This window comes from Agelaius phoeniceus, chromosome 5, assembly GCF_051311805.1.
Source record: "Agelaius phoeniceus isolate bAgePho1 chromosome 5, bAgePho1.hap1, whole genome shotgun sequence".
NCBI lineage: Eukaryota > Metazoa > Chordata > Aves > Passeriformes > Icteridae > Agelaius > Agelaius phoeniceus.
In genome coordinates, this window is record NC_135269.1 from 37,557,996 (window position 1) to 37,846,353 (window position 288,358).

Consider the following 288,358-nt stretch of genomic DNA (forward strand, 5'->3'; position numbering starts at 1 on the left):
TCTAGTTAGCCACTTCTTTTTTTTCCCAAGTGTCACCTTTTCCCAGATGTTAGCCCAAATTAACCCACTTGGTCCACTGCAATGAATTTTTCAAAAGGCTTACCTGATTTCAAAATGTCAGCACAGAGAGGACTCTGCTCCTAAGGATGTTCAACAAAAACTACTGCTGGGATTTCCAGTCACTAAAAACAGCCAGAAGACACTTGACAAAGCTTTAAATGATTGACTGAAAAGAGATCAGAAACCATTGTGCAGCACTCAGCAGGGGCTGGTTAGAAGTATCTGATGAGCATTTGTAAGGGTTAGATCAGGTCCAGTTTGCCCTTATAGTGTAATCAAAATCCTACATCAAAGTTTTGTCACTGCTTTTATATGAATGACAGCAACAATCTATTTCCACACAGATTTCTGGCAACGTTGCAGCCAAAATACCAGAGCATTTGGGGCTTGCTTCCTTCTCTGATTGGGAGGCAGCAGTTTTCTTCACAGACTGCTGATTTCTCTGCAACAGTAGCTCCATTAATACCTGTCTCTGGTTAAAAGCTTGTGCCCACCCCAGCCAAGAATAAAATCAAACAGAAAAGGGAATAACACTGAAGATCCATCCACATGAATATTCCTCCATATAAATATATATTTTTTTTTTTTTTTTTTTTTTTTTTTTTACATTAACAATGAAAGAGAACAGCCGAAGCAATTTTTTTCTTGCTATCAGTTTGCCCTAATACAAACCAAGTGGTAATGGAAGAAATACAGTATTAGCTATCCAAGCATGCAATCAGCCTAGTATGGTCACTCATGTCCTGAAAAAACACAGTGCACAAATGCTAAAATAACTGCTTGAGAGCTGACAGTATCTCATGTGCACAGATGGGTAGTAACATGAAGAAAAGCATGCTCAGAAATTCATTCAATATTCTTCTTCTCCCCATTCTCTTGAACACTGGGTTCACAGATGTTTATGAACCTCTCAAAGCAATGCACACAAATACTCACAGCAGAAGCTTTGGTTGCAAGATTTTCAAACAAATGAGAGTCCTAATATATGGCAGTGTGCATCAGGCCTTACAGCTTTCTGAGGCTTACAGCTTTCTGAGGCTTAAATGTAAGGCAGAGTTACAGAAAATGAAAAAGAGAAAAAAAAAATTCAAGTAGGGAAACTAAGATACTGTGAGTCTTATTTTCTGAATATAAACACATTCTCTAAAATCACTTTCTTAATTTTTTTTTCATTGTATATTATCTCCAATGACATAAATGAAAAAAGACTAAATTTATGCCAGAAGGCACATGGCTTTAACATTGAATTAGAAGCCAATGGAGAAAATTTTTATATGTTTTCATGGGAGCATTTTCTCAGAAGACATTTATGAATTGATATTGAAATCTATTTGTGGATTTGGGAATCAGTGAGGTAACAGAAAGAGCTCCCTGCTATTTCCTATTCTTGGTGTACAGTAATAAGGTAAAACTATTATTGACAAAAGATGCTAAATGTCCATGTTCCCTTCAAAGCATCTTCTCTCTTTCACACAGAAATTGCCAGCTGTCTTTTTGGCTGTTCCTCTCCAGAGTTTTTCAAAATGCAGAGCCAAAGTAGTTAGAGAAAGGACAGGTCTGAATTCATACAAAGCTGCTACCACCTGGTTTCCATGGAACTTTTCCAGTGATGGAATTTATTGCACTGTCCATTCCAGATATGAGTAAAAGCAAAGACCTTGGAGACCTTGATTCTGCAAGTGGCCTGAAAGTTCTTGGAGACCAGGCTGGTCACACAGAGCAGCTCCAGACTGACCCCCTCTTCTTGTGGGATTATATAAACAGCAATAAAAAATGCTTGGCTGACACTATGTGAAAATTCCATAATTTCATTATAGAAATTTACACTGTCTTTACAGAAAATGGAAAAGTGTCTAAGACAATGAAGAATCAGGGTTATTACATTTGGTAATGTCCATTTAGACAACACTTATGATGATGTATAGGGCTTGGTTTGTGCTAGCTTTCTGCTTTTTTTTTTCAGTGTGATGACATTCATTATCACCATTGACGTATAATTTTACTAGAGTTTTATAAATTTTTCAAAATAACATTTCTTTTACTGCTTACTACTTATTTTTAAACTTTTCACAGAAAGAGATGGGTTTTTGCAAAAATCTTTTCCATTATACCTATATGTGAAAACATTTTCAGACATTATCCTTTTAATAATTTTCTATTAACCTATGTAGTCACATTAGAATGCTTTTGGTTAGTTATATTGCAGCAAACTGTCTTACCTATGTGATTAAAAAATAAGTATTAAGCTGCCTTAGTCCCAAGATATGTTACTACATTATTAATGGTTCTTGTTTTCCTGACCTTATAAAAAGATAGTTGATTTTGTTGTTCCAAATAAGTATAAATAATTAAAGAAGGTGTTTTTATAAGCAGGTTATTACCTATAAGGATGTAGCTTTTAAGACAGCCTTTAGTATAAAATATGTATAACTGCCACATATATTATTAACAGGTACCCCAAATTGTTAGCACACTACCTTATTACCAGAAAAACAAATAAGAATTCTGGTATGAAATACTGCATCAGAGGAGATGGGTGAAAGTAGACAGGTTTTTTTCTTAAATGCATCTTCTTTCCATTCATGGGAAATGAAACAAACATCACTGTAAGGGCTTCACGGTGTTTTGTCTCATTTTTATAAGTTTAGAGATAGTAGGAGAAAATAAGAACTTGGCTCACAGAAAAAAGAACACAAAATCATGTCTCACTGGCAGGGAAAATAAGCATATTTGCCATCGAGAGGACAATCTGCTATTTGACTCCTTTGATGCAGTTCATATTACGGTGGTCACAATGTCAGGATTAATTAGACCAGAGAGTGGTGTAAATGCCAAAAGAAGAAGTTGCCGTACATCTGTTCTAATTTATCTCATGGATGTTCCTTCAGTGAGCAAGGGAAGAGTGTGGCTTGGGCCATCTGTGACCCAGTTAGAGAGAGCAGGATGGCCTGTTCCCTTGCGGGTGCCAGGACAGGAGTTGTGACAGAAAGGTCAAAGATTGGTCTGAGGAGTACCGGGGAATTTCCACTCGTACACGAGCCTGTGACTGGAGAGAGGCAAGAGAGAATCTCAGATGACCCAAGTGACCTTGAACGGGAAAATAAAAGCTGGATCTTCCCAGGCAATCATCTCTAGGTTAATCTTCAGCCTGCTAGCAAAGGAATAGACATAAGAGTCCATTTATTGATGCAGAAATAGTGCCAGAAAGAAAGTCAGTCAGGAACCCTATGGGAAGAGACAGAAGTTCCCTCTTGCAACATCTTTAACCGAGACTTAAGACACCAAATAGTAAAGAAGCAAAGATGTTAAATGACTATTTAAAGATTCAATAAAAGTTTTATATTAACCTGTACTTTCAGTATAAATTTTATAAAAATGAGATGGAGATGCTTCACAACATGATAAAACAAACAATGAGCAAAAGCTCTGTGTGTTTGATTGGCTGCCTATGAATTTGAAAGAAAAGAGCAGAAAATTACTCAGCCAAGATTCCACATTTTGATTTCTACTGTTGGGTCATAGAGAATTTGGGGAATGATGTTAATTTTTTTTTAATCTAGTAAAGACTAATAAAAATCCTGAGAGTCAACACAGAAGAGGACTGGAAAACAATGAGTTAAAAAATCCCAGACTATGTGAGAGCTGAAAAATTGCTATGTAAACATACAACTGGAGATGAGTTTGTAATAAGCAATAAAGGCCATCAAATATTCAGTGCAATTTTCTGTTGAATAAGCTAAAGGATCACATCCTGGGGCTTTAGATTTTCTCCAGGGGCTAGGAGAGAATTTAGAGAGGTGTAATTAAAAATCATGCTTCTACAGGGATTAGCTGAAGAGAAAAAAAGGGTACAAGGATGGAAACGAATTAACTAGGAAAAGGAAAGAGAAGGGGACAGTTTTTAATAAGGTATCTACATGAAAGGGTATAACTACAAAGGAAGAAGTTTTTAAAAACTCAGGGATGTGAATAAAAATGGAGAAGAGCAGAAGTTACATGAAGCAGCAGGAAATTTAAGGATGAGCATTGTGGGAAAGTGTCCCCCAACTGGAGCCTGTGAAAGTGAAAAACAGCCTCTTCAGGAACTGCTGAACCATATGTCTGTAAAAGGCTCCAAAGAAAGCATTAAAAAGACAGTTTGATGGAGCTAACAAGCTTTCATTACAGGTAGCTAAGCTAAATAATACATAACTAGAGGTCATTTCCACCACTACACTCTACTAATTTTCTATAGCACTTCACTTAATTGAACTAATGAAAAGTTGGAACTTTCATTCAAAAGCACATTGAAACAGATAGACTTAAAATTGTTCCAGGAAGCTTCTGCTTAACTATTAATTTGCTTTACTGGTTTTACTGAGCAAAAGGATTACCAAAAGATCCTACTCAAGGAGAAAAATGGGAATAATCTCTTGGATCTTGTCGCAGACTCCAAGGTAGGAAATAATCCCAACCTTTTCTCATTAAGGTCTGCAATTCCCTTGAACCCCAGCAGATTTGAATAACTATGTCTGCTATGCATCAATAGCTATAATGAAGAGCAATTGATAGAAAGCAGAGATTTAGTAACAACTCAGCAATTAAATTGCACAGCTAGTCTTTCTTCTACTCTTCCCTGGTGCATACAACTCTGTCCATTAATCTGCATGTTGATTATAGCCCCTCTGTGATATTGATCTGTGTTTTGCAGTCCTGTGTTTGCAAGAACATGTAATTGTGACGGGCAGCTACAGTACTGCATACACATTGCATTATTGCTGAAATATTTAAAGCCAGAAAAAGAAATAAAAACTAGTTGCCCTTGAACTGATTCGAGATCCTGTACACTTGCTATGATAATTTTCTTCTTCCCTCCAGTTGCTGTTACGAGAGAAATTAAACAAATTTGCACAATAGAAGACAATGCAAACCGATCCCTTAAAAATCATTTGACTCGAGCAATCTCAAAAACAATAGTTTGAATTTTTTCAACCAATTTTATGCCTTTACAACAACTTATTCCTCTAGATATGTTTGTGTGGACAAGTGCAAGAAGGCTAGTATTTGCCATTTTATTCACTAGTGAAGGCATTTCTCTTCCTTTTGCATCCTAGTTCCCTGTTCTGAATCTTCTGTATTTTTATTTGGATTTGCTCTAATGTAACAATTTTTTCGTTTATTTTGTGTTTATTTAAAGAACACACACTCATAAAAAAATAGTACATCTGTGGATTCATCCATGCTTGAACTGGGCAATTCAAGCTATCAGATGCCTTCTCTGGACATCTATGTCACCAGATACAAGACTAGAGGGGATAGCTCCTGGCTGGAGGACGCCCTCACATCACACATGGAAGATGATCCACAGAGTGATGTAGAGGGACAAAGTGAAGGACAGGCATTTTAAAGTGATTAAAAAGGTGATATAGAAGATTAGCAGGAAAGGGAAAGCTGAATCTTAACACCAAGGCTGCCTGGAAAAAAAAAGCTGTAATTTAACAGCATATAATAGCAAAAGAAAAGCAGAGCTGACAGTGTGTATAGTCAGTGTGTGCATCTCAGGAGCCCATTTCGGTCCCTTTGAGAGATGGCTCACTATGTCAGTAAGTCTCCTCTGGTGAGGCAGAGGAAATACTCCTTGACCATTTTTCTTCCAGACTTCTCTTGTGATGAAAAGGAAATCACTGCAAAGAAGAAAGACATGTTGCTGAAAGGAGAACAGAAGGAAGAAAAATGAGTGAAAAGAAGAAAACAACTGATGGGGAAAAGAAGGAAAATGTGAAATAAATAGAAGCAAAGGACAAAAAACTAAGGAGGGAAAGTAACAACCAGAAGAAGGAAAGGTTTTCTGCAATATGTGTCTGTAAGAATGAAAAGCAAACCAGAGGCACTACAAAACCAGTTTGATTATCAGTAGGATGTCTATCTAGAGTAGGATACTAGCCCAGTCCTGAAACAGTCATGCATGCATTTATGCCCAGGGGATTCTTCTGACCCTTTAAACAATTTTTTTCCTGCCATGAGTCAGAAACTAAGAAATCTTATTTTAATTATTTTTTCAAATTGCTAATAATACTGGTACAGTCAATAACCACTGTTACAATGCAGGTGTGAAAATTTAGCATTTGGCTTCTTGGTTTTAGTGACTTTGTGCAGAGATTTGTACAAGGCTGTCATATATTTATGTGAGTGCCCTATGAATATAGTTGACTTACTATGAGATATTTATACGAATCTCTTTCAGCATAACTATTTGCAAAGATTTTTCAATATCTTCTGTTGGTGCTATTCCATTCTACAGGGATTTAAATTATTTAAAATATGCACTAGGTCAAGAACTATGTGAAAGCTCTGTCTCACTTGCAATGAAGCTAATAGCTGAGGCGGTTTAAGACCATCTTAATCACTGCTTAACTCGACATTTCACTGGAGATTACAAATCAGGCTTGATTAAACTGAACCCATACCTTGGCCACTGGAGTTCGTAGCTTGATGTCTTAATACCAGCAGCCTTTCACAGACAGACAGAACAGGCAGCTGTGGACAGCAGCTTCCTAAACTGCCTGAGCTGGATCCACCAGAAATTTTCTGACTAAGTTTTTACCCAATAGTGATGGTACCCACCTGAGAAGGTCAATCTCAAATTGTATCACCTCCAGAGTTAATCAGAACAGATATTTACCCCTTGCCTTGCTCAGAGAAGTGTCCTGTGTTTGACAATATCCAGTTCTTGTTTTCACTAGAACTTCTTGGAGATTATTGAAAATTTTCCCCCAAAAAAAGCAGTTTGTTGAAATAGATCAAAATCCATGGTGTGTTTACACTTTGGTGAAGCAATGTGTCTTGTTTTCTGCTTTCTACCCAGCTCCTGAAACACAGAGACACCTCGAGCGCAACAGACAGCTCTAAACGAGCTGGAGATTCTCTCTGACAATATTTTTGTTATCAAATGTCTGGCTGTACTTATTTTTCATTCACTGACTGCTTGATTCATTGCCAGTGGTTCTCTGCCAGTGGAAACATCCACTCCAGTGGATTGCTAACACCACTTTGGCTTTAAACTCCAGCCAGCTTCCACGGAGCTTAGCCAGCAGGAGCTGCCTGGATAATACAGGCAGACTACAGAGTCTGGAGTCTAGGGCCAGCACATCCCCTGGGTTCAACAAGGGTCGTGGCTAGTAACACCATAGAGCAGGACCATGCAGGGGTTAGCTGTTCCCAGGAGCTGCCAGGGCATCCCCTCATCAATAATGAGCTTTTTTAATTCAAACCTAGTTTTAGCTGCCACCTACTAATTGCATTTTTCTCTTTTTCAAGAAATAGTAAGGTATTTCCATGTCTGAGTTTTCTTCTTCTATTCTGCCTTTAGTTTAGCCAGTCCTTCCTTCCTGCTAATTTTCCCATGTCTTCACATCTTCAGGACATTTTCTTCAGAGGTCATTTGTCCCTGATGTTTTCTATTCAGGCATTCTCATTTGTTGGCCTAATATTTGTTTTATGAGTCTCCACTTGATTTATGGTTTCTTTTCTATTGCCTCCATTTTTTTACTGTTATTGCCTTTTCCATCAGCCTGACCTTACTCTTTGTGCTGCTGATCTCCGCCTCTAGAACAACACTTCCTCTTGACTTTCATCCTAAATTTCTTCTTTCATGTGAAGCTCATTCAAATGCCATTTGGAATTCAGATTTCCTGAGCTTGATATGGCAAGCCCCAGAGTAGTTCTTGAGAAAAGAAAGGCCACCTGAGTTTGATTAAAGCCAAAGGGCTTGGACAAGCATGCTACAAGTTGTCTGTTCCTGCATGGATGAGTTCCCCCAGCTTGGCAGAAGTGCCATGCCATTTTAGTGCTGCTGGCAAGCCTCTGACTCCCACTTCCAGAGGCAAACTGCAGGATAAGGCACCACCAGTGTTAGGATGGCTGGCAGAGCTGGGCATGCTGTACTTGAGAGCATGCCATCTTTCACCTTGGCTGTCTCCTTGCTCCTGACAGATGCAGCTTCCACTTCCTCACATTTAATCTTAGCTGTGCTCTGTGGTTTGTATTTGCTCATACAGCCTCTCTACGAGGATGCACATCCTTTTATTTATTATTTTAAATCTTTTTCAAAAAGCCCAGCCAGCCTTAGGCCCGGAAGGTTGATTCACCATCTGTTCAAAGTGAAAAACATCAGGGTAAATAAAATTTGGATAAGGAGGCTCACAGTAAACAGACCAAATCTTTTTAAAATGTTGGAGGTAAGAATGCATCTTAGTCATCCAGTTTTCTTGTATCGAGCACAGCCATTTCCTTTGAAGTTTTAGACAGTCGTTAATTTTTGAACCCTTTCTTCCCTTTCAGCTTAGACTACAGCAGACATTAGACTGAGAGACATGAGGAGGGAGAAAGCAGAGTTAACAATTTGAAAGAATGAGCTTTACATAAAAGCTAGTGTTACATATTTTTCCACATCAAAACACAAAGAATGGGCACTGAAATAACCTAAATATTTTTTTTACAAATAGGTGCCTTAGGGCTAGTGGATTTTAATCTCGGATGAGTGCTGCATATGGGTTGCCTTGTCTCAGAAAATCTGATGCTCTTAGTGCTTGCACATGTGAAGGGCTAATTTTTATACATTTTTCTGGGGTACAGAACTGCCTGGAGTTTGGAAACTAGGCCTTAATTTGAGACTAAAAAAACAAAACCTCAATTTACCCAGAATAGCCTTTCACTTGTTTCCATTTTAAAGGGTTTCAGCCCAGAATTTAGAGGATTAAGTTCATCCCTTAATTATTGCAAGTGACCGGACATTTATCTTCCAGTCTCTAACATATTGAAAATTACGCAATTTACTTGAGAATTTTAAAAAAGAAATCAATATGTTCCCAAGATAAACATAGTGTCTCCTTCCTCACACTGGGGAAGCCAGTCAAGGGAAGTTAATTGCCTAGACCCGTCAGTGCAGAGAACAGCATTAATAAATGGGGTGTACTGGCTTGTATAAAGGACAGATGTGAGTTTTCTGCTCCACTGTACGATGAATTAATTCTCTCTCTTTTCTACTTTTTCTCAATTTATATATTGCAGTGACCACTGAAGAGCTGTGTTTACAGTCATTTTGCCAAAGCGTTGCCAGACCCAAATCCTGGACACATCTTGCTTGTGCTGCCTGGCTCCATCCTTATTCTTCAGACCTCATTCCCAGGTCAGATCAGTCTGGAAAAATGCTCAAGCATAAGTGACATCCAATCTGAAGATGGGAATAGCTGAGCTGTCTGTAATCTATAGACATATTCTCTGTCTCCCCTCTGTATTATTACTTCTTATCCCTGGGGACTACAATTTCTGAATTATGTTGCCACCCCTATCAAAAAGCTTGCTGCAGAGGAAAAGGTAGGATGCAGAAAAAATCCAAATGAGGTTTGGCAAGTCAGCTGGTGCTTCAGGCAAGAGCAACTTGGCAAAGGGACTGCATCACCGTCAGCTGTGCTCTCATCAAACACAGAGCTGTTCAGGACTCCTGCCTTTCCACTTGGCTAAGGAAGGGCAAAACAGCACTCATGGCTCTCTGGCTCCCTGGCTTCTGCCCACCAGAGCTTGTGCTGCCACTTATGTGGTTGAAAGAGTAGGGCAATTGAGCTAGCCCAGGGGGAGGAGAGTGCAGGCGTGCCTAACAGACTTGCAAGGCTACTGTGGTTGGAAGAACAAGAGCTGGAACGGCAGGGCAAGGGATAGACCCAGCTTCCTAAACCCCTTCAGACAGCCCTCATCCTTGTAGATACACTGCAGACCAATAAAGCTGCACAGAAATGGGGACAGGAGAGGTGTTAACTCAGAAGAGGCATGACTATGAAATATTACTCTGTCCCTGCTTGGGTCACTAATCTGTGCTTCATAGCTTCCACATCAAAGCAGTCAGGCACTATTTCAAAATACGTTGTTTTAGTAAAATATACTTTTATCAGAAAAAAAGAATTTGTCTAAAGTTATAGGGACCTTTCAATCTGATATGCAGAGGTTTTGTGGAGGCATGGGAGTTATGTAAGTACAAATAACATATCATTAGAATCATACACATATATATGCACAGAGTCCATAGTATTTTTAAAAACCCACTCTCTAAACGTGTCCTTTTAAAGCTTCTGCTCACTCAGGACAACATGTACCATTCAGCTGATAATTTCACTTTGATTTATTTGTTATTCTGCTCCAATCCACTGCTCCTCAATTGCCATGGTATGCCTGTGTGATCCTGCTGTATATCTGCAGGTTAGATAAGTTGTACAGTATATATCTTAAGGCATTCATACTACAGCACTCTTCCAAGATCATACAGCATCTAATCTAAAGTCTGGCCAAATCAGTGGGACTTTTGGCAATTAATTCAGTGAGGTCTAGAACAGGGAATAAGTACAAAGACTCTTTAAAATATATATTTGAAAAGAAATTGCTGAAGATATCCGTCATACTGTTTGAAGACTAGGCAGTGAAAATATGCAAAATCTGTATGTTTGATGACACAACTAAGAAAAAAAATGCAAATAATAGAAACAAGGTATCTAGATTTCTTTTAAGATGAAAACTTTTATTCAAGAGTGCAACTCTATCTAAAGCTATACTAAGAATCCATAAAATAGAAAACTGTAGTATGCATAGTATTTTCATTAAAAATTAAAGTCTACGTCAAATGCATTTGGAAAGCATTTAAAAATTACATTGGACTTTCCCGTCATGTCTACCTTGTCTAATGCAACATGTATCATTTCATTAAAACTAAGCACATAGCCCTCCTCTCCCTGCTTTATCTCCTCCTCTTTGCTCCTACCAGTGTAGCACCACTCATGCTAAGATTTTCTGATCTAAGAGGACTCGAATTCAAACCTCCTGAGGGTATGAAATTAAAGAGCTGTGGTTGTAATTTCTCATTCTACAGGGGAAATAGGATCACGTCGCAAAGAGCATTCTTCCTAGCCTCTCATTAACACGCAAAGAAATACTTACTCACACTAATACAATTACAAACACTGGCTAATCTGTATTATTGTCTTTCCCTTTCACATCTCCTTTGGGAAAATCACTGTCTTATTCTATATATTTTTATATCCTGAGGGGTTTTTTTCTATTTAAGATGAGATTGAGTTCATCTTCTGCACAAACACTTTATTTACAGTGTTTGCTCTCTTAGGAAATTCTATTAAATTTAAGCTCTGTAGCTGATTAGCCCATATACACTGTAGAGTATTGCTTGACGTACGCACATGCACACACTTATACACAAGGAGATCTTGGCTTTGCTGCATATTGGTAGAAAAGAAGTAAATATTGACATTCTAGTAATTTCCCAAAGTGTCCAGTGAGGACTGGCAAACAGTTGTGGCTTTCACAGTACAGAAAATAAAATTTAATTGCATCATACAGAAGAAAAATAATAGAGTTATCCCCCATCCTTTGGCATTATGTGTGCTGTAACTAAGCAGATACATCACTGGGCTTTTTCATGTTTAATGGTGCAATTGCATCCCATACTCCTAGAAAGCATACAATTATAATATTTTATTTAAAAATCCAAAACAAACAAATGAACAAACAAACCCAACCCCCACAAATAAGCAAAACATTCAAACAAAAAAAACAACAAAAAAACCCAAACCAAAAGCACCCAAAAGCTTGAAAGAACCTCTTTCCCAAACCTGCAGCATTTTTTCTGTATTATGTCAGCTTTTTCCAGTATAAATGCATGGAATCTTAATAACATGATTTTGCATAATTATAATGCTGTATAAAAGACCATATCTTCTTGCTGTGCCCTCCTGCTTAAAATCAAAGCAGAAATTCATCCTATGTACCTTACTTTGATGATATAATTTGTCATTACAGCTGTAACTCTGTTGTCCTAAGCATTCACTTCAATTGTTATCATAATTATCAGCCTTTTTGTGCATTTTTCTGCTTGCCAAAAGTTATAGGGCTGTCAGATAATTTACATCCCCAGCTCCTGCCCAGGCCCCCTGATCTTGCACAAACTGTATCTCTGTGCCTTAGGTCACTCTTTCCTCAAAGTGAAGTGACTCTGAAGCAGGAGCCAGGTTCATCAGCCTGCAGTTCATCAGCACGAGCAGCCAGCTTTGGCTACCTCAGCCCTCAAATGAGGGCTACCTGAGCTTCAGCTACCTCAGCTACCTCAGCTCAAAATGCCTTGCACCCCCTCAAACTCCTCCTGCATCTCCCTGCCATGCCCCAGGGCCCAAATACACTAATGGGAGCCTGACAGAAAAGAAAATGAGAGTGGCCTGGCAGGTTGGAACAAAATCCTCTCATTATTCCAGATGTTTTCCTTGAACAGAACCAAATGAACAAAGCAAGCAAGCAGTTATTTCCTGCAGCCATAAGCATGCTACCCAGAGCCCAAAGGAGACATGAACCCAGTCTATAGAAAAATGAGAATGACAATAAAAGCAGGTGGGATTTGGCCTGGAAGCTAGGCACCATTCCCTGGTGCAAATGCTTTCACCAGTGTGGACACAGCATAGACATAGAAGATGGCTATACTCCATCATCCAAGATGTGAAGTTTTCTTGGAAATCAGGTTGAACTGCTGACTGAGTTATCTCCCACAGAGGCATTTTGAAACAACCTCAGAAGATGGCACATATGAAGAATTGTGTGGATTTTCTGCAAGGCCCTCAAACGCCAGCAGCTTCAGAAACTGAGTCATCACCCTCAGAGGTAAAATCTTTGGAAAAATTAAGAGCAGTCATGGAAAAGTCACTTTTGGCCTTGACATCATTTATTTCCTCCCGAATCCCTTATGAGAAAGCTCCAAAAGGGCTCAGGACCTCATCTCCTCTATGCCCTCCTCCAGGGAAGTATCAGTCACAGAGATTGTTCCTGGTGGTGAATAGAGAACACCTTCTGACCCAGAGAGAGTGAAAGAGCAAACCCAGAGTGAATTGTGGAGGTAATTCCTGAGTGTGTGTCTATATTACTAGATTCAGAACAATCTCATTCTTAATCATATAAAAATAAAGACAAACACTACTTTTGTTATTATTTGAGAGGACCAGCAGCTAAAAAAATAGTCGTTTACATTTTTGCACCTCTCATTTCAAGTGCTTAACTGAAGGAAAACAATATTGCAGTAGTTTGAACATAAATGAAAATTTTCTGCCCTCTATAATATTTCCATACTGGTTTAATAACACCCAATGTCAAAAGCTGTTGTATAAATAAATGGTGACATAGACATAGAAATCAAAGGGTCCATTACATTTACACCAAGCAGTGCCTATGTAAAACATATTTATGATTCATCAAGGTAAGATCCAATAATATTCTGAACACTTAGGATATTGTAATTGATATTCATCTCCCCTCATATACCTGTATTCATCTGTTCTGTACCTTCCTGATTATCTAGTCTTTTCACACAGGCAAAACATATAAACATATATGAGCACCTGACCTAATTTAGATATCCACATTACAATCAGATGAACAACACTGAATTTTTCTCATTTAACAATGGAAAGGCTGCATGATTAATTTAATTTTTTTTACTGCCCTGTTTGCATAGTATTAAATTCTAAGTGTGCTAAGCAACTTCACAACACACAGTCACAAAAAAAATCAAAGTTTAATATTAAACTTTCTCTATATATAAAATCAAAATAAGTTCTAACACCTTTTTTATTATCAGTTTTAAGGGAGTTTATGTGATTACTTATCCTATACAGATTTAGATCCTTAAATATAAAAATAACTTTTAATTTCTGTTATTCTTGTTTTGGTAACTATGAATAAGCTCAGTGACAGAATGGTTTTTGCTCTTATTATCATGCTAATATGTTGTGCCTTTTATGGTTTTAATTTTTCAAAGCAGTTGCATATGCAAGCAGCCTATGATGAGAGCCCTTTCAAGAGAATTCCCCATCATTTGCCTAAACTTTAATGCTTCTTAATTCATATGAGGGATTCATATGGGAAAGCTTTCCCTGAATTCCTTCTGGAGAAAACTGAGCCAGAAGATGCACTTCAGCAGCTAACATGAATTTTTCCCATGGGAGCAGACCTGAGCTACTCAGAAACAAATTTCCTGCAACATAGGTCCAGTCCCTCCGTATAGAGCTGCTGCTCCTAACACACACCCACACACAACTTGTCAGCCTTAGCCAGTGACTCACTGTGCCACATTTTAACACTCTGTACTTCATGTGATGCAATCCTGGACCAAATCATTGTTCTCCCTTGTATGTCCCCACGATGAACAACTCTTTGGCATTTTAACCTGACGAGACAGTACTTCAGTTTTGCTTTATCGTAAGTAATTTTCTACAATGTAGAATGGACAAAATAACAGGGTAGAAATCCTTTTATGAGCCAAGAAGCCAGAATTCAACCTTCATTTTCCTTTGGTTTAAGTATTTTTTCCCCACTTGTATGTCAAAATAACTCATTTTGTAACATGATTATAAATATTTGAAATGCATTCACACTTCTACCTGAACTTCTGAAACACTTTGCTTCTTCTTGCCCTGTTATCCTCCCAGTAGTGGAATATATTGCCACTGCTGCTGACTGCATTTTTATTCTCTCCTGTCAGGACTCAGATCACTCAAAATGTGGCACATTGCAGCACAAATTGTCTCTCCTTAAAGAAGTTGATCCCTGAAATCTAATTCTGCAAGCTGACACCCTTTTTTCCTATGTTATGCATTTTTAACGCGACGGAAAAAATGTGCAGTGCTGTATTTTGACAATATGGAGGTGCATTTATCCCACAGGTGCCTTCCTTTGGCACTTCAGGTTGTAATTTATCTCATTTGATTTCTTCTGCTCCATGTGATGGAGAATGTGGAATTTGATTCTTGAGGTTTAGCATTTTTGCTGCAGACAAGCTTGACAAAGACTGTGTTATTACTTTTAGCTTAGACTACTAAAAGGATTCATGTACAGTACTTCAATCACTCATTATTTTGCCTCACTCTTTTCTTTGATTGATTAAATGTCTAGTATTCAAAAATGTTACATTTTAGGCCTACCACTTATTTTGACTACAATTCATTGTTAGGACTAATCATTTCATAAATATTGATTGAGCAAGCTGCTCAGAATTCACAAGTCAGATGGTAATAGTTTTGTATAACTCTGCTTCCAGAGAATAAAGAGACATTAACAATTAATTTCGTTGGGAAAGAAGTAAAACAAGCTTAACAACTTATTTTGAATATCATGTTGGTTTTGCCCAACAAAAGGCAAGTAAAGCACTCCCTTGGAAAACTGCTCTCTTAGAGTCCCATTATATGGACAAAGATGGAAGAGGGAATACATTGAGAATCCTGTGGAAAAAGCTCTGCAGGATCTGCTCCTGGAGTCCCTGCAATGTGTAGTAAAAAATGTGTCCATAGGCTCTTGTTTAATTACACCAATAATAGGAAGTAAGAGTATAATGCTGCAAGGCTCAAGATTTCTTTTCATAGAAGTCCTTCTCTAGGGAAGAAGAATATAATTAAAACCTTAGTTTTTACAGAAAGTATGGAGATCTGAAGAAACATGGGAGTTGGAAGGAAAGTCATTATTCTTGATCAAAGTTATTTGATAGAAAATTACCGTCTTCCTTTGCTAAATGTGCCTGCTTACGATGTGAGAAAAATGACTATATTAACTTTTACTATGCCATCTTGGCTTAAAAGACAATTGCTTTCTGTGTTGCTGGTGATTAAATATTCTAAAATATTACTCCTGGAGGCAGATAATATTCTCTTGGTGAATTGGTTCTGTCTGGTAATGCCAATCACTGGGAACATTTTAATGACTGCAGACACAACATCATCCTCACCTGAAGAGGCAATAAGTCATCAGCTACAATGACATCTACCAACTTTGGGAAGTTTGGACTGCAACACATGGCCTTCACCAGGTGTTTGTTGATGTAGGCTATAAATATCCAGTGGGCTCTCTTGGTTCTTTCAAAAAGAAAATGTGGCCCTGGGCTTTTCTGTATTTCACAAAAGGTGAATGAACTTCCTTGAAGACTAGCCCCAAAAACATACCTTTGAATTTACCCTGAAGCAGAAGTGGCATTAATTGAAATTATAATATTTGCATCTGAGTCCTCAAGGACAGTAATTTCTAGCCATGAGTCTTCCCCAGAGGCTGGAACAAGAAGGATTCAATTAAGAACTTGAAAACTACTATAGTATGACGCTAGACTAGATTATTCTAGAAATATGAGCTAAAGATTGCAAACTTCATGTGAGAACTGCCTGTGAGCAGTCTGAAGATCCTTGGTTCTGAGGCAGCAGGCAGGAAAGTATCCACTTATTTGTTCTGCTATGAAAGTGACATAGTTAGCTTAAAGCTATCTATAATAACACTTGTGTAGCTACAGTGTAAGCATACACTTTGATAGGAAGCCAGAAAGAGTTTTTAAATGAGGGAATTATCATAATTTTGATAGTGCTTTGAAGTGTTTCTCTGATCAGGCGGCACTGCTCTTCCCATGAGATCACTAACCACAGAAATTACTGCTGCTTTGTCAAGACACTCTGGCTTGAAAAAGAGAACCACAACTCTGGAAGAGGTGTTCTGCCATTGGATTTCTTTGTGTCCATCTTTCCCAAGGAAAAATGTACACAGATTTTATAAGTATCTCCCAAAACAGTACTGGTTTCTCTTCTGCTGTAGGGACCAATTAACTCCTGGGAATCACCCGTGCCAAAAACTGTGTGAGTAACAGATGAAAGTGTCAAAAAATTACTATTAGCTAAGGTGAACCAGAAAAAAAGGTTAACTGCTATTTCCACTGCAGAAATATACCTCTGCCACCTTTTTTATTGAATTATTTGGCAAATTGTAGAAGTGTCCAGCCCTAAGGCAGACAGAGCGTGGAAGTGTGCAGACAGAGAGTCAGTAGCAAGCCCAACTCCCCACAGCACCCTGTGTCAATGAAAGACATCAGCTTGTCTGTGTGCACACACAGCCAAAGGCTCACCAGTCACCAGCAGGGACTGATGGTGGGTACTGCTGGCAGGAGAGAGGGAGAAGAGCCTTGAGAAGGACAGTACTAAAGCAGCTGCTTTTTAATTCCATCTTCTCTCACAACCTCAGTGCCTCTCGGAGGATACTGAGCATGATCTCCCCCCCATCTGCAGCTAAAACTTCTTTTTTCAGGCCTCTTCCAGCAGATGGAAACTGCAGTGGCAGCACTTTTTCCCTGCTTTGACTCTTCCAGAGGCTCAGTGTCCTTCCCATCTTCCTTGTAAGGCACAATGAAAATCCCTCACATTAGAAGGTATCTGGGAAGGTCAACCATCCAAGTCAATTAAACTGTGCCGCAGTCAGCACAGCCACACATAGATCTTGTATGTTCCTGCTTCTGCTAGAGTTACATTCTCCAAGGCTAATGCCTCTGCCAGTGATCAAGCATGTGAATTATTTTCATTTTCTCCAGTGATTTCTATTGCACATTCTCAAAAAATATATTACCTTTGGTTCAAGCTCTGGATAGAGTGTCAAAGATCACAGATCTTTTACAACAATATTTTGAAACATTAATGCTAAATACTAAATTATTACAAAAAATAAATATGGAGAATATAATTACAAACACAGTCAGGATGTTATTGAGTTCACTCACCACACACCTGTCAGCCCCAAGTCCATCATGAGTGAGAAATCTCCAGGGTAGCAGCTATTCATCTATCCATCCATTTTCACACCTTCTTTTAGCTTTTGAGTTAGAAACAGCAGCATTAGCATCAACTGATAAGGACATCGTGATGGTGACGGATGGAGTTCCAGAAACTTACACTGGGAATTTGACTGATCTCAGACATTTACATAAATTAAATAAAGAGGCTGTATTCAGCCTGGTGGAGCCAATATCTTGATTTCCCTTACCAAAAGAATCTCACTGAACTATGCAGCCATTTATCAGATGATATGGCAATTGAAGTAGTGTCAGCAAGGCATCTTGGCAGTCTTCAATGAGTAGAGTTTGTAAATTTTTGCAGAGGTCCTGTTACTGCAGCCAGGAATGCCCACAAAAAGGCTGTACAAAGCTGGTAGGCAGAAATATAATTTTTATTCGACCTACCGATGGATTTGGAGAAAGTACCTAAGATTTCTGGCACAAAATCCCTTCTTTAGTTTTGAAACAGAACAATTAGAGGTAAGTTTAAATTGCTGCTTAACTTAACTGTGTCAATCAGTGAGAGTGGGACAATAGAGCAGTTTGTACCTGTGGGGGAGAAAGCAGTACCAGACACTCAGTCCCTTTGAACAGTGCAGTCCTTAAGCTGACAAACCCATTCTAGAGGAGTGGTAAAAAAACAAAACAGGCAGTCAGGCTGTGAGCTGCACTGGAGGGACCACAGTAGTGCACTGTGTCAACAAATGTGCCTCAGAAATCTGGGGATCCCAAGAAATCCTTCAAGGACCAGTCACGTCCCTGTTGCACTGAGTGCATCCTTTTGGAGAACACTTTGCATGGACATAAAGAGGTTGGGGAGGTGTCAACCTTCTGTTTCAAGGTTTTAGTGACAGCTGGATAACAACTGCATCAGTGTCAGCCTTGCCAAGACACAAGGAAATCTCAGCAGAAATGAGCAGGAAATGGCTATTAAGAATGGTACATAGCAAATCGTGCTGCCCATCACAGCATGGTTAAACAAGAAAATTTTGAATTTGCAAACCAACTTTTACCAAAGACTCTCTGAACTCTTTCCCACCTTTCAACACTCAGATCTCCCAATATCCCTTGAGGGTAAAGTACTATTATGCAAAGACTAAATGACTTGCATTCTGCTAGGGATAAATGATTGGCCTAAAGACAAAGAGCAAATCAGGTGGCTTTGATTTATAGCTCTTTTCTGTCCTGACTGCAAGGGAAGACTTTTCTGGATTTGCATAGAGTCTCACTGAAGACTCCAGCCCCAATGGAGAAAGAACCAGTGCAGAATCAGAATCCAGCAGAGTCTCAATACTCAATTTAGGAGGCAGTGGCCACCTTTTTTTTCTTGCCCAAAGTTCTGTTTGTGGAGTAAAGCCTGCAATGTATTTGGATTATGCATTTGACAGGAAAATTAAAAGAATATAATAAGAATACTAAGATGTGATAATGTATGTTTATATGAATTGCCACTCTTCTTAAAATTGTGTTTGAGCAATCTAGCTCTAATATTTCTTTTTTTTTCTATAGAACTCTTTGCTAGCTAATTTTGCAAGTGTGTCTGATCAGGCTCATTTAATTAATCATTTTTGTTTGACTCATTAATCTCTGCCTCTCCTATGAAAGATAATCTGCATTTAATAGCTATGTTATGTAATAGGCAGCAAGCCAGGAATATCTTGCACACTTTCAGAAGGCAATATTGTAGTGTGTCACCAGATTTATCTATGCATCAGGATCTCATTTTTAAGATGCTCAAAGTCCTACCTACAATCCATTTCCAGTGGCAGATGTCAATCTACACTGCTTTTAGCTAGCAAGCGAATGTGGTTGATATTTTTCAAACATCTTTTAGAGACACAAACTGACAGCAGATGGGGAAATTTAAAGATGTGACTGGGCAGTAAATCTGACCCACTATTGATTTTGATTCACCTTTTGTAATGTTTTTTAGACAGGAGAGGCAATAGCAGGTAGACCAGTCATCTGGGTCTGGCATTCCTTTTTTTACCTTCATCCCATTATTCTTCCTGGAAGATTCACCCCATCCATTCTATTAAATTTGGGACAGCTAAGCTATGGGCACTTCTCCCTTGCCCTTCTTATTGCCTCTAAAGGCCCATGTTATCATAGCAGATGTAAGGATACAAATAGCAAACACACAAATGATCAATGTACTTCAAGATAACACTGCAAATATTCTTCCTATAGGTATTAGGATTCTTCTTGTCTTCAGATACAATCATAGAAACTTCCTCCACTTTACTGCACTCATAGGCTGTTTTAGTGATTGGTCTTTCATTTAAAATTTTCTAAATTTTCTTATACCTACAGATAAATACATACACATTTTATTTTCATGATCTCTTTGCCAAGGACTGAATTTCATTAACAAGTTGAGACATGTAATTGGAGGAATCGCTTACCATCTCTTTAAATCTTGTTTTATTTCTCATCCTGAATTCATTCATATTTCTTAAATTCTTTCTGAGAATGAAAAATTATATCCGATTGTAGTCAAACTGAAATTAGTAGACAAAGACTCCTTGCTCAGTGAAATTATGCTTTACAGTGTGATCCCATAATGGTACTTGCTCACTTTGCTACTACAACTCATTGTGAACTTGCACTTTCTTTGCTCTGACAGTTCCTCTAGACTATGTTGCTCTGATACTATTTAGGTTTCTCCATTCTACAGAATAACTAAGTAACTGAGCTTGTAAATTACTTTTTCCAGGAGAATTAGCCCAAAATTAGAGCTGAATCTTATTTCCTGTCCATTATAAAATTCATTACTTAGGGTCCCATAAATTTTCCCCATTCTCACAGCTGTTAACAAGTCCCTCACACTGCACATTTCATTAAAAGACTGTTTTTTCCTTCCTTTCTGAAAAACCATTAACAAGATATTAAAATTTGAGCAAATCCAGATATCCTCTAGATATCTCTCCCAAGTCTTACAGATTGCCACTCCTCCTTATCTTTTGTTAACAGTTTTTCAGACAATTTCACTCTGTGTGAACAAGTTTGTTTCCTGGTCAATTTGAATTAATTTGGAAAGCTGCTGTCAAATGCTTTATGAAAATCTAAATACCTGATGGCTCCTGGTCTGAATTCATCCAATAATCTTGCACTTTTATCAAAAAAAGAACAATCATTCGGTTTATCATGCCTTATCATTCAGTAAATTCACTTAGTAGAAGCTACTTAATGTTCTTGCTTTCATTATCCTCCCCAACTCCAGAAATGCCTTTTTTCCCTAACACTTTTGATTTAACAACCTAATAATCAATATTAGAGTTATTAAAGGGCAACACTCTGGCTACATAAGTATACATAATTGTTGTGTATTGCCACTCCCAATTTTCTGAAGCCCAGTAGTAGGTAATAATTGTTCCATTTCTATTCTTTCACTTGTCTACCTTGTTTCAATGGTTTGAAATATGTGTAGAGGCTGTGCAGCCTAAAGCTGCTTTTTTCTTGGACAAAGGCAATAATTTATACATAATTTTCAGATTATTGACACTGTATTGTTCCACTTTCATACTTCTCTCTCAGTATCTTTCTTCACTAAGTAGTCAGCTGTCTGGTGCCCTTTTCCTGTATCAGATTACAGTTGCATGCTAATCCATTTAAGTCCAATGCCTTTATTCATGATCATGAGTATTTCTTTTATTTGTTTTATATTCCTACAATATTTTCTTTCTTTTTCTTTCTTTTTTCTTTTTTTTTTATTTCTTTTTTTCTACAGCTGCCTTGTTCATAACTTATTGCCATGTGGCTGCACTACAACGAAATCATTATGTTTGCAACCACATAGTGCTTAAATACTACCCACCTCTCTTTTTATGACACAAGACATTACTAACTGAAAAGACAACACAATGTAAAGGATTTTCTGTACCAAACGTCTTCCCTAGCATGACATCAAAGACGAATGAAAAAATTATATTATTCATGAAAAAAGCAAACCAGAGCCTTGCTCAGTGAGTGCATCTGCTCTCTGCCCTTGGAGCACTCCTGGAGTTACACTAGTCTGTTCTTGATATATATCATCAGTAAACAGGCAAATCCTAAATACACTCTAATCAAGTGAACAAAAGCAAGTATCTCACATAATAAAAAAGGTTTTAAAAAAAGTCTGGGGTTAAATCAGATTAAAACAAAGAATCAATTTTTCTACTCTGCAGCAATTATCCACTCCAGAGGATTGTCATCTGTCAGAACAGACAGGTCTGTCTTCAAAGATATTTTGATTGGGATTTATTGCTTCCTATCTAACACAAGTGACAGAGCTCTATGAAAAAAATCCAAAACACCTGCTGAGGCTCCCTTAGCTTGATGGTTCACTTTTTTACATTGAGGTTCTGTCCAATCCCCTGAGTTGGACTTCAATTATTAATTTAATTAACAGTAAATGCTGTTAAGTTTTTCCCACAAGCTCATCTTTCACTTCAGGTTATGCCTTAACATTTCCTACGTGCATTATCCTACTACCAAAATTTATTATATTCAGCATTTCTATCCACCTTACTGCATTAGTTGCATATTTTATGATGAGATTGGTTGATTTTTTTACCATGTTGACTAAGGGATCCTCAACAACCAGCTCAGATGCAGGCTGATCTATCTAGTAGACAACTAAACTTAGCAAGTCTGACACACACTGTAGGAACCAGGCTCTTTGGAAGGAGTAGATTGCACTGCATTGTCTCAGCTGTTCAAATCTCTCTAGCTCTGCCAGCATAGGATTGGATAGTACATTAATTGAATCATTACTTTGAGGACACATGGTAGTCCCAGCTGTGCTGTGCTTTCAGACCACTGGATGCAAGTCTTCTGCCACCAACTCTGACACAAATCAGAAGTTGCTAGCACAATGCAGAGGAAGTGAATATACTGACTTATTAGGAAGACAAACTCGATCTTGCCCAACTGAAAGTGAGTGAGCTCTGTTTATTTGAGCTTATTGCCTTGTCTGTATACACCTGCACTTAGTTTGCTCAAGTTTGTAGAGCAAATTAATATGATCCTTTAATCCCTTTGTTTTAGCCAATCTCATTGTTTACACCAATTTCTGAAATGTAGCTTCTGTATCAGAAGATGCAAGTTCAACATATCTAGAGGGGGAGTAGTAGAATTCTGTCCTTTTATAAGCCTAGACAAATTATTTAGACCCTTAAAATATTTAGCACCATTTTATAACCAATTACAAAGTACAATTGCTGAATGTAAGTGAAATGCTTTTAAAGTTGCAATTGCATTTGCACACGTAATTTTAAAAATATGACTTTCATTTTCCCACTTACTATGTGTGTAATTTTGATTACTTAGCCTCCATAGAAATTCCATGCAGCTATATCAACTAAATATTTACCCATGTTAATTTATTGTACACACAAAAATAGTAAAATGCAACCCCCATCCATGCCTTTGAAGTTTTTATAGTAGACAAGGTCACAGAAGAATGAATTATGTACAGAGAGATGCAGAAAGAGCTTTTATGAACCATGATCCTGATATTTTGTCATTAGTTTTTTATTCATCTGACTATTTTTTCCCAGGTTGAACTAGGAGTTACTGAAAAATATGCTTTACAATAAGGAGATTGAAAAAGAACAAAAAAATTCCTGAGCCAACCATTTATCTCCTACTGAATTGTGTGAACTAAACTTAGACCAAGCAAGAGCTCTCCCTAAGCAGTTCATATATTTTAATATGGTACAAGCACTCTGGATACATGGTACAGTTTATGGCTTAATTTGGTTTAAAACTAAAGGGAAAAATCCGCAGCTGTGGAGTACGCTGGGTGAAATTCTAACCAAGGCTTCTGGCTCACCAGCCTAAACCAGGCACAATAAGGCACTATGGAAGTCTTCACCTTTTACTGCTTCTCAAACCCTTCACATTTAGCTGTGATGCTCAACAGGCAGAAATAACATCTTACAGCTGATGGTAACTGCAGGAGGAATATTTTTAAAGTGCATGTTTCATTAATCTTGTCCAGTGAAAATATTCAGCTCTCTCCTATCATGGTGGAGATTATCATTAACTGGACCTGTTGATGTGAAATAACCCTCTGTAGATAACTTTTAGTCTTTTCATTCAGAATTTAGTTTTAAGTGCCTTCTCTGTAAGCTTTTCCCAGAGCCACAGTCCCTGTTCTTGCTTTTTTGTCTTGGCTTTTTGTTTTTCCTGACTTGCTTTCTTTTGTCCTCATTTTTGGTTGGGATCTTCCTCTGCTTGTCCTTTATAACTGCACAGATCTTCAGAAATCAAGAAAGAACCCCTCCTCAAACTGCCTGTGCTCTCCACGCTGACATGGTCTCCTTTGGAGGAATGCATCTGTCTTTGGGGTTACTTACCAGCTAGGTTTAATCTACTTTTGATATCAACCATCTAAAACCCTATAGGCATTTTAAATGGATAGAACTGCTCTGATTTCCACTGACATACATATATGAAAATATATGCTGATTTTGTGGTAAGATTTCTATTATTACATAATTCTGTGATCTCCATGAAAATGTATTTGAAACATATCAATTAGCCAAGCAGATGAGTGGGATGAGAAAAAGATGTGTTACATACATGACTGTACAACAGAAACAATCTACACTTTTGGTATTAACTGTAAAGAGTTAATGGGTCTAAAAGTGCATCTCTGAAAACGATAACATTTCTAGAATCATTATTTCATCTTTTTAAGGGCCAGATTCACATTTGTGCTTGTGCCTATTGCAACCTTTTGACAGTTTTATTGTTGAAAAATTCAAGGTACATCTCATAATTGTACCAGGAACATGCATTTATCATTGGCAACAGCTCTGTGCCACATGAAATGAATTACTGTAATAGATATGTCATGTAATAGCATCTTATTATCCTCTCCCTCTTTCTCCTCACCTTCTGCAATGAGCAGGTCAAAAATGACTGTAAGTGGAACAGACAAAATGACTCCTGAAAAAGTTCAGTAAGCAAAATGATGCCTGCTAAAAATAATGCTCCAGCAGTACAACGAGTAATTAACTCTAGGTCCAATACACTACATAATGAAAATGCTGTACCAGGGCTTGAGCCCTAATGCTGCTGCTCAGCCCTAGCAGTGCAGCAGAGAGTGAGGCACTTTGGTGCATCAGGGAAGGAAGGCTAGCACCACAGAAGACCAAGGCCCCTTAAGATCCTTCTGCCCTGGTTTCCTCACTGCAGCCCTCTTATTACTGCTAAAAGGCAAGGTGATACAAAGGCAAAACTTTGCAAAACTCACCTGGGCTCTCTCTGCTGTTCCTACAAGCTGCTGTGGCCTGAGAAGCAGAGCAACAGGACCATACCAGACAGGGCAGGAGGTGACACATGGAACATGTGCCACGAGGATCCACTGTCACCATGACCCTGCTGATGCAGTTCTCACTGAGCCTGGCACCATTAGTCCAGGTTCTAATGGGTTAGCTTTGAACAAATCGACACAGAGAGGAGAGTATGGGCTAATTTGCTGCTTCAAACAATAGAGAGGAGTTTCTATAGTTTGGCATCAGCCCCATGAAGCAAACAGCCACTGGTAGGGTGCAGCATGTCTCCTTTTAATCTTTCAGGAAATTTTAGTTTAATTCAATTTTGGCCACAGTAAAGGTGGATACTAACTCAAAGACTACATTTCAGCATAGTGAAGCTTTAATTTCCCAAGCATACCCTCATTACTTCACGTAGCTTACCTTAAATACAGTTTTCTTACAAATATCTTTGTGCTCATTTTCCCATCCCATCTGTAAGACAGCCTCAGTCATGTCACTCTCAATACTGTTCCCCTAACATGAGGTTTATGTGCTCAATTCTCAGAAAAGATGGGACTGTCATCAGCTCACTGAATTGCTTCTTTCCACTTTCCTAGCAATATGCAGCAGTGCCTCTGATAGCACTGCAACTCTGAGTGGTGGCTTCCACGCTGAAGCTGCTGCTTAAAGGAACTAGATATATTTTTGCTACAAATAGGAGGAAGTAGCAAATTAGCCAGCAAAAGCTGATTTTCTGTTATTAAGATAGCAAATACTCCTAAGTCAATTTACAAGCCAAAGGCTCTAGGCTTCTTTTCCTCCTACACCCTGCAGCTCAGCTGAGGAGCTTTCAAAGAAAATGGGTCCCTTTAAAGTTCTGCTTTTACTGAAGACACTGAGCTGAGAGCAAATAAACAGCTCTTCATTTGGTCTTCTATGAAAATGTTCAACTTGAAAGCAGCTCAGCCAGACTGAAGTGCTGCTGATTGCAGTGGCCACACTGGGGAAGAAAGCATGTTCTCTCTGATGTTTGATTAGGAGATGTGCTGCCAGTGGGATTTCAGAGGGAAGTGCCATTTCTCTCTCCTCACATCCTTCCAGGGATGCTTCCAAGGTGGTCATGCCCTTTTTCTCAGCTTATTCAACAGTCACAGAGAGAGAGTAGCAGAAAAGGGAGCGGCAAGGACATTTCTTCAGGCAGCACATCCTAGCCTCTCATATGTCATCTTACATTCCACTATCTCCTCTCTGCTGGCCCCAAGCCAACTCCTTAGGCCCACTGAACTCCTGATCAAGACCTTAACACAGGGAAGAAAAGGGGCATGAAAGTTACATTTACATACTCTGCTGAAATACTGGATGTTTGAAATTCTAGCCCCAGTATAATACAGTGAAGTGTTTAAAGGTGGGATACTAGAAACACATTAATTTAGGCCTCAGCTCTGCTTACCTCAGTTCCAAGCAACAAAGCTGCCTATTGTGCTTTGTGAAATCAGAACCTTAAAAATTCCCTTCAGCTTTTCAGCAGACTAAGATGTGCAATACAGAAAAAAAACATCTTAATTGCTAAAGAAAAAAGGCATTCTGGCATTGAAAGCTGTATTTTGAAAAATACAGGGCTGGCTTTTACTCTCAGTGATGTCAATGTCAAAGCTCCAATTGACTCCAGTGGGAACATGATTGTATCCAATGGGTAAATAATTGCACATATTTCACATCTCATTGTTACTGAAAACTGTTCTTCAAAAAAGGAAAATAATAGCCTGGATTCAAGGACTCTATTAAAAAGTCATTTGAACTGCATTCTAGTTGAAATCACTTTTACCAATGAAAAGATCTTTTTGTTTATTCAAAGTTTACATAATTAGAAAAGCACAAGAGACTTTTCTTTTTTTTCTCCAGTCTTAGTCCTGTCAGTCTTGAAGTGCTTAAGAGTATCTCCAAGCCCAGATTTTGTATTTTTCTTTGGTTCTCTGCTTTCTACTAGTCCCAGAATCTTAATATGTTTTGAGAAATTCCTCATGTCAAAAAATACCATCTCTTGCATGGTTTTCATTGTAAAACATCAGCATATCTACTCAGTCATTAAACTGTTATCTCAGTGAAATGGGAACAAAATCAAAAGGTTGGGCATTATTTATCATAGCTATGTCTCCACATCAGAAAATTAAGACAGTGATGAATTACACATTACTATACAAAATTTTATTATCAGAGACAAAATTCAAATTTGTTTTGCTTAAAATACAGAAGATCAAGTTTCTCTTAAAAAGAAATTCCATTTAGTCAGTCCTTAGAGAGGAATAAAAATTCTATGTTGAACACACAACAGTCCCATATTTATGTAATCATTGTTAAAGGCGTGTAACAAAAAACACTGTTCTCATAAATTCATATATTTTATTTGGCTAATGGTTTCAATTTCTGATTACTTCTATATTCACTAATTAGCATTGTAAGAATAATTCTGCTTTTATTCAAAACGCCTAAAAGGCTCCAAAAAATGAAAAACTTTGTTCAGTGTGGCATTTTAGATATACTGAGAATCAGTAAACATCTCCCTTCTATATGCAAAATATATCCTTTTCCATGAAAAAAAGAAAAATGAGAGAGAGTAGTTGGCTCTATATAAAGCTGTGATTTTAAATTCAGCAAAAACATATCACCATATACTGCACCTGAAACCTGTGCAGGAACAGGTTTTAACCTAACTCACATTCCAGAAATACTACTTCAGTCATATGCAGGAGGGTATGTGAATATACATTAATTTGAAGTGCATGATTAATCCCATAGACATCAGTGGGACTGCCTACAGATTTTTATATATATATATATGGTGGAATCTTGGTCAACACAGACTCACATCCTGCCTTACATCCAACTGTTTTGCTGAGTTGAAACTGTTTGGGTAAGATCTATAAATACAAATAACCAATAATTTTTCAGAGCAAAATGTCCAGAACTAAAAGCTATATATGCATGTACACCTGGTACATAGAGAAATGTGATATTATGCAATCATCAGTATTTTCTCTATATGAAAATGGCATTCTGATCTGGCAAACAGACATTTATGTGAAAACACTGATGAACTGTATCTAAACAAAGTCAGTTTACATGATACCTCTTACATGACAAAAACCTGAACTCCAAAGAGTACAGATTTGAGAACTGATGGAAAAATACGTTCTTCTAATTACAGTATTCAGAATTAATCTAAAGTTGAGACAGAATTAACAGAGGGACTCATCCATTATAACCAGCATTAACAGCTGCAGGATGACTTCTTTCTTCTCAAGGTGTCAAAAGATCTTACATGTGGAGTCTTTTGGAAAAATAATGAAATTTATCATCAGTCCTTTCTTTCAATAATAAGATTAATTTATGTCATTGCATGTGTAGTTAGTTTTTCAGAGAACTAGTTTATATTTACCTTCTGCAAAAATACAGCAACACCTTTCAGTAAAACATCAGACAGGGAGATACAATCTCTGTTTTTATAAGGCTCCATGTTTCACCCACACCAAAGCCTACTGTCTCCCAAACATAACAACAACATAGCAAAATTACATTTGCACATATAATAAAGCTGTCTTTATACAGGATAGTTATACAGTAATTACAATGATTTTTCCATTAGAAATGGTCAGAGTTTGTTTTTTCTTCACTGAGTGTCTAAGTCCAGGAAAGTCCATCTCTGCTGAAATCTACTGTTTGCAGGAAAAAGAGAGGGTAGTAGCCACAGTCTTCACAGTACAGTATTCTACAGTTCTCAAAAAATATTATAAAGCTTTATCATGTTGGAACTAATCACAAAGTATTATTCTAATGAAAAGATAAAGGAAAATGTAAAACATTTGTCATCCAATATGTGCTACTGAAACCTAGATACAAATACGTGGAACATCCTGTACAGCAGCCGAGGCGCCACCTCCAGGGTTGCCTTGGGAGCAGTGGGGAAGATCCTCAGCTGGAATTCACATCAGTCACTTCAACGGATCTACCTCACTGGGCACCAACAGAAGCTCTGCAGCCACACACACTCCACCAGTCTGGCTGCAGATCATTTTGAAATTACAGAAACCAACATATTAAGTGGAGTGAAACGTATCACAAAGAACTGAGACTGCATCTTGGTTCCTGGCCTGGTCCATTGTACCATGGCTATCCTGCTCAAGCAAATCCAAGTGACACTGTCCAGAAAACACTGGGACACTCTGGCAAGAGCCTCCTGGCACATGACTGCCTGCTGCAGTACAGCCCCTCTGCCCTCACAAACCTGCTCACCTGTGTTCTCTACCAGCACTGCTTTGATGCTCTCAGGAAATGGTACACATGAAATAAGAAAAGCATTCTGAAATTCTGTTTGGCAAGGTCACACTTACTTCACTAGTTAAAAATCAGTCAAATATAAATGCCTTTTCTTCTGAGAAGTTACATTTGGTCTGATTCACAGCACTTCTCATGTGGGTGGTTCTCCTTAAACACATCCCAATGAAACTGGCTCCATATGTCTTTTAAATTCCAGCCTCAATTGTGTTACCATATTCAGAGATCAAGCTCAGTATCCCTCTCCACTGTCAGCATGGACACAAGACAGAGCTAAGTTTAACCAGATTCTTCAAAATATACTTGATTTTAAAATTCTGCCCAATGAGGGCACGTGGCCTTACTTAGGTGAAAAATCCTTTCTTCTTTTCCTGCCTACTGAAAACAAAATTACTCATGTCAGCATGGACTACTTGCTTAAGTCAGAGTGGTTTCACTGAGTTTCAGAACTGGTATTAAGACTGGCAGAACCTTGCAGAATTGTATGAGAAACAAAGTGACCAATTTTTTACATTACTGTATGCAAAATTTCTGTATCACTGGTGCCATACAGGTTTATGTAGGCATCTGATTGGTGGTTTTTTTGGTTTTTTGGGGTTTTTTTTTGTTTTGTTTTTTTAATGGTATGAGTACAGTTACTATTATTACTGGAATTATTACCACAAATAATTTGTAGTACATCCTTCCAGCCTACCTGTTAGAAAAAAAACCAAGAAATTCCTGTTACACTTTCAAATATTAACAAAAATATCATAAAGAAAGAGTGTCTGTGTTCCTATTCATACTTGAAAATTAAATATTTCACTGTTTGAAAATACTTCTGAAGAAGGGACACTATAATATTCTAGACCTTTACAAACATTTTGGTCAGTGCTTTTCAGCTGGGGTGGCCAGAGCTCAGGGCTTATGTTTTTCCTGAGCAGTGCAGGTTCATTAGCTGGATATTTGCTTTCTGCTAGCACAAGGCAATGGCATTCATCTCTGAAGATCACCCACCACCCATACTCAGGCCAAGGGACCTTCTGTCTGTTCCATACAGCTGAAAAAAAAAGGTTGGATGGAGCCCTTCTGCATTTCAGCAGTTCCCAGCTGCGTTCCTAACCCAGGTGGTCTGGCAGCAGTGGCAGGTGATACAGCCAGCAGTTGTCTGACTGCTCCATCCATAGATGTGCAAACAGACTCTCTTCAGGCTGCTCCACAGCTGGATGGTCCTTTTACTCCTTCATATGCATACTGACACTGTGGCTATATATCCTGCTTAGGGCAGGCAGCCTGATATGGTGAGTAGTCATAGCAAGAGGGAGTATAAGCTGATTATATACATTAGCAGTTTTCAAGCCTCAAAGAGGAAGTTGCACATTTTCCTCAAAGTCTATTTTCACTATCACTTATGATCATGTGAAAAACCAAAACCTTATTATGCAAGTATCTAAATAAAGGCACCCTCTCCTGCAAATATTAGCTTTGCTTTAGTCTATCCAAATTAGATTTTTATGGGAAAAGTATCTCTATGGAGGATTTTACATACACACACACAGACACACACACACACACACCTACACACCACACAAACACTTTTCATTTTTTATTACTTACTACTAAAGACTTAATTGTATGCCTCAGGATCTTTGCTGTGAAAGTGCCCTTTCACATCAGGGCATATTTCCTTTGGCACTCTAAAGATCAGTGGAATACCTACAACTGACCAAAAATGACACAAAATTCACCTTCAGTTTCCAGTGTAATATCAGAATTCTTGCTATATTCACTGAAAAGATAATCGAAGGTCACAAATTTAGATGCACTTGAGAACACATGCAGTTTTTTTTAACATAATTAATGTCCAAGTACTCCCAGTAATAGCAGAAATGACATGTCATTTCAGAAGAATGCTTTCACAGTGTTCTGCCCTTGTCACAATTAGTAGCTAGTACCATTTTAACAGCTATTAGCAGTGGATACATGAATAATTCTACCAGCTACAAAGTAATAGGCCAGATACTTGTAGTGGACAATTTTATAAAAAAACAATAGCTGTTTCGTTATGCTGGCATAGAATCATGTCTATTCATATGTCTTCCTATATGATTTAAGAAACCATATCAATTAATAACTATAAAGGATCCTGAGTCATACAAAGGCTGATTAAAGATTCTACCCTCATCAAATCTCTATAAAATGACACCCATGTCCATGCCCACACAGCATTCACATTTTGCACATTCTCCTCTCACTAGAAAGGACAAAGTTAAACACTAGTTTAGAAAATGCTGAAAAGTATGGAGTAGTTGGCTTCCTAATCACAATCCAAATCATAAAAATGAGGACCATCTTTAGACATGGACAAGGGAAGAAAAGGACTGATAAAAGAGAAAGAAAATCAAAATAAATAGATTTTTCTAAGCAGGTTGTATTAGAACGTTCCATGAGGAATCAGCTATTCTTTAACACACAGCTGTGTGAAACTTCTTAAAAAAAGGTTTCTAAAGACATGTAATAAAATGCAGGATGTTTGAATATTGCAGAAAACAGTTATGGGATTTTTTAGATTTAATCCATTTAAATTTAATCCCGATTCAGTGTGAAACAGCAAAATACAAAACATAAAAAATAAAATAATAGAGAATTATAATGGAAAGGCCAGTTCAACCTTAGAGCAATAATACTAACATTATAAGAATACAACCATTATATAAGCAACACATCAACAGGTATGTATAATGTATACACTTAGGACTTGATATCTGTGGTAGACCAGTTGCTCAAGGCCACTAAAATATCAATTTACATCCAACACCAGCTAAATGTGCAAGAACTTCAATCCAAATGAGCAAGAGCAGGAATTTCTGTGCACTGTGCAGAACACACAGGCTGTAATGAACTTTTGACTTTGAAATATACTGTTATCAGTGGGAAGACCAGAAACTTTTATGTGCAACTTGAAAGGTATGTGGTTCCATCTGTGGTTCTGGAAAAGAAAAGTCATCAAAGACAATACTGACTAAAATTGTAAAGGTACAGACCATTTCACACTCTTCTGTTCTCTGAAATCCTCCAAGCAATTCATATTTGAGGGCTTGGCTTTCCGCACACTCTTTGGATATCACAATTTTGGCCTTCATTACAGGGTAGAGGTTATACTAAATAGTATTTGGCTTGCGTTTTTATTATTAAAAAAAGTCTGCATGTGATTTTTCTCAGTAGAAATTAAAAATGTGACGCTACATACTGGCATTAAGGTCGTGTTTGGTCAACCGCATAAAATAATACTTTTCACTTTTAAATGCCTTTCATAAGAAGATATTCAAGTGCTTTGCTAACATTAGTCAAGCCTCACAACACCCCTGTGAGGTAGGTAAAATACAAAGGAGGAGGAGGATTTCACTCAGCTTTGACATGATAGTGTCTCTGGGCAGCAGGTTCACTAGCACTGCAACATAGCACAAAGGTTTAGGGCTTACTGCTATAAGGCAAAGAGTTAACAGTACAAGAGCACAGGATTTCCTCTTCTTTTGGTTATACATGAGTCAAGCTAATGTGCTACACAGCACCAAACAGCTGAACAAATGCCCACACAAGGATTTCATGCACCCAATCCACAAACAACAGCCTCCAAAAGTAAAGGGCACACAATGACAGGTGCAAGACGGGCACAACAGCTCTGTTTTGGGATGGGTCTGCTAGTTTTTGAGGAGCAGAATACCTTGGGAATGAGAGCCCAGAAAACAATACTGTCTCCACATAACTCTGAAAATATCTGAAGATGGTTTGGTTTGGTTCTTTTCACACTAATGTTTCAATTCACAACTTACTGGGGATAAGCAACTGCAAGTGTAAAGCATGTTAGTTAATTTCCATGCCTTGTGAGGGCAACAACCAGATAGAATGGCTGCTCTCTGCTTTGGTGGGCCATGTGTTCCCAATGTACACAGCCATGATGTGGTCAGATGGTTGGGATAGCTTGGGACGGGACAAAGAAGCACTGCCCCACATCTACATTCTACCTCTGAAGCTGCTGCAATCTGACTCCTGAAAACTGTATTCTTGTGGCTTTTTCCTCCACAGTGTAGACATGAGAGAGTATTTGGCCCCCCTCCAGTTTTATGCTCAGCATTTAGCTTCAGAGTGCAGATAGTCATTGTATAATTCCACTGTGTCACTGATCTTTCAGATTAAGGATTGAGAAGAAACAAACTTGATTAAGAAAAATGTCATTCATGAACAATAGTCTATGTGAAGTACAAGGGAACAGAAAGAAAACCATGTTCTTAGTATTAGTCAGTACAAATAAACACATGTACACCCCCCTCACTTTCTCCATATTTCACTTTTCAATGATGGCATAAATAGTACATTCTATATTTGCAAAATTATTGCCCATACAGAGAATCTGACCTGTCTATCATAATAAATCACTACAGAGACTGGTCTACCACATGAAAGACAGCCCTCTTAGGTAATTTTAAGTCTTTGCATGCAAGATATCTCCCTTTTTCCTAATTTTCATTTGAATCCTATGTTTATTTATAATACTTGTGCACTATGAGCTATAAAACTTAATACTGCACAGGCTGGGTGATCTGGGTGATCCATTGTGAATTTCAGTGCCTTGTAAAGTAGCTGAGAAGAGGTGGTTCATGGATTCTGTGATATCACTGCAAAGCTCCTGCCCCAGCAGATGTTCACAGTTGAAACTACACTGTTTCACTGATCAGCAATGAACAAATGTATATGATTATAATGTAATGATGATGTTCTTCTCATTTTCTCTCTCTAATCCTGCTCCTGGCCCTTTTCTATTTCTCTTCTCTCACTATTCTGCTTATTTAAGTAAAGGAATATGGAGACTGCAGATACAACTGGTAACTCGAAAAATGAACTGGCATCTTTGTAATCATTAAGAGACAATCTGAGTGGTAGACAAACTGGCAGCAAGTGGGAAAGTTGATTTTACATCTCATACCGCCCCAAGCTGGAAGCCTTCTGCATTTCCTGTTCCTGGCTTTCCTTTTGTCCATTGAAACAGTGATTGTCGTAGAGTCTTTGTGCTTTGTATAATGCCCAACTTTGATGTAACCAGAACTCACATACAAAATGTGGCTGTTATACATAAGCATGCTAAAATACAGGCAGAGACAGTACAAGCATGCACAAAATAGTCTTTGAAGGATTTTTGTTTGTTTTTTTCCCAACATTTACATGCACCACTTAATATCATGTTTGGTTGTGTACATTGAGGACTGGGTTTCACAAGCATTCATGATCTTCTCTTCTGAAAATCTTCTTGACAATTTCACAAGATTTCAGTGTAAAAAGAAAAATCCACAATGGAATAAACAATAAACCAAAAAACCTTATCCCTGCAATCTGATCTTGTCTTCATGATTTTCATCTTGAACACTTTTAAAATGTCTCCTCTTCCTCTTGCAGTGAGAATCCTCTTGCATCATGTTAAATGATTGGCTAAAAAGACAGATTACTGTGTCAAGGATTTTCTTAGCCACTGGAACAGTTCTTCCTTATAAAGCCTTTGCCACCGCACATTGGCTTCCACTGTTTCGACAGCACGAGAGAAAGAGACAGCAGCTCCCCCTTCGTAACTCTTTATAAAGTTCTTTAGCTGGAAATACAAGTTAACAGGTTAAATTTGCAGCAACTAAAGAAAGCAAGTTTTTCCAGTGCATACAAATAAGTCAGCCATTTAGGACAAACTTCCACAATCAATGTAGAAGCAAATGCAGTATCAGGTAGAAAGATTTAATAGGAAATATATTAAGACAGCAAACTGTCAATTAGATGTGATGCAATTGCTTCACATTGCACTGGAAGATATTGATATGTCAGTGCTGGATCATATTAATATAATTACCTCCTTCCCTCCTGCAGCTCAACTGCTGCACTGCGTAGATGGCTGTTCTTAACTTTTATTTGTACCTAAGAAACCAAACTGGGAGCACTGGAATTGCTTCTAATTAAGGTTTATATGCAAATATCAGTAGAAGGCAGTACTGATGCCCTCTGGTTTTATCAAGCTTCAAAACACATTAATTTTATTTTGATATGCAGATCCCTTTTGGTTATATAATACAGGTCAGTTGCTGAAAAAAGGAAGGGATGTTTACAGTGAGAAGAGAATGGCAAAACAGCAAGTAGGCATGCATTTGATAATCTTTGAATGCCTGAAACATACTCCTTCCCTTATATGAAAACTTTGACCTTTTTTTCTGCAGACTGAAAAGGCTCTTGTTCTCTTCTTGTGTATACTCAAAGTACAGCACCGGCACTTGGATTATTATACCCAATGGTGCTGGCAGGTTTTCAATTATTGTTGTTCTTTTTAAGTGAAAATTGAAAGGCTGATCTGCACAATAGTTTGCAGGTTATGTTGACTTGTACAAAATTAGATGGTTTTAGCAACACTTACGAATAACTAGTTTATTTTTTTTTCCTGGTGACACCAAATTCATCACGGTTGCTAAATTCTGACTTCCAGCAACATCTCTGAGCCTCGGCTCAAAACTGAAAAGGTTGATTCTGCAACTGTCTCATTCCCATCACAGTTAAAAGCATGAAAGGGACCTGGAAACTATCAAAATCAGACTTTACTTGATCTCTGTACTTTTTATACCAAAATGTTTACAATACCAGTTTCTTTTAGGGACGTATAACCAGGCAGCTTACCAATCCTGTCATGAAGGTGGAAACTAAGAGTACAGAATGCCTCCTTGTGCAGTAACTCAAATCTGACAAACAGTGTCATTCCCACCTGAAGGGAGGAAACCACCTGTGGCCACTCCCTAAGCTACTGAGGCCACTAGACTTGAGTGCAGACAAATGGTTGGATGCAAAACATCAGAGTACAATCAGAGTTCACATAATAGTGGTTGTGCTGCTTAAGAATCACTGTATCCATTTGGAGCAGCATTGAGTAGGTGATAATCAGGGTACAGCACAACTGTACAGCTACCTCAGTCAGAACTGGTGTGAAGTTAAAATGAGAAATCTTTCCCATCTAAATCTTTCCCATCTAAATAAGAAGTACAAATTATTGTGGTGTCATTTCGCCAGCATATTCAGTTAGCAGATTTTCTCACATGGAAAATACTCTGAGAAAAACAGAGAACACATTGGCAGCTTCTACTTTCAACACTTATGTTTTCGAGGTCTGCCCTCTGCAGCATAAGCTAATGAAGATAGAAACATCTCATCTTCAGTTTCTCAACCAATAGCGAAGAGAAAAAGATAAACCTTCATATCCAGCCGAGCACAAAGAACTGCCTGTACAGTACCCCTCCTGACACCAGCTCTACACACTTGTGTGCTTTTGTGATCTGCTCCTCATCCTTGTGCTGCCCAACAGGTTGGTGCTGCACAGGCAGTTGGTCCTTCAACTGCAGCAGAGAGAACAGAGTTTCAGTTGTCCAGAGTTTCTGGAGAACTGTTCCTGCCCTGCTCCCTGCTTGCAATGAACACAGCCTCACATGACAGAAGTAGTTTAAAAATTACCTCTCTTAGTTCTCCTTCAGTATTGAGGAATTCCGTGACCCCACTGACAAGCTTTGAATTCATAAATAATGCTTCTCCATACCTGCAAGGGCAAAAAGAAGATGCACAGAGAGTTACTGCAAGAGCCAGGTCAACTGAAAACTAGGAAGTAATCTTCTGTAATCAAGAGAGAAGGCATAGGACTGATTTTGGGGGATCAAGGGAATAGCACTGGAATGGGGTACTGGTATTTCAGGCTGAAAACCTAGACTGAGACCTTCTTCTAGGCTGAAATGTTTGTAATTATTAAGTCAGATGCTATTAAGCAGAATGGGTATAACTACAGGCACAGATGAGTGCTCCAGAGGAGGAGAGGACCAAACCACCACCCACTAAATGGAACAGAGGGAAGACTTCATGGCAGTCTGCAACTTCCTTATGAGGGGAAGAGGAGGGATGGGCACTGATCTCTTCTCTGTGGTGCCCAGTGACAGGACCTGAGGGAATGGCCTGAAGTTGTGTCAGGGGAGGTTTAGGTTGGATATCAGGAAAAGGTTCTTCACCCAGAGTGTGGTTGGGCACCAGAACAGGCTTCTCAGGGAAGTGCTCACAGTACCAAACCTGTCTGAGTTGAAGCAGTGCTTGGACAATGCTCTTGGGCACACACTGGGAATGGCCCTGTGCAGGGCCAGGGGTTGGACTCAATGATCCTTGTGGATTCCTTCCAACTCAGCTTATTCTGTGATTCTGTGAAATAAAGCTCAAAATACACTTGCCAATGAAGGAGCAGAGCAGCAACTATGGAGAATTATTCTGAGGAACCCTTCAAGCTGTACCATTAAATCAGACTTTTTGATGTGCTGCAGCCTTCTGTATATTTTGTATTCATCCATCTCATCTACATTACAAATAGCCTCTCAAAAACTGAACTGCATCAAATTTTCTTGTTCCACTACCTGATAATTAAAATAAATAATGCTGATAGGAATAATACTACTAAAATAATCCCCTGGGCCACAACGCAGCATTTCAAAGAACCAACCTGGAATGAAAATTTGAAAGCCTGGGCAAGGAATATTTAAAGGATATGCAGAAGCAATCAGGAATGACATTTGGCAGGCAGTTGCTTTGAAACTGGCTGTTCAAATCCTTCTATTCACTTGTTTTTCCACAAGTTTTTTTCAATCCTCCAAATAAAGCACTATAGCACCACTGACCTAGTGATCACTCCTTAAGTTTTACATTTTATGCTGGAAATAGTTTAGTCTGTGGAGTTTGCTGTTTTGGGGCTTGGGGTATTTTCAGTCTCCAGCATGAAGAGTATAATTCCACTGGAAATCAGAAGTAAGTCAAGTTAGATGTCATTCAGCATAGTAAAAGGCACTTGACAAATAGTTACCCTTATATTTATCTGCAAGTATGTCCAAAGCAGTATCTAGCTAATCTAAACATGACTGGTTTTAAGATAGGGAATCCAGATCTCCTGTCAGAGATGTGCAAGTATTACCAATAGGCTTTACTGAAATTATGTTCATCTGGGGGAACAATTCAATTCATCATCCACTTTTACAGACTGATTTATAGAAAGAGTTCAAAATTCAAAGTGAAACGAACCAGCACAGACACAGCTTTCTGTTCTGCTTCTGTTAATCCCAAATTGATTACCCTCAAATGCTTAGGTACTCTAAGCCACAGTTCTTTCAAAGGGGAGAAAGAAAGAGAAGGAAAACCAAAGCAATAGGTACAGAAAGATGAAGAGGGAAGAGAACTATAATCTCTTTGAGAAGAATCTGTTTTAGGGAATGTTTACACTATATTGCTTGTTACCTTGAGCTCTTGTGAGGAGAAACACTGTTAGAGGTATCAAAAATCCTACTCCCTGATCACTAATAAATGAATTAATAATGGCTATTTCAGCAAGTACATATCTTTTCCCAAAATTTCAGTCACACTGGCATATACAGACATCCAGAGGCAAACTATGGGAAGTAGGGATTTCATGGTACTTTAAGTTCATTTAGGCTTTCTAACAAAGCCCTTTATTATTACAGTCTAAAACATAACTGTTTGGAAAACAGGAAGCTCCTCTTGATGGGGTATTTTGACAAGGTTACCAATCCACTTTAGACAAGCAACTTCATAAAAACAGCTGCAGGAATTTTATTTTTCTTACAGTCTACTGTAGCCACCACAGGGCAAACAAGAAGTAACAGAATTCCTTCCACTAAAAATGATACCTTCATGCACACCTGTGCTGATTACTGCCCATTATGTATACTTGGTAAGAAGTCATCCATTTACAGCAATTTCTACAGAAGCTCTGCTGATGAAAAAGCTAGAAAAGTCACGTTCCAAAACAGTATTTTGCAGGTGTGAAACATAAGAATAAATAGGAAAACTCTTTGGTCTTACAAGTGTCAGTCTTCTCACCCTTCACAGGATAGACAACAGCACAAGAGAACCAGGGCCTTACATGCCTGAACTTTAGGGAAACATTCTGCAGACACAGACTCTCCATTGCACCTTTCCTTCTGCGGTTGTAAACCCTCCAGTGCCCCACGTTTGTACAGGCTTTGCACTTGTGCAATCTCTAGAGGCAGCATAGTCCATTTACTTTGGACAGATATAAATGCCTTCCCAAATACTGTCAAGTTCCCAAATGCTGACAAATGATTCAGCACTTGAGAATGAAGGAATTCTTATAGGCATCTGATGTATTAAATTTTCACACACTGACACGTGCTCACAGGATGAAAATGCTTTAGGAGACAAGGTAGTGCATGCTCAGGTAACATGAAGTCAAGCATAGTATTTTCAATTCTCTTTTTCAGAGTTGTAGCACAGATTTCTTACTAAAGACTTGTTGGGCACCTCAATTTTTAAGTCACCTGTGTAAATTATACGAGTGACTTTGAAGATGTTATACATCACCAATATGCCCTGGAAAATGTGAATACAAGCATACTTTAAAATATGAAGGATTAACAATATTTTGTGACAATTCTAACTCCCTGACATGCTATGTTTAAAGCAGGAAATAGAGTTGTAATTTAATCCCCCTCAGCTATTTCACTTTACTATCTGAAACATCAACACTTTTTACACTAAATTAAATGGAAAATACCACTGAGATATCACCTTATTAAATTAATGTTTCATACAAAGTATTTTAAATTTGAATCAAATTAAATAATAAATTATAATCGTAGAAAAAGGATGCCTTGGGACAAAGTCTTCTTGAATCATAGAATCCTAGAATGTTTGGGGTTGGAAATAAAATCCAGTTCCAATCCCCTTGCTATGGGCAGGGACACCTTTCACTAGACCAGGTGAAAGTCGTATCCAACAACATCTCACCACTCTCACAGTAAAATAATTCTTCCTACTATCTAATTTAAACCTGCCGTCCTTCAGTTTGTAGCTTTTTCCCCTTGCCTTATCACCACATGCCCTTGTAAAAATCCCTCTTCAGCTTTCCTGTAAGGACCCTTTAGGTACTGGAAGGTGCTGTAAGGTCTCCCCAAAGCCTTCTGTACATTCCCAGCTCTCTCTCTCTCTCTCTCTCTTCATAGGTCAGATACACCAGGCATCATATCATCTTTGTGACTGTCCTTGGCACTTGCTCCAAGAAGTGCATGTTGTTCTTGAACCATAATTCCACAATAAAGCTTGTATTTTTAAAATGCAGAACTGTGGTGAGCTCATGTCAGAAACTTAATCACAGAATCACAGAACATTAAGGGATTAGAATGAACCTTAAAGATCTTAATGAATGAACTTAGAAGTTCATTCTTAATGAATGAACTTAGAACTAGAATGAACTTAAAGATCATCCAGTTCCAACCCCCATGTGCAGGGACACCTCCTGCTAGACCAGGCTGCTCAAGGCCTTATCCAACCTGGCTTTGAACCTTGCCAAGGGATGGTTGTCCAACCTCCCTGGACAACCAGTTCCAGTGTCTTATCACCCTCACAGTAAAAATTTCTCCCTAATATCTAACTTATTTCTTCTATTTGTACCCATTCCTCCCTGTCCTATCACTACAGTTCCTGATGAAGTCTCCCCCTCTGGCTCCATGGTAGGCTCCCTTCAAATACTGGAAAGTTGCTATTAGGTCTCCATACAGCCTTCTCTTCTCTGGACTGAACAACTCCAAGTTCCTCAGCCTGTCTTTGTAGGACAGGTGCTCCAGTCCTCTTACCAACTTTATGGCCTTCCTCTGGACTTGCTGCAACAGCTCCATGTCCTTCATACTCTGGGGACACTTGAACAGTACACAGCTCTCCAGGTGGGGTCTCACCAGAGCAGAGTAGAGGGGCAGAATTCCCTGCCTTGCCCTGCTTTGGATGCAGCCCAGAGTTGGCTTTCTGGGCTGTGAATGGACATGGCCAGGTCATGTTGAGGTTTTTCCTCAACATCACCCCAAGTCCTTCTCTTCAGGGCTGCTCTCGAATCACTTCTCTGCCCACCCTGGGTGTGGGTGCTCCTGGGATTGCCATGACCAAGGGGAAGGACCTTGCATGCTATTGTGTCACTGTTTCACTGAATAGTTAAGGGGCAAGGTATGAACTAGACTACTCTCTCAAAGTCTCATCTAAAAGGTTCTAATCTGTGATTACAAACAACATTACTTTTAATATATAACATGTATGTACAGCTTGCATAAACTGTTTCATTTCACTGTACTGAATCTTTTGGTGATCAAAAGAAGTTCAAGTGGATGTCATGTTTAGAAAAAGCAACTGCTACAATCTTTTTGGTGGCTCTGACTTGTGTTTGGAAATCAAACTGAATGAAGATAACAAAGAGAGCGTTGAGCAATAAGACAAACTCTCCATTATTTTCATTTTAAAAAGGACAGTAACAGGTCTTTTATGAGGCCTTACTGATTGTTATGAATCCACATTACTCAATGATGCATCCCAAGCAAGCAAAATAAGTACAATTCAAATTCTAGGTGAAGTTAAGCTATTTTAAATTATAACCCAAAAGATTTGGCACGTGGCACAGTTTGTTAAATATTTTCTATTTGTGTACACTGCTTAACTTTGTCCACATCTAAAATCACAGGTGCTATGCAGGTTGTCAGATAAAATATACTTACTAAGGCAGGACACAACTAGAGCATATGTGTTTGTAGCAACATAAATTGTGATGGCTTTATGCCTAAACTCTGGACAAATCCCTGGAGGAACCTGAAAAATTATTTGCCATCTGAACTGGCTTGTGTAATAGTAATACATCTGCCATCCAGTTTCTGTCTAAAGTCCAGTTCCTGGAATAATCACACCAAAAGCAGAGAATTCTTAATTTTTAAACTCTTCAGCACTCTTAGAGCTTTTTTGGAAATGGCTTTCAAGAAGTATGCTTCTGCAATATAAATTTCCAAAACCAATTCCAGCTCAAACCTATTTTCCTAGATAAACTTCTTCTAAAATCTCACTATACTACTAAGTATTATCCAAAACAGCATGAACAATTTTCTGAATTTTTAGGAAAATTAAACTCAGTGTCTGAGTTTCTTTGACACTTACTTTGATGCTGTAAAACCTGTAGGAAGTTTGCACCTGTATTCATCAGGCACTGAGATTTAGTTGCTTAAATACACCACTTTAAATGTACCATTTCAAATATTCTATGGTACAATAGTTGGCTCCTCACAAGTCCAGAATGGAACAGATCTGCAATGCCTTTCCTGCCAACACCAAAGGTGTGACCTGGCATGGGATGCCTTAAAATCTTGGACACCTGCCTTTCAGAATCTGAATCTCATCCAAGCTGTGGTCCTTTTTAATCTGTCAGTATCAGATGAGTTGCTGTGCAATCTTTCAGGCCCTCAGGCTGTCCCTAAAGAACTACAGAATTATGTGATTCATTGAATTAATATCAAAATCTTCATCAAAAAGGATTTTAAAATGTTGACTGGGCTTCAGAGTAGGCACATGTAGCACTTGTTCAAAGAGAAAGAGAAGCAGGTGTAAGGAGCAACCTTGTCTCATTTCTGTTCATCAATTTTTAATTCAAAATGTTGCTCCCCTATTACTTGAAACTCACCTAAAACACAGAGTGGAAAGAAAGGGGATGACACTATATTAACATCCTTTTGAAAATGGAATTTTTTCTATCCGACTTTAAATCAGAAAAACTCCTTTGGGAACTGCCATTTTTTCTCTGTGTAGAAATAGGACTGCAGCACTTGACATATAGATAAAATTCATTATCATAAGCACAGACACAATACACTAATATATATACAGATGATTGCCGAGACACAAATGTCTCTATGCATGTGTGTGATAATCCATGAATAAATGCATTTATGACTCATGTGTGGCTATTTCATATTTAGAGACATCTCTATTCATGGATTAAAAGATAATGGACTAGATTCAGGAACTTACATAAATACACACTTATACAATACTTACACAAATTTTATAAAGATAAGAAAATAAAAATAAATTAAGAATTTTTATCCATACCTAGCATTCAGTATTTTCCATTTGTCTCTGAAAAACTTCCAAGCAAGATCCCTTCCATGTGGATTTCGAGCTACATGGATTATCACATCAATTGCATCCTGATCCAGGACAACTTCGGAGTTGAGAGACAAATTCAAAAGTCTAGTGGGAGAAACAAGAACATTTAGTTTCACAATCACATTGTCCAACATCAGTCCATCAGAAAACTTTTGGAAAAAAAAGATCACTGCTGAATTGTTTAAGTCTCCAAATGAATTCAGTGGATTATTTCTATGATTCCAAAGACTGGACACATTTAGGAATCAGAAAAATCTCGATGTAAAATTATTTGAGGAAAAGCTGAGTGGAACTTTACACGTGCATTTTTACTGATCTGTAAGATCAGATTGGTCAAGACATGGTAAATAAAGGACACGGTAACAAAAAAATACCAGTAATTATTACAGGATTTTAAACATTTCCAATGAAGAAAGGAAAATCTGGAACTGATATGTGTCAGTTTTCATATGCATTAATGCAAAAGTGTAAGATGGCTTCAACAGACAGTAAGCCTGTACTTGAAAAGCAAATTTCTGTCCTTTAGATGAAAGCTCAAGTGATGATCCATAACTGTTGAAGTGATTATTAGTAACAGATTCAAATATTGAATATTTTTTACCTGTTAAGCAAATTTCTGTCATCACTGCAAGTTAAGGCTTCTAATAGTATTTTCTTCTCAGACACTGCTGTGGTAGAATGAAATTTCATCCAAATGAACTCCCATACATCTTCATCCATCAGTGAAACTCCTGTACAGTAGACAATGTCTCTCACATTGAGAGGGATTCTACAAGAGAAATCAGTATTAGCATTTTGGTAAACAAGCAGCCTCCTGATATTGGATACAAAGGAGGACCATTTCTGAGACTTCAAATTTATTGTCCAATAGTAATGGGCTTTTTTGAAAATTACATTTGCTTCTCTTTACTGCTGCGAACATTTTCCAAGCCATCCTAATGGGCTTTCTAAAGGGTAGCAAATGCTTGCCATTTTCTTCATAACACCATCACATTGTCAGAAGACTATAAAATATGGTCATGGAGTTCATCAACTTATAATGTGCCACATAACCTACAGATAACATAAGCTCTCCAAATTAGTATGGGATCTTATCACTGCTGCTGGGCTCTGTGCCAAATCTGCTCTTCTTGTCTTTTCCACTGTTTTACAACAGGACCTGAGCAGCCAGAAACTCCTTCTTGCTTGGGCTGGAAAGTGCTTCATCTTCATATAGTAAGATACAAGTAAGAAAGGATGTGCTGTGACAATGATACTTAAATATGATATTGTCAGGAAGAAAGATTTGGGTGTTTGTTTTAGCATATAATACCAGTACAAAAGCAGCTGTGCCATAGAGAACTGTAATTACTGCTAAATTAATATCAACTTAAACTACAGTTAAATTACCAAATTCAGACCTAGTGTATATATGTGCATATGTATGTGTTATATAGTATGTGCATATGTACAGTGTTCTTCTAAAAAGGTCTCAGCTGGGCTTTCAATTTCCTACCTTGCTTATGTTTCCTATACAGGCATAGAAGCTGAAAAATTTGTACCATTGTCCCATTAGTTCAGGTAGGAACTGTGGGCTGGAAGGACTGTCACTCTGTGTTTGGCTAGTACAGACACAGCAGCAGATGTACCTAGGAGTGGATGTCTTACCCCAGAATAGATAGCACTCCTCACTTTCAAAATTTACAGTAAAATGTATCAATTCAATGGGCTGTCCCAGCTAGCCATTTTTTACATTCTAAGGGCCAACACCAGCAATTTTAGCAGCAGTGTAGTCAGCAAGCACAGGATCATTTGCATCTCTGGAAAGGAAGGAGACCTTAAGACAAGGGATGAAGCTGATCCCATGATCATAGCCTAGATGTCACCATTTTCCTTGCTAAGCAAACTCTACTGCCACCAAATCAGTAGTAGTATATTTGCAGTGCTGCAGCAGATCTAATCAAAATCATCCAATCAACTGCTCCAGGGAAAGTTTTAGGTCTGTACCTATAAGCTAAGTAATTAGGACAATGTGAAAAAAACTCAGCCCGTACAAAGCAAGACATCAAACACAAATACTGCTTTTAAAAGGCTTACTTTCAGAAATTACAAAATGTACAGCTATGAAACACTACCAGCTTCTCCTGTGAGAGGCTTGCAGTCGGCACTGTAGATAGGGGGGTTCCTTTTGTGGAAATGAAAATTGCTTATGAAAGTGCTAATGTCCCCAAAGTAATTTCTCTTTAACTATTGCTCCTACAGAGAGTCCTCTAATTGAATTTTGTCCATTTGTGGGGATTTTTGCTTTCTCACTCGTCCAGTCATTTTGGGCATGCATTTTATCATTATCTAAATATCCGAAATCTCTTCAGTCTACAGGTTTTTTAGTATTAGAGATTCCTGGAAAATTGCAGTTCCAAGGCACTAGATCAGCATGTGGATTGTTTGTCCCTTGTATTAACTGAATCAAGTGGATAAAATTACCATTATTTTGGTACTGCTTGGGTTGTAACACTGCAGAACACATCCTGTTGTTAGTGAAACCTCATCTGTGCATTCAAGGCTGCTCTTTTTTTTAAAGAGCTAATATGATTGATGGATACTTCAGAAGAATAAAAATAAACGTTTAAGAGCATCACTTTAAATGGCTTTAATTTGAATACTGATCCAATTTATTTAACTTTCTTTTTCTTGCATTAGAGATATGATGGTGAGAATGAAATGTGTAGCTAGTCGAGCTCATTTAAAAATTAAACACTTTAGGAGAGAAAGTTAAAAATTAAACAGTTAGGAAAAAATGAACTAAAATCGTGCTATGCCTTTACAGGGATTTCTTTCTTTCAAGAGTGAATTATAAAGCTCTACAATGAGCTAAGAATAATGTTCTAAGTCATAATTAATTGGTACATATTTGCTCCTATTTAAAGTATGCTCTAACAATTGAAGATACACTTATAGAATTGGACCATAATTATTTATCTTCTGGGGAAATTGTGTTCTAATTTTTTAAATGTAAATGCACACAGATTAGACAGTTCTTTGATTAAGTAACAAGTTTCAACACCATTTAGGGTTCTATTTGACAAAGTAAATTAATCAGGAACATTATTCTTATTTTTGCAACAATTTAACATTTAACTTAAGCCTATTTTTCTTGATGACTATATTTATAATCTTGTTTAATAGGTTACAAGGCTCAGATAAGAAACAAGAATGAAGTATTAATACTTTGTTGGCAGATCTGTAATACAGATTCTATTATAAAAAAGAGCACCATACAGCTTATTTTTAAAAACTTCAATCCCAAATCTTATACTCCCATTCTCTATTACAAACTTCAGGAGTCATGCTGCTGGCACCATTGTGCAGAGAGAGGAGGAGATGATCCTCTGCCATAGCACATGCCCAGTCTAAAGAGAGAGGGCAGAACTTTCCCTTGAAAACTGAGGTACAGAGCTGTGATGGGCTCGACATTCAGGAGCCTGTCCCACCTCGAATTCAGAGGACATTAACTGAGGATGTGGCTACTCAAGGTGTCTGGGGCAAAGCTATGCACAGTCCCTGTCCTGTGCTCCCAAGTTTCAGGTATCACAGGTGCCTGACAGAGGCAGGCAGAGAATACATCATCCCCCAAGTGATGGTTACTGCTATTGCTCCTTCCCATTCCTACTGCAGATCCCCCACAAGTGAACATGCAACCAGCAAAGTCAAGCTCTTCAACACTGATTTTAATAACTGAGCAATGAGTTAAGTACTTCTTTTTGGTACCAGTCCCTGAGTAGATATGTCTTTGTCCATTCTGGACAGTTTTTGCACCAAAAATATGGTTGTTTCTGATCATAAAAAAAATAGTGGTCATTTTCCAAAGTTGCGGAGAGATCATCCCTGAATGAGAAAATTGGAAGCTAATCTATTGAAATTTTAAAGATTTAAAATTAATTACTGCTAATCCGTAATCACTACATATAGGGTCATTTTACTCTGGTGACACATAGAAGTCAGAAGACAAAAACCACTGCCTGAACCAGCTGCTCCATAATGCCCCATTTCACCTTTTACAAGATGAAGTCCTCTCTCTATTTAGACCCAGATGGTCTTCCAGAGTGCTAAGTCCTTGATTAACTCATGCACTCAGCAGTGGGTTTTTCCTCCTTAAGTTTTATTGACTTGAGTGCAAGATTCTACTCAAATGTTGTAACAACCTATTAATTACTAAATCACTTCAGCAACATTGGCTCACATTAGCTGGCAAAGCTCCAGAAACATTTCAAAATGCATGAATAGCTATGCCTGATTTTTTTTTTCAGTAATTAAAGCTTCTAGGGGTTGCAAACACAGAAGAAGGGATTCACTTTATTTTTTTACATTTATCAGACACTCATGTGTGAAAAAAATTAAAATAACTCTCATTTTTTCACATTTGCTGCTAACAACTTCCAAAAATAGCTGCTAGGCATCAATCCCTTGAAAGAACCCAGTGCCTCTTCCAAGAAAATAACAAAAGTAATTAACCTGTTGGCCATGTTCTCACAAATACTTATGTAGGCGGTTAAACTCAAGTACATTTCTCAGTTGTTGCAAGACAGTAGCACTACTATGTCCACGTGAAACACAGAAATAAAATTATCTACCACAAGTAATTAGATAGAGAAATAAAGGAGAAAGTAAAGGAAAGAAAAAATGCTTGTTTGGAAAAATTTTGATTTTCTATCACCTAAGTCAGACTTCATTGAAATTACTTCAATTAATGACTGGTAATTCACTACTCCCTCAGATCTATGGGGAGTTTTGTTTATAGACATGCAACACACTCCTATACATGCCTGCAATTGTTTTTCTGGTGGCATTTCCACTGAGTTGTTAGAGGTACAGGCAATTAAGCACACTGCCAGCTCAGGCAGGTGGATTGATATGAATCTGTTATTCCTTGTAGAGGAAACACAAAATTTTCATGAACTAGTGTGGAGGCTCACAATGCACAAATTTGGCTTACTGGTTATCACTGTACTTCAAATTATGTGATGAAAGACGTTTACTTCACTATTTACACCTTTCTTAAGATGATAAAGAATTAACTAATGTTCCTAACCATCACAACAGCATGACAGAAGTGAAATGGAGAACAGTAGCCACTGAAAAAGTCCATATCTACATTATTACACTTTAAAAGAAGAGATGAGGTTGTTTAGTGCAGAGATGTAAGATCCTGTTTTCATTACTTAGTAACCAAAAGTGGTTCATTTGTAATTCAAACAACACACAGATGTGTTCTAACTTGAAACCCACGGACAGAACAGCAAAGTTCATCTCTTCTTCTCTTTTCAGGGATCTCTGGCCTGTAGCAGGGCACCCTGCCCCCCACAAGAGCTTATCTGTTGCTTGTTAACCAGTCAGGTAACTCAAACAGGAATAGCTGTCTTGTAGTGAGTCCTTTTGGCACCACAGGGTTAACACAGGTCCAGCAACTCACAATTGACAATAAACACCTTAATGTTGATGTGAGATCCAAAAGATAAGTTAGATTTTCACTGACAGACACTTCACTTTACAAACTATATAAACTACACCAAACTCTCACAAGGCAGAAATCCTCTACACATTTCATGGAAATGTATGAGTAGGGATGCATGCTTCTCTATTACTCCCACTGAGACTGAGTGAAGGAATCTGTGTACGTTGTTATTATTTCAGTGGTAAGTTACATTTGACTCCTAATCAATACTGTATCTTTTGCTAGCTTTATTATAGGTACCTTGATGTCGTGCACTGGCTTATGTCATGCTGTAATCTACTAGTAGTTCCTTTCAGTTTTATACTGTGTAGTAACTCTGATTAAGATCTTTTGTCTTTTATCTCCTGTCTGTTCAATAAATAATTAATTTTATTAAAATAGACCTGATCTGCCATCCTCAGTACTTGCGGGCCAGAATAATTTCTTAATTGAAACTGTTGCCAAAACCTGAGGTTAAAACAGGACTTGTCTGAAGCTCCCACTGGTCCTGTGACATGGCCCCACCTCAGCACTCCAAGATTTCTCAGAACAACCTGGATGATTAGACCAGAACAGTTTTAAAAGATCTGTGTTTGCATTCAGAATGGTCCATCAGTCTCTACTTCTCATTCACAAAGACAGACAAATGCAAACTTCATTAACCCATGGGTTACAGAATGGATGCTGGCTTAGCCTAATTCAGTGCAACAGCTTGCACTCCTCACTGCAAACATCATCAGAACTGATCAGAGTGATTGTGACAGAAGATTAATTGTACAAATAGTGAAAAATGCATTAAAGCTAAAATCACCCCAAAGTGATATGACATCAGCATCAGTGAAATGCATTTACCCTAAGTTTTCTAGGGGTATTAAGGCAATTAATTAAGGTACTTTGTTTCCATGTAAATGACAGCAATAAATAGCAATGGTTATGTTTCTAAAGAAGTTAAAAATCGGAGCAAAGGAAAGTGGCTATGACTAGCTGGGGCCTTCCAATAGGTCTGGTATCATCTCACAGAACATGTGCACATAACTGTTCAGTGCTGCATGTCAGCACAAGAACAGCATCACCACAGTCCTACTAACAGAATCAGAACTCCTTTTTCTGCTGAAGGCAAAATCAGCTGTCTCAAATTGAAGCAGCTCTCTCATATATTCATGTTTACATCATCCTGTTTAACTTTGCCCCAAGCAAGCATACATCCACAGGCAACTTTGCCAGCAGAAATGTATATGTGGCAACCTGTAGCTGATGTATGGTAAGAGTAGCTGGCAGGTAACTGTGCCTGCACCCGCAGAGATGTTTGTAAAAACAGGCTCATGTCTATGGGTAAGTTACGCTTCGAGCCGTCATGGTGTGTATTTGAATATTAACCCCTGTTATCACCTGTCAGGACTTTACATATTGCAGCTCTCCATGCATTCTTTCCTGAACTTCAGAAATGCATGTTTACTGAACCTATCCAAGGCAAGTAGTCTGAAAATGCTAATCCTCTTAGAAACATGTTTTTCTTTCAGAATAGATGCAGTGAAAGTTAAAGGGGTTAACAAGGCTGATTATTAAACTCAGGCAGGCATTGAATGGTAATTTTGTTAATTTTTTAGGCTGAACCACAATGCTGTTATATCTAAGGAGTGTGAATAATGTATTTCTTCACACATGAAAGCTCCACAGGGATGAGCTCAGTTAAATGAAGGTAGAAGCAAACATCTTTATTTTCAGCCAACAGTAGCTTCTCTTGTACAACATTCTGCTCTTGACTGAATCCCAGTAACTTTACATTCTCAAACTACAAGGGAAATTTCAACATGGTTATATGCTTTCTACTCTGTATTCTTCTGAACATCAGCATGGAAGTTTCAAGGGTTTCCATTGTTTCAGTACAGGAGCAGCATATATCCCAATTTAAGAGAGTGAAAATTATTGTTTTAAGATCACCATCAAGTCAGAAGTAAATACAGCCCTTCAAGCAATGTCATTTAAAAAAAAGAGTAAAATTACTTCAATTCATTGATTACAACACTGCAAGATCTACTTTGAGGTCTAACCCCAGATCTTCAGTAGAAAGAAATAATGACTATTTTTTAACAACTGCAGGGATTAAAATATATCAATTCCTAAACCACCAAAACAAGATGTCTCCTTACAATTTCTTCTGCTTCTGATGCTATGTGTTTGCCTTGCTCCTTGTACAAACAAATTTGCTCAGACTTCTTTTTTTTTCCATTGTATTTTGCCCTGAAAAAGTGATCATGAGCAATACCACCTAAAGCCCCTCACACACTAAGTATTTCTGGCATTTCAGGTACTGAAGCTCCTTTTCCTTCAGATGAATGCTCTCTCATCTTTAGACTGGAGAGCTGTATCATTTCTCCTGCTAATGAAATAAATTCCAGAGGCTGAGCTGAAGCCAGAAGAGGAAAGTGTATTGCAGTATCTTAATACTGTCCCAAACACCTCGCAGACAGGTCATCAGGCTTGCTTTCTGCATTGGCAGATACAGAGCTGAGGTATAAACCAAAGCACAGCAAACCACTGGAATCTCAGCACTACTGCTTGAAATGGTGTTGAAGAGCAGTTGTGCTGGAAAAGAAAAGGAGCAGTCATTTTCCTGCTTTAGTGACAACATTGAAAGGCATCTTTTGCAAGGACCCCATACTCTACGATTGCCATTTATGTATTCATTTGATATAGGTATCCTTCCTATTACCTGTAGTGCTGGACCCTAAGAGACAACACTCACACTTCAGAATCTCATGTTAAGAGGCTCTTCACAGCACAGTGGCTGCTGCCAGCTGCATTTCAGAGGCCCCTAAATCCCCCTGTAGGAAGCATAACTCTGAGCACCTGATTCTGCTCTATGAGCCAAGCATCCAAAAATGAAGCAATACCTAAATCACTTTAAAAATTCCAGTCTTCACAGCCTCTCAGCTGACTTCCACTTTCATGCATAGAGGCTAGTGTTGTAGATCACATATAAATTGGGATTTTTCACTAATTCCAGAAGAAAATCTGCAGCACTATAGTTGGAAATCTAAGGGTTTTTTCAAACAGTAATGAAAATACAAGAAGAGCTCTGGTCTTCCGCCAAGAATGACCATTATTTTACTTGGTGAACAGTGGCAAATTATTTGCACAGTAAAGAGTATATAATTACAAAATGCTAACAGTATCTGATATCACAATTACTTCACTTTCTTATTGTGAAGAGTAGATGGCAATTCATTTCTGGACCTACCAGATTGAATGTAATTACTAAAAAGCACAGCAATTGTAAGTATATGCCAGTAAAACACAGTTAGATGTTACTGTACTACCTGACACTTCATCCAAAACCAAATATTACAAATAAAACATTTCAAAAGGACATCTAAAAAGTCATAGATTATTAATGTGGCTAAAAAAGTGATGAATGTTAGGATTTCTTCAGTATTATTAAAAGCACATTCTCTGTTATAGTTATTTCAGCTTTAACTGCAGTAACTGCCAGGGAATCAAAAACCTCCCTGATATGATTTACTGACTGTGCATTTATGCGGTATTTAATATCATATTTTAATTTGATACTGACTTAATTTTCACTTGATTAAAATCTTGAGACACAAATCTAATTCCATTGTCTCTACTGCTTTGAAAAATTTTTGTCATCTTCCAGAATAAAGTTTCTGGGTGGGAGGATGGGTAGTAATGTTGCAAATTAACCTTTATTTTTACTGTCACAGTGACACTCAAATTATATCTATATATAAAATATCTCTGAGCTCTCTGGAACTCTGTTTTTGTGCTCTGGCTATTCAAACCCACCAAAACCAGGCTTTCTGCAACCATCAGTCAATTACATGGTCTTGTTTCAGAAAAGGGAATGACAAACCCAAGAACATTTACAGTAATTGCTGATAAGGAATGGAATAGGCAAGGATACACAGAGTTTCTGTATCTGTCACCAACTTTTTTCACCAGTTGTCAGAGAAGTCTGGAGAAAGAGGAGCATGAGTTTCCCCTTCTTTGTGAGGAAACAAGACCTGAGGGAATCTTACAGGTTCTGAGGAGGCTGTTTGCAACAAATTCACAAGCAGCTGTTCAGGGCATCAAACTGAGCAAAACACTTGATTGATGACAAAGACTACAAATCAGTACCTTTTAGATATGCTCTATGCATACATTTTGTACTTGTCTTCTTGCCCTTTGCACTTGAGCTAGTTATTGCCTCTAAAGTGCTAAAAGAGACAGAAGCATGACTCAAACGCCATGCTAATTAAATTCTGATTGTGGAATCATCATTTCTTAGTAAAAAAGCAGGAAAAAGAGCCCTTGCTTTACTTTCAGGTTTCAGTCTGAATTAGCTTAAACTGAGTAAAGGTGCTGTGGGATAGCTCTGATTCAACAGGATCTGAACATTCCCGAGAGAACACTGACATACCCTATGAATGTTGTTCATTGTGTGAAACACAAGCTGATTTTATGTTTACTGAGCTGCTATTACTAGTGGTCTTTGTAATGTTGTTTCAATGTAAGTAGATAGTAAAATAAGTTTTGCTCTATGTATTAGTTATAATATATTAGTTACATTCAGGATGTGAGACTGTTCTGAGAAAACTGGGAAATTCTGGAGCACAGGACAGAACAAATCCTACAATCTTAAAAAATAAATAAAAGTGTGTCTCTATCTTCTTTGCCAGTTGTGCCCCTATTTATCAGCTGACTGTCAATCTCTATTCTGTAATTACATTATTTGTTGCAGCCATTTTTCAAAACTGTGCAGTTCCTTTGAGAAACACATTGCTTTAACTTAGTAGCTATTCTCCTCTGCCCTGCTGTGGTGCTTTTATCATAATACTCATCATATGCTGGCAACTACAATCTTCTGCTACCAAAAATGGCCCCATTGAAAGGCTAAGATGAATCTTCAGACAGCTCCTTAAATTTATTCCTTTTCTCTCTTGCTACTGTTAGTAAAGCAATAAGCTAGTGTTTTGTTATGTTTTTCTTTTCTGATGCCTCCTTTCTTAATCCTATTGGAAAGACACAGGCAGGTAGCTTTGCAGGGTGACAGCTTTTTTAACAGTGAATAATCTACTGCTGTGCATGCTAATAGGTAATGCTAGGTTTGATTAACTAATTTTGCAAATGAATATCTAAGTAAATTACTTTTGCAGACTGTTTCCAATGATTCTTTCTCTATAATTGCCTCTTTAAATAGCTTCATACTGATTGTTGCTGCTTATGATAAGAATTCATATAAAACCCTGGGGTATATATTTCATAGTACATATATCTGGTGTCACCTTACACAAGAAAACCCTCCACCTCACACGCATCTTACTTAAAGGCATCCAGTAACAGTTTCAAGCTACTATTTTTCCAGAAGTTTCAAAGTCATATAGGAAAGTAATTTCCTTTCCTGGCTCGTTTTAAAAGATTCTTGGACACTTATGTTACTGAGTATGCCCATAAAGGATTTTTAAAGATTACAAAGACAGACAGAGATAAATTAATTGCAAACAAACACTGATAAGTCCAAGAAATCTCTGAAAAATCCTGCTTGCTCGTATGGCTAGAGAGATCTGATTCTTTTGCCAAGCTAATACAAGACTGTGACTAAAAATGGGAGACTTTTTCTCTTATCTTTTTCTTTTGTATTTGAAAGTAAAATATTCTCTTTAAAACCAAAATATTATGTCATGTATAAATGTATACAGTGTAAATATTTCACATAATCAGAAAATCCACTATTCTTTCTAAAGAAGTTGTGATCTTAACCTATACTCTGCACTGATCTCATTGTCCATAGATCACTACTTACTTAAATATTTGAAATTTCACTTATTTCATATTTCTTAGATGCTTGCCTTTAAAAGATAAACTTCATACACAATCCATGGTCCATGTTCCTTTGCCTCAGCTGAATAAACCTGTGTCTTGGCAGCCTAACTTACATATTTGTTGTCAAACCACTACAGTGCTGCTTATGCTCAAGGCATCAGCTCTAATATTATCTGTCCTCTGAAACCTTACATGAGCTTTTCCATGTATTCCTGAATCACATTAGTTTTCAAGTCATCACCCTTAAATATCTTGTAACATGTCCCTCTGAAACATCTCCTTCCTTACTTCTCAGTCCTTCTGTCTCTAACTCCCATCACTTCTTTAAATGTTTAGCACCTTCTGCTCTCTTACCTCAACACAGGTTTCATGTTTGTCTGACAACATGGTGTTCACTCATCTTTCTTCCTTGAAATCCATTCTTAAAACTTGCCTTCTCATCTTCTAGCATAGAATTATCCAACAGTAATTTACCAGGAGTGGGCAGAATCCCCTCCACCCACTCATATATGCAAAGTCAAATAATTCTGAAACCCCACAGACATTTTTAAATGACAGCCAGCAACCTCTGCTTCCTCCTGTAAAAAAACTTTGCAAAAGAGGGCACAGCAGAGAAGGCAGGCAGGAAAGGAAGAGCTGTACTGCCTTTCAGTAGGAGAGATGTGAGATTCACATTTCAGCTCCACTTACCGGTTCCTATTGCTAGAAATCCAGTCTGAGATTAACGTTGCAGCCTGCTGGTGACAGTGTTTGTTCCCAAAGCTGCAGGCCAACATGATGACTTCCCGACGCAGCTCTCTGGCCAAATTAAAGAAAGCAATAAGGCTGCTTTAACAAATGTGTCTGAATGTTTACAAAAAAATACTTCTTATAACAAGTGACAGCAACCAGTAGTTGGGCAACATATCAAAGACAATCTGGCTTTACAAATCTCAGTGTCAGTTTAATGCCTGCAACAACTAAAGAAAGGTCATGGATCAAAACCAGCCCCCATTTACACTTAGGCACTCTTCCCAACCTCTGTGGACACATGAGTACAAGTTCTTAGAAATCCACAGTAATCAGATATTAAGCTGGGGCTTAGGAAATCATGTTCTCCCAACTTAAGAAAGAAGAATTCATCTTACAGCATGTTTCTACTTTCCCTGCAAGCCAGAATGGAAAAAAACAGAGGGGTGACAGAGCTAAGGAATTACGATTGATTTATGCTAAACATTACTAATTTTTAGGAGGGTGCATTTCTATAATTATATTTCTCAAATAATCAATAAAAAAGTAAATATAACAGTACTCATGTTGGTATGATGATTGAACAAGTGATTTGTTTAAATTGTTTGTTGGCCATCCAAGCTTCAGATACATTGATGCCACTTGTCTTAAAATATACTCCTGAGGAGAAAAAGAAAAGTATATTTAACATTAAAAATAATTTATTTTACTTGAAACCGAAATACTGCTAACAATGAGGTTTGGTCTCTCTTTGTACCCTCAAATAATGTCCAACTCCAAAGACTTAGCAAAGCTACTTGTCCACTTACAATCTTCCTTCACTGCTATAGTAAGAAGCAGTCTCTAGATGAGCTACTTGATTAGATGCCTAGTATAAGACAATTTATTGTAATAAAATCCATGAATTTCAAAAGTTTATCACATGCTACTTTGAACTCACAATGCACAGCTGAAAAATTACAAGGGTGTCAATAGCTTAATTTCTACTTTGTGGCCAATCTTGACTACACCTTACATGTTCACTTTTAAAAGAACACTGTTTTAATATCCATAAGCGTGGTCAAAACATCATGTGGGTACAGTCAATTGACTTCAGAATATGTAACAATGTGGCTGCAAATAAGCTCTGTACACTTAATGACACTATGTTTTAAGTTTAAGCTCCTGGTGTGCTTAAGGAACAAAACAAGCACAAGATATATTTTAGCAACTTCTACTTTTTACACAGACGATATATTTACATATTCTGACCAGTTTTGAAAAAAACCATTGCCTGTGCATTCAGCATAATCTTTTTCCAGTAGAATTCACCAATTTGAAAAAGAGAACTAAGATACACAGAACTGCATAGGAGAGCATCTATTTTATTATTACAGATGCATAGGCATGTATATATGTCAACACAAAAGAAGATTCATACTGCAGCTTTCTCTAGCAGATATGTTATTCTATGACTAAAAAGACTTTTTATTTTCTCTGCTATCACCTCAGCTTTCAAAACTCCCATCAGTAGTGATAAAACATAACTCAGCTGTGAATTTTACTGGTTTTATTTATTAAAATTGTGTTTTCTTTATACAACCATGTTTAAAAGTGAAATAGCAATGGCAGACTCCCAAGAACTTTTCTTTACAGTTAACAGCAGACTAAATATGCAAATTATTTCAACTGCATTTTACATTAAGGCTCTGATTTATATGTAGGCCTTAGTATATGTTTTACAAAAATAATCTTCCATGTCATCAGGTAACTGTGTATATGTATGGGGTGTGTGTGTCTGTGTGTGTTTATCTATATATCTACATTTGTATTAACATCTACATATATACATACAGTCACTTCTAACTTTCTTCTCTCTAAGCATGGTGTCTATGGTCACATACACACAAACAAATATGCATTTAAGAAGCAAAAAGCATCCTTAGGCATTTCAGGCTTTAAAAAGCTCCTTCATTTGAAGGCTTTACAACATTACATAAAGCTACCGTATGCTGGCTGTTGAAAATATGTAGACTACATAAAATTCATAGTGAATAAAAACCCCAAGAGTTCATAATTGTCACTGGCTGCAGTCAAATCTGTGTACTTCATAAACCATGCTTCAGTGTAGCTACAGCTAAATGTTAAAATATTTGCCATGTCTATCTTAATTATCTACTGTGAGCTGTTACTGCTGTCCCTTTGGACACAATTATGAATGGGCTTTTGACTCAACGGTGATCTAATTCTTGTTAATTAAGGTAACTGCATTGAATTCACCATGGATTTTGGGATGAAATAATGACTACAAATCTTTGCTTCAGTTGTATGTATTCTGTTAAGTTGTGCCTATACTTGCTGTTCTTGCTGATCTTGGGCATCCACCTAAATATCACCATGGGGCTCCTCGAAAGAGAAAATCTGGCAATAGAATACTTTGACTCTTCTAAGTGAAATACTTAATTTGTCATAACATTTTACACGAGGGATAATTACCTTTCCTTCTTCTAGTCATATATGCCTCAAACAATAGTTATCACTGTTCAATTGCAAGTGAACCAAAGCTTGATAATCACTATGTTTAAATAAAGAGTAATTAGGAAGAAAGTTAATATCCCTAGGTCATTAACAGTATCTGCCTGGGGAACAGTTCAAATCTTGCCAATAATATGAGAGTAAGAGGCAAAAGGAAGAAAGGCAGGAAGGACAGACAGACAGGGAAAGTGGAAGAAAGACAGGAAGAACTAGAGGAAGAAAGAAAGGAAGACTCTATCTCTTACATTGAAGATATTGTAGTTTTCTGTACGGTCCAGCAATTTATCTAGAGGATAAAGAGCTCGGCTGGCAGCATGCCAAGGCAGAAAATCCTTTTCCTCTGAAAGGTACCTCATAATCTCCAAAGGAATATTCTGAGGCAAATAACCAGCTCTGCACAATAAAAGAACTTAGTATTAAATTGGTTTTCAGAAGACGGAGCATAAACAACTTCTTTTTTTTCTCAAATGAAATTAAAATGAAGAAAAACATAATAAACTCATCACATTTTAATGACATAAAAATCAACCTTATAAAATACCAGCAACTTGCAGTCTCTCCCAACACAGAGAAGCATACTGACTTGATGAAGTAAGGTATGAACACACATGAGAGAAAACCAGACAATTTGAACCAATTCCTGTGGCTATGAAAGACATGAATGAAGAAGTAATTGCCTTTAAGGAAAAGAAATCAAAAAATATCCCAAACAAAAGGAAGCTGCTAAATTGTTTTACAATTGCTAATGATTTACAAGACAGAAAGCTGTCTGCATAAAATCAACAAGCAAAGGCATTTTGCTTGAGAAAACATTTCTACTGACCATCAGCAATTGAAAATAACTAGTGCTGAAGAAAAAGCTTTAGTGTTACAGTTATTCTCCTCACTCTTTTCTCTCTCCTTTAGAACTTCCTTGTCTTCTATCCACCTTAAGTCACTTTGGAAGGACTTATACAGTGACATCACTTTGGTTCAGGATGTTCCAGCACTTTGCATACAAATTACAGATTTTTTTTTTTTTAGGTGTTTATAAATAAACCAGCTAAAATTTTGTCCCATTTTTCAATCATAAAAGACCTCTCCCTGCATGGGAAAGAGTGTATGGGGGGGGGGGAGGGGGAGTACAGGAAGGATTCTGAAATAATAGCATTACATGTAAAATGCAATACAGACACAAGCATTTGAAAGGTACTTTAAAAACCAAATACAGAAAATGCCTAGCTTTAGCTTTTGCTCTCACTTTTTTTTTTCAGAACAGCACTTTTTTCTTCATTATCCAGACTGCAGAAACAAAGTGCAACCCTGTGGGTGTGAACCTTCCAGAAACAAGTTGTCTATTCTTCTCCTAATGCAGGTGTTTAAATCCAAAAGGAGTTAACCATCTGCCTAGAGAGAAGATACTGATTCTCTTTTCGTTAAATAGTTAAAATCAGCAAGGTAGATTCCACAAAGTTCAATTCATTAGGATACAGTATGATGTAGCTTCATAGACTAGTTTTTCTGCTTCATTGCACATGTTCCTTTAATTTCCATCAAAGTGGAAGAAATGCAAGCATATAGCAAACAAATAAAATTACACACATTAGTACAGAAATTAACCATTGCATACATGTTAATATAAATTTTTATCTCTGCTGTAATAACATGTAAAAACTGCCTCACTGCTCAAAATAGTTTGTTTCCTTGCAATGTGCAGCACATCTTGCAGACCTTCATTTTTTACACTCTCTGTTGGAAGAATTACACTCTATTCCCTTCATGTTCTCAGGAAAAAAGTGAGTGAGTTCATGTAACAGATTTCAAAACTATCTATCCCACCCTCCAGTCTGCTTCATGTCATTTTTGTCCACATTTTATCAGCTCTGTTTTCAACTCTGGTTCCAGCACATATTCAAGCACGAAAAACAAGATCAGTTGAGGCACCCACTGTGCCAGCTGAGGAACTGAGCAGACATGAAATGAAAATGGGAAAGCATTTAGAGTAGGCAGTGGACAAAGTCCAATGCATCTGAAGACAGAAGGCTACTCCATTTTATAGGTCTTGTTTCTGAATCAGCAGAGTATCATTAAGAGGAGTTCTACGTCTTAATACTTTGTAAAGATTTCTAAATGTAATTAATGGAGCCAGAAGCGTATTGGACTGACTGCATTTAAAAATCTTGGAGGTAATGTTAGCAAAGAGGAACACTAGCTTAAAGTTGCATATACATCATTAGTTTCTAACAGAATTTTGATTATTTTTACTGATGATGTGGTTTACATTAAAAAGTGTGGAGTAAAGAACAAGAGAAATAGCTCTAGGAAACATGCTGCTTAAGGAATAAATAGATTAATGCTTATTATAGCTGCACTAATGGACATTTAAGTTCATGTTTTGAAATTAAATTTATCTAAACTAAGTGCAAAAAAGAAGTCAACACTGAGAAACAAACAGATTATTTCTTTTTAAGCTTAACTTCTCCATAAAGACATGAGTGAACTCAGAGATTGATCTCTTATTCCTGAGCTAAGAGTTTCCTGGTGAGTTTCAAAATCGTGATTCCTGGATGAAGATAGTCACTCATCCTCTTCACAACACCTGTTACTCTCATCTCTCACTCACTTCTTCTAGCTTCCAAATTTATCAGACTATTCAATTATGCCAGTCTCACCCCGTGACTCTCACTTTTCCTATTGTTTCCCTGAGAGTATTGTGCAACTTACACCAACAGATTGTGGCAAAGTTAGATTTTTTTCCTGTTTATTCCTGACCCTCCTTTCCTTTCTGGGTATGACCCTAGAAGAGCTTATGCCCAGTGTCATCAGGATCACCCCCTCAACCACACATCAACCAATTGGTCCTAAGAGAAGGGATGGGGATGAAGGAAGATTCTTGTCATTATTAAATAAATGACAACAAATTCATCACTTCAGATAACGGTTAAGAGGAAAAGTGGTTATGGTTAACAACTGATGTTAAACTTTTCAGTCAGCACATGCTGGGCAGTCCAGATGCTAAGATGAACCTTTGAGAGAACTTTAGCAGAGATATATCTCAAATCCTCTTACAGTGGCAGTTAAGACAGCAACTTTCGTGAAGAAAACGTAAGTGCTTCAGGAACACTACCTTGGCAGAATGTTCTTTGTATTTTCCACTATTTTATTTCATGGATGCCCACAGAAAACCATGATAGCCCTATTCTTTTACCCTAGTCACTAAGCCACGTTTATGTACTCCAAATACACTGCACTCCTAGACTATTTGGCATTAAATAGCTTCTGTCAAGAGGTAGTAAGTACGTTTATTGTTTCACCTTTTTCATAAAAAGTGGTATATAATGTGTATGCTATAAATTATTAACTATATACTACAGTTTTCATAACTTGGGGAGTATTTTCATTCCAAAAAAAAAATCTAAAAAACCAAAAAGGAAAGATTTTAGTAAAGGTAAGGCCAAAACACTAAGGCTGCTAATTTTTACATTCATAGTTGAGAAAACAGGAGAAACTCTCACCCTAAACCATAAAAGATATAAACCATGTATAAGAAGTCCAAAAATTCAGATCACAGATCTAGGACCTGTGTGAAGCATCCTGGGAGGTAACATGACCACCATGACAACCATGACAACCAGGTCAGCAGAAGACAGAACTTCGATAAAGCAGTGTGACTGCGTGGTCACGGAATATTAGAGCTATGCTCTAATATTCTGCATCTTCACAAAGCATAACAACTGGTTTCTTAAATTCTCTATTTTAGTACAGTCACACTCTCAGTTTACACTAAAAAGCTTGTCCAGTCCTAAGAGAGACTTCAAGACTTCTCTTTCCCAGGGAATACTGCATTCAGCAAGATACACTGGGCTCACTTGAACAGTGGCAAACCAGACAAACGATGCTGGCATGATTCTAGGATTTTCCTTCACTAGCCTCAAAAAACTAGGTTCAAAGATGGTTATATAAGATCTGGTCAGCAAAAGCATTTATGGAGTAGGACAACAACCAAAATGAGGGGAAAAGGCAGAACAGAGAATGAGCCTGTTCTGCGTCTCTCTGTGAAACCTGTTTGAAAAACACCGATCTGTGGAAATATTAAACAGAAATGTTTCACAATCATTTTAGCAATAATAAGAAAACTAAAAATAGCAACCTTCCCATCAAAAGCAAAACTGTAAAATAATTTCCCTGTCACATAATTGCCTAGAAATATTCACTCAAAGGTACTACAGAGTGTAAGTTTAGTACATACTGTACACATGCAGCTTGACTTATTACTCTCTCTTTCAAGAAAGTCGCTGGAAGGTCAGTAATAGAAATCCTTATTTTTCTTGTGTCTTTTTAGCCATCAATCATATTGCTATCTTTAAGTCCAGCAAAATTACTATCAGATATTGCCTGTCAAAGTCCAAATGTATAAGAGACAGGGCTAAGAGAGAAGGTTCTTTTCTACCCTAGCCATCTTGGAGGAAAATTGAAATATTGTCTGTCATTAGGGGAAGAACTGATTATGAGCTATACTGAAACCAGGTGACAAGCATAAATGCCACAGAAATGCTGTGATGTCCAATCTTATGTCTAGTCTGAAACAGGCACAGTTTTTTCTAGGTATGTCTACAGTAGCCAGCTGGAAATCTTAGCAAGCATGTATCTCTTCCTTAAAAAAATTACACAGAGGAAGAACCTGGGATAATTTTGGCAAGTATTTTAACAGATAAATTAGTTAATCAAACAGTGTTGATACATAAACAGTGTCTGAAAGCATACTGATGTTCAGGTAAAACACTTCTCAAGGGCAAGGTTAAAAAGTTTACAAAATTTCATCTATAGTGCCTGGAATTAAAAGAGCCTTAAGAACTCATCTCGTGTCTCCCTACTCAAAGCAGATTCATACCAGTGCCATTCCTGACAGATTTTTATTTTTTTTATATGGACCTCTAGCAATGGATATCCTAGGAACACTACTATTTCAGTACTGCTCTGCCATGAGGAGATAAGAATATCATAGCTCTGCTCTTTTGCCCTGTAAATATTCATAGAAGAGTACCAACAGATCTATTTAATGTTATATATAAAATGATCTGTGGTTTACATATCTTCAGTATAAACTATGAAAAGCAGACATCCCTCTTAACAGTATTTCAGATTAGAGAGTTTCGATCTGACATCATGGGTCATACAGAAAGCAGCCTAGACTTAAAACAGCCTCTACAAGCCCTCTCTAAGCCAACTTTGCGCATACTGAGTCATTTGAAACACATGACTACAAAAGCAAAATTTAACCAAAAAGATCACATTTTGATATGCTTCATTGCTTTATCAATTTTTACGTAATTGTCCAAACCCATCAGTTTACCACCATGTCAATCATTCTGTAGCCACCACAACACACGAGAACATGTGTTAGAAACACGGCACCACATGAGTTTTGTCTTGCTATCTATGTTCCTGATTTCACAGTTGCCTGCCAAACCGAAGAGGAGAACAGGAGAACAGGAACATGGACTGTCAAAAAGATCTGGTTTAGTTACTAGACAGATTACTTCTATATAAACATCCTGGTTCAGCAGGTTTTTCATGCCAAAGGACACTGCTGACGAACTGTATTGAAAATGTGATCTATCATTTTTATGGAAGGACAGAGGTGGAAAAAGATTTTCCAGAAGTTATATATAAGTATTATGTGGTTTATGATACCATATCATATAATATCATAAGCACCAATGCTTAGCAAGGTACTATCCTGCTTGCACTGAAGAAGTTGCTACAGTGGCCATTGCTAAAGAGAAAAGTGGCAATGAAGAGAAAAAGAAAGTACTGAACACGGTAATGGAATACCCCTCACAAATAATTCCCAATAAAAATTTCATGGCAATCAAAAATAATCTTTAAATTACATGAGGTTTTAATGAGTCAGATAAAAGCATAAGATCTAGATTATATTATGAAACATCAGTGTGTATTCAACTGCATTCTGACCTTGATTTGTTCTTTACACTGAGCCACTGAACTTATGGACGGATCCCAGCACATTCATTTTCCCCTTAGGGACAAAGTACCAAATGGTAGTGTAATTGCCAAGGGAAAATTATTACTCTGTTCTGAATTATTTCTATCATAAATCCAGCAGCAGTCAAACAGACTCCGTCACAAAAACGACCGGGTTGCCGTACAGTGATGAGAGTCCCACATACAAGGGCACCATAAATCCTTTAGTCCCACCACCCAACAAAGACATTATAAGTCATGTGTTTAAATCAAAATTAGAAAATCCAAGCTGGCAGCAAACTGGTCTGCATTACAGAAACAATGGAAATGAGGTGATTTACTTGCTGCTGGTTTAAAACTCACCCTGCCTTGTCTGTTTCTCAGAAATGTGTAAAACATGACTAGCTTTTTGTCTGGGTAATTTTGAAGGGGTAAAATGCAGCTCTTGAGAACACAGATGTGCAACTCAGATTAACATCAGTTCTGTTTCTGTGCATGTGCAATATATGAATAATTAGACTATACTCATTAACTCCTAGAGACAGTTTAATGTAAGTTAGGATTCTTAACAGTTGTTGATTCATTCTTTTATCTTAACAGTCAAGCATGTGGAATAGAATAACTCAGAGAAACTTGGCACCAATGAATATCCACATATAACTGTATCTGCCTTTTTCATTTTTTCGGGACCTATCAAGGACTGGTGTCTCTATCAATGTATTCAGGATATTCTTTTCCACAGTACTTTAACAGCAGTTCCTTGATAGCTGAGGAAGAACATGTAGGTTGAACCTTGACACATCAAAAAAGCTTTAGGCACGGCGACTCATAGAGCTGGGAAATTAACTCTTGTAGTCACAGACATCCCCTTCAATTCCAGCAGGGCTAGAAGTCAAGGATTTAAAAAACTTAAGATGACTGGCACCATGTTCAACCACAGAAGCTGCAGAAAGAATGTTTTATCATAGAAATGGACAATCTGTAAAAAAGGCCCTGTGATCTCCAGTATCAAAGAATAATCTGCCTCATACTTCCCTCCCAGGATTGAGCTGACTTTACATCAGGACCATGTAAGGACTTTATTTTTCTAAGATGCCAAAGTGGCTTGATGGAGACATTATGATCTCTACCAGCTATGGACCTCCACATAAACAGGAGAGGAATGCATATCTGCTCTTTGATGAATACAACAGCAAGTTTTGGCTTACAAGATCACTTTAAGAACTACATTTAATTAGCATTCAATGTCTCCAACATTAAAAGATTCAGAGAGTAAGACAGTTTGAAGTGAAGCCTGCTTCTTATTATGTTTTCTCACATGCAAAATATTTAAGGACTCTTCAAGTGACATTCAACTCCACACAAGTGCATTTGAAGCATCCTACAAAGAATAGTTCAAATTCAATGCAATTATCAGAGTATTATGTGGCTTAAATTATCTTGCACAGTTTTAGAGTTGCCACATAAGCAAAGACTAATATTAATTTGAATTACTCACCTCTGTTGACAACAGAAGAAAACCTCAAATTTAAACCCCTCTATGCTTGTAAAAAAAATTCCTTCAAATTGTAGTTCACAATCTCTCCTTTCCTCTTCTTCCCCATATGAAAGAAAAATGAATTTAAAAGGAGTAATACAAGAAGAAAAGGAATAATCTAGCTGCTAAAAATTAAGGCTATGCAGTAGGGTATGTCATGTTTTTCATCATCATGAAACCATGATTTTTGACAAGTATGTAATTCACAGGGTTACATTAAGTAAAGAAATTTGAATGTATTTCAGGGGCTAAAAGACATCAATTTCAGATGACTCAATTATTATAACTGTTATTTATTTTCTTTCTCGGTGATTTTTGTTGGGAAGGGTAGAATGAAACAGCTCTTCTATTCATTAAGTTGTCAACAGGTGATGATATCTATGAGAGCATGTTTGAGCAGAATCAAAATTGAATTAGTTTATTACTATGCAGAATACTTTTTCATCACTCCCTGTTTGCCTGGTCTAATGTTTATAATTTGCATATCAGTCACCCAAGTGAAATATGTGTTTAAAAGCTAGGAACTTCATATGGACAGCGCAGAATTCCAATCTTGAGAACACACACATACAATCCATATTTTGTTTGCCACAATATCTGCAGAATTGGATATTCCTTTTCTAAAAGCAATTCCCAATAAACATATTTATAATAAAAGATTCTCTGAAATTCTCTTAAATCCTCACATATTCTCTTATCTCCACTTTGCAGAGAGGAAGAAGACACAAAAAATTTAAGTTATTTTACTAAGATCACCTAGGAAGACTACAGCAGAAACAGCATCCCAAGTTACTTCAGTCCCTGTGCCTTAGTCATAACAGTCCTTCCTGTCATTTATTGCTTGATTTCTGGATAGAGGAAAACACACTTCTAGCCAGATAGGAAGGAGCTAATCTATTACAACATTGCAGCAGACAGGGCATACATGAACAAAGACCAGACCTCCTCTAGACAACAATCCTGGTCAACAGCTATCAGATAAACTCAAAAAGTAGGATAATTTCTGAGAGGCAATGGTGCAGTCATATCAAAACAGGAGGCAAAGCAGTGACTAGCCTGTGACAGGAGACTTCTTTCTTTATGCTAGTGAGGCATCAGTCTTGTCTTTTATAACTAGAAAAGTTGGCTTATGCCTTCATTTATAAACCCTTTGCTGATGCTGGGAAAGTCAAGGTGTTTAGATCAGCACCTCCAGCTTCTCAGAGTGCCTTGATTTTGCTACCTTAACCAATGTAGCAGAAGGATCTTTTGCTCTCCACATTAGGGAGAAATTTCCACTGTCGGTCTGTCAGACCCACAGAAAGGAAAGTAATTGGGTTCTGGGGTAAGGGGTCAAAAAAGCTGCTTGTTTTGAGAGGACAGCTGAAGGAGGTAGAGACTAGGGCTGATCAGACAGCTGTGGGGAGGAAAAAGGGCTATGTAAACGATATGAAGTCCCAGGGAATGGATGTATGCTTGCTATGAGAAGATTGGGTTCCCAAAGAATGGCACAGGTTTTGAGGCTGTACAAAAACTTCCCCCTACCCCACCCACAGATATTCCTCAAGCCAGGCCATAGTTGCAACTCTTAGCTCTGTTTCCAGTACTTGAAGTTGCAAAGAAGCCTTCAGCAAGCTCCACTCATTAATTCCTCTTCTTATTTAACCACAGACTCCAGTGTTTTTTGAAGCATAATTCAGGTTCAATTAATACTCACAAAACAAATTTCAGAGACTGTTCCCTTCCCCTCTCACTACACAGCAGCCCCTGGCAGCTGCACTGCAAAAGAATACATCCATACCAAGCTGACTCCAGAGACCAGCTTGAGCTCTGAGACTAAGACTATGTGGTAAAAAGAAAATGAGTTAACACCATTAGCTAAAAATAACTCTGTCACTCCCTTGAAACCAGAGTCAAGTCTTCCTGACAGTTTATTCTGGGTTTGGCTAAGAATAGAGTTAATGTAGTTTACAGGATAAAACAATTACTGCTATAATTAATCAGAAGTACCAGAAATAATTTAGGCAAATTTTGCTGGGATATGACTAGACCAATACCTTCCCTCTGCATTAAACACTTTGCAGTCAGATCTACAGGATTGGTTTTTAGTACATGCTGCAGAGTCTTCAACTTCTTCCCTGACTCAGCAGGTATTTGTACCTTTCAAGACACTCTCACACCAACAGCACCAACGCTTTCCTGGAATGTGCTGTACAATTTGCTTTACTGCCTTTAGCTATGTAACAGGATCAGATGCACAAATTACACACATACTACAAAAGCAGAATTGGCTTTTAGTGTGCTTAGTTGCAGGAATTGCTTTGGTTCCTCTTGTTACAAACATATGCAAATGTTAGCTGAAATATGTATGTCCACATAAAGCATGTCACAGAACATAGGGACTGACATGCAGCATATGGAATGAATGATGCCTACCTTAAAATAATTGAAACTTTCTATTTTCTCTAAAAAAGGCACATCTACTTTGGCCCACTGAGAGAGTATTTATGTCAAAAGAAACCAAACAACTTCTGTTGGAAACCATATGTAAATCAATTGCTAGTGAACCATCACCAAAATTTGCCTGACAGTAAATGAGAGTTACTATGGCATCTGCTGAAATAATTCAGATGAGGCCTCATTTATTAAAACAGTAAATCTATACCACTATTAATCAAGCGTGATACAAAGTATTGATCTATAACTCCCTTAGCTGATACTCAGAGGCACTAATTAAGGGAGCTGCATAACACATCTTGTTTTCCTCAGAGTTGAACTACTAGAAAATGCAATCAGGAGTAAAGACAAAGGCTAGAGTAGAACTGCAGTTGACTAATTTAAATGGATCCTATACGACTGTTTCTGAATAGCCCAACGAAACAAAGTCAACAATTCTGAATGTGGCTGTTGAAATTTTGAAGCATTTTGAAGTACATTAATTGCGCTGAAAATTTCTATCTTTGTCACCTACTTATTATCCAGACCCAGAATTTCACATGGACCCTCAAATGCCTTGACTTCTCCTGACATTACCCTGAACAGAACTTGAAGCAGCACAAACAAGTGTAACATGGAAACAATTAGCCCACTTATGCTGGAAGACTTCAAATGCTACAAGAAATGAAATCTTAATCTCTCTGAAGGGAAACAGCAATGAAGATCATTTCAATTCCATAATTTTGTTTTGCAATTCATGTATTTCCACCAGACATTTCAAGAATAATTCTGGATTTTTTATGGAAGTATATGAACTATAGTCCTAGTTATGAGTTAACTGTCAGTTTCCAGAAATAAGGACAGCTAATCATTATGTGGGTTGGTGCTGCCTCAGGTGGCTGAATGGATATATTTTATTCCTCAGTGACAAGGCTCCACAGCCAGAAATCAATTTTTTAAGAAACAATAAAATAAGGGGTTCTAAAGACATGATTTTCCAGATCCAAAAGGCTATACTTGATTAAGCAAGACTTCCTTTTTAAATTAATTTCTCTCTAGAAGTTGGTGAGAAAGTGATCTGGAGTCAGCATTAGCTTACTTCAGTATTTTACTTCTGGAATCAATCTTGGAGTCAAATGCACTAACTGTTAAAGATAAATTTATGTCAAGGGAGAAACAAGACACAAAGAATTGTTTAACAGCAGGAAAACAATCATCATAATTCATCATTTATCTATTTGCACCAGGATCCTGGTTTTGGTCTGATGCGGGAAATTCTGACAGAAAGGAACACTTATGAAGGCCATCTAGAGCATGGAAGTCAGTTCACAGAAAATTCTGAAGGTAAATTTTTTTCTTGTTGCTCATTTCTGATACAGCTCTCCATAATTGTGAAGCCTACAGGGGCAAGCTTCATTTGAAGAGACTATAGCTCAACCTGCCCTTAATCTGTGCATGGCAATGGACAGCACTCCAACACAATCGTCCATCCTTGGAGCCTAAGAACAATCACCAACGACACCACTTCATGCTTGCTCATTCAGTGCTTACACAACTGGAAACAACAATAGTGATTTTAGATGACAGTAAAACAGATATTCACAGTCACATCTGATTCAACACTGATTAAAATTAAACATTTACCAGACCTATTTCTTTCACATAATACCAAATTTCAAGCCAACCAGTTTAATGAGGGAAATCTTTTATGAAGATTTAGAGCCCATCAAGGAAGAACCAGGGGTGACACAACACTCCTAACATTAAGTGAGTACTTTATCTTATGTGGTTAAGTGGCTCTGAGAGGTCAGGTGTATGTTTCTCTCCATTAACTGTCAGTGCACTACAAGGTGAGAATGTCAGATTTACAGGTGAAACTTTGGCATGCCTAAAGTCAATTGGGAGGCGTCCCACCTCACATACTCACTAACTGACCCCTTATCCTAAGGAAAGAGAAAGATGTGAGAAGTTGACAAGGTTATTCACACTCTTATGAAACAGTGAAACCTTTGTTAATTATTGTGATGCTGCCTATTGGAGCTACCTGACCTGCCCTCTGCTCTGTTCATGCCTAGATGGGAACCACAGTTCTGTTTGTCTTCTCGTGGCTTCTGGGCTTCCTCAGTCAATGTTTACTAGTATCATTTACTAGAGTCAACTATTTTTAAATTCTACTGAAACCTCATGCAAACAAAAAGATAAAGAATCTTCAAGAAGAAGGGAAGAAGGAGTGTCAAGGTGCTATTATTGCTGAAGAACATGGGACATGAATTGCCATAAGCTATGTTCTGCCAAGGCTACAGCTTTTTATATCTTAAGGGTATGTGCATGCACTACAGCCAAGAATTACGCTTAAAAATCTGAAAAACAAAAAAGTTGTAACTTTCTTTTGTTGTTATTATTCCACTCAACTCTCCTTGGTGAATGTTATATAAACCAAAATATAGCAAGAAGGAAGATGAAGGAATGCATTTCCATATAAAATGGACCCAAAAAATTGCAATTAACTGCTATAGAGCTTAATATATTCCTTGGCAGTATCAATTCATTTATGTTGTTGATTTTCAAGAAATCACTATGCTGGTCAGTAGAAGGATTATAAACATTTCAGAGGAATGAAATCAAACATACCTTTAAAAAAATAAAATGTGCCATTCCAAAAAATTTATATGAGTACTTTCTTTCATTTTTCTCTAGTTCTAAATATTATAAATTTTACTAAAGAGAAGAGCTGCACTCATTCCCCAAACAAATCAATTAGCAGTATAATGACATAGAAATAATCATACTAGGACAGACAATATTATAATAGCGGAAAAATTGAGTCAAAACCTTTTGGTATTATCTGTATCAAGTTCAAGAGCACAGTAGGAAGTACTTCAGAAGTTTCTAAGAAGGACAGGGTATTTTGAAGAAATACAGTCTCCACAGTACAGTAAAAAAAAACCTGTTTACATTAGAAGCAATTTTTGAAAGGACCAGCATGAATTTAATAAATTGTTTTAATTTTTGCATTATTCTAGCATTAAAAATAATAGCTAGGGATTAGAATTAAAGTATGTATTCCACAGTTCTCTTCCCTCTCTCAAAACATACATGTTTATAGTTGTAGACTACAAGATAACACATCACTGCAACTAGGGACCAAAACTGAGGACTGAATTACTGTTAAAAACAGCCAGTCTTCTCAGAAATCAGATCTGAACTACCAAGTACTACTTCTATGTCTGGTCAATAAGGTTACTGACCTTCTCTCACATCACAGGCAGAGACAAGTGAACGTGTTTAATGTCCCCATCACGTAATGTCATACAGGCAGGGAGAAATGCTCGCTCTGCGTCGGACACGACACTGAACCAGCACAGCACATCCAACTATGGTACTGCTCCAAAATAAAGTGGGGCAACTTTCTGCACTGCACCTTGCAGCCAGGGGAGGGAAAGCTAAGCTGCTTTTAGGCTGATGGTGGCCTTTTGAACAGTGACTTTTTCAGAAAATTGAAAGAGTCTGTGTTATTCTGATAGCCCTCAGAGCTTGTTTTAGGAACACTGCTGTGTCACATCAAAGTCCCAGATGTGGCAGGAGAAGCTGCACCACACTGCAGCATCCGGGTTCAATTCCCATTGCCTGTCCTAGCAAGAGCTTTTCCAACTACTTTCTTTTTCTAAGAAGTTCTGATGCTTTAATATCAAGGTCAAGGCCAGCCCTCAACATCCTGTTAAGAGTCTCTTAATGCCTTCCTTAATTCCTTCCTATTCATCACAGAGGAACATAGCATGTATTAGGCCAAATCCTGGTCTTATTTTTGGCCTGGGGAAAGGGGAATGAAAATAAAAAATACCAAGCTTTTCCTAAAAACTTACCATACTCTCAGCCAGCCAATCATAATAACTTCAGGATCACTATAATTGTTTTTGGTTTTTTTTAAATAGGAAGACCATAGCTTGTCTTAGGTTGAAACATGTAGCTGGAGGTGTGTATTCTATTTGCCATTTGTTAGAGGTGGGGCAGTTATCTTCTGTTAATTGGGCAGTTTTCTTTGTCTCTTCCACAGACCAATCCTCCCTCCGGGAAGCATCTTCTGTTAATGGGCCACTGAGTGTCACTGCATGACTGACAAAATTACATCATCCCATTGGGAGATGCTCCACCCAGGGGGAGGAGCCAAGAATTCCTGCCTAATATATAACCTGAGATTTGGAATACCACAGGCAGCCTTTTCCCACCAGATTCCCAGAGGAGCAGCCTTCTTCCCCACTGGATTCCCAAAGGAAACCCAGGCCCATCTACACCACCACCGGACCTTCAGAGGAAAACTCCACCTTTCTACAGGATCCCTGCTTCAACAGAACCACATCTGTCACTGCAGGAGGACTGCAGCCACCATCCAATTGGACTGCTACCAACACCCTGACCAACAGGGTGTCAGGTCATATTCTGACTCTGTCAGTGTTTTTTTTTTTTATTTGTATTATTGCATTTGGGATTTTTTAGTTTTCCTAGTAAAGAACTGTTATTCCTATTCCCATATCATTGCCTTAGAGCCTCCTAATTTCAAAATTATAATAATTTGGAGGGAGGGGTTTTACATTTTCCATTTCAAGAGAGGCTCCTGCCTTCCTTAACAGACACCTGTCTTTTTAAACCAAGACAGATTAACAATGTAACAAAGATCAACAAGAAGTATACCCTACATGGCAAGTTTAGCCAAGTCCACATATCTTATTACTACTTTTGAATTACAGACCATAAATCTATTGTTTGCAAACAGATCCTTCCTCCAAACTGGCTTGTAAGGCACACACCCAAGGTAACACTAATGACAGGACTCTGGAAACAGGAGTCTAGCTGCATATCCCTATTGGAAGAATATTTCCTCTTAAGTGATATCCATGTATGCACATGTGTCTAGACATACATTTATAGCTCCACTACTTTTTTCCACAGTGCATGAAGACCAAATGCAGCAGCAGTCTGCTGCAGACCATCATTAACAAAACAAAGTCAAGGTTTTTTTTAATGTGAGATCTTGTGAAAGACTTCATAAGGTTCTAGTGTAGTTACCTCTGAAAAAGGTGCCGGCTCTAGTATTCCCAAGTATCCCCATGAAAGTACTTCAGAAAATTAGTGGGGAATGCATTACTCATCTAATCTTTTGAGTGATTTTTAGGTAGATGAAACTTGGTCAGACAATTCAGGTTGGGTCTTTAATCAAGACCTCACCTTAATACTCTATGAACAAGACATCCTAGAGCACTGGCTCAATACTGACTCAAAAGAAAAACACTCACCTACAAAATCTGGCTTAGGAAAAAGCTTTTTTTAAGGATCTAGACTTTCAGGGAAGTCTACACACATCTGACTGCATTAAGTGCATGGAAAAAGAAGGTGATGTACTGGCTCTGTGTAACTGCATACTATTTCTCTGAGGTTTCAAAATCAAATAAAATCTGAACAGATTATGAATTTACTCAACATCTAGTCATCACATAATTCATAATCTGTCATCACATTATAGTCTAAATATTTCAGAATAATCTGCAATAGTCTTCTAGTCAGACAGTAGACAAATCATGACCTACTGAACAGGTCAAATAATGACCTATTCCTAGTTTTTACTGTTACCAATGGGAAGATGTTACAAAGCAAGAATGAAGGGCCATGCCAAAAGCAAATGGATACACCTCTCCCCATGATACATTCTTCCCTACTACATCTCTGGACTGTTAAGTAAGGGCTAATCACTACTTTATGTCAGCAGCAGGAACAGAGAGGTAGGGCACACAACTGTTTTTTTGCTGCAGTGATGCTAGAACATCACTGAGCTGTGACACTGTGACTGAAGCCCAAACACCCCCAGTGACCATTTGTAGTTAAATGTAAAGACACTAATATCAGGAATTCTTTTCATGCTCCCTTTGACATGACAGTGCAAGTAAAATCACATTATTTGCAATTTTACAATTAAATCTGTTATTATGCAATCAAAACCCTATGCTAATGCTATGTTCCCAGTACCTCAAAATCAAAAAGCTACAAGTGTTCCACTATTTTCCTCCATTTTATGCTTTCACAATCAACATAATGGCTTTCAAAATGGGGACCAATCCATTGCCTCCATTTGTAAAGAAGGCACTACCTAACCAGTACTGTATGTGTTAATTATTAACTCTCATCATAATAAAACACAAAATGTTGCATAAATTCCAGAAATGCTCAATGGAACTGCTTTTCCATTATGTTTGAAAAGCACCACAGAGGAAAAAAGGGGTCTGTTCTAGCAGATTATAAGAAAAGAAAGATACTGGAAAAATGATATAACAGTACAAGTTAGGGCAAAAAAATTACTGAAGCTTGAAGGTGCCTTCCATCTCAAATTAAATACAGCACAAGCATCAGTGGTAAAAGAAAGGAGAGGTGGGACAACTGGGAGAAACGGAAGAAGAAACCCTCAGTCATTAGAGAAAGAGGAAAGAGATTATTTATCTGCAAAGTGTTAAATTGAACTTGCTGCAAAATTGATCAAATCTCTTCAGACTCGGAAATACCCTACAGCAATTATTGATCAAGAGTAGTGAATGTGCTACAGACCACTTTTATGAGCTATACGAAAAAAAAAAGCAGGGGAGGGAAACTAAAGTGTGTTTAAAACACACTTAACTTTGAAACACATTCAACTGCTGAGTTAATGGTTGCATGAGTTATTGCAGCAATGTGTATGAGGATAGATGATCTTCAGGAAAACATACCTGGCTAGATTGAATGCATCATCAATCAAGCCTGCTCGATTACTGACAGAGATAACCTGTGAGGGCAAGCACAAAAATTGAACCATTTAAGGTGATGAAACAGTGAAGGTTCATCAATGAAAGCAGATTTTAGGGATGAGAAGAGGATCTCACCTCATGGTTCCTTGTTAGCTGGTTAATTAGCAGCTTCCAATTCCTAATATCATAATTAACTCTGAAGTAGCCAGTCTGGTTGATGTTCCCCAGCAACCAACTCGCCTCTTCCAAAGCAGGAATTCTGTGGTGTTCTGGGAAAAAAGAAGAAGAAGGGAAGGGGTCTTGGTTTCAAATTTAAACATTCTAAAGGTGCATCTGTTACATTTTCTCCTTCTTTAAATATACGTGAAGGCAGTAAAATTAATTCAAAGACTAACAAAAATACTGTGTTTGATTAATAATTTCCTTCATCTGTTCTGATGTAGAGAGATGCCAACTGACATTCCCATGGGGACCATTTACACACACAGAACTTCAAGTGTGCTTTTTCTTTCCTAGCAAGTATTATTTTTATGAAAGGTACCCACTTTAAGTCTGGTACCCTTATTCTGGCCATGCTTAAATAGTTTTCTACAATTGTAACTCAAAAAATTCAATGAATGTGCTATAGAGAGAGGAGTAAACCTGTGATTAAAAAAATTGATTCTTAAGTGTTTCTGCATGTATTTGATTAAGTTTTTACATTGGATTTTAAATTAAAGTACTTCCAGTTGAACAGCTTCTACCTACTAAGCACTGAGAGCTTCCTCCTTAGAGCTAGACCAATTAACCTTATATCCCCTAAGCTGTTCTTCATCTTTCCCCTTGTTTTAAGTAATCACTTTAGGGCTGAAAGTCTAAATTTATTACTGTTTTTCTGCAGTCAGGCACTCCACAATAATTTGCAGAAATAGGGATTTCAAAATTTCAGCAACAGAAATGTCCTGAACTCACAACATGCCCTTCTTTTTTATCACGGCACAAAGCATCAGGCTTCAACACCTCTGGAAGAAGTCTTCAATATAGTAAATGATTTTGACAAAACTAACCATGAACAAGAACTCACTAAAAATTCAGAAACACTTTTTTCAACCAATAAAATTATTTTTTACACTGTTGAAGGAGTAGTCTTGTCATTCATTTAAAAAAATAAATAAATACATAAAATTTGTTATAAAATGCAATTCCATTAGAGAATTTTTTGGTGTCCTTGAACTCCCTGAAGGTAGCAAATGGGAAAAAAGTTAGCAAGTAAGGTCTTTACAATTCACTCATACTATCTAGTACATAGGCTTCCCAAAGAAATTGATTTGTTTTAGTCCTTCTTGTAAAAAAGTAACTTCTGAGGAAATTATAGTTAACTACGGCTACAGATAAAAGTTGTGCTTCTCCCTTGACTAACAGCAAGCCCACAAATAACTACTACTTTAAAGTGCAAAAGTAAAAAGATCAGCAAGACCTGAATCTTAAAAACACATAATTATATGTTTAAATTCATGGACCTTCATTATGCACATGGATTCAGATAAAAACCTGCAGGATTAAAAAAGATAGTCCTCTTTCCCCCTAGGTAGTTCTGAAACCATTAAAATCTCTAAAAAATACACTTATTAAAAATATTAAGCCCAGAATAATTCCATTGTTGCCTGTTCCATTCAACTGTTATTGCTCTTTTATCTGTAGTAAAGCACCAAGCAGACACATTCTTTAGGATCCAATATATCCTGCAGAAATAGAACTGAGAAAATCTGAATTGAGTTCTACAACTCTGTGGACTTCCCAGGTGTTCATACTGTCAAAGTACCTAAGATGCTTCTGACAGACAATCTGACTTGGAACAAGGCTGCAACACTTGTGTGTCCTTTCTTCCACAAGGAGCTGTACCAATCAGTCCTAAGCAAATCCTCTTAGACTTGCTCCTCTATTTAAATCCTTTTTTCCTTGGGTCCAAGTCAGATCCAGCCCATTGCTCCATCCTATTAACAGAAGACTTGAATCCTGTTCCTCAGTAACCTTGTACCACCTTAATGCAGTACAGCTTTCTGCCCATGCTCTTTGGTTGCAAACCAACCTTTAAATGCCACCAGTCCTGAAAGCAGCTACTTAAAACCAGCTAATCTTTCCACCTCTACAATGCTACCTAAAAGCATACCAAATTGGCTATCAGCACACATTAAAAAACATCTGGGTAAATAAATACATTAAATGGAAATTTTCAAAATCTTATGCAATTAAAAAATACATGCACCTTTTCTCCTTTGGGCATTTGTATTACATTTTCACCTCCAAAGTGTGGAAATTACTTATGCTTCAACAGAGTATTGAATGATACGTCCCAGTCAAATATGACAAGTTCAGAATAAGCTATTTCACGTGTAACAGCTGTGCAACACCCCCAGTATGTATTATTATAAAGAAAGAATCTTTCCAAACCACGATGGCATTATTGCTGTTTCACTCAGTTTAAATGCAACCATAACCTCCTCCTATTATTTTTCAATAAGATCACTCATGTATTGACATTCTGAAATAAAGGACAGAAATCTTTCACACCTTCCCAACTTACATAAAGAGGTGGCTTTTTTACAGGACTGCCTGATACATGTGCTTCATATAGTTCTATATAATTTACTAGAATTTGATATTTGTGTCTGTCAGTTCTCATGCTTTCCTACAAAATAAATTCTTTATTTTGGTAATTACAGGCACTAAACATTTTTATACCTGGGTAATGTTTCCACTCACAACAAACACTTTTATTAGTTTTCTGTTAAAAGTGTTATAGTTAGCAAAAAGGTAGTAACTCAGTGTTAAACTCTCCATTAAACCCTCCATTACTTTCTAAACAACAACAAAGATTTCATTTGGAATGAAATCCATCTTTGAAGTTTTAGTTCACCTCTCAAAAGTCAATCAAAAATATATATCCCATTATATGTGAGATTAAAGGGCATTTTTTTAATCTTCTTCCATCAGAAAGTGTTTTTCCATGGTCATGATTTGTCTAGATGCCTCAGAAAATAACACGGCTCTAAAACTTCTAGTTTTGCCGCATACATATAGGAAATATTTAGGAGGAAACGTTTAAACTTATTTGTTTTGAAGTAAAAAAATCAGCTAGGGTCTCATTTTTCTCCCCAGTTTCTCTGCTCTCAAAGTGTGAGATAGTTCCTCCAGCAGGTGCACGTGGCTTGAAGTTCTGAGATCTCCCAACAACTTCAATTCCATCAAAACCAGCATGTGGGGCAGGTGTGGGAGAAGGGCACCCTTCTGCAAGAGAGTACTGCCAAAAGTATGGGCTAAACACAGTTCCAGTACCATTTCAAGTCTTTTGACTCACAGTTGTTATTTTAACTCTTTACCTTATACAACCCCTAGCATACTAAGTATAGCACAATTTCTTGACAACAACAGCAAGCAAAATTTTTCTGACAAAAAATTGTTCCATGAGGACATTCATAATAATTTATACTGGCTTTACTAAATCCTGCATATCTTGCAAGAACTTTTCAGACAGGGAGAACGCATCCAGAAGAAAACATTCTATCTATCTCACTTGCCATGTTGACATAGCTCCATGCTGAAAGAAAATATTTTGGTATAAAGATTAGCACAATAAATGGAGCACATCAGGAAATATGATCATGTTCCATCTCACAAAACTCTTTCTTCAAATTACCCTTCTATCCATTAATATTCCTATATGATGAAACTGCTAATGACTAAGGTGATATACAATGTAAGCAGCGGTCTTCTGCTAGGATCTTCAGCTGTTAGAATAAGGGGAATGATTCTGACTTATTCTGTCAAAATTACACAAGATTCCAAGTCCTGTATCCCTGGTCCTAACTACAGCTGGCTGAGGCTCAAAGCAGGACCTGTATGTTGATCTTTTTTCACAGTGCTTCCCTTCTTCCTACTTTTGAAAGATGAAGGAGTGGAGTCTGGAAGCAACACAGGTAAAGCTCAGCAGCTGAGTTTCAGAAAAGAAAAGAAAGGGTATTTTTCTAAAGCTGCAACTAATGTTCTGCTCCCCAGCAGGCAGCCAGCAAACCTCAGCTCAGAAGCATCTGTCTTCTACGAAACACTTCCTGGAGGAGAATCTGACTGCTGAGTGGCTTAAAGTACAGATTATCTAGTAGGAGGTGGCAAAGTAAATTGGGACTTGCTGTTGGAAGGGAATTACCCTGTTGAACTTTCTTTCCCCTATCTCATGGCAATTCTGAGCAGATATTAGGAGCAATCTGAACAGCAGTCACTTTAACTGTGGTAGGGAGGTCTGTCTAAGGAGTATTTCCTTGGTACATAACAAACCAGTTAATAAACAGGAGGTGGGGATGGAAAGGGCAGGGACTAAAGCTGTGTCAGCTAGTTCAGCAGCACTTGCTGAGTTGCATGGAGATGTTTCCTATTTGGAGACTGAGCATCAGAAAGATGATTCCCAGGGAACAGCAAGTATGCCTTTTTCCAAAGCCCTGCTCACCTACAGGAAATGGATGCCAGCTAAACCTCCTCACTTGAGGTTAAGGTCAGTTCTAGATTTGGAGAAACATGCACAGGTCAGCCTGTGCTTCCACACCTAGTACAGCTTCATCAGAAATCACCAACACATTCCCACAAGCCCTGCTTAGCAGTCATAAGCATGGAATGGGTCCAAAGCTGGTTCCTGGCTTTCCACCCACTACTGATTTTGGACTGATCCCAAAATGCTATGGATACATGTTCACTGATCATTATAGCAACCACAAAGGAGGCAACTTATCTAGGAGAAATAGAAACAAGCCCTGGCATATGACAGAGCAGAAGTTTGTAACACCAATGATTTCCACAGTTTCAGTAAAATTTACCATTCAGAAGATCTGCAAGATTGAGGCACAAAGAGCACTGCAGCCGTCTTAGCATGATGTTTCTGACCTCAGCATGGATAGGAAGCTCTAGCACAAGATGTTCCCTTTGTGACTGGTTTACAGTTGCTTGAAGCAGAACAGCCTCATCTGTGGCCATGGGAAGTGAACAGGGAAAAGATGTGCAGCACTCTGAGAGCAAATGAGACAGCTCCACTTCACACACCAGACAAACTGAACCCAGTAAAAGGACCATCATCTGATGACTGGTATATGAACTGATGAGTAGAAATACGGTTACATAAATGCTATGGTTCACTGGGTAAGGAGAAGAGAGACTGGCAGAAGCACTTGCAAAATGAAAAGCTTTCAAGACTATGCCTACATACCTTCCACAAACAGGTGGGAAGAGCTATATTAGATTTGAAACATCTTGGATATTATGCACTGTGGATGTGACAGCCTGGTCAGAGACCAAGAAAACTAGATAAGTTTTCCCAGAATCGGCTTGTGAGACTTTAGGGAGTTGAAGATAAACAATGATAGCTTGTTATTATAAACAACCTGCAGGTGTTGTTTTCCTACTCTCTGTTTTCCTATTTTTCTCAAAGATTGTTTATAAGAAAAGTGTTTTGTTAATTAACCAATCAAGTGAAAGGTATTAATTAATTGACCAATCTAGTCTATCTGTATCAGAACAATGTGTAAAAAAGAGAATCCAAAGTAAAACAACTATGCTGTGCAAACCAGCCTTCTAGTAAGTCGGTGTTGTTCTTACTCTACAGCGACAGCACACCTTGTCAAACAAGTTGCCAAGGCCTGACACTGTCCTCTTTACAGGATTTCCTGCAAAGGACAATGAACTGCAACTCAAAAAGACACTGTGCAGCTATAATTTCCAGTGTGTCCCTTCACTTCAGTGCTGTGAAGAATGGACAGACCTAGCATTGTTGCCAGCAAATGTGGTGAGATGCAGTTATCTGAACTGATCCTGGCCAGCATATTGAACAATCAGTGATATGCATGCTCACTACCTCTGGCATGTAGCCAGAGACAGACAAGATGAGGAAAGAGCAGAAACTCAATCATCCTAAATTCATGTCAGTCTCACAGAGCTGGAGAGCAGCCTCATATCCTTTTGTTCATGAAAATACCAACAAGTATCCTACAACATCTTGATGAGGTTACAGACACAGTGGCAGAGAGGATGCAAAAATCAACAATTTTTGCTTTTGTCTTTCTGGATGTACATGAAGGAAAAGCCTCTTACATCAGCAAATAACCATTCTTGGTGAGCTAGGGCAAGGCACAGTGTTAACTCCTGATGGATACTGTTATTCAAAATACCACCAAAAAAAAAAGGAGGAACATGTTTTGATGTATTTCTATATGTAGCTATTTCAAAACTGCTGTGGTTTCATTTCTATCAGATAACCCACAGACAAGGTTAATTTTATAGGAAGATTTAAGTGATATGCCAAGATATCATAGTGGTAGTCATCAACTTGAACCCTTTTCCCTATTGGCAGCTGAAATTAGGTGTGTGATCAGTAATAATGACTATGTTGGGTTTGCATGGCCAGGTTTGGTAGCAGAGGGGAGGCTAGAGAAATGCCATAGAGGCGTGAGAGGCTGCCAGAAGCTTTTCCATGTCCAGCAGAGGCAATACCAGCTGGGTTCAAGATGGACATGCTGCTTGCCAAAGCTGGGCCAACCAGAATTGGTAGTAATGCCTCTGTGACAACAGATTTAAGAACAAGAAGAAGGAAAAAAGAAGTTATTGCTCAGATGTAACTGTGGCCAGAGAAGAGCAGGGTGAGAACATGTGAGAGGAACAACTCTGCAGACACCAAGATCAGTGGAGAAGGAGGGGCAGGAGGTGCTCCAGGCACCAGAGCTGGGATTCCTCTGCAGCCTGTGGTGCAGTCCATGGTGAGGCAGCTGTGCCCCTGCAGCCCATGGAGATCCACAGGGATGCAGATACCCACCTGCAGCCCATGGAGGAGACCCACACCAGAGAAGGTGGATGCCTGAGAGGAAGCTGTGACTTTGAGGGAGGGACAGTGGGAGAAACAACATGTGATGAACTGGCCATAAGCCCAATTCCCTTATCCCTGCACCGCTGGGGGAGAGGAGGCAGAGCTAGGAAACAGGGAGGGATGGAGCGGGGAAGGCATTTTAAGGTCTGTTTTTACTTCTCATTATCCTGCTCCCATTTCGAGTCTGTTTTGCTGAGACAGTACTTGGTGAGGGATCTCTAACTCAGACCTTATTTAAGATCCATGAACACTTTTTTATATTCTCTCTCCCGTGTCCAGCTTCAGAGGGGAGTGATAAAGTGAGTTTGGTGGGTGCCTGGTGTCCAGCCAGGGTCAACAGATCACAATAACAAACAACAGAGAGCTCTTCATTAGCTCCTGTCCACTCTTCCAGTCACACTGGAAGCTCCTTCAGCACAACAGTTTAGTCAACAAGAAGGAATTGCCTACTTTCCTAAAAAGGGCACAGAAAACACCCTCATGAATAGCATTTATTCCAAAGTTGGTTTGCATATCTGAATTTAATTACACTCACTTGAAGAACAATGTGACCTCTTCCAATCTTTCAAATATCCTCTGCAGCAGCTTGTTTCACCTCCAGCTTGCAGACTTTTTCCAAGACTACCCACTGGGACAATACTGAAACTGTCCTCTGTACAACAGAAAGTCTTCAAGATTCTTCCAGTCCACAAGAATCAAACCTGGAAATTGTCATTTTGAGCCTCAGAATTCCTCTCTCATCCCCATGAAACAAACATACCAGCTGCAGAAAAACTCCCAGGAATCATGTGTCCCAGCCTCAATACATATAGCAGCCTAGACCACAATAAGTAGAAGAGGACATTCTTTCTGTAGTCATAAGTTTACAGTCTCATTTTCAATGAGGCACAGCAAGTGAATAAGTGAGTGAAAGTAATGAGGAAGAACAAGGATAATGACAATAGATCACAGTGTCATTGATTTGCTACACAGGAGACTGATGACTCGGAAAGGTTCCTCTTTAATTTCTATATAGTAGCCAGCCCAAAATAATTGCTCACACTGGCCATCATTAATTTGTTGATTTCTTGAAAGCATTCCAACAGAAGCAGTAGATCTTAAAAGAGTGGCTAGCAGTTTTATGGACTTGTTCCTCCACAGCACCCTGCAAGTAAAAGGCAGTAAGGAAGCATCTATGTAGATAATAGTAACATGCTGAACTTTGAAGGAGGGAGTGAAGGGAGGGAGGCATGCATGTGCAACCTAATGAGATGGGATGATCAACTAGCTCTGAAGTCAGTGGGAACCTTTCTACTAATTTCAATGAGAGTTCAATCAAGCCCTAAAGGACAAAAGTACAACAGGTCATTAAGGCAGACTCTGAAAGTGCAAACAGGTCTTGAAATATTCTGGAAGTGTTAATGTTAAAAAGTATAGCCAAAATAGTAAGTTCTGAAAAGTAAGAGAGAACCTGTATGCTTTGATGAGAGCATGCTCCCCAGGTATGAAAATTGCTCTGGCTGCAGGCACACTGCTAGATCATTCTATCATGGGAGCAGCACAGAACATGCTACTTTCTCATAGGCTGCAAACAATCTGGGTAACAACACATACCTTGTACCACTAGAGGGTTGGGGTATTCAGATTTTGGCTGATCATACACCATTCATCTCCAGTCCTTCTGGCTGCTAAGCTCTATGTGACTAATATATATTAGTAACTTAGCAAAGAGAAGAAACATCTCACACAGGTTTGACTCTCCTCTCTCCCATTAATTTTCTATTAGAGGGAAATCTCTATATCTTTCTATACAAGTATACAAGTATACAAGAAAGGGTCAGTTCTCCCTCTACAGTCCACATGTCAAGGGGATGCATGCATCCTTCTTTTCCCTTCTATATAATAATTCCATTCAAGTTCCCACATGTCTTCCCTCACTGTCTTTAATTCTAGTCCAAAACTCTCAGACAATGTAGCATGAAGTGCTAAGGAAATAGATAAATATTTCATGAAATTTCTTTGGTGGGCTTCTTTTCTTAGGTGATAAAAAACCACTGGCATCTAGCACTCACTCTCCTCCAGACAGTAACTAATACTGTTACAATCATCCAGGAACTGAGGAGGAAGAAAATAACGTAGTAAGCACAACATTGCACTTTTGAATTCCAGCATATGATTTTATAATAGAGAGAACAAATATTTTTTATAGATCAATAAGGACAATTTTAATGACAGCAACCATTTCTTAGGCCTGGTTGAGACTATGGATCGAGTTAAAAATGCTAGAATTCCATATGTTCTAAACCATACTCATCATATCTGCTTCATTATACAATATTACATTTAACTTTCACTCATCAATAAAGTGAATTGCATTCATCAGTGATTTGATATGTTTTGCCAAATATAAAATACTTAGCACTTTACATTTCTTTGTAAAAGCTTTACATTATACTGTCTAAATTCTGCAATATTATAAATCTAGATTGTTGCTTATCCTTCATCCTCCTCCCTCCCTTCCCAGCTCTGCTTTTTTCACAATCCATTTTAAGCAGTTAAAACTGGGTGCAGAGCAACTAAACAATTATCTAGGATCAATTCCAAAGATACATTTGAGGAAAACACAAGTATGCTTTATGAGATTCCACTGGGAGGAAAGTTTATTTTTACCTGATTTGTTAGACACCCATATAATTGCCTCTGATGAGATGTGGCTCGTATTTCCTACTGCAATTGTTAATGGAATCTGCCACAAGTAGCTGCAAGACAAAGGAGGGGGAATCTAAGAACAAAAATACTGAACTGATTCTTCTTACAGCAATCAGGGATCATGTCAAAGAAATCAAAACACAATCTCAGTAGCAGTGTAAAGATCTGTGGATTCTAACAAGTTACTTTGATTTTGAAATGCATTTGCATTAGCAATAAAACAAAGAAATATAATTTATTTTAAAAAAAACCCAACCTAGATTATATTTCCCATTTTTTCACACTCTATCATCATATGAGGACTTTTTAACAAAGCTTTTCCTAGTTTAAAAATGCTTTACAAAAGAGGAAATAATGATTACTCATAAAAAGAAAAACACTTTTTTACATTTACTTAGAAAAAACCTCCACATAAGAAATGATTGGATTTATAGGGACTTCAAAGTTAAAAATACCATACTCTTCTAGCAACTTCTTAAAAAGCTACAATGGGATTTCACTGCTGCTGGTTTAAAAAAACAAAATGAATGGGACAGATCTCCACTTCTTGGCACCATTTATGACCACCTATGCATATGCAAACTGGGCAAAACATATTACATGTGGGTTTGGTGATACACTGGTATAATCAAACCCCATCTTCCCTATAGGGTGCTACAAATTGTTTCTCATTTGAAGTAAATGTTATAAATAACATCTTTATCCGAATAAACAGAAATTGACTGTATGAAGTGAATATTTTTTAGGGACAGATGGAAAGGATTATTTCCTTCATGTTTTCATCATCACCTCTACTTCTTAACTCTCAAAAGTAGCATTTCACCAATCAGTGTAAAAGTAGACATTTCCCTCACAGGCCTGCCATGTCATTTTGTAAATCAGTAAAGGGGAAGCACTCAGTAATGGCACAGGTGGTCCCTTTGCCTTAGGTGCCTTACAGATGGTCCCTTGGTAGGTGGTCAGTGGTAGTATGTGTGCAGTTAAGCAAGGCAGCATGGCAAGAGACTGGCCCCAACTCAGATACCACCATATAGCAACACATTGATACCAAGAATATAATTTTAGACCAATTGCATTAAAATGGTGCAAAGATGAGTGCGGGCCAGTTCTCTCCTGCTAGTACACAGCATTGCAAATCTAGCCCACTGTACTGAAGAAGAAAATTAGGTTTGTTCCTTTCCACTTACCCAGAAGCCTGCTCCATTTGACTACAAACACCACCCAAATGTTCCACAGCCACAGTCAACATGGGCTGGCTTCCAAGGGTTGCCTTGCTGGCATGACTTGGGAAGCTGGGGGAGGGACAGAGCCCTGCCCTGCCACCACTCTTGGCTCACAGCTCCCCACCCATTTGCAAAGAGCCCCCAGGACACAGAGGAATATGCACTGCTTAGAACACAATTGTGTGCAGGGAAACACTTGTCCATATGGCAGAGATTCAGCAAAGATGGGGAGATATTTGGACAACCATACAGCTGGAAGAGCTATGAGTGACACTAGAACTAAAACATGGCATTTACTGCCATATGAAAGAAGAAAAAAGTTTCCATGTCATTTTAGGTTCTCTGAATGTTAGTACCATGACACTAGGAAAATAATTAGCTCTACTGCACTGAAGATGAGCTCCATATAAGCACATACTCTGGCAGACACTTTTTGGTCTGTGTCATAATTAAGCTGTGTCATTTGAAGATTCTCTTGGCTTTATCAGTCTGTCCATTTCTTCTGCTGGATGTTATCACACTCCACAGCACAGCCAGCAGAAAAGGATGTCCATTGGTGCATTAGTGCAGCAGAAAAGGATGTCCATTGGTGCCAGTTCCCAGTCTGAGGATGTTACCTTCATTTTTGGCTTAACTAATACTCTGGACTGCGAACTGGATTCTTGAGATACAGTGTGTACTGTGTCCTGCTGCTTTAGCTGTGGCAGCAGTAACTCCTGGGTTCAACAGGTGAGGGCAGTCAGGAAATGCTGTGAAGTGATGCACTGAATTATATTCACTACTGCCCTAAATACCTTATCCCTTACTAGACACACAGCAGTGTTTTAGGGTCTGTACATAAAAACCTCCTAGTAAATACATCGCCTTTAGAAACATACCCAGTTCTAAATACTTGTCTCTCCAGAATGAGAAAGATTCTAGCAAACTATGATTGAGAAAAATAAGGCAAAATTTAGCATGGAGTTTCTACATTATGTGAAAAAAAAAATAAAACTGTATCTGCATGGAATTTTTATGACACCTCAACTCCTACTGAAAAAGCTAAACTGCAAAATAAAAGATGATGTGAGCTGCCTATGTAGCTGATGTAAGCACATATACACACACCCACAAATATTCATGTATGAACATATTCATGGACACCTGCTATTTTGAGAAGGAGCTTCACAGAATGGTATTCTGTACACTGTAATATTATACAGAGAATAATTTTATACTACCTTATAATATTTTATATTGCCTCCAATTGAGGTAAATCCTGCTCGAGTAGCACTGATCTTTCTCTGAAAAGGGATCTAGCTGCAGAACAAGTGTCACAAAATCTACCCACCAGAAAACATGTTGGATTTAGTTGGGAATATTAGTACTGGCAAATGTAACTTTTATCTACCCAAGAGACCTCCTGACATTCTTAGTGCTTTTCAGAACCTCCAAATCTCACTCTCTTGGTTAGTGGTTTCCCAGAGGAACCACAGGTGTTCTTTTAGTAGACATCCAGGAAAAAGAAACATTTTTCCTACTTAACTGCTGCTGTTTTTTGTGTTTATCTGTCTTCTCCTTCCATTCTTCTTCATTCTCAGAGAAACTTCTGCTGCTGTTGCAGAAGAAGCTGTAGCTAACTTCTGTGTATGTGAGGGCTGGGAGCATCTGGCTCAGCTTCCAAAAACATGCCTTCCATTCATTGTCTCTCAATGATCTGTATGGACTGTGTTCTCCAGGTATGACTAGGAAGAAGCAAACTTTTCTTGTGCTTTTCTGTCAGGAGTCTTCTACTTTACAGAGCAAAGAGGAAAAAGGGGGCCCACTCTCCTGTTTTGCTCCTGCTTCATCTGAGAGTTGTGCAGACCCTTTATTTATTCTTTCCATATTGAGAGCACCACCAACATGCTCTCAGTATGTATCTAACTGGGGAAAAAAGCACCCCATTCCACCTGGCCACCTGCTGCCTGCTGTGACAAACCAGTTGCAGTGACAATAATAATCTAGCCTTGAGGGCACAGTGACCAGGGCAGCAAGGCTTGAAACAACCTATTAAGTCCTCTTACTGTCACGATTATGTCTGCAGGACTCAGGATGCCTGTACAGATAGCCCACTCAGTCCCTGGGTGAAATGATGCTAATGAACTGTGTGTTCAGTCTGCCTGAGATGCTGCTCAGCTGCAGAGATGTCCCTCATAATGTCCCTTCACAATCAAACCTGATCACTTTGACGGGGAGCTAAAGGCAAACCTCTTACTGGGGAAAAACTAAGGGCTATTTCAGGAATTTTAAAAAAAAACATCTCTGAAGCTGAGGAGGAGAGACACCTAAAACTAGAACAGACATGTTAACATGAACTGTGCTGAACATAACATTGTTCAATCTTCAAGAAATGTAAGGAAAGGGGAATCTTGTTGAAAGGTGGTATAAATAAACCTTTTTTTGCTGATCTACAAGTGAGAAACTGCTCATGTGAAATAGTTAAACTTAGGTTGACAGGATAATGCACGAGGGAATGCATTGGTGGATTTTTTGTAGCACTATATCAATGCATAATACTGAAGCGTATTCATTCTGCTTAAAGATTAATCAGAAGGACTTGTTTCACCAAGTATCAGAATCTTGCATCAGTCAAGGTACATGCAATACTAGAAGCAAAGTAATTATACTCTGTGTGGATTATATAGTTTTTTTTTTTTTGTCTTAAGCATTAGATAATGACTAGGTAGGCAGTATTAGTATACTTTATCTCACTTGGAAAATTATCATATTTGTGATGATTACTTGCTTATGACATGATTTTCAGCAAAAAAGAACTGAGATCCCTTTGTGGGCAAATCCTGAGACCATAAAACACTAAACAATCACGATGCCTCACACTATTGCCTCTGATGAATAGTAATATTGTAGTAACATAGGGTTTTCAGTGGCTTCTTTGCAAAGAGCTATGCAAAGCCAGAAAAAGGGTAGTAGTTTATTTCCTCTACTTAGAAAATAAAGATCTCCAAAAGGTAAGGTTTCTAGCATTTCAGATTTTGCACACCTTTTCAACTATTTTTTCATATTAATGAAATGGGAAATGTTTTTGCTGGGATGTAAATCCATACAATTTCAAGATTCATCTTCCCAGTAGCCATAATGTACCATGCTTCCACACACTGCCAGCAGTGAATACCACCTTCTTCCAATGGCATTTCTCCCTTCTCCCCTGGATTCAAAACTAAACAAAGAAGTAGATTTATTCCTAGTCATTGCTCACAGAACAATGAAGGTACCTGCTCAATATTCAGAGGCTTATTATCCTGCATTATAAGGAGTATACAAGCAATGTGACTGCTTCACATAAAGTGACAGAACATCTGTAACTGAAGTACCACTGTAAAATTCAGCTTACCTACATCTGAATGGCAGAGAAAGTGAACAACCACAGTCCTCTTTTATTCTGCTTTTACAGACCTCTGGCTTAAAGATGTCTAATCTATCCTGCTGCTCTTTACAAAGAAACTGTGCTTAATCCTTCTTATTGTCCACCTCTGTATTTTTTTCTACCTATTATTTCAGGTTAGAAAACCAAGCCCTGCTTCAGTGCTTTGAAGGCATATCTACCAGGGATTAAAACTGGCATAATTCTTTTCTCTTCTACACTCTTTATCCTTTTAAAAACACTCCTTTTCTTCTAATCCTTACTGTCCTGTTTACTTGCTTGACCATGTCTGGACAGTGAGCTGATGTTTACACAATATTACCTACCACAGGTCCAAGATCTCTTCCTGAGAGAAAATAGTTTTTTCAGAACCCACCGAGTATCTGAGTTAGAACTGCTTTCCCCACATGTATCACCTCATTATCAACATTAAGCTCCATCTGCCTTTTTATTACCATGTCAACTAGCACTAAGGAACACTTCTGTCATCTTGGTAAATAATACTTGTTTTTATTACACTCACAAAACTCCTATTACCGGAAAACTCTTGACACCTAACTCTTCCACACCCTTTATCACATAGCTTAATAAGGAAAAAATTCGGAGCAAGTTTCTCAAGAATTTCATGGGCTATGACCTTCCACTAAGAAATTCAACCATCTAATTTTTCACTTTTTGCTTGTATTTCTAAAAAGTTCTTCTCTCTTTTCCTGGTACAGATTAATTTCTTTAGGAATATTTAAGAAGGAAGCTGGACCTCAAAAACCACATAAAAACCCAGTTAAATTACAAGAAGCTACATACATCTAGATTCAGAAGACATCTATTAATAGTCTTTGATTATATACTTAGCCAGGAAATCAAAGGAGGAGAACTATGGCAAGGCAGAAGAATAGAACAGTGCACAGATTTAAGGAAAAAATTACTTTTTTTTAGTACATCTAACAACAGAAAAATGAGGGACAAAATTATAAAGCTTTGCACAAAAGCAAATTAAGTGATTTGCCTCTTAGCAGGATATAATAAGGATAATTAATTTAAAGTGTAGTGGCAATCATAAACTTGAATCATAGAATGATTTAGGTGGGAAGAGACTAGAGATAAAGCCTTCTGCTCTAATGTGATCAGAGCACAGGAAAACAAGTCTCACTGTAGGTAGAACATGATATCAGAGGAGGATATACAGGCTGTACATTCAGTGGCATCACACAAAATCAATCAAGTCAATTGAGGCAAATGATTTGCCATCTGTTTTTTTTTCCTAATCTCTTCCACTGCAAAGCTGCTACACAATTACTTTCAGGAAAGCTTAACACCAAAAGCTGTATGTATTTTCAAATACCTCAGTAGGCTGAGAAATGAAATTCTGAGTTATCTTGGGCTGGAAGAACAGCAGTCATGTACCCACCAGCAGGCACTGGTGAAATCCCAACCACCACTCTTCCATGACTCAGTTTCTTTGGGATAAATTCAATTGTTCAAGGTGATGGCAAATGAGAGGGTAGGGTATTTGAGACCTCTGCTATGGTCTGTAAGACAATAAGGATGCTCTCACTGGTTGCCAACACAAGGTAAGGTAAGATACCTGATGGCACCTTGAATGGCACCAGTCACACATGCAAGCAGCTACATGGGCCTTTCCATCCACTCAGTGTTGACAAAGAGACATTCCATAATTAAACATGAGCTTCCCTATGAATTTTTCTCATTTCTAAGTGAAAAAGGCAAATTTTCAAAACCAAGCTGCTTGTAAGAAAAAGAAGGTTTCAGCACAGATTTTCAAACACAGCATTTTAAAAAGGCACTGCTGCAACATTTTATAACTACTGTTTTAAATAAGAACTTTTAGTTTGCTGCTTCAAAAAATTGCAGGGAGAAGTTGGAATTATTGAAACTGAAATATAAGGTAGTTAAATTACAGAATCAAAATGAATGTTCTAAACCAATTTTTCCCCAATTCTTGCTTTGATTTTTGTCCTGATTCAGTGCAGGCAAATGTTTTGATATGTTGAAAATTTCTGTGGGATGGGAATCCATTTCTTGTTCATTGGTAACACTTACTAATCTTTGTTAAGTATTTTGAGAGCATAACAATCTGAAACCTCCAATCACTGAGGGATATGATTAAAGCTATTTAACACAGAGAGGAAGTGAGGCATAAAAATAGTTTAAGAGTAAAAACCATAAAAAAGAAAATCCAAGATTAAAACTGACTGGTTATGACACCTATCTCCTTATTTTAACCAACTTAATACCCAAAATACTAACTCTGTCTCTTTAGTTAAAGATAACAACGTGGTACACCCAGAGTGGCTGAAGATCAGAAACAACTCCTTGGCATTAGTTTCCTGTTCTCAGCTCTCTCCAGATGGAAATCCTGAAGTCTCATACATAAACACATATGCTCAGCTGAGCAGCACTGAGTCTGAGAAGGGAACAGTTTCCCAGTGTGGCCCTTGCAAACACTGGTGATTCCCTGAACAGGTTAGGATGCTGACATTAGCATTTCTTATCAAGGGAATATATTGCTATGAGTCATCTGCATGAACTCATGTGCTTGGATTTCAGACCCAAAAAAGCCACAAAAGAAAAGTAATGAGAAAATCTGACCTTTTGAAAGTAAGTAAATCTCACAGAACAAAAACTAAGATTTAAAGATTTGTATTTTTACTTCAGTTAAATAGCTGGCTGATCCTGGCAGATATATCTGTATATCTGAGACATATACAAATAGTGGCAAGTAAAAGAAGCATTTAGATGGATGGCTGCAGATGTTTCTGGCTAATGACCTTAAAGCTTATTACAAATTAAAAGGCACAGAAAAGTTGATAACAAACTAAATAAAGGATTGTGTGATATTTGGATATTAAATCAGTACAGAAGGCAGACAGTAAAGATCTCTCACTTTTCTTGCCAAGACAAGTACAGTTTCTATTAGCAAGATTAGCAAGGTTTGGGCTACTACTTCATAGTAGCTGGTATGGGGCTATTTTTTTTTGACTGTTACTGAAAACAGTTTTGAAAAAAAAACGGATGTTTTAGCTATTGCTGAGCAGGACTTACACAGCACCAAGGCCTTTCCTGTCTCTCACCCCACTCCACCAGCAAGGAGGTTTGGGGTGCACAAGAAGCTGGGAGGACGCATGGCTGGGACAACAGACCCCAAGTGACCCAAGGAATGCTCCATACCATGTGACTTCATGCTCAGTATATAAAGCTGGGGGAAGAAGAAGGAAGAGGGGACGTCACAGCATTTGTCTTCCCAAGTAACTGTCAAGCATGATGCAGCCTGGCTTTCCTGGGAATTGCTGAAAACCTCCCTGCCCATGGAAAGCAGTGACTAAAATCCTCGTTTTGCTTTGCTTGTGCATGCAGCTTTTGGCTTCCCTTTTAAGCTGATTTTGTCTCAAGCAATTTTGTCTCAAAGTTTTCTCACTTCTCCAATTCTCTCCCCCATCCCAACACAGGGAGTGAGCAAGTGGCTGTGTAGGGCTCAGATGATGGCTGAGGACAAACCATGACACAAGCCAAAAGAAAGCCTTTGTTTTCACTGTTAAGATTGTGAAAGTTCAAAAATAAATTGTTAACAGAAAACCTTAAGGTGTATTCAACTAATCTATAAAATCACGAGCCTTGTTTCAGTGATACCTGGAAGCATTTCATCCTAGGCTGAGAGCACAAGCACATAAAGGTGGTCAGTGGAATATGAGTGAAAGCTGTTGAACAGTAGAACAGCTTCAGAGATTCCTACTACAGAAAAAGATTATACAAGAAGCAGAACTCAGTAGGATACAATTTTGTAAGCCACACTTTCTTGAAAGATTGTGTTGGGAAAGATAATTTAAAAGTATCATAGAGATTTTCCCAGGTTATTATATAGTATAGTATCTCATTCAGTAAGGAGTAATTCAGGTTCCAGGGAAAGCTCATGTGAGTATCACAGGAAATCACACATTTTTATTAAGTGCAATTCTACAAGAGTGTTAGTTCTGTTTAATGTATAAGGAGCTGACAATATATTCATGTTGTGAGTATAATTCTCAAAAGACTGAAGAACACAGAGATTTCATTAGATTTAATACATGCCAGTGAAGTGATTGCAGGCCGTGCCCAGAGGCATAACACAACAGAAGATGTTATTCCCTCTTTCACAATTATTACACTTCCTACACTGAGACAGGGTGTCAAGGGGTTCCTTGTACCCTGTGAGCATGGAAGATGGCAGATAGGAAGGGAAGATTTCACTAACTTTGTAGCAAAGACAAATAGAATTGAAAAATGGATAAAAAAGAACAATTTGAAATAACTGAGATCCCCTGAACATAGCTTGAGGTATTCACTGGTCATCTGCATATGCCCAGTGTGACCTTTATTCCTGAGTTCAAATTGAGAACAAGGAGCTTAATACAAAGAACAGTGAGAAACACATGAGAAACACTGACTAAGCTGAATTCCCCTACAAGGAGCATGAAAAAGCAGCCAACACCAGACTTTTTCATCAAGGAAGAAGTTGCAGTCAGTTAACTTGAAACCAGAAAGGACAGTACTTTAGTTGTATAAACAGGAGAAGGCCTCCTGATGCCTGAAATGGACAGGACTTTCACAAATCCTGTAGATATACAATTTCTGCCTGCAACACTGTGTGCAGCACAGAAATGAAACAGCAGGGCACAGTAATAGCGACACACACCACATTAATTGTAGGATCCACAGTTTGCTGGGTTTAAGCAAAATGAGGAAAGGAAATGGTGTTGGCATCAGGATTCTGGGGTTACAGGGGTTCTGCCCTCATGCAAGACTAACAGACTGGTCAACAACAAAAAGGTCAGCTAAGGAAAAAAAAAAAAAAAGAGAGAGAAATTAATAACACCGACTACATGAGCAACTGGAAAAAGACTGGAAGAAAAAGGTTGTGGAAATGCTTATTCTAAGATTATTCTACACTATGCTGGGCAGGAGTTTTGTGCTCCTTTACAAAATTTTGGTGGACTTTGATGGACTCTGAATTAAAGACAGCACTCCAGCATTGTCTTTAAGGAGCTCTATCTGCTGTAATACAGACTAATTTTTTCAGTCAAGAGTCCAGATACAGTGAACGTAAGGTGCAATATAATATGCTTAGATTATTGTGTAAGCAGGTAACAAAATTCCAAGTGAGGCACACATTATTGCTCAGAAATTATTGGTCTTCTTGTTACCATCTAAGACAAACACTGTCAAAACCTACCTGAGTTTTTTGTATCAGTTCTTCTCTTCTTTCTCCCTAATGCCCCAACTATGGAGCTGATTAAATTTTTCAGTCAGACCAACCTACCACCCAGAACAACCCAACAGGGTCAGGTCATGATAGGTGCTGCCAAGCAGATAATGGCTCCACCACCAGGTGGCTCTGAATGGGCTTCACAACTGAGGTGTCAGATTTTGAAGAGTATTTCAGGTTTTTAAAAAGTGAACTCAGAAGATGTCTCATGGATGAACAGTAATCGATTTGTAGAGCAGTCTTGCCTCTTAACTACTAAGACTTACCTACTTTTTCTAAGGCTTTGATTGGATGGGCACTTGAATATAGCTAATGTATATTTCAGAGGGAAGCAAAACTCTGGGATTTGTAAGGTATTTGGAATTGTAAACCTATTATAATTTTGAACACAAATTACAGCTGCACACATGAAGGAAACCATGAATAATCTTTATAGTTTGGAGAAATATTTAAAATTGCATGAGAGTGACTAGAAAGATTATATTCTAGTCTCAAAAGAGGCTAGCACATCTAGGATGACTTGCTTCTGATTTTAAGCTTCTTTATTTGCAGGTCTGCCTCAATACAGCTGCTAATTTTATATATTTGTCTATTATATATGCTTTCATTTAGAAACATATTAAAAAATGCAATCATATTAGTATACTCTAAAGGAAAGGTTGACAGCTGCTTCTAAGAGCAACTACTTATATGATGGATCATGGATTGTTTGGGGTTTTTTCTGTATTTGGACCTAAATACAAATATAGAGAGAAAATATGTCCAATGTCAGTACAGGATTGCTGAAATGTATTTTAGAGGAATGAATTTTAGAAGCATTTATTTTAAAACAATAATTGACACTATAATTCATCTGTAGTCATAACAGTGATTAACATGTTTAATAGCAATGTATTAAAGATGCAGATTTTGTGGTTTTCCTTTACTCTGCCATAGTCCTAATTCCTCCTGGATTTTGCAAGAGTATTTGGAATAATTTTTGGCAATAAGTAAATCCTAGAGCAGGAAAAGGGAAAAAATTTACATTTTCCAGGAGTACTATGCAAAATACAATGCCCTACCAATGTAACGACAACACAAAGTTTCAGACATAAAAAAGATTCACTGCTGTAGCAGCAGCCCCAGCATGAAAGAGCACCTGTGTGGCTCTGCACTGTGGGTCTGCCTTAAGATGACAACCTGCATATTCTGTTAGAAAATAGCTGTATGTCTTCAGCCATCCTGTCTAAACTTCATTATCCTTTTTTTTTAAAGGTAGGCAGAAGGTAATTTAAATGAGTAAATTTGATTTAAATTACCAAATTTGAAGGAAAAGAAAAAAGCATTGTCTGATAATAACATAACATAGCATAGCTAATATAATTATCTGATTACTAAACCTTCTATAAAATTTTGTTTAATATTAGTTAAATATTTCATCCAAAAATAAATTATAAAAGAGACTGTTATGAATATTGTGAAACCATCTAAAACTGACTCATTTCAGTGCCAGTGCTGGCAGTGTACCTTACCAAATTTAGAAAAATGATGCAGGCAAAGAACCAATACTACAAATTCTTTGTTAGCACATGCTGTCTCCTCCCTGCCTAACAGTATCTTTTACACTAAAACACAAAAGGCTTCATTTTCAGAAGTGACAAGCAACTCTGAGTGCTGAATTATAGATGGACATAAAGAAGCTTTAGCAGTGTTAAGTGTCTGTCCCAACAGCTGCCGCTTTACCCTGGAATAAAGGCTCTCAATCTCTTCAACATCCTTTGTTCTTACTTCAACCAGTGCAAAACACCCTTGCAGAATTGCACACAAAGTGCTGATCATGCAAACCCCATGTCTGTGCCATCCTTCACCCATAAGCATAACCCCCTGACTAGAGCACAGATCTGAGATTTCTCTGAGCAGAACACAAGGATGTGTTATGGACTGAGAAGGATCCACTGGAGTAAGAGACAGCACTTCAGCTATGTTTACAGTCTTCCAGTATGTTCTCAGAGACTTAGTACCAAATTTTTTCAACATATTCCAGTGCTCAGCTCTGATTTTTCCTTTGAATACTGTGAATTTAAGCAAGATTAAAATATAATTCCTATGATGTTTTCTCTTTCCTCAGTAAACTTCCTAAGAGTCCCCTACCAAAGTATCTCCTCCATAAAACCCAAGATTCTAATATTGAGTGTAAAGGCTCATGCAAAGGGATAAGAAAAGAAAGCCATTATCAGTAACTTCAAAAAGCAGGAGGAAGTAGATATAAAAAATGGAGCATGTTAGAAGTTTTATCCTCTGATCTACAATGGGGAACTCACATCTCAGATTTTTCCAAAGCCAAAAAATACACCATTTATCCAACCTCATCCCTCCTATAAAACTTGTCTCTGCCAATGCTGTCTGGGTCTTCCCCAATCTGGCCTTCCCCTCACTACAGCCCTCACTTTAAATCCCTTTTCTATTTCCCTATTCCATATTTGCCTATTCCAGCCACATAACTTTAATGCTCCAACTTTGGCTCACGCTTGCACCCTGCCATGCCACGTTACCTCTCCTACCCCCTACATGTTAAGCAGCTCCCTCCAAGCACCTCTATCCTTATTCTCCTCTTCATCTCCCGAAGACTTCACTCTATACTAAAACAGCACTGCCCTCAAGTACATGCTCCTTTCCTCAGCATGAAATTGATTTAATTAATGTGAGTCAATTAACTAGATTGGGTATCTAGCAATTCCTGAGAGTTAATGTTAGCAAATAAGAAGAGGAAAGTGGCACATTCTGCAGTGACAATAAAATACAACAGCAGCTTTTCTCTGCCAGCCTAACTTCTATCAGGATATAAGTGCTGCCACCACATAGGAAGCAATGACACAATACACTAATTTTGTCTTCTTTGGCATTCTGCAAATTCTAACACTTGAAAGTTGCCTGTATACTGCACACCAGAGTGTCCTGGAAGTTTCCCAGTGAGAAGAGCTTCTTGCAAATAGAAGCTGTGAAATGGTTTTGGAAATGAAGTGTTAAATTATAATTGGCATTTCTGCTGTCTTTGATAGCAGCATAATCTTGCTGGAGACACTACCGCAGATATGTACTGGAAGAGATTTTAAGAGTATTTTCTATTCCGATTTTTTTAAAAATGCAACAATCAGAAAAGCCTCTAAAAACGAAAAAGCAGGACAAAAAACCAGGATGTTCTAGTGGCTTTTACAGAAAAGAAAAAATCCTATTGCAACAGGGAGCACACAGCACAAGAGCTGGGCTAGTAAACACAGCAATGTTCCATTACATGCCCAAGGCAGGCAGGCTTGCTCCAGGTCACTCACAAAGGCAGCCCCTGTGCCTGTTCCTATGGAGAAGCAGTACTGAGCACAGCACTGTCCTCTCCCAGGCTGCTGGGGTTAAGGACTGTCCTTATCAAAGGACAAGATCTATTGGTGTCACAGAGCTGGCCTCTATTCCAGTGTGCATTTCAAGAGAGGGAACACCCCACGCTTTCCCACTCTTCTGCAAGAGCAAGTATTTTCAAGTCCCTGCTTGACTAGCTTAAAAAAAAAATTGTTAAATCAATATCTGGCAGTGTTCACACACAGTTTTGTGATCCACTGAGGACTCTTGATTTTTTCATCTCATTCCTGTTAATTTCATTTCCTCTGTTCCTAATATACTGGTACCTTTCTTTCCTGGAGCCTGTTCCCTTCATCATCATTACAGCAGACAGAGAGACATTTAGGTCACTCCAGATGAACTAGGGGTACCACACCCACTCCCTAGGTAACAACACAATAGTTGTTTCTCTCAGAAACACTGAGTTTATAAGAGAATATACAGGCACAATTTCAGGTATAGTAAAGATGAAAGGCATAACAAGAAAACACTCAAAGGACCCGAGAAAATGGAAGATGAGAGGATATTTTTCAGAGACAGGGAGGTAAATGAGCACTTTGCTTTCTATTTATATTTTGTTAGCCCTCTTTTCTCAGTTTATGGAACAATATTTGTCCATATTATGGTCCTTTTTATTGCATAATTAATACTACATATGCTACATTAATCTGCAATTGCTCTAAGAACATAGCAAAGATACTAATCAGCATTGTGCTCCCTTGTGCTCCTAACATTTTGGTTTGTGTTTAACCAGCTCCTTAGCTGGTAAGTGGACAGAGTAAGTTCCCCATCGCTGCTCAAGTAATTATGCTATACAACTATGTAAGAAGACACATGGCAATATCCAAGCACAGCAATGCTTTTACTATGAAAATCATTATTATTAGTAAAGGGACAAGCACAGCCCTTTTTCTGCAAAGCCTGAATAAATAAAGGAGCTTTGTCTAGGAAATTCAGAAGAGACTTGAAGGGAAATAAATTCTGCAGTTAATCATTAATCTTGGAGTGTCTGCTGAGCAGCTCTGCAGCCCACTCTAAAGCCTTTCAGCTGTGGCAATCACTACAGGGTGTTAGACCCATGGGTCTGTACAGCTCTGGTTTTGCTGGTCATGTCCATGGTTTGCACTGTTCAACTGAATTTTCCCCAGCACAGCTACACAGAGAAAGGCACTCAGGATTACCATGCTACAGCATGCATGCATATCCTGTCCATATCCCAATCTGTACAGCTTCCTGTTTTTCTCTTTCCACATCTGTCTTCAGTGCCTAGCAAGACATTCCCCTTCAGGACATTGTCCTGAACAAGCAAAGATTAGCTATGGAAACTGCATGCATGATAAGGACACCATACAAATGAATATTAATCCAGCAACATTAACTTAATTATTTTGGTAACATTGGAAAGGTTACTTCTCCACTTTTACAGAGACAAGCTCTGTGTATTTTTGGAGGGCAAAACAACCAGAAAGCTTTGGTCTGCTCTTCAATATAGTATATAAAAGGTTTATGGATTTCATCAAAACTGGTTAGTTTATTGTCTAGACCACAGATTATTTTTCATAAGATTTTTGTCATATCTGTGAGCTGTTTTGTAATGATGGATGAGACTATTGCCTTAAAATCATCATTTTCTGTAAGCAGGGAAACCCACTGAACCCTGTCAGATGGAATATCGCCTTCTCCCCTGGAGCCTTATAAACTAAGGGCATAATCTATTCTCACATGGGTATACAGGAGTCCAGGACCAAACTACACTTAACTAAAGGGTTGTTATACAGGGATAGAATATGAATTATACAGTTATAATAGGAGTTTTAAAGTTTTGCTTGCATAAGCTGAAATTGTTACTGAAACATTATACCAACCACAGGCTTTGGCACTCAAATCAAAGTTGGTGATTTCAGCCCTTCTAAGGAATGATGTTTCTAGAAACAGTGTCTGTCATTGTTAGTTTTGTTTTTTCATAAAATAAGAACTATGGATCATGTGAAGGCGTAAGTGTCAAGTAAAATCTATGCTCAGTTTACAAAGAAGTGAAATTGTGTCCCTTCTATAATTTCAGTCCAAATGTTAGAGCTTAGCAAGCTATACAGTCAATTATATGCACAGAAATAAATCACAGTTTCTACACGTACGGCTCTTGAAACACATTTTTCTTCAGGTATAATGACAAGGAGCACAAATATACAGGAGATTGGAAAACATGTAATCACTCTCTTCTGTAGAAGAATTAAAAACACTTATAGTAATGGACTAGGCATCAACCACTGCCAAAGGTATCAACAATTTTCACTTTTATCATTTATCACTTAGAAAAATCTGCTTGCTGCTTTTGTCTTACTCTACATGACTTCAGAGTTAAAAATTAAATATGCAGCTTCACATTTCATTTTTAACAGTTAATTGCTGCATAAATACACAGCATAAAGCAAAGCACAGACACTTTATAAAACCAGAATGGTTCCAAAATATTCAGTTGCCTCTTTATTTACATTTCTGATGCAGTAGATACATTTGAAAGACCTACTCTGAAATGACTCTTTCTACAGTAAGGCAAAGTTAAATTTGCCTAGACAGCATCTGAACAAAAAATTTAAACTCCTCATCATTTTGAAAGCAATAGAATTGACATTTATTGCTGTGCCATACCAAACTACAGCCCCACCTCTGGATAACAAAAGACTACAGGGTAGATGGATGCTTTAAGAGCCTTCCCTGGAGCCCTCCAGTGTGTACTGCGTTGTCTGTTTAGATTATAAACTCCTGAAAATGCCTGGACCTGAACATTTTTCTGTGTTTTGTGCAGATCTACTTCTTATGGTGTTTAGAATGATCATCACGATTAATCCATAGATAAACTACCCTAAGGAAGCCAATGTTGCCTGCCTCACAAGAGCACAGCCTCAGATGTGGCATAAATACCATTTGCTCTCTGTTATTTACAGTGCCTGTTATGGCTCCCCAGGGAGACATGAGTCCAACGCCCAAATTCATGGGTCATGCAGGGGAGGCAAGCACCAACTTCATTAAACTGTGAATTAGGCCACTGATCTGTAACACCCACAAAGCTTGCATGCTGATGAGATATATATATCTATCTCTCATCAGCAGACATCAGTAAACCCTTGCCAACTTTCCTGACCAAAGCCACCCACAGAACGAGCCAGAACACTGCACTGCACAGCAGTGCTACCTCTCCTCTTGGTGCATCTGTAGAAAAACTGTGTCATGTCATAAAAAGTTCAGCCCTTTCAATATTAAAAACCAAAGTAGAGTAATGCATCTCAAATTATCTAATGACCACACACTAATGTGATTTTCCCTGTCTACTGCTTTCACAATAACTGAAGCAATAGTCATTTCAGCAATGGAAAAAAAAAAAGAAATAAAAAAGCCAAACAACTGAAAAATATCTAGGTCACTACCAACTAAAAGATTAACTTTATTCTTAGTATCTCAACCTTGTTTTTTTAGTTAATTTGATGGTATGAAAGGACATTATTGATACATGGCCATGGTGCATACCCAGCCACATGTGCCTGTGGGCAGTGCATGAATGAACTGCATGGTCAGCATTATAACACTCAGACACCAACTTATAACTAAGCCATAGGAGTTTAGTGTAAGTTGATGGATGATTTTTGAAAGGTGAATGGCACAGGTAAGTTTCCCCTTTTGCTAAATATATATGGTTCCTGTTCTTTGGTATTTATACATATGGGACATGACTTTCAAATAACTTCACCTGGGAAGCGGCAAATTAGCTCTGTCTGCTAACTGGCTGGAGTAAACAACCCATCCCTAAAGCTTTCCTTGAGCAAGGGGTTTCTTTTCTGTTTGTGCTTAAAAGGAAATGGAAGCACAGAAAAAAAACAATCCAAAGGGGGAAGAGACCTGCCAAAGGAGATATATATATATATATATATATATATATATATGTATTGTACTGACTGTTAGGATACTAAATTCCTGGCAGGGCTCACATGGATGTCTTTCTCTGTGCTCTCTCTAGTACTAAATCTTATTTCTGATGTTTAGAAACAAGAATTGTAATAAAATCTGTGAATAAAATCTCCTAAGAAACCCAGCAGAATTTGCCCTGGCATACCCTGACTGTATGTTACTTGTCTCAACTCTCATTAGCAGTCAGTACAGACATAGGACTTGGTGGTATTGCCCTGGCCATTCCACATATGACAGCATACAGTTTGAATTACAAATTAATGTCATGTATGAAAATAAAACTAAGTCTAATTCTCACCTGTATTGGGTTTGCATGGCAAGGTTTTGGTGTGTTACAGGGGTGGCTTCTGTGAGAAGCTAACAGGAGCTTCCCCCATGTTCAGCAAAGCCAATGCCAGCCCCAGGAGAGACCCACTGCTGGCCAAGGCCAAGCCCTGTCAGTCATTGTGGTGGCATCCAGCCTGAGTCAACTCACCATATCACCCTGGTACCATTTACACACCCAGTAGTCTTTACTCATGCATTACAGTAACAATTACTTCAATCAATATCGAATACCTAGAAAATCTATTTTTAAAAGTCTCTACAATACTTAGAAGGCTTAACATATCTGTTTTAGTAAATAAAAAAAAAATAATAATTGCTGTTCTGAGTAGTAAAATCCACTCACATTACATTACACATATATAAACTTGCACAAAAGAAATTTTCAAGAGAGGGAGAATTTCTCTCCTGCTGCAGAGCTGTGAGTCATGAACACTTCCAATAGTCCACATTCAGTTGTTTAATCTCTTTTTCACAAAGGAACTAATTTCAGCCCAGAATTTAGACAGATGCTTAATGCCCTGTTAGGTTGTTCCAATACAGCTAGAAAAACAACTATTTACTCTGTGTCATGTTTGAGTTCCATAGTATTCATGTTCTAGAAAAAGATAATGAACTTCTAAACACTTTCCAGTAAATGTCAGTATCATTTTAGGCCTTCCTCAACAGGAATATTCTACAAGCTCTGGATATGTCAATCAAAATTTTGTATTAAATTTTATTTTTCAACAATTTAAATCTACTGGACTAACACAGAATATTCCAGGTTAATAGTGTGGCCTCTTTCACACTGAGCATGAACAGGTCAACACAGAAACTTCAAAGGCCACCTTGAAATTCTCTAGCATCAGCTAGCAAGAGCTATTCTTGGCCTTAAAATATGATGCCAAAACTGCTCGAAACAATGAGGATTCCCCAGGATCAGGCAGGAATGTTATCTTGTCATTGGGATGAAGGAAGCATATAGAGTCAGATGGGAGGAGGAACAAAACAATCTAATAAATGGAAAAGGGGTAGAGACAGAGATGCTGATTTCAGACAGTGAAACAGTTCAGCTGCCTCCAAAAATGAAAGAGCTGGAACCCTCTGCCTTCTACAGAGGTCCAGTTCAGCTCCTGACTCCTTCCCAAGTCAAGCAAGGTCTTTACCTGATACATATTTACATCTGCCTACTCAGTGTATGAGTGTCAAGAGGTCCACTCCACAAAATTTCTTAAGAACTATCAGACCTACCAATCACATTCCAAATTACTTCATGGAATGTGACAAAATCAAAAGAAAAGAGGAGGAAATAGATGAGTGATGCAAGACACTGCCACAGAGAATTGTCAGGATGCAATTGGGCATTTTTCTCCAATTCTTTTAATTAGCCTCAACTTTATTACAATTCAAATTAAAGTATCACCACACGCTATTGATCCCAAGCAAAGCTCAGATTTCTAAAAAAAAAACATTTGCATAAAACTACACATATAAAATACTTACTTAAACAACTACAGCATCTTGAAAGATAGCAATTGAGAAATACAAGTACCTGTTGTCCCCACGGGCAGGATCCTTGGGTTTAGTATCACTATCATAAACAAAACGCTCTTGGGAGATGACTATGATGTTGTCTGTAGTTTCATTTCCCAAGATAGTGATAACAGGATAACCCATCTGTAGTGTCCACTGATCCATTACCTCTTGGATATTTACAGATTTTCCAACCCTTTTTAAAGCCTTGGAAAAAAAAAAAAGAAAAGTTTCAATACACTGAAGCAGTAACAATATGTAAAACCTTTTTTTTTTTTTTTTTGTCCCAGGATCAAAACTGTTTTTGGAGGGTAAAATAACCATCACACATGTATGCAGATACACACACACACACTCTTACACTCAACACACAGACACTACATAATTGAACTTAAGGCTCTGTGTATCTTTAAAATAAATGTTGATTAATCTTAACAGAGAGTGACAGTCAGAAAGTCATGTTTTCCACATCATTCAAGTACTTCTGCTGAAAAAGAAGAAATAACCTGCTTTACAGGATTTTAACAAGAGCCACAGAAATATGGGGTAGCTATTCTTAACCAGCTAAGGTTAAGAAAGACACAATGTTAGTTGATCTAGGCACTTATAATAAGGCATATTTGAAGGGCCTTAATTTCTAAAAATATAGGGCTTCTCTGTTCTGAAAATCAAAATGACTAGTTATTTGAAAATACTGTCCCTAATATGCAAAGTGAGGCTATGTATACCAAGATATCCCCTGCTGCTTCATAAACTGCACCTGTTAGAACACATGGAGGATTAATGTGTTCATATTTGATTCCATATGTCAATAAAAATGCTGTTTTACAAGTGGATTTTCGTCTGAAACACAAAGAGATACTACAGCATCATGGGAGATGAGACTGCATATGAGGAGAAAGAGGCATCATTTGTTCTGCAGCGACAGACATGCTCCTAGCTGTCGAACAGCCCAAGATCACAGACTGAGCAATCTCTGATGAATACAAGCAGAAGATGTCTTCAGAACTGAAGCTGCAGTTGCACTGCCCTAGGAACAAAGGGGCTGGCAACAAATGCATTTACAACTGAGGCAAAGAGAATTATTAGCTGCAACAGTAGATATGAGCATACAGTATAGCTACAGTGGTTATGGACCAGAATACAGTCTTATTTTTGTTCCACTTCATTAGCTGCAGATTCTGCTGTTCTTTCAAGGCAACATTCATTCCTCTGACCTCCCATGGCCCAGAACTGTCCCAGAGGCTTTAACAGAGGCTGGAAAGAAAGATTTCTTGTGGTGACATTCAGCTACAGATTAAGACACAGATTTAAAAGCCTGACTGTATGTTACTTGTCTCAACTCTCATTAGCAGTCAGTACAGACATAGGACTTGGTTCAGTTGCCCACATGTACGTGAATAATGACATTTGACCTTTACCAGCCACTCAGAAGAGCAAAAATTTCCCCATATATCTGATGCTAAATTGGTTAGACACACATGAATGTCTTAAACATCCTACTGCACCTAATCTGGCACTAGTTGCCTATATTTGAACAATTATCTCAAGTCTCTAGTCAACAGTCAGTGGTTCAGGCTTATTATAAAATAATCATGTAGTGGCTAGCCAACTGAATTTCTCTCTAAGCTCTGCTGACTATATTGACTAGATTTCTGGAACTCCAGTTGTTCCTGTTCACTAGTGTCAAATGCCATGTCCTGAAATACTCAACGCATTCTTTCAGAACCACTGTATCTGCAACAGACGTGCTTCTCAGGTGGCAGCTGGAAGCCAGGTAGGATAAATTAAGGTAAAAGCTGTTAAAAGTCTGTGAATCAGCAACTGAAGACTCAGTGAGAAGAACAGGATCTTGGACATCTAGTTTACATGTATATACCTGCTTGTCTAGATGTCTTCACCTCCAGCTACATCTTAGTTTTGGCGTCAGTAGTTAAAACTAGATTGTCATGTTTTGTATGGCTTGAACTGGTACCTGTGCCAAAACTCTCAGACTGTACTCCACACTGTCCTCCACTCAGTCTATTTCTGGGGAAGACTCAGACTAGCTCAGACTAGTCCCATAGGGGAGAAATTCAGGGACACTTTGCTCATCTTACAAATGATGAGCCATTGTGGAGCACTAGACCAGGTTCTAGAACTCAAGCCAAGCCTGGATATATAAGTCTCTACAGCATGCCAAATATTACAGTAAATAGTTCTCTGTTTACATCATACTTTGAAGCTTTAATATTTTTGTCCTTCACAAAAATCTTAACTCCAGACAAAATCACAGACACATGTGATGGAAATGCCAAAGCTCAGCACTTTCATGTATTTCATATATTCTAACATAACAAAGAATAGAAATGCTGCAGATCTCATATTTTTAATATGGTTTCCTAGTTTAACTCAAATGAAATTTCTTTGCATCAGTTTTGATATTTGCTCTGTGGTTTGAAGATCTCAGTATGCACTATTCACTCCTGATCTCACCAAGAAAAACACCACAGCAAATTCCTGTTTCTCCCTCAGTGCAATAGATTAAAGCATTTTACCTTTGACAATGTGTTCCAGAGATCATTTCTGGCTGCATTGCCATACTTGTGAATGGTTAAATAGTCCTACAAAAATAAAATAAAAATAAAAATCAGTATTAAAATACATAGGCCAAACAACTAGAGCTGTGCAACACTGCTATTAGGAGTTAAATCACATCAATGTTTGCATTTGTTAGAAATCTAGAAATACACAATATGTTTATCCTAAGGGAATAAATAAACAGTTTCTTAAGCTACTTTGCAATGCAAAAATTGTTGCTAAAAATTAAATGCTCTTCCTTTTCTGTGTAAGTCATTTTATAAGCTAAATATCTTTAATATATATAATATAAAGCTAAATATCTTCAAAATATATATTTAGAATACATGTCTAATCTTGGGAAAGGTTCCTAGGTAATTTTCAGCAATGAAAGGAGAAGCTGCTAAAATACAGTTCCAGTTGCTATTTTAGCTGGTCATTCTGCTTTGTCTAGTGTCAAAAATTTGTGCACTTGAATGACAGTTGGATTCATTACAGAAGATTTAACTGAGCAATAGTCCATCTGAACTCCAAACTCTTATCTAGGGAGATCCTGGCCCCTCAGTGTCAAAACACATAATGCTGGCAACTAGGGCTGCATTGATAACTAGGTTATCACAAAGGCTCTCCACAAAGGGAGCCATGGAGGACATATGACAGGAATCCAACTCCATGCTTGTGCACAGGAACTTACACGTGTGTTTTTTTAAGCCACCTGTGGCTCAGAGTCTGAGGAGGTTCTAAACTGAATGCTTTCACTTATTCTGCCACAGTTTCACTAGCTGAAGGTCCATTCTTCTCCCATAACACCAAGAAAGATAATTCTCAATAAGCTTCCATCATCTTACAGTAACTTCCAAAATTAATCGTTTAAGCATACTACCAGCTTGGGTCTAGGTCTTTCACGCATAAAATACTTGCTTTTTAAAATGACTTCTGGAGAGACAACACTGTTGTTCCTCACTATCCCATGTCCCTTGACAACAGTTGATTCAGTTACAAAAGTGAAATTCAGGAGTGATTATTTTAATAATATACATTTCAAGCATTTGATTGGGAGAATTAAGTGAAAAACACAGATCAGAGGTTGTACGTCAACTGGTTCTCCTACAATTGAATTTCTACCATCTTCACTTTACACAATGGTAGAAGACAAACCCTAATTTACTGCACAATGATAAAACTAGGACAAATTTGCTGACTGTGTTATCTGTGCTTTGTGTGAAGTAAGATACTTTGGGAATAATTAGTATTTGGAAAGCAAATTTTCTGATACACAAATTGTAGCACCTGTGACAGATTTAGCTTTTGTCAGCCAACTTACAGTGAAAAAAACAACAACTCCCATTTAATCACAGACTAAGAAGGCTAAATGAGAACACTGACTCTTTAAATGCAGTGCTGAGTCTTAACAATGTCATGAGACTAACTCAGAAAAAAGACAATATTATACAGGCTGCCCCTATAGCACACTGTATTTCCATTTTGTCTAAAAATACAGAATCATTTAAGGCACAGGGAAACATTCAATAGCTTCCAAGGCTAAAGAAGCTGAATTGCAAATTAGAAAGCTAAAATGGGAATAAAGAAAAGTGGGACAAGGTAAATAAATAACAACAGATATACAATCCACATTTTAAGCAATACTAGAAAATGCTGCATATATTGGTCCTTCTGAGAGATGCTTTTAGAATCATTACAGAGCAAAAGAAAATGGGTGGAATACTTGAGGATTCGTCCAGGCAATAATCCTGTTTACCACTCTACCATTAGACATTATATTTGACTTCTACATTTTGTGTTCAGAAAGACTGCAGAGTTTAAATGCTTCTGTCTTTTCTTTAGGGTTTGGTTTTGTTCAGTTTTTTTCCTCCCAACACATGGATTGGGAGGTACAAATGTGGCTTGTCACTCAGTTAAAAATTTATTATCCTCTAATCTAACATGTTTAGCTCTCAATGAAAACAAAAGCAATCCTAACCTTTACCATGAAATAAGAATACACAATAAGAAACACAATGTCTTGGTATGATCCTTGTACCATACAGCCTAATCATCAATTTTGTCATTATTTCATGAAAGTTGCATCAAGAGCATAAACACCACATAAAACTAGGAGTGTTATCAAACACACACACAAAAAGCAGTCCTAAGTGACAGTGTGTATCAACATAGGCTTTCAGTAGTAAACTGACATTGCAATCTCAAATCTGAGTGTGCTTTCCAAAGGCACAAGAGCAAAAGGCTTCTGAACCAGGTCTCATCAAATATCCTCTTATTCCTAGCCTCATATATATTTTTTTCAATAGTAACCAGTAGCAAACACCTGGAAACAGTATAAAACAAGAAAAGCATACAGTGGTACCTCCCACAACTGCTCTTCCATCACCCAGCACTTCACAGCACCAGAAATCCTAAGCAGATTAGTATCCTTGCATTTAATAGTTATCTTCTGTGAATTCGGCTGGTTGCTTTCTGAACAAATCAGCATTTGCAACACCTTATGAAAAAGCATTTCTCACTTCAGTGATCTGTTGTGTGATACCTGTTCCAAATACCTGCCTGTTTGCTGGTTTCATCTGCTGCTTCCTACTTCTAGCATTAGAAGACACAGTGCATTACTGTTCCCCACTTCACTCTCCCCAAGCCACTCGTGTTCTTACAGATCTTTATGGAATGTGTACAGCCTTTATATTGAGAACTCTGCCAGACCCAACCACTCCCAGCTCTGCTGCAAAGTTATACTGCCACCCCAGCTGCTGACTCCAAAGGTAGTTTGGATAGCTTCTCACCCTGCCTGAACTTTCATTACCAGATGATGAGCCTCACTTCCTCTTCCATTGACAGGCATTCAGCTTAAAAAGGAAAAGACATATCAGCATCAAATACGTATCAGGAAGTAGTAAAATAGGAGCCAAAGATCTATACATACCCTACTTGTCTATTCTAAGGATGGAACAAGCAGGAATAGAATCCATTTTTCCTCCTGGGGATGCATATCTAAGTCTTAAGCAGCTTGCAGAGGGGCAGAATACATGCTCTCATTCACTGTAATTCTCCAGGGCTGGAGTATTAGCCACCCCTTTGGAGTGGGTTTGCCTGTACATTTAGTAGGAAAACCAAAGCAAACAGAACAGAGATGCAAGCCACGGAACAGAAAAGGAGGATGACACTGAAAACACAGCTGTCTGAATCTAAGCTGTGCTCAGCACAGCTCCAAAGGAGGCAAAGTGACTTAAAGCCACTTATTCATAAACACATATGCCCAAAACCATCTGGCTGCAAGGCTGCTTCCCATCATAAACTTGCAAGTCTATCACTGACAAAAGCTGTTCCATTGACTGGAGTATGCTGGAGCATGAAGATATGCATTAGCCACCTCCCTGTCAGCTATAGCCCTACAGTGTATGTGAGCACAAAAGATGGCAGGCAAATCTCTTTAACAACTCAAGACTCAAGAGTGCTCTTCTACAACTCTTCCATTCTCCTTCACTGTAATGCTGCCTCTAAAGTTTTTCATTGTCATGAAGAAAGTAGGAAGAGTTCACGGACCTTAGGGCACTGTCACACAACATGAAAATTAATCAAAAACACACAACCAAAAGTAAATAGTTGGGTTTACATTTTCAGCACGCATCCTCTTGTAATAGTCTTCCTAATATTTTCACTTAAAAACATAAAGCCACTCTTTGCCAAAAAGAATAATGGAATGTGATCCATTCATATCTGTCAATAAAAAATTAATCAGACAATGCAGTTTTCTAACATGTTTTAGCAAGTCTTAATATTAAGGAAATAAATAAATAAGCAACTAAGTATCCTGACTCCGTGATACCATGAAAACAAAGTCCATTTATTGTACAACCAAAAGATAAGATCCTTCCAAAAATCCCAACAGATTTAGACTACAGTATAATATGTTATCAAACAATAATCCTAATCCCCCCAAAAAAAAAGAATTAAAAGGCTCAATATTTTTGAAATTATTTCTTGTAAACTGGAGAAGGTAGATTGAACAGTAGTAGGAACAGTGAAAAATGCTAAAAGATTTTGAAAGATGGTTTCAGTAATGCTGTACTGATTAAGGTCTGATTAAGCTTTCAGACCTTTTATTGTATTAGATATTTTTAAGAAAAGGAGATTATTTAAAAGGGAAACGTGTTTCATTTCTTTGCAATATTGCCTATTAACAAAGCCTCTTGGTTACAAAATAAATTAACTACCCCACTATCCAAACATGATAATGCTCACAACTAACAAAAGGTAGTGACTGATAAAGACCAAAAAGTTAATACCAAAAAGTTAAGCAAGTGTAAAGGAGGAGTAAGTCTCCAAACATGTGCCTTACTTTCAGGGGAGATTTTACACCTATAAACAGAAACCAAAATATCAGACCTAGGACTAAATTCCTTTCTCAGTTAATCTGTATAAAGCTGACTGCTCAGCTGAAGGAACAGCTCCAGACTTACATGAGTGATGCTGAGATCTGAAACAGATTGAGAAACTTCATTTTTCTCCTAAAGAAAACTGGAAAATTCCACTATATGAGGGAGGGAAATGTAGCAAACTATTTTCATCTCCAATTCTTGTGGCTATTTTTCTCCTTTCCCAAGGCTCAGGTAAAGCAGACCTGCCTCTACCTCCCTTTTTTGTATTTCATTCCTACTCCTCAGTACACATCCTCCTCCCTTTGGCCTACAATATGTTCTTGTTCAGTGCTTTTATACATGACTGCTGTATATAACTGAAGATTTAACGCTACAAATAAAAACCTTTACTTCAGGTAGAAGTCAGTCTCTAAGGCTCCAGGTATCAAATCCAGTGTGTTTGTTTCCCTAGAAATTTATATACCTAATCTTAAACCAACAGATGCTGACTCTGACTATAACAGGACCCTTTTTCCTCCCTTCCTTCACACTGCTAAAATCAAATCTGCTATCATACATTATCTTAATATTGTCTAACATTCAAATAAAAAAGTTTGGGCCAGGGTCAGAGTAGTGCACATGGCCGCAAAGATGAGTGACAAACAAGAGGGAGTGAGAACCAGTGGTAAAGGACTACCAGCAAGCTACAAAACTCTGAAGATTCCCATAAGAGAGGAAGACTACTGAAAAGAAAAGTTAAAATAGCCAACTACATTTGCAGTATTTTTCAGCTTTACAAGAGACTAATCCTGAAGAAACAGCTACAAGGAAGAGAAGTGATCACCCTCCTGGCTGGGCAGTCAGCCAAGCAACAAAGGAGTAGGTAAATTCACCTTTCTGGTCATGGTCAACACTGTGTAAGGCAAATTAGTTGGGGGTTAACTCTATTTGTGTCAAGAATTAATTTGTACAGTGAGTCAAGCTGCAGAGGTACCTCCAAACTGAAAGAACAGCTGTTATCAGACCAGTTGTCAAAGCGCTACTGCAATGCCAGCTAAGAAGAAAACTGGAAAACAGGTTTTTCCTGGACAAGTAAGCCAAACAACTGCTTCACTTTCAACATCATCTTACTAGAAGTGCCCAAAACTGCTTTCAGGCAGTCTAGTAAGAAACTGCCAACATACAGAATATACTAGAGTCATAGAATATATTTTCATCATAGCTTCCACCAGAGGATCAAAAATGTTGATTTTCTTCCTATACTTTAATCTATAAAGGCATTAAAATGTTCTTCCTACAAAAACTGAAGTTACTCAAAAGTCAAGAATTTAACTAACTAAAAAAACATTTCAAAATAACAAAAAGGCAGCATCAAAAGTATATTGAAATAGCAAGCATATAAGGAATATAAGGTAATGCCTGCAGATAGCAGGCCCGACTATGTAGATAGCCCTTACCTAGTATTAAAATTATCACATCTGTAACAGTCACAGCATCAAATGCATTCCTGTATCTGCCTTGAGCATCACAGTTTGATGATACTTTAGTGGTACAGCCAGACTAAGCAGGTTCCACAATCTTTGCTGTTCCTTGGACCCATGCCCCTGTTTCTGATGCTGCTTTGCAGATTAGAACCCCGAAATGGCCTATATAGGAGTGAATCTAGCATTCCCCACTAAGGACACCCTTCCTTCCTTGATCAAGTTTACCAAGGAGGACTCCAAACTCCACTGGAATAAATGAAGTGGTGTTGGGTGGCCATGAATGGAGGAGAAAAAGCAGCTGGAGGCAGCATTGAGGAAATCAGAACAGTGGTTTCCTAAGCCAGTGGCCTCTCCAAGTATGTGCCAAGTATTATGAAAGAGACTGGACAGAAAGACACACAGTGGTGATTTCAGAATATAGCTAAGAGAAAGATTATCAGTGCATCTCATTTAAGAGGAACAAAATTTCATTTTGAAGTGTATTTCTCTAATGTTCTCAAATGTTCTTTTCAAATGTTTAAGTAACAGTTGGTAGTGTCATTTCTCATCAATAAGCTAATTTTTATAGTGAATTAGTTAACCTTCATTAGAAATCATGTGTGGATGCTGCATTCAAAACTGAAGTAGACTAAACTCAGAAACTTAATAAAAACACTAAAATCATAAATCAAAGAAATCAAAGAAAGGAAATAACATTTAACTTCAGTTTTTAAAGTGTCCACATGGGGTTACCATGAGGTTCAACTAATCCAATTATAATTCCCACCTTCTGCAGCTTTGAATGAACTTTTGTATTACCCTGTTTAAAATGTCTACTACCAGGAGTGTCTTAGCTAGCTTCTAGTTCAAACTCACAAATAGGTAAAAAGAAGCTTTAAAAAAGCCCAAAAGGTGTGCAACATACTCCAAAGCCATCATACAAAAATTCACTTCAGCTGTGTTTTGCCTTCTCTTTGGGTCACTATTTCAGGGAACACATAAAATCCTAGGGAAGAAACTCAGTGGAATCCTATGACTGTACATCAGCTGAAACTCCAGCCCTTAATTTCCAAAAGGTGCATTTAGACTTTTTTCACGTACAACAGTGATATAATGCTGACAAACCAGCAGCAACTGGAAAATATCCAGTCAACATGTAATACCTACAATTAAATCATTATGTCTAAACAGCAAGCTATAACTACTAATCAGAAAGAGTGAAACTGGAAGCACACATGGAAATAAATCTTAATTCTCTCTGGAGCCAACAATGCTGAATGGGCCACATAATTACAGCATTTTACTTTGTCCTTTTTCCTTTGTAATTCATGATACTCCCATCGATGCTAACAATAATCAGATCAGCAGAACTGACATTTCTGGCATTATAAGGGCCAATGGGAGTTTTAGCATTGATTTTGCGGGAGAAAAATTAGGGCAATGTTGAGAATATCTCATCCATGATATTAGAAGTATAACATTCATTTAGAGGATCCAGACAGGACCTGTGCCCTGTTATATGCAGGCTGAGATACAGGAGAAGCCAGTAAAAGAAAGCAGGCAAGAGCCATCATTAAGTCAATGGGATTACTTTCTTTGCTCTACCCACTGCTGGTTGATAAGAAACCAGTATTATAAATTAGAAATAAGCCAACTAAAATCAACATGGCCTTCATTTTCATTCCAACACAAGAAGAAAAATTTCAAGTGCCTAAAGAATTCAATTTTTCAATTAATAATCTTCTGTAGTGCAACTCTATGAACCCAATGTAAATGGGGCATCTAAAACTGAATAAAAATCTGTATTCCAGCAAATTTTGAGCTACTTTAAAATATGTCCTGCTTTGCTGAAAATCCTTGATAAAATATGAGAAATATTAAATTGAGAGGTTTATTACCCTTGTAAAATCCAACTTCACCTTTTAGCTATGAATATGAAGAGGAGAGCAGTTCAATTTTGAAACACAGCAGCAGCAGTTGCAGTGTGGTGGCAAAGCAGTTTGTAAGTGAAGTCTAACAGACTTCTGGAACAGTTAGAAGGATTGCAAAGGTAGTGCATGGTAGAGTCTGATGGTATCTGCTGTGCAGTGAGAAACCTGCTAATATATGAAGCTTGGCTTTAAAGAAAAATGTATTTGATGTGTTATTTGGTAGCAGTACTAAAATACTGAGCTAAGGACAAATCCTACAGAAATAAAGCACTCTCTGAAATCAAACTGCATACATTTGACTGAATTTGTACTTTAATTTAATTCTGTCTTGTCTGGTAGTATAATACCCTTTAACCTAAAACCACACATTGCTCAAAGATTATATTCTTAGTGCACACAAAAAAAAAAAAAGATGGAAAGTTTTCCAGCGATATTTAGATGGCACCTGCTAATTGTGATATGTTGGCTGCTCATTCCTCTGCATTAATCTGAACTATGCCCAAGAATTGCTAACCAGGCAAAAAATCTCTGCTGTACTTTTCTGTAACAATTTTCTCTATATAAACACCAGACTTGGAAAGAAGTTATTGCTACTTGTTATGAAAAGGTGTCCATAAACCAATCAAGAAAACTTACTGCAAGCATGTCACCGTGTCTAGATCATAAGGACCTGCAACACTCTCACATTAACAGTGAATAACAGATTGAGAAGCAATGAGCAAATGTTTCTCATTTTGCAAAACACCTTTAGACAATTCAGTACCGAGAGCTGCACCTTTTTTTTTCCAAAATGAAGACACCTTAAAAATCATTAGCCCTTACATCTGGAGATATGTGTGTCAAGCTAGCCACAGTAACTTAGCTTTAAATGCATGTAAGGGAAGGAAAAGGAAGAGGAAGGAGAAGAGAAAAAGGGAGTAGGAAGAGAAGAAAGAGATGATAAAAAAAGAGGAAAAAGTTTTCACAACAGCATGTTTTGTCCAGCATAGATTCAGGATATTTTTTTCTGAATGTCCTCCACTAGACTGAAGTAGATTGATCTATTTATTTAATTTCCAATATATATAACGTGTTAACTAGGAGTTCAATCCTGCTGTATTTGTTCTGAAAATATCCCCACTGACTTCCAGAGAGCTAATGGAAATTCCGATTGCATAAGAGCAGCAAAATCACGCACAAAATTATTCCCTTCCAGTGCCCTGTAAAATCCACTGAGCTGCCTTGTAACAACAGAGGTAGGGTTATCACTGAGCTGCTATCAGGAAAACAGTGTAATTCTATTCCAAAAGAAAACATATTTGTAAATAGCTGCTGAGCCTGCTGACATTATCTGGAAATTCTTACCTATCACTCTTTCTCTTAATAATTCCTATAATAAAAATGAAAGAAAAAACAGTCATAACTGAATTTCATATGCAACAAAAAGAAGCTCACTGAAGGCACACCAAGTGAATAGCTATGCAGTATCTGTAACATGACTGACTCTAAGATTGCCATAAAGGGCAATGCTGTTCCAAGAAAACAAACTTGGTTTATACACTGTGTGTATACTAATTTTTTTCTTTTTGTAAAAGCTTTATCAGCACAGCAAATTAACATTTTATCCTAGCTGAAGAACACCATGACTTCCTCCTAATGAAGGCAATACCATCCATAACCTTGCTCTGAACCCAGGCACTAGGGACACTGCTGGCTTTTGAGGTTCAGCAGCAGCTACCCTCACCACATTTTATGTTCCTTGCTGCGACCTCCAATGTAGGCAAAGGTAACTGTGTGAACTGAAATCCTGTCTTCAAAGAGTCCATCTTAGATTGAATTCTTCTCCAAAATTTAGTCAACACCAGAAAGTACTGAAAAATACCATTTTTTTTTTTTTTTTTTTTTTTTTTTTTTTTTTTTTTTATCAGTGTGTCCTTCCATCTGCTGTCCCCATGCACTGGAGCACAGCTCTAAAGGTCAGAAGGAAAATGATCTTGTTTCAGGAAAATGCTTTTTCCTAGCACTGATCACTTTTAGATATCCCAGCAGCAATAGAGACCCTCTCTCTCCCTGCACTGACAGCTCACAGCTGCTTACACTCAAAGGGAGACTCAGGCCCTGAAGCAGAAAGCAAAGAGCCCATGTCTCCCTTCTCCTGGCAACCCCCAACAACTGTGGAAGAAAACTGTCTGATCCAAATGCTCCAGGAATATAAAGCAGAGCAGAAAGATGGAAAGGAGATAATATAACCTAACAGGAATATTCTGCTAATGCACCATTTCAGGAAGAAGCTCCCTTTGCAGAGCACCAACGTTATATGGGGCAAAAATCCACCAGCACACATGACATGTGGCTGCTAAAATTGTGGGTGCATATGTTCAGCCTTGCCAATGTTCTGCTTTCAAAAAGGTAATAGTTTAACTGTAGATAAACCAAATACCCTCACTGCGTCTGTAGATCAGCTTGTTGCACACCAGGACAGCACTGTGGTCTCATTTGTAGCAGAGCTGGACTCTGTGACTGATCCTGATCTGTTCTGAATATCTGAAGTGGTTTATAATGCTAAACATTTTAACAGAATATCTTCTTGGGTTTCAAAATAGATATCCAAATTTCATGGCTCTTTTTCATTTTACTGACATTGGTCCAACTTCCCTTCAGATGTACAGGCACTCCATTCTCATTCATCTCTTTAAAGAAATATTGGTTGAATGATCAATATTTTCTGGAGGCTCACTTTGGTGTTTTCACAGGCAGAGCAGCTGCCACACAGTTGACAATGATGGCAGTGGAAGCTGTGCTTTGAGCACATAAACTCTTCTGACCCCTAAGTGCTAAGACTTGGGAGTTTTGCATACTTCACACCTATGTAAATTTTAACTTCAATTTCTCTGTGCCTAGATCTCCACCCTAGCACCATGCCTTTCTTCCCTATGAGGTTTCTGTCCTCTGCATTAACTGTTGGTGATGCACCCTGACACCACACTGGATGACATTTAAGAAAATTGAATGTAGCAATTAGGAACTGGGCTACAAAGCAAATGAGAAGTATATGAAACTACTGAACAAAAGAACAATTCAGTTAGCATGGTCCACCTTGTGAACTGAATCAGACATTGTCTTATGTAGAAAACACTGGGTACTTGCATAATTAAAAAAAGTGATAAAGGTGCACACACAGGAAAAAATAAAAAAAGAATGGAAAAATAAAATTAACTTTAGCATTTCTCAAAAACTTTACATTTAAATTATGCAACTTCACACACAATTTTCCTTTAAGCATTAGCATTTTGCTACACACAGTATACTCAAATACTCTTGGAGTTAGAGGAAGAATTTCCATTTTTGGAGTGATACCCAAGTCTGGCCCTTACTATGCTATAAGTCTTTAATATTTTGAAAGGAAAAAAATATTGTGACACGAAAACGTATGGAAGTTTCTTATGCAAGAAACCGACCTACTGTCTTTTACTGACCTGTGTAAGTCAAAGTCTATAGGAATTCAGTTCATAACGCTGAATTCATTTAACAAATGTAAACTAAAATCCAGAGTGATGTAAATTAGAAGCAAAAGAAATGCTGAGGGGGCAAAAAAGGTGAAAGATGCTAACAATCTCATATGACATGCACTGTAGAAAAAGTGATGTCAGCTCCTATGAGATTTCCTATGATTTCTAAAGTCCTCTCTTTAACATGCTCAAGTTCTCCAGCTGACAATTCTCAGATAAAGGGACTGGTAAGAACTACCTTAGACAGTTCATTGCCAGAACATCTATGGTGATACTTTGATATCCGCTAAGGTCATACACTCTGCTTTTCTAAACCAGAGAAGGTGGGTGCAGAATCAGCTGAAAAGTACTTTACTCAACATCTAGTAAATGCACCAGCTACAACACCAGAGGTACTGTAGATGTAAAGATGCTCCTCCTGGGTGGCAAAAGTTACATCCTTTGACTGAGCAAAAGAAGACTCCAGGTAGTTCCATGTGCACTGTTGATCTGCAGGTAGCATCGCAGTTTACTGCTTCACTGACCTTGATCCTAAGATGCCTGATTTTTTGTCTTTGCAGATTTTTTTATGTTTTTACAGAAAACTCTTGAAAAGAAGTCTCTAATGATGTCTCCTTAAAGATAGCAAACAACTAACTGTAATTAATTGGTAATAAAGATATAATATATAGGTATTATTTGGGTACACTGTTTAATACACTATGTAAAAAATAGATTATCATATAATACCATGCAAATAGATGAAAATATTCCATGCATTACTATTTCGTGCACATGGTAGGTGTCTAAAAAACAGGAAAAAGCAGTGTGGATGAAAGGAACTTTAAACAGCCAGCAAGATGATACTAGGAAGCGACTGAAATCTGAACCTTGCTGTATTTAATAGCCTGAACACCACACTTCCCCAGACAGCTCCTGTGAAAGGCCAACTAATTTGTTTCAATACAGTGGCCATTCTACAGCACCAAAAGAGACAGTGTCTATCCAAAGCACCGCATGAAAATCCCTCCAAATGTACAATGTGAAGCCTAAAAAGTAGTTAATTTATCACAGAAGCAGAGATTCCTACGGTAACTAATTCAAACTGCTGATGATGCACTAAATCAGAGTGAATGATGAACACATACATAGCAGCAAGTGAAGTTCAAAAGGATACAGATCTATGTGATCAATGAGCTGTCGCACAGCAAATGAAATGCAGTGTTGACAAACGTACAGTAATAGAGATGAAGCTCCAAAATAATCAAACCAAATACAAGAAAATAAACCAGTGCAGAAATATCTCATTACAGCACTGGAGGTGCCTTTTAAAACACATCTACCAAACATTCAAATCACTGGTACTTCTCTCTCTATTTAATTTGAAAAAAATAAAAACCAAGCACTGAATACTTGAAGAGATGCATTGTCGTAACGCAGTAAAATCTTCCCAAAAATGCAATCCAGTGACACCAGACATGTAAGAAACCTTTTGTTTCAGGCACAGAGTTGGAACAACAGACTACAGAAGAAAATCTCACACAGACCTAGTATCGTATTGCATGTTACCACCCTGAGCGATGACTGAAAGACAAAGCCAACTTATGGCTTCTACCTCTATCAGTTTGTGCAGATCAGAAACATAATCAGAGCAAGTGGTGCTGACCAAGCCTCGTCATATTCTAACTACCTTCTTACCTGATTAATAGCTTTTTGACTGAAAAGCAACACCATTTTGTAAGAAGAGTACTGGCATTCAGTGATGTGCACTTCTTGAATTTTCCTGGAGCATAAGAAACTGCACATCATGAAAGATGCCAGAACTTTTAAAAAGACATAAATCACCTGCTGTGAGAAGGAAGGATTTATTAGACATTTTCTACAAAAATAATAGCTGTAACTTTCTCATATGCAAGTGTTACCAGCTGTGGCTACTACTGTCATTATTCAATTATTCATTCCAGCCAATAGAAATATATTCTCTTTTGCTTTTACCTACAGAGTGCTACAGTAAGAATTTTCTGTCTGTAACTAAATCTTCTGTTTGAAATGTCATATAATTCAAGACATCACATCTTTGAAGGGCTTTTCAAAAATCCTACCTTCACTAGTCTCTTGGATGCAGCTTTATTGTATAATCAAATGCCCTTTCAAGTATATTTACCATCATAGGAACAGTCCATTTATTTTTGACAGATATGAATCTCTACAAAGACATCTACACTGTAAAAATAAGCACTTCTACCAGAGTTTTACTTTCTTGCAGACTCCTTAACAGAACAGTTTGCTAAACTGTTACAGATCACAGGCACATTTGTACATTTCCATCAGATCATATTTATTGGTAAAAAATATCCACCAAAGAACCTCATTCTCCTCCATCAACTTTTCTCTTCTTTTTAATGCAATTGATTGTTTTCTTTGACAAATAAGGGATTTTTCACCCCCAGCCTGTCTCCACTGGCTATTTAAAAAGTCCACATGCCAAGTGAGTAAGAAAAAACAAGCAATTAACAAATAAGATAGCAATTATCTTTGCTTCTTGTTCTAAACCTTATTTTTTCCTCTCCCTAATCCAAAGTTAAGTTACACCTTGTCTGTTGTAGTGTTTGCTATATTAAAGCTCTAATTCTTTAGCTCTTAATAAGACGATGAATCATGCCTTGATTTGGATGAAACCACAAACAAATCAAACACAAATAAAGAACTAGTCATTTTTGTTTATGCTACTTTAATAAGACCTCAGAATTACTCTTTTTTATCATCTGTTAAACACTTAAGGACATAGCTAATACATTAAAAAGAATTGAAATAATACTGGAAATATAATAGAGTGGAGAGGTAACAATAGAGAAGGTTCCTGGTGTGTGTGGAAGTTAACTTCCAGATACAGTTGCTGAGCGAGACAACTAAAAAAGCAGCCCTGCAGGAGCTCTTGTTTGTGAACAAAGACTGGGGGGTGACATGAAGATTGGAAGGCATCTTGGGCTCAGCAATTATGAAATGACAGAGTTGCAGTTTTCAATTCCTGGAGAAATTAGGAGAGGGGTCAGCAGAACTGCTACCCCGGCCTGTTTATGACACTCTTTGAGAGAGCCCCTTGGGTTTTTGCCTGAAGAGCAAAGGAGTCCAGAAATGCTGAACATATTTAAGAAATCCTAAAGGTGCTGGAGCTGGCCATCCCCACATGCTGAAAGACAAGCCAATGGGGAAGACCATCAGCCTGGCTGCACAGAGAGCTTTGTCTGGAGCTCAGATAACAAAAACAAGTTTATCACCTTTGGAAGAAGGGGCAAGCAACTCAGGAGGACTACAAGGGCATTGTGAGGTTCTGCAGGCAGAAAACTTGAAGAGTCAAAGCCAAAGTAGAACTTTATCTAGACACTGCTGTAAAACACATTAAAAATACGTTTCTATAAATACATTAGCAACAGAAGAAGGGCTGAGAATCTCCATTCTTGGCAGAACATGGGGAACAGCATTGTGACAAAGAATGAGGAAAAGGCTGAGGTACTTAATGCCTTCTTAGTCTCAGTCTTTCATAGTAAGACCAATTGTTCTTTGGGTACCCAGCCCCCTGAGCTGGACAACAGAAATAGAGAGCAGAACTAAAGCACCAAACATCTGAGAGAAAATGGTTGGCAGTCTTTTACACCACTTAGATACACAGAAGTCTATTGGAAAGGACAGGATCCATCCAAGGCTCCTGAGGGAGCTGGCAGCAGTGTCCACCAAGTCACTTTCCATCATTTACCAGTAGTTCTGGCTCACCAGGTAAGTCCTAGACACCCAGAGGTGGGCAATGTGACACCCATTTACAAGAAGGGCTGGAAGGATGTCCTGAGGAATGACAGGCCTGTCAGCCTGGCCTCAGTGCCAGGGAAGGTCATGGAGCAGATTGTCGTGAGTGCCATCACACGGCAGATGCAAGACAACCAGGGCATCAGGCCCAGCCAGCATGCTGTAAGAAAGGTCCTGTTTGACCTACCTGACCCCCTTCTGTGACCTGCTTTGTGGATGAGGGAAAGGCCGTGGATTTTGTCTACATAAACTTACTAAAGCTTTTGACACCATTTCCACAGCATTCTCCTGGAAAAACTGGCTGTGGAGGTCTTTTAGAACTCAGTTACTCAGCAAGCCATTAGAATGACAGGAGGAATGAACCATCAAGTGCATTTTCAGAATATTTGTTATCTGAAGAGATTTATAAATAGTAGTAGTACTCAATTTTGCTATTCTACAGAAATGACATTTAGTTGAATATTAGAATTCCATGTTAAAAGAGGATTCAAGGCAACATAATTCAAAAACCCAAGTGATGGTACCAAGCTAAAGAGCTAAAATGCCTAAACCAGTGCATGACAGAAAGGGTAGATTTGTCCTCCAGTTTCCCTTGTCATTAGCAAAGCTATGGCCCCCCAAATATTCAGTGCAGGAACAGTATTTTATTAGATTTGCAAAATGCAAAAACTTAAATGATTGACAGATATTTCCAACTGTATAATTTGTAGCTTATGAAAAACTTATGAACTTTATGTTTTATTTTGTTCAGCTTGAAAACATACACATGGAAAATCTCTATCTGGATTTCAAACTGGTTTTAGTTAAAATCATCATCTTCCTAGTGAACTGATGCCAAGACTTGTACTAGTCAGATTTTCAGTTAGATTTTTCATAGACTTTCATGAGCAAACAGAATGGTTTCTATTCAGAGCCAAACCAGTGAGAAGCAGAAATAATAGGAAACCATTCAAATCAAAAACCAAAGCTCCATTACAACTTTATGGTAATTATGATTAATCCCTGCATAGCTATTCTTTGATCTGAGCTTTTTTCTCAGTCTATCTCAAGACAACTTGCACACTGTTATTTCGCAGGCAAACATAGAAGAAAACAGAAAAACAGGGTTTAAGATGTACACAAACTTTTCCTTTCTAAAACCCTGAGTGACATACTCCACTGGGAAAAAGTGCTACTGAAATCCTCTATGAATGGATCTGTCCAAACAGAAGTTTCTGGCTGGAATATGGAGTTTGCTAGACTAAGGACAGAAGTCTTACTGTTTTAAATGACATGATGGTTTTACCCTTGATATACACAAAATTTTATGAAGGAAACTTCTGATTTAAAGAATTCTCATCTGGATGAGAAATTTATCTAATTGATCTGACTTGGTGTTACAACTAAGCAAATGATCAAGCTGGTCCCATGAGTAAGTTATGCTACAAACCCTGATTGTACTGTAAATTCTCCAAAAAGCTGCATTTCCTCAGCAAGTTTCCTTTCATTGCCTTTGCACGGAAAATACCGCTCTGACATGACCAATGCATTCATTTAATTTTTGGTTTATATTTTATCTTCCAATTTATTTTGGTTAGAGGTAGAATTATTCTGTTAAAAAATGACCTGATCCTAGACGTAGTTTATTTAAATTTCAAAATGAAAAGCTTACTAAGAACAGATAAGATTGATTACTCCTTCCAACTTAGCATAATTGTATTTCAGGTGAACATCAATTTACTTTAAAGGACACTTCTAAGTAGCAGGCTGTATCATACATAATTCATCAATCACAGCTGCCTGTAACATGATTTACTCAAGCAGATTTCAATGGAATAGAGGGAATTGCATTGTTTTTTATGCTTTGGCTTGTTTGTTTTTAAATAGTTTACAAAACACTCCTTTGTCCTGAATTATTGCTGAAAGGAGTTCATCCTTGGTAATCAGCATGTTGAATTTCTTTCTCTTTCCATAGAAATGTTACCTCTTCAAATTTCTTTTAAAAGACAGAGTGAGTTTTCAAAACATCGTTAAGGCAGAGAGCACTCCATGCTTATTGAAGGTAAAAATAAAGCTCAAGGATTTTGCTATGGAGGAAAGCATGGCAAAATATTTATCTGAAAAGCATTATTCATTTTAGGGCTGTTTATTTTCCAGCTGGCTTATATTGTTATTATTTGTTAGACCAGCAGTGAAACGCAGGTGAAGAGAAGTAGTTACTTCCTCAGCTAGTCCTTCACATATTTGTCATATGGATAAAGTGGCTTTTATGTGGCACTCTACACAAAACTGTATGCCAGTTGAAGTACAATCACTTCATACATCAAGAAATATAGGTGAAACTGCATCTTCAATCAAATTCAGTTTCAGGGACATGGTGGTACTTCAGATGGTCCTAAGGTAAAGAAACATTTCCAGAAATTGATGCAAATATAGCTTCAAAAGAAAAAAGAGGGAGCAAGAGAAACTGCTAGAAATACACATCTACACAAAGATGGAAATGCCTTTACTTACTTGTAAGCCCATTTGAAACACTGAGTGACCCATAAAGCTAGCCAACATTCGAATCAGAGCTGCACCCTATGGGAAATAATAGAGAAACGAAGTTACCGGTTTTGAATTCCAATATAACACAATAAATACACTCAGAAGCAGGCATTTCCACCCAACACTAATATGCCTGAAACCTGTAACTTATACAATCTTAATTTCTGCTAGAATGAAAGAGAGAGAGAGCAGATAATGCAAATGCTTACTAGGAAAAGTGAGGAGGCAAAGTCATAATAAGCGTTAATAAGTGATAATAAGTGCTAATATCCTGCCCCATATGTTGAATAAGGCGCAGGTCAAACAACAGACTCTCCCTACTGCTGGAGCATGCATGTGTCAGTTCCACAGGTGACTGAGGTGACTGACCCCAACCCTTCTATGCACTCAACAGAAAGGCCCAGTTTTAATTGAGAGCAAAGAAATAGTGTCAACTGCAAATTCTACCTCAGTGATTATTCACAATACTTTTATCTCCATTACACTATTGTACATTAGGATTCAGTGATGCTACTTCCCTTTGTAACACCTTCAAGATCTGGGGACTAAAAGCAAATAATTTCCATTAGAATTTTATAAGATGTGGATATATATATTTGACCTATTAATAGTCAGGTTATTTTCCAGACGATCGTGCAAAGAGGTAAGTACTTGTATAGCACTCTTTCTCTACTTATAGCAGTTCTTAGCCTCTTCCTCTTCAGGCAAAGCATAGAGATCTAAAAGACAAGTGATTCTAAATCCCAGTACTTACTGCAAGAAGCAGACAGATACTTGCAAGAGCAGCTTTTTTTAAGCATCCTTTTAAGCATCTTCTCACACACTCTCAGAAACACAGTTGCTGTGTATTTTCCCTTTGACCAAGTGCTCTATTTCAAGCAGAAATAACTTTGCAGATGTGACCATTTGGCTATAATATCTGATGTGACCATTTAGCTATAATATCCCACTTTACCATATAATTTCAAGACAGTCTTCCAATCCCTATATTTAAATGTTTTACTTAGTACTGATCACCATACAAGAGGGAGGACACTTGTGATTGCAAATCCATTAATTAAAGGCTTGAAGAAAACATGATGCTAGAACTCAACCACCTCATCTAGAGATGAAGGACCATAAATTAGGTTAACACTCAATCAGACAATAATAAAGAAAGAGGGAACATTACACAGATTCAAAAATTTACAGATTCTAAAGCCAAAATGACTTATATAACATTTGTTCTGCATTAATTTAGTAATTTAGGCAGAAAACCCTATGGTTTCTCTTTCCATTTTAGAAAATTCAAGATCAGAATAATGTTTCAGAGTACTATCTAATGTGTCACAACTAATGTTTACTCTCACAGTGAAACTACACACCTTTTTACTAATTGGAAGATATCTAGTTTCATTTACTTGAATTTATCTAGCTTCAGCTTTCAAAACAAGGCTCTATGTCTTTTCCTGCTAAATTAAAGTTCATGATAGTTTGGAAATTTAACTTTTGTCCAATTTTTAGATCATTTTACACATGTTCCACTTATTTTTTTATACAGTGACTATTTTTAAGCACTGAATGGATCTGTAATAAGCAACGCTTGAAATAATGACATAAATCAAAAATATTTGTAAATTATTACTAAGTTGTAAGAAAACACAAGTCCTTCATACAGGCAGCAAAACCAAACACTATATAGGTTGCAGAGTAACTGAGATGCTTTTAGGAATTGAATAGTGAATAAACCAAAGCACAATTTTTGCATTATTAGCACTAGGGTATGTTGTTATGGTGGTATATAATCTTACTGGAAGACAAATCATGTCTGGAACACATTGCAGAATAGGAAGTAACACCTTTCAAAACAGATTATTACCTGTGCAGACAATACCATAGGTCAGGAAACATTATTGCCCTTATATTATGAGAGAAACAGATTGAGTGAAGTTCTCAGAGACATTTAAGTAGATAAACAGTAGATAAATCTGTTTAAGCAGATAAACAGAAGATTTTTTTTTAATCTCATAAATAGGTAAATCCTACTTATTCTGTAAGTAACTTGGTCAGGGCAATCCAAAACATCTGTAGCAGAAACAAAAAACCCATAAAACATATCAGACAAAATGACATTTTTCCATTCATCACACATCTTTTTTCCTACTCACTATTTAGTATTCCAGGATGCCCTGGTTTCTTCCTCACAGGTAAACTTCACATAGTAACGAAAGACATATATAAGCACCTTGACTCTACTGACTTCTGTAAAAAGTAAGCAAGCTAATAGAGTCTTTTTTTCTATCCAGAGACCAAGAACTATAATGTACATGTAAAGAAATTACAGAATTCCCCTCACAGGTAACATTTAGACACATGTTGGATAGCTGGTCATATTATACAGCAGACAAAATAAAACAGCAAGCAAAAACTGAATGGAGAGTCAAGGCACAAAGACAGGACTATTCTCTCAAGATAGATCTCTTTTCACAGCTACTTTAGAAGTACTGTCTACCAATTAATTACCTTCAGGAAACTCAGAATCCCTACTTAGAGTTTGCAGAACAATAGGCTTGTCACAATTCTGCCATCTTCCCCACTCAGGGAAAGCAAATGCTTTCTTGACTTGTTTCAGGAAGAGAATGGATTCAAAAAAGCAAGAGAACCTTAAGAGGGGGAAAAGTGTCTTCGAGAGATGGGAGAAGAAACAAGAGCAAATGAAGCCCTTGGTGTGGAGGGAAAAGAAATGGGAGGAAACCATTCATTTCACCTTTCCTGAACTTTTGAGAGTAGGCAGAACAGAGAACCATAATACATTCATAAGAAGCACAGAAGCTCTCCAGACATTCACAGCTCTGGAAAGCAGAGCAGGATAAGGCAGCAAAAACTGGCACTCTAACTAGGGAGGAAGCAAAACAGGTTTGCAGGCAGAAGGATAAAAAGCAAGAGGTATAGAGAGTAACTGGCATAAAGAAGAGTGGCTTACTGAAAGGGGAAGCTTGGAAGATGACCCTAAACAGAGGGTCGTGGGAGGTGCAGAAGGTATGTGCAGTAAGTTCAGTTATAGGAAAAACAGAATACATTGATGGAGTGCCATACCTTCCAAAAGCTTCTTGACCTAGACCCAAACCTGCAGAAAAATCCCAACAAATCTGTCCTGGTGCAGTAGATGCCCTTTGGAACCTACCAGCATCAATCTCTGAACACCCTGACATGCAAGGAGCCTGCTCCCCACTTGACTCTCAGAGCCACTTCTGTTTCGCCAACCTTTGTCCAATAGAGGAACAAACAACACAGGATGTCTTGAGAAGCAAACTTGCCTCTCCTGCTGGGCAGAATGACTGTTTATTGATGATTTAAGTGCTTTCCTCCAGGCAGTGGATGACTCAGTACCTTGTCAAGAGGTAAAGCACATTAGTTTAAGAGGTCTAGTGGAAAGCAATTCTTTCCTATTCAAAAAACATACCTAGTTCCTGTCAGTGTAAAATCTGATTTGCCTTAAGCCATTGTACCCTATCTTAATTTGTCTACCCGGACAAATACACTAGTTATTCATCCAATGATTAATGGCACTACCTGGGTCTGGAGAAGCACTGCTCATTAGCAGATCTCACTAAGATTAATGCCAATATTCTGCAAATTAAAAGGAAACTGTGGCACACCCTAGTGAAATCACTTGCCAAAGATCACCCAGATCCTCATATAACCTATACTTGTTATATGAGGATTTGGGTGATCCTTGTATAACCTATGATACAGCTGAAGCTTTCTCAGCCTCAGCATTGATATTCCACTGCTATAGGAAAGGAAAGTAGAATATGTTGGCTACTTCATGGAAATTAGGCACATACAGCTCTTTTTTGCAAAGTGCTCTTGGGAAAAGGCTCACTCATGGACAGTTAGCCAACACTGCCTGAAGGGATGAAAGTTTATGTACTTTCTTCTCCTGAAGAAACTTGTATACTCACAACATGGCAAAGACAAGCTATAACCAAACTTAGAAGAATTTCTTGTATGCAAACTGAACACGTCTTTGAAATCTACAAAACGCAGAGCTGAGCTAAGCTATTCAGTCCCACTGTCTCCATGTAGCCTAATTCTCTCCATGCCATCATAAAATAATGTGATTTTATCCTTGATCCCAGATTAGTTTTAACTAATTTTTAAAGACCCACTTCTACATCTTGATCCTCTTATGTCGTTACAGATCACAATTACTGTAAGTCAATTTAATTCTACAACTTATTGAATATCTTAATTTTATTATACTTGAAATTCCTTAATTAATTGTTTCACTTGCAACTTGCATCTTGTAAATTTTTTTTAATACAAAAGATAGTACTGAATGGAATTTTATCTAACAGGAAACAAACTAAGTCTTATGTAGGAACCCACAAAAACATGACTACTACTACTACAATACAGTACTGCGACAGAGCCACACAGGAAGTGATATACTTGATTCAATGCAGGTATTTGTAACACCTGCAACTATAATCACTTTAGCTGTTTAGATTTCCCTTACAGTTGTTGGGCTTCACGAGTCACCTCTGGATGCATTTTATCTAATCTTAAGGTAAACCTTAGATGGGGGGGAATTGTACTCTAAAAGCACTCACCTCTTGTAATTCACTCCAAAAGCAGGCTTGAGTGACTAGCTCATATGTACACATCTGTGCCGCAGATGTCTAAAGTGCAGTGAGATTCATTCAACTGCACTGTCCAAAAAGACCATACAGAGATTGATTCCCTGTTCTGGGGGAACTCCTGAATTGTGGAGGTACAAAACCAGTGTGATCCTTTCATACATACAGTAAAATAACAAATATAATCTCTCACTTTATTCTACACACCATACTTTTACTTAAGAAGACTAGCAAGGGTAGGTATTCAACAGAAAGCCATGGAGAGAGGGCAGAGTGCCTGCTAGCTGAAGGTAGATGTTCTATACTGAACAGAAAGCAAAGAAGAGCACTTGAAATAAAGAACTGGTGAAGCAGTTGCAGGGAAGGGAACAATAAAAAAATCAGCAAACCAACACATAGGGTTATGTAGAAGGCAAGAGGCAGGGACAAGAGGCCAAATGTGAAGAGATACAAATAAGCTAGAAACTCCTTCAGCATTATTCTTTGAAGAACCAAAAATTATGTCATTATTCTAAAAAGTTCTCATGTGAGAAAAATGTCAGCAACACAAACCAGAAACCATGAACTACAGCTGATTTACTTTGTAAGGGCAAAATAATTGATTGTTCTGAAAATGCATTAGAAAAGGAAAAGAGATCATAGTAGGATGACCTGGAAAACACACAGCTCTTCCATCCTTCTTTCCACAAAATTTTTCATTTTTTTCCTTCAATATCAACTTCTATTTCTTTTTAGTTGTGCTTTTGTATGCTTCATTGTTTTTGTTTTAACCGTAGGATTGAGATTCATCTAACTGAGTGCAAATACCTGCATTGTAGCTAAGTGATGCTTACTCAGTTGTACACAGCTGAGGCAGCTGCCTAGACCTCCTTTAAAGGCAAAGGAGAGAGAAGCAAGAACTTCAGTTCATCCTGATTCATCCAAAGACATACATCTAAAATAGGACATATGAATTTCACCCTGAAGATGCCTGTTAATCTTCACTGATGATACAGGGAGATGGGGGGCTACTCAGTTGCAAGTGTCTATATGGTGACCATCTCAAGTGAGATGACATCAATCTCTCTGAAGATATTTTACCCTGTAAATCACAAAACATTAAAAATCATGAAAAAGTTAACAGTGGGTAAACACCTCCTGGAGTTTGCGAGGGCCAATACAGCATCGTGCAGGCTTCCCTATCAATTATCTCATGTAACACCAAGTATCAATCATAGTAATTACATGCACCTCAATTTATCTCTTCTGAATGTCCACCTCACCACTCTTCTTGAGGAATTAAAACTGTTTGATTTAGTTCATAAAAATACTTTTGTGACACAAAAACTAAAATCAGGAATGATCCTGTTAGAAAAACATCCCCATGGTATCCAAGGTGCAAGCAGGGAGTGAGATGCTGAGGAGGAGAATACTGAACTACCAGAAAAAATTACATAACTGAGGTTCTAAACCAGAAATTTAATACATCAATTTTCCATAAAATCTCTACCCATCCATTTTGCTTCCTCTTCTCATTAAATAAACAAAACTAAAAACTAAATACAGGTGATTTATTAACTTTCTTCTATTGTGCAGTAGTCAATTCAAAATCAGTCTAGATTAATATGTAATAACACCACCTGTTTTTCAAATTCAGTGGGACACAAACAAAAGACCTAGTTATTTTTCTGTGTGCTGATAAACCTGCAATTCAGGATTAAGGTTACCTTCTCTCTAGCTAAGAGAAATAGCTATAAATAACTATAACTAATACTCTATAACTATAGAGAATTACTCTATCCTCTGCCTCAATTACACTAAATTTTATTCATACTGTTAGAGCTATTGTTATCAATAGTAAGTTCTTATAATCAGCTTCCTTTTCACTGATTAAAACAAGACTCAGACCACACACAGGCACACACAAAGGCATCATTCTTTCATAAAGACCTTCTGATTTAAGATGAGAATCAATTACAAAATTTCACGGCTAGTACTATATACCTGATGTATACTAGTATTGGTGGTTTTTAATTAATCAGCCACAGTACACACACTTTAAATAGTTCTCTCCTTAAATGATTTACCCTGAGCTATAGGTGGCGTGCCTTGTCAAAAACTTTTTTAAAATCCATTTTCTTCTCACTCTCCCCTCAAGAACTCCAGCTGGATAGTAAGAACAAATTCCCCTTTGCAGCAGTGATGACTAGTCAAGATCAACATATTAATCCATGTGCTCACTTATCTTACCCTTTATACCCTATGGAGTCCCCATTTCACTGGAGAAGGAAGACAAACTCACCAGCCTATAGCTCCCAAGCAATGCTCTGGCATGGCAACTATTTGTTAGGATGGTCTACATCCCACTGCCAGTTCTGCAGCTCCCTATCTGAGTGGCATCCACTTGTTACCAAGTTATCCTCACAAGGTGCAAGTGGATGCCACTCAGATCTGCAGACTTTCTAACAACTAACAGTTCTTTTAGCTAGTGTTTCCCACACACCTACCTCAAATTGGTGGTTTCTGCAACCTGTTACAAAGAATAAACTGAGCATGGGAATTAACCTGCTCTTCAGCAGGAACATCCAGCACAAAAAATTCATTGCACTCCCCTGGTAGATCCTTAAAAATCTCAGTCCCCATTTTACACTTTGACCATGATATGGTCTCACTAAATAAGCCAGAGCTTATAAACAGCTTATAAACCTGTTGCATACAGTCAGTCAGGCCTACACTAGCTCACCAGAATCACCTCATAACACAGAAAAACTTCCAAATTTTGGCTAATGTGTTTACAGATTGAAACATATCTTCTCTTCATGAAACACACAAAGAAGAACTTTCTTTTAGAACTGTGAATGTAATAGAAGCAGCATACAGGTTGTGGTTTTTTCTTTTAAATGTTGAACATATTTTTACAGTTCTCTGTCAAATAGAAGCCTAAGGATATCCACAATCAAATCAGCTTTTAAGTGAGGGAGTATCATTTCATTTCAGCTTAAATTTCTTAAATTCATACATTATCCTTTAGTTCTCAAAATCTGGGGCAATTCTGTGAGTCTAAGTTCATTTAAAATATTAGAAGAGCGCGTTACCAAGCACTTATACAAAGAATGCATATTTGCACTTTAATTTTGCAATATGAACACTAGCCAACAAGTAATATCCAAGTCACGTTTTTCAAAACAATCATTCTTTGTTGGTACTAAGCAACCACAGCTGGATACCCCATGAAATTTAGCTTATTGAGAAAAAACACAGCATGAATTAACGCAAAAGAATAATATACATCAAACACATAGCAAAAATGTGACATTTAAAAAAAGACTTACTTTTTTTTTTTTTTTAAACCCAAAAGTAAATATGCTGCATCTTGGAGATATCTAACATAAAAGAAGTATGTTTTGACTAAGTCACACCTGTGGAATTTGCTCAAAGAAGAGCAGAGAGGTAGACAGAGGTATACGTATGAAAATGAATTATTTAAAAATTTGGTTAACTGATGTAAGTAGTGTGACGTGTTACACTACATGCAGTGCACTGAATTTACTGAATTCTCCTGTATGAACTGAACACTGGGTCCACTTTCAAACACAAGTATTGCATTTCAGCTGCATTTCCTTAAGCAAACACATTCACTGTATGCTCTCCTTTTTATTTTTTTCCTTTTTTTTTTTAATTTTCCCACAAAGGAAAGAAGTGCAGTCATTCCTCAGCTCCCACTCAGAAGGTTATGCTGAAATGTATTTTACTTTCCTACCTTTATCACCTGAACAGTCTTTTATCTTATGTGGCCTTACTCTGACAATTATGGAACAAGAGTGTCCTATTCACGGCATCAGTTACAACATGATCCTGTTGCAGGCTCCAGAGAGATCTCTGTTAAAGCACTTCTATCAAGCTGTAACAGCAGAGATAATTGCAAAGGCTTCTCTGGAATTCTTCAGCTGTCTCTATCAAAACTATCTCATCTCTGAGAACTGCATAAGTACCCACTGAGAAATTCTTTTCAGGGAATTAATTAGATTGTATCATGAGTCACCAACACTAAATTCCTCTTTCATTTTCAGAAACTGAGCACTGTAATACAACAGCATAGCTATCTTCTGTATTCTCCAATGGCACCTCCAAATATTACAAGAAAAAATGAAGCTTAATGCAAGTGAATTTGATACATGCAAATGCTTCCTTATTTCATTAGGGTAACAGAACATACTTGTTTAAATGAGTAAACATGTGCTTATGATTTCCTCCCTGTGACAGAAATGTAAAATGTTTAACTTAATTCCTAGAGGCTTTGTCTCTGGATAACCCACATAAAAGCCAAGGGAAGAAATACAGAAGGAGATAGGTATATGCAGATCATGCAACACACTGGTACCAAATGTCACAGTATGAGACTATCCTGAGGGTCTTCACCCAGGCAATCATTCAGTGATGCACTGAAGTACCTTAAGCACACAAGCAACCCAAATAAAATCCAAATAAATTCCTACACACATAAAGTTGAACAGCTATGTACCTGGCTGATTGTGGCTCTCACTGGTTTCCCTGCACTTGGCAATACTTGTTAAACATTAAGGGACTATAAGGGACCAAACAAAACCATCCCTACTTGATTTTAATGATACAGACTAGAAAAAAAATCAGTCAATTAATCTTCTTTACTTTTTAAAGCAACAGAATTTCCAATTGATATTTACTTATCAGGCAGTGCACACTCACAAATTAACATGCTGTTTATATTCAGCAATAAAAACAGGACATGTTTTAATAAAAAAAAATAAACTTACATGGTTTTTAAAACTTTATTAATAGCATGGGTAAACCACTATTTTTCAAATCAGCAAGTATACCTGCAAAATACCTGTAATGTTTTTTTTAAATCCTCAAAGATGCATAAAAGCACCTTACAGAATGAATTTTACAGAATGAAAGGCCATTTATCTGATGCCAAAACATCACTGAAAAAGCAACATTATATTCAAGGAGAGTTTTTCACTTGGAAATAATAATCATTTTCTATTCTGACAAACACAGCTCTTCTAAGGCTGGATAACACCAAAATGGTCAGACAGTAAGATGGCTTTGGCAAAATACTTGTCTTAGTCATAAATTCGATCACAAATTTAAGGAACATGACACAAAGAAGAAAATTCAGGGGTGTATGACCATAACTAATCATATCCTTCAGCTGGATATTGTCATATCATTTTCCTTGAATAATAAAATATTATCCATTGCCCAGAGAAAATGCTATCGTGACTCAACTTACAACAGGAGTTTTACTTGGCCTCAGCACCAAAATCCCTCTTACATGTTCTGACACCAGTGACAAGGACAAAGGAACATTACACTTTTTTATTAACTGCCTTTATATAAAAATCTTCAAGAAAAATTACTATTCTTTTTTAGTTCACTAAATACCACATAAGAATCTCAATCCATTTGCCTAAGACTGATTTGCAACTATCTATAACTAAACCTGCCATTCTAATTTCTCTTTTTTAATACCTCCTTTAAGCTCCATAAGTTATCCAGTCAAGATCAACATATCTTTATCATATCTTTAAACATATCTGAAACATATCTTTAAAAAGAACAGCAACAACAACAAAAGTGTTCCAGAGGTTTTTCTAAAGAGTCCCCTTTTGAATAGAAATCTTACAGGATAATATTTTGATCAAAATATTGACCATATTCTTATGTCAAGTTTTTTGTTCCTTTTGTTCTATTTCACTAACTCAAATTTATTTTCTATTTCTAATTCTTACCTTTTCTTCCAAGTTACTTTAACACTTGTACCTTGCTCTTCTGTTTATTGATCTAAACCAGGATGTGTATCAGCAACATCAGCCCTTGTCTGTACACGGGCATTTTTTTTTGACTCCTTCAGGGCAAAAAAAAAGAAAATACGTGTAACTTTCTGCTTTGCCCTTTGCTGAAAATGATCATTAGAAAGCAGAAACAGAAAGGCAGAAAAGGCAAGTGCATGTCAAGTGCAAGTGCAACTACCTCCATGTATACCTGTCTTTATGAACACTATTTTAAGTCATGAAAATATCTGAGACACAGATGCACTATTTTGTTCCTTTTAATGGCTTTTGGCGAAGGAAGGATGGTAGGACATGGTGTCTACACCTACTGTCGCCATTTCTGCTTTGATCATCTTCTCCAGCCCTTAGGAGCTGCCATTTTGCCACAGCCTTTCCATGGGAAACAGAAAGAAGGCTTGGACCACAACAGGTTGTGTCCTCCCGACAACTCTGCCTTCATGGAGTGGTCTACTCTAATAAGCTCTTCTTTAAAATAAAATGCTTTTATTAACATTTGTGCTCCATCTTTATTATTTCCAGTCAAACCCATATGCAATTGTCCCTGGCATGTGGAATACATAACACTCCTGAAGCACTGTCCATGTGTAGCTGCTTATACCACACACTGCAGTTTCCATGTTTCTTCTTCAGAAAATAATAACTAGAATACACGAACCAGTGTAAAGGGTTAAAGACCATTTGCTCCTGCTTGAGTCAGGATGGTAGGAAGATGAGTTAAAGTAAGTATTTTAAGTATCTTGAAGCACCTGTCTAGCTTTAAGCATTGGCAGCCACCAGCTAAACTGGGACAGCCTCCATACTTCAGGACAAGCACTCTTGGAGCTGCTCTGAACTTGAACCTGTTGGTATCACTGATTGCATTTCAATGACTTTCATACAGGAAGCAGTAACAACCTACAGCCTTTTTATCTGAACAGAAAGACATTATTTTCATTACAAGATACCTCCTCTGTTACAATGCATTAGGAACAAATGGCTCCTGAAAGCACCTTCTGCAATCTGAGCACTGACCTGTTGCACTCACAAGTCATGGAAGAAAAATCAGCATCACACAAATGTGCACCCTCTGGACTTAATGGCACCCACAGACAACAGTACAGCTAAAATGGGGAAAACAAAAAGCTCTTCCTTTACCATGTCAAGTGAAGGGGTTCCAAAGCCATCTCTATTGTATTGTAAGACTTTCAACTAGTCTGATACCACCTTATGCTATCAATTCAACTAAAGAAAAATTAAAAATAAAACCTATTGTACAATTTTTAGGGATTTATCTAGCATTTCTTTAATTGTTAATGACCTACTCCTACTCTTTTGTCACTTCAGAGATGCACATCATCACAATTTCATTGCACTCATGAACTGGCTTTCTTATAAACTACTATTCCTGAACAGAATATGGGGTAGTGGTTTGGGGTTTTTGTTTTGGTTTGGTTTTATTTTGTTATTTCAGTGTGATTGTGCTTCCCAGTGCCTGAGGAACAGAAGTAAAAAAATGAAGTTTTTAGAGAGCCTTTCCAGTGACTGCATTAGCCCTCCTGTTCTTCCACATTCTTGCAGAACATGCTACATTGTAAATTTTCAAAGAGAATTACACCCAAAAGGGTGAGCAAGCCACTGTTTTCAATTTCTTAAATTCTCCTTTGCCAGAATGCAGGGAAGCTGTGCATTTTTCTTTGTGTAAAGTTTTAGTTGAACAGATCTCCTAATGCAGAATGTTGCTTTTGAGGGGAAGCAGGAAGCATGGTTTCCCTTTATTACTATTCGAAATAAATCTTCCTTCCATCACCTGACACTGAAAGAAGAAAAAGGAAATTTTAAAGATGTGGAATAGAGTTAAAAAGGAAAAGAAAGTTATACATACAAGGGTTTAGGAAATAATTAATTGTTCGCATTATAAAGTCAGGGTCAGTAACTGGTCTCACTGCTGAGGTTAATTTAGCTTACATGGAAGGAAACAATGAATATTCTTCCCTATTCCAGTCATCCTCTTCCTTGTTTTGATTATTGTTTGTCACTTACCAAGGCATATTCTTTTGGGGGTACTTTTATAGCTACACTCCATCATAATGGTCTTGCCTGCACTGATTGCTGCCAGAATCTCCAACCAGCACACTTCAAAGCATGCAGCAGGCTGACTGAACTGACTTCAGATATCTGGCTCCCTAGATGTCCTTTCATCCCTTCTCTTGTCTGGCTGTGGCTGCTCATCTAGGGCTATGACTCCTTTAGTTCTGTCTGAGATGGCTCTCCCTCAGGTTGCTCTGGGTCTGGCTGTTGCCTTTGAGATGCAGCTGCCTTGTTTCTCCATTTTATTAGAGCTGGTTTTTCCATGCTGATTGTTGCTCCTCGTGTATTCTTGCTGCACTCTCTCTTCCTCTGATGCTGCAGCTCTCCAGGGCTATGATTCCTGCTGTCAGTTATTTCTGGTGTGGAAAGGCTGTCACGCTTTTTGCTTTGATTTAACAATTCTCAGTTCTACTCTTGTGTTCAACAGGCTATATTTTCTACTGCACTTGGGATATAACCACTTTTCCCGTCATCGTGGGAGGACACTATCTCACTTCCAGCTGCACTGGGAAGATATATGCACTCTCTGATGCAACTTGAGTGCCTTGAATCATCTACCAGTACTGTTTATTAATGAACTATCACGACTTCTCATTTTTTCTCTACTTATTTGTGGCCCTAGTGGAGGATGACAGGCTTCTATCTGAAGAATGACTAGCATGATGCTTTTCAAAGAGGCAAGCTTTACCCTCAACCATTTAAGTGGAAAAACATTGTGTGTTGCCAAGCTGTAGTGTCTGCTTCACTCTGCTTGTGGGATTACCTGAATGCCATGTGGTTTATGTCCTGGATTTCTTCATACATGCAATCACCAAGGATGAGAAAGTAGAAATGAAAAATATATTCAACTGTGAGGCAACTAAATAGCACGTTTTCAATGGTCATTTCTGAAGTGTGTAGAAAAAGGCATGACTTTAGAATGACAGCTGAGTGTCTAGCAGAGATGGGTACTTTAACGGTGTCTGATTTATACCATATTGATGACAGTAAAGACAATGAAATTACAAGAACATTCTATGACTGTCATTTCACTGAACAAAACTTACATCAGAGAAAGTTTCATCATTTCAATATCATGGAGAAAATTGTGAAGAGATAATAGAGATCACATGGGCAATGCAAGCACTCAGGGAGCACAAGATGGACATTTAAATAAAAAGTTAAAAGACAATGAAAAAAAATCTAAAATGCAGGGAATGGATGCTGCACATAGTAGTAAACTCTTTAAAAATATTTTATTTAAGACCGTAGAAAAGTCCTCACTGATGGTCCTGACCCAAAGTTTAGTAGAGTTAAGAGAAAAAAATTCCCGACAGCCTAATGATTTACAGCGATTTAAAAAGTCACTCAACCAAAGACAACCAAAAAGTCATCCCAGAAACACCAGTAATAATTTTCCTCCAGCAGGGCTCATTGTGTGTCAAGGGCTTTGTGGCACCTGAAAATATTTGAGCCCACACCTGATCAGGTGAAAGCTTCAATGTAATTTTACAGTTTGGATTTTACCAACATACTATTCACCACAGCATTTACACTAGTAGACACTAGAGAGCTAGAGGAATAGGCTCTATTCTGGGTATCTAATAAATAAACTTATTTCCAAAGCTGATTTTCAGTGTAAGCAATGAATGCATGCATACAAGATTTTCTAGGAAAGAAACTATGTAAGTTATGTTAAATTTGCTCTAATTTATCCTCAGAAGGAACAGTGTAAGGTGTTTCAAGGAAGGTACTGAAAAGAACAGCTACAAAGTAAGTCAGGAAAGTTTCTTCCCATTAAACAATAGGCTTGTATGCTGTTAATTAACTTTTATGCTTCCTATTATATAATTAAGCTTGTATCTTAAACCAAAAGGATAAACAGCTACAGAGAATAGCAGACAGACAAATTACCAGACAGGAAAAAGAAAAACCTCGTAGGTGAAAAAGTGGTTATTTTAATCTCCTCACCTATGAAAGTGTGTAAGTAAATTCTGCTACTGCCATTTCCTAAGGTAGTTTGCTAGATCTGGTAACTGGGCTCAAAATTTACAGGATCGTGCCCTGATATGAACACATCCAATGTCACCTAAGGGGAACTGGCCACTAGAGCAGCTAAGTGGAGAGATGCTGCTGTATCCACTGGGCATGGCCACTGTTACTGAAAAAGGAACATTTACACAGATAGATACAAGACAAATTTTGTACTATAATCTCCACAAAAAACAGACTGATCCTATTAGCCTGCATAAAATAGCTATCAGTATACAGATATGTCCTATTGTCCTATTTGTCATTTCAATGTAAATGAAAATTACTCGATGATTGCAGTATTCATAAAATTGTCATGTACTACAGTTAACTGTAAGATAGTGCTATTACTGTATAAATTAGCAAAAATAATTAGATTGAAATATGAAGATACTCATGTAAGATAAGCCTCCGAACCTACCAAGGTCTAGCTATCACCAGAAAGCATATGATTGAAAGATTTAAACAATGGGAATATTCAGTATGCTAAAAGCTGCTGGCTATTATAGCTTAATTGACCTAGAGCAATATTTTCCAACATACTTAAGGGATTTTTGAAAATGTTACTTGGGCTCTTGAGCAACTGCAGCATTTTAAAATCTTGTCATAAGTATTTTGTGGTTTTATATTCCATCATAGGTACTTATTACATGGTCACATATACCCACACATACACACACACTGATTTGCCCATCCTTACAGGCATATTATCCTTTCATGGAAGAAGACCAAGGTGAAGTTATTGCAGTCTAGGAATAGCTTATGACTACAAGAGAGGATAACACCTCTTTTTCATCCCAGAATGAGCAGGTTCAGTCACCAAGTCAGTTCTATGCTGCTTTGCTACAGTCTGATGTTAGACAGAAAATAATGCAGAAGAAAAGATAGTTAGACACAAAGGCCACAGTCATTGGCCTTGTGACCAAATCATCATCAGAGAGCTCCAGTACAGGAAGGCTGCAGGCAGCAGCCACTGTGTCACACAGCAAACACATATGGCCATGATACACAATTTTATATGTCATAGCCTGTAGCAGAGAATAAGCAATATGGTATGGTGGGAAACACCAGCTTTCAGGCCATGTGCTAACAGCAAGCCCAGTCATGTTATGGAGGAGGGAAAACCCTCTCACTCCTGCACCGAAGCTGCTGAATCCAGAAACTGGCCAGAAGACTTTCAAATCATTGAAATGCAATTTAAAATTGATTGAATTTAATACCTATTCTTTCACCAGACAGGAAGGCAGTTTCTCCACTCCCAGTGTTCAGCAATGACTTCAGAGTTTTCACTAGCTGACAGTAAAACTCTTATGCATAGAAAAAACTTTACATTTAAATTCAGCCCTTGGTAAGTTTTCTAGAGAGTTTCAATAGGACAAAAACTACATATCCTTTTGCTTTTTAAAGCATCTAACACAATTCAGACCCTGTCAAAAAAATAAATAGTAATAAAAAACCCTAAATCTTGTTAGTGAATTTTGACAGCCTCCCAAGTTTATTTATAACATTTACTAACACTTGATATGTTGAATGTAATTGGTTATAATCACTTTAGAATATTCCAAATGCATTCCACACATATTAGTTTCCCATACATAGTTTAACAATGGTATTTCTTGTACAGATGGAACATGATCTTCTTATAGCTCCTGACTTATCTGCATCATATAGATAAGCTTAGTTAGTCTCACCTTTTTATAGGCAATCCAGTCAAACACCCTGTCGATGTCTGAGGCTTGCTGCACTTCCTGGGATACTGGATGTGAACTGGCCAACCCATCCAGCAACATCACTTCATGTAGGACATCTGTCAGAAATCTCTGCTTTTCCTGAAATACAGCATATGCAGTAGTATCACAGGCAAATACATACTTACAGAAATACAGAAATGATGCACAGTTACCAGAGGCAGTTGGCTACCATTACAGTTGACTAAAATCAGACTTGCTTTGAATGTAAACCACCATGACCTCCTACAATCTTTGAACAGGTATTTGGAAGAGACTCAGGATCCTTTCCTGCAATGAAACTTGACTGAAATTAAAGAGCATTAAATGAATCAAAATGCATCCATATGTCCAGACTGGAATTCTGATTATAACTATTCATGCAGACTTACAAGGAGTGGGGAGAGAGGCAAACTAGCAAAATCTTCAATCACAAAAATAGCTGTCCTTGAGCTCATTGCGTATGCAGGTACAAAAATTTTTAACAAAGATGGGTAAATACAATTACTACTTTTTATTTAGTGAAGTTTAAGTTATTTGTCTCTTAGTGACAAGTTCACTTAGCAGATTAGTGTGGGACAGGACAATTAAGAGAGCTCACAGCAGTGTCACAGCAGATGCTTGCACTCTTTCATGACTCTAGTATAGAAATCCTTCCTCCTCAAGAGCTTGAGCCATCTACAGACTTTGTAACTTCCATGTGAAGAAAACCATTATCATGTCTCTTCACAAGTGGGAAAAGAGCTGCATGTAGTTTAAATGACATAGTCAGTCACAGCTACATCAGAGGCAGGTACAAACCCAAACAACATCCAACACAAGCATTTGTTTGATTACCTTCTATAAATATGGATAGCAGAGGTATTTCAAAACAGCTGCCTATTTACTCTGGCAGCAACACTAATGAAATGTTCATGTATACTCTATGCATTGTGCTGCAGTCATTTGTACAGTACAAGTAGATGGGGCTTTTTCAGATGAGAAATGACATGCCCTCCTCATATTGCATTCATGTAGATGTCTTTTATCCAAAACACTTTGTCATGAAAGAAGAACTTAATTTACTTGCTTTTTCAAGTCACAAATAAATGCAAAGAGTGAATTAAAAATTACATAAGGATTAAATAAGCTTTTTCACCTGAAATGGCATATCTCAAACTTTATTTAAATTATAACGATTCCTGAATCAATGTCAACCTACTGCCATGATATAACGAAACTCTGGGGAATGCTGCGTTTTTTTCAAAAACCACCTTGATGTCATTAGGTAAAATACACACACAATTGCATAATAAATTCTATGTTTAATTTCTTGGGTAGCAAGGTTTCGGTATCAATGTGTTACTTTAAATTATTTTTATAAGACAGCTGAAAAGCTCTCCCAATGCTGATCTATCTAGAAATAAACCTTTATGTTAAAATTCATTAGAGCACAAGAAATGTACTTTGAGCTGATTGCATATCCAGGCAATTAAAAACACAGGCTGCAGGAAAGCCAATTACCTACACACTCTTAGTGTTCTCATGTGGCTGCATGAGGTAAGGTTTGTAAAACAAAAAGTAATGTCTTTTTCATATCATTGTTAATTTTCTTAGGCATAAGCAGTTAGTAACTGTCCTTTTTAAATGGGAAAAAAAGTGTAGAGAAACAATTATAATGACAGTCCTACTCAGGACGAAACTGCTGAGGTGTAAAAATTGTATATATTTTTGTTACACTTCACTCACATTCTTTATCAGTTACAAAGCCCCAGTTTCATCAAATGTATGATATGTGACACATAGAGGTGTGAACACACCTGTCTCCAAATTCAGGTTTGGATCCCAAAAGACAAACAATTGTGTGAGTAGATTGTTCCTGTTTGGAATTAACTCATTAAAAGGACCTTGGATAATCACAAATTAATACCTTAAATACAGAACCAGAATCAAGAAAATCAGCACATGCCAAACAAAGCGAAGATGCAAGAAGAAAACTAAGCATATGAAAAGAAGAGGATACATTTTGGTTTTCTCTTTGTTTCTTTGGTTATGTCCTGAAGGACTGAAAAGGAGAACTTCAGATTCGTGATCATTCATTGAAGTTACGTAGCTGAAAAAACTTCCTTGAAATTTATGGCGGACTGTCACACTGCGACACAAATGGAATAGTTAGTATGCCTCCAAAAATGCAAACCTACAGTTTAGTCAGAATTAAGAAGGCTTTTGACCTATAAAGCTAAATTTCTTGAACTAAAACGATTTCCACAACATTCCCAGCCTTTCCCTTTAGAATAAAGCCCCTGAGAGCAGATTGGAGAAGCAGACTCAAATATAACTCCCAGGAGGCACAGACAGACTGCTGGTTGACAAGGGGCCTACACCTTGAAGAGGCAACAAGAAGCAAACGTGCAGGAAGAAACTAAAACTGCCTTAATTATGTTGACAAAACACTACCTCAGCTCTTGAAGTCCTAATATCACATTAAGGGGAACAGGTCAATATGTGGGACCAAACTGCTTATACGGATGAAAGAAGGGCTTCTATTCCCTAGTTATTTTACCCTGTGCATACAGTGGAATTGATCTGTTTTAACTGACACCATAGAGAAGTAAAGAAACACTCATGACAGAAATGGTAAAGGAAATCAATCTTGGAATGTGTTTAATGAGACCAGCAAGCCAGCAACATGATAGGTGTCAGGTTTGCAGCTACACATTGAAACAATGACAAAATGCTGTTAAAGATGACCCTTCCCTGAGGGAGTTCAACGGCAAGAAAAAAGGCAAAGACTGTGATCCAGCTGTGAGGAAAAGAGAGCTTCAGGTGAGTCCCGCAGCCTTGCTTGGGAAGTGTCAGTAGCCACACGCAAGGGCAACACTAACACAGGGCCAGGGCTCTGAGCAGGAAGGATATCACAGCAGCACAAGGTGAGTCTGAAATAAGGACAGAGCTGCTTCCACAGAAATTTGTGCCTCACTTTAAAAACAAAGAGGAAGCTTCTCCACTCCCTGTCTTCCTACTGTGCACTTGGAATCCTAACTCTCCATCTCTTCTCCTCAGAGCTTTCCTTGAACTGTGTATAGTCAAAGTTTGAGACACCAGACCTTTGTTGAAAATAAAACATATGACAATCATATCTGGTGGTTCTCTTTCTTATTCTTTAGAATGCTTCCAGGTGCAGGGACTGAAGTGCTATTATCAGATGAACATGTCTTTAAAATATCTACATTTTCTGATTATTCCCAAACATCTGTGGTCACTAAACTCAAGTATTTGTCTCTTCATAGGAATGATTTCTTTCAGTCTTCACCAGTAAGACCTTCTCTGCTTTGCAAAAGATTTTCCTGAAAGACTTGTCCTTTTTCTGTGCTATCTCCTCCCTAGCCAACACTCAAATTCACCTTGTTCTTGGGATAAAGAGAGATAGTGGCCACTCTTCATGTATAAATGTCCTGTACCTTCAAGAAGCATTTACCTTCAAGAAAAATGTATTGTGTATAACAGGGTAATAATGATGTAATGGAGAGAGGTTGCTGCTGGTGATTTTACAATATCATATTGAGGTATAATGTAAGAGCAAAAGCATGACAATAATGTAATACTTAAAGACATAACAATAATTTCTAAAAATTATTATGAAATACCAAGGAAAAGAACTAAAATGAAAGAAAAAAAAAGGAATTAAAGAAGCACCATAATGAAAGCCCAAACTGATAATTAATATGCAAAAGAGATCAAAGGCCTCAATATTAAAGGCATTGCCTTTGTTCTGGGACAGCCATTTGAACACTTTATGGACTGCGAAATCTACATGAATGAAGCTTAACATTGCTGTGCAAATCTGAAAATGACCTTCCTGACAAATTTTCTGAAAACATCATCTCCATAAGAGCTTTAGTAGCCACCAAGAATACAAAGAAGAAAAGTGATTTCTTACGAACAAGCATTTGCAAGACACAAATATTTGGGTTTACAGGGAAAGTGCACCCTAGGGAAAAAGAAATAGGGGCAAATTTTTAAAGCAACCAAAGAACACCAGCATATACACTACCAGCAGTTGAGTTCTAACAAAATGTATTACAGGATGAAGCTTAAAAAAACAGAGGAATATAATCTATGAGGAAATCTAAGGTTTGGTAAAGTACATTAGGGCCAGATAAGATCCACTGAGAGCCAAAATCAAGTTCTTTCTGTCTACATGCTTACAAATCCTAAGTTGTCATAGCACAGGAAGTCTCCTGAGTACTTGCAAACGACAGCAATGTTTCCTTCTTGCTTTCCAATAGTAATCTTTTGTAAATACCTTGAGCAATTTAAAAACTGCTTTTTTTTTTAGTTTGCATCTCTGATGTGTGCCTCAATTATGTGTATAATTTGCTGAAGGAGGCCTGCAACACATTCTACATTGATCAGCTGTAAACATGTCACAGTTCCATATCTACCTTCATAACCCTCTTTTCTGCATTTCCTGTCAAAGATCTTGCAAAATTTACTGAGACATTTTCACACTGACTGACAAAGAGGCCGATTTCTTTCTCCAAGATCATGTTTTGCCACCATATATGTAGTAGCCTTCACTGAAATAGAGTCATTAAGCAAACAGATGAACAGAGAGTTTTCCTCTGCATTTGTCTTCAGAGCATTTTAAAATATTAGGCAACAAAGTATGAAGCTTATTCTCTAATTCAAACACCACAGAGGAAATCTGTAAAGGAAAATCACCTCAATTCAAGAAACAGTAAATAATACTTAAATGAAAAGTGGCTTTATGATGTAGTTGGCATACTGAGTCAACTTCCAGCAACTACTGTCAGAGGCTACCATTCATAAAAATACTTTTCAGTTATTGCACACCTAGACTGTGCTTCAATCTGAAAGTGATGAGATTCAACAAGTTATGTCCTGAAGGAAGCAAAGATGTTTTGCAGACACACCAAAAATTACTTACCAGTTTGTGCTCCAAGCAACTGCACACTGCCACAACTTTAAAATAAAGTGGTAGCACATTCAGGATTGCTGAAAATTTGAGAATCCGTCTTTCAGTTAAGAATGCCCTCAAAAATACAACTAAACTTTTCTATTGAATTTCCCATATCAACCATACTTTCTGATGAAATGCATATTCTTGTTTCAGCAGGAAAACACTGTAATGAGTCCTTGCTTTGAGGCAAAAGTTGCTGCAAAGTTTCTCATCTTTACTGAAGATGAAGTGTCTACTGATTCAAAATTATGTGAAATTCAGACAGCTGAGTGGAATTTTTTTCTGAAACTAAAGCTTCATCTAAACCCTGAACTCAGAAGGTTTGAACTCACATTACTCCAAAGCTCCCATCATAATGTCATTTAAACTGCTGTCTCAAGATGAACAGAAAATGACACGAAGCTAGGAGAGAGACTGACATTCTCCAAACCCCTACTTAATCTCTTGAATAAATGTTTCATCTAAATGTTGATCTTCACTTATGTCTGATCTCTAACTGTTAAGAGTTAACTACTTAAAGAATTCCCTATATTAATCTACTTTGCCAGAGCATTAAAAAAATGCAAACCTGTCTTTAGGAAGAAAACATGGAAATAGAAATTCTTTTCTTAGTTATAAGCAAAATTTAGTATAAGGATTTCTTACCTGGTATGCTTAAAAAGGGCTAGCAATTAGGAATCAGAAGATCATATACCTTACCTTTACAATCTTTTTTTTCCTGCCAAAGTCAATTATATATGAGATTCTAGTTAATTTTACACTGAAAACTTCCCCCACAGTCAAGTAAAAACAAAAAATCATACAAGGATTGACTTCACTGAGCAGTTACTGGAGGAAAAACACTCCATGTGGTATTAATTAAAGGCTTACTTTACACCAGCATGGGGAGCCTTTAACCAAAAAAAGAAAAGATGAAAGTAGTTTTAAAAACGAGAGGCTGAATCCCTCTCCCTTAATGCTGAGCCAGCATGATATTTATGTTGGGTTAGAAGGATCAAGCAGGCTATAGCTCAGGTCTGAAATGCCAAAATAATAATGAAATAAATCAAAAAGGTCCATATCTTAAGTCTACTTCAACACTTGTAATGATTTTCTGGGTTTTCTATGAGTCAAACAATGGCTTAGAAATTTTTACTGATGGAGGCAAACGCATTAGGAGGCATGTGAGACAAAGCACTTTAAAGATATGCATGTGCCTAGTGGCTGAATTCACTCATTATTCCAACCAAGTCAGTGAGAAAGACGGGCAACTAAGATCATTTATCTATTTCTTACTTATTATGATATAGACACGTTGATACACAACCTCATAATTACTTTCAGCTGTCTGTAGTAACAACAGGATTGTCCAGACTGTGGAACCTAATAGTGTAAAGGAAGCACGGCTCACTTAAGGAAGGAGGAAAGATACCCTTCTATACAGGTAAAAAGTTTTCAATTTAATAAGAAAAATTAATTTACAATTTCATTCTTAAGAAAAATTCTGGCAGATATGACCATACTTAATTATAAAAGTAGTAAGCAAATAAGAAAGCAGGAAATCCTATCCCAAGGCATTAATGGATCAAGAAGACATAGGATGCAAAGCTATTGCTGGTGTGCTACACCTTGACTCAGCCAGTGAAGTTGTCAGCAAAGCAAACTTTTATATAATATGAAAAGGGAGAAGGCAGCTGGGCTCTGTGAAATGCTTTCTCAGCACCAAGCCAGGTACTGACTGCTAAAGTATTTGATGCTCATTTGATGGATGTATGGTCAAATTACATGCCAGTAATTCCTGCTGTCATAGTCCTCAAAATCTACCCCAGTACCAGAGACATTCAAGGACAAACATGATGGTTCCTTCTACCAGAAAATATGGAGGGAAAAGATCAGCCAATAAATTTCTGGATCTGCAAGCCTCAGCTGAATTCCTTCCTTTACAAAGCCACATGCAAAGGACTTCAGGATATGAGAGAAACAAGCCAAGAGGAAGATGGAATATACAGCTGCAAACAGGCCTCTGAAAGCAGGAAGGTGAGCATGGTAGATGAGAAAAGACAGAACTCTGAAGTGGAAATTACCATCACGGAGTTTTCCGCTGTAATTTTCTCTGATTCTAAAACCAGCAAAGGCCCCTTGCACAGAAGTGAGATTACCTTGTATTGGTCATAAGATCTTACAGCTCAAGAACTCAAATCCAGCTGCGGTTGCTTTTTGATGACATGGAGAGACAACGATTTGGGAAGCCTCTAATACAGAAATCTCGCCTTTTTCTAAATCATGAAATAGCAACAGCCAGGGAATTCACATGCAGATGACTATTCTGAGCACACATGATCAAGCAAAATTCCCCGATCTCAGAGGAACACTTTGCAAAGACAGCTTTCTTTTTAAAATCATCCTGACAACATAGAAACAACCGTTTAAACTTCCCAGACCTTTAAGAATGAGATCTAGCAGTAAGAATTTAAAGCATTTCAGAATTAGAATTTAAAAGAAACTCTTAATTTGGGAGACAGGCAAGGCAAGAGGCTGAAATGGGAAGAACGGTGAATTCTTTCCCATGGCAAATGTCTAATCACTGTATAGCAGAGAGAGCTTTCCTGCAAAATTAAACATAGATTCATCTTCACAAGGTAAAAAGTAACATGCAAGGCCTTCCTTTTTTAGCTTAAGGAAGGAAATGAGAAATTCTAGCTTTAATCTGAAGCGACTTAGCTTTGGAAAAGGATATTAAGACACTGGGATAATCATTAAGAATCTCAGCACAGAAAGCTCATCTTCCTGTTTTAAAACCAGCAAAATTTCATTCCCTTCCTTGGGAAAGTTCTAATGTATTTTACATAATTGTAATGGATAACGGACACTTCCATCAGAATGCCTCTTCATTCTCTTATTCACCCAAAATTTTAATCAGAGAATAATCTGAGTTAAAAGGGACCCACAAGGATCACTGAGTCCAAGTCCTGGCTCTGGAGAGGACCATCACTAAGAGTCACACCATGTGTCCAAGAGCATTGTCCAAACACTGTTTCAACTCAGATGGGCTTGGTACTATGATAACTTCCCTGGGGAGCCTGTTCCAGTGCCCAGCCAGCCTCTGGATGAAAAACCTTTTCCTAGTAGCTAACCTCAACCTCCCCTGATAACTTCAGGCCATTCCCTCAGGTCACTGGGCATCACAGATCAGTGTCTGCCCCTCCTCTTCCCCTCATGAGGAAGTGGTAGATTGCCATGAGGTCCCCTCAGTCTGCTCTCCTCTGGGCTGAACAGACCAAGTGACCTCAGCTAGAGGATCCAGGACATAAGGATAGCAAGGGTTTGATAAAGACTGGAGTTCCTTTCTCATTAAGATTATGCAAGCATGATGAAGTATGGCAGTAGATGCTTTCTGGACAACACAAGAAATTCCTGACGTGTTGGAATGCTCAATAAAGTGTTGCAGCTCCATGGGAGTTGGCACTGTTATCCATTCATCTTTCCTATTGTAAAATAGTCTATGAGACAATTAAAGAAAACTGATAAAATGAAAAATGGCAGGGGGAAGAAATATTTAAGAAAGCTAAAGAACCTGGAGAAGAAGGAAAAGCCAAGACATGGGTTTCAGACAAAAATCATAGATCCCTTTTTTGTGCAGAACTTGGTGCTTTTGGTTTAAGTAGTATTGGTATGAACATGCCTAAAAGACAGCTCTTCTCAAGAGTCTCAGGTTCAGCCATACCAAGGCTGTGAATGCCTGATAAGATGGACACTGAAAAATGCTCAGCTCTGCTAAAAGAGAAACATTTTCAGACAAGTCATATCAAAACTTTAGTGCTTTATAAGCCTTAATGGTGAAAGCTTACATTCCTGTAGCCTATAAATATCAACAACTTAGAGAGGAAGCTGTGGATAGATACCATTTTTTCAGGTGAATCCATTGCCCAAGCTGCATTTCCAGACAAAAGTCCTTTTTCTGGAATGGACTACCAGTCTTCTGCTTCTACATTTATCCAAAAAAGAATGTGACAAAAAGTCTTTAGTAAGCTAAAAATAAGCTGATTTTGACATTTTAATCCATGGGCATCTTGAGCAAACCTTCAAGGTTAACATTTCAAAACTATGAGGGAAAGAAGTTAGCTATCAAACTTTCCCAATTCTTTAGAAATAAAGAGGATTTTAGTTTATCACTATTTTCCTGACACAAAGAGCTGTGGTAACATGCAGCATACATTTTTTTTATTTATAATTCATAGGTATGAATTACTACTGACAAAACACCAAACAGAATACTGGAATATTGCACTATTTGGCTGTCATGACAGAAAATAAGGTTTCTAGTTCTTGTTTTTGCAACTTGTACTTCATCCTTCTCTTCTAAAAAACAGTAAGTTGCTTGGAACAGTTTCTCTTTTTATACATGATTGCTTTAATTTTTTCAAGTTTACAAATGTCAGCCAATATGTTTAAACAGCAAATGCACTTTATAGGAATAACAAAATTTTCAGCAAGCCAAATTTCAGTAACTGTAACTTTTGCTTCCTCTTCCTACAATCTATGTAATCAACATGCTGAAACACAACAGTATTGATTCCTACTCTAGTAGTCTGCAAAAGAATGAAGTATGATTAAGCCATTTTGAGTTTCATCTCGTTTTGTCATCATTTAAATATGTCAATATGATCATTTTTATATCAAAGGCCAAAGATATTCAAAGCCTTATGAACTCTCTTTCTTTTTAATTTAAGGAAAAACTTGACAGATTAATACTTTTTCAGGCACAGCAATATTACGTAGTTAATTCTAATTTATGCAGCACATTTCTGATTTCCCAATTTAACTGCCATCCCCTGTTCAATCCACTCTTCTTGCTTGTATTCTGCTAAAATGCCAAGATTTCACATGATGGGCATGTTATTTGCATAACAGTGAACATTATATTCATTCCACAGAAATTTCAAGCAAATATACTATATTCCAAATGACTTCTTAAGCATAGATATTCTGAATTTGTTAGACCAATTATGTGAAGAACAAATGACTGATGATTTGAAGATAAAATTCAGTGTATAAATGTTGTCATCTATGACACTTCACTATGCTAAAAACACAAAGGCCTGCCAGATTTCATTGCATTCATAATTAGAATCATTACATTGTAATTCAGGTTGTGTTCTTTATAAAGATGAACAGAATGAGTTTTAATACAGCCAAACCCAGGGAAACCCAACAAGCCTACCTATGCAAGAAAGTTGTCAGTTCAAATAAAGGTTTGTTTTCCTTTTCATAATGCAATTATAAATCATAATTGACACCTGAAAGAAAAAATTAAAATACTACAAAGAATTCAAATTTCACAAGAAGCATAACTAACTCAAGAGTAACCTGTATACAACTATTTTTTTTAAAATTAGCTTTAACTCATAATTATAGCATCTTCATTTTATGGTGCCATAAGTTAATGGGATAAGTATACTCAAGAAAGCACATAGAAATGGAAAAAATATTCAGATGTTAGTTTTTAAGAGCTTAAGCAAAACATTCAAGCCCCAACAAATCTCTGTCAGACAATCATGATCTATAATAAATATTTTGTCACATAATCAAACATATATAAGCACAAAAAGTTAGCAAACATTAGCACGCCTCCAAAGGACAATAAAAATCTGTATTGGAACCTTCAACATGGTCTCATATATTATTTCCTTGTACTGAGGTCTCATCTCTCTTATTTTTCTTAAATATAATATAGCTAGACTACAGCAATTCATATAAATTCTGTCTAGGTACAATATGATATAACAGGACTCCAAAATAATGTCCCAACATGGAATTCCCAGTTCCCTCAGAGAGCTCCTGTATTTGCACACGGGTTGAAAAAGTATGTCCCACTGTGTACAGCTAGAAAACATACCAAAACATAAATTCTCAATTTATGCAACCTATGTTAATTTAGCATTTACTCTAGATATGCAAACAATACCAGGAAGATTAAAAGAGTATATTTAGGGAGAGGAGAACAGAATACTGTAAGAAAAAATATGCTCATTGTCATAGAATGTTTTAGCCAAACATTTCTTTCCAATTTATCTTGTGGATAAAATTCAATGTTCTCAATGTTTTAAAAAATAGCCCATGTTAAATCATAACTGCTTTAATCAAAAATATTTCTAAGCAGAGAGACAGTAGCTATTTTAATGCTGGGTTATGATAGACACGACATTATTTCTTTTGCAATAAATTGCAGATTACACTTTTGCAATGCTGTAAAATTACTTCACACCTAGAGATTTTGCTTCATTCGACATCTGATACTTGCACGCATCATTTAGTACTTTTCAGCAGTCCCTGTCTAACAGCAGAGCAACTTTTCTGTGGAGTCTCCACATTAACAAAATAGAACTGACTTACCATGTTCCACCCTGGGTAGAGGTAGTCTGTCCCAACAAACTCAAAATAGTGAGCAAAACCTTCTTTCAACCACACATCCTCCCACCAAACTGGAGTCACAAGGTCACCAAACCACTGGAAAAACAAAAAGTTCACATGAACAACTTAAACAACCTTTAGGAAACCATGTTTGCATATATTTCACCTAGACAAACACATTCTCCACTTGTATTAATAAAACAGTAGTATTTACCACAGACTAAAATTCACTAACTGTATTTTTCCTGCGCTAATTTTAATTCAACATTACAGGATGAACAAGTTAATGAAGTAAAACATTAGAAAAGAACAAGCAGGGCAAAAGAAGCACTGAGGACAGTATTCACAGTGTCAAGTTTAGTTCTCTGAGGTAGATGCTCACCTAGGTTTCACAGACTAACATACACACTGGAGAGAAAAAGGCTTCTAACTCAAGTAATCTGATCCATTACATGGAAATTTCATGGTGTAAATAACAAAAAACACATATATGAGAATGGGAACACATTTTCCACCCCAGACCTAAATTTTAGCAGTTCTTTCTCCCTGCTCTCTGCCCACTAACATCTACCATACTACTTATGCTCCTCTCCTTGGCAGGTTTCTTAAAGAAAGCACCTTTACACAACAATGCCAGCTCTCTGCGGGTAGGACTCAGAAGCCTAAAAGCAGGAAGTTGATGGCATTTAGAGAAGATACTAGGGTATGTGAGATACCCACAAAGGCCCAGGAAATTTCGTACACGACTTAAAGGACATGTGCAGCCTTCACAAACAGCAACCAGAAGCAGAGGTATCTGAAATGGCACAGCCTACCTGTGTATATTCAAAGGAACCCTACTTGAGCTGCCTGCCTTTCCCATTTCTTCCAGATGATTCTTCAACATCCCCACTGACTTCAATCTCATTTATCACGGACAGAAATCTCAAGGATAACTAAACTCCATAAACTCCACAAGTAAATAAAGATCATCAGCTGAAAAGAGGATAAGAGCCTGAGCTGAGGGCAAGGCAAGAACACAACCATTATGTACTCTGCTCACAGAGTATACCTCAACAGACACAAATCTCATAGTACAGGACATGTAGGTGTCAGAGGGATTTTACACAGAGCTAGGATGATCACTGGAAAAAAGATGTGGACTGGAATTCATAGGAAACGAGATGTCATATATTCCATCTGCTGATGGATGATCCTGTTTAAATGATTATTTAAATGCTTGTAATATGTAACCTGAATAATGTTACACCAGTGGTAAGAACAAAAACATTGACAGTATTATGAAAACCTATTTCATACTCTCTGTAGCATTTCTTCTGCCAAAAAAATAACAAAACTTTGTTTAAGTAACATCTTCCAGTTTTCTCTTAATATTTATAAAAATTAGTTACAATCAACAGAGGTAAGTTTGAGCTTTCATGTGTAAGCAAGCTCTAAAAATACAGAGAGCAGCAAGTATTCTAGAGGGAAAAACTCAGGTCAGAGCAGAGGAGCTGATGCTGAACTGTAATGAGAGTGAGGAAAGAGTGAAAGCAGAGATGGCCCGTAAGCAGTTTGATTTCATGACAGCTGGCCTGTTTGAAGGGTTTGTCTGGGACCAGAATGAAAGATGTCATTTCTGTGCATGTCTTTGTGGAGTGAGAATGACATGCACAGAAGGATCTGTAGTGATGTGAACACTGGAGCTTCAAAGAACAGACTAGCAAGCAAAGACCAGACTAGCTGGAAGATTACCAGACAGCCACATAAGGTTCAGCAAACAGAATTCAAATGAAAACAATGAAGAAAAACATGGCAATGAATGTCTCTGAAGACCACCTTAAGAATTTAGAGAGAAAAGATGAGGTTGCTAGAAGTCATATTCATACACTATGTGCAGCTAAACTTAATGCACACTCAGTATGCATAATGTAGTTGAAGGCTATCATTAAATTAACTCTCTACAAAGCCACTAAACATAGATCCTGACCTTAAGAACATTTAACTGAAAAGACAAAGAAATGCTAGAAATATATTCATATACCTTATGCAGAATTTAAAACAATAAAATGAATATAGCTTTCATACACCAAGAAGTATGGAAGCTAAATTCATACCAGAGCAGGTTGCTTAAATGATTTCTAACGACTAAACATAACAGCATAGAGTTTATTTCCTGAATTACAGGAGTACTACTGAACAAATATGAAACCAGTGGTACAACTGTCATTTTGAACTATGACTAGACAGAGAGATTTTTTAAAATAACGGTTTTAAAGTCCATAATACCTCATCCTGTAATTTGAATTAATAACATTAATTTATGGTGCTACGAAAGAGAATTTCGTCTACTCCTTTGTGAGTTTTCTGGGTTCATTTGTTAAGGATACAATTAAAATTACTCATTTAATTATCCACCTAAAGGAAGAATTGTTTTAAAGGCATTAAACCAGTATGTGATATCAATATGACAATGTAGGAAATTCGCTTAACTACTTTTGAACAGTATCAGAGAGAGTTATGGATGTCAGAGACAGAGCAGTACCCAGAGGCTGTAAGCAAGAAAGCCAAATTTTCCAGCAGAAAGGTGCTATTATCTTCCTAGGCGTTACATGTCTCAAAGGAAAACTGTAATTAAAGCATTTAATTTCTTTAAGTAATTATTTATTTATTTGTGTATTTGACTATAGGCTCTATCTCCCTGGAGTGAAGACCATCACTTCATTTTGAAATGTATTGATCACATAAATTTCTCTTCTCCCTCAGGTATTATGTTCAACCTGATATGCAGAAAGTATAGTAACTTACAGATACACTGAAAGGACACTCTTTTCTACACTTTTTTTAAGAGATTATTTTAAAAAATGTTGATTTAGAAATTTTTAATTTTCTTTCTGCTTTCATGCTTCTGTAACTCAATCTGTCACACCAAGTTTTGTGCTCAGGTGGGAAAACTATCACAAAAAATCATGATGCATAAATTCAAATGACTCTTTCTTCAAAGGCTATAGGTAGAACTGATCTATGATATGCAAATAAAACTGATTACTACCTTAAAAGAATTATTTTAATAAATTATGGTAATTATTTCAAGCTATCAAACTAAGCTGGTAGAAATACATGTGTTTTGACCAACTCATCTTTTGGAGCTCGGAGGACAAGATTTTATGCCAAAACACTTATGACCAATTTTCTTTTTAATTAAACAAATAAATATTCTGAAAGAACACTCAAGCTGAAATATCAAAAAATAGCACCCTACAAAAATATTGAACCAACACTACTGAAGTAACTTTAATGCATCTCTCCCAAAACATGTACCTAAAATACCTGGTCAAACATGAAAAGTCAGCCATGAAGAAACTGGACATGAAATCCTTTCTCACACACTTTTTACTTGTCTTTTAGCAACCACTGAATTTTTCCTTTTGCAGCGCTGTCTCTCATTTTCTGTCTGTCTTAAGCACTGTGCTCAAGCATTAATACAGAGCAGGTTTGGTAATTACAATTTTTAAAAAGTCAAATCTAAAGGCAACAATCCGGATTTTTAATATTAATCTGGTTTCGCTAATCTTGGAAACATTAGCAAAGAAATTGCTGTGTTACTCTAAGTAATGGGTCTCTCATCCAGATCAGTTTACTACATGCTCAGATATGTTCCATAAATCTTGAAGTCATAGATTTAAAGTCAGGGAAACTGGACAATGACACAATTAAAATAAAAAAATAAATAAAAAAACCACACATATTTTAGAAGAGTTTCATTTTCCCCTTCCCTGAAATCTAAAAAAAAAACCCAATAAATAAAAACCAAAACTGGCAATGTGGATTCCAGTTTTGCTTGCACTGGAGAGAATTTGGTTAATTTTTGTTATTCTATGTGTAAAAATGAGTGAAGGGGAAGAATATTCATGCATCACTACAGGCTAACAGGTGATATGATGCACAGCCAAAGACAATGAAAAATGCAGTGAATAAATAACAACAGAGTAAATTAAACAGCAGAGGCAAGAGATCCTGGACCTAACCTGGTCTTGGTTCAGTACATTTTCAGCTAAGATAGTATCATTTAGAGCTCCTTGAGGGGCTTCTGAGTACAGTAAGATAAAGATAGAAAAAAGGGCTAAATAAGGCCAATGTGATGGAGGTACTAGGCAGTGTTTTTTATGTTATATTTTTTTAGTTTTCTCCCTTTAAACTTTACTTGCAGGTGAATAATCCATATTCTGTGTGACTCAATTCTGCATCCAAAAAGTAGAAAAAATGATCCTTTAACTTCAATTTTTTCTATCTTGTCTAGCTATCCAGTGAAGTAGCTGAGCAAATACCTAATCTGCATGGTACTGAAACAGAACCAGCAGCAACAGGAATAGAGGAAGTTACTTTTAATTAAGCAAACAGCACTGTAATATCAACATGGACATCAAGTAAACCTCCTCATCTGCAATTTTAAGGTCACTTAAATGCACTTTATGATCATATTTCTACCTTAAAATATATTCACCTATAGTTTTTGCCCATTTCATGATCCTCTAAAATTCCCACAACAATGTAAAAAGGTCTGTAAGAATTAAATTCAGTGTCTATAAGAATTAAATAAACAAACTTGGCCAGTTACTGATGTGATAATTGCCCATATCTGAAGTACAAATTGCTCTGGAAGCAGAGGAAATTATCAAAGCAGTGCAAAGAATAAATGGAAGTAATGAAACTATTTTAGAAAAACCAAGACTTAAGGTGAACACTTGGGAATAGCTACTTACTATCAGTTTTAATCAAAAGCTTTTAAGGGAAACCATATAACCCTGTAATCAGGAGCACAGAACCCGGCACTACAAACACATCACGTGGAAAAATCCAATACTCACAGGAGCTGGGACTTGATGACCTAATGTATGTTTTCCACACATGGTTCCTAAGGGACTGTAATTTTTCTAGCTGAACTGTATACTACTCTATTGCACTCTATTGCACAGTGAAGAGCTTATAGCAAAATCAGATGAAAGTATCAAGATCAAACCAGCAGTAACTTTCAATAAAAATTTCCTGTTTTAGTTGAGGACTTCATATTCATCGACCAATTTAATGTGAAATACAAACATGAACCGAACATTATTTTCAGGTTCATCTCCCAAAACGCCATTTCAATGACTTCCTTTTACATGGTACTTTTTATTTGCAGAAAGTGTTAAGAATTTGCATTGCCTTTAAAGAATACTGTGTAAATTCACAGATGTAAGCCATGGTGATTACACAGTAGGATTTCATTCATCTTAACCTGAAGGCTATGATTATGCCTCTTATGAGTGTAAGAAAGCGTTTCCTGCCCCTGTAGCAAATTTCTTCAATAACATTTGCATTCAATTCAATATTACTAACACTTGTAATGTGTTTAGCTTGAGAGAAGAAGATGGGGAAAATGTAAAATAAATTGTAATATGGGTTTATTATTTTAAGTTTTCTTATTGACACAATAGTTTCTGTACACATAAAGAGTCACTTATTCACCGTTGGTGAACAGAGAGGGTCAATACCAAACTGGGAAAAAAAACTGAGAAGAAAAAGAAAATGAATATATGTATATACAACAGAAGACAAAGACTACTACTAAATTGATTTCAGCCAAAATATTTTTTGACATGAACATGAAGCTTAGCATGAATCTGCTATCAACAAGTTTATTCTACATACCAGTAACAAAGACAGTGACATACAAACACACAGACAGAAGACAGAGAAGCTGTTTATTGCTACCAATTTTCTCTTCTATCCCCATTTTGAGTCTTCACAGTTTCTGTATTGGAGGGATTTGTCTTACAGACCACCATGTTACATGGATTCCAGCTACAATAGAAATCACAACCATCCATATGTACAATACAAATTCATTTTCAGTTCTGAAAAGCACATGGTTTCTGACATTAAGCTCAAATATGTGAACACCTTAAATACCTGATGACATAGTTCATGTACAATGACCATGGTGACATCCAGTAGGTATAAAATAGAAGAAATGCTTGGATCTAGCAGTATCCTTTGCTCCACGAAAACACTCAGTCCCCAGTTTTCCATAGCAGCATATGGATGCTTAGGCACAGCCAACAGATCTAGAAATAGAAAATATATATGTTAACTCCTTGTGGGAGCTACTATGCTGAAGAGCTATTGTAAGAAGGACCATAAATCATCACTGAAAGCATTTTATATAACATACATGGGGAAAAAGAAAAGCCCTCTGGTAATATTTCTTAGGAAACATTAATAAAGTATTCATTTTTATCTTATGCCACTATCTGCTCACAAATGATAACCATGTTATTGATGTAATACAGTACTAAGTATTTCTAATGAAGCTTTTTATACAGAATCCAGCTTATTCACAACACCTTGTTGATTTACTTCTGGGTTTGATACTGCTTCAAATGTTTACTATACCATATCAGCACAGTAACACAGACTCTTACTACAAGTATTTTTTATCTTTTCATTAAAGCAACTCCTTTATGAACATTTATACATCAAACTGTATGTAATGACTGACATGTAGGGGTGCACTGAAGAAATATCGTTTCATAACATCAAGAAAAAATGGCAAACTGTTCAGAATCCCCAGTTCTTACTGAACAAGGCATTTTCCAGTGTACACCGTTGCTAGCATGCATCCTCTGGGAGCAAGACTGCTGACAGCCACCTCTCAGCCCTGCCAGATGGAACAATGGAACCATATGCAACTTAAAGAACTTTACCTCAGTTTTGTATTTATTAAGTGAGAAAATATTAGGAACAAGATGCGATGGTCCTTCATCGAGTAAAAAAAAGCACAAAGGAATCTGTCCCAGTGGCATGAGGCTGAACAGCTCAATACTACAATGCATGTCTTAGAAAAATCTTACTGCCAAGATTGAAAAGGAACTAAATTGACTACCAGTTTGGAAAGAAATCTAAAATTACAGTAAATTTACATAGGTTCAATATAGGTTCATAAATGAACCAATACACAATTCTGCTTCATGGCAAAAAATTTCTGAAAGAGCCCAGAAACAACTTGTTTGTCTATTTGAAGCCCAGTACAACCCATGTGCAAATCACACAGCATTTTGGAAGCTGCAATGTGACATCAGCATGGTGCTCCCTCCAGTCAAACTAATTAGCCTGACTTCTTAATTAATTAGCCTGGCTGCCACACTCCTCTCTCATTTGCCTCTACTACTTCTGCTTCCAAAGCTAGTTCATTGGCAGTTATCACAAGTCTGTCTAGGTGGTCCTTCACTGGGTGACTTCCTAACATGAACAAGTGAAATTCTGACCTAATTATTCTAAATAGTACTATAAATTGTATTACAGCACTGACACTTCTCCTAGGTTTGTCTGTTTTGGCTTGCTGATGCATGTGCTGGTATTGGCTTGGAGAACAAACAAACTGCAGGAATCCTGCTCCAAAATTCAAAGGAAGTTGCCACTGAAATACTGGGAAATGAGAATTTGGGTACATTCTGGCATTCCTAAAAAGGGCCTGCTTTAAGAAGCATAAAAATACTAGCCTCCTAGTGAATTTAGGGCAAGTCTAGCAGGTACTTCCAAATACATGCAGAAAACATCCAAATTACAGAGACATATTTCAAATGCTAAAAAATAAATATTTTATAGAAAAGCAAACACTAGAACATGAGCCTAATTAAAGAAAATAAGGAAAAATCCAAAATATGGTGTTCAAAATTAGGCATGTGAGTAAATTCAAAATATATGTTTTCCTTTTCTTCTTCAGTTGAAGCTTGAACTGTACAATTTTTTTTAGAATAACTGCAATTTTTTATAAATGACATGCAAAATGAAAAGCTCCTGTCTGCTATACAAAGAAGGAATAGGGATGGGGGAAAAAAGACACAAACATTACCACGTAGAATCACTGAAGTTAATGACAAGTTTTCATTAACATTAAACAGGGATCTCTCCCATTCTCAATTCTGTAAAGGAAGCAATAACTTCTCTTACACCAATTTAACTTTCCTCCAAAAGGTGTCTTCGGAAGATAAATATTGTTCTTATTTACCCCAATTAAGTTTCCAGCACTTCCCTTTAAACACAGAACAAGCACAAAAGTAAAACTAAACACTGAACAGAACAAGCACAAAAGTAAAACCAAGCCCCTATTTTTCACTGGTCCTTTCATCTCTTTACTCTCCTTTGTGTTCATTTGTAGTTTTTGGTTTTTCTTTCCAGCCAAAATGGATAGATTTTGTCAGTGTCATCCAGTAATAAACTGGAATAACTCTTGTGGAACTGGGAAACAAGGGTGAGGTCTCACACTAAACACATTTATGGCTAATTAGAGACTGTCACTGTTTGTGTCATTGTTATTGCTTTTCTGGTTTGGACTGATACTTTACAGCACTGACACACCAACAAAACCTTCCAATCTGATGGACAGATCAAAACCTTGCAGGAAGGCAGCCACAGAGGGATATTTTAAATCACTTTCATCCAACACAGCCCCATTTCTCTGCAAGCCTGAAAAGCCCTTTCACGCACCGGCTACTGCTGAAAGGGCTTTTTGAGGAGAGAAAACAAAACATATTAGATAACCCTGTCAGTTTCCAGAATGGTAATCCCTGCAGGTGACATGAGCATACCAATAATGTTGAGTGAATATGAGCACACTATCATTTCCTAGTACAGACACTGATACACTACACTTTAATGCCAAAGAGACTTTCTTAATCTCTACTGACTGACAGAATGGTCTCTGAAAATACTCACAGTCATGAAATTTTTTGCTTCTTATTGCTACATCTAAATTCTGAATATCCTAGTCTCAATGTTAATTTTCCAGTGGTTGGTCTTTGATAGCTTCAAAAATTTCTACTACCTTTAAATAAAATTCCAAACACGTCTAGTTTTGTGGTAGAAGACACAATAATCTATATCTTTCTCTGGGGAGTAATAAATGCTTGATTTCAGAGGAACAATGTGTGATGTTCAAGTCTCAACATGAGAATTTGTATTTCCCTGTTTATCACACCATTAGAGCCCTGAGCAAGGTATCCTGTGATTCTGGAGGTGACATCTGTTAAGGTTTTAGTGTCATTCTTAAGGAGTAAGGTACAAAGGGAGGAGTGATAATGCACATTTTGATGGAAATATCATTCAACATATTACTGCACGAAAGTGTTCTGCACTAACTGCAAAATGGGAACTACTGAATATCTAACAGCTTGTGTACATGCTGCATCCAGTCACTCTGCACACTATTTAATTAAATTCTTTGTAAAGCACTTGTGAATGTTTGATTATGTGGATATTGCTGGGGAAATAGAAATGTGTGTTATTGCTTGCAGAGAATAATATCCTCATGCGTCATAAAACTGTTACTTGAGATTTTCTGATACAGCAGTGCAGAGTCCCATGTAGTGCTGGAATAATAAAGGGTTTCTACCTCCTGGCCTTCACAGAGACTAAATTCATGACCAACAAGTAAAAATTACACATCTAAAATAAAATCACAAGACAAAAATATGTTGGAGCTTCATACTAACATGCTATACTAGTACAATTATTTGAATAGAAGGACAGCATTTGGATTAAATTAATAGATTCAATACCTTATTTTAAATCTATTTCTGTATGACTTTCATTAAAAAGAAATTAAGTTACAAAAATTGTACATAGCTCAACAGCTTGTTTTATTTCCAAACATTTAATTAAGGCATCATAACTATGTGAGCTTACATCAAAATACAATCCTCTGACATTATCAGCAAGCTATCATCATACTGCAAAATAGAAATTAGCAATTTCACACCTAAGTTGGCCACAAAGAAAATACACATTTGATGGGGATTTTTTTATCTATGAACTTAGTATCTGTGCAATTTGTACAAATGATACTGTTTTTCAATCTTTGCCACTCAGTCATGGTATCTTCTAGGTTCTGTTAAAAACCATTATATTCCCCAAAGCACAAACTGGGAACATCACTCTTACTTTAAGAGACAGCAAGGTTAGAACAGAAAAGGATTAAATGCAAAAAGATCCAGCTCTCTCATGCAGAGTGCCATGGATCTGTGGGGCCTTTCCCCCCCCCTTTACCATCCTACTCTCTTGCAAACATCAAAGCATCTTCTTCATATGGTGATTCTACTACATTTAACCGCCTCCATTTGAAGCTGGACAAGGATATTGCACCCATGCACACATCCTTACTATACATATAAATATGAGTGCATGAATAAACACCAACAGACATCCACATCTACTAACATTATGCACTGCAATCTTATTTGTTTTAGCTGCTGGTTGTAATGTAACCAAGGGCTAGATACTCCAGAACATATGACAGTATTAAATTTCTAATACTCACGATGGAAGTTAAAAAGCAGTAAAAAGAAAAAAAACTAGATGTATGAATTATTTCTGCACATTTTCTGTTAGCATACAGGACAAATCTCCCAAATAAATATCTGAGACCCTTGAAACATCACAAGTTGTAAATGAGAACAAAGCGAGAGACAATAATTTTCTCTCAAGTGTCTTTACACAGACATTTTCCTTAATAAACCCAGGAGGCATGCAGGGATAAACTATTCACTCCATATTTTTTCCTCATAATCCCTACTTTTATTGCAAAAAATGACCCTACAAAAATAATTTGAATTTATCTATGTGCCTCTCATAATGTTATTTTCATTCATTTCTTCAAAAACTTTCTTCAGGATATTGGTGCAGGTATCTTGCTCTCGGGATTTCCACGTTTTTGACAGCAAATTCAACAAGTTAAGAGGAAGCATGGACTAATATCAGTTTATTTAAGTCATGCCATAAGTATGTCTTTTGCCCTTTCCTAGAACTGCATAATGCAATCAATAGCTTTATTAAATCTCTCTAAATGCCTTGTGCAATTTCCTAAATGAATGCTACTGTACCAATAGGAAAAAAAAAAATAACTGTTTACCAGAAGGGTGTATATTTCTTCCACTCAGATTCCTTAATCAAAGTAATTTGTTTTACTAAGTAGAAGATGCTTTTCTGTAGCACAATACCATTTCATGATTTATACAGATTTTTAAGGAACAAGCCAAATACAAAAAGTGACAGATCTCATTAAAAAACATGAAGTCAAACAGTAGTTATTGTAAGAAATATTCAAATTTTCTACTGATAAAGAACTACTGATAATGGTACTTATAAGAAATACCTAAATTAGCTGCTGATTTTTTTTTCTGCACTGTTTGATTAGTATATATCAAAGAAGTTTGTTCTGGAAAACCAAGTCACTTCATTATATACTTTCATCCCCTTAAAATACATGGGGGAGGGAGGAGGCAGGCAGGGGAATGTTACAATGGGATGACACACCAAAAAAACCAAACATCTCAGGGTTGGTAAAAGCTCTCTCAAGCCCATGTTTACCTTGAGACACTTTGAAACACCCTATTTTCAGAAAATACTAAGTGTATGTTTCCTGAAAACTAAATCAATTCAGTATTTCACTTTTGGCAGTTAGGACCTAAATATCCTGAATTAGCTGTCTTTAAACTTAATAGTATTGCTCTGCCTTGTCCCAATACACATTAAGTATTCAAACACACAGAAGCCACAAACAACCTGGATGACACCCCCACAGGAAAGCTTCAATGAATGCTTCTGTTCAGCCAAATGCTTATTCTGGCACCCATCAGTTTTTATCTCCAGGACTATACCACCACCACCCTTCTGTAAGCTTGACAATTAACAACCCACACAGACACTGGCCTGCAGAGTTAATGGAAAGGTCTAAAACTGTTTGCTGTTATTCTGGTCAAATCAAATGGCTTGCTGCAGGCCCTGAGGAGAAATCACTATCACACAGCAGTTTATTGCTGGGGTTTTTATTGCTTCTTATTGCTGTACAAAGTATTACTTAACATTAACTGATATAAACAATGGATGGATTCTCACAGTATTTGATACGTATAGCAGATGTTTAATGCAATGTGAATATTAAAGGATCCAAGAGGGAAAAAAATGTGGGAGAGAAAGCTGGGGAGGGAAAGGAGAAAGAATATGCAGAAACACAGAAAGAAAAACTGATATGTTTTCAAGCAACAGAGCCTTGACACTGGGTGACAGCTAGTTTATAGTTTCAGAAAATAAAATAGAAATCTGTTGATTTTATTTGACTTGCATATCATTAAATTTCTTTCAATTTTGATGCCCCCAGTCCATAGATCATTGCTTTGTTATTTCAAAGTATATCAAATGATTCAACGTTAAAATGAAAAATGAATGCAATCGCCCATTGAGGATGAATTGTGCATCATCCAGGTTGTATCGATCTGCACAGGAGCAATGCTTTTCTTTTAAAATAATACCTGGACAGATCATTATGAATTTCTGCTCAGTATTAAACAAGGAAAAAAAAATCTTTCACAAAGTTTCTTTATAAATATAAACTTTTTTCCTCAGTTTCAGCCTTATGTGGGAATTCAAACAGGGAGTTGTATGGCTCAGACTGGGACACAGGCTGAAATGAGCTCAGGTTTCTGTTACTCCAGGTAACAGGGGTAGTACTGTATATGCATCCTCTACAGGATGTAAGCAACAGACAAACAGAGAAAATACATTCCCATTCTCAACACGGAAATATCCAGAGAGAGGAAAAAACAAGAAATACTTTTGTTGCCTTCATAAATACTGTTTCTAACGTAAATACTAAGAGCACTGACATGATGGAAAATTGCCAACAGCCATTTTCCTACCACCAGAGTTAATAGAGCATGAGGATTCTATGGTTGAAAACAACACGACACTGATTACTGCGCACTATCAGTATGAATGCTGCTGCAAAGAAAATGATCAAGTGCCACTGCCATATTCCTTCTCTTTGCTGCAAAATCAAGCTGCAGGTACACAGAAAGCTCCAGAACTCCATTCTACTTAAGAGCAGTAATGAGATTTATTTTTTTTCATCTGGCACACATTAAACTGATTTGCACCACAGTAATAAAGAGATGAATGTCTGCATATGTACAACACTCTATATACCAAGATTTACCTCTTTTATGTTTGCTTTAAAGTGAGATCACATTCACAGGGGATGGGCACAGTTTAATAGGGAAAGTAGAAATAGAAATTTTGCAAAGACAGGCAGTTATTTAGCATTAGCAGGATCTTACATTTCACCTGGAGATAAAATTACAATGTACCTAATCATAATCACTAAATCTGAAGGCAATGTTTTTGTGAGGACTGTATCTATTTATTTTCTGTTCCAGAGTAAGATGAAGAAATGCAAATGGACTGTGCTGTACAGCTCCTGAGATACTGTTTTTAGATCTTGCTGTGTATCCTAAGTCCTAGAATAGAGTTTATCTTACATTCTTATGCAAATCCTTTCGATATAGTAGATCAGGATAAAACTTTACTATCTCAACACTAAAAATAGTAATCCATTCATCACTTTATTTATTAAATTATGTTAATAAAAGAATTAGTATCTTTCTATGACATATCACAATAAAACCCCATCATCTTTAATTTTAAAGAAACACAAGTAACAAAGGACTCACTTTGTTCTCATGCAAGTCCAAACTCTCCTTCCCACTCATAGCTAAGGATGCGACCATATAAACTAAGTCTTGTCACAGAATCCATATTCACAAAAGGCTCAAATTACACCCTGATGAATTAGAATACAGAAGTCCAACGTGAACCTCTTTATGCCTTTAGATTTCCCAGAGAGATTTAACTAAGTGAATTTACTACTTCACTCTGTTACCTATCAGCATGGGCACAGCCTGCCAACCATGTGCTGTGCAGCTACTCATGACAGGCCAAAAAGTCACAGTTAAAAATCATGTATGCAAGACCGTGACAGAAGAAAAATCATGCCTCTGCACAGTCACCCTGCGTTTCCCACAGTAAAACGCAGCACCAAGATCTGAACCATCAAGCAGCTTCACTTTCCTGCTGCTGGAGAGCTGAGTGGTGGGCTCCACCCTGTACTCACCCTGCTATGCAGAGGCAGGCAGTAACATGTCTCCAAATAAAGAGGGTCTTTGCTTAAGCATCTGGGCCCAGACTTAACCCCACATGGTTATCTAAGGGGGAGGGGGAAATAATTAAAAGAAATCAAAGAAATTAGCAAGATGGAAAAGCAGAATAGCTTCACCACAGCTGAAAATCTCTCTGAGCATGAAAAACAATGAGAAGAGATGAAAATGGTGCTTCGTTCTGCACCTGGAAGCAACTGATACTAATGACAATAAAGGCAGCAATTAGAAAGTAGCCTTTTTTCTGACAGTTGTGGTTCCAGACATACTGCAAGTGTTTAATAGTTTCAATTAACTCAGAGAGTAGAACCCAAACATGAATATCTGTCACAAAAAAAGGAATACTGTAAACTGTAAAAATAAAATACCCTAGGAAAGACATATTTGTTATCTGAAGTTACAAAAGAATAGTGACACACTAAAGAGCGACCAATACCAAATGAACTTCATCCTACCAAATGAAGTTTGTCAAGGAGCTAACCAGAACTGACAACAAAAGAGATAGGGACAGACCTGGGACAAGTATTTCAGTCAGACTCCTGACTTCCTAAGAAAAAAAGGAAAAGCAGAGCCTGGCAAACAACAGGAACCATCTAGTCCAGAACGAAGTTTACAGAGATCAGTCAGATCTCTGACTCAGAGAGTAAGATTGATAATCCAATATCCCACCAGAAAATAAATTCAAGACAGAAAATCATCCAGAGCTCAGAGAACATGTGGAGCTGCACACAGTGACAGTCTGGACAAGCAACAGTCCTCATCAGAGTGGGGGAAGAAATTCTGAAAAGGTGATGGATTACAGCTCTCCACTCCACCAACAGAGTGACTATACTGACAAGGGGGATGATGACAGCAACACTTACTCCTATTAGTATTTCCTTTTTACTTTCATGATACACAAATGCCCTAGGGTATGGCATTGCTATATTTTTATATTAAGCATGCCTTCTTTTTTCCCTTAAATCACATTTAAGCCAAATTCCGGTAAAAAAATCAGTCATACATTTTATCAATAACTTTCAAATCTGACAACACTGCTGAATGCTTACTAAAGTTACCACCAAACAGAAAAAATCTATGTTTAATGTAGTTACACTGATCTGTACCTACATCCATATTGAGCTGGCACTGACAAGGAGGTAATCCCAGCTCAGGTCCTTGTGCATGCCTTATGTTTCACATTTTCCCTATCATCAAAAAATTATTCACAAGTTCTGGTCTGAGAATTCATCTGCAAATGATGAATGTCTCACTGAGTACCTTCAGGTGCACTCCTCCATTCCCTCTGAGATCTTCATACTCCTTTGTCAGTTAAATCACAACAGGCTTTGAAATGTTCCTGGGATCTAAATGGATTTACATCTTTCATCCTCACTCCTTCTGTTTCCTCCATTTTTGAGATGAAGTCTGTCCATTTTTCTTAATAGTGCTTGTTCACTTCCTTAGATATGCAAATATCTGTTTATTAGACTAAAAAACATCTTCCCTGCTAAACTGGCTGGTAAGCAGCTTCTTACTTCAGTAGGGGATAAAAACATTTTCCTCTCACTTTACTAATTCATTTGCATTTTTTCAGTGTCTAATGTGACCTCCACCAGAGTTTACATTCTGTACCAATCTTTACTTGCATTATCCAAAGATCTAAACAAACACAATGTACACAGCTCATTGCTGACTGAGACCAATAATCCCAACACACTAGTAACAAACCACTATGGGATAACAGTGGGCTTGCAGCAACTGAATCCCACTACAGCCTTGCTATTTTCAAAGTTACAGCAGAGTAAGACAACTGCAGAATATTAAAAATAAGAAAACATAAAGTAGCTACATCATCCCTTGCTTTTGAACAAGGATGAATCTGCTTAAAATTGGAACTTTTTTACTGCCTACAAAAGGAAGTAATTTGAGAGGCCATTGATATCAGGTATTCCTGTGTTAGATGAATGTGCAAAATTCAGGCAGATGCCATTTGAAAAGGTTATGCATTCATCTTATGATGGCACGGACAGGGTATCAAGTTTTACAGAGTAACATTTCCTATGGGAAAAAACAGGAAGAGAGAGCAGCAAGAGGCATTCAAGAACTTTGGAAAGATTGGAAAAAGGCCAAGCTAAAACCAAACACACACACAAAAAAAAAAAAAAATAGCACAATGGATATCCATTGGAAGTACTGTATTGGAAGTACAGAGAGCTCTTAGTGCATTGAGATGTGCAGGCAGAGTACAACAGCATTATCATCATGTCTAGTCAATAGAAGAGATACTGAGATTCCTTGGAATAATGAATTATATAACCAAATTTCTGCCAGATGTAGGGGGTTTTTAATCAGCAATTACTGTAACCATTACTGAGAAATCCTGTTTACAGACATCATAGAAATCTGAAAAGGCAACAAGAACTGAGATAAAGAGATCTCCCTGTAATCCAACAGCCAATTCAGAAACAGGATGACAGAAAACATAAAGCTAAATTTTTGAAGTACCTTTAACATGGCATCAGGGCAGTCCTCTAACAGATTCACACAATGGTTGGGACTGGAAGGAGCCTCCAAAGGCTCACCTTGTCCAACTCACCTGCTCAAGGAGGGCCATCAAGACCCAGGGTACCTAAGACTATATCCAGATGGCTTTTGAGTATTTCTAAGGACTGAGACACCACAATCTCTGTGCTCCCTGGGGTTTAGCAGATTATCTTTCCAAGTTTAGTAGTCTGTCATTCTTTAAGACTTCGTCAAACAGTTTGAATATTACATCAAATTTAAATTAGCAGAATAGAACAAAGATCAATCAGGCCTACACAAATCCACTACAATTTACAATCTTAGTTCAAAAGAGAGTATTTTATGCTAAAGTCTGATTAAAAATATGTTTTAAATAACAGCATTTTGTACACTTTTACTAATTTATTTCCCATAAAGTATTTTTCTGTTAGTGTCCATGTTTTACTTAGAATACTACTCTGTGTAAACAGAGAGAGAACTCTTGTCATGGCCAAATGAAATAACTGTTTTCAGTACTCAAGAGCCAGAAGAATTGCAGACAAAGAAGTATATCTACTTTTTCTCCATGTATTTTGCATTTCACAAATTGCAGGGTGATGACCTTAACAATTCTATGAAACAGCTATGAAACAGCTTTACATGGGGCAGTTGTATTTGAGAGCAAACTATTTACACAAAATGCAGTGACACGGAGAATTGAATGACCACATGAGTATCAAAGATGTGGAAGGAAAAACAGCAGTTAAACTGAACAAGTAGAAGAAGCCATAAAAAGAAGTTTGAATAAAGTGAACATAAAGCAGACAGAAATTGGGTTCAATCAGTTGCATCTGACAGGTACAGAAGCCGAGAACCTTCCTGATCAGCCCCTGGCAACAAGAAAGATACCAAAACAGATGTAGCACGTTCTTCTCCTGCAATAGCACTATTTGTCCAAGTACAATCTTGTTTATGCCCCATGTTATACCATGACATTACAAAGTCATGGAGATAGATGTCTGCTCCCAGTACTACTAGCCCAATGAATATATAAACTTTTCCAATTATACAGAAATCAGAATTGTTTCCCTGAGTAGAATTCCATTCTCTGCATCACAGATTTAAACATTAAATTTATATTAAAGTTATATTAAAGAATCATAACAAAGTTAGGTTCACAAACCTCATCAAAACTCGATAACCAATGAATAATTTACATTAAGATAATACAGGTCTCATTTTAAAATGTTTCTATTATGACTTTTCTCTGTTAGAATCATAATTTTCCCAAACGATCCTGCTTCATTATTATTTACAGAAAACACAATTTCTGATCATTCCTCTTTAAAGTAAAAATCCAATTAAAGATTTTGCTGCATCGGTGAGGTTTGATGTTTGACTGAGCATACAGGCTTTTCTTTTCAGAAAATAACTTTCAATAACTTGAAAATAAGAATAACTTGCACAAAACAAGTATTGTAATGTCTGCTAGAAGAAAGAGAATAAATTGCTAGATCTTCAGTATAATGAAAGGCACAAAAGAATGCCTAGTATGGAATGAGAATTTAATAGTCCCTGAATTTAGGAAGTCTTTTTGTTCTGACTCCTAGCTACACAGGGTACACAGTACACTAATTCAATGTGCACCACAGAAGCATTCTTAAAGATCTTAGTAATATTATGCAGAGGACCATTGCAGTTCTGTAGTGAACCTAGTTAGCCAGGACACCAAGTCATCAAATCATCTGTACTGGAAGTATGCGAAATTCACACGGAAGACTTTGAACCAAGTTCTCCTTCACACCAAAAGCATGACCTTTTCCTCCTAAAAGACAGGCTATTAAACAGCCTGAATGAAACACTGTTTACAAGTGGATCATGGTCCCTTTTCAACACTGGAACAATATAAATCAGATGCTAGTTCAAATGTAAAACAGATTCTAAAGGACTAAGACTTGCTCAAAGCAAATTATTAAGTATGTGAAAGATCACAGTCAGCGCCCTACTGGCATCTGAGAATGCAAATGAGAGATGCAGACGAGGCTGAAGAAAAACAAAGGAGAACTGAGGGATTCTTTCTTGGTGCAAGCATTAAAAATCTACTGGTTTAAATTAAACAGTAACAATTATATCAGCGGAGGAATCCTCTCCTTATCTCATCACTTTACTTGATGGAAGGCACATTACAGGTATTTCAATAAGAGGCCAATTTGGTTTGCTTTTTTGTGCTAGTATTTTGATACTTCTCAACATCTTTTACTCCTTAGGCCAATTTTGTTCTCTCGCTTTTAGTAAACACTGATTTTTTTTTTCCCCTCCATCTGCATTTCAAATAGAGCTAAAACAAGCAAGGGTGGTTTTGCTTAACACCTTCAAAGGTGCTGAACCTCCTCTGGCTAGGTGGAATAAAAATCCACAGCTAAAACTAGCTCTTTATGGATACCCCAATCCAAATTTCTTCTTTAAAGCTTCAAAAACTGTTTAAAGTAAGTCCAGTGCATTCTTCTTCAAAGATAACAGGAATGGTACTGTATTTTGTATTACCATATATAATCTCAGTACATTCCTTACTGTCTGCACTGACTGAGAGTTCAGCTTGATGTCAGCTTGAAGGTATGGCAGTGATGGCCAAAGACAGTCATCTACAGAGACAAATTACTAGGGCCTTCAGGAATACCAGCTATCCTGCCAGCAAGAAAAAAATTAAACACATATTTATTAAAAACCACTTTTGTCTCTTGCCACAGCTCTTCGCTGCACAAGGAACTGCTATTTCATTTACAAGTGAAGAGTCAGTGTTGCAGTGACAATGAAAATTTCAGTGAATGGAATACTATACTTGACAAAGTGATGAGGTACAAGAATATTACCTGTCCTTTCAAACTTCAGCACTTGAAGTAACCAATGGAAAACTTTAAAAGCATCAGACAAAAGATAAAAAATTCCAACAATCACTTTAGGATCTAGAGGAGCACATCCTTCCATTTGGTATTTAACATTCCATATACTCAGCTTTTTCCACAGACATTCTCTCATCATTTTACAGTAACTATTTTTTATAAAATACTAAACTATTTCATTTATTTTTGTAATAAAAAAATTATTTTTTGTAATAAAATAGCTTCAATTGAAAACAAATGTCCAAACACAATGAATTAATTGTATGCAATTGTATGCAATACAAAGAAATGCATAATTATAGAAATATATTCTAGCAACTAACAAAGAAGACAAGGAACCCTGATGATGGAAGTTATCACAGAATTCTGCTACTTAGTCTATGGAGTAATAGTCCTTCTGACATTAGCAAAGTGTCATTCCTAGAGATTTCAGCTCTTGAAGTGTTTTTCCATAGTCAGAGAATTGACTTGCATCAGCATGTCATCTGATTCACAAAAGTACTGTAGAAATCACAGCTAAGAGAGCACATCTCCAGGCACACGAATTCCAGTAATGACTTGGCCTGGTGAAAATCCAGGCATTCTGGCCTCCACATAACTGTCACTGTCAATTCAGCATACCTCTTCTGCCTCATTATATTTGTTAACTTTTCTCCTCTCCTAGTACTGTAATGATGTCTCCCTTCCTCTTGATCAAAACTCTTTATCTTCTTTCTGACTATATTAGATTACTGCCTTTCACATCCTTAGGTACATTTGCAATTTTCTCTGTTTGGATGCTAGAAAGGAGTAAGAAAAACTCAAGAGAGAACTGAATCTCATGTGACCCCCCAAGAAAGAAAAGTAGTTGTATCATGAATCCTTGAAATTCTTTGGGTGCATGTAATCAAAGACCAGAAAGAATCTCTTCGCCAGCCTTCCTTATGCAGAATCAGCAATTCTACCTTTTTGACACCCTGCCAGTGCCTCACATTGACATCCCAGAAACTTTCCCCTGCATCACAGTGGTACAGGTCCATACTTATACTGGTCTAGTCTGTGCAGTGGTACATGGTGAGCTTACCAAGCTCATACAGGAAATTCTGTTTAACATATTTCCAAGCACAATAAAAATTTATACCTCTTGGTCTCTCCTGTTTTCTTTCAAATTTGAGGCTTTTAACTTTTGTACTAAAGGTTTTAGGATGCTGCAAACAGTGGGGCAGTATTTTGTGGCTTCTTCTGAACTAAATGACTATTAAGTAGGCATCTGCAATTGAAGGTGACCAGATTTTGTTTTTCAATTATTTTCTTGCAGGTCTGGTAATTTTCTATCCCCCCCTCTCCCACCAGCACAGTATATCAGAAAACCCTATTTGTATATCTCTGTGATCAGATCTGAGGTTGAAGGTAACATACTGATGTTGACATAAAATTGTAATAACCTGGTACTTCCTAGACTTCATACTCTGTTCAGGTCCACATTGTTTCCAGCACACTACTGACTGAATTTGCAGGAGTCTGTTACTTTGGCTGAAGCAGGACCACTGATCCTCTTGCTTGCAACAGAATGCAAGAGGAAGAGCAGATCTGCTGCAATGTGTTTTTTCTTGACTATGTCAAGGTTCTGTATGGGTATATGAACAAAGATAGTGCTGGTAAAGCATAAAATACTCAGGAAAAACACCAACTTAGAGCATACCTGAAGCAGCATTCTTCTGCACAGTTCCAGACTACATCTATCTTCCTCTGCCACTTGATGCAAAGCTTGTCTGCCAGCCCAAATAGGAAATATGTTCGAGGTGATTGAATGGCTCACCCAAATATGCTGAAGTGGCACACACTGCCACCTCATTGTAATTTTGCACCAATAAATCAACAGTTAAAAGGCATATAATACAAGGTGACTTGAAGTGGATGTCATTAATTATGTTCTATCTTTTGCTTAGTAACCACCACAACACAGCCTTCAATAAAACTAATCCTAATTACAGTCTGACAAGTTTCCCAAATTATGCTTATGACTTATTTTAGCATGACAGTTTTGGAAACTGCAAGAGCTGTTCATTTCCTTTTTATTTCACAAGTAAATCCAGCAGTTACAGTCAGAGATAAACAAATATGTAAAAAGTGACATTTCAACATCCAGGAAGCAGCAAAGTCAGTGACAGAAGATGTTAGTGTACCCTGAAAATACTAAAAATTAAACTTTTAGTAACCACAGTATCAGTTTCAGAAACTGATAAAAAGGCGGCAACTTCCATCCAATTCCTTACTGGAGCAAATTAATCAAAAATTCTCTCCTGCACTTCACTAAAGACTCTCAAAAAGTACTTTCTTCTATCTATTTCAAACCAATCTCCTACCACTTTTGATGAGCATGAGAGGTAGTAGTGTCCCTTGCAGGACTTGATGAACTATAGTTCTGCATGAATTCATTTACAGTTTTATCCTTCTCTTTAATAAACTCTCTGTGAAAAACCCTCTTAATAATGTATTTTTTACTCTCAAAGTCAAACTGTTTTGGATAAAAATAGGGGAGACTAGAAAGAAGGGAGAAAGAGAGAAATTTTTAATTTTAAATTCCACCTCTCAGAATAATTCTCATCCGAATAATTTCAATATTGTGAAATATACTTTTCTTTGTTGTTAGCCTCCTTTTCTCCTGAAAACAAGGAAATAAAAAACATGTTACTGTTTTTGTCCACTTTACAAAGAAAATTCAGGATGAAATGTTACAACAAGGGAAAAAAATCAGCCTTCACTACTGAAACATATAGCCAAATTCAAAGAGCTGTCTTTATGTAACATGGCTTTATAAACTTTTAATAGGTAGCCTATCAGCTAGCTTTCTATACCCCTATAACCAGGACAGGAACCTTCACTTCTGCAACAATGGCAGTTAGAATTAATTTTAAATTCATGTGTTACAGGAAGGATTTCATAATCATGCTTCAAATCATGAGTATGCAGCTAACAAAGGAAGTGTCATATCTCCCATACTCTCAAGTCACTCATACCTGGACTGTTTCCAGGAAAGGAAGAATCCTTGAATTGGCCACACCTGTTCCACCTCAGCTTTGCTGAAAAATGGGTTAGCTAATAAAAAATGAAAGATCAAATATTTTCTCTGCCTTCAGTCTGAACTGTACATGCACCTGCCTTTTCTATACATTTTTGCCTTTAGCTGACATTAGTCCTAGAGTGGTATATACTAAAAAAAATTACATAGCACTGGTTGCATAACTTTAACCCTAAAACTGATTTCAGAGAGGTACCAGCCTCAAAGAACACTAATGCTCTTACTGCCTTGCTTGCAAGACCAGGCTTCTTTTTTCAGAAACTCGTTCATACCAGTGCAAAGACTCCAGGTGTTGCTCCATGCTCTGTCTGCATTGATCCTCGGCTGATAGCTGGGACACTGCTGATAATGCCAATTAAAGGGGTCTCGGACACTGTCAGCATTTATAGAAGAGCCTCTGCTTGATCTCTCTCCCAGCACAAGGAGGCTGGCACACCTCATGATCCAGAGTGAAGCAACAGATGGGAAGGAGGGGAGAAGAAAGAGACTCAAAGCTGTTTCATGCTTTTTGCTCAGAGGTTGCCAAAACAGGCACTGACAGCAAGTAGCCATAGGGAATCCAGGCGAGCTTAAATTCTAATTTCTCAGCAGGTGCAAAGCAAGGAGATAGCATTTTAAAATAACCCCCTAGGAAACCCTATCTTTTTCCCTCTATCCCTTCCTTTCTTCTTTCTTTTCTCCTAAACAGTTTCATCCTCTAACAAACAAAATTGCCAGTGGCTTTCAACTTACAGCAACAACCTGGAGGCAACTCATGAGTACTTTGTCAACAATGTTAATCCATAAGCCAAAGAAAAAAGACTTCCATTTACAGTTAAAAAAAATAGAAAATAGTTGTTTTCTCTGCAAAACAGGCATAGGAAATGTAAACTGATACAATCAGGTCCCTAGGGCATTCCACAATACAAGTTCCGCCTCTCTTCCAGCACTGCAGATCTGCCTTTCTCTGTCTCACGCTCTTAAAAACATCCACATTTCTATTATTTTACACTTACTCTTGTATTTATGTCACAGAAATCACACAGAATGACTCTGTATGCTCTGGTGTGCAGACATTCACTTAACACACATTAGCAACCACATGGCAAAGACTTTCCCTCATTATCACTGGAGGACACTTCTCCAAATCAATGAATTAAAAACTATTCAGTGCCACTGAAGGGGAGAAGTAGCTTCTTTTTATGCCCTTGAATTTAGAAGCAGGATATTAAGTTAATACAATACTCCAACATTCCATTTTTAAGAGCATTACAAGCAACAGGAAGCATATTAAAGTGAACTAGTTATTTTTTAAATCAGCCTTAAATTGAGTTAAAGTGAAGCAAACATACGCATATCCTAAACACAAACAGCCTGCAGTTAAAAAAAAAAAGTATGATAATTTGAAGAGAAGGAAGAACTTTGAACTTCAACCAGCTTTAAAAGTTTCTACCACACTGTATTATTTAATTAGTAAACCAGTAGTTTTGCCAACTATGAACTGTTATTTTCACCCTATTTCCTTCACCTACCCCTGACCAAAAAGGAGTCCAAATAACAAGACATTTTATTCTCCTATGACCCAGATCTGTAATTCTAATTCTTCACTTTTCAGTCTCTTTCACTTCCACATCTTCTGCCAGAAAAACTCTTATTTGTATGCATCTATCCAGGCAGGAAGAAATTTAGTATTTTCACCTATCTTACTGGCATATTCTGCCTTGGTAGTGCTAATGTGAGAGGTGACACCCAAACAGTGCCTGGACTGACAACAAGTGAACTTTCAATAAGTTATTTTCTACAAGGCATGAGACTCATTCCACTGAAGACTAAACATTCCATATTCATAGCCTGACACTGATTGAAACACATTAGTCTCTTATTTTATAGAAAGGTACACAGGGCACATGTGTGATCCATACAAAAGGCAACACAGTCTTTTTACTGAGAGCTACTATGGTGGTAATAAGTGTCTTTGGGATGATAATAATTTTGAGATTAACTGATCTTAATCCTGTCTGGAAGGGTACATAGATAGCCTAAAAAATATCTTAAGCTGACTTTGCACCCAGAACTAGAAAATACAATCTCTCATCCCCTCCAGTAACCATGTAACTTTTGCATCTTAATTAACCCAAATGCTTTAGTAAGTAGCACCACTGAGAATGAAGAGCTGTAAAAAGCCTACAGCACAACCTGATCCTTTTTCTCATTTGTTAGCCTCTCTCTCTCTTCTGCCCTTCCATCTCTGTCAATCAGCAGGTGTATTACGTGCTAGAGCAAGAGGGTTTACATATCTCAAAAAAAGTCTCAGATAATCTACTGTAAATTATTACTTTTATTCATCTGACTCTTCCTTTTCACAAGACCTGCAAGGTTCTGGCCTTGATGAGAACTGGAAACACCAGGTTTTACAAATTAATCTGCCTCCCCAGACACAGTGCGGATTATCTAAGACCCGGCTCTGGGAAAGAACTGTCTGTAGTAAAGCCAGACATGGCCCCTTACCAATAAATGAAATAGAAAGAAACTGAATGGATTTAGGAAAGATGTAGAAGTGACAGCTTGAAAAAGAGAAATAATAGCCATATGATAGTATCCCACAAAATAGAAACAACATAAATGATCCAGTTACTGTTACTACTGGACCTCAGTAGTGGCATCTAACAAAAGGGCCAAACCCAGGGCATCCAGATTTTCCATTCTTCATGTTTTGTGAGGAAGCTAGGGGTCCTAAGAGGAAACAGGGTACCATGTCATGCCTAATTTGTCAGACCTTCCCTTGATTACAATGAGCCCTTTTTCTCTGATTTGTTTCTCCTTTCTGCTCCAGGCCTAAGGTATGACAACAAGTCAAAATGTTTTCTTTCAAAGCAATGAACTACACGTAAGATCTAGATTCAGTCTTTCCTACTTGCACATTTTCCTTACTGCATACTCTTTATAGACCAATGAAATCTATCAAGTCCAAGAAGGACACAGCTATCTGTTAAAGGACAGCTCTGTCCCTCCTTTACCAGGTCAGGACACATTTACTGTGGAAGAAACAAGAAACTTTATATTTAATGTTCTATATGGCAGGCTTTAAAATCAATGTTTTCATTTTCTTCTGAAAAGTAGTGTAAAATGAAGCATTTGGCCACCATAACCAGAATTCAGACTTCATGCTCTGCAATTCTTTCAAGAAATTCTGAATCCAGAACATTTTCTGGTATGAGTACTGGAATCAGAAGACTCTAGACATATTCAAACTGAAGTTTGATGAGTTGCTGATATAGCTGGTTGTCAAACACAGTAGTAAGACTGGGTGCAAGGACTCAGGAGGTCCTTTTCCAGGATGTGTCCCCAGCTACATGATGCACTCTCTTAACTTGGCTCTAACAAATGCTGCATTTTCTCCTCTTCAGGGTGGTCCCACCACAAGACATTTTTACTACTGTGAAAATATTTATAGTAAGTGTACAAGTTATCTTTCTGGGGCTGTTGTCCAACAGCATTTTAGAAGAAATGTCAGACTGGGGAAAGAAAAAAGCAACTAGTGGCACTTAGAGATATGTAACTATTTCTGTTTGCCTGTGCTTCTTTCTTGGTCACTTAGTTCTAGGATGCCATTATCACTTGCTTATCACAAGCAAGAGTTAACTGAAGACATTTTTAGCCCTTTCAGAAACCTGACACCAAAAGAACAGTTCTGTATGTTTCTTTTAAAGTACAATACAAAAAGTAACAGCTTTGATTCTGAAGAGTCTGATCCACAAAACAACCAGCATACATATACCACATGTATGCTATGGAAGAACACATGGAAAGCAGACAGAAATATGACTAAAATATGTTTCTATCACTTGACATTTCCCACAATGAAGATGGAGAAAAAATAAGTCCCTTCATCCCTGAGAGAGAGCTTGGGATGCTTATGCAAGCACCCCAAAAGTGAAATATCAATAGCCAAAGCAAACTCTACTTTTGCCTTTTTTTCAATTCCTTTCTTTGCTGTCCTCCAAAAGGACACTACACTGAAGGAAATATACTCCTTGGTGTTCAGAGTGAAGTGTTAGCTAGGGGGAAGAACTTACTCACTCAGCACTTCCCCACATAACAACATCTGACCAAAGAATTTCCTTCTAAAAATGCTGATTCACTAATGACTGGGATAACTGAGCAACAACAGCAGTGATGTACACATGTCATGGGCTTTGTCTCCCACAGTTCAAGAAACACAAAAGACTATCAAGAATCATGCTGTTGTAGTGTCATTCTTGTCCCCATTTCCTCAGATCAGCCAGCAGCCAGAACATGCAGGTGATGCCATGGAAGAAAAAGTAGCGATGCCTATGTATCTGAAACCAAGGGAAGCCTTGCTGCCAATCTCCTACAGAAACCAGGTGTAAAGTTCAGCTCCTTGCCTTGAAGCAGTGAGTAGAGTCTTGCCTGTATGCAACACAACAACTTGACCGGGGCACATGATCAGCAAAAGATCCATGCTGCAGACAGATTTCTATGTATTTACTTTAGGCCATGCAGAAATCTGCAAGCTTCTTCTCCGGTCCAGACGGGAATACAAATTCGCAGCTAATAATCTACAAACTTAAATCTGGAGTAGATTTTTAGTGAACAGAAATTCAGTGAAATTTGAAGAAGCTTCTGCCATGTGCCATATGATCTCCCCATGTTTCAAATTCTGTCTTTAACATTGAAAGCAAAATATCAGTTCCTCTCTCAGTAGCCACCAGGCACCTCACTATTGCAATGCTGCAAGCCTGTCTAAAACAAAAAGGTGCAACAAACCTCCTTCACATCAACAACATCACCCGTTTAGGAAGACCATCCACCAGAGCATCCCACCAGAGTGTGTATCTACTCTCAGAAAAAGACATATATTCATTCTGCTACTGCACAGAGACTCTGCTGTCTTGAGAATCTTGCCTTATGGTTTTTACATAGGAGGAAACAATCTATATAAAGAGACAGCTTCTTTCTAGGGATTTAGGTAGCGTTTCCTTGCAATAAAGATTCTTTCCAGCCATAAAAGAAAGCAAGAAAGGTCAGGGAACATTCTTTGGTCCAAAGCCTAGAATTAAGAGATGGATTAGAGCTTGTGAAGAAATTCTGAGTTTATAAAATTGCTTGATAAAAGCACAATATACCTCTTTACATAGAGAAGAGGGACAAGAAATGAGGGACAAGAAATTGGCTTCCTGATTCTGCCAGCTCAAAGCTTTGAATCGATATCTGTGGAAACCTTTCCAGGTTTCCCCCCTTGGCTCCTCTGGGCATGGAATTATGCTTCAAACAACCTGTATAGCTAAGGCTCCAATTATTTTGCTGTATCTGAAGATTATCCCTTAGGCTTTTCTCTGTGGTTATTTTCTCCAGATGCTTTTATTCTATTTTAGAAATCATTTAACAAATAATGTAAATTGTCCACAACATGATAGAAAAGACAATTTGCTTTGTCAGCCAGTAAAAAGTCAATGCAAATGATTCTGTCTCTTTTCACATAATTTACTTGGCTTATAGCATCTTAAATGCCAGTGTACGGGGCCCCCTATACTAGTTCTTGAAGGAACTACAGCCAGTTCTTCTCAACAACCTTTTTCACTACTGTCTTGTCAACATGAGTTTGACAAAAGATCTCAGAGAAAGAAACAAAAACAGAGGTAGAGCAATTCTTACCCGATTAACAACTTTTTAGCAACAGTAACAATCTGCCCCAAACCTCTCCAGCTACTTTTAACATGATCCCAGAGACACTGAAAACTGGTGACTCTATTCAGACTCATTTGCAAAGGCAAAAAGAAATTTTTAGCTGCTCAAACAACTTATGAAAACTACAGAAAATCATCTGAAAGCTAATAAAATATCAGCTTGTTGGCAGAAAGCAAAACTAAACAAACCAATCACAGGAAAAATATGACTCTTAGAATAGGGTCTGAAAAAGAACCACACAATTATTATAAATCTGGTTTAGAGAAATGCTGGTTTCTGTCCATTGCTCTTGCATTTTGAATAAGTGATTCTGGGCACTCTTTCATGAGATATTCCCTCATATTAATCCACAAGATACTGTAGATATTAATTATTAGATGTAAAGTGTCTTCTCCCTTCATGTATCTTTTAAAAACTGAATGTTTATCTCTTTAAAAGATCCCAGGGTCCAGGAGAATCCTTCCTGGCAGCTTATTTTTACTTGAGTCATTTCAATAGGCTGATTGACAGCAATATTTAATAACCATTTTAATGGCCCATGTGTGGAGAAAGTGTGAACAAGCCATAACAGGCAGAGGTGCTTCATAATCCAGACTTTTCTGGCAGCTGTCAATGTATGGTATAATTACATCCCAAAATAAAATCTGAGAGGACCCAACATGGAAAACTTCCCAGTTTTGTGGACACAAAAAGAGACTATGGATTCAAAAGCACAAGTGAAGAGTACTTCTGGAAAGCAAACTGATTTTTCTTTAATTTGAATTTACATTTGAGTAACCTAAGATTTGGTCCTTAAGGCAGTAATTTCAAGGAAACCTGAGTGGCATTGAAAAGGCTTACTGCTCTGTTACTCTTGCTACTGATATTTGTATTTCCAGGATGGGAAAATCCTAATGCAGAGTGTTGCATGGAGCCATACTACACTGGAGTGTTGCCCAAACGAGCCACAGATTCCTCAGGCAGATGATGGGTGAGAAGGTGACCCCAAACAGTTACACCATGTGCCAGCACAAACGTTAGTACTCCTGGAAATCTAACAGTATGATGTATCAATTAGAAGAACACCTTTTCATGAACTGTACATGCACTTTTATATAATTTGTAGTTTACTTGTCGTGCAGGCAATGCAGGAAATCAGCTACAAATTTGAGAGGAAAGGATTACTTACAACTGAAAATCTAGGACTGAAAATCCCATCAAACCTAAACGAAAGCAAACTTTGTCTGAAGCACCTTCCATTAACTGAAATATTCCACAACATTCTTCTTTCCTATTGAAGGAATTTGGAAAATGGTTTCTTCTGCAAGCAGGTATCAGGAAAAAGGTGTTTGAAAATTTGTTCTAAGTACTGGTCATATTTTTGCCATGAAAGCTTATTTTAGCCAATTGCAAACCATTACTTACCACCTGAGGTTTTTTCCATTCTTATGAATTATAAACCTCAGCACAGTCAATGCTGAAAAGGTCAGTTTACATGTTTGTTCAAAAGTAAAGTCTCTAGCAAGTAAAAAATATGTATTGCATCTAGTTCAGCTTTTTCTTCATTTATATTTTATTATATGAATCTTAAACATTTATTCTGTAAGCACATTGATATTGACATCTGTTAACTACCAAACATTCTCACATTTAATACCACTACAGATACAAATCACCTGTTAGCATCCCCCCGTTATGTATTGAAAAGTTCAGGGGAATGAGGTACCTAAATATGCTAGGTTTGAGTCAGCAAAAAAATAATCATGTACTTAAATTCAAAAATGACTTGTTCAAATAGCTCCTGGATTGAAATCTCCATTGAGAAATTATTCATTTGAATCTATAGGGCTGCACAACTCTTCTTCTATTATGTTCTTACCGAAAATATTAGCTATTTTCTATGTCCATTGAGGGCATGCCAGTTAACAGGCCTAAAACACTGGATACATTTTAAAACCACCTTTCTTCCTAAAATGTTTACTGCTATTTGAAAAACAAAAATCATTAGCATTATTTTTTACCACAAAATACAATAATTTTTTAATAATTCCAATTATTATTCAGTGGGAATGTTTTTAACATGTTTGGATATCACTCTACACTCTAATATTGCCTATTCCAGAAAATCCCTTTAGCAACACTGTTAATCTTTTTATAAATCTAATTTTCAAGCCCTTATAAAATCTGCAATCTCACAGCCATTGTACTTTATAATGTCAAATATTTCTGGTCACAAAAATATTCTTCCATCCTTACCCATCACCATATGAAAATATATACAGCATGTATTTTATTCTGACATTTATAATACAACACAAGACTTTCATTTCATACTCTATGCTATATATATTCAAGAGACAACATACAGAAATTCCAGGCATCTGACAATAATATTTCATTGAAAAAAAAGTAAGCCTACAAATTATATCTTATCTGAATCATAGAATTTAGTTTGGATAATGAGTGATGACAGATTTTATGGCACTTCAATAGTGACTTAATCACTTCACTTATTATTCCGAAGTGGTTTTGGTTTAATGGGGTTTTAGTTGTGGGAGAATTATTGACACAGAAACACAATTTACACTATGGAGAAATTTCACCAAATGTAACTATCCATATGTATACTGCACCAAATGGGAAACTATTTTAAGGCATTGACACAGTGAAGGATTTCTTTGGGTTTATTTCATCCTACTGCAAAAGAAGAATTGACTTGGTCAGAAGCAGAACATCAACTGAATTAAAAGACTGTATTCCCAACGAGACAGCCTTTATACAAACTCTGGTCGTGCCTAGCCATGTTTGATTGATGATAGCTGATGGGATTACAGCCTAGCTGAGGCAGCCCACAATACACAAATGTGCTATTAGTAGTATCGCACATTAATCAATAGTGATGAGTACAAAAAAAAATTTAGATACTCTGATCTCAATATGTTTTACTTAGTCTTTATATGCAGTAATGGGAAACTTAAGCACAAGCCCATATGCACTGATTGTACACTATACCTTAATTGTGGATTCAAAACTCCTGTTTTAAAAAGTTTTTTGTCTACATATATACAGCCTACAAACACTCCCCAATCTCATCTTCTAAAATTGTATTATATTTTTGCTTTGGACAGAAACAAGAAAGGAAAAGAAATCAACTTTTGTTAATTACATCGACATCTAAAAGACGCATAAAAGAAGAAATAAAGTCTGATCCAATTGAATAAAATGTCTTAGCTAAAAACATTCTAAATCAGATTTATGATAAACTCGGGGTCTAAATGAGGTATCACCTTTTAAGAGCAAGCATACAGAACATTATCTTTATGTCTGAAATCATCTTCTTAAAGTATATATTTTGGTGCAATCCCATTTAGAACACAACTTAAGTATGCATACTGAGTAGCAAGGACAACCAGTTAGTAGCCCACAGTCAGGCAGTCAGGCAGTTCATATTGATTCTTAAATCTGCAACTCATCCCAGCTCCTGGCAGCTCTCCAACCATATACTGAATTTCTAGTCTAACTGCACCTGGGATTCCCCATCTCAGTGCTCATCGCAATGTATAAAAACATGAAAGGAAGATGTCAAGCAAAGATTGCTGTAATAGAGTTTAAAGATGGAGAGATGGGTTCAATGTTAGAACAGCTCCAGTGGACATAAAAATAATGTCAAGAGCAGAGAAGGTAAACAAAAAGTTATTTATATGCTGTTAACTACTACAACTATACTGCCTTCACAATCATGTTGGCAGGGGTGCAGAAGTTAACACAGTAGTGTAGAAAAGCTAGTATGCACAGATTCAACTGTCCAGTCCACCTCACAAACCAAACTTTCCAGATGAAGTCCAAGTAAATCCATAATCCCAAATGTCATAACATGTGACTTCAGGTGACATAAATAAAGAAGGGAAAAACTCCTTTTTCATCTCTATTTCAACTGATACAGAAAAAATTCTTTTTCAAGAATACAAATCTTACTATGCTGCTAAAACCCATCACAATTTCATTACATTTTGAGCACATGTAATTTTTAAACCTGAAGTAAATCTCAGATGGTAGTTTTAAGCAATCAGGTACAGGATTCAGCTTCAGCTTCACACTAACTGAGTCTGGAAAACATAGTACACCACAGAGGAATGTGATGTACAAATAAGAAAACAGTTTGACTCAGAGGCCACTGCCATCAAAAATGGCACACACAGAAAGACCAGAAAAGGACAACAAAGGCAATTAGCACTATAATAATGATACTCAGCACTCAGTCTACACAGTCAATCCTCTCCAAGACAGCAAAAATAACAAAATATTATTATTAGATTTTGAAGTAAAACTCAGTGATCAGCATAAAGAAAAGTGTAATCCAAAGGTTCTAATATTTCTTTATTATAAAATCCAATGTGTGCATCTGCTCTTCCATTTTTCACTAAATCGGCTAAGACAAGAAAAAAAAAAAAGTTGCACCAATGAAGATTCTAATATGGATTATACCAAAAATGCAACTTATTCATGCTGAAAGAAATACAACATGGTCTATGCTTTTGAGAATGTGTCCCCTATAAGAGATTTGTGAGAGGATGAAGATGCCTTTCCTTTACTAGGGTATTTCACACACACCTCTAAAAAAGTGTCAGTCATTGGAAAAGAAGGAACTGTATATGAGGTGAATGCACTCATACAATTTCTCCATCAGAGCATGAGACACAGCTACTGGCAAAAAAATCATATACATGTATTGAGAGAACACCAACAAATGAAAATTTACTACCTTTCTACAACACATCTTTCACTAGCATGCTTAGTTTAAGGAAGAACAAGGTGCTAGAATATTAGGACAAAGAAAAGATGTCTCACTGAAGAGACCCCATCCACTTGTGATTTTCTAAATCCAGTTCTATACAGATCTGCAACACAAATGGGGCTTCAGCAACTTGAAGAAAGGCAGTATCCCTAGCACGTGATGATAGATGGATAAAGACATTCAAAAAAGCTTTTAAATATACCTGAGTGGTTCTGCATTTTAATACCATGAACCAATCAGAATTTTCCATCTTCACACAAAGATGGAATAACACTGTGCCACCTCGACTTGTTCATAATCCCTAGGCCAAAATGCCTTGATCCTGGATGTGCAGGGAAGGCAAAATCCCAGCTGGAAGTTTTAAAATGAGTTTCAGTGAAGCTCACCAGTCTAACAGATCAAAGAATATGCTGTGAAAAGACTAGTTCTGCATGGAATTACCTTCCAAAATATAAAACAGCTTGCTTGTCAAGTCAAAAGTTTTGATATGAAGAAAGACATTTATATTATCTCTAGTCTTATTACCTCTCTATAGGAGCCCCACTCCTAAATATGAATATTGAAGGGAAACAATTTTACAGCTTCTCTATCTGTCAACTTTTACTTACAGACCACTTGAATAATGGAAATAAGCTGCTAGTGGTAGAGTATAAGACAGTTCTTTATCTCTAGGTGGGTTGACTCTGCCACCTTTATGTTGCTGACAGAAATCAGGAGCTTTCTGATGCTGAGGTTCCTGATTTTGATAACACACACAAGATACACTAGAATGTTACAAGCTACTTTGGAATTACACTTAGCTTTATGCTGCTGTACCATCTGTGACTATAATCTTCCAGGGTTATAGATTCATGCGTACTGGCAGCAGACCTGACTCAAGAAGTTCTGCATAGCCCAGCCAGCAGCAGCTTCTCAGCACTGCAGCTGAACTGTGGGACCAGCCTGAAAAACAGTACTCTGGAAAGAGCTGGTTAAAAATAACCTCCAAAAAATCAAAGGGAAGAAAACTACTTTACACCACCGAAGTAATGTCTTATAAAACTGCATGTAGGACAGTCTGCTTGCCTGATCCTTCTTGAGTCTGATGAAAAAGAACTGCAGTGATGATTTCTAAGTGGAAGAGGCAACTGAAAAAAGGTCGAGACACTTCTGAAATGAGGGACAACTAGTTCATAACCATTGAACAGGACCCATCTTCTCCATGGAACCCACAAGATAAAAGCCTGAAAACTGCCACAATGTCAAGCCCAAGAAGCAGCCAAGCACCACAGAGTAGCTCGCTCCCCCACCAGTGGTATCAGGGAGAAAATCAGAAAAATAAAAGCTGGAAAACTTGTGTGTTGAGATAAAGATACTTTAATAGGGAAAGCAGGAGCTGTGCACACAAGCAAAGCACAACCAGGAATGAACTCATCACTTCCCATGGGCAGGCAGGTGTTCAGCCATCTCCAGGAGAGCCCCATCAGGACCTGGGGTGACAAACACCGTCACTCCACACATCACCCCCTTCCTCCTTATTTCCCCCACTTGATACACCTTGCATGATGTCAGATGCTCTGGAATGCCCCTTTGGTCAGTTTGGGTGACATGTTCTGGCTGTGTCTCCTCCCAGCTGCCCAGGCATCCCCAGCTCCCTCAGCAGTGTGGCAGCATGAAAAGCAGCAAAGGCCTTGGCTCGGTGTAAGCCCTGCCCAGCAATAACACAAACATCTCTGTGTTCTGAACACTGTGTTCAGCACAAATCCAAAACACAGTCCCACACCAGCCACCAAAAGAAAATTAACTCTACACCAACAAAAACCAGCACATCCCATCTTCTCATTATCCACATTTCCAAAGTCATCACATGCTTGTAAGACTGTCTGTTCCCAGATTCCTTATCCCATGTGCACACTTCTTGGTTCCATGATCAGACTTACACCTGTTACATATGACAGCAGAAAGGTAGGAACTATAGTTTGGGAGAGTCTCCATAAAAGTCTGGCATCTGCTGACTGAAATTTTATCTACAGATGTGTTCTTGCAGTCTTTATAGGCCTACCATTGTAAAGTACAGCCAAGATATATGGTTGGACAGACAGATTAATATTAAAGGAACATCCAAAGACAAGTATATGTAAAATTTCAAAAGGTTAGAACTACTTGTAGGAAAATTTGGTTTTAATGTTTAAAATTACATTTTACTCACTTGTAATGTTATTTTTCTGCACTTCACTATTGAAACATTAAATTATCCTTCAGCTTTATACTCAGATTTGACCATTTTATACTCTACATCAAAGCTGTCACACAGCCACACAGCAGTTGTATTTTGATTGCAAAGAGCAAGTTCTTTTTTTTTTTTTTAAGAAAAAGACTGACAAAGATAAAACAGTGAATTTTTCTGGGCTGGACTTCCATCCAGCTGTCCCCAAATACAATATAAGCATTACAAAAAGCTGTCTGTTCACTATTACTCTGAATGACTTAGAGCAATTTCAAATATCCTTCAGTATCACTTGTCAACATTCTTTCTTTGGCAGGTTTTATTAAGAGTTACAAAAGATCACTGTGTTATCAATCATAACTTGTACAATTCAGAGACCCTTTTAATCACTTGGAAACTGCCATTGGTTTCTACAGAAAATCCTGGAGATATGGCATGAGACATAAAACTGCATTTCTAATGCATCTGTTTGTTACTGAGTAACAGCCAGTAAAATTCAATTCTCTGTGATTACCTTAAAAGAGGAAGCAAAGCTTAAAACACTTCAAGAATATGGAGAAAAGATGCCTAGGAATCAATTTTTACATTACCAGTGAAAAGACATATAAATGCATTTTTCTATGTATCTAAGTTAGGGCTGACAGTTTTGTGAAGCTTTATATATTTCCACACCTGAGAATTAGCACCCTAGGAAGAACACCTCTCAGACCAACTTTAAAGCAGGAAATATTGCAGTGACTTGTATGTCCCTCACATAAATCATCAGTACTTAACCATGAAAGGATCCAAGTTCCAGCTGCCTGTCTCAATGCATACTCAAATTCTATCTCACAGATAGAATTTATATTATTATATAAATTATATTATTAGATATAAATTATATCATTGGATAAATTATATCTCTATCTCTGAACATTTTATACACATCTGATCAGCAAAACATCTGCCTGCCCTCACTCTTTGGTTTTCAGCTGAGTATCTAAATAGGACAACAGAACTGTGGTGTGGAAACATCTCACATAATTTCTTATGAGGAATTCAACCACTGACCTGTTACTGTTTGGGAGTCACATCATAAAGAGCCACGTGTTAAGTTCTGTCAAATTACCTGTGCTTTTACAACATGACTTCAAAAGGAAACCTAGTGTCATAGTGGTGGTGACAGACCAAAGCCCCTGCTAAATAAAAAACATATCAGGACCTCTTTTGGCATGACCCATTCCACTGGTAAGTTCCCTCCTGTTACAGAGCTCAGGATCAATTACAAAGGCACAAACTCAGGCATTATTTGGAAACAGTTTCTAAAGATTCATCTAAGCCTCCCAGAGAGACAGCAATAGCTGCAGAAACTTCCAACAAGGGTCTCCAAAGTACATATCTAAGTTCTTTTGTGCACTTGTCCCTTCCCTCCTGCTCCCACCCACTTCAGCATTGAACTGGCCAGTACTTACAAAAGCAGAACATGTAGCAGTGCCAAACACTCCAAGAAGAAAAAGCAACTGGATTTTTCTAGACTACAATGTTGCCCAAGTTTAATTTCAGTAAGCAGTAGCATATGACAAGGAACATATTTTTCAGCTGAACAGTGGGAGTTATTTTAGCTTAATACACTTCCTGAAGTGTGCTATCACTATGACAAATATGCATCTTCACAAGGACAGCTTTGTTAGAAGTGTTACTGATAAGAATCAGAGAGAGCGACAGAAATCGCAGTCTTCACAGAGTTGATCCTGAATCTGGAAATGCTATGGTTTAAATACATAAGCAGATGGCAATTAAATAAATTAGAAGAAAAGGAGAATCCACATACAAGAGAGAACAGAGAAAGCAAGTTTAGCAGTACCTACCAAAAATCTCCACCAAATTTTCATTAAGTGATTCTTTCAATGTCCATATACCATTTTAAGAAGCTTGCTAGCACCCAGGAAGCAAGGTGGGCAAGGGGAAAATGCACAATGGTAATTCATTTGTTTAATTTAAAGTTGTTCAGCCATCTTAATATTTTCATCGTTACACTGAAAATCATTGGTTTCCATAATGTAAAAATGAAGTTGCTTCAGGCATGGAACTGCAAACGTAGCATAATTCATTGTGTTAGGATATTTTTCAGTTACAATATCCTTAGCAAAAGCAATAAAAGGTGAGCACATACATCCCTTTGAATTTCAGTAGCTTACAGAAACTAGCTAGTACAGGTGGAAGGTTTATAACTAAGCCAGCAGAATCTAGCCAGCAGCAATAGGTTTATTCAGCTCAGTAGCTATACACTTTCTCACATCTTTTGTATGAACAGAAATCTCTGGCCTACTTAAGTCCCACTTTAATGTGTTACAATCTTTTCAAGACACTGTAATAATCACTTGAAAGAAACTTTGTGTGCTCTGTGCTGATACATGAAAATGTATCTTCTTTATATCTGTATCTATAGGGTTTTTTTACAGTTCATAAATAAGATGTGAAAGCTCATTTTTAAACATCTACATAAAGATTTTTAGCTGTGTCTAATACTCAGGATATTTTCCGTAAGTGGTAACTTTTTTCCACCTCTCACTGCATCAGTAATGCATACCTTTTAGATTTACTAGGAAGAACATTAATTACATTATTTTGAGTTACTCTGTCTGTGTGTGTGTGTGTACTTCCCTCATCTATTTTCTTTATGGCACAAGGTTCATAGTGAAGAAGAATGCTCTTAGTAGGGACAATTACGGAGTTTTCATGATGTTAGCATTACATTTTGTCTGAATAGATAACACTTCAAAATACATAGATTCTTATTTCAAAACAAACAAAAGAAAATAAGCAAAGCCAAATACAAATCAGTTTCAGTGAGGCAGTGGGCAAAGTGCTTCATCATCAGTTTTGCCTAGTGAAATTTCTGTTTCTCAATGTAATATATTTGCTGCCCTCAAATCAGCATCTAATGGAAAACAAACTTAGACACAATACCATCTGCAGAGCGTAATGAACTACCCCACATAAGCACAATCCTTCTAATACTGAAAACATGGAAAGTTAACAGGAACACTTCTTCAGTGCTGCAGGAGGGAAAAAAAAAGAAAACAAAAAACCAAAATCGATTGTTCTTCTTCACACTCATTTTTAGCAATGATACTGATATGAAAAATAAATAAATTCACACACTCCTAAAAGTCCTAATAACCAGCCTGAAACTGACGGCAGGAATTTTGAAATTGCTGTGAAAACAATTGCTACCTATGCAAAAGGAACAACGCAATGCAAGTATTGTCAAAATCTTCTTTTAGTCTTTCTGCATGGAAGTTTTCATCTCAGCCATTCAGAGACTTTGAGTAAGTGACAGAAGGTACAGATTAGCTCTGAAATGAAACATCCTAAATCAGTTTGCTAACTCTTCAAACAGCAGGCTTACCCCTTAAAGAAAGGAAGGCAAGGAGTTATGCAAACCCCAACAGCTCTAAGTGCCTCCAGTGAGGGAGAGATGCAGGACAAATGTCTTTTAAGGCTTTCTTGCCTGTCTTGACCAAGGAAATAGGCTACAGTACAACTTTCAGGCTAAATAAAATTGTGCTTCTGAAACACGACTCTGAACAGACTTCTGAAATAAGACTCTGAACATTGTCATAACATTACCTCTTCCAGGGCTGGAGATCCAACACAGCAACTCTAGGGTTCAGCAAGCAAAACACTAGGGCTAAAACTGCTACAGAACACATTTTCAGACAGGAATTGAAAAACAGATTCCATTGTATTGATTTTTATTTCCTCTTAGACTCATTTGAACTTGTTTCTGAGTCCAGCCAGAAACTGAGCTGTCTTCACTTTTCAAATCAAATGTGGGAGGCCAAAAACCACAATCCTGAATACTAGTGGAAGTTATTGCTGCTGCTGCTACTGAAGTATGCAAAACTACCTGTCTCAATCAATTCACACTAAAAATTCTTTAAAAATAATAGAATTGACCTGTACTCAAACTGCACATGTTAAACAAAAAGTCTGAGTGAGCTGTGTCAGTGTTTGATGTGTAGAGTCCTATAATCTGCCTTTTTTTTTTTTTTCTCACCAGCACAACACTTTGATTTTGCTGAGTTTCACTCTTCAGGACATCCTCTACTTCACATGCTAAGACAGAAAAAACAGGACTCACCATAGTATCCTTGTTCACGCTCCTCCCATTTGAAACTGCAAGGTTAAATGAAAACTGGAACCTTAATGAATTGAACTTGAAATTATTTCAAGTTTGTCATATGACTATGAATCAAAATTACACATAAGCAAGTCAGCTGTAAACTTTCATATTTACTCAAATACTGTCATTATGAACACATTAGTCCATTACATATTATTCCACTAGCTCTGTTTGTAAATATACAGTTCTCTTGAAGGTGCTGTTTAAATAATGCCCAGTATATAAGACTGCATAGAGGGACTACACGTTTCAGTAAGTCAACAACAGCCATTTCCTTTTCCACCCCAGGACAACATACTTGAGTAGATTGTGTAACACTTCTGTCTTATTTTAGATATAGATGGTGTCAGGCTTCTACCTCAATTCGGAGAGAAAAGGCCATTACTTTCTTCTCCGTACTCTAATTGATGTAGATCAACAGCACTACCTACTTCATTCAAACTAAATGCTATAGGTACAATTTTCAAAAGGAAAAAAAACATGGTTTAGCAGATTCTACTGCAATCCAATCTTCCTGAACACTGCCCAAGGATTCACACATCCCTCTTCTTGAGCACCATCTAAATCTACCACAGTATCCTCAGTGATATAATTTATTTTTTATCCAAACCCTTTTGTATTTGTTTTCCTGCCATGTAGCTCTGAGCTTTGCATGGTAACTTTCATAGTGTCACACCATGCACAGAAAGTAACTCTCACAGTATCCTAATGACATATAGCCCCTGTCCTATAATAAAAACTACCATTCATAATGCCTATACAAATATGAAGTTCATTGTGGACCAAAGACCTAAGCTTTTCCTAGACACACTCCTTTAAACTAAAGCTACAGTTACTGGTATAAAAGATCTCAGCTGCTGCTCAGTCTCTGATGAACCCTCTTGACTCTCCAACATGTTATTAAAATTGTTCTGTAGCCTCTCTTAAAAATAAAATTAGTTCAAATGCTGGACATGGTCAATCAGGTATGAGAGCTTTGCTCAGGCAAGTGAAAGGAACTATAATGAAAACTACTCCAGTCACAGCTATGTAAAAAGCATTTTGGATTCATGTGCTTTTTAGGAGTTTAACCATCTCATATCAGTTAGAAGTTCAGTGTTCTGGTGATTCCCATAATTTCTATGGAGTTTCTGTGTGTCCAAGATCTTACCCCATTTCATAAATCCTACAGAAGTATTCACTTCATCTTTTATCAATCTAAAAATCAGAGATCAAATTTAAACTATCCAGATTAGTTTCCTCTCTGTGCAGCCAAAAGAGATACCTTTACTGGTACCTTCTCAGCCAAACTCACCATAAAATGTATCATTTTCTGAAGGCATCTGTGTTTCTCACAAGGTACAGAACTAAGAATAGACTGCTGAAATTCAGTGCACCCACTTCTACACTGGTACTAACTGTTCAAATTACACATACTGAAGAGTAGCTTGGGAAAATTCTATTTACATTCAGATGAAGGATTCTCCTGGCTCAAAAACAGCCCTGACATTTCCAGGGAATCTCCCACAATCCCACATGCTATTACCCTCTCATAATAGCATCACTCTCAGGTGGTGTTTTTCTCTTTTTTTCTTTTTTTTTTTAATTACTCATTTAAAAGCCAAGCTGATTTAGCCAAGTAGCCAGTGGGGACACTGTCAGACTGGGTCACCTTCTTTTTACTCTGGGCTGACTGAATTGCCACTGGCAATAATACTCCTGGACACTTTCCTTATCTGAGAGGCATGGCTTCTATTTGTGTCACAGTTAAGAGGGAAGGGAAGCCACAACATAATGAAAACATTCCATTCAGAACAGGATTATTTCCACCAGGGCCCATTCATCTTTACGCTATATAAGGCTACTTTATTCCTATATGTAACTTTTCCCATCTCCTGCAAACAATATCAGACTAGCTACGCTAATGCAACAGAGAGAGATCAGGCACCCCTTAACAAACTTCCAAACCTGTTCGAAAGCCCATTGTGAGCCATATTAAATTCACTAATGGAAATAATTGGTTTATCATTTGAAATAGTTTAGAGCAAGACAGTAAGTTGTAAGTGATGACTATTTTTTCCCTTCTTTGTTAACAATCATACTATGGATTGATTTCCTACGTGGTTTGTTTCAGTTTAGTAATTCACAGTTCCTTTTCTGTATCAGTGCATTGTTCTGAGAAAAGACATTGCTTTTCCCTATGGCTGGAGCTGGAATTTTTCCCCCTGGTGTCCTGACCAGTTTCTGTTTTGAAGTGCCCACAGCTTAGAAATTTAAAAAAGAAAAAAAAAAAAAGAACTCACATGCCAAAACCACACCCCAAACGGAAGAAGTGACACAGTTTCTCTGTGTAGGAATGATCTGTATCAACAAATAGTCCTCCATCTGCAGAAGCATTATGCTTTCTTCAAGTAGTTGGTCAAAGAAAATAGCAGGCTTCAACTGTACTGCCTAAACATGGGTGATAGCCCCAACTGAGAATTTTCAAAGCTATTAAAAAGCAATAAAACCATGTTAAACTGTCAGGTATGGGCCAGCCATGGCCCAACAGAATTTCATCTGAAAGCCAGCAGGACATTAGCTAAGAGTTCTCACAATACCCCATGGCATTTAACAGTACCAGTTAACTCTGTTTAGGTGCATGAATCAAGTTTTTAGTGCCTGCTATACTAATTAATGCTTTAATTTCATAGACAGAGAAGAAAAAATCAAGCTATCATGCTTGGTGTTGTACAATAATTTCAGTTCAGAGCTGGTCAGGCGGGAGGAAGCCTTGCCTTGCTAGAGAGAAAGTATGAGGGTAGAATTGTGAAACTTTTACATAACTTTAGCAGAGAATGCAGGCAACAAGATAGAGGTTCAGCCTACAAAGAGCAGCAGAGACAGAAGAAAGGACGAACAAAGTGGAAGAAAGCAGTAGCACAAGAAGTGCTAATGAAGATGATGGAAGATCAAGTAGGGCAGAAGGCAACATTGCAATGAATAGGTGAGGAGCATGTCCAAGAGTCAAGCTAATAGTACTTAAGCACTTAAATCAAAAGGAACAGTTAATCACTAGCGCTCACAGCAAGTCAGCTGGCTAACATAACAACATCTCAACACATTTTCTCTGGCCTGCAATGACTCACACTGCATGAGGCAGCAGCAGTTCTCTCTCACCGAAATGTTCACTGTCAACCATCAGGGAACGGAACAGAAGTACATGAGTTTCTCTTAAAAATCAGAATGGAAACATTCCCCTGCTAAACTTCTTCATTCTAATGCCTGAGTTATTTTCTACCTCATAAGAAAGAGATTAAATTCTTCAGTGACATACTTTAAAAACTGAATCTTCCAAAAATACTGCATGAGCAAATGTTAATGGTCAAATCTAGTCTTCCATTGTGCAGCATGTTCACTAAATCCCTTGGAAAATCATTTTCTGAAACCTTGCATTCACAATATCAAAGTGTTTTATGTAGCATAATGAAAAAAACATGAAATTTTTGTATGAAGTAGGTAATTAATACCTCAACTGCAACTGTAAAGGAAAAAAATCCCACCAAACAATAACCATATAAAATATATCAGATGGAACTACCAAGTTTACTATACAGCAAATCTAGAGAAAAAGACTTTCAGAAGTCGGAAAATATATTTCACTTAGGGGTGTTGGTGGAGGAGAGGCTGGACATGAGCCAATCTGGGCTGTATCAAAAGCAGTGTGACCAGTAGGGTGAGGGAGGGGGGGGGATTCTGTCTCTCTACTCCATGCTGCTGTGACCCCTCATGAAGTGGAGTCTTGGTTGGAAAAGCCAGTCAGCCTCTCCACCTCAAACCATTTACAACCAAAGAATCACAGCTGTCCACATAGCAAGAGGGCTTGATTACATTTTCATTCCCCATAGTGTGACTCTGACCTTTGAAGCCTCTCTTTTAAGGTGGTTTTTCTGTTTGTTTGGGGTTTTTTTTCTTTTTAAATTTCTAAGGTCTGTGCACTTCAAAACATTAACTGGTCAGGGCTTCAGGGGGAAAAATTCAAGACCTCTCCAGTCTAAAGACCCTCATAAGGAAAACCTCTATGCATACAAAGCAGTTTTTTGTGCAATGCAAACAGGATTAAAAACAACTATGTGATATAAATACAGAAATATTTTATATTCAGTAGCCATAAGAATATAATTAAAAATCCTTCTGCATACCTTTTTAGATTAAAAAAAAATTCCATAGTTTACCCAGCACCACTTTAACCAATGTTTACAATGACAGTATTATAGTCTTGGGAAAATCTAGGTTTTGTTTAAAAGACACGATTTATTTTTCATAAATGAAATTCATATCAAAATTATTGGTTTAAAACCTTACACAAGTACCTTCCAGTTCAGAGCATGAACTAGAGAGTAGAAAAAAAAGCTACATGCTACATAGAACTTTTAACTGCGGAAAATGTTAATTCCAGTCAGAGAAATTCCCAATTCACATTCATTACCAGAATTCATATCAATAGGAAAACAAACCTACTTCTCCGGTGCATTCAGAAGGCAGTACGGATCATATAAGATGTAAAAAACCTTAGCCACAGCCATCTGATTGCATGCAAGCACGGCAAGAAAGCCTGGTGACCACCAGTCAGGTAGTCCAGAGCAACAAGAGGAATTGGTTCCTGTAGAGATCACTGGCTGATGTATTACAAACTCAACTAAGGAGCACTCATTTCAAATGCCTTGGAAATGGACCCCAATGACTCAGAAGAGAAAAAATGAACAGAGATCTTTCTGATACATCTAAAGGGCCTAAATGTCCTCAGATACTCCTACCATATAGAGAGCTCAAATGGATGACCACACAGATGACAAAGTGCTTTGTGGGTGGCAGGTCCCTTGTCCAGGGAGAATCACCTGTAGTTCCAACTCTAACACACAGCCCCACAGACAGCACTGACACCAAAAATGTCTCACCCAATAGCCAGTACAGCACCTCCAAAGTCAACTGGTCAGTATTCCAAGAAAATTATTTTGTAAACATAAACTGTACTTGCAACAAAAATAATTACATTTGGTTAAGTTTCTTCTTGTTAGAACTGAAAAGTACGTGAAACTTTTTTTTAAATCTGTTTGGAACAGAACATTTTCCATAAAACTGTTGACATTAAAAAGCTTTCCAAAGTACATTCCTCATTTTTCACTCCCACTTTCACATTTAGAAGTGAAATTAAAGACTTCTGAAATGCCCTGCTAAAGAAAACATGCTCATTTTTCTTAAAACCATAATAAAGTACTCAATCCTTTGCAGTGCTGACAGCAGTAAATCAGATGAGTCCTAAGCTTTTGGAGAGCCCAGGTGCATTTTTAGTACCAACATATCTACCTGATGCACATGCTTTTTCAATTGCTGTCATTAATGCTGTTTTGTCTTTTCAGTTGGGAAATTCTTCAATACTACTGCAAAATCCCTATCATAGACACATTACATTATTACCATTTTTAGTCCTTCAATTCATCCATCAGACTTCTGTCCCTAACCTTCTAAACTTTGATTTTTTTCATAAGTTTAAAGCAAAAATAAAAATTCAGCATTTTTTCAGGTTAAAGACACCAGCGCATGCTTAAACATAGTAATCAGTGTTTGGTGGAACTGGAACAAATATACCTGTATTAATATGCAAATAAAATTCTTAAAAATATTTATATCACTGAGTTAAGAAATTTTTCTTCCTATATTTACATTAAATAAATTCAACCTTACTATATTATAAAAAATTATTCTCTATAGAAATTATTTTCTTGTACCACTACTGAATGGCTAAAGTCTTCACATAATATTTCCTATTAACAATTTTACTGCAAATATTTGATGAAAAAATACAACTTTACTTGTGACTATTCTTCCTGTTCTGTTCCAAAAAGATCCAAACTGGAATATATTCACTTACAATTTGATATTTTTAAAAGATATGCCACAGCACAATGACAATGGATATAGCATGTTGGTTTTACAGACCATATGCTGAAGTTCTGAAAGATACTCTGAAGCAGATACAGTTACTAGCACTGCTGCCAGCTGGCATTCTCAATAAACTACCTGAAGTAATGATGTTTGGATGTTTAGATGACCTTTAAGATCCCTTCCAACCAAAACCATTCTATGTTCATCTTTTCTATTCAACAAGTTCTTGATTATGTTTTCTCCCTCTGAATTTATGCCCCCTGTAAGCCTAGTACTTCCTTTACAAAACATTATTAATATGTTTGAAGACATAAATGAAAGTATACACAGAAAGTTCGTGTATACTAAATAGGCCTTATGCCTGTAACCTGTTATTAAAAGACACCAAGAAATAAATGCCACAACATACTTATAAAAATATTCATGCAATACCCTCATCTAGAAACATCAATTTCATTATCTATCTACTACACCATTAGCTGTAAGTCCAATAAACCTACGCAGCAGGTAAGGGATTTAATGAAATAAACCCTGACTTCCTGGGAGGAACACCTGTGGTTCCAACTCTAATACTTCTGATCAAATACATGCTCTCTTCCTGCTGCTGAGCAACAGGCTCTTCTGAGTCTTTATCAAACATGCTGCAAAGGAGGGAGGGTGTAATACTGTGGAAAGTATTTAAACGAGTAGGAGACCAATTGATTGTGGTGAAAGAGAGGATGAGAAGAAGCTATTTTTTAAAAATAATAGAAATTTATGGGGTTTACATTTAAAAGATCACAGTAAAACAAAATCACAGCACTTTTTTCAACAAACAACAAGACAATAAGCTTCTCTACTAATCATCATTAATAAGCCATATAAGCCATATAAGCCATAAAATCAAAAAAGAAAAAAAACAAGCCCACAGTCTTGCACTGCTACAGGTTGCCAGTTTCCACAAATGTTTTCACTTCTGTTCCCCATTTAAGGCTGAGGCACCAAGGTACAAGTATTACAGAACAAACATCTTCCAGTGCCTATCTCATAGGAGTAAGGACCAAAACTGACATCAAAAAAACAAAGAAAAACCCAGCCCACTTATCAGTGAAAGGTCTCAGGTTCTCTACCCATTGTCTAACAAATGTAAATACTGACTGCTTCCTGCTCCTTTCATTTCCAGGTTGGAGAAAGCATATTTTGGCTTCCCTTCCTCCACAAGGAAAAATTTCTTACTTACTGATCCTCCTAAATTAACCCAAACATTTAACTTGAAATCCAATACATTACATTCCTTTAGCTGACTTAATCCCTCATTTCTGGGTTAACTTCACATTCTTTGGGAAATCTTACCCAATTTTGGCAGGGAATAGGGCACTTTAAAATAATCTTCATAAAACTCAATGAGTCTCCTTGTAATATTTAGAGCATAGTCCCCTGATCCTCTTCGGATTGCATCAGGCCTTGCATATAACCGTACCTGTTAAAAAACAAAGCAAAAGTCCAATTTCAGCATCTGCCTTTTAAACCTATCCTACCAGAAGACGTGAATTAATTACCCTACAGTTGCTATGAGGTGGCAGGACTATTCCCTTAAAGCCAAATATGATTGTCATACAATTGTCAAGTCATATCATAGTTGAAAACCAGAACTACCACAATTAAAGTTACAAAGTTCAGAAGTCACAATCTCCTACTTATTTGTGTTGCCAAGTAAAAAACTTGCACTCCTTGTATCAAAATAAATATTCGAAGAAAATACATGTGTTTGTTAGAGATATGATGGAAGAGTGGATTAGTATAATGGTTCTCTGCCTACACTGAATGTAGGCAGGATGCAGTGACTCAGTAGGAGAGAAGTTCATGGTTTGTTAAAGGCACATTATATCAAGCCCTGAAAATATTAGTAGACTGTGAAGAAAGAAAATAATCGTTCTCTTTTCTCCTCTCCGGCAGTGACACCGTTACCCTCGATGAGCTATGGGAAGACTGCAAAAACGACCATTTCTGAGCTCATTCATGTACACAAACAATTAACATTCCTGAAACCTCCATGACTGCTTCAGGCTTCTGTTTCCAGAAAGCAGTAAATTAAAGCTGTTTGTATAAGCCACAGGCTGCTCTGTTCAGTACAACACAGCTCACACATTTTAATACCTGGAGTGAACCAAGTGAACAGAACTCACCTTCATAATTCAGCATTCAAGTATGACCCTGATTAGGGAGGTAGCAGAAATTACTGCCAGGTTATTACTTCTTCCTTGTCCTTACAGTCTGTAGCAATTCCTTCATGCAAAGATAACACAGAGCCCACAACTGCTAATCAAGATGGGGACAGAAAGGAGAACCACTTTTTGTTCTCTTTCCTCATACCGTGCCTGATGGAAGCAGCGTGTCCTTTGTCTCTAGTGACTGTAACAGAAGGTCTCTCCCCACAGTTCATAATGACCTGATGTAAATGAGACTCTCCTAAAGGTCAATCCTAGTAATAATATCTGACTCGCCAGTACTTTCTGTGGTAGGATTAAATCCCAGCCAGGGTTCCCAAGGAAAGCAGTAGTGCAGAAATCAGAGAGTATCAATGCAAACATGAAGGAGAAATATCAGCTTTGGAATGTTTCTAAATGCTCTACTCTGGATTAAGAAAAGCCGATGGGATTTTTGGCTTCAGTGAAAGTATTACCAAGTATTGCTTTACTGCTCTTTTCCTGAAGCAGTTCAGCCATCCAAGTGGAAACCAGATATCAAGCCTAAGTACAGTGTACCTTCAATTCTCTTTAAACCTACTGTCTCTTGAGTTTCAGTATGGGGACACATTACTTGCTTCATTACAATGTCTATCTTCATATTTAATCTTTGTGTTGTATTAGACTCAGTGTACAATCAACCATACATAGTTATCATTGATAATGTAAAATAGGTAATGGTGTAACCTGATGAGACATGTAATAAAGCAGACTTCTTATAATCACTACCTGAAAGCACATAGATCATCATCTGCGCTCCTCCAAATACTATTTTTATTTATTGCTTCCTTTCAAAGTTAACAGTAATGTGTACATTGAAATGTTCCCTTATCTACTAAACTAAATACAGGTTTTAAAACAAAACATGTATTAACCACAGAGTTTATGGAAGGATGTTAAGAATCACAATTAGATTTGTGATGAACACTGTTTTGTATCATCAAACCTTTATACACAATTCTGCATAATTGCTTTACTGGCACAGTTGACTGTATCAGCAAATTAGGGAAAAAAAGAGTCAACCAAGTATGCAAAAAATCATTCAATTTGACAGTGACCAAATCTGTCCATAATAAGAAAGAGGACAACAGAAGGGAAGAAAATAATAAGGAAATAGAAGAAAAATCAAGGTTCAACTTATTGTATTACAATGAATGTCTCCTGGAAAATATAGAAAAGGCATTTTATGGTGTCTGAGATGGAGCCAAGGTACAAAAGCTGCAATGCTGCAAACTCTCATTTGTCTCCTGCCTAATGCTGAATGTAGTTTTATTTTGCCCATAAAGTTTCCCTATGTGCCCCTCTGCCTGCCCAGAATAGCTCTGGACTGCCAGGCCTCCATGGCTCACACCAAGGTCACCTGTAAGCTGGAACACAGTTCAGAAACACCTTTGTCCAGGTCTCTCAGGGGCTTTGAGGCAATAGATATCGTCAAAGCAGTCAACCATCTTCAAACACTGGGTTTTGCTTCTGCCTTTCACCCAGCAACCACTGAGCATGAAATGTATGGAGAACCTTGGACTACAGACCTACCCCAGCCTCAGAAATTCCCTCTTGGTCAGCAGAGGGCTACCACAGGGAACAGTCTGTGACACTCTGCCTACCTGGCTAGCTGCTTTGGATGGCACATTCTGGTCACATTAGGTGCCATTCACAAAGTGAGGAGCTTGGTCCAGAATTCAGTCTAAAGGTTGGCACCTATAAGTTTGAAACTGAAGCCTCTAACTTTCACACACTGATGTTTCTTTAACGTGTTTGGGCTTATTTTGACCATATCTTACTTCCAAAGCCATCAAATAGGGACTATATTATTTCCTTAGTTTATAAGAAGATTTTCAGTCAGAAGTAATAAAGTTTTTATATTCTGCTCCAAAGAGGAACTTAAGTAAAACAGAATCACAATTAAGACATGAGATTTGTTTCAAATAATTTGTTTGCTTCCTACTTTCATTTCAAAAGACAGGTAGGTAGTGTTACTTTAAAACTGCATTGGACTGAACAACAATGCTGAATTTTTATTTATTTTCCCACAGGCTGTTTGACCACTGTCCTAAGATTTTGATTTTACAGTAATTTAAATAAGAGAAAAAACTAAGTTTTGTGCAGGGTCGGCCTAAATATATAACTACAAAAGACAAACAGGTTTCCAGTGTAAGTGCATTCGTCACTCACCACAATGGCACCTACTGCCCTGCAAATGTTATTAATGCTCTTCTTCATAATCTTTGCAAGATTAGGTTAGACTATTATTTTCATGTAAGAAAGTGGAGACCAAAGAGAGACTAAGTAATTCTGGGTGCCTATCTTGACACCTCTCAATGTCAAGTCTATTTAACAGTTTTATTGCACATATTTAAAGCACTGTTCCTATTATATCTTACTGCAGTGGTGAACACTTTATCAAAGTTTTGGCCACAGGTGCCTTAGTTTGGGCATTCATGAAATCAGCAATACATGATTAATGACTAAATGAGACTCTTCAGTTTATGTTATTTACTTGGCATCCCACAGCAACTCTGGTGGCAGAGGCAGGGAGGGAATTCAAAGCAGGCATTCATCCTTGTGACCACTTAACAACCTGCACCAAGCACCTTCCACATCTGGGAATTAATAAGGTAGGTTCTGTTTGGACAACAGGTATATGAACAGAACACTGTTGGTCTTCTGATGCAGTCAGAAGCGTCCACTGAAAAATATCAGAAAAATGTTATGAAGAATCACATTCGTAATGACACTGCAATAATACCACCAAATATAATAAAGTTTACACAGTTAACCTAAATTCTGAGGGTTTTTCTTAGCTCTCTTACATCTACATTGGCAACCACTACCAATTTTTCAACAGGAGTTTTGACTACAAAGAAGAAAAACCCAGCTCTCTCATTTCTCCCTCAAATTGAACCACACTGACTGTCTCCTTCCTATCACAAGTTTGAGCAACTAGGTTTGTGCCTGCAGCCCTACAAACCAGATCTCCTCTATAAGATACTTGTTAATAACTCTGAAAGTTATTAGACATTCTAAATGAAATCTCAGCAACATATATTTTCTCATTCTTTTCTAAAGTGGGCAAAAATGTGAGTTGTTTCCCCTTGTTTGCCTTCCAGAGGCCTGGAGTAGTTTCAAAAGAACTTTAAATAAACTCAATATTCAGCCACACTCAGACAACATTTAAAAAAAAAATCATTGTGAAGTATTATTTTAAAAATATTAGTAACCTTACTCAGGTTCTTAGAATTATTTTGGCAGCATTAGCAGAAAAAGTACTAAAATATTCCTGAAACTTGTATGGTAAATTCCTTGTATTTGTTATAAGTGATCAACAGCCTACTCCTCTATAGTTAGTCAAAATTATTTGCTATAGAACAGCATACTTTTACAAACAATTTGTAAATATTGCAACATTTTCTCTAGTCTGTCTCAGTATTTCAGCATCTGCTACACAAAATAAGTTGAAGAAATTTTAAAAATATTGGTAATACCAGGTTGCCAGAACAGATAAATGTGGTTGTAAAATAAAAACTGTTTCCCACAGAGAGTCATGATATATGCTAAGAAATGTGCAACGTACTTAAAACAAATCTCATCTAACTGAAGTCGGGTTATTACAGAGCATGAGAAAAATCTTCCTATCTACAACAGGTAAAAATTATCCATCAAAAAGAAAGCTAGCACTTGAAAAGAAAAGAGAGATTTTCTTGTCTTATTACCTCAGAGCACTTCCAAAAACTGTGAACTAGTAACTATCTACACTGGGTAAAATTCTGACAAGTACAACTCTAGACAGCAACACACAACTTAATTTCCAGAGAATAGCAGGTTCACCAAAATTGTTTCTGTTGTACCAAAGACTAGTGATAATTTTACCATGTAAAAAAACAGAGGAACAGAATAAAAAGAAGTAGAACTGTTCTGTTTTGAAATTTTAAAATCACTGCTTTTCTCTTTTTCTTTTTTTTTTTCTTTTTTTTGCATTAAAAGTTAAGTGAAAAGGAGCAGAGGATTAAACGGATGACAAATGGTAAGGAAAAACCTGCAGTAATTTTTTCACACTATGTGAAATACTTTGGGTCAAACCAAAGGGTTTGTACAGTTCTGTAGGTAGAAAGAATATGGAATACATTCAGCATTTTGATCACAGCAACAAAAAGGGAAAATCCATTATTTACATGTGTCTAATTGCAGAAAGACTGTGTTCCAACATTCTCCCATACATGAATTTACTACAGATAAAGGAAGACCAGAGAGAACTGCACAATGTTCTTCCTCTGGCACTAGAAGATACTTTTGCCACAAGCCTGCCAACTTGCTTTCCCAGGGAATTAAGGAAGTTGACTACCAGGCAGATGTTACAGTAGAAGTTTGCATGCCTGAAGCACACCCATACACGAGAGCCCACCTCTTACTGTAGAATTAAATATGCACGTCTACATTTGAAGTAGCTTTTGAAGACATTATTTTCTATGTCACCTTCTACTTCATGTGTGCAGCCCCTTTGAAACCTTTGTTCTTGAAATGGTGCTATGTTTTTAGGGGAGCATCACCTTGCTTCATATCAAGATATTTGTATTCTTTTATTTATTGCTATAGTAAAGTTTACTAATCACAATAAAAGTTTACTGATCACAATAATCCTCTATAATAGTCTGCATTCATTCTGCAAGGCATCTTTTCTATAAATGTTTAGCCATCTTTTCCATGTCTTAAGACCACTCCAATTGCCATCACTGTCTTCCCCTATGCCCTGGGGGGAATCACAGCTCACTGGATGAAAAATCCTGCTCCAAGGAAATAAAGTGGACCTCTATTTTAGCAAGGAAAGGCTTCTGAAGGCAGATGGCTCATCAGGCTCTGAAGAGCTAAAACAACATCTGCTGACTTCAACTGAATGACTCCTGTTAACTACAGGGGCTTTCAGACATTATGGAGACATGACTGGTCCAGCCTCTGGGCTAGGGACACTTCTACCAAGGCAATCTTCACCAACAGCATCTGCCATGTGTACAGTCTCTCTTTTTAGATCACCACTTGAGCAGTCCTTGTTAGTCAGTTGCACAGTAAGAAAAAAAAGGAAAAAAAAATTTCTTTACATACAGGACTGTGCTTTGGCCATGGCCACTGATAGCTGAGATCATGCGAAGCAGGACTGGATCTCACACCTGTATCTCATGCTATAAACAGCTCTCTGAATCTTGAAAACAGCCTGATGCAGGATTTACACGGGGGTAACTACTGCTGTATCTCTGTCACAGAATCAGGTACAAAAAGGTCAGCTTTGAGGCCGACAAGGGGAGAAGAGGCATGTATAATTCTAACCCCTGGATGACACCATCTGATATCACAGATATTGCCAACCATCTCACCACACAAAACCACTCCCAAAGGTACCCACATGGAGAGCCTTTTCCTATCTCTGAATGCTGTCACATCACATAGGCATGTGGAAGCAAAAGAGACTTGAGCCTTGCTCTCATTTAGCTTCCTGCTATTGGAGAGATGCTGATCTCACCAAGCAAACACAGCTAATGTTCCAAGGCTGGCACATACCTGTTTTGCTAATGTCTAGGTGTCCGCTTCTCTTTTCGCCTGTCTTTGATCCATTTTGCTACATGTACTTAAGTCTGAACAGACAGAGCAAATGAGAGTATGGAAACTGAGCCTAAGTCTGGTGACAACCATAAATCTTGTTTTCTCAGGCAAGCACGGATTAGGTAACCTTGTATCAACACGGGAATCCACTTCACAATTAAGGATAGTTATCCCTCCCACTTACTTCCCACAGAATTAAAAGTAACTTTGTCAGGTGTTTTAAAGGAGCTTGGAGTGCTTTCCCATTATGAAACAGATGTTTCTGCTCATCAACTGGTGTCAGCAAAGCCATTCTGGGAATAATGTCTCTTCTTTAATCCCTTCCTCAAAGCCAGCAGGCTCCACATAAAGCACCGCTCTTGGGAGGCCCCTCCAGATAAGCTCCAGTTCTCTGTGTGACTATACCCCCAGGCTTAGTCCAGCACTGGTACATTTGGGATATTAAAATGATTTAAAAATCTCAGTTCAGAAAGGGCTTATGTGTTAGTTTAATTTCAAATAGGTGTTTAACCTCAGACATACCTTTACATGTTATAGATACAGAAGGCCCTAGTATTACAACAAAGCAGCACTTACAAATTTTATAAAGGCAGATTAATAGTGTGTTGCTCTTTATTTCATCTGCAGCAACTTCAGTAGTGACACTCTCAGCTAAAAAACACATGCATTGCCACTGTACTTCAATTTACTTGATAATCTGAAATCTTTTATAGTTATTTTGCTCACTGACTATTTTAGGCACAGGTATTGTTTTTACTACTTCTAGAGATAAAGATATGGTCACATCACACATTTAATACAGCAGACATATGTCTGGATCCAACAGCCATAGCTGTGAACTCCCTGGATCACTTCTGCAACCAAGGCATTGCATCTCAAATGGGATTTTAAATGTGATAAATTCAAAATAAATAACAGTTCACTACACACACAAACAAGCTACAGGCCAGGTTCCACTAAGAATATGTATGAATTGTTTCACATGTGCATGCGCATACCTCCACAAGGTATTTGTGTGGTGCAAATGCAATAAATTTTACAACACTGATAAGTAAAGGGGAGCAAGAGAGAGGTAGCTGTATTGAAATATCAATTCTACTGTAGTGAACATAGTTAGATGTGATAATGGGAAGAAATTACAGAAGAATGCCTTTTTACAATCTCCTATTCATTATTCATCATGGGCAATACTCAAAAAAGACTGCATGATAATGAAATGTGCTTACTAAATACCGAAGGAACAGCTCACCTTTAAAAGATGATTTTACTCCAAACTGAGCAGTCACACACAGCACTGCATTGAGCCTTTTTTGAATATAAATAAAACAAAACATGTTTAAGAATTTGAAGAATTGTCTTAGAGTTAGCTGAAATCAATGAACATTCAATGACCAGCTACTTAGGAAACACCTCTGCAAGAGACTGGATGGAACTCTTTTTTATAGTAAGCAAACATCATCTTGGAATCCTCATTCCAGATTCAGTTAACAGACCAGTTAAAGAGAAGCCATTACTGAAGACAAAGTGTAAATTAAAGAAATGGTCACTGAGGGAATTACAGTGGCGGAGAGATGTCTCAGGGAACTATATGCAAGCATTAGGGGGGCCAGAACATTGTTGCAGGGCAAGGGAAAGAGGCTTTGAACAGAAATAATTGATATTCCTGGACAAAAACTTGTAGCATGACCCTGAAGGAGAAAGAAGTGAGACAAACTTCAGGAGTTCCAGGTGACAGTGGGCAAATGAGGAATATTAAAGCAAAAAGACTGCCAGGTATTTTCAGAATTGTGAAAGAGGGAGAATAGTTTTGTGCAGCCCCTTTCTAAGTAAACATGACCACATGGGACAAGCATCTAGTTGCCTCATCAATTCCTCATCTGAACCAAAACAAATGCAACCACTCCAGCCAAAGGTGCAACAATATATTCTACCAGGAGGCAAAACTGTCATGCAGACATGCTGCAATTTCTAACTTGAGATCATAAAATACTTTGGAAAGTTAATGAGCTGCACTCACATATAAATCCAACCAGTGCTCAGCTGGCATACAATAAAATACTGGCTATGTCACTGACCACAGTGCCATTAGGATTAATTTAGAGCACTTAGAATCTCTATCATCTTGTTGAAATGGCTCAGGGACAGAAAGTGAACATGTTAACAACTAATGTAGAACAAATGTAATTACAGACACAATTTCATAGCCATTTCAGCCAACTAAGACTGCCACAATCTCACCACTACATACTCAGTCATTTGGGCTCAACTCTTCTATTACATCAGCACTGGACTTCATCTCCTCTCACATGAGGAGATCTCTCATCTCTCAGATGAGTCAGCTAACTATGCCAGGTGAGTAGTGTCCACCTAGCCCAGCTTACTCACCTGGCCACCACAGGTTCAGTGCTAGAAAAAGCATGAGAAAGCATTTGTGGAGAGAAGAGAGGACCGCGACAGACTGCTTACAGATTAATTTAAGTTATTACAGAACTTCACCCTACAAACAAGGTTCAAGTTCTTCCAAAGTGCTACTGTAGGGAATTCAGTGTCTAAATTGTTGAGATTCACAGTGGTTAAAGCTCCTTCCAGTCCTTTGTAGCTGGTGAAAAATCAACATAGCTTCAAGCTAACAAAGCACAAAGATTTACACTTTTTACCTATTACACAAAGTTCTATATCACAAACCCAGTGGTAAGATGATGTGAGAATGGCTTTTTCCTCCAGAAAAATGTATTTGCTGTAGATGTATCCCAAAAGTTAGCACCTATTTTGATTTCCATTGGTTGGCCAGGGACTGGACTGAATTGTCTTATTTCAAGTACTATTTATTCCCTCCTTTATAGTCCAAGCATTCGTATCACACATCATTCAAAAATAATATTTCACCTATTCTTGGTTAAAAAAAGAAGAGCTTAAGAAGTACACAAGTTTAAAGAAAATGCTAACAAGGGGCCTACAATGTTCAGCGGCCCTATAGCATGCCCAATTTCACCTGGCTAGAGACTGCTTTGTCACAAGCACACAGATGTTATCTTAGAGTAATTCCATTTGAAATGATAATATGAAAACCATAAGTGCTTATTTATATCTTGGCATTACCTAGAGACTGTCAATATGACAGCACAATCCTTTAGTCAACTTAGTGCTTAGTCGACTACATAAATAGAAGTAAGAGATGTTTGTTATTGTCAGTCTCTCTGCCTAAAGAGTAACAAGCAAAACATGGGGAAAATGAACTGTTATCATCTTCATTTTATAAATGAAAGTTACAGAAAGATGAGCCTAATATCAACAAGAAAGTCCAAAAAAGAGACAGAAATAGAACTTGAATATCACTTCCCTAAACTGATGAATCATCTTTTCATCATAAATCAACAAATTACTACTCCCAAAATACATTTTCTGAAAAATACTGCCTTTTCCATCACAAATTAAAAAAAAAAAAAAATTAAATCCTGTTTTTAGGTTCCTTGGTCACAACATTTGTTTTTCAAAAACCAAATCTAAACTTCATTCCAAACTGTAGACCTGTATACCTGAAATTGCTTAACTTAGAAGCATTCTGAACACTGGTTTCCCACATTAACTCACGTCTAAGAGTAACCATCCCACTCCCATAACACCTTTTGTCAAGTGGCTACTATGCTGAGATTTATTTAGGTTTGTTTAAAGGCAAAGGTTATTTTATTATTCACTTAAAAGTAATTACTTCAAGAGATGTCAATATAGTGGTCCCCTACAAAACGCCTACTGAGTAAAGTGATGTACCTGTCCAGAGCATAACAAAAAAAGACAGGAGGAGACAGAGACAGATCGTTCATGACAAACCAAAGATGAATGCAAGGACATATCAATGCTCTCCTGTTCCACATAAATTCTGCACTACCATAGTGGAAACCCAGGTCTGGTATATATCTACTTCACCCTACTCGTCATATGTTTGCAGTAATCCTGACCAGTATTAGGAAAAAAAAAAAAATAAGGTGTGGTAAATAAAGGGAAGCACTGACAAAAATGCAACGGCAAGAAAAGCAAAGCAGAAGCACAGCTCACCTGTGACCTCAAGAGCATTTACTCAATGCATCGCTTTGTAACAGCAGCAATAAGCAAGAGGAACACAGCAAAGTATCTTGTGAGCTACATGTAAACTTAATAGAAAAACTGCTTGCAAGGTAAACAGATCAGAGCTGTAAGGTGCTAAATTTTAAAGTATCCTTTAGAGTTTGTTGGCATTGAGGAAACACAGTACTTTGTAGACAAGTCTGCACTGTGCTGGATTGAGCTGGAGATTTTGTGAAAAATTGTACTTAGCCCTTAGAAGGGAGAAAAATACGCACATGAGAAATTTTGTGTTCTGACTGGTACAAAAGCCATAACACAACCAAAACCTGGTTACACCAATAAGAGCAACAACCATATTAAGAATGAGAGCTCCTTCAGGCTAAAAGGAGCAAAGAGACAAGCAATTAGGCCAGTGAAAACAAAAGCCATAAACCATGAAATAGGGAATCAAGAAATCAAACTTTTTGTACGAAGACACACTAAAATCCACTAAAAAGCTTCATTAAGAGCTCTGGTTCTCACTCTCAATTAATGTTTCAAATCTTTTTTTAATCCCCAAATTGACAGAACAATATAAAAATAAAATAAAAGCTAAATGCACTAATAATATTTAAACACTTTTGCTCAACTAGCCTCTGCCAAAACTATGGGCAAATTAGGAGAGAGGTAGTTACTGTCATTAACATCTCCAACTGGAAGGATTTCAGCCCCCTTCTGAGAACACCAATCTCAGTGTAAAACATGAAAACCAACAGAGGAAAAAAAATTCAAAGGCAAATTACAACTGTAAATAGAGAAAACAAAATAGAGGGCTGAATCAATTAGAACATTATTCCTGTGTCAGGACTCCCATCTGAGAAAGATGAAGGCCACAACCAGAAAGAAAGCGGTTCACTACCTGACCACTAGCCAGGACACACAGATACATACCAAACTGAAGATTTGCATCTTAAGACAGAAGAAGCTGAAAAATTTAAGTACTCTGACACATACAAACTTAAGCAAGTAAATATGACTCTGAAGTATGCTGGTTTTAGTCAACAAAATACACGTTAATGCAACATAAATTGTTTAAATTAAAGTAGTATAAAATGTTTAACCAGGGTTATTAATCAAATCCCTTCCAATATATGAAATACTCAGATGATTATGAAAAGTATTTTTGCATACTTTATCATTCAAATTACTTTCCTCACCTTAAAAATTGCACTACTCAGGACATATGTCCTATCAGGAAGATGTGAGTTAATCAACAATGTCCTCTGCATGCCTATGGAAAAGGTCAATTTGCTAATGCTTGCTCATCAGTCACAGCTCAAACACCACATCTGGTTTACATCCAAACAGCCAGCCAGTCAGCTAAGCAGCTGAGGTTAAACTAGGTCTGGGTGACTATCACAGAAGTTTCCTAAAACAAAACAGTTTACTGAGAGCTGACCTCTTCCTTCATATCAATGTGCTGGCTGGCATTAGATTAAAATGAAGTGTTTTTGAATTGATCCTGAAGACAGGATCAATTATAAGAAGAAACCCTTCCTTCCAAAAAAGTCAAGGCAACTCCTTTCCCAGGAAGGTAACTAGCACAAAGCAACAATATGGTCCAATGGATTATGGGAAGATGGAAAGAAGAGAAAATTTTCTGACACCTGGTATCAAGCACAGTGATATCTCAGGCAAAACTGAACTTGCACTAAAGGTTAAAGTCTTAAATAGCATGTCAATTAGGGAAATAGGAATACAAAAACATTTTTACCACCATCATTACTTCGGTTCCTAGCACAAAAAAATAGACTGCACAAATATGTTTCTTTGCTGACAGTGAAGCAGATCACTGTTATTCGAACAGTCCTTCCTTCTCTTTTTTCCAGCTGATGAAGAATGCTATTCCCTTGCTTAACTTCCAGCTGACATTCACATCAATAGAACAGCTTCATTAGTCTCTCTAACACTTTCTTATAGTCTAAGATAGCATCTCCTCTCATGAGATACCCTGACTGCACAGTGCAAGGTAAACCTTTAAAATGGCAGCCTTTATTTGCTCCTCTCGTATCTATACCCATAGCATAAACTGTGTCTACAACTAGAGGATCTGCAGATTACAAACAATTACTGCAGTAATATCAACAATGTATCATTACAAACAATTACTGCAGCAATATCAACAGTGCATGGGCAAAACCAGCATTTGTGCACTTAAGCAAGTAGACACCGAAAAATAAAAAAATTTTTTGGAAGCTCCCATAGGATAAAAGCACTAGAAAGGATGAAACGGGACCTTGCAAGGAAAGTTCCTCTTAAGTTTAACGTATCAGAACAGCACATCAAATAGCCCTTTTCCCCAAAATTTCTGGTGTTTGAGTGCTGTTGGCAGGACAATGAAAGACAAGACCCGTCCAGCAGTTCATGTACTCTTAGTATATGCAACAAAGTATCAGTGAGGACTGGAATCCCTGAGCTCGAAAATTTGATTTCCATAAGAAACAAACTGTCACTAACACCACACATAAAAGACTATTAAGAACAAAAGCAGACCAAAGGAGCTAGGCTGAGAAAATTAAACTAATAAAAATATGAGAGTCTTCAGATCAGTCTACAAAGTGAAGGAAACTGCTACCAGAAGCTTCTATGAAAAACATTTGTATAAATATCATTGACTAATATTCTGCTGCCAGTTTTGCCTAAAGCTCTCAAGCAGAGACTACTGCCTCAAAAGTACCTACTATACTTTTCCCATGAGAGTGTTCAAAGCTGCCATTTTCTATTAGGTAGAGCAAGGGGGAAAAAAAGGATGAAGGAATAAGAAAGAAATCCCAGGGAGAAGTATTGCTGCTGGATTGCCTGCTCACAGAGCTGACTGACTCATTCTTAAATGGAAGGCCAAAGCTTAAAATGTTCCCTGGTTCAAGGACCAGTCAATCTCATTAACCCAACCCAAGGGATTAAGGCTATGAGACAGCCAACTTTAGCTGCTCTACTTCGGGGTCTCCCAAATGCTACCCAGCCCATGCACCTCCGTGCATTACATCTACAAATCCATACAGGTCTCCTGACTTTTACTGTATTTTACCATTGCCTTGCTTGTTCATGAAAAAAATAAGAAAGGTCAGTAGTCATAGATTATGTTCAACAGTTATTAGAAAACTTCACCTCTGTTTTTTCCCTAATAAAATGAAAGGGTCTGATTCACTCACAAAAAAAGAGAAACCTAAACTAACCACAAGATCACTGCAGGCCTCTAGGTGGTGAGCTCATAAAAAGGTACACTTTTGAAAGAGAAGACACACAGAGATGAGAGCAACTTCAGCAACTTCAACTGACCTTATTAGTGAGGAGAACTCCTCTCAAGAGCAGAGCATGGCACAAAGGAGCTGGCAGGCACACCAGCATCACCAGGCATTACAATCCAGCACCACTCAAAGACATGGGAATGGCAGAGGCAGAGCCGTGTTTGAGCTAATCAATCCTGACTTGCAACACAGCAAATGACCTGGGACACGATGCCCTGCTGACAATGCTATCCCACTTCCTATTCTAGATCCCATTAAGGGATCCTCATGCTTGTACTTGCACTGTACTACACTGAGAATTACTCATCTCTCCCTAAAAAGAGCAGATGAGCTTCATTCATTTTAGGCCAACATAGGAATGGGGTCAAGTATGGGCTGTGAAACAGCTGTAGGTCAACTGAATAGCCATCATTCTCCACACTCTTCTCCATTATTTTCTGTATCTGGACACTGTAACACAGCAGCCAAAGCCACTCCAATGATCTTCTCTGAACCAAGTTTCAATGATGCACATTTTGCAAAGCACACTCAAGACTGAGAAATTATTCTTGTTCGAATGTGGATTTCTACTGCCATTTGTGCTGAAATGGCTAAAGGCCTTTCAGACTCTTGAGCAATTCTGAAAGCATCCTGAAAGCTCTATGAATGTTAAAAAAAGAACAGTCTAATAGGTGGAGGCCTCTGAGCTCATAAAAACCAAAGCATTTTCATCATACTCACGGAAGTGCAGATATTTTGGAACAAACTCCAACTCCTAGGTCACTGAAGGCTTGGGAATTATGGAAACAGATCAATTTACAAGGTTGCTCACATAAGAAAGCCAGCAAGCACAGTAAGGAAAAAATGTGGTAGCATTTCCTGCCATTTTGGTCCTGTAGCTTCAGAAGAAAACTGAGATAAGAGAGCAAATACAAATTTAGGGGTTTGTCTACATTAAACACTGCAATGTTTTAGGAGCTGATCTGCAGTGCATTCAGTCCCACATTACACAGCATCATCACAATTATACAGTCTCTCCAATTAAATTAGTGGTATTTCTAGACCTGACCTTAGTGGGTATGTTACCTAGCCCTGCTAGTTTATATAACAGCAGCTTTCCTAGCAGTACACTGCTCTGCATTCATATGAACATATTCAGGATTTAAAACTTACAACAATCAATATCAACACAAAGATTTAGAAAGTTAAGGAATGGATGAAACAATAACACCCTGTGAACATTTCTGACTCATTTAACTCCTGTGATAAGAAAAAAATTAAATCATTCTGTGGACACAAAACTAGAGTTCCAAATAGGTTTGTATATTGTAATCTAATCTGAAAAGAAAGAGAACTCTGGTTAAAAAGTTTCCTGTACACTTGTGGATTCCAAGATTCATTTATTGAAATGAAGAAGCTGGAAAAGAACAACCCAGAAAACAAATATATTTTCAGCTGTACAAGGTGTTTAGAGGGCATTTGCAGTAATTTTGAGTCATCATAAACAGCCAATAGCACATTATACTACTATGAAATGCTACCCAGAATGTTGAATTTTAACTGGGAGGAAAGAGATTTCATTGTTGCTATTATTATGATTATTATATTACTATACTGCAAATAGGTACTGTGGAGACACAGCATCAATGATTACAGAGCCTGTGATCCCACAGTCAGCTGTGGAATTCAAGAAGAAAATTCTAGCTTGCAAACAGTTTGCAGATGTTCAAGACTTCATTAAAAATACATTGTCAGACCCAATCGGGAACAAAATGCAAGTTTGCAGAAGTCTTTCAGAGTTTTTGTGGATTCCTTTTTGTGTTTTGATTCCAGTGTAGGCATATTCCCAAATGAATTCTGTTTCCATTGTGAGTTTACCATAAACAGTACTGCACTGTGCTAATGTATAATAACTTGAAACATTTTATTTGGAAATAAAACAGAAAATGCACTTTTATTATTTCTTTTGACAAAATGAAATCGGTAAGTTTGTAAAAATTAATTATTTTACTACTACTACAACTACATTCAATTCCAATGTAACTTCGTCACGTAGATGTCACCACTACAGCCTATAACCCTAAGTAGTAGCTCTGCTTTCACAACCCAGAGGTTCAGCTGCCTGCCCACTCAGGTCCATTTCTGGTATTGCCTAGCTCTATACCTACTGAAAGAGAGTTAAAGGAAGTCTGGAAGGAGATAAGAGTTACAGACTGTTGTCAGTACAGAAAGTTACAGACTTTAAGATTGAGACACCATCATTAGGTCAAGGATTCAAGAAGGAAGTACTAACATAAGGGTATAAAACCATAGAGCATGGTTAGCTGGTCCCATTGGGAATCATCAACTCCAGTCATCACCATCGACAGTGTTTACAGAGCTGGTGGAAGATGGCAGCTCAGTAACACCGAGTCTATAGAAAAGAGGCACATTGGACAATCCTGTCCAGCTAGTGCCTGCCAGGCCAGCATGGACTGTGAGCAGTGGTGAGCACAGTAAAACAGAACCTAGCAGCTCATTAACTCCTAGATATCTTGTGTATGCATTATCAAACAAATAATTCCTTTACACTTTTAAGATGAATGTATCCTGTACACAGAATCCTTTTATACCCTGCCAAAACAATGTTATAGTGGCTGAAACAGGCTTTGCCAGTAATGGAATTTTGTGGTTGCCAAGGTAAAGCCAATAACTAAAGAGGCATTAAACATGTAAGTCATACTCATTCTTAGGATTTTCCAGAATCAGGGCATCTATTTCCCCTACAATCAACTAATAATGAAGTAATTTTTCTTTATATAAATACAAGAATAAAATACAAAAGGCATGTACTTTAAAACACGGTCTGGGGTTAGCCATACCGGGCAATTGTGAGTTGCCAGGCACTGATTTGATTTTCATTATACCGCACTGACGGCAAAGTCATTTATCTTTTCTGCTCCCGGTCTCCTTTTATCTTTTCCGTATGCTTCTGTACTTTTCCTCTATCCTGCAGGGTTGCTGAATGCTGATGAGCAGAAAATGGTACAAAGCCACAGACAGCCTCTTTCAGATTAAAAGTTCAGGTATGGAAGGTCCAACTTTTTCCATTTTGGGATTTCCAAAGAAGCTGTATATTTGGCATTGTCTGGATATATAAAGATCAGTTAAATACTTCACTGGCAGTTATTCTCTAGAAAAGACAGACTTTCAAACAATGAATGATGTTTCACTCATAGTTCTAATATCTTTCCCATAAAAAACAGAAATTATACTCCTGTCACTGTAGCCTTGGATATTTAAACAAATAATGAAACGAATGAGAATTTTAAAAAAAAAGAAAATAAAGGCAGTTTTCCACATACCAGAGCAATCATTTTTTAACTTTTTTTTTCCATTCAACTTGTTATATTTTTAGATTACTAGCATTGCATAAAAATCAGGAAATATGGCAATATAAAGAAAAGTATCTTCCTAGCCTTATAGTACTCATTCTTTATGTGTTAGCATCTCACCAGCGATGTGCATACAACTGACAACTATCAACTCACCAGCTGAACTTGTCATTATTAGTTTGTTAGTACCGAATCAGGACTGCTGTAATCCTGTTTCTCACCAAAACAAAGCCTAAGTGTTTAATGTCATGAGAGACAATACATCCCTCTTGAAATAAAGTGGAATGAAAATTTGTTCAAACAGAATTACAGTCGTAACTCTATAGCTGATGCTTGACAAAGCCGACACTTCAGTTGCATTTCAGATCCCAAAGGTCTCTATGCTGTTCATGTCTGTACACAAGATGGTATCTGTACCTCTGATGTCAGGCAGTGGCAGTCTGTTCAACAGAGTTAACAGCACCTAAAGAAGGATTCAGAATACTCCTGAACATATACACAGGCTAAAATGCACTCAGAAGAGTTGAAGATGTTGGTGAATCTCAGCACAACAATTTTCACTGCTAATGTTATCAGACTTCTCACATAGCAGTGACCTGAACCACAACTACCCATGACCTCTAACAACAACCACCTTTATATTCTCTATTCAACTGATTAGGCATATATATTATCACACTATCTGCATCTTTTTCAGCAAGACATTTTAGTCACCTTCCATACAAGTTCCCTGCCACAAAACAGAACACGCAACTGCCATCTTCTTGTCAGTCATGAACTCTTCTGAGTGTCATGAACCCTGCCACAGCAGCAGAGATAAGCAATAAGGAATGTGTCCAGAACTGACGTGGACAAATAAGAAGAAAAGCATTCAGTCTATATAGAATTATTCAGAATAGTCATATGTACAAAATGCTGCAGGTGAATCTCATGACAGCAAGTGGCTGGTTGGTAAAACAGTGGAAGAAATTTAACATCAGTAAGTGCAAAGAAATGTAAACAGAAAAACATAACCCTGACTATGCATACACATTAGTAGTCTACATTAGCTATAGCTCAGGGAAGAATTCTTGAGAATCTCTGTGGCCAGCTCTCTGAAAAAATCAGCTCAACAGATATTCAACAGGCAAATACAAAGTTACAACTGATTAAGGAAAGGGAAAAAACCCAAAAAATTATTATGCCACAGAACAAACACAAGCATATCAACTTTGAGCATTGTAGGCAGCTGCGACGCCACCCCTCTCTCTTGTTCACTGTTTCAAACAGACACTATAGAACTTAAAATGCACAGAGAAAGGTGAAAAGAATAGAAAGAGATGGGAAGTGAATTCCGTGCAAAGAGAGATTAAATAATTTTGAGTTCTGAAAAAGAACAGCTAAACTATCTATAGACTCAGGACTGGTACATAGCAAATGGAAAACAATCAGTCACTGATCGTCACAGAAAAAAGAGAGAGAAGACAATGAAAATGTGGAATAAATGCATTTAAGTAAATGAGACATGTAAGTAAAATACAGATCTTGTTGCCACCGATTGTCAGAGTGTGAAGGGCAACAGCTTCCAATCCAGATAATGCACATTTCACAGAGAGCAAGTCCTTTGGCAGCTATTAAGCCAGTGGCCCATGTAAAACTCCAGGTCAGGGTCACTGACAAACTAGAGTTTAGGAGTAATACTCCACTGACTGTCTTCTCTAAACTGGTCTCCATATAGGGCATAGGAAAATATTTTCCTCTGTGTCTTTTTTTACATTAGTTGTGTTGTGTTTTTTAATAAATACTGCGGAAAAAAATATCTCAGTGTAAACTACTATGATTCAAAGACCAGCTCTGGCTGTGGGTCCTTTAAACAGACCTCTTCCTTGGACAACAGGACTTTTTCTTTCAATATTGTGACCAACAGAGCTAGATTCCAGAAAATAAATGACAACAGGTTCTTAATAATAAGGAAGGTGAGGTACAGATAGAGGAACAGTAACATCTCACTCTTCTGAATGATCTTGCTTGTAATGCCAAACACTGGCATTAACTTCTCCACCTGAGCAACAGCTTGGTTGTCATTGATTGTCATCCCTAATGGTTAGAGGGATGCTTCACGAAGTTAGAGAGTTATGGTTAGTCATATTTCTCAATGACACCTCCACGAGTCATCAAGAGTGGCAAAGTATCTTCATAGAGTTTTATATTGTTCTTTCTCCACATTTATGACAGCATATCACTAAAAAGGACAGTTGTGCATTTCCTTCTCCTCCCAAATTAGATCCACAGACTATCCACATATTGGATCAGATAGTTCAGTCAAAAGGGGTCATTAAATTTTTTTTTAGTTTCCCATTAGACAATTTCAGGCTCTCTGTCCAACCACAGATCACTAGATTTGACAGAAATGATACAGCAAAGTGTGCAGGCAAAGGACAGGAAGGAACAACACTAGTCTGTTCAGTAGTAACTTTCAGCTACACTGCTTCACTCACAATGGTGAAATGCAATCTATGGTGTTGGAGTCCTGGATGCTGAGAATTTGAGACTTACTGTGCTGACAGACTCTGACTCCCAGGAGGGCACTGCATTTGACCTGAGGCCGTGGAGAAGGCTTCCAAAATTGACTGATAGCACTGGGACTATGGGTAGTTTGATCAGAAGTGTGTAATATCACAGGGTGGAAAACTTAAGAGTTTAAGGTTTGAGAATACAGTAATATTTATAGAGCAAGATGGATGTTTTAGGGTGGAGGCTGGTCCTTCTTTACCTTCTTCTTCCTTCTTCTTCACGGGTTTGGGTAGTACTTTGTAATTGGACAGAAAAGTCTGCACTGCGGACTTTGAGTGATTAGTTATTGGGTTAAAAGTGAAAATAATTTAGGTGTTATTTCTTAACTGGATAGTTTAGCCTTAAAAGACCTTGTAATAAAAGATAGCCATTTTGTACCTTGTTAGTGAACTACTGCAGAACTCACTGCCCATGAGACTGTAACATATATAAGAAAAAATAAACATCTAAGCCTGAACGTGAAATATCATCTCGAGAGCTTCTATCCCAGCCTTGACAGAGGTAGAGAAAAGAATCTGAAAACCAGCACTATGTTTAAGCAGCCCTATTTGAACTTAGTCTGCTGAATGGAAAACACACAATTCCTTGGACCTGAAAGATGGTGAGCCTGAAGTGACAAGAAACCACAAAGCAGTCAACATAAAAATCAAGAAAAGGCAGTAAAATCTGTGGTTAGAGGATGTTAGATAAAGAAGAGCTTGTTCAAGTTCAGGTGACAGAACTCTAAAAATATGGAAAAGCACTTCAACTTGTAATTGTAATTACAACAACAGCTCAACTTAATGAAAACATCCCAGCATCAGTAAATCATGACTGCCTTTAAGAGGAAGTATCTTTCAGAGCAGATAGATTCTGCTGGGAAATCAGTTTTGTTCTTTTCCGGACTTCCTCATGTAGGTACTGCAAGGTGTAACTGTACTGGTGAGATCAGTTACGGAATAGAATGTATAATTAAATATATTTAAATACTTCAAATGCTGCTAAAGCACAAATGTACATACAAAACAGCACTCAGGATATTTCTTCATAGCCATCAACCCTGAATAACAGAACTGTGAAGCCAGGCAACTCTACACTACCAGCTGCACTATGATTCAGAGATCCTTTTTATCCTCACAATACTTCATGGTAGTATAATCATTCCTAGTCATGTGTGATTCATCAAAGTATTTTGTAGTAAAGACAAATGTTATAATACGCCCTATTGTAACCATGCAAATTACTGATGTTCATTTCCATACCTAAATTATGCTTTCGCTGAACTTTTTCTGCAGCTCAAGCAGCTCTCATGTTCCAAGCTAGTTCAGCATTTCAAAGTTGTTTCATAGCAAGGAGTCCCAAGTTTTCTAAGAGGTGGCCTTCTTCATCCCCTTTCACTTTCTCAAGCCTCTTTATGCTTTACACATCACTGTTTTGAAGAGATTTGCACTAGGATCTTAACTCTAAGCTATCACCTAATCTCCTCTGTATGCCTGACATACTTCCTGGGGACAGAAGTTATGTAAGCTCACTTGGCAGACAAACTATACAGCAACTGTGAATGGCAGGTCTTCTGTGCACCACCACAAGCCAAGCCACACAGAGACACAAGGAAAAGTTTCAACCCTCCTTTTTCTACATAAGGATACATCTTTGCAAAGGATTCATCTTTCTGCTCTCTTGCAGCCTATTAACTTGAATATAATCATTGCTACACTGTCCACAAGAGATGTAATATTTTTAAGTAGGAAAGTTAATACAGTCTATTTCCTAATTCTCTGCCTATTAAAGCTTTTTTTTTTTTTTTTAAGTGATCGTCAGGGTCAGCAGGTGACTGCAAAGCTATTTTAGAATGGCTCATATTAACTGTCTAAATTTCCACTTCAGACCTAATGGTCTTGGCTTGAGAATAAACATTCAACAGCCCCAGAGGAAGTTAAATAGAACACAAGTACAAACCACCACTCCGCATTCTACAGTTATAACAAGAAATCACAATAAAGATCGAATACAACCTGAGCATGTCATGATGGGAGACTTCCAAAGAAAGGCAGAATGCTACTACAGTAAGCTACCTCTGCTGGTGCTTACTGCAGGAAGGTTGTACAGTAAAAGTATTGTGGACTGAAACAAATCAGATATTCCCTGTGATCACTCTGTTCTTTTACTTAAGAGCTGCATATTTAACATTTTAAACATACAGAATTGCTAAGGAATAAACAGCAAAGGTTAATGATGAAAAGCAAGTTTGGGCATCACACACAGAATCACGCAGAATGATGAGGCTGGAAGAGACTTTTAAGATCATCAAGTCCAATCCACACCCTAAGCACCTCAACTAAACCATGGCACCAAGTGCCATATCCAGTCTTTTTTTGAATACATCCAGGGATGGTGATTCCACCACCTCCCCAGGCAGATCATTCCAATATTTTATCACTCTTTCTGTGAAAAACTTCTTCCTAATATCCAAACTATATTTCCCTTGATGCAGCCTGAGACTGTGTCCTCTTGTTCTGACAGTTGTTGCCTGGAGAAAGAGACTGGCCCCTACCTGACTTTTCATCCCCCAAACCCTGTTAGTAGAATTTCAGTAAGAAATTAAAAGAAGATTGAGAAGAAGTATTAATTTAGTCTTGTGAGAGGAAAAAAAAAAACCCACTGTATGTCATCTCTGATGCAGCAGTAGCCAAAAATCTCTTTATGAATGCATACACATTCATATATATGACTTTGAATAAAGCAATACATCTTATCACTCACTGATATTCCCACATGCAGATTTGGGCTTCTACCTGAAAAACAGACATCCAACTATCAGACAAAAAAACTAAAACTATCAAACTTTCTCATCAGGTATAAATCAGTTTCCCTTTTCCCCATGGTATTTAAAGTGCAACAATGAACTTACAACATTATCAAATTTCAAACATATAGGAACACTTTTCAGTAAAACAAAACACAGCGTGATGTTATTTATTGTTCAACAATGGTCTGTGATTTATTTAGCCAGGGGATTGAAGAGCTACAAGAAACTCATGTGGTATGCAAATGATTCAGTAGGTGTACTTTCTTTGAAATTATTCTATAGGAATCCATTTCCCTTCTTCCTCCTCCACCTTTTATTTCCTCCACCTTTTATTCCCTTTTACCTTTATTAACTGAGGTACTACTTGCCATCCTGAGGATATGAACTCTTAACTGAGGTTCCAAGCTGCTGTGACTACCAAACTATCACCACGCTTGGGAAAAGGGAGGTGAGAGGGGGAAAAAAAAAGTGTGGGCAGCCCCAGAGGTAAATGCTAATAACCACCTTTTGCTTCTTATCCTCTCCACCACCCAGTAATTTCAAATAAATAAAATATTAGTCTTCTTGTTCTGTCCCACATTGCCGCACAGCGCCACTACATGCTATGAAACAAAATGCATTGCTAAACATTTTCATGATAATCCACTGTGGGATAACTTTTTAATAAACTTGAGGTCATTTACCCTTCAAAGAGAAACATAATCTGCTTTCAAAGTATGCTGTTCCAAATACAAAGATAACATGCTCAGTTCTCATTTCTAACTGCTCTTGCTAGGTCTCAACAGCGTGCAGCAGCCAGAAAGCTGCCAGGCAGGAGCAGCAGAGGATCTCCTAGGGGTACCATTCAGTGGAACCAGGCCAACAGAGCTGGTTCTCTGGCACCTGTCCCCACCTAAGTGTATGAGAGGCACGCCAGGGGATGGGGCCACGTGCCGAGCTCAAGCAGTTGGACAGTCACAGCAACCACTATGAGCTGGAATAACTTGAGAATGAGAGCATTGCCTACAAGGCAGTCAGTCAGCCTCACTATTTTCACTGCAGCAGTTTGCCCTGTGCAAACAGCACCCCTGGAGAATAGCAGGAAAGGACATGTCAAGCCATGGAGGCTAGACTCTGGAAAAGCACATTTACAGATTCACAGAATATTCTGAGTTGGAAAGGATCCATCAGGATCATCAAGTCCAACTCCTGGCCCTGCACAGCACCATCTCCAAGAATCACTCCATGTGCCTGAAAGCATTGTCCAAATGCTTCGTGAATTCTTGACAGGTTTGGTGCTATGACCACTTCCCTGGGGAGCCTGTTCCAGTGTTCAAGCACACTCTGGGGGAAAAACCTTTTCCTGATATCCAGCCTAAATCTCCCTGACTCAGCTTCATGCCATTTCATTGAGTCCTGTCACTGGTCACAAAAGTGAAGAGATCCATACCTGCTCCTCTGCTTCCCCTCATGAGAATGCTGAAGACACAATGAGATATCTCCTCAGTCTCCTCTTCTCCAGGCTGAACAGACCAAGTGACCTCAGCCACTCCTCACAAGGCTTCCCCTCAAGGCCCTTCACCATCCTCATGGCTCTTTTCTGGACACTCTCTAATAGTTTAATATCTTTTTGATATTGTGGCACCCAGAACTGCCCCCAGCACTTGAGGTGAGGCTGCCCCAGTGCAGAGCAGAGCAGGAAAATCCCCTCTCTTGCTCAGTTGGCGATGCTGGGCCTGATGGACCCCAGGACAGGGCTGGCCTCTCCTGGCTGCCAGGGCACTGCTGACCTATACTCAGCCATCGACCAGGATCCCAAAGTCACTTTCTGCAGCACTGTTCTCCAGCATCTCATTCCATTCCAGCACCTGATTAAAAAAAGCTTTCAAAAAAGGTACCCAAAGTGTGAAAGCACCCCACTGTAAGAGCAAAAGAGCTCTGTAAACCCTACAATACCTTAGAAGAAGATCTAATTGACTAGGTATTCTACTAATAAAAATGGGGGCAAATACCATAAACCTTCAGGCAGCAAAAATACTGGGACAAAGGCAAAAAATAAGGTGGCATTTGTGCAGGTTTTTCAACACAAAAACAATAGGTCAAGGCAAGCCTAAAAGGTGAACATTACAGACACCTGACTGTCTGTCCTCAAAAAGGAGGCTTGGACCAGCAACAGGCATGAATCTCCAAAATAAGAGGTTACTTTCTCACCATTGGCTATAAAAACTGGGAACAAACAGGCTAAGTTTCTCATTCCTGTAAGAAAAATACAATTTAAATTTACCTAAAACGTGGTGGAGACACTGGTCTATAAATAAATATAAGCACACATCACTCTCCTCCATCAACGAATACTGTATCTGTCACTCAACTAGATGTCAGCTAAGTCTGTAATCCATTTTCACTGCATAGAGCACAGTTACTACAGTAGGCATGCAGGAAAGCACTGGCTTGACTGACAGATGTTCAGGCTGGTGCAGGAATGTGTTCACCTTTACATTGTTCTGGCGTGAGATACCTCCTACAGATTATTTGGCACATCACTTTTGCTTTTATAGCAAGAGTATGACTCTTATAGAAGGACGCTAACAGACTCTTGCTTCTTCTTTGGATGTCAGAGAGCAGCATTCATGTTGATTCCAAGGACAGATGAATAAGTTAATGAAATAAAATATGACAGCACAACATGAGAAGCATAAGGAGACATGAAACAACACAATACAGAAAGCGGAGTGCAGCTTGAGTGCTCAGTCTTGGCTATGAGTTGCATTGTCACAGCACATACTACTAAGCATATGTTCATTAGCACATGAAAGGGAAGTCTTCTCTTACATCTCCCTCCTTTCCTTGCTTGTAATGTGGGAAGTAGGAGGAACTGCATGCACTTCACTCTACTCTCCTCTGGGCAAATGGCAGGGAAGGAGTGGGAAATACTGTCTCAGACCTTTCTTTTCCTTCATTAGCCAGCAGAGACCCCAGATGAAGCGCTACAGGCTGAACTGCTCTTGAATGTACAGAATTACAATTAGGAAGCTGCTCTGACAACCATCAGGCCAGGAATCATGTGCTGCCTCTCCCTCCTCACTGTAATTGCAAGCAAGCCATAAACCTACAAAATAGCCACAAATTAAGAAACTGATTTGTGCTTTTTGACAGTCTTCTTGCTACTATATACAAAGTACACCACTGCCCCCAGATACTGACAGGTGATCTTCCTAGCCTAAAACAAAACAAAACAATGCTTCCAAACTCAAGTTTTTCAATTCAATAGCATTATTTGCAGAGTGCACCTGGGCATTTACATTAGTAAAACAAATATCACATTTAAATACAGCATGTACTACAAGTGCTGACAGAGAGAAATTTTTAAAGGAGTAAGCACAATAAATGTACAGTGTTTTCCTAGTGCATTCGACTTGCAAATTCAACCAGAAATCAATAACAATGGATTGCAAGTTTGCAATTTATGTTTTTAACAAATTCCCTGGCATATTCAGTTTAGCATGGATGCTGATCACATAGGTTTTTGTTTGTTTGTAGCATGTTTTGTAGCTACAGTATTTAAAAATTAATAAACTAGAAGTTATTTTCAATATACAAATCTGAAACAGAATGGGTAAACAACTACTGATGCAGTGAATCTGAAAAAGCTAAAATTTCTTTGGATTCCTATTGTATTATAATACACCTTCCCACTTAAAGTAATTCACACTAGCAAGCACTGAACTGAGTAAAAGATACTTGCAGAATCAGCCTATTGTTACTACAGAGAAACACTTGCTAAAGAAAGCACAAACACACCTATCTATATCCACGTGTGCTTTTCCAAGTCAACCTAATTGCATACTTCCCAATACACTCTTTCCAACATGCATTTTATTTTTAACTGTTTGATGAAAGCTGTTCTGAAGATGGCAAGTGTGGGACATTAGTAGGAAAAAGCAAAAACAAATGTGCATTATTGTAAGATTCATGGACATATAAGGATTAAATATTACAAGTCTGCATTGTACCAGGCTTCAGAATTATGCCTGGTGCTTCCTGTGTTAGCTGTTACCTGTTTATCAGATAAACGTGTGGCCTCCCAGTGGTAAGTGATGGGCTAACAAAAGTTACTTTGCAGGGCTTCAAAAGTAGAGCACAACTCTGGAGCTGGACTTAAATTCAGGCTGCAGAGGAAGAAAATTTTAATTGAAGACAAGTTCTACTTTTGATAGCATAACCATTCTGCTGTAACCAATATGCTCACCCACAAAGAATTATCTCACATATAATTGCTTCAATACTGATGAATAAATAATAACTGATGAAGAGACTTTGCTGGTAGTTACTACCATCAGCTGAAGAGAGGGCCTAAGGAAGAGCCTCAGGCCTTTAACCCAGGTAGTCATTAGCTGACAGAAATTGTATGGTCTTGAGGTCATTCTTGCTACTAGACAAAAGTATTAATACATTTTTTCAAATACAAAATAATTTTGTAAAAGCTACTAACTGAATTGCATAGTAAGTGCATAGTTATTTTAAACAAGACTGATATTTTCAGTTTTTTCTAGTCTCTAGCAAATGACAAAACTCACTGGGAAAAAGTTATTCTGCTGATCAACATCAGGTTTTTTCTTTTTCTTAGACTATTACTGAAAGTCAGGTCTTTAGTCTCCTCAGACTGATCACCACACTTCAAGTAAGGGAATGCCCAACACAGCTGTCCAGCTGGAAGCACTGTACTATATCCAGTAATCTTAAGGACATGAATAAAACCATGGTCCCATGCTTGAACTAAACGAACATGAGCTGCTGGACATGTACTGATCCTGATCTAAATCTGCTTATGTGACTCTGTTCACTAGCTCTTCCTGGAAAAAATAATTTTTCACTTTTGCAGAACAAGCAATTATTACTACACAGATCCCATTCTTGAGACCACTAGATCTTTCTTAGTTATATTAAGCCAAACTGAGTGAGACCCCCAGGCACATGTCTGAGAGAATTCAATGCCAGGACTTCTATACAGGCTCTCTGCAAGGCAGAAAGCACTACAGAAACACTAATTATCTCACTTTCCTTTAGCCAGATTATTAGAGCTCCTCCTCATTGGCCAGGGTAAGACTTAAATGTACTGTACAGCTTGTGAACATTAATTGCATCTTAGACAAAGCAATATCAAAACAAAAGCAGTGCAATAAAGGTTGACTTTATTCTGGTGTAATTCTAATAGTAAGAGCTTTCTTAGCCTTAAGGTCTTTGTATCATGACAAAGTACTCAGTGCTGATGGCACTACAAAAACACTTAATACAGCTGAAAACAAGACACAACTGGTCATAAAGGTCTCTTTAGAAAGGAACATGCATGGGTTCTGTCAGTGGAGGTCCTACCCTGAGCAGCTGAACCAGCTGTGATCAGGCAGACACTGCCAGTCCTGCAAAATGTGCTGCCACCATTGGAAGAGAAGCAGGGGTAAGAAAAGTGAAACCACGCAAAATTCTTCTTTGGGTACTGTCTTCCTTCAGCATTTCTCCTCCCACTCACCACCACCCAGCTAGATAGCCACTTTCTTTCACAGCTGCTCATCCCATCTGCTCTGGTACTGTCTGCACTTGTCTCTTTAACCCCTGCACCCACAGTTGCTCCTGACTTCACTTCTTTCCATACACTTTCTTTTTCTGTTTTGAGCAGATACTCCCCCAGACAAAAGAAACACTTTAGTGTTGCCAGTTGGCATTTTATTTCCATACCTATCTCCACATCCCATCCACAGCAAAAAGGAAGAATAGGAGAATATGAATCTCCCAGAAACATCTTTGCCAGCCATACATTCATCTCCACTGATACACTGTGTGCTCCCTCCTTCCACTAATTCAAAAAGAGAAAGAATTTACAGGAGGAAAAATGAATTAACTTATGAGACACTGAAAAGCCATGCAGGAAATAGCGAGTTTTCCATGTTCACCTGACAAAGGAATGAGAAACAGAGGGTTTGGAGAACAGAAGCACTAATCCAAGCAGGGGAAAAAATAAAGCAACAATAGTTGGAAAAGGCCTGGTGGATTGAAAGCACAAATAAAGACACCAATGAAGGAAAGAAACACAGAGATGATGTGACAGACGATACAATCCAACCAGCAATATTTTGCTTTTAAGAAGAAGTTCTTTGACAAAGAACTTATGATGCATGATTAGGAAATGCAAAATAAGACAGCAAGCATGTGGAGGTAAGTGGAGTTTTCCGGATTATTGTACTGTGCAAAGATGACAGTACCCAGATCCCATGATTTTCCCCAGCTGCAGCTGGTACAACTGCTAGAGCCATACACTGATCAGCTAAGCCTGCTTGCAAGGGCCCCCCTCCTACCTCAAAACAACATTACCTCAGGCATCACCCTCATAGAACCACACTGCTCCCTAGTCCATAGCAGCACAGATGACTGCACCTCTGTCCTTTACACAGGAATAAAGTCCCTGGAATAAAGGCAGTTGCTGTGATCTTCTGTAATCCCAGCTGAATCTGAACAAAATATTATATACCTGTAATACATATAAAAAATCGGGTCTGCCTTTAAATTACCTAATCTGGAAGGGATATGGACCAGACCCACATGGACTTAAGAGTTATGCTTGTGATAATGATTCACATCCACTATAGGATGCTCCTAAAAATAGCTGCTTGTCTTAATTCCCTTTTTCCAAATAATTTTAATGAAACACAAAACATCTTCATGCAAGAATTATATAGGCTTTAGCCACATAAGTATTTTGATTGGCTACCTAAGCTTTCCAAAAGGCAGTTTCCATATAAAACTTGACTTGTGTTGAATGCCATGCTTAAGTTTAAACTAATTTGGAGGTCAGTCACATTCTTTGAGAAAAAATGAAAAGTTAACATTTAAGCAATTTTGACTCAAAAATCTGCTTTTCATCTCACAGGTGGTTCTATTCCTCAGAGTTTATCTTCCTTTGACCACAGTACTTTATTAATACTGCTCAGCAGGAAAAGAAGTGAGATTATAATCATTAGCATGCTGTCAAAATTTGAAAGGACAGCGCACTCCCCCCAAAATGTTTTGTGAACTACAACGAGGTTCATAGAACTGCCAAAAGAAAAGCAGAAGTATATGCAAGCTGTGGTCTTTTAGGTGTCTACTAACAAATATAATACACACTGCATTAATTAAAATGAAGATTCACCAATACAAGAAATAGCCTATCAAGATGCTTCAGCTGAAGGTTTGGGTAATTTTCATGAAAATCCATTCATTTTTATATGCAAATTTACTTTAATTATACATTTAACTTAACTGCCATGGATATGGGGGTAACTTATTTTAGTAAAAAGTGGCTTTGAAGGAAACGAAGAAATTTGAAATTCCATGTGCAAGGATTCCAATGATTTCAAATTCACTCAGTAGCGTCCACGAACTCCTGGCATTGCAATATAAAAGACTCAAAAAGATGGATTACCTCAGCAATTCATCTGAAAGAATGCAGCTCTGAACTGAAGTACTTGCCATGAGTTCATACCTTAAAACACACTCTTTCAACAAAACTGAACCATGATAAAAGATGATCAGATCCCAAATGGAACTGAAAAACAGCAAGATATATTTAACCAATAACCCAGTGCAAACTACTTCCGTATTCCTGGGCGTTATTATACCTCTGTGATAAGGGCTTTATAAAAAAACAAGAGCTAAAACTCTAGACTAACCAAATAATTTCATAGGGTAACAGACTATCTCAATTTATGTAGGATTTTGGTCTCAAAGTTTTCCTTAAGATTAACGAAGATTAACCTACTAATTTTCATAATTGTTGCCAAAGTTCTGTCCAGTGGCACAAGCTGGTTGGATATACATGTGTATCTCCTACATATGCTGAACCAATAGACTCAAGCACAACTACAAGGCTCTAGTAATCAAAAATTCCTAACAAAAGAATACTTGGATTTTCTGTTCAGATTCCAGGTAAATCTAAAGTCTTGAAAGCAGTTTTGAAAAAAAAACACAAGAACAGCAGAAAGCTATCTGTTGTTCTACAAGACCTAAGTGTGCCTCTGTTTTCAAGGCATCAAATGTATTCAAGCAGCAAAAGTCTACAGGATATGAGCTCTAAACAATACTACAATAAAATGAGTTATGGAGGAAGTAGGTTGCATGTTTCAAATTGATGGTCCTGAGTTCCATCCCCAACCTTTCAACTATTTGGTTATGCCAATAGTGGTGATAAGACAAGGAGTAACAGTTTCAAAACAAAAGGGGGCAGGTTCCGATTAGGTGTTATGAAGAAATTCTTTACTCTGAGGGTGGTGAGATACTGGAACAGGTTGCTCAGAAAAGCTATGGATGACCCATGCCTGGAAGTGCTCAAGGCCAGGTTGGATGAGGTTTTTGAGTAACCTGGTCTAGTGGAAGGTATGCTTGCCTGTGGCAGGGGGGTTCAGAACTAGATGGTCTTTATGGTCCTTTCCAACCCAAACTGTTCTATGATCCTATGACTATTACATAAGTCTCAGCAGCTCCCATATTATTATAGGTTAAAGCACCTCAGGAGAACCACTTCCTAGTCATACTTCCTCCTTGTGTGGTGCCAGAGAGTACTGTCACAGTCTGCTGGTTACAGCAGAAATGGGCTGAAGAAAGGCCTCCAGTGTCCTACTCAACTGTTCCAATAACAAAAACAAGACTTATTCGTTGATCCCTTCAGGACAGCCTAAATGAGCCTAAATGAGCCTAAATGCCAGTGCTTCCCGGGTCTACCTTCCATCAGCACAGCCTCAAATCCATGCTAGGACTCTGGTAGCAGCACAAAAAGCTAGATCAGTGAACTGTTTTGGCTGAAAACTCACCACATTTTTAGTTATTTTTCAGGTCAGTTTTCAGCCAGATCATATGGCTGTACAGAGCTGATGGCTGGCACAAGGGAGGCCAAGAACACCTTTGGCTCAGAGAAGGTGGATCAGCTCCCTCCATTGCAGCACAATGCTCAGGCTGGCTCAAAGTGTCTAAGGAGATACTTCCTGATATGAACAGTCTGCAGCCCTTCCTCAAGCCCCCAGGCTACAGTACAAAATCATACAGCATTTGCTGAAGTATAAGGGGAACACTCCTTTGCTCAGGCTCACAGCTCAAACTGTTGTCTGGTCCTCTACTTCCAGAACTGGCTCTGTTTTGTTATTCACAGTAACTAAGTAGGAAGGCTTTCTCTGTATGTTCACCTGAAAAATCAAGATGACAGCGCTGTAAAATATTCTATTAAGCTGACAGCATTTCTCATGTATGTTTTGGCTTGTTATACAGTTCTGAGCTTGATATTTGTACACAAAACCAAAACTGACATAAATAAATAAAGGATTTTCTCTCTTGTTTTTTTTTCAAGGCATAACTCCTGGAATCCTGCCATAGTTGCAAAAAACACCTTCAGGAACTTAGGACTTCCATTAGCCTCAGGAAGCAGATAGGTTGCAAAGTCCTGTTCCTGGGCAAAAGATCTAAGAGAGAAATTACTATATCAGCCTTCTGAGCTACTATACAGTACACCAAGGGACACGACAGTAGTGAAGGAAGGAGACTGGAAACCTTACCAGTATTACCACTTTAATAATCTCATGAACACTGGTAATGAAAAGGCTACAGGAAAAACAAGAAAAAATTTCCCAAGAAAAACAAAGTGTAGTTTAACGGCATATTTAAAAGTTTAAAATTTCATCAGATAACCACACCTACCAAGCTAACCCTGTACAAAAGGCACAAGACAAACTAAAAATGTTAGACAAACCTCCAGGAAAGGTCCCAGACAATATATATAATCATTAAATAGACCAGCAAATTTTAAAAATATTAATCAAGAATATATTTTAAATATTTGCTGGTACAATCCCTTTACAAAAACAGAGGGTTTTCAAAGTAATGAAATGTTTTTGGTACATTAGAAATACTTACAACTACTCCACTCTTGGTGACAGTTTCCCGGTATGTAAAATTGCACACTGCCCAAGCCAGGTAATAGGTGGACATGAGAGGGGTCTGTGAAAAGTGATCTGTAACCCATCCATCTTCTTCAAAAACAGAAGTTTCAACTGGCATGTTGGACAAAGATAAGTAAGTAGCTTGATGTCTGATGCTGATTTTGAATGTGGCCTTGTAGATGGGCTCGTCAAAGCAAGGAAAGGCTTTTCTGGCATGAGTAGGAGAAAACTGTGTAACACCAAGAAACCTAGAAAAGCAGAAAACAAAAATGAAAATTGATTATTAATTGTGCCTAGCACTTGATTCACAGACATACCAAATCAGACAATGCTTGACCATTGTGGTTTAAAGGAGGAAATAATTACAACTGAAATACACAAAATATATAGTGTTTGAACACTGCTTCATCATTTTCTTACTACCTCTATTGCAATGCAATAGATACAAATTAATGGTCTACGAATTTCCTATAAATTTGTAGACACCACACTAACACTAAAGAAATCAACCCTCTCGCCTTGCATCAAACTTCAGGTTCTCGCAGTATTGTTCATCAATATGTGGGGAAAAAAGCAAGCCACTGTTGGCTACACAATGCAAAACAAGCACACTCAGTTCAAAGCAGGATTTAAGAGCCTTCAGGGAATTCACTCTGCCCTGAGGCACTGACAGGGCGCTTTACCTTTCTCTGGGCATGAGAACTTACGGTCACACAGCGCACTCAGGAGGGTCATTGTTTTCCACAGCTGATTACTTCTCTACCAGCTGCATGAAGGCCTGGGACAGAGTACTACATAGCACTGCTGTGTCTGTGCACCTCCAAAAAAACCATTCTGTGAGCTTAGCAGAATCACAAATGAAAGCAAATTATTAAACCTGCACAAAGTATTTCACCATTCTTCTACATGTGTTTTTTTTTTTTTCTGGTGTACTTTATAGAGAGCAAATTCATGTTCTCAGTTTATGGGCCAAATTTTGGAAAGATCTCTGAAGGAGGTAAAGGTATTTATTAAGCATGAATGGCAAGAATGGGAAGGCTTTAGCTTGACAATAAAACCTGTAACTTTTTTTTTTTTTTTTTTTTTGGAACTAAATAAATTTTGATCCAGATACAGAATAGGAAGCCTTCTGAATGGAGATATGTATTTACACATTCAGGAAAAACCCATGATCTTTTTATAGAAAAAAAGAAGCTAAACTTAAAAGGTTGAAATATGGAGTTTGGTAAGAGTATTTTCTGGAGACATGTAGAACAAGAAAATTACCATGGGCCAACCATGTAAATGTGAAGGTAGCATGCATGTAGGCTTTTTGATTCATGTCTCACCTTCCAAGGTTTCATCTGTGGAAATAACTGTGCAATTTTAGATACCAGGCAAACATTTATCAAGATTTTAGAGGCTGACTGTTATTCATCTGTTATTCCTCTGAGGGAAAAAGTGGGTGATATAGGTGATATGGGTGAATAGCTTTGATTTAATGAAAATGGTGGCACCTATTATTAATCAGTATATAACCATTAATCTGCAATATGATACTCTAACATTGACAAAACAAAAAAATGGGTACCCCATAGGGGAAAAAAAGTATCATTAACTTCTTCTAAAACTTTTTGGATTTTACACATATTTTGGAGGCAATGAAGAAATAATTTTATTGAAATGTTACACCTTTTTCTTGCTAGAGTGCCTGATAGAACTCGATATATGTTTTCAATAAGGATAACTTTTTTAAAACTTGAAAAAAATTTCCACCACTGAAGCAGTTACCATTGGTCTTCTTTCTAAAATAAAAAGCCTTTTTTGGCTAATAATTATTGAAGGTATTCACATTTTTCTTGCCTCATGACAAAACATGGATTATTAAAACCAGCATTTTGGATAAGATTGCTAAATCTAAAGTAAAAAGTTAGTGCCCGATATCTCAGTGTTAAACCAAAAAACTCCCATGTCAATGGATTTGTACTACTGCAACAAAGCCAAATCAGCCAATTAAATGAAGCAAAGCAACTTAATTTATATGCAAAGTATTTCAAGTGGACCTGATTCTGCATTCTAGGCACACTCTAAACAGCTACAGACATCAACAGAAGCTTCAAGTGAGCATGGAAAACTGTACTGGCCTGTTATTAACAAAGCAAGAATGATGAACTTTCCTCTGCAATTAACGATTTTAACGAGCTCCGACACACACGTAAATGTGTACTTAGGAAATATTGGTCATACTGTGATACCCTCTAAATAAGGAAGCTTTCCCTTGCCCCCTCTCCACATCTTCACGCCACTTCTCAGAGATCTTATCAGTCATCTTTTAATACATATTAGGCCACTGAAAGAATCCCTTCACCAGGCTAATAAACCCTGATAAACTCTTCATCTTCTGTGTTTTCACAGATAGACAGATATATCCACACAGACATAACTGGGCAAACACAGGGCAGTCAATATTTCATACTAAAAATACACCAACTACCAATAATAGTGATATCTACAGCATGTGCATTACTATCAAACATCGATTTGCTTGCTGTGCCATAAAGCAAAACAAACAAAATCTTAAAACTGCTTTAAAAAACCCCTAACCATTTAAAGAAAACAAACAAGCTAAACCCAAAACATTGTTTATCTATTTCACTCTGTGTTCAAGTAAAACAAGCAGACTTCTACAGCGTGCCAAAAGTGAAGGGCAGTTTGACTATTTCATCCTTCCCTTTACACAGCTCTCTGGATACCAACACTTTTACCTCCTGTTCCCAAAAATACCACCACAAAAGGTTGTACTTGAGGGCATGACGGGCTCACAGTCCTTCTTCTCAGAATACCCATGGCAGTAACTTGCAGGTGTTTTAATTCCATCTTGTCTATTAAAGGAAGATGTGTTTCCTCAATAACCTATTTTGACATCTTAGTTGTTAGAAGATTAAAGAATATGTCTTTGTTTTCTCTGTGTGAGAAAAGAATTTTTTTTTTCTTTTCACTTCCAAACTTTGATGTTCATTTATATTATGCCTGCATACTCCTCCTGTAGCTCTGTATTATATTTCTGTTGATTATTTTCAGTAAATTCTAGCACATAATGCAAAGTAAATTTGCAAAAATAAAAAGGCATATCACTTGCATTTTACATTTCAAGTACAGTAAGAAAGATTTCAGTCAGAAAATAAATACTTTAACATAGCTTTTACATTTCAGGCTGATTTACAACGATCACCCGTGAAGGCCAGAGAAACTAACTTTAGGGGAAAAAATCATAAAGTGAAGGCATTAGAATGTTTGTGATGCCTCACAGCAGAATTATTTGCTCCTCATGTACAACAAAAGTGAAAAATGATGGTTTGGACCCTTTTACAGCAAGTACTACTCCAATGAGGCTGATGTACTTTAATTGAATATAAAGTTGTCAAAAAATCAAAGCCCTGCTGGAACAGCAAGGTCTCCCAGAGCATGCAAGTCTGTCTTTCTATCATAATAGAAGCTGTCTGTGTTTGAGGACTAAAAACAGTTATATGTATCATATTAAAAAATGTATTATTAATCGGAATGCAAATTGTTACTGTAAGACTCTCTGATCAAAAAAGTTCCCTGGTTTAGAATGGGTATTATTCACTTTATACTATAGTGAGTCATTAAGCCTCTGACAGATGAAAAGGAAAAACACTTTTTCTATTTAACACCTTAAACTACAACCATGCAATGGCTACAGTTATAAAAATGTTTTACTGAAAGAAATATAAGTGAGGGGGTGTAAAGGAAAAACATGCCACTTATTTCAATATAGCAATGCTACCTTATGTAAGGTAAGTAATTTGCCCATGACTATACTTAATTGTATTAAAAACAAAGTAATTTATATCTGAAAAGTTACACACAGAGCACTGCGAAAAACATTTTACCATCACCTTCCACCCTGTGTCTTAAACTATCCTGATGACTGAAACAGTGAATAGACCTTTTTTTTTGTTGGTGATGGTTTCTAAATCTCAACTAGGGGATCAGTATTGAAGTGCAGTACAGTAGCTCTGGAGAAATGTCACTGCCACACCTATTTGACAGTTCAATTATTCCTACACAAAGTCAAAGTACACGAGAATAATAACTGCTTAAATAACTTCTCAGATTTGTAAAGTGAATTATACCCCCTGCTGTTAACAGTATTTTGTTTTCTGATTTGCCCATTTCAATACAGGTCTGTAAGAACTCCCTATTACCCCAACCATTCAGTCAACTGTGACAAAAGGCATTTTATCTGCATCTTTTCTTACAACTGTGCTTTTTCAAATTTCCTTTTTATTTCACTCTGATGACAAATTGTGAAAACTTTATTTCAATCCTGCTTGAGGTTCTAATATCAGGTTTTTGAAAATTGTCAGTAATCATAGTAATGAAAATATGTTTATATAAAAGGGCTTTTGACTTAATTGAGTTGGTGAGGATGCTTTTCATGTCTTAATATTTTTACCCAGTTCTACCAACTATAAGATCTTTGTTTCACTTAAATTGTTTCCACAATCTAAAACACTAAGATTCAGGAAAGAAAATCTGTCACTGCACAGATATTTCAAGAAAGGACAGCTTAAAAAGAATCCAATTCTAAAATTATAAACCGTGCCAGAACTATCAAGAAGTCCATCCTTGCCTTTCTTTTCCATTACAAAACCTCAATGTGGTTAGAAAACACCTTCTTTAAAAAGAAAGCCTCTGTAACTGAACGGGGCCCTCCACAGTAACCCTGCCCACCGCAACAAGGGCCCAGATAGGGACCCAAGGGGCTTTAACTACATGAGTAAATACAGATCAAGACTGAATCTTACTCTGCCCGCAAATGAATCAGGTTTGACAGGTCACAGGGTGTAAATCTGCCGCGACCCAGCTGTACTGTAAACGTGTTCAGCGTATGTGAAAACGCATCCCACCACGTTTTTTCCTTTACCAAACAGAATAAAAGCAAAAAAGCAAAACGGAAGTCTCGCTGCCCTACACGCTGCTATTTGTAACCTGACAAGGCTCTGTCATACGAGGGCACACGGCAGCCGAACACAGAGTCTTTGTGTGAAACAGACCCGGAGCCTCTGCCTTGCCAAGGACCTAGCGGACATTCTGCCTCACTGGTGGCACCCTTGCAAGTTTGCTCCTTGCCACCGCCCGTCCCCAAGCTGTGCCGGGGCATCTCCTGACCCGGCGGCCGCTCTCCGCAGCGCTCCCCGCGCAGGCGGGGCGTGCAGGCGGAGCGCTCCGCTCACCTGCGGCGGCCCCGGCTAACCCCGGCCCGGCCTCCGCACGGCCCCAGCCGCACCGCCCCGCAGCAGCTCCGCCCGCCCCCGCTCGGTCCCGCAGCCTCGGCCGCCCTCCAGCCGCTCTCACGGCTGTCTCACGGCACCGGCCGGTGGCTCGGAGCGGGCAAGGGCTCGCGGTCCCCGAGAACGCCCGCAGCTCTGCTCTGACAGCCGAGCCCTACGGAGATGACCAGAGAGAGGTGGCGGGGGGATGCGAGGCCTGGCCTGCGCTCAGCAGCCGGCCGGCCTTGGCGGCCGTTCCCCCGCCGTAGCCCCCTCACGGGCAGCCGGCCGAGCCCCGCACCCTTCGGCGGGACCGCCGGGGCCGAGCAGCGCGGAGTCAGCGGCACCACCCGCCTGGCGGCGCCGCGGCCGCCGGGTCCTAGCGCCGCCCTAGCCGAAGTTGGCGCGGGGGCCGCCAACTTCGGACAGAGTTGGGTTTGAGGCGACGCGGCCCGTCCGCTACCTTCGCTCGCCGTGGAGGACGTAGGAGCTCCGGAAAAAGCCCAGCAGCTCGTTCTCGATGAGGGCGTTGTAGATGATCTTAAGGTTGTAACTTCTCTGCACCTCCAGGCTGCGGTTGAGGACCACGACGAACACCTGGGTCTGGGGGTAGAAGAAGGTGCGGGCCACCCGCACTCCGCCGGCCAGCTTGTCCTCGGCCACGCGGACCGCCTCGATGTGCATGCGGTGGGCGTGCAGCACGATGTAGCGGCTGGCGTTACGCACCTCCAGCTGCACGTTCACCTCCCCGCTGAAGGTGAAGTTCTCCATGAAGGCGGTCAGCATCAGGTTGTAGTGCAGCGGCCGCAGGTGCCGCGGCAGCCGCGGCCGGGCCCAGGGCGGCAGCTCCCGCCGCCGCTGCCACTCCTCCTCCTCCTCCTCCTCCTCCTCTTCCTCCGCCGCTTCCCCGCCCCGCGCATCCTCCTCCGGCCGGCCGGGGGGTTGCCCCGCACCGTGCGGCTGCCGGGCTACCCCCGAGAGGCTCCCGTTGCCGCCGGCCCGCGGCGGACCGTCGGCGGCGGCGCCGCACTCCTCGAAGCGGACGCTGAGCAGCACGGCAATCATGGTCACTGCCAGCAGCGCTAGGATGGAGACAGCGAAGCCCAGCACCAGGCGCTTGTGCACGGCGATGTGCCGCTCCGTGGTGCGGGGTCTTGGCCCCGCCGCCTCGGCCCAAGGTCCCGGCGGCAGCCCCCGGCTGCCGTTCCGCAAGGCGGCCTCCTCCTCGATCATCATGGGGGTGACGGGCGGGCGCTTCTCACGCTTCTCCTCCAGGGCCATCACGGCAGCGCCGCCCCCGCCTCCCGCGGGGCCGCCGCCACCCGAGGGGGCCCCGACAGCATGGGAGACTCCGAGGCAGGGGGCCCTCGGCCCGCGTGGGACGCACGGTCTCTCACTTCCCAACGAGCCGCATCACCCTGGCCGCCGGGAGCCCCGCGTTGGAGCAGCCCTCAGAGAGGGGAACGGGACGAGGTCGGGTCGGGTCGGGTCGGGTCAGGCAAGAGGCGGCAGGCGCTCCCCGCCGTCCGGCCGCCGGGCCACGGCGCGCAGGCAACTTGTGCGGCTTCTGCGGGGCACTTCAGCACATGCCGCCGAGCGCACCTCGGCGCCAGGGGGGAGGGCTCTGCCGCCCCGGCCCCCCGCTAGCGCCGCCGTCCGCAGGGAGCTCTCTTTCCCCCGCGTCCCGAGCCGCCGAGGCCGGGGTCGGGCTCCTCGCCCGGCCCCGGCAGCGCCCGAGCCATGCGCGCCCCCGGGGCGCCGCCGCGCAGGTCGGCCCGTCCCAGCGGGACTCGCCCGGCACCGGGGGCGGTGGCACCGGACAGCGGCGCGGGCCGGGCCCGTCCTCCTCTTCCTGATAGCGGGTCAGGCTCCTGAGAGTCGCTCCTCTTATTTTCTCTTTCCTGTCTCCTGCAGGTACAGAGCAATCTCCCGGCTGGCTCGAGCAGAGGCGGCTATATATAGGCACCGGGGAGAGGCGAGGGAAGGGAAGGGAAAGGATGGGAAGGGGGGAGAGGCGGGCAAGCCCCGCCGCCCCTCGGCTTCAGCGGCTGCTCCGGCTGCCGGCGGTGACGGCGGCGCCCCGGGGGAGCGGGCGGGGGCGGGAGGCGGGGGCGACGCGGGGACGAGGGAGGCTTTTCTCCGGTGTGTCACACGCGGCGGCTCCGGGGGAGGTCGCTGAGGCGGCGAGGGAGCCCCGGCCGGGGCGGGCGGAGGGCGAGGGCCAGGCTGCGCCGGGAGTGGGGAGACTGCAAAGCCTCCGAGCCGCAGGACTGCCCGGGATTACACACGAATGCGTGTGCTCTCCACATAAATAGTGAATGCCCTTACTGTGCCATATTTATAGAGACTTAATAAAGAGCCGCCGACTACGTGTTTGAACGACAATAGTGCTGTCATACTAACGTGAGGATGGAGCTCAGAAAAGGATAAATACTCCTACTTAAATCGATAGGATTAATATGCCCGGGAAAAAATCGCGCCGTAAGCGTTGGCTGGTACTTTCAGAAATCCCCCTGCCGTAACTCCGCGGCCCCAGGACTTTCTCTCTTACTCTCCTTCTGTCAGTGCTGAACCCCCACCCCTCAGCTGGAGGGATTTAAAGATGTGTTAAATGCTGCCTGCGATAATACAGCAACACTTGGCTTGAGTACCCCCAGGAGTGAGTCCCTGTCTGGAAAGCCGAATCAGCCTACTTTTTCCACCTGCACCCAAACTTTTGTACATAGGATCTGCAAACACACAGAATTAATATATACAGCAAGGATCTAGATCAATGTCTGAGAGCATCTCTGTTCCCCTTATTTTGCTTGCATACTTCAAAAACTATCTCTGTTCATTTTCTCTTTTGAAGCTCTTCAGCTCCAATCTTGTAAGCAGTCACAGATGTGTCTATCTTTGGCATTCAATCCTGTGGAATCTATGGGAATATATGCTGTACATCAAGTTAAATGCATACATAACAATTCACAGGATAAAGGCCTTACTTTCCATAGTGAAAAGAACAAAAAATAAAAATCAAGTCCTGCACTTCTTTCATAAGCAAAGCAAATCTGAAGAGTTTCATTAAATGTGATATATTAGCCATTTTACTTCAAGAGGAAATGCCTAATCTTTCTTTGTCCTGAATCTTTGACATCTTCAAGAAGTGTTACATCACTTTGCATACTGTTGCAGAATACAAATGATCATTTATTGACACTTAAACCAGATTAAGGATTACCAGTTTCAGTATAAGGAGTTTGCTAGCTTCCTTATATATTCCTATAGAAGGATTGTGTTCAGGTCTAGACAGTAGTCTCTGGAAAGAAATGAGTCTTTATCTTGCATCACAGTCTAAAAAAGGTTTTTAATCTTAACAATTTTTAATTAGAGGTATGTTGATACACTTGCTCATTGTGTTTGTATGTCCTAGGAGGACTAAGATTTTGCTCAATAATTAGTGTTGCCCTGTGTTTCCTGTGGTGATATTTGGCTGCCCACCTGTTAGAACAGGTCAAAGAACAGAAACATTTTATTATCCAAAAAGAGCCTTCATTATTTGTTGACTGAAGTTTGAAGCAGAAAGGTAGAAAACTATTGCTATGTGATTTGGAAAAAAAAAAAAAGAAACTGACATGGCAAAAAATAACATCCAAAGCTACAGGTTTAAAATGTCAGTTTCTATATGTTTCATTAAACCCTTTAAAAGTGGGCACAAAAGGAAGTGCCTGAGTGCTTTTAAGATTTTGTGTGCAGGCTGTCAGTATCAGGCATTAGTAAAATAGGCAGTGTTTTCCTCTGTCGCTCTCTGAACTGCACTTTCAGTTATGTTTGTTCTTGTCAGCAGTGCAGGGAGATGTTCAGGCAAAGATGTAATTCAAGAGTAGAAGTAACCTGGAATAAAGTGGTACATTATGCCCTATTTATAAACAGTTCTGACTTTTAATAATTTTAATTAAATACAGTTCGATAGTTACAAATTTCACAGGTTAAGGTTTTTGTGAAGCCTTTTCAGAAAAGCAGTGAGTAGCAGGTAGTTGAGCTAACCAGGTCTGTCACTTTTAGAGAGGGAGATACAAGTGTGTGTGTGTGTGTGAGAACACAGGAACATCATTCTGGCCATCTTGATGTACAGATAACAAATACATAACTCTCCAGGCTGAAATCTTCCAAGCCCTGCCAAGGAAGTCAGTCATGCAATTTAGCTTCAACAATAATAGGCTATAAATTGTAGGGTCAGTATGAGAGAGGGTATGTAAAAGGTTTAAGTTGCATCCTTATGAGGAGCCATGAGGCTGATTCCTTTTAAGCCAAGTTGGAATAGCACTCCAAAAACTGGCACAAGGCATGAGTGGTGGGAGTTAAGGCTGTCTAGATTCACCTCCAAATTTCATCATTGCAGAAACAAAGTATTGAGAGGTTTGCAACCCCTCCTCTTTGGGCTTGTCAGTCTGGAGACTTACAATAAGAAGGTGCAGCTAGGTATTGTGTTAAATAGCTCATGAGCCTTGACTCATCCATCATTCTGAAACTTCATATTACCAGATTAACCTCTTCTTCATATTAGTAATGACAGGTTTCTAAAATATAGCTTGACCAGATACAGGTCAAAGAAGGTATTAACTTGGTAATTTGTTCTCAAATGCTACTCTCTGCAAGTAGTTTAGTGTACAGACTGTTACATATAGCCATTTTGCTGAAGAAAATACAAAGGCATGCAGCTCCCAAAAAAACTTGTGTGTACATCTGGGAAAAATTCTTGTTTTTTCATTTGTCCACGGTTATAAACATAGACATGGATTTCATGGGGTTTGCCTCTGAAGCTTGCAACTCCTTTGGTCTTTCTGCAAAGGCTCTTTGAAAATATACCAGATCATGGATCATTTTTTCCAGCAAAGTCCTGATATTGACTTCCTGTTGTTCAAAACTTCCCCTAGGCCATCAACATCTTGTATGCAATCTCATTTTATGAGCTTATAGCCTAGGTTTTCAGGTACTCATACAAAATAAAAGAGAATGTCTCACCTTAACTGAATTTCTATGGAGATGGCCCTACCTAGACAAGTATCAGAAGAAACATGGATAAACTTCAGATAGCACAATTTCCAATTCTATACCAGCTTATAGCATGGCTCCCAAAGAGCTGATGAGGGACCTACATAAAGCTGTAGTTTATGTTACATTAAGATTGCACACAACACCTCTCAGTATTCACACTGGTGCTTTACAGTCTTGGAAGGAAAGCACTATAAATGAGTAACTTCATTGTATATCATGCAGCTGGGTACAGTTCATCCAGCCCAGAGATTGGCACATTATATTTTTCTGAGTCTGCCTAAATATGGCTGCTTTTTAATCCAAGTGATCCATCCTTCATTCATCTGTATATAGCAGAAGTTTACAGACAGATTTGATCATACTGACACTACTCACAAAAAAAAAAAAAAAAATAGGAGGCTCAGAAAGTGTCCTTCTATGCAAAGCCCAAAATCAACAATTTATATTGGGAAAAATTACAGGGGAAAAAAGACTGCATCAGCCCCCATCAGTCAGTGCTCCACTGACCCTTTCAGCCTCAGTCAGACATTTCTCTGGTCATAGTTGGATTCTCCTTGCGTACCTTAAAGTCAAGGATACCCATAGGTCTTAATCCCTCCTGTTTAAGTTCTAAAATGGACTACACTTCATAGCCTACTAATATATTGGCCAAAAAACATCAACAAGGTGACCTCTCAGAGTATTATGAACTACTCACTCCCCACAGACACAGCTTCTGTCTAGCTGTTACTTACAAGACCAAATGGGGGGTGACTGTTTCCAGCCACACAGGTTGCCAGTGAAGCAAAAGAGGAAATTGTCAGTCTATCACACCCATTGGCTTTTCAGTTATGACTAATTCCTCGAATTGATACTGCCTAACGGGATAGCTGTGTGCTCTCGAGGCTTACAAGTAGGCCAAAGAGAGTGGAGTGGGACAGTGGTCCTATATTTAGTGGTTTTTTAGTTGGTTTTCTTTTGCTTTGTTTTTTCCAAAAGACATTTTCAGTAACATGTCAGGTTTAACATATGGCACTGGGGAATACACCTTCTGTTTAGTTTAAAAATTGCTGCTAAGAAAAATGCTAAGGGAAAGACTTTCTAATTAAAAGGAAAACACTGGATTGTAAAACAAGCTGACACAAGGTGATTTGTGGTGGCTTAAACATCCCAAGAAAAGGAACATGCTTTCCATTGTTTTCTGCTCCTTCACCCTCATGTCATCTGTATAAATGACCTTTCTTACTTGAGTTCATTGACAGTAAGCACTATTTATGTTTAGTTTATAGCTAGAGATGTCCAGATGTCTAGGTATGGCTTTATCATGGACAAGTTTTGTGTTTCCTTTTTTTTAAGGAATAGATACATGAGGAAGGGGCTTGGTGCTGTGGGTAAAGTCCTATGGAGTGAGAAGATAGAAGTTTGCCAAAGGACAGAGAGGCTCCGTAGTAACCTCGATCCTTCTCTTCCCCTCCTTCTTTTTTCTCTTATCATCACCTCTTGGTTTCCTGTCACCTCTGAAGTTGGAAGGAACATCAGAGGAGGCATCAATAGAACGTTGTCTGGGCACCACCAGGCCCCAGTGACCACCTGCTGCTTTCCATTCACCTTGTGCCTTGAAATCACCCCTTGCTGGGGAATTTACTTCCTTTGTATTCCAGTCCTTTTAAACTACTCAGTACTACCCTACAAAGTCAGAATACTTTTTCATTTTTCAAAAGTCAGCATTTTCTTTCTCAAGTTTTAGGAATAGAGTATCTACTTTCATATGAGACCTAATATTTTAAATTTTCAATTTAGGTGCCAGAAATGTATTCTTTTCCCCAGATGTTCTGTTTTCATATTTATCTGCATCTAATCAGCAACTGATTTTTCTTTTTCTTCCTTACATTTCTTTTTCTTCATTACAGCAGTAATTTAAGAAGGAAAATAAGTGTTCTCATTCTCCACTAGCAAGTTTTAGTTAAAGTATATTCCAACTTATTTATGAGGGTTTTTTCCTCAGTGTTTTTAAACACAGCTTCTTGAAGATACCTTTTTTCCAAGCATGAACCATTTCAATTCCACAAGTTCAATAATGTCATGGTTTTAGTAGTGGAATGTAGAGCATAGATATAATAGTGTTTGTTTCTTTCACTGAATAATTACACTTAAAACTGGCTAATTGGAATCAATTAGTAGTAAGAAGTTAGTCTCAGGGGGACAAGAAGAATTATTTGTGGAAACTCCAGATTGTGTTAAGAATCAACATTTACATGTCTAGATTGTGTCTTATCTACTGAATCTTTTTCATTAAAAATACAAGGAACATTGTAGTGGGCAAGGCAAGGAGTTACTTCCATTAAAATTTAGATTAATCCCCATTTTTAAAAACATCTGTGGATAATCTCTCCATCCTTTAAACTCTACAATAAATATTCACGCTTCTGGAATTGGATTTCAATACATTTTATAACATTACAGTAAATATAAACATAAGATGCTCTTTTGTTTCTTTCTATGTCCCATTTCCATTTTACAAGGCAAAAATATGGATATTTCCTTGTGGGTCTCCTGATTCAGCTTATCTAGATAGTCCCACCTTATACAAGAATACTTGTGCTTTACCATCACCTGCCTCAGGCCCCATATTTGTGTCTAGTAGACATTATATGAGAATGTGAATGTATTTTGTCAGCTTCACCATAGCCTTTCATATCCTGCTATGGACTCCCTGAGAAAGGATATGTGCACTGATGCTCACCTCAGCCTTCAATGATCTTCACAATCAAAATACCTTAGAGATCTTTGATTTGCCAAATGTCCAGCATAAGCATAAAATAGGCAATATTTTCAGAAATGTGGCCAAAATTTTACAGCTGAGGGAAGATCAGCCCACAATAGTCCTTCAGGAAGAATGATCTGTTAGAGCAATCACCAGCATCTACAAACAGAATCACTGTGAGATCCCTCAGTCTAAATGCTGATTGATCCCAAACTTTCTCTGAATAAGGACTGCAAGGGAAAAAGCCAGTGTGTTTATGGTTGCTGTGATTTTATAATTCATTCCAAGAAAGCACTTTGGTACCTTCCAGAATGTGACTTTCTTTTGGTTGGCCTTTAAAATGGAGCAAGTGCAGAAGGAGAGTCATAAACAGGGCACACAAATTATGAAAGGGAAGAGGAGTTCAGCTGACTGGGCAAGATTGTTTGCTCTTTTTAGCCAAAATTATTCTGGGTTTGATTTTACTGGGATCCTGAGGATTAGATGATTCAATTTTCTCACAAAATGAATAATGTGAGTGAATCAAACAAGGTCTTTGAATGTAGAATACCAGTTATTGATTTTTAAAAAATGAAACCAAAAACAAAACAAGTAACTACTTGTAGTGATAAAACTATTCTAAATGCAGCAGCACTGATAATTTGACCAACATTTAAAATACATTAAAATATCCTACTTAGTAGTAACTCTAGATTCAAGCCTTTCAAACTACCCATAGGTGACTCCTGATTTCCAGGATGGTTGTGAAGTTGCAATTTCATTAAGGGTCAAAATACATTACCGATATATCTGATCATTTGATGGGCCCCAGAGCCCACTACCAGGTATTCTGTAACACTGCTCAATTCAGAGAAAAGTATTTCATAATAGTTTAAGGATTTTCTTCTCAATGCATTAGTACTATTTTGAGTTTGTTTCTGCAAGTAAACTCCTGCCCCCTATCGCCCATAATAGCGCTGATACCATAGGCATGCATCTCAGGAAAATTAAAAATATTATAACTAGTCTTGTTTTAAAGGTCTAAAATTGACTCAGATATAACTTTTTCATTATTTTGTGAGCTTCATGTCAGCATTCTACAGAACAGTCTACAGCAGTCATGGCTCCTACTTTCTTGTTAGAAAAGTGTTAATCTAACTACTCACGTAAAACTTGGATCTCAAAAAGAGTTTTACTAATAAGATGTTTTTGGTGAGGATTCATTTTCATCATCAAAGTGGCAAGATTTAACCCCTGCTGGTATATAATTCCTGATCACAGAACCCAATACTTCAAATAATTTGCTTATGATGTAAGACCAGAGCACTTAATAACAAAGCCACAAAAATTAAACAATCAAAACATTCCAGAAGAAAATACATTTACATTGCAGGCAATACACAATTCCTGATATCATACCTCTTTACCAATATGACTAATGACTTAAAAGTTTTCAGTTTTTAGTTCATTTGAATTCCTTAGAGAAGAAAATTAATTAAACTGCATTTTGATCACAATCACCTTAAGATTCTGGAGCTGTGATAAGCAGACAGCCTATGTCTTGCTCATTCTTTTAAAAACTTAACTTTTGATGTGGGATGGGGGCAATGAACCATCCTCACTGCTGTATAGCTTTAAGGCTTTGCAGAAAATAAAATTTAACTGACAATAAAGGAACTATGCTCCTAATTAAAATAATATTGATTCAGCATATGGTATTTTGCCTTTGGTTTTCACTTTTTATTAGCCAAGTTGTCACTTTTCTCTTTAGTGCCACCTTGTGGGTCAGCCAGTTATAAAAGCACAGAAATATCTCCTGCGCTAAGAATAGTCTGGATCTGGCATTCAGCACATCATAGGGAAGGGGGGAGGTTTGGTTTAAGAGTTTAGGCCATCTCTTTTCTTAATAAAAAAAGCAATAATTTATGGTGAAAATGTTTGCTATTCATTTATAATAGGTATGCAAGAAGACAGAACAATCTCTCTGGATTGAAAATAATGGGATCTACAGAAAAAAAATCAATGTTCATTTAAAGGATAATCATCAAACTTACCCTGGAAAATGTAAGTGGCAAGCTCTGACTTGTGTGATTTTTGCCACAAGAAAAATGGTTTTGTACCTTAGTGACATTAATTTTGCAACACCTTTTCAAGAGAAGTAAAGCTAGATAATTGTAAACTCCCACTAATCCCACTTTTGGAGAAGATGAATGATCAGATACAGCATCATAGCATACTTACCTAAATTCAGGGTGGATTTGCACACACCAGCTTTTCATTCTGCTGATAAAACACAGAAATTAAAAAGCATTTATAAAAATTAAAAGTGTCAGGGGACATATACTGCAAAGGACATTCAGATGAAAACTTAGCTGGAGTGTGGTCACAATAGGCATTGCTTAATATAACACTAATGACTTAGCTGTCCCCTCACCTTACAGAACAGCTCAAACACTTCTCATTCATTACTTGGACAACTGTGGACAGTGCAATTATGGTCAGTCTGTCTTCTTGAAAGGAGCAGGGAGAATGTTTCTGATGCTTCTAATTTTTAAAGTGCCTTTTTTGTTACTTTCATTAATCCTATTTGTTACTTTTCCCAATGCTGACAGTTTTGGAAGCTACAAAAAAAAAATAATTTTTGAACATTATAGGCCCTCATTTTGTTCTGCATTAAAAGCACTTGAAGCTTGCAGATTCTGGTTTTTATCTAGCCAGCTCCTTTGCATTCTCTCTTACTAAAATACAGGCTTATAAAGAAAAATAAGTCCTCCCTGAAAATCTCTTCAATTTAATCAAGCAGTCACATATCAGGTAATCTTTCTGGTAAGGAGAGGGGTTATTTTAAATAGTAGCCTTGGGTTTTACTGAAATTAGGTATCATCCTTAAAACACATGATCAGAACAAATGACAAAAAATATAACACAGAAGAAAATATAGTTTCCCATGATCAGATATAGCTATTTCTTAGATGGAAAGAGACTAGGGATGTTCACAGAAGCATATGCCACAGCAGGCATTGAAGTTCAAGGAAACTTCCCAAACATGAAAAGCCCTGTAAACTCACCTACCAACAAGTAGGTAGGTGTCCAGCAGTTTCTCTGAGCCTTACATAAATTCAAACACAGTAAGTTCAGGTCAAGCAATAGAAAGGATGGTCCAACAGCTGGCTCTCTAGCCCAGACTGGAGAAAACTCAGCAGCTGACTTCTGAATACAGCCACAGCCTTTTTCCTTAGCCCTTTGCTATCTTCACCCCTCCAAACACTGGAAAAGCTTTTGAGGAAAAGAGCTATTGATGACTGTATGGTGCCTAGATGCTGCACCCCATGGAAACACTGAAATAAGCAATGTCTGGAATAGCTGATCATGTTCCAAAATTCTCTGTGAGTTGAACAGCCACCCACTGCAAAACACCAATGGGCAAATGCTTCTCTACTGAGAAGACAGGGGGAAGGAAAAGAGTTACAATGAGGTTGAGCAAAGAATGACACAGCAAGGGGGAGAGCTTTCGCCCTGTGCTCACATTTCAGCAGTTGGAGGGGATACAGCTACAGAGAGAGCCATCTCTGCATGACTCCACCATACACGAGTTCTTATCACTCTTTCCCCATTTTTCCTCCCCAAACACCAAATTATGATCAGTTACCAGGTGCTTCTACATAATTACCAGCACTAGGAGACACAGACTGGCAACCTGCCTGTTGGAACATTGCACTTACTGTACTGCGAAATGCTTAAAAATGAGATATGAATATATGTTTGGGGGGGGGGTTACACACTTGAAATCCTGGCATTCTGAAAAAGTATCAAGGGTGTTTAAATGGTGGGAGTGAGAGTAATGGCACAAAACAAGTAGTCTAAAGAAAAAGTAGTGGGATACCCAGGACTGCAACATCGTAAGTCCTTGTGTAGTTTTCAGGAAGTACTTAATAGAACTGAGTTCCATTTCTCATTAGGGGTTTTTAGCTTCTGCTTTATCAGAAAAAACAGGCATACACCACGAGCTATGCTTCTGCCAGGTCAGTCTCCTGCCAAACACACCAAGCATGATGCCCTCCAGCCCCAGCTGGGTGCACTCTGACCTTCTCACTGGCAGCTGTGCTCACGTATACTAGGTTCAAGTCAGACAGTCACAGAATACATACCCCAGTTTTGCAGGGATGTGGCCTTCTAGCCTGCCCCCCTCCTGAGGCAATTTTCATGTAGCTCCCTTCCTAAAAAAGCTGCCCAATTTGCTTTTGAAAAGTTACGTACATAAGTAATTTCCCATGCTTTTATTTGAAGTGTAAGTTCTTCAGACCCCAGGAAATTCCAATTCTAAGATTATATGAATATGCAGACGGCAAACTTAATTTTCCAAGTCTGCAGGATAGAGAAGACTAGTAGTGTCACCCTATTTCAGCAAACCCCAGAGCCTTGCTTTTGCAATATTTTTAGTCTATCTATATAGCACAGCATCACCTGGAAGAGCTGTGATCCAGCTGGGGTTAAGAGGTTTAGCTGCTTTAAACACTGTGCTGTTCAGACTGCTCCAACATGTTTTCCAGCAAGATCACCTGTGCAAGAGCAAGCACGACAAAGTTGTCACACAGTGCTGCTGTCAGAGGTAGCCTCAGGGTCTCTGCACAGCACTGAGCTGTATTGTACAGCTGAATCTCCACCAAGACAGCAGAAGCCTGCTGTACATGCTTGCAGCGAAGACAAGCATCCCCATTCCATGCCACCCTACCCAATCATAAGAGCACCACTCTGTGACCCTGTACAAGGGCTTGCAAACTCAGTTATGAGCCCTTACTTTAACTTCAAACACCCTAGGCCATTTAGGTGCGACGTCCAGAGATGTTCTTTCCTGACAGCTGTAGAGCAAGCAATAGCAGATCACCCTTCCTACCTCTCCTTCTTCTGTTGCATCTTCCTATCTCCCTGCTGGCATTTTTTCTCTCCACATAGCTTTTTCTACCACTCCTGTCAGCCTGTATCTCTGAAGCCTCCAGGGCAGCCTGCAGCTTCACCATTTGCTGCTCCATAATGCCCAGGCAGCTGTCTCTTACAGCAGCTGGTTCATATCCACAGCTTGATCTCAGCTAGGGGAGGTAATTAAGCCATTAACCCTTCCTTGGGCAGGCACAGTGTACCTACTCCATCTCAGTAACTGTGGGGTGCAGTAGCATCTCTGGGTTATCATCCTGCATATGAGCCAGCACTAAGGAGCCCAGGTGCCAATCAGCTTTACAGAAACATCATTAGCAAGCAAAATGGTTAAATCTGTGTGAGAGTTTGGGAAGAATGTGTTCTTTTATGAATATCCTTCTGTCCTCCCCTCCTCTCCAAAACTGATCCTTTTTGCTTCAATCACTTCATTCTACTTTAACTCCCTTGTCAATCCCCAGACATCTTGCCTCGGTTTTAGTCTCCATTCCTCAGGCTCCTCATCACAGCATCAATCTCTTGGAACACCTCAGTATGGAAAATCATGACATGACATTTATAAATACAGTTTTTATATGAGATTGCCAATAAGGTCCCAGATTTCACCATGAGGCCTAGCAGTCTTTGTACAGCTGAAATTTAGCAAAGCAAATTTCCGTTCCGTAGTTTTTGTTCTGAAATGCATCATAGCAGAGTACAGATTAAATATAAATAGAAAACAGTGCTCAGTTGTAAAGTCTCTCCGAATTAACTTCCTCAAGAAATATTTTTAAGGCTGACAAATCATATGCAAGGTCTTTTCCCACAAGAGAATTTTTCTTGGATTCATTTAGTAGTTGAAGGTTGTGTCATATGTCACTGGAAAGGTAATTTTTCCTAGTTTATGAAAAATGCCTTGAATTTGACTTTGCTGTCACAGGGGAATAATGATATCTCTACAGGTAATAAACTGGCACACAGAGATTGCTATTGGTATCTTTGCAAGAGGTGTACTATCTTATGGAGGATGATAGGAAGTAACAGGGTAAATTAATATCAAATATGCAATTTATTTCTATAATGTCTACATGACTCAGGTTACCAGCATTTTTAATATTCTTTTAAATATTAATGTGTAAAGCATAACAAACACAAGATCATTTTAGAGGAGCTAATGCACAACTCTGTAAATTCAGTAAGCGATGACCATTAATGTTCTCTTTTGTCTTCCAGACAGAAAATCAAAGCTATTTAAATTAAAGGATGTGTATAAAATCAATGTATGTTGATAAGGTGTGCACATTAACTATAATGTTTGCAAACATTCTTTGTAACTTGTATATATAATCTTTTTCTGGATAGGTAGGCACATTAGCTAGCATAATCAGGAGCTCTTTAAATTAATTTCTTCCTTTATTTTTTTTACATTATTAATTTTAAGCCTGTATGGTTGCAACCTGAGGGAGGCTATAGTGGTGCAGGTGTTATGGTGACACAACTGCATGTGCTCTTGGATGAGTGAGATGTTCCCATACAGCCTTTTTGCCCAGGCTGAGGCTGGAAGCCAAGGAAGCTGGTTCATGGTGAGCTCAGATTTGGACCCAGGCAAGCCCTGCAGCTGAGGTCAGCCAACCTTGGCCCCACTGCCAGGTCCTGCCTCCCAGCTGAGATCCCCACCAGCCCAGGGAATGATTCCCAACACAGCACTCCTCAGCAGCTGTGACCCATTGGTCAGGCCCTCATGGCTTTGCTGGAGGCAGCTGGTCACTGTTCATATGACATGCAATTCCAATGGCAAAAGCACAGGACTTTTTGTTTCCTAAGCTGGATTGAGTCCAGGATGAGGGGAGCAAAGTGTAGGCGCTAACTGGGTGGAAAAACAGACAATCAAGAGTATAACTACAGGCTGAGACTAAGATCAAATGTGCAAAATAGGCTTAGCTTTAGCTTAGGAAGTGATTATTGAAATCCTGAACACGCAGTTTTGGCACATGACAGCTACAGTAGAGATTTAACACACTAAAAAGGACAAGAATAAAATGGTGGTCTATTTTCAAATTATTATCTGTGCATTCATCACATCCACACTTGCATCCACATTTTGTAATTAAAACTAGTTAGAGAAGGTTCCATGTAATCACTACTTATTCCATGTGGTATGGTCCAGCTAAATATTGTAGCTGGTTGCATAAACCTCAGCCTTAACATTCATCGTTTAGCTGTGATCTATATAGGTATAAAATTCGCCCCACACCAACTTGCAACCAGGTTAGAGGCCAAGCTTCCAATGCAGAACGTTTGTGCCTAGGCCTTCTGCTAGCAAAAATGGAAAGGACAAAAGGGTGAAAATAGAGTGAGAGTCTTAGAAAGGATGAAAATAGAGTGAGATGGCCTTTTGTTCACCAGTAAGTCACTGAATCAGGAGAGATCAAAAATGACTTGGCAAGGCAGCTTGACAGAATAAAAACAAAGGCCATACAAGGCATCATTCCGCAAGAAAAGGAGCTCCGTTGACTGTGGGCAATGGAACTGCAGGATGTCATTTCTAGGGTGTGCACAGAAAGGCACTGGCACTGAGATAGCTCCCCAGAGCAAGGAACATCCTAACAGGTTTTGAGGAGGGCTGCAGCCCAAATATGTAAAAGATAAAGACACCGGATATAACCATATTAACATGAAGAATTTAATTTTTTTCAGCTTCTGCATGGGCTGAAACCCTTTTACTCCAAAGCAAATGGTTTGGAGTAAAAGGGTTTCAGCCCATGAAGAAGTTTTTTCCCCAAACAAAAACCATCAGAATTGATCTTCTGAAAAGCTTTTTCATATGAATAATTACACCTTAAGAAAACCATGTCAGGTCTATTTATCTGTAGTCAAATTTACTGGAAATATTTGAAACACAATATATTTTTCAGTAAGAGATGCAGGAACAAAACCCCATATTCCAATGTCAACCTTAAAGCTTCAGAATTTTATTTCTGGAATAACCAGGAGCACTCTAATGCCTTCCAAACTTGCGCCCAGACACATGAGCAAAATATCAGATCTCACTTTCAAAGGTGCCACTTTAAAAGAGACGGTTTGACAGGAAAGTTGAATCAGCCTTTCTCTCCTTGGCAAAGTGCCTAATGAGGTACAGAAAAAAAAGGGTTACACCTGTTTAGAAGCCAAAAGCCTTTTTACAGAAATAGAAAGGGATGCTCAATAAGAATGAGAACCTGAATCATTACTGTCAGGAGTTTGACTGGGTGGCAGGAACGGGGGTACAATGGGAAAGTCACAGCCGCATAATCAATGCCACATCTAAGGCATACCACAGACTGTGGTTTATTTTATTGCCATCTTCTTGTACTACCTTCCCAAACTGAAGATAAATGTAATCATCATCATCAAAAGAGTATATTATCCAGAGTATATTATTTTGAAAATAGTTCCTTACAAATGGCTTTTTGCTCAATAAAAATTAATTAAGAAAATTATGTAAAAAATATATCCTTGGGTAGAATATGTTCAATACAATGAAAACAATCCATCCTTTAGAACAGAATCTGTTTGCAATAATCCTCAACACCACTATTCCCAGCAGATGTAAGACCTGTCACTTACACAGTAGCCGCTATATGAAGTTGGAGATTTGTCCATCATCTGTTAATATGTAGATGTAAAGTTCAAAATCAATTTGAGCTTTGCCAGTGGCTCCAAAGTGAACAGTTACAGTTATGCACAGAACTTCATATAATTACATTTAAAGTGTGCACAGATACATAGATCTTACATCCACTTTAAATCTTGTTGAGGAAAAATATTAACTATTTCATATATTTTTCCAAGACTGCTGCAAGAAATAGTGGACAGTTTAAAGTTAAAACAAATTATTATATGATTTTATTCACAAACTAGGAAATTATTCACATTATGTGAATATGTCTATGGACAAAGCGATATTATTGTGATGATTATTGTATTTACCATGCAGTTAAAATTTGTGTGCTTTTTACTCTGAGTACAATGTATAAATGGATATTTTTGGTAAGGAGGGAGAAGAAGGGAGAATCAGACTGTGTCAGATTTAGTATATATAAAGGATTAGACCAAAAATGTTTCCAGTTTTGGTCAGTACTTATTTGAGCTACTGTATGCATGTATGTAAGTTAATAATGCTAAGGAATAAGAAAGCAAACCTATAGTACCGTTCACTTTTCTCTTCATATATTGAAGCATTTCCTCTCCAGTTCTTTTGAATTTGGTTTTTCATACACCTGTTCTGAATATCTGAGTGGATTATCTGTGTCCATTAGTTTTCTAATTTTATCTGTCAAATATGCTCTCCAATTTCCTTTACTTTTTAATAAGACTGTGCACAAAAATATGGCTTACTGGAAATCGCTTCTGGAGAATGCTATAATAGATGCTTGTCAGCTATATTATATGGGAAAGGCTTTGTTTATTTCTCCATGTAATCTGACACAATTAGGATATAACCAATTAGAATATAATTCATGTCCTGTGTTTCATGAGGTCCTTTGAAGGAGCTGAATATTATGTAACTCTTTACTTTCCCCTAAAGACAGAATCTGCCAATTTTTTTCTGAAAGAAGTCATTACATCTTGATTATTGAAAAATATTTTACAGGACAAGTATTTTTTCCTCAACAGGGTTAAACCTTATTAGCCTTTGGTAATGGTATTTTCTAAAGGGTAATTAATGTGTGACCAGCAGCTACTGCAAGGAAAACTGGACAGTGTTTTTTATGAATAATTGCAAAAAAGAACCTTTATCTTTGTGAGCAGGTTTCTCATCAGTGTGCATTTCACTAACTCTCAGCACCCTAGACATGTCAGCTGGCCATCAATCATCCTCTAGCACAGGCTATCTGAGGCCCTTAAGATGGAAAACCTCAATAGAGCTGTCTTAGAAATCCAAAATTGTGATAATTAAAATCTTACAGATTTCAGTAATAATGAGTCACAAAGTGGTAGGATCTGGGATGAACCACCCTTGAACAGTAGAAGGGATAAGTGACAAAAATTAAGTCTTTCTGCATAGCTGCTTGGTCCAAAACTTCCTGTGTCAGAGAAGAATTATTAGACACTGATCATTGTTTCTTTGCTCTGGGATTAGTTTTGTTGGCATGGCCAGATGTAGGAGGGCAAGCATGAGTCCCGCGGTTGAACTCACCAAATTACAGGGCTCAGTGCTTAGTCTGGCCAACGAGGAGTGAAGGTCAAAACTGTGCTCAGCATGGCTGACTCCCAGGTCAGGTGTTTGGGAAAAGGATGATATCTTATGGAGGGCAACCCTGCTCATTCATCTGGGCTACCAAAGCTTCATATGCCCCTGAAGACATTGACAAAGAGCCACAGGAGCTTACTCTTTGCTTTACTTTTGTGACTTCGATCCACCAAGCTGGACGAAAATTGATAGTAGGTTTCTTTTACTTTCCAGATGAAAAGTCTATGTAATTATGTTGGCATCCTTGAAAAGTAATGCTTCAGTGTTATACACTATTTCAGAAATCTGAGGGTTTGAGTCAGTTGGGCCTTTACAACACCCACACTCACCTACCCTGTTATCTGCTTGATAGAGTAGCTGCAAAGCAGTGTAGGAAGACAGAAACAATTGCTATTTATTCTGCTTACTCTTAATTGATTTTTTCTTCTTTATTCTCTGTGTCTTACAAATGAGTCTTTTATGATTCTGGGATATGATAATCTAGTTTTACAACTTTATGTCACCTCATGCCTTCATCCTGTTTCCCCCCCTTGCTTTGTAATATATGTATTACACAAATAATGTCCATTGCAGAATATTAGAAAATTCTCTCTTTCCTTGCTAGGTTAAAGAATGATATATTTTTTCAATTTATTTTCAATGAAACTTAGGAAATGACAGCTGTATTTTGTTTTTACTATGTAAAGTGAATGATAGTGGCTTACCAACTGATTTATTTATTTCTGTTCTTTCCACACTGTGCTACAATTGTAAAATACTAGTCTGGTTTAGCTTGGAAGAACGATACTTGATGAGTCCTTTGCTTTTGAAATTTAAAAATATATAAATAAATGATAGTAATTATGGGCAGAATAAACTCTCACAGGGGCTTAAATCTACACATAATTATCCTAATTATTCCTTATAGATCCCTAAGAGTAAGGGTGCAGTGAAAGAGATGTTTTACAGAGGTTACAAGATTACAGTGAGGTTGCTCATCTTTCTTCAAATACATAGGCATTATTAAAAGGAGCTAAACTATTTCTTTATGTTTAAGAAATGGTTTAGAATTTTCTCTGTAATTGCCTTAATGCCAATCAAAATGATGTAAAAGACTTGAAAGGAAAAATGTATACGATCTATTAAAACAATTCCATTTATAATATATGGGTTGACAGAAGAGGACATGAGGAGGCTGAGGATGGACATTACAATTTCTCATCAAAAACTCTTCCTGCACACAGTTATCTTTTTCTTGTCATATACCAAAAGTTCCTTCTCTTCAACAGCTCTCCCAGAAGAGGTGTCAAAGGAGATAAGACAAGTATACTACAGTCAAAACCATAGATTTGCTGCAGTATTGCTATATTGGCTTAGCAACTTTGCCATCTCTGTATTCATGGGACTCTGGCCTGGGTACTCACAAGGTAATTAAAGTGCAGCCTATGTGCTCATACTCAAAATTTCGATGCTAATACTGCTCTGAAGCAGGTGTTTTCCAAAAAATGTTTAGATCCGTACTTCCCAAAATAAATCATAACAATATAACAATATTCTCTCCTTGCTTATGAAGATGTGGCTTTCAATACCTTCAAAGGGAGGAGTGTTGGCCCTCTGTTTCACACCTTGCACCTTGGCTGGAGATTCTATCCTTTTTTTTTTTTTTTTTTACTTTTTAGTGTTTCATTTTTGGTTTTAAGAAAAATAATGATTGACAGAGCCATGTGATGTAAGACATGTGCCATTTGGACTTCCCTCTCCTGCCCAATTCCTCACTTGCTAACTCCACATTCTAACCTGTTTTTCATGAGGTCTCCTCTAGTTGCTAAGAGCTTATCCTTTTTATATTAGCCTGAGCATCTATCCAGAGTATTTGTGTAAATGGATATTTGTAAAGAGGGAATACTTCTCTGTATTAGTTTTATGGCAATTTCAAGATATGATACACAGATCATGAAATATTCCAAATTGCAAGGGACCCACAAAATCATCAAGCCCAGCCCTTAGCTGAATGGCCTTTACAGGGATCAAACCCACTGCCTTATTGCTATTAGCACCATGCTCTAAATAGCTGAGCTAATCTCAGGGTCACTTTTTTCCCTAACTGTTCTCTACTTATCACTGAGTGGTTGCACATACATTATTGTCAATTCCTTAGCATTTATGTGAATTAGAAGTTGGTGAACAGTGCTGATCCCTGTTTGCCAGAAAAGTTTTCATTAGTCTTCCCCTCACTCAGGTGACAATGTGGTTCAGCTTAAAAATGTAAAAAGGGCTCCATGATCAATATTGAATGCAAAGAATAGTCAGAAAAACAAACTCATGCTCAGGAAATGATAGCTAAACACAATTATTCTCAGATGTGTAAATAAAGCACAGAGTTTACTCTTGTAAGCATGCCAATACTCTTTCAGTGGTGATATAAACAGTGTTCATGTGATGTGATAACATACGAAAATACCTTGAATCCATCTCACACAGTTAAGCACTTCAAGAGCAAATTTCTCCAGCCTGAGTCCCTCACAGTTTCACCAGTCATGCCAGCAAACCTGCTCTCCTGTGGGCTCCTCTTTCCACAGGGTCATGGGTCCTGCCAGGACCCTGCTCCAGCATGGACTTCCCCATGGAGGGTCACAGCCTCCATCAGGCCTCTACCTGCTCCACTGTGGGGTTTTCCATGGGCTGCAGGTGGATCTCTGCTCCCCTGTGGACCTTCAGAGAGGACAGTGAGACATCCTGTCTCACCATGGGCTGCCCACAGGCTGCAGAGGAATCTCTGCTTCAGTGCCTGGAGCACCTCCTCCCCTCCTTCTTCTCTGATTGTGCTGTCTACAGGGCTCTTGCTCTCACATTTCCTCACCCTGTCTCTGAATGATGATGCACAGGCTTTGTTTCCCCCCTAATTAAATGTGTTACCCCAAATGTGCTACCAGCCTCACTGATGTGCTGGGCCTTGGTCCATCCTGGAGCTGGCTGGCATTGGCTCTGCTGGACACAGGGGAAGCTTCTGGCAGCTTCTCATGGAAGTCAGCCCTGCAGACACCCACTACCAAAACCTTTCCATGCAAACCAAATACACTATTGGTCAAGAAATGCGTGCTAAAACCTGTGCTGTCAAGAACACCTTTGCACCACCACAGGTTTCATCCATGTTCCTTCAGAGATGTTGTGTGACATGGGCTGTACAAGGAAAGGGATACAGAAGGAGTAAAAATTCAGCACATATTCCTTTCAGGTCTCCCAAATACAATAAGAATGACTTCAGGGAGTATTTACAAGAGCTGCCAATGCTGTTCTGCCCCCATGGTCTCTGCAGACCTTGCACAGAGGGACGCAACCCCCATTCTGCCCCACAGACTGGTGCCTGCTCTGACTTGGCTCCTTGAGCAGCCCCTTTTGCCCTTAGACTTTAAGCAGGAGCTGGGTACCATTATCTTCATCAGGCTGCTGATGACTGACATAAACCCCCTGTAAGGTGAACAAATCCCACAGAAGAGAATTAAGAGACCAGAGATTCCAACTGGATAGCCAAATTCCAGTCATGTTCCCAACCCAAATTAATCACAGTGGCCACTGCACAGATGTAATTGAAGAATAGGCTGCATAAATATAAAGGTGTGTGATTTTTATATTTGCCATTTTAAAAACCAGTGATAGTCTCACAGCGAGGAAAATGCTGCATTTTATGAGTCATTAGCCCCCTTTATGAGATACATTTTGGACTGTATATCACTGTATTGCAAGAGAAAGTATTTCAATAAGATTAATTAGCTGATGTTTGTAAAACATTTTGAATCTGGGAAGCATCGTATAAATGTGAGCTATTATTATTGTTATTTATTATAAGGGAGATGCAAATCCTCTCTAACTGTTGACTAAAGCCTTGCAATTTTTATGGTCACAACTTTGTCAAAAAGATTTTTATCTTCCTAGCAGCAATGCGCTCCCAAAGATGTTGGGTCTTTAATCAACAGCTGTGATACCTCAAGCAAGTTATGAATTTTACTTGATTTACAGCAATTGGGTCTCTTAAAATTTATTTTAGGGATGGGGCGGGGAGAAGTGTGTCCTTTTCAAAACATGTAACATAAGGCCAAAAGCTCCTTGGAGGAAAACCATGTCCACCACAGTGAGGGTATTAAATCCATGTTCAGGCACTCAGCGAATGACCTGATTTTCATCACACCAAGGAGGTAATGATTCCCACTGAACCTGCCAGGAGCTGCTCTGGGATCATACACCCTAAACAACATCACTTACTTTCTTGTCTAGGTCTGGCAGGATCCTCTGTTCAGACATGACTAGATTGTTTTTTGATTGTTTTTTCTGTTTGTAGCTACCTGCTTGTTTGCTTTAAATCCTGGTCCTTCATAGAAAGAGAGCTGTGCAAATACCAAGGGAGCTTTTCAACAGAGTTGAAAAGGGAAAGGAAGCTCCCCCACAACTTCCCCAGAGCCCTGATAATTATTCCACATGGTAAGAATTCCTTAGGGAATCCCTAAGGGGAGTTGTCAGCAGCATTTTTATACTCTCTTAACCTGATGCAGACAGCAACACATGTGTAAGCCAAGGACAGATAGAAACTGACTCTTCTGTCAGATTCTCCCTCAGGGTGTCATGATGGGCAAAGTTTACTTTGGACACTGAGGCCCTTGTGTGAAGAAAAGCTATTCTCTACATTAGTATTATTGAAAAAACACCAGGAAGAAGCAAAGGATGAAATTTGTGGTATTCAGCCAATAGGATCACTTAGAAAGGAGTTCTGGGAAGCTGTGATTCTCCTATAGCTGATGGCAGTGTTTCACATTTTTCACATGCATACATACTACCTACTCTTTCAGTTATGCACTTGCATCAGAAAAGTTTTAAAACACTGGCTTTTTGCACACCCGCAGTGTGGCATTTGCAATACTACAGGCTTGATGCAGAGTGGCTGGGGAGTTGCCTGGCAGAAAAGGACCTTGAAGCAGTGGTTCACAGCAGCTGAACATGAGCCAGTGTGTGTGCCTGGGTGGCCAAGAAGGCCAATGGCATCCTGGCCTGTATCAGCAATAATGAGGCCAGCGGGACCAGGGTTGACTGTCTCCTGTACTTGGCACTGGTGAGGCCACACCTCAAATATTGTTGTGGACCCCTCACTGCAAGAAGGACATCAAGGTGCTGAAGCAAGTCCAGAGAAGGGCAACAAAGCTGGTGAGGGGTCTGGAGCACAAGTCTGATGAGAGGCAGCTGAGGGAGATGGGGATGTTTAATCTGCAGGAAAGGAGGCTCAGGAGAGAACCTATCACTCTCTAGAACTGCCTGAAAGGAGGTTGTAGTCAGGTGGGGGTTGGCTCCTTCTCCCAGACAACAAGTGACAGGACATGAGGAAATGGTCTCAAGCTGCACTTAGGGAGATTTAGATTGGATATTAGGAAAAATTTAATAAGAGACAGGATTGTCAATCACTGGAACAGGCTGCTTAGGGGAGTGGTTAAATCACCAAATCTGGATGTATTTACAAGATGTTTAGATGTGGCACTTGAATCCATGGTCTGTTGGTGGACTTAGCTGTGCTGGACTGATGGTTGGACACTAGGATCCTAAAGGTCTTTTCCAAACTAAATGATGCTGTGATCATTTTCTGGGGAAGATGCTGCGATTATTGTCTAGGGAAGATGTACATCATACATGATACATGAAATCAATTTTAAATTGTGAGTCACACATATACTTTCCAATCATATCTGGTTTTCTGCATAACAAACATTTCTGTCCAGCAATTCTCTTTAAAGACATCAGTGGAGAACTTCACCAGATTATTGCTGGAACGGGTTAGGTCACTGAGAGGGCCACATCTCTTACCAATGCCAACCAAATCCACCATTTGTGAAATACTGCATTTTAATAACAATATTTAAATCAATATTAATCACTATTACATTTATTTTATCATTTGGAACATTCAATGTCAGGGATAGATGTGCAGCCTTCCCTTTGCCTTTACAACATGAGTCCACCAGGTGGTCCATCTCCCACTAACAGAATCTTCTGCAGACCCATGGTAACCTCAATCCTGATCCAAAGCTCCATGAACCCTAATAAGTCATCTGTCCACAACTGAGTGCAAATTACAGGCACCTACTTACACACAGGCAGGTTATTGCACCAACTGTTTTGGGCCAAACCCTGCCAATCTATCATATGCATGACTTTAACTCGGTGGCAGTGAAGTGCAGGTATAATGTAAGGCAGAAAAGGTTTTGTTGCTGGTTTTATATTGAAAGAAAATTAAATCTTGCAGGTTTTTTAACGAAATTATGTGAATATGTGGATCAGCCAGCCGTTCCCCACAGGAGAAAAGAAGGTGGCATTGAGAGATAGAGGAGTCACATGTGGATATTATTTTCTTCTCCCATCCCACAGCACAAACTCCTCATCCACAGGGATCTCCTCTAGTGCTTCTTGAATTTGACCGATAAATAGTACTTCAAAGCATACACACAGTAAAGGTGAACTTCAAAATTCAGTTGCCTTATTTATTTTGCCTGCATAGTGTAGCACTGGCATATCAGGACAGATGCTTTTTTTTTTTTTTCCAAAAAACAAGCATATTTTCATTAAATCCTGCAGTACATAATTACAATTTTACTCCAGGGCTGTCAAATATTTCATTTAAAAATCAACCTAAAATAAATACTTCTATTGAAAATGTTGTTTTTCCTTAACTCCAGTTTGCCTCTATATCCATACTGAAAGACACGAATATTTCTCTCTGACATGTATTTAGCTGAGAGGGTTATATTTTGCTCTAAGTGTTTCCCACTAAACATTGTGACAAAGTTATGTGGATGTTGCATGGCAATTTGATGTTTCAACTGAAATTTAAAAGCTGCTGTATATGCATACCTTTATGCTTCACTAGATGGTGACACGAAAGCCCTCAGTATTCTATTGAATCCACAGCTACCTTAATTTGTAGACATTGTTATCCCTGCATAAGAATCACCCATTAAAATTGGGATGATTGGAGACCTATTTTTGGGCTTTCCAGAGATTAACCAGACTTTACTTCCCACCATTGAAAATGTTTCTGCGACATGCTGTGCATTGGCAATGGAATAAGATTTTGACAGGTGCAAAAAATTGCTATGTCCCCTCAGATGTTCATTGGGTTTTTACAAGATGAGCTCTCAGAAAGCTGCTGGGTACTGCTGTATGGGAGCAGTTACTGTGAGTACTAGAGAAATGTGTTAACTAAGCAATCTGCATATACTTAGCAGTAGGGACTCCAAGGGAATGGAGCTTCTCCAACAAATCTCAAGGAACAGCGTGTGCTGTTCCCATCCCACAAATCCGGGTGTGCAGGATAGGGGAAGAGGCAGGGAAGAACTGAGCCACTGTCATTTCTTCTTCATCCCCCTCATCCCATTCAAGTTCATGATAGTTTAAGGAATGGGAATGAGTTTGGTAGAAGCAAAAGCTTCCCTTCTGAAGCAAAACTCATCTTACACAGTCAGATATTCTGTATTTAACAACACAGTCATGCAGTGACTGGAAGAAAGGTTTTCTGTGCTGGACAGGCACACACAGCTAATTTATCTGTGAAGATAGCCAGCCTCACTGCATACAACCTTGCCAGAGGTGCACTGAATGAGTCCGTGCACATATTTTGTACCTCTCAGTATTGACATTCAGGTGGAAGAATACAAGCATGTATTCTTCCAAGATAACATCTTTTGAATTTCTTTTTAAATTATAAAAATACCTCTGCTGAACATAAACAGTGTGTTCACATGATGTGTTGTGTGCTCAAAATTTTTATTGGCATCCACTGTGCTGCAGAAAAGTCTTGCACTGAAGGAACCAGCTCTTTTCTCAAAACGCTTGTGTGACTCTGTGCTGAGGCTGTGACCCAGGTCAGGATATCCCTTGCATGTAACTGGTTATTTCCCATAAGGTCTGGGCTTGCAATGCAATTTCTTGCATTCACAGTCATGAGTCCCAGGCAGCCTACTCAGATCACACCAGCCTGAGTAACCCCTCTTTTCCCAATTCCCCCCGACCTCCAGCTTCAGCACCAATGTCTGCTTTGAGTACCCTAGAACAGAAGAGGGAAAGAGCAGGGAAGAAATAGTCCTCTGATTCCCCTCTTTTTCCTGGACCTCAGAAGGGGTCAGGGACACCTCTTCATCAGCAGAGATACTAAGAAATTGACTGGAAAAAATCCTGAGCAGCATGATTTCAGTGGACCTGCATCAATTCAGGGCTTGGACAAGGTAACCAAGAAGTGATTCACCACAGGTGAACCTAACTACCCTATTGCACTCTGACCTCCAAGGGCACTGAAATAAGGGGAGATGCCACATATGCTGAGTAGATTTAATGCTTTATACAAATTTCAAGCCCCAGATTGGAGTTATCACTTTTTTTATCTGATGAGGTTTTATGGCTGATGAGGACGTGCCTCGGCAAGCATCCCAAACTCATGCTGATAAAGGTTTGCATGCATTTGTTCTATAGTTATCTATCTATCAGAAGACTTATGTGGTAATTTAATGCTTGATGGCAAGTGATAGTAAATGAACCAATCAAAACCCACCAAATATTCTGCTAGGCAGTAACAGGGAAGAGTTACCAGGGTCTTGTGTGTCATTATCTCCCCCACTGATCCTTTGGGATTTCTTTTTACCATTTCTGTCTCCATAGCAAAAACATTGTCCTCTTCCTACTATTCACTTCATTAGTTACCTCTGCACCGTCGCAGCACCTGACTATAACAAAATTAGGGAAGCAACCTTGTCCCCCTGAATGTTATTCTGCTAGTACAACCTCCTTCTGCAAGCAGGATGACCTTACTTCCTATGTTGTGATCCTAAAGCCATCAAAGTGTGCAGAGACGAGTCATTGTTTCCTTTCAATGACGTACCACTGGAACAAAGCACCAAGTATTTGTTTGTCATAGGAAATGTCATAGGAAATGCACCTATCCACGAAAAATTAAATCGCAATTTACTCAATAAATTGCAGGGATTAATGGAAACCTCAAAGCAAATGTAAATGGTCCTGGTGGGAAAACAAAAATCTGGAAATCACATTGCCTTTAGTTAATTCAAATCTATCAGCATTGACTGAAAAACATGTGCAAATATGCATCACTTAAGTAAATTCATCCTTCTCCACTAAAATCTATCAATCACAGGAGCAATTAATATCTCTGGATGACGACATTTTGAATGTTGAGTGCATTTTGTAATAATTGTAGTATTTTATTATGTCATCAAGTGAAGGAAAACTGCCAGTTTTCTCAATAGCTGTGTACACAATAAATGCCTGAGAGATTGTTGCCATGAGTATTATCTGTCAAGCTAATATCTGTGCCTCAATTACAGTTTCCCTTCAGCAAATATAGAATCAACCGACAAAGAGTGACAGTGGAAGAGCACTGTCACATTTATAGTTCTGTAGCTCTGCCAGGGAATGATTTAGCCAAATACCCATATGGTGTGAATCAACACAGCTCCAGAATTCTTCAGGATTAAACTACTTTAGACCATCCAAAAACATGGCCCATGGAAATCACCAGCAGGTCTTCCAGCCACACAAGTGTGGGAGTGTCCACTGCACTCTCAGCATTCCAGCCTCTCTTAGACTTAGCCTAAATCTCCCTCCATCAGTGCCACCACAGATAGGGAATCTCAGCATCCATGTGGAAAAAATAATATGCTATTGGTAGCCTAAATGCTTGAAGAAGCTTGATATAAGATTTTTTTTTTTAATCATAAGTAATAATAGAAAAGAACAGAAATCAAAAGATTAATAAAATGGGAATTTTTAGCTACAGATATTGTCTCCGAATTTGTAAACCACATCTCCTCATTTTTTTGGACACGACACAGTCCTGCTACTATGTTTTGATTGGTTAAGATAGTAAGACAAAAAATACTGCTGCTTTCCCATTTTCTGCAAGAAACCAACATGTAATTGAACCTCTTCCTTCTTCAGGATGTTTTTCCTGACAGTGTCATAATTTTCTTCTTCACAATTTCTCTTCTCTAAGCAGTTGGGAGCATTTCAGATTTCAGGCACTTGGTATTACCTTTTGTTTGAGATTCTCTTTCGGAAGTTGATTGCAGTCCATTTATTGGAAAAATGGACCAAGAAAGGAAGTGCATTCAAGAAAAAACTTCCATGTCCAGAGTTTTGCAGAGCTACAAATGCATCATCCACACAGACATATAACTTAATCCTCAGTTGTTATGATTGCAGTAGCTGGTAGTACTGATCCACTTTAAACTCTATCCATTTTCAAAATCTCTATGACTTTCTTCTATGTGCAATATCCCCTTTCCCAAAGTCTTCAATTTTGATCAAGTTGTGTTTACGAAAAGAGAGATGGCTCCTAAAATCAGGAAACCACTTTTTGAAGTTAATTCCTCTGTCCTCCTCCTCCTACATAGGCTACAATAAAACAGCCTTAGCAGGGTTGATTCCTACTGAAATACATAGGAGAAAATGTGAAGCACTGAGAGGGCATTATGAACTTCTGGTAAATCTGTTGCCCCACATGGATAAGTTTGCAAGAAGGCTTTGCAATAGGTTGTCTCAGTAAAAAGTTCTTCAACATGTTAAAGAGCCATTGTTGTCTATTTCAGTGGTTTTCTGCCATGTTATAATTAATGACTTTCTGTGCTGATTCATTTTTTCCTATATTCATTAAAATGATACAATCAAGTCATTTGGGCAAAATATTTAATAAAGTTTTTTGAAAGGGAATTTAGTCTTTAATATTCATGCTATTGAATAATTACAGAGAAAAAATCAAATAAAAGCTTGTTCACATGAAAAATTAGAACAGCTATTTCACTTTAAAGTCATGTCCTTCCTTAAGCCTAAATAACTCTCAAAAAAGCCTAATTTAGGGATTGAGTAGAACAATGAACTTATGCCTGTGTAACTTGGTTTATACACAGGACCTAAATTGCCTCCGTTTGTCAATTTTAGTGAAATGCTATTACAAATAGGAGATTTTCTAGGCATATGCTCCCAGCCATGTGCAGGCCCATCCCATCACCATTTTTTCACTCCTATCCTAACACACTGTGCCTTTGTACATTTGTGTGAGTATACACAGAGCATTCCTATTGCCTTAGATGCCTGGTATGCACTTTATATATCTGACTGTTGCTAGATATGGGGCACCATGCTGTGGCAGGTAATGAATTTTTTCCTGGTCGAGGGATTGTGGGGTCTTCTCCAGCAGCAGGTTTTGCGCTAACCTGGGTTATGCTAACACCACACAAAACAAGATGAAAGACTCAGTCACTGTATTTCAAGTATTTCAAGAATACCTTGGAATACCTTTGCACATTCTTTCTCCCTTTAATGTATTTAAATTTCTGTCCTGAATGATTCAAGAGCAACCTCTGAATTCAATTGTATCCTTTCAATTGATTCCCAGTATATTTCCAACCCTGCTTGAGGTCAACTTCAAATAATGGGCCAACAGAAGCCTTATGAAATTCAAAAACGACAAATGCAATGTGGTTCTCCTGGGAGGAAGAAGTCCTTGCAACAAGGTAGTCTGGGGAGCAGCTCTGCACAGGAGCTCCTGGGCACACCAGTTGGTCAACCCAGGCCAGCAGTGCCCTGGGCTCCATCGGCAGGAGCACAGCCAGCAGATCAAGGAAAGGGATTCTTCCCTGTACCCAGCAGCTGTTGGGCCACATCTGGAGCCCTGTGTCCAGTTTGGGGCTCCACAGTGCGGGAAAGGCATTGACAAACTGGAGCAAGCAAACTGGACACTGTGCTGGGCAGGGATGGAGCATGTGCCCTGCGAGGACAAGCTGTGAGGAACCAAGGCTTGCTCACCCAGAGAGAAAATGTCTCTGAGGGCACCACAGAAAAGGCCCCAGCACCAGTGAGGAGCTTGTCAAGGACATGGAGCCAGGCTTCTCCCAGTGGCATTTGTCTGGAAAATGAGAGGCAAAGGACATTAAGTGAAACTACAGAAGTTGAGAACAGACAGAAGAAATATTTCCTGTGAGGACAACCAAGCAGAGGAGCCAGGTTGCCAAAGGAGATCTACAGTCTCTCTCCCTGGAGGTTTAAAGTGCACACTCTGGGTACAGTCCAGAGCAATGTGTTCTGAACTTTCGAGCATGGGGTTGCACTAGAGACCTCATGAGGCCCCTTTCAGTCCAAATTACCCTGTAATCCAACATGGGCCAGAGAGGAATTAAGCTATGCAATATATTCCCTTTGTGATTAGGGCAATATGAAATGTCACCAATGTTCTTCTCCCGCTCAAGACATGCATTGTTTCAAATTCTGCAGGCATGTCACAAAGCTTACCTAAGCAAGCCTAGGAAATAAGCTGAAAAAATTCTTCCTTTTTTTTTTTTTTGATTCTGAAAATTATGAAACATGAGAACAAGATGAAATAATGCATTGCTAAAACCAGAATAATTTGCAGCAGCATTCAATCAGATAGTTTAGAGGAAATAAAGCCCTAGTATTAGTTTATGCTAAATATAAAGAGCCAAACTAAGTCTGGGTGTAACTCTTTAGGGTTTTGATTCAACAATTTGATACCTGAATGGAATATGAAAATACTTTTGAGTTTTTCACATAGCTAATGCCCTGATGGCCTGGAAAAGGGATTAGAAATTCAAAGACATAAGGGGAATTGTGTCAGAGCAAGAATTTGGCGGTAGGGAAACCTCAGAGTATCTCATAGATGCTTTTGCTTAGTGATTTGCCTATGACTAAATGTCTCCCCCAAACATAAAAAGCAGAGAGGACATTGCATTAAGTATAAATTATTAGAAGTATTATCTGGCTGACCTGACTTGGATTTCTAGACTGCAAATTTCAGACCAGTCAAAAAGTGAATTATTATTTATTTTTATTACTTATTAAATATTATTTATTATTATGCATTATTAGCATCCTACAATGCTACTATTAATTTTTATCTTTTGAACTTTAGGTGTCTTTTACCTAGCAAGACTTCTGACTCTCGACATCATTGAGAAGGCATGTAAACAGAGCTATGTAATTACACTATAAAATCATCTCTTTACTTCGTTAGCAAAGAAATAATTCAGTGTAAGCTATCGGAAGCAGAGACCCTTTCCTGTTAGTACCATTAGCATTTTTACTACTTAGAAAAATTTAAAAAAATACTACTTAGAAATATTTTAAAAATTATAGAAGTACCTTGGCCTGAAGTGAGAAAAAAAATGATGCATAACAAAAAGCAATCTTCTCAAGTTCTTGACATGTCAAAAATAGTTAACTGCTCAGCAGTCCCAGCCCTAACTTCTAATGGGATAAATCTAAAACCTTTGTCAATTAATTAACTTATCCCCAGATCTCAAATTAAGAAATCAAATAAAGATAAACATGTAATTTTCTTTTCTTCCATGCTTCAGTTCCCAAAAGTAATGCAAGCACATTTTCCATGAACAGCCTTAAATGATGCAAATGATGCAAAAGGTACAGTAGATAAATATAGACAGAAATAAACCCCTGAAATGCTGTTCTCTCTTTGTCTAGAAGAAAAAAAGAGGAAGTGTTGAAGTACAGAGGTGTTCAAAAGTAGGTGAATAAGACTCTGCCTCTGAAAACTGACTGCAAAATCCCTAGTGAAGTTACTTCTGCACAGAAAAGGAAGCAAATACAGAGGACACCCTCCAGTGCCTGCTTAATAAAATGTCAAATGGGGCTCTTCCTTCTGTTCATTTCTAACAAAAAGATAAAGAGACACTTGTTATCCTCTTCTTCAAAATCCTTATCAGTTTAGGATGTCCTTAACCAGAAGTGACTTGTGTCCCACATCTGCTGCAAGAATCCAAACCAACAGTTTTTCAGGGGGTTGACAAAATGTAATGAAACTGGGACATTTTCACATAAAAAGGAGGAAAATAAGTGTTGCTGTCAGTGGATGTTCTGCTGCTCTTCTCATGCAGGTAGGTGTGTCATGGAGCCAGTGGGAAGAACAGCAGGGCATGGCAGTCACAGGGATCTTTATGGTGGTGCAGCTCCGTCCAGCCTGTAGCTCTGTGCTTGGGACCTTCAGTCCAGAGATGCCATTAGTTGGACTTCTGATGCTGGGACTTTCTCCTTTACACAAATGTCTCTTGTTAACTTCAAATTTCAAGGAAAGAGAATTGTTAGCCCCATTCATTGATCAAATGGGTGTCAGAGAGACAGATTCAGGCTGAGAATGGTGGTGCATTTCTATCACCTTGAGTTCAGCACTGGAGCTCCAGTGATGTTGCAAAAGCAATTTTGGATGGGTTCCTCTTGTATAATTCTAAACTAGTTCCTGTGAGGAATTGCTTGGTTTTCCCCTTCAGTGGAGGGATCTTCATTTACCACTACGCAGCACAGGGCATAGGAGAGTTAAGGACTTCCCTTTGGGAGCTGGTAATCAGATACCCAAAAAGTTGCATCTTGGCAAGTGACTCTTTACTGGTCATGTCCGCTCCTGGCAAGAATATATCCTTATTCATATCCTCCATGTGAATTCTGTCCCTAAAACATAAGGATCCTAATTTGACACTGGGGAGTTCAAATGCTGTGTTTTTTTTTTTTTTTTCCTAAGACAGATTGTGGAAAGGAAAAGTATGGGGGAAAAGTACTTGCTTATGAATTAATGGATAATCAAACAGAATGTGTTTGAATGTGAAAATCCAGCTGAAATAAATAAATTCTTAATCTACCTAGTTTTAACAAGATGATAGTAGGTTTTACAGGTTTCTTTTGTCTTCAGAGAGCCCATTTGCCATTTCTTCTGCACACCAGAAGCCTCCATCAACCAGTGGTTGTTCTTGGGATATCTCACTATCTCAGGGAAAACCCTTGTTGCAATTTAAGTCATCTTCTTGTCTAACACACAAATGACAAATCTGAAGGTGAGATTCTTCTATTTCTCAGTGTAAGACAAGGATGCAACTAATTCATGTCAGCAGTCACTATATAAAACAGAAATTATTTCAGATTCTTTTAGGAATTCTCTAAGCCTAAGCCTATCAGCCCACCAAGGTATTTGGACATCTCAGCTTAAAGCAGATGAGCTACCCTAGGATTTCATGTGATTAAGATAACTTGAGTTCATTTACTGAATCAGTTTTGCATGAAACACTAATCCTTCTCTTGCCTCCCTCTGATGTGTATTACTGTGGATGGCAGGTACTCCAGTTTCAGAACTGGGCACACAATTGCAACAGTAGTTGTGGTTTTTGGGGAAATAGCATTAAAAATTATGCCCAGGAACAGTTTTACCTGATACTGTATTCCAAAGAGGTGACATACAATTATAGGATTTGTACCTAGTGTAAAATTGTATATGCATAATATATGCTTGTAGAAGAGATCATACTTTCTAGGTATTCAACAATGACTCACATCAAAAGCCCTGCTACCCAGTGTGAACAGACTCCCTCAAGTTTTCCAAGGAGAGAGCTTCAGTTTATGGCAGAAGTTACTCCTAAGGCCCCACTATCTTGACAGGTCCCATAGACTGCAGCCCTACTACAATTTTTCTTTACATTTTCTTTTTTGTTTTGTGGGTTGTTTTTTTTTTTTTTTTTTTGTTTCATTTGTTTGATGAGGTTTGTTTGTTTCTTTTTTTGGGGTTTTTTTCTTCGATTGTTTTGGATTTGTTGGGACTTGGAGTGGCGGGGGGGGGGGGGGGTTGGTTGGGGTTTTTGTGAGTTGGGTTTGTTTGGGGTTTTTGTTCCAATTATGTCGCAAGACCTAACACTGCAGAAATACCTACAGAAAGAAGCTGTGATAATGGACACAGCCTGTGTGTTTCTTCAGGCACAGCATGCCTGGAGAACTTGGCTGATATCTAAAGGATGAATGAAGCTGCCATCTGGGAGACTGCTGCTTCCCCTCCTGGCCTAGGGGTTAGACAGACGCTTCTGGGTGCTCAGGCTGGCACAGGCCAGGTGAGCAAAGGTGCAGTTAAGCAGGGAGACATTTTGTGCAGGGAGTGGGTGGCCCTCACTTATCTCCATATCTAGACACCCATTTCTACACAAAATGGGTTTTGGCTGTAGCCTGTGCCGACCTGTAGGTGTGATCTGCAGGACATTTTTGATGTCATTAATGATTAGATTTGCTTGTGTTGGCTTACACTAATATACTCACCCCGTGTACTACCATGTTGATATAAACCTGGAACACATGCCAACTAAGGGTCTCCATGTGTAAAGTTTCCTATTATGTTTATCATAGGAAAAGGCAAGCTGCACCTGACAGGTACGTTGGAGATAGCAACCTCCAGTCCTTATGAAGGATCTGTTTTAATGCAAAAACTGAATCTAGCCCAAGACCTGATCCCATCCCTTCTCTTGGGATATTGAATTGTTTTGCCAGCCCTGCTGTACCACGTCTTCCCTAGGCCAAAAGGAAACACCTTCACCACATAACCAAAACACCAAGGCTGGCTGGCAGGTGAAGGCTCTGTGAGCTCTCTATGGCCAGTACTGTGTGGTGGCGTCCCCTCATCTAGTTGGAAACATAACACTCATGTAATGAGCGTACATGGCTGAGGTTCCTCCCTGTCATATGGGCAATGATGACCAATCTGCCCACATGATGGAAACACATCCTGGCCTGTAATAACAAGGGGCTGGACTACTCCACTAGGAAACCTTATCCAACCTGCTCCAGTTGAAATATTCCTGCTAATGATGCACATCCTGATGCATTTTTTATTATTTTGTCAGTTCCTTCTAAGCTACTGCTTATCACACACTAAAGTGTGTCTTTAGGGGCTTGATCCTGCACTCAAAAGCCCATTTTTATGCTAAAATCCATGTTTAGTCACATGAGAATCAGGCATGTACTCAGGTCATTGTGTGAATGAGATCAGGTTATTAAGAGAGCAGAATGACCAAATCCTACAGAATTATATACCCAAGCCACCCTTTCCAGCCTTCTCTCCACAGAAAGGAGGATGCATATTTGCACTACAAGTCGATGGGCACGTGTCTTTTCATCAATGGACCCAATTCTTAGACAGAATTCAGCACAGACCACAGGCTTCACACCATTCCTTTAACAAGTGCAGCCACTTAATTGGAGAGTTTTAAGGATCAAGCAACTGAAGCAAATTTATTGAAGTGAAGGCACAAAAATTTCAATTAATGATGGTTGACATCACACAAATTGCTCCTTTTATGAAATACACGTTAAAAAGTGTCTTCAAAGGAATTATTTGACAGTTTCATTAATACATTTCTATGATTATAGCTCCCAGACTTATCTCTCAACCTTCTTTCTTTCCATTCACAACAAAAAAAATTAAAAGGTTGTAGGGGCTTTATTTTTTGCAGAGGAGTAGAGTTTATATCTTGGAGTGTGTTTTGACAGAATAAAAATCAGGGTAAGCCAAGTAAACAATATAAAAGTCTTGGTTTTTGTTCATAAGAGAGGAGGTTCCACTTGCTAAAAAGTGGCAATTATACGCCACATGAATAAATTGACTCTGGATACACCATGTCATATACATCTGTTTGTCAGATACAAGTAAGTGCTTACTTCTTCATGCACATGAAAATCTTTAAACACTCACTTTTAGTGAAAGAAAATAATCTTGCTTCTAAAGCAGGTGGGTTGTGGTAGCCTAAAGTAATCTGCAAAGCAGAAAATGCCTCGGTATTAAGTATTTTGTTATTCAATGCATGCACATTGTTCAATATAGAATCATACTCTCTCATATGTACTAAGCACATAAATATTTATTATAGTTTTATAATTGCACTTTTACTGCCTGGTTCACTGACACAGGGCTTAGGAATTTTCTCTGTTTCCTAGTTTTGCATTTAATAAAATGTACACCAAAGTCCAATTCTCAGATCGAATAGTGCTGAGTGAACTGAGATGTACAGACACTTATGTCTGGTTCTCTGTGCACTACATAAAATTTCCAAAGTGTAATTACAAGACAGAAAGAGAGCATCTCAGAGGAGCTACTCTCATGCCTTCTAACAACACTGCAGTTGAAACCCTTCTTGCTGGCTACTTCTTCTAGAACTGTAAATATAAACAAACATGTTTAGTAATGACAAATGCTGCCTTCCACATACCAATCATATCTGTTGTTAGTTACTGCAATTTCTACGGAAAAAAAAAGTGCCCACAAACCATTGCAGCTATATAGACACTTATCATTTTTAAGACCTGGAGTAAAGCCAGTCACTTGAATTGTGGATATGTCCATTCCAAGTATATTTTCTGTAGTGATCATTGCTGACTTGTCATCAAAATCTAATGGCCTTCTCCAGTTTCTTTACTGCTGAAAATAATTTTATTTTTCAGTATTTAAGCTCTTCCTTTTATAAGCTTTCTGCTTTTGTTCACAATATTATTTAACTTGTTCTCCTAAATAAATCTGGAGGAACCTTTGCTCAAAATCACAATGCCAATTTTATCTCCTTTAGCATCCTTTCAGTTGGAGTACATGCTTTCAGACTGAGTCAAATTCCCACGTTTTCATGGCACATTGAACTGTAAGTTCTTAATTAATCTCTTCAACAACAAGTGAAAAAAGAACTTTAATGCAATCCACTCTGACACATTCAGAGAATAGTGTGCACTCAGCTCAGAACTGGTCTGAAAAGGGAATCAGCAGTTTCCAATCTTTGTGCCCGAGTCAAACAGTTCATGATTAATGATAAGCTGCAGAAAGACCTCTGCTTTGCATCTGTACAATGACAGCAAGTAGGGAGGTGTCCAGGCATCTGGCCATCACTGCAGCATCATGAATATCTGCCTTTACAAGCAAGTTAAAAATCACTGAGCACTGAAATCCTCAAAATACTCAGTGAACAAGAAAAAGGATGAGAAAATGGAAGCAGTCACTGTGGCCCTGACACTTGGGATCCATATGAATGTTTAAAAATGCAAGGCTTACATTTGCTGTAAGGCAAACCTGTGCATAGAAATTGCTATTTGCCAAATACAATAAATATATCTTCAGCCTCTGCCTTAGTTTTCTTTTAAATTAATGGAATGTTTCAAGAGAAAAAGAAGTCTTAGGGGCAGAATATATACACTGTATCCAAAATGCCCTTAAAAACTGAGAGGTACAAAGTCCAAAATCACAGCAAAGGACAGCAAGAAAAATTCTCAACTCATTTTGAAAACGTTATTGGCCACAGTATATCTTTTGAAGAAATACACCTACTTGAGAGGGGGTCTATGTCAGTGAAAGAACCATCTTCTTTTGACTAGATAGCTATATTCTGGATAACAGTATCAAAGAACTTCCTCAACTTCCTTTTAACATTTTTTATACATAGATTAATTTTTAGTCACTGGGAAAGCAAAAGCCACACATGCAAGCAAAGCACAACAAGGAATGGGTTCATCACTTCCCATGGGCAGGCTGGTGTTCAGCCACTCCAGGACAGCAGGGCCCCATCACCTGTGACAGTTACTTGGGAAGACAAAAGCCACCACTCCAAATGTCACCCTCTTTCTCCTTCTTTCCCTCACTTTATACACTAAGCATGATGTCAGGTGGTCTGGAGTATCCTTTTGGTCAGCTGGGATCGCCTGTCCTGGCTGTGTCTCCTCCCAATCTCCCACACACCCTCAGTCTCCTCACCAGCATGGCAGTATGAAAACCTGGAAAGGCCTCGGCTCTGTAAAAGCTTTTCTGTGTTATGATCACTGTGTTCAGCATAAATCCAAAACACAGCCCCATATCATTCACTGTGAAGAAAATTAACTCTATGCCAGCCTAAACCAGCACAGCATGATCTACAAACTGCTACCCCCTCTTCTCTGCACGTGGGTGGAGAATAGCAAGTGACCAAATAACATGTCAAAAAGACATCAAAAAGGGAAGGTACACGATTTTCTCTTCCTTCAGAAATTTGTAAACCCAGACAGTGACTGTGAATCTCCAGGAGATTATTCATTAAATTGGACTACAGCCATTAGCACAGCTTAAATAGACTCCAAGCAAGTTCAGTGTAAACAAAGAATAAAGGGTTGAATACAAGCACAGGAATTCAGCTGCCGTCAGATATGAAGAAAGGGAGCTCAGCTACAATGCTCCAAAGGGAGCACAGCTCCTGCAGTGACTCAGCTTTGAGTGGGGAGTGAGACACAGCAGCTGGATCTCCTTTTCTCAGACAATACTTATAACAGTTTGCTATGCTAATTTCCCACAGGTCCACCTGGATTTTATCAGCTTATATATTTTGCCAAAAAACAGTTTTTACTTTATCTGCTTTACGAACATTGTGATTTACAGCAAGTGGCTTTGTTTCAGTCTAGGGATTTTTTAAGTCTTAACTTTTCATGCTTCCTCAAATAAAGATTCAGTTCTTCAACCAAATAAACATATAAATAGTGCAGCTTGTGGTCTGGTTGATTGTGTTGTCACAAAACTATTTCTAAAGAAAACAAGGAATCATTGAAAATCATCTTTTCCCTTTAGAACCAATTATTCTTTCAGCTCTGCTCATCCCAGCAAAGAAAGCCCTTTTATTTATGACAAATAAATCACATGCAAACAGTATGATCTGCCCATGCTACGTTTTTAACTGAAAAGTGTTTACAGAGGGTATTTTTGTCCCTCTCTTCTTTCCTTAGTGTTCTTTAGCAGTCTTGTCCAAAACTAGCACCAACTTTAGTAACTCACTATACTGAGAAGTAAATGAGAGTCCCACTCAGCAGTAGAAAATTGATGTGCAATACCATCTGACATGTTTATAGCAGCATTTAATTATTTAATCAATTTAATAACAGAATATTTGAACCACCATTAAAAAAAATCACTGGGCATAACCAATTCAGACTATAAATCAGACATTTTGCTCTCTATTTTCATTCTTCAATTACATTCTGTGAACTAATCGGCAACAGTTGATGGGAATATAGGATGTAGACAGACTATAACAGGTGGAGCAATCAGCTCTTCACAAGAAATTAATTTGTACAGCCGCTATTACTCTCTCATACACACAAATTCTGATTTGCACACATAGCCAAGCAAATAGCCCTGAGTATTGCTAATTGTGATTACAGCCAAAAGTCATAAAACACATTTCATTATATTCAGAAGAACGATAGCTGTGCTCATTCATTTATCTTTCTGTTATCTTTGAAGTTATTTTTGTAATCTTCAGATATAATTTTTGATTTTCTTCCCCATTTTTGAACAAAATAATTGTTTTGTATCCCAGTATTCATACTGTGTTTATTTGAACTTCATTAAAAACACACTGTTAATTTCTGAATTGAATAAAAAGTATGTCAAAAAGTATAATGATGGTTCTCTCGAGACTTGATGAGCCACTTCAGCGCAAAAAGCAATAATAAAATGTTTATAACAATATTTCATCAAGGCAATTTTTTTTCCCCATCATGTATCCTCATTCCAACCAGCTAAAATTCTTACTTTTATTAAAGCAAGAAATTCTGGCCCTGGGAAACACTCTTAGACATTAAGATTATCTCTCTGGGTGGGGTGCATTCTTTCTGAAGCCCCCAGGTGCCTCTTCATACTCATAGCACGTCTGCTGCTTGGCCCCTCCAGCAGGAGCTGGTGCCTTGCCCGTGGGCTGGACCTCCTCCAGCAAACATCAAAACCTGGCAGGCACTGGCCTGTAAACACTGCTTGAGAGGCTTCAGCAGCTCAGGAAAAAGCCTCTTCCAAGGCAAACTGTAATTGAACCGCTTTTTCAGAAAGCTGCTAAAAACAGCATACAAAAGATAGCACTGCATGCAAGGTGTCCTGTGCTGGGTTTGTTGTTCCCAGGAACTCACACTTCCTAATGAACCATACTGGGATTTTAAGAATTGTCTGTAAAATTTAAATTTTAGGGATGACTTGAAGAGTAAAGTGGTTAGTCAAAGAACCTTGTATGGATTGGCTCCTCAGAACTTCAGCAAAAGAACCTGCCAGCCAGCCATTCAGTATGGAATTACATGGGAATGCTTAAATCTCTGTTCTGGATAAAAGCTAGATATCTCCTTCATGCAGCACCACTATGCTGGAGCAGGGCTGCTGCAGAACCCTTGAGAACCTTATAGAAAAGAACAGATAAAAGATGTACATTTGTACCCCACACAAAAGGGCTGGAAACCACTTGTGGTTTCTAACTCCTACCATCTCTTGGGCTCCTGGCCCCCCTTCTCAGCTCAGCCACACTGCACCTCTCAATTCTTGGAGGGGCTCTCTAACAGAAGTGCTTGTTGGGACTTTTGGACATCTGAAGGGACAAAATCTTTTGCACCTTATGTTTGAATAGTGCCTGGTCCTCTGCATCACCCAAACACATCTTCTCTCCAATTTATCATCACTGTACAAGAAAGAAGGAAACATTTACCTTATAATCAGCAGACTGGATAATAAAGAGTCATCAGTTTTGTATCTTGTATTTCCACAAATTTCAAGTTGTAAGACAGCTGGGTGGCCAGAGACTCTTTGTTGGGGCTTATCTTTCATTCTTTCGACCTGCCATTAAGAAAAAGAAAATAGAAGAATATTCTTGTCATCTTTAAGTCAAGAATGATACAGACTCCAAGTGAGAAGGCTAAGAGACTAAATGCCCTATCTTTACTGAAACTCCTTTTATACCCTGGTCTGATACAGGTGGACCTGATTGGTCATTTAATCAACATATTTCACATGATTGGCTAATTAAGACAGCCTTTGGAGTAAAACATCTTATAAGAAACAATTTGTTACAAATACCACCTGCAGATAGTTTACAATTCTTTCTCTCCAGCTCCCTAAAGCTTCCCAGACCAATTAATGGAAAAGCTTATTTAGCTTTCTCTCTCTCTGACCAGACTGTCATATCCACATATTCTAATATTCTGTGGGTAGAAGGAAAAAAGGAATAAACCAGAAAGTGACCAAGACTCTTCTGACACAACAGGAGGAATGGGAAACAATGCTCAACAGAGCTGAAGAAGAAAAAAGCTCCTTGCCATGGCTATGTGTCTATCTGAATTCCCAGCAGAGCAGGGACATGCTATCAGGAAGGTTGTGTCAAGGGGTGCATTCTCTGAAACCTGTGCATGTAGGTAGTAGTAGCTCACATTCAGCCTAAGGTTTGTTATAGCTGTAGCTCAGCAGGATGCTCTGCCTTCCTCTCCCACTTTGGCTGACATTACTGACATTTCCAAGGTAGTCAGAACTACAGATAGAGCCTGGCTGGCAGTCAGCTCCTGTTCCAAGAAATACCTTTGTGCTGAGCATGGTCTCCCATAGGGCCCTTCCAGCAGGGCCTTCTCAACATTGAACGTCACTCTCCCATCATTTGGTAGTCAATAGTTCATTGTTCTCCAAAGCATAAAGAGAAGCACATATGTCTGCTGTCAGGGGGGAAAAAAATGTCAGAATTCTCTCATAATACCACCCAGATCAAATCCATCCTCATGGCTATGTTACAATACATGCAGCCTATTTGTTAAGAAGTAATCAGTTTTTACAACCAGGTCTATACACAAGTGCTGGAGCACCTATAGCAGAGAACTGAGGCTGCCTGTTTCTGTTTTATGACTGTGCAAATACAAAAAAAACCACATTTGAGACCCGAATTTACAGCAGCTGCAATAAAGGCCTTTTGTTTTCACTTTCAACTAAGCTCAACAGGGGACAGAGCACAGTCAAGCTAACTTACTAAAATAACTATTGCACTTAATTAGTAGAAAACAGAATGGCTGCAAGTGATAAATCATCTAGACCCAGGGATGCAGAGTGAAGTCTGACATGGTGTCTCTGCTTCACACCATTAAGTTTTTGTCACAGCTTTGGGGGTTAGAGACAGAGATTCAGTCTTAGCTCTAAAATAGAAAATATATCTCATTCTTTCCATTGTTTCAGTTTAGCCTTTATATTTAACTGTAGATTACCCTTCTCATGCAGAGAGCTTATTACAGTTTTCATTTTCTCTTGTTTTCATATCAATTTTTTCTCACCATTCTGCAATTTAGAGGATGTTCAATGACACTAATGTTAATGGCATATATTACACTTCTGTTCCACAACAGTGCATGTTTTTTAAAAACATGAAGTGCCCATTTTGCAGATGCTCCAACAATTTCATACTTTTATCCCTGCCTCCACCCTGCAGTTATAAAGAATCTTGACTTAACCAAAAGGAATGTCAAAAGATCAGAAATGCCTCAGCTAATTCCATCCAAGATCTCTCACAATCTCACTGCTCAGATGGAGGGTGGTTATCCACAGCTTCGTTGGTGCAAGCAAACAGAATTCAAAGAGCTAAACAAATGTGGAAGAGCAGCTGTCAGTAGGAGGAATTGTCTCCCAGTTTATCATTGAAGAACTCTCCAGTGTCATTGGAGATCACAGCAGAACCACGAAGGGAATAAGATACAGGCAGAACATCTGCCTTCATAGCTTAACACCCTGGCAAGTCCAGGTGGGAAAGGCTATAGTGTTTTCAATAAGGAGATTAAGGTCTTCACCACCCAACCTGAGTTGAGTATTCTCCCTAACAAGCCTGTGAAAACAAAGAGATTGAAATCCCACTGTGTTTTTACCCCATAATGAGAGCTTTTCTTAAGCACTCACAATGGCTTTCTGAGAAGCCATTTCAGGAAAGATCCTCATTTCACAGGATTTTTTTAAACTGCTGTGTGAGGCCAATACAATGACTCTACCCAGTGGATGAACAGGAGAGCTGTAGCTATTCTTACTGCTGAACACCAAGATTAGATCTGGTCACACTGAGAAACTATCCAGAACCTATTCCGAGGTAAACAGATGTTCACTTTTATTGCTCTTTTACATAGTAGTGATCACATCTGATGGCTGAGGTCGTTGTTCCTTCATAGAAACTGAAGTTCCCACATAGGTGTGTGCAAAAGGGCTTGGGAGGGAAATGTTAAGGGCTTTTGTGGGAAGAAACAAGTCATAAAACTGCTTCTTATTACAAATTTAAAATCCTAAACAATGAAATATTTTGTCTCCAAAACTAAGAAATAAAAGGTCTGTTCTTCTTATGCCTTTCATAATGTCCCCTTTTTTCCTTATCTTTTCAATGTATATGTGTATATGTATTCCTCCCCTTCCCTTATATGCTCATCAGAATAAGTGGGTTCACAAGAGACTGATTTATTCCTTCACATAGGAGATGGGCTGCAGTTTTCCCACTTCTGCACCTTAGAAACCATTTGCAAATGTCTTTTGTGCATGTCACATGGGGTATTTTGGCTAATAGATTCTACTGGCTCTCTCAGGAATATAAATTTTTCTCCATTTTTGAGGAAAACTAGTGGACTACATCAGTGGTTCAGACCATGATGTATATAACACTGTGAGGAAAGGGATACAGTGTGCATGGATGGACCAAATGCTCTCCAGAGGCTTGATCTTACCTCTCATTAATGAAAATACAAGATCCCAGCTGTGCTAGCACTGACCAGGTCAAACAGGAGAAATGCTATTTGCTGGTTTACTGGTTCAGTGGCAGATTTTTCAAGGTATTGCTTAAAGTTATGAACAGCTGCTTACACACATTCACAGCAGGCTTGTCCCTGTTTCTCACTTTTCCAACCTGCCTGCAGCTGTGGAGACACAAACTACGGGTTTTTCTGTTATTTTGCACTAACCTTCCCCATTTCATCCAGGCAGTTTCTCCCTTTTATTTATTTTTTTAATTAGTTTTCAGTTGGTGAGGCCCATTAGAGGCAATAATTAAGACAGTCTTATTTTAAGGTTATGCCAGATACAGGTAACTGGCAGAGTTTAAATTTTTTTAAAATGAATTTTATTCCTCATACTACTACCATTGAAAAAACATTTGCAATCCCAATTTTTTTCAAATTCCCATTTTTTTTCTTGTAAAACTACCAAAGGCAAAGACAGGAAAGTGATATACTGTGGTCCACACACTGCAGCAAGATATAAACACTTGATTGTGTCCGACCAACCAGGCTATTTTAGGCTTTAATTATATGAGTTGTCCTTGCTCATTAGCCATATACTACTGAAGTGCAACAAAAATAAGTGATTCATTGCTGACACATGGCATTTCATGAGCAGTCATTAATTAGCAAAATAGCACTTGTATATAAATTGGTGAAGAGCATCAGCAAATGGAGCTTTAATCAGAGATCACCCTTAACCCTCCTCTTCTTGTGCACCTCCGTGGCATCCAGAGGCAGATCTCCAGTGGAAGCACAGCACAGCCCCCAGCAGCAGAGCATTCCTTGCAAATCATCACCAGTGCTGTGAGCTCCAGCTGCAGCTGTGTTCACATACACCAGTCAGCACCAACACCTGCTGGAATGGGGCAAGCCCACCAAGCAGGAAATGGAGTGTTTTCTTTCTGAAATCAAGAAGAAAGGAAATTTGCTCCTAGTCAAAGAGCTTGCCTGCTGCATGCAGGACAGGAAATTTGCTCCTAGTCAAAGGGCTCGTAATCAAGGGCTTTTGCCTGGTGCATGCAGTCCTTTCCTTCTCTGCAATCTTTCTGAAGACTGGCAAACATGTTCATTCAGCATTGATGTATTTGCAATTTTGACATAAAGTGCATTGAGTGCAATGGAAAAGAACAAGCAGAAGGCTTCACAGTAAACCACTCTTGGTTCTTTACAAGATACACAAAGCAGGCTCCTCTGCCTAAGTGGGGGTAAAACAGCTCAAACTTTACCCTATTGGCATCAGTGGACATAGAAGGGAGGTCATGCTGCTTTTGCTGTTCAAGAATGCTGAGACCAGACTGAAAACAACCTCAAAGTTAAACAATTTGAGAATGTGAAAAACAATGTATCCTGACAGGAACTTTCACTGGTGAGGATGTGGCAGAAAAAGTTCCTGATAAAGGAACCAACAAGTGATAGTACTGATAACTTATCTAAAGCTGCTGAGCTGATATAGCTGGCCACAGTCAATCACTTCATATAATTAAGGCACAGTCCCACTTTTTAACAGCAAGGACTTCTAGCATACTCCTGCCAGGAGTGCATGTGGAGATTGCTCCCTTGAGAGGGGATGCCCCTCAAGGTTACACCTCGAGGCTGAACGAAAAATATTTGACCACAGTCATTGGTAGTGGTACATCAATCTCTCTTAATAATTATTTTGCTAGCTTAGAAATTATTTATTTAATTAATAGTTTACTATACTTGTAACTATTACTATCTATACTATAGTAACTTATTCAGACTAAAGTCTTTTAGTCAAATCATTATTATCATCAATTTAGATAAATAATTCATTGGTTTGCCATCCTTAATCCTGCAGGATGAAGTAGTATAAAGTCTCAGTTATGCCTATATAATCCTTTAGACATAAACCACTGACCAAGTCTGGGACTAGAATTGGATACAGCTACACATAGACTCCACTCTGAGAAGGAGTTCAGAAAGCCAGGAGGTCCTTTCTGCATCTCATGACTCAACAGGAGTTTCTCACTGATAATCTTTGTCTGAAGCTTCTATGAACAAGACAGTATGTAACAGTGCTTTAAAAAGAACAAATAAATAAAGTGGAAGTATAAAAGCAAAAGCATGAGAAGAGACCTTTCAATGCCATGGCATGTAACCTTTTTTGCTAATACAAATGAACTTCTGTCTGATAAATTTCACTACCATGGAAATCAATGGAATTAATGCTTTGTCAATTCTGCCAGAGGCTAGGACAAGTCTCTATTCTATTTTCCAGTCCCAAGAATTGGAAAATCAAACTTTTACAACACCAGAGCTTTGTAGTCCCCTCACAGTTTGTGAAAGAGGCGTTTATCCACATGCCATTACAAAACTGGAGAATGTAGTTTACTCAAAATAACTATACTTTAAAGGGTTTCAGAGTTTGTAAGTTCATGCAGTGATTTGGTGTATTGCAGTTGGGCAACCAGCCTTTGTAGGAATTGTATTTACAAGAGAGATATGAAAACTACGCTGGTTTCAGCATAGGCTGATTATGTATTCAGGATATATTCGCAGATACCTAAGGCTACTGGGTATTGAACCAGAAGAGTATAAAAATCAAATCCTCTTTCAAAAGTTACTGTTATTTTTCTCAGCTGGAACATCAATTTAAAATTTATGGGGAACTGCTTTCTTTTTAAAGTGATGCTGTGAAGAGAAATTTCCACTGGTAGGTGACTGAGAACAATTTATTCATCCTGTTGTAGCTATGCTAAGTTCTATCATAGATGAAGAGTTATTAGATGGCAGAACCAGGCAACCCCCTTCCTGCAATGGTCCTACTCTCTCTGCAGGAGCTTATCACATAGAAAACCTCAGGGAGATTTTTTAGAGGAGTTGTGAGGAGCAGGCATTCCTTTAGAAAAAACTATAGGTTCTACTAAAACAGCAACAAAACAAGGAGAGATCTTATAATGTAAGTAGGGAATTTTGGTGGTTCCTGCCCTGAGCTGACATTTAAAGTGTTAATCTGGACTAACAGAGGAGAGAAGATGTTTACAGATGCCGCAGCATACTAAGTCTACAGGTAAACAGTTTGTTATTTGAGAATTCATACTTGTAACATCATGGCTATATACATAAACAGTGGAATCTAAAGCAGAGACACCTGAAAAGGATCTATGCAGTAAGCACTGGCTCATGGGTTTCAGCAAAGGCAGCCCCAGGTGCAGTCTGGAGAATAGCCAGTCTATCCTGACAGGGAGGACCAGGAAAGGTCAGAGGCATGAGGTCCAGCTCCATTAGCTACATCAATTCAGATCCATAGCAAATTTTATCCATCACAATGAGATGTGGCTCAGCCTGGGGGCATCAGGGGATCAATAAGCAAATGCAAACCCCTTTACCCTCAAACAACCAGGTAAATTCTTTTTCTAAATGTTGTCATCACTTGACCCAAGCCTTTCCTTTGCTTTCTGAGCCAGAGTGAGGGTGTTTTGAATTCAGTTTCACAGACAGATGCAATGCCATGGCTGCAGACCCTGAACGGCAATAGTAAGACCGAGACCAATGATTTAACAAACACAAAAACACTTCGCTTTCTGTGGTGGATAATGAAAAATAAAGGTAACGTTTATAGAGTCAAGCATCGATTCAAATTTGGCTTCCTTGCACAGACACCCTTCTTTTCCAAACTGCCTCACAGTACAATTCCTCTTTTACAAATCTGGAGAACAAACAGACCTACATTTCCAACTCTCCAGTATTCCCTACAAAAGCCAAAGCTATATAAGAAACACTGGTATGGAACTCTGCAATATTTTTATTCAAAACAAACTGCCTGAGGAGTGAAATTTAATTGCTACACTTGCAGCAATGATTCATCAAATGGTTGCTACTTACTTCTGTGCAAGAAAAAAATCTTTTTACTGTGTGTTATTATCCTTTAAAACTAAATAGCATTCAAGAAAAAGATACTCTTTTTTTCTCCAACATAATGATCAATCCTGTAAAAACCTAGGGAGGGCTACTATTGAAGTTTCACATTAAATGAAAAGTATACTGTCTTTTGATGCAGCTTGAGGCACATTTACCTCACCATTAAAATGGACCAGGAGTACTATCAGGTCAGTAATTATTTAGACAAAATAATAAGCAGTATAGAATTTAGTGGACATTAGAATAGGTCAGTTCTAAATTTTGCACTAAAATTTTAGCAAACAGCTAAGCTCAAACCCTTATGTTTCCTGAAGACATAGGTCAGCCTCTGCAAATTAGTAAGAAATACACTTCATAGTCAGTACATTTTTGTGCATATAAATTATAAAGTTTGTTAGTTTATGAATGTCTCATTTAAAATCACGCTTAGAACACCTCTAAGAACATTACTACTATTCTGACAAACAAATCAATTCCAGGCCTTCTAGAGGTATCAATTGACCTACCTAGTTTGTATGGGCTTCTAATGCATGCTGCTAAATTGTATTTGTGATTTGGTTTATGTTCTAGGTATTTCTGTGTAACAAGAAATTGAAGACATTTTATAAAATAAAGACCAGGGAAATTCAGCACCTCAACCTGTAATTGAGGCTAAGCAAATATCACAATTCAAAACTTATTTCTCTGTGAGTTTGTAAGGGTGTTGCTTTAAGATCATGCAGATCTCTATTTGAGACTCAGATGCAATATCACATGGAAGCCAAGTCCTACACATGTTTGCTACAGAATTGCTTCACCTGCTTTTAAGGCACAAAAGACAGGACACAGGACTGTAAATCTATATTTAGATATATTCTTATATATCTATATTCTCTTACATTATTATGATTCTTGGAAACTCATTAATGGTTTCCATAAATGCATTGTATTATCATGCTGTAAACTAGTGTTCAAACACACACATGTTAAACCACAAGTACCCTCATATTTTCTTCTCGTTGGTTGCTGGCAATCACAGACATATATCTAAAGATCTACCAAAGAAATTCACTGCAGCTCCTGTGCCTGCTGAAATACCACATGTGACTTTAGGGAACTCATTTACTGCATCTCAGTTAGCGTGGCCTTTTGTGAGACTTAACAGAACATCCCACCCAGATGCCTGGAGACTGCACTCACTCACGTGCTGTGCTTATTGTGAGTATAATCAAGAAACAGGGAATGGGTAGATTTCAGTATGACAACTTGTCCAAATCTAAGCATGCCACTTAGGTAAGTACCTAAGCCATTGCAGCCACACTCCTGAGCTTTGCTGGTCACAAATAGGCAGGTAGACAACAGGCAGACAGAACAAGTGCACCTGAACAGGCAGATAAACTGATACACTTGTAAGAGCCACAAACAGTTTAAAACAACAACCCCTTCAAAAAACTTTGACAACTATGACACACATCTTTGTTGAAGAGATGGGCCAAACTCCTTGTGCTCTGTGTCACTGTGTCCCCCCACCACCACCTCATGGAGGATGGAATTATATATTAGCTTAGCACTTGTCATGTCTCAAACACGGTGAACTCTGCAGCTGCTCAGCCAGAAAACACAGCAGGCAGAGGAGGAGACTGAAAATGTGAAACAGGACAAAAATACAACATGAGCAAAAATTGTGCCAAGAGCTCTGACTCTGAAATGTTCCTTGTCCCTGCATCTGAGCTAACAATGGTGAGTTCCAAAGAGAACAGCATGGCTACTCTGAAATGACATCAGAGTAAACCCCAGAGAAAGGAAATATGAGACCAATGCTGATACATCCTAGATATATCTATTTTATTTCTCTGATGGAAAGCTGTATTCCCTGAATGTATGAAGTATTTTCTAACTCTCTTGCAGACAACTAATTTGAATTATACAGAGGTCTCAGGGGTATATGTATTGTTTCTCTTCTTTATTTTTGATGCATATATTTTTATTTTCATCTGTGATATAGGAACTATTGTTCCAAGAAGGCAGATTTGCCACTAAGTCTCTACATATTTACTAGTCATATCCTAAGAAACTGGCATATATTCCCCCAGTTGCATATTTAAGAGAGATTGAGTGTGTATTGTTATTCATTGGTCCATTTTAGATTTTTTTCTTTTGCCTATTTTTATGGCATTTCATTGTTAAAAGAAAAAGAAAAAAAGATACTACCAGTAAATCATCTGTTACCATTTACATATACATAGCATAGCTGCAGATAAGTTTTCCTTTTCCTTCTGGATTTCAGATTTTATCTTTTTATAACATCTGTACATCCTGAATTCAAAATATAACATGACCTTTATTTTCTTAGTCTGCTCTAACCTCTGGGATAGAACCAATAGCCTTTTTTTTATAAAAGCCAATTCAGATGTTAATTGAGCTGGATACAGCAATTGGCTGATTCATATTAGTGAAGTGAACACACAAAGCTCTCAGTCAGACTCATTTTATGAGTTTACAGAAGAAAAAAATACTGAAAAAATTATACACATCTATCACTGAAACCAGAACTGCATTCATGAAAATGAGTACAATTAACAGATTGGATCCTAGGTTTAAGAAGAGTCCAGATCTAGACCCACCAGACATGACAATCTGGAAGCTCTCACCACTGCCCCACAAAAAAACTGACAGATGCTCATCAGAATCATTACAAAATTTTCTGGCTAATCCCTAAACAATTTCAAAACAGATGCTTAAGTCCCTACTTTAACTCAAGCTATCCAGCAACTGAGGACATAATAAGACTGGATCATGTGGGTTTTTAAAAGTATAAATCATAAAATGGTATGTCAAAGGGCTGTTTTCCTAGTGATAAGAGAGTAGGAAAATATAATAGTGGATAAATGGTCTGTGTGGGAAGAAGATACAATACATTGTAGCCAGCTTCCCATTGATGTTAAAAATGAAGGGCATTGAATTTAAAGGAGAGGCAGGAGAAAATACATCTTACAGGATTTAAATGGCACAGTCCAGAGACCATTTCATTAGCAGTTTTGAATAATAGGACACTCATTTTGCCAAAGTTTATGACTAAAAAAAAAATCAAAATAATTTATGAAACCATTATTAAAACATTTCAGCTTCTGAAAACTTCTTTTACAGGGTATCTTTTTTTCTTTTATTAGACCATAAATATGTCAATGCAATTTCATTAAAGCCATAATGAAAGACATTACTAGCAACGGTGGGAAATAGATTCATTTGACAATTTGCAAAACAAGAACTGTCAGTATTCCTCTTGCTTTTCCTAATGACACTTCAGGTATTTGGACTACTTTCCCAGGGGAAAAAGCAGATAAAATGAATAAATGGCTTCCCCCAAGTACTGTGAGAGTGTGTTGAATGGCTTTGTGACAGGGTGCTTTCTAGGAGCAGGCATTTGGCACAGTGGAAGGCAACAACCTCTTCTGAAATAAACCAGGTAAGATTCAGGCCCAAAAAGGGGCTTAAAACCTGCCTTCTCTCCATGTGGCTCCCCTTCCAGGGGGAAGCACAGCAGCTCATTTCCAAAGGCACAAGGAGCTCTTGGGTAGAGGAGTTCCACAGAGTGGGCAGAGGAAAGAGGGGTTGGTGACAGAGGACACAAAAGGCCAACATGCACCCCCAGATCAGCTCCCCAGGGAGGAGAGGGGCTCCCCACCAGAGAGGCTGAGCCCCAGGAGCTGGGCCACCAGAGCTGGCAAGCTCTCTAGGGATTTGCCCAGTTTCTTTTGCTCTCTCCCTGAGGTCTCACTGACAGCCAGCAGCAGGAACAGGCTATTTGGCACTCTTCATTTCTCACAGGACCATGGCTTGGTAAGGCAAACTTTAATTTTTCCATCCCTGAATCCAGAAACTGTAGGACATGGCAAAAGCAGCACAGAATTGCTAGAAAACATTTTTAAAATAATCTCTATTGAATCCAGTGCATTTTAGGGGTCTTGTTTTGACCAAAATGCTCTTAAAATCTTGACAAACCATCTCCTTTTCTAAATATACTTCTTCTTCCCACTTCCCCTACATCCCAAGGGGGAAACAGTCTAGGATATTAAATGACATGGACTGAAGCTACATTATAGATATAGTTTTTCCTACCAGCAGAGAGAAATTAGAGGAAAAGAGAGGAACACACATTAATTCACGATTCCCTTAGGAAAAATAGCTCCAGCCTCAGCCTCCCCCATATATACTATTACTCCAAGGGTTGCCTTCATTAAAGAATATTCCAAGGGTAAACAAGTCTCTATTTCCTCAATATTGAAAAAACACATTTTAGCTCTGATTCATCTGAATTCTTCTGGCCTCTTCTAACCTAAGGAAAATCAAGCAAGAAAGCAGCAAACAAACACATTATACTTCTGCCACCTTTACACTGTGCATTTTAATCTTACAATCATTAAATACTTGAAACCTGTCACATCATGAAGCACTACAAAAAAGCCAAGCAGAATGAACATACTGTGTCACTGGAGATACACAGCTCAAGCTCAGGCTCATGAAGGAAAATATTTTTACATCTTTTCCTGAAAAATTAGACTTAATTAGATAGCCCCTATAGTGGAGCTGCCTCTTTCTCTGCTGGGACTGAACAAACCAGTTTGTCTGGCAGTGGGATTTGCAATACCCTCTCTGTGTGTTGTGACTGAGATTGGACATGGCCTTTGTGTTAACACATCCTGTGTTTGAGCTCCTGCAGTCCACATGCAGGCAGTTTTTGTGATGGAATTCATTCACGGGAAAGCACAGTCTGGGATGGTTAAGGGTTTGCTTTATGAAAGTTCCTATTACCACTTACTATGAAATATAAAGAAATTGCCTCAGTACTGGTCAGATCATTTAAGAATTGACTGTTCTTTTTCCTTGAATTTAAAAGAGGAACCATTTTTGGAAGGGTTTTGGAGTTCTCCCAAAGCTCTCCCTTTGCAGTATTCTCCAATTTAATTTAATATCTTGCCTGTATGTGACCATTTTCTGGTCACATACAGGCAAGATATTAAATTAAATTGGAGAATAATCCAAAGGGCCAGCAAGGAGGTAACACGAGTACTTAGATTGTGGGAAATCTTCAGAATTGTTTGAACACATTGTCGAAACACATATTAGTCCAAAAATACCACCCTCTGCAGCCCAAAATGTGCCAGACACACATTTCAAGCTATTGCTTAATCCAAGACAGTCCTCAGAGATCAGTCATCCTGACTACTGGCACACCTGCCCCAGAATGGAGATGCTGGAAGCTGTGTGGTCCCTCAGCTGGAGTCAGTCTGCTGGTGGATTCCCCCAGAGTCCCTTTTGGAGGCAGATGCCAGCAGCTGCAGAGGGAAATTGGCATTGCTGCCCATTTGTGCTGGAGGTGGCAGTAAAAGTGACAAGAACATCAGTCTCAGTGAGCTGAAATGCCCTGTCCTGGGAGCTTGTCATTTGGCACAAGTTTCAAAATCAGAAATTTGCTTCTACCCCAAATAATACTCAGATTAAACTCAGAGAGGGAGGGAAGGGGAGGTTATTTCATATTATGGAAGCTTCTCTTTTAGGTTAGAACTTCTCAGGGGTCACAAATATCTCTACAGTACCTGTGGTTTGCAAACATGCCTTTTACCTGGCTCCAAAACTGCCATGCCATCTTTCAGTTCCCCCCTGCTTCCCTCCTCCAAGGAGTAAATAGCTTTCCAACTCATCCAAATTAATTTGGACACGATGAATTTCAATCAAACAAAACTTCCAAAAATACATTTTTAACACTTCTGATTGAACAATGCAACAAGTAGAAATGGTCGGGAGGACTGACAGAGACCTACTTGGGGAATTTCTCCTGCAAAGGAAATAACTGGAAGGTTGTTAGGTACTTTAGAAGTGCATAACCAGTTTGCAATGCTAGCATCCCCAGACAGTGATATGTGTACAGAGGGTGCTGCATTTGGGATCATTACTCCTCGCTGGGAAAAGCTGCAGCAGCATCTTTCTGACGCCAGTTTCCTGCAAGAGACCCAGAGGACGGAACAGCAGTAGATTATAAAATTGCTGTGAGCATAAAGTCATT

The 288,358-nt window shown here is 38.2% G+C and overlaps 1 protein-coding gene across 1 annotated transcript; it reads right to left on the reverse strand.

Annotated features, from left to right (window-relative positions):
* Window positions 1–27,150: 27,150 nt before the first annotated feature.
* On the reverse strand, window positions 27,151–237,218 carry TRHDE (thyrotropin releasing hormone degrading enzyme). The gene is made up of 19 exons (XM_054631593.2): window positions 235,599–237,218; window positions 229,834–230,107; window positions 197,397–197,523; window positions 156,805–156,959; window positions 150,856–150,969; window positions 139,485–139,622; window positions 123,246–123,311; window positions 105,702–105,767; window positions 103,184–103,371; window positions 84,069–84,157; window positions 74,675–74,808; window positions 74,522–74,577; window positions 58,102–58,249; window positions 55,905–56,002; window positions 55,304–55,411; window positions 43,919–44,086; window positions 43,261–43,401; window positions 36,799–36,880; window positions 27,151–34,912 (listed from the first exon to the last, which is right to left on the reverse strand). Exons 1-19 carry the CDS (start codon window positions 236,414–236,416, stop codon window positions 34,769–34,771), a joined length of 3,114 nt encoding a protein of 1,037 aa, XP_054487568.1. The 5' UTR covers window positions 236,417–237,218; the 3' UTR covers window positions 27,151–34,768.
* Between the last annotated feature and the right edge of the window lie 51,140 nt (window positions 237,219–288,358).

Excerpts from the sequence above, each read along its gene's own strand:
- TRHDE (XM_054631593.2), bottom strand. The coding sequence starts at position 236,416 with ATGGCCCTGGAGGAGAAGCGTGAGAAGCGCCCGCCCGTCACCCCCATG. Across the intron at positions 43,402-43,918 it reads GACAGAAATTTGCTTAACAG|ACTTTTGAATTTGTCTCTCA; the intron begins GTAAAAAATATT and ends TTCTCCCACTAG. Across the intron at positions 36,881-43,260 it reads TGGAAAATACTGAATGCTAG|GTATGGAGAAGCATTATTTA; the intron begins GTATGGATAAAA and ends TTGCCCTTGCAG.